The 288,358-nt window shown below is 41.0% G+C and overlaps 5 protein-coding genes, 1 long non-coding RNA gene and 1 pseudogene across 11 annotated transcripts; 2 read left to right on the forward strand and 5 right to left on the reverse strand.

The window, feature by feature from the left end:
* Positions 1 to 8,887: 8,887 nt before the first annotated feature.
* Positions 8,888 to 11,601, forward strand: Gm40595 (predicted gene, 40595). Its single transcript, XM_011243103.1, has 2 exons — positions 8,888 to 10,023; positions 11,194 to 11,601. Exons 1-2 carry the CDS (start codon positions 9,165 to 9,167, stop codon positions 11,541 to 11,543), a joined length of 1,209 nt encoding a protein of 402 aa, XP_011241405.1. The 5' UTR covers positions 8,888 to 9,164; the 3' UTR covers positions 11,544 to 11,601.
* Positions 11,602 to 20,393: 8,792 nt separating this feature from the next.
* Gm47679 (predicted gene, 47679) lies at positions 20,394 to 24,344 on the forward strand. The gene is made up of 3 exons (XM_030245424.1): positions 20,394 to 20,442; positions 23,211 to 23,264; positions 24,172 to 24,344. Exons 1-3 carry the CDS (start codon positions 20,394 to 20,396, stop codon positions 24,342 to 24,344), a joined length of 276 nt encoding a protein of 91 aa, XP_030101284.1.
* Positions 24,345 to 72,234: 47,890 nt separating this feature from the next.
* On the reverse strand, positions 72,235 to 78,914 carry Gm30617. The gene is made up of 3 exons (XR_380053.1): positions 78,717 to 78,914; positions 78,350 to 78,480; positions 72,235 to 72,277 (listed from the first exon to the last, which is right to left on the reverse strand). It is a non-coding gene; the product is annotated as a predicted gene, 30617 (long non-coding RNA).
* Positions 78,915 to 86,560: 7,646 nt separating this feature from the next.
* Fbxo5 (F-box protein 5) lies at positions 86,561 to 92,868 on the reverse strand. The gene is made up of 5 exons (NM_025995.2): positions 92,662 to 92,868; positions 89,272 to 89,935; positions 88,555 to 88,645; positions 87,659 to 87,838; positions 86,561 to 87,225 (listed from the first exon to the last, which is right to left on the reverse strand). The coding sequence occupies exons 1-5, from the start codon at positions 92,738 to 92,740 to the stop codon at positions 86,974 to 86,976; spliced, it is 1,266 nt and encodes a 421-aa protein (NP_080271.2). The 5' UTR covers positions 92,741 to 92,868; the 3' UTR covers positions 86,561 to 86,973.
* Positions 92,869 to 98,521: 5,653 nt separating this feature from the next.
* On the reverse strand, positions 98,522 to 112,418 carry Mtrf1l (mitochondrial translational release factor 1-like). 3 transcript variants are annotated; one of them, XM_030244819.1, is made up of 7 exons: positions 110,929 to 112,418; positions 107,428 to 107,507; positions 106,331 to 106,387; positions 104,852 to 105,015; positions 102,955 to 103,072; positions 101,444 to 101,580; positions 98,522 to 100,809 (listed from the first exon to the last, which is right to left on the reverse strand). In XM_030244819.1, the coding sequence occupies exons 4-7, from the start codon at positions 104,960 to 104,962 to the stop codon at positions 100,609 to 100,611; spliced, it is 567 nt and encodes a 188-aa protein (XP_030100679.1). In that variant the 5' UTR covers positions 104,963 to 105,015; positions 106,331 to 106,387; positions 107,428 to 107,507; positions 110,929 to 112,418; the 3' UTR covers positions 98,522 to 100,608. The 3 variants fall into 3 exon arrangements, 2 of the variants coding, with proteins under 2 accessions (XP_030100679.1, NP_780583.1); NM_175374.3 differs by having other exon boundaries at positions 99,290 to 100,809; positions 106,204 to 106,387; positions 110,929 to 111,346; XR_380033.4 differs by lacking the exon at positions 102,955 to 103,072 and having other exon boundaries at positions 106,204 to 106,387.
* A 647-nt stretch (positions 112,419 to 113,065) lies between these two features.
* Positions 113,066 to 209,815, reverse strand: Rgs17 (regulator of G-protein signaling 17). 4 transcript variants are annotated; one of them, NM_001161822.1, is made up of 6 exons: positions 209,631 to 209,803; positions 205,587 to 205,656; positions 149,922 to 150,065; positions 129,939 to 130,028; positions 128,675 to 128,909; positions 113,066 to 120,544 (listed from the first exon to the last, which is right to left on the reverse strand). In NM_001161822.1, exons 2-6 carry the CDS (start codon positions 205,619 to 205,621, stop codon positions 120,356 to 120,358), a joined length of 693 nt encoding a protein of 230 aa, NP_001155294.1. In that variant the 5' UTR covers positions 205,622 to 205,656; positions 209,631 to 209,803; the 3' UTR covers positions 113,066 to 120,355. The 4 variants fall into 4 exon arrangements, with proteins under 4 accessions (NP_001155294.1, NP_064342.1, XP_030101045.1 ...); XM_030245185.1 differs by lacking the exon at positions 209,631 to 209,803 and adding an exon at positions 209,238 to 209,586 and having other exon boundaries at positions 113,190 to 120,544; NM_019958.4 differs by lacking the exon at positions 205,587 to 205,656.
* Gm18902 (predicted gene, 18902) lies at positions 135,696 to 137,056 on the reverse strand (annotated as a pseudogene).
* Positions 209,816 to 288,358: the final 78,543 nt, after the last annotated feature.

Here is a 288,358-nt window from a genome sequence, read left to right on the forward strand (position 1 = left end):
TGGGAGAGAGAAGAAATCAATCACAAGTGGGGAGGGAGGGAGGGGCCTGGGATGGAAAGTGGATGGGTGTTGGTGGGAGAAGGGAACCTGATCTGGTACTGGGTGAGGGAAAAGGACTGAAGCCCTGAGGGCCAGCAGAAAGAATGGAAACAAGAAACCTTGGGAAATAGGTGGTTAGGGGGACTCTCCAGAATGTACCAGAGACCTGAGAGTGAAAGTCTCTCAGGACTCAAAGGGAGGGACCTTAGATGAAATGCTAATAGATGACAGTAGGGTGAGGGAACTTATAGAGCCTACCTCCAGCAGGAAGACAGGACATTAAGTGAGGGATGGGGTTGCCATCCCACAGTCACACCTCTGACCCATAATAGTTCCTGTCTGAAAGAATTACAGGGATGGGAAGGAAAAAGAGCTTGAAGAAAAGAAGGTCCAGCAACAGATCTGAAGTGAGATCCAGCTCAAGGGGAGTTCCCAGGGCCTGATACTATTGCTGAGGCCATGGAGTGCTCATAGAAAGGGAGCTATCATGACTGCCTTCCAAAAGACCCAACAAGCAGCTGAAAGAATCAGATGCAGATATTTGTACCCAGCCAATGGACAGAAGAAGCTGGCCCCTGTTGTTGAGTTACGAAAGGGTGAAAGAAGCTAAGGAGAAGGGTGACCCTGTAGGAGAACCAGCAGTCTCGTTTAAACTGGACCCTCCAAGATCACTCAAATACTGGACTACCAGACAACATACACCAGCTGATATGAAGCCCTCAACACACATACAGTAGAGGACTTCCAGGTCTGTGTTCATTCAGAGATGATGCTCCTGACCCTCAGGAGACTGGAGGCCCCAGGGAGTTTGGAGGTCAGGTGGGGTGAGGGATGGGGACATCCATGTAGAGACAGGGTATGTGAGGTATGGGATGTGGAAGAGTTGGAGTGTAGATCAGGATGGGGGAATAAAATATGGAGTGTAAACATAAATTAATTTTAAAAAGAAAAAGAACAGCTGGTACTTTTAATGACTCACCCACCTCTCCAGACCCTAAACTTTCAAAAACATCTATTTACTAAGTAACGTTTGCAAAGCAAATATCCAACTATCTTTTGCTATGTTACGGTTACAACAGGATTCTATGAAGTAAACACATCCTTCTTCAGGTGTTCAAGGACATAATCTGTCTCTGCAGGAACATGTACAATGTTCTCCACACATAAATTAATATTTTAAAATATGCATTAGTTGAAATATTTCTGAAAGTATGTGGTGATCAAGTGAGAAAAGTCTTTTTGAATTCTCTTGTTGCATGCTCATACATGAAATTTTCAGAGCCAACTTTTCTTTAATAACAGTATAAAATGGTGGCAAGGGAGCTAATAGGTGGCTTTTGTCCCTTTGTGATTCATGGGAAACTTCTAAAAGTGACTACCGAAAATGCTAAAGCTGTTGCATCAAGAGAAATATTGGGGCCATTTCTCAAGGAAAAGGATAATGGCAAAAACGAGGAAAAAATGAAAATACAGAGGCATATAAATTGCTTGCTATTTTAGTCTAAAGTTGTTTCAAATTCAACATGGTTTTGACTGCTGCTGGTTCTTTGAATGTGTTAGTTTATATTTTAAGGTAAAATCCAATTTACATTCTGGGGGTTCGATGGAGACTACAGGACGAGTCTGCTAAGTGTCAGACTGTCTCACACTGCATCCGAGGTTTGCTCATTAGATCAGACTGGCTGGACAGCAATCCCCAGACATCTGCCTCTACTCCACAGCACTGGGCTGGCAAATACTCTCTTTCTCAGCTTCTATGTGGGCACTGAAGAGAAAACTCATGTTCTCATACTGGCACGGACAGCACTTTCCAACTGAACCATCTCTCCAGGCCTCTACACTTTACACACACACACACACACACACACACACACACACACACACAACACACACACACACCACATACACACACATACACACACACACACACACACACACACACACACACACACACACACACAGAGTATTTAAAGATAAACAAGTAAGAATCTTCTGGAATTACGTTAACTCAACCTAGCTGCACAGGCTGTGTCGTCTTCACAGAGCTAAGATTTCAAAGTGGAACTCAGAAAGTAACACATGCATGTTTCTAACATATTCACTGAGGTCTTGGGGGCATTACTTCTTCCCAGAGAATTAAGTGACTAAGAAAGAAAGAACACAGCCAAAAAAATTCCCTGAATAACTTAGATTTTTCAAAAAGAATAGCCACACAGAAAATATTAAATAAAACATATGCAATATACTGTTTTATATAAAGTATGCTGTAGGGGTAAATGCGCACTTTTCTTGTTTTTGATGCATGTTTGTGTAACCCTAAAGATTGTCAGAATTGTTGAGGAAAGGAGATCATCTTTAGAAACTCTAAGAATCAAATGGAAACACTTGTCCTGTTGACAGTAAATGTTGTGTTTATTTCTTGAAATTTTGGACCAGAGATATCCAGAGCACTCCATGATTTTCAGAACTCATTTTTCTCCTTAAAGTACTTCCTTAATAAGGGGTGAATTATGTTCTAGTGGAACACATCTGCATTCAGTACAAAAAAAATCAATAAAACAATTTAATAATCGTTGTAAAGCACTTATCCACTTGAATGAATGAACTGGGTGTGTCATGGAAAGTGTATTAGTTCTACATTCAGCTCTCAGGGGAAAACTTTGTAAAACTGGTTCTCTTTCTGTTTTTATTCGGATCTCAAGAATCTAAGTTCAGGTCATCAGGCTTGTATTGTCTGTTATCCATAGAGCCACCTCACTGGCCTGTGAAATCTTTATAAACTAGAATTTAGCAATAACTCATGAAACAACATATCCATTCACCCTTTGTTGTATTGATCTCATTGATAGGAGTAAATATATTGTTCTGATGTTACTGAAACATAAGAGCCAAATTTTTCTTTTCTTTAGAAAAAAAAGATTTATTAATTTATTTTATGCATATGAGTACACTGTAGCTGTCTTCAGACTCACCAGAAGAAGGCATCAGATCCCATTACAGATGGTTGTGAGCCACCATGCAGTTGCTGGGAATTGGAATTGAACTCAATGCTCTTAACCACTGAGCCATCTCTCAAAACCCCATGAGCCAGGTTTTTCACTATGGCACTATACAACTAGAAACTACAGAATCCAACGTGACTAATCATAAGGAGAAGAACACAATAGACGATTTGTTTATTATACACAGTGCAATACTACACATCCTAGAACATACTTGTACTAGTGACTTTATATGGAGGGATTTTCCAAAGTCACTACTAAATGAAAATATCAAAATGGAAAAGCACATATAAATTGCAAATTTTCAGGGCTCCCAATGGAGGAGCTAGAGAAAGTACCCAAGGAGCTAAAGGGATCTGCAACCCTATAGGTGGAACAACATTATGAACTAACCAGTACCCCGGAGCTCTTGACTCTAGCTGCATATGTATCAAAAGATGGCCTAGTCGACCATCACTGGAAAGAGAGGCCCCTTGGACTTGCAAACTTTATATGCCTCAGTACAGGGGAACGCCAGGGCCAAAAAGGGGGAGTGGGTGCGTAGGGGAGTGGGGGTGGGTGGGTATGGGGGACTTTTGGGATAGCATTGGAAATGTAAATGAGCTAAATACCTAATAAAAAATGGAAAAGGAAAAAAAATAAATTGCAAATTTTGTTTTTAAAAGGGCATAGTGCTGTTTCTCTGCAGAAAACAGAACTCAGGAAAAAAAAGAAAATAGTCAAAATTAATACCATGCATTAAAGCAAGCTGAGGGACAGATGAATAAAAGATCAGATACAGAGTGAAATGTTTAGAAAGTCAATATATTTTATTTCACAGTTCAAGATTATAGCATATCATTTTCTCCTTATCTTTTCTCCTTCCAAACACTTCTATATACTCTCTCTTTTCTCTTTCAAATTCACAGCCTCTTTTTTCATTAATTGTGCAGTCTGCATTAAATTCTTAATAAAAAGTAGATGCTTCAGGCAAAAGACACTTCAATAAGACAAAAAGGTCACCAACAGATTGGGAAAGGATCTTTATCAATCTTAAATCACATAGGGGACTAATATCCAATATATATAAAGAACTCAAGAAAGTGGACTCCAGAAAATCAAATAACCCCATTAAAAAATGGGGCTCAGAGCTAAACAAAGAATTCTCACCTGAGGAATACAGAATGGCTGAGAAGCACCTGAAAAAATGTTCAGCATCCTTAATCATCAGAGAAATGCAAAACAAAACAACCCTGAGATTACACGTCACACCAGTCAGAATGGCTAAGATCAAAACTTCGGGTGACAGCAGATGCTGGCGAGGATGTGAAGAAAGAGGAACGCTCCTCCATTGTTGGTGGGATTGCAAGCTTGTACAACCACTCTGGAAATCAGTCTAGCGGTTCCTCAGAAATTTGGACATAGTACTACCGGAGGAACCCACAATACCTCTCCTGGGCATAAATCCAGAAGATGTTCCAACCGGTAAGAAGGACACATGCTCCACTATGTTCATAGCAGCCTTATTTATAATAACCAGAAGCTGGAAAGAACCCAGATGTCCCTCAACAGATGGATACAGAAAATGTGGTACATTTACACAATGGAGTACTCAGCTATTAAAAAGAATGAATTTATGAAATTCCTAGGCAAATGGATGGACCTGGAAGGTATCATCCTGACTGAGGTAACACAATCACAAAAGAACTCATGTGATAATATACTCACTGATAAGTGGATATTAGCCCAGAAACTTAGAATACCCAAGATACAAGGTACAATTTGCAAAACCCATGAAATTCAAGAAGAACAAAGACCAAAGTGTGGACACTTTGCCTCTTCTTAGAATTGGGAACAAAACACCCATGGAAGGAGTTACAGAGACAAAGTTTGGAGCTGAGACGAAAGAATGGACCATGTAGAGACTGCCATATCTGGGGATCCATCCTATAATCAGCCTCCAAACACTGACACCATTGCATACACTAGCAAGATTTTGCTGAAAGGACCCTGATATAGCTGTCTCTTGTGAGGCTATGCCAGTGCCTGGCAAACACAGAAGTGGATGCTCACAGTCAGCTATTGGATGGATCACAGTGAAAGACCCCACCATAAGGCTTAGCAAGCTAGCTGCAGTAACGCCATTTTGCAAGGCATGAAAAAGTACCAGAGCTGGGTTCTCAAAAGTTACAAGGAAGTTCAGTTATAGATTAACAGTTAAAGATCAAGGCTGAATAGCACTGGGACAGGGGCCGAACAGGATATCGGTGGTCAAGCACCTGGGCCCCGGCTCAGGGCCAAGAACAGATGGTTCTCAGATAAAGCGGAACCAGCAACAGACACAGAAGCCCCGATAGACGTCAGTGTTAGCAGAACTAGCTTCACTGATTTAGAAAAATAGAGGTGCACAGTGCTCTGGTCACTCCTTGAACCTGTGTGTCTGCCAATGTTCTGACCAGATATGTGCCCATTGCTGAACCTTCATTAGACTCTTTCCTTGTACCCCTCCCCTACCCATTTCTTAAAAATAGACATTGTTTAGATCTAAAAAGTCCCACCTCAGTTTCCCCAAATGACCGGGAAGTACCCCAAACCTTATTCGAACTAACCAACCAGCTCGCTTCTCGCTTCTGTAACCGCGCTTTTTGCTCCCCAGCCCTAGCCCTATAAAAAGGGTAAAAACTCCACACTCGGCGCGCCAGTCCTCCGATAGACTGAGTCGCCCGGGTACCCGTGTTCCCAATAAAGCCTCTTGCTGTTTACATCCGAATCGTGGACTCGCTGATCCTTGGGAGGGTCTCCTCAGATTGATTGACTGCCCACCTGGGGGGTCTTTCATTTGGAGGTCCCACCGAGATCAGGAGACCCCTGCCCAGGGACCACCGACCCCCGCCGGGAGGTAAGCTGGCCAGCGGTCGTTTCGTGTCTGTCTCTGTCTCCGTGCGTGTTTGTGCCGGCATCTAATGTTTGCGCCTGCGTCTGTACTAGTTGGCTAACTAGATCTGTATCTGGCGGTTCCGCGGAAGAACTGACGAGTTCGTATTCCCGACCGCAGCCCCTGGGAGACGTCCCAGCGGCCTCGGGGGCCCGTTTTGTGGCCCATTCTGTATCAGTTAACCTACCCGAGTCAGACTTTTTAGAGCTCCGCCACTGTACGTGGCTTTGTTGGGGGACGAGAGACAGAGACACTTCCCGCCCCCGTCTGGATTTTTGCTTTCGGTTTTACGCCGAAACCGCGCTGCGCGTCTGATTTGTTTTATTGTTCTTTTGTTCTTCGTTAGTTTTTTTTCTGTCTTTAAGTGTTTTCAAGATCATGGGACAGACCGTAACTACCCCTCTGAGTCTAACCTTGCAGCACTGGGGAGATGTCCAGCGCATTGCATCCAACCAGTCTGTGGATGTCAGGAAGAGGCGCTGGATTACCTTCTGTTCCGCCGAATGGCCAACTTTCAATGTAGGATGGCCTCAGGATGGTACTTTCAATTTAAGTATTATCTCTCAGGTTAAGTCTAGAGTGTTTTGTCCTGGTCCCCACGGACACCCGGATCAGGTCCCATATATCGTTACCTGGGAGGCACTTGCCTATGACCCCCCTCCGTGGGTCAAACCGTTTGTTTCTCCTAAACCTCCTCCCTTGCCGACAGCTCCCGTCCTCCCGCCCGGTCCTTCTGCGCAACCTCCGTCCCGATCTGCCCTTTACCCTGCCCTTACCCCCTCTATAAAGTCCAAACCTCCTAAGCCCCAGGTTCTCCCTGATAGCGGCGGACCTCTCATTGACCTTCTCACAGAGGACCCCCCGACGGAGCACAACCTTCCTCCTCTGCCAGAGAGAACAATGAAAAAGAGGCGGCCACCACCTCCGAGGTTTCCCCCCCTTCTCCCATGGCGTCTCGACTGCGGGGAAGGAGAGACCCTCCCGCAGCGGACTCCACCTCCTCCCAGGCATTCCCACTCCGTATGGGGGGAGATGGCCAGCTTCAGTACTGGCCGTTTTCCTCCTCTGACTTATATAATTGGAAAAATAATAACCCTTCCTTTTCTGAAGATCCAGGTAAATTGACGGCCTTGATTGAGTCCGTCCTCATCACCCACCAGCCCACCTGGGACGACTGTCAGCAGTTGTTGGGGACCCTGCTGACCGGAGAAAAAAAGCAGCGGGTGCTCCTAGAGGCTAGAAAGGCAGTCCGGGGCAATGATGGACGCCCCACTCAGTTGCCTAATGAAATCAATGCTGCCTTTCCCCTTGAGCGCCCTGATTGGGATTACACCACTACAGAAGGTAGGAACCACCTAGTCCTCTATCGCCAGTTGCTCTTAGCGGGTCTCCAAAACGCGGGCAGAAGTCCCACCAATTTGGCCAAGGTAAAAGGGATAACCCAGGGACCTAATGAGTCTCCCTCAGCCTTTTTAGAGAGACTCAAGGAGGCCTATCGCAGGTACACTCCTTATGACCCTGAGGACCCAGGGCAAGAAACCAATGTGTCTATGTCATTCATCTGGCAGTCTGCCCCGGATATCGGGCGAAAGTTAGAGCGGTTAAAAGATTTAAAGAGCAAGACCTTAGGAGACTTAGTGAGGGAAGCTAAAAAGATCTTTAATAAACGAGAAACCCCGGAAGAAAGAGAGGAACGTATCAGGAGAGAAACAGAGGAAAAAGAAGAACGCCGTAGGGCAGAAGATGAGCAGAAAGAGAAAGAAAGGGACCGCAGAAGACATAGAGAGATGAGCAAGCTCTTGGCCACTGTAGTTATTGGTCAGAGACAGGATAGACAGGGGGGAGAGCGGAAGAGGCCCCAACTTGATAAGGATCAATGCGCCTACTGCAAAGAAAAGGGACACTGGGCTAAAGACTGCCCAAAGAAGCCACGAGGGCCCCGAGGACCGAGGCCCCAGACCTCCCTCCTGACCTTAGGTGACTAGAGAGGTCAGGGTCAGGAGCCCCCCCCTGAACCCAGGATAACCCTCAAAGTCGGGGGGCAACCCGTCACCTTCCTGGTAGATACTGGGGCCCAACACTCCGTGCTGACCCAAAATCCTGGACCCCTAAGTGACAAGTCTGCCTGGGTCCAAGGGGCTACTGGAGGAAAGCGGTATCGCTGGACCACGGATCGCAAAGTACATCTAGCTACCGGTAAGGTCACCCACTCTTTCCTCCATGTACCAGACTGCCCCTATCCTCTGCTAAGAAGAGATTTGCTGACTAAACTAAAAGCCCAAATCCACTTTAAGGGATCAGGAGCTCAGGTTGTGGGACCAATGGGACAGCCCCTGCAAGTGCTGACCCTAAACATAGAAGATGAGTATCGGCTACATGAGACCTCAAAAGAGCCGGATGTTTCTCTAGGGTCCACATGGCTTTCTGATTTTCCCCAGGCCTGGGCAAAAACCGGGGGCATGGGACTGGCAGTTCGCCAAGCTCCTCTGATTATACCTCTGAAGGCAACCTCTACCCCCGTGTCCATAAAACAATACCCCATGTCACAAGAAGCCAGACTGGGGATCAAGCCCCACATACAGAGACTGTTGGACCAGGGAATACTGGTACCCTGCCAGTCCCCCTGGAACACGCCCCTGCTACCCGTTAAGAAACCAGGGACTAATGATTACAGGCCTGTCCAAGATCTGAGAAAAGTCAACAAGCGGGTGGAAGACATCCACCCCACCGTGCCCAACCCTTACAACCTCTTGAGCGGGCTCCCACCGTCCCACCAGTGGTACACTGTGCTTGACTTAAAGGATGCCTTTTTCTGCCTGAGACTCCACCCCACCAGTCAGCCTCTCTTCGCCTTTGAGTAGAGAGACCCAGAGATGGGAATCTCAGGACAATTAACCTGGACCAGACTCCCACAGGGTTTCAAAAACAGTCCCACCCTGTTTAATGAGGCACTGCACAGAGACCTAGCAGGCTTCCGGATCCAGCACCCAGACTTGATCCTGCTACAGTACGTGGATGACTTACTGCTGGCCGCCACTTCTGAGCTCGACTGCCAACAAGGTACTCGGGCCCTGTTACAAACCCTAGGGGACCTCGGGTATCGGGCCTCGGCCAAGAAAGCCCAAATTTGCCAGAAACAGGTCAAGTATCTGGGGTATCTTCTAAAAGAGGGTCAGAGATGGCTGACTGAGGCCAGAAAAGAGACTGTGATGGGGCAGCCTACTCCGAAGACCCCTCGACAACTAAGGGAGTTCCTAGGGACGGCAGGCTTCTGTCGCCTCTGGATCCCTGGGTTTGCAGAAATGGCAGCCCCCTTGTACCCTCTCACCAAAACGGGGACTCTGTTTAATTGGGGCCCAGACCAGCAAAAGGCCTATCAAAAAATCAAACAGGCTCTTCTAACTGCCCCAGCCCTGAGATTGCCAGATTTGACTAAGCCCTTTGAACTCTTTGTCGACGAGAAGCAGGGCTACGCCAAAGGCGTCCTAACGCAAAAACTGGGACCTTGGCGTCGGCCGGTGGCCTACCTGTCCAAAAAGCTAGACCCAGTGGCAGCTGGGTGGCCCCCTTGCCTACGGATGGTAGCAGCCATTGCCGTTCTGACAAAGGATGCAGGCAAACTAACTATGGGACAGCCGCTAGTCATTCTGGCCCCCCATGCGGTAGAAGCACTGGTCAAACAACCCCCTGACCGCTGGCTATCCAATGCTCGCATGACCCACTATCAGGCAATGCTCCTAGATACGGACCGAGTTCAGTTCGGACCGGTGGTAGCCTTAAACCCGGCCACGTTGCTCCCCTTGCCGGGAAAAGAGACCCCCCACGACTGCCTCGAGATCTTGGCTGAGACACACGGCACCAGACCGGACCTCACGGACCAGCCCCTCCCAAATGCCGACCACACCTGGTATACAGATAAAAGCAGCTTCCTGCAGGAGGGGCAACGTAAGGCTGGAGCAGCGGTGACCACCGAGACCGAGGTAATCTGGGCCAAGGCGTTGCCAGCCGGGACATCCGCCCAGCGAGCTGAACTAATAGCACTCACCCAGGCCCTAAAGATGGCAGAAGGTAAGAAGCTAAATGTTTATACTGATAGCCGCTATGCCTTTGCTACCGCCCATGTCCATAAAAAAATATATAGGAGACGTGGGTTGCTCACCTCAAAAGGCAAGAAGATCAAGAACAAGGGCAAAATCTTGGCCTTACTGAAAGCTCTCTTTCTGCCCAAAAGACTCAGTATAATTCACTGCCCAGGACATCAGAAAGACAATAGTGCTGAAGCTAAAGGCAACCGAATGGCGGACCAGGCAGCCCGGGAAGCAGCCATGGGGACTGACACAAAGGCCTCCTCACTTCTCATAGAGACCTCAACCCCGTACACTCCAGACTTCTTCCATTATACTGAAACAGATATAAAGAACCTACAAGAGTTGGGAGCCACATATGATAGAGAGAAAAAATATTGGGTCCTGCAAGGTAAACCTGTGATGCCTGACCAGTTCACCTTTAAATTATTAGACTTCCTTCACCAGCTCACCCACCTTAGCTATCAGAAGATAAGGGCACTTCTAGACAGAAAAGAAAGCCCCTATTACATGCTAAATAAAGATAAGATCCTCCACGAGGTGGCGGAATCATGCCAAGCCTGTGTCCAAGTAAATGCCAGTAAAGCTAAGGTCGGTCCCGGGGTGCGAGTAAGAGGACATCGACCAGGCACCCATTGAGAAATTGACTTTACTGAAGTAAGGCCCGGACTGTATGGGTATAAGTATCTTCTGGTGTTTGTGGACACGTTCTCTGGCTGGGTAGAAGCCTTCCCAACCAAGCATGAGACTGCCAAAGTTGTGACCAAAAAGCTTCTAGAAAAAATATTTCCAAGGTTTGGAATGCCCCAAGTATTGGGGACTGATAATGGGCCTGCCTTCGTCTCCCAGGTAAGTCAGTCGGTGGCCAAGCTACTGGGGATTAATTAAAAACTACATTGTGCTTACAGACCCCAGAGTTCAGGTCAGGTAAAAAGAATGAATAAGACAATCAAGGAGACTTTGACCAAATTAACGCTTGCAACTGGCACTAGAGACTGGGTACTCCTACTTCCCTTGGCCCTCTACCGAGCCCGCAACACTCCGGGCCCCCATGGACTCACTCCGTATAAAATCCTGTATGGGGCGCCCCCGCCCCTTGTTAATTTCCATGATCCTAAAATGTCAAAGTTTACTAATAGCCCCTCTCTCCAAGCTCACTTACAGGCCCTCCAAGCAGTACAACGAGAGGTCTGGAAGCCTCTGGCCGCTGCCTATCAGGACCAACAAGACCAGCCTGTGATACCACACCCCTTCCGTGTCGGCGACACCGTGTGGGTACGCCGGCACCAGACTAAGAACTTGAAACCTCGCTGGAAAGGACCCTACACCGTCCTGCTGACCACTCCCACCGCTCTCAAAGTAGACGGCATCGCTGCGTGGATCCACGCCGCTCACGTAAAAGCGGCGACAACCCCTCCGGCCGGAACAGCATCAGGACCGACATGGAAGGTCCAGCGTTCTCAAAACCCCTTAAAGATAAGATTAACCCGTGGGCCCCCCTGATAGTCCTGGGGATCTTAATAAGGGCAGGAGTATCAGTACCACATGACAGCCCTCATCAGGTCTTCAATGTTACTTAGAGAGTTACCAACTTAATGACAGGACAAACAGCTAATGCTACCTCCCTCCTGGGGACAATGACCGATGCCTTTCCCAAACTGTACTTTGACTTGTGCAATTTAATAGGGGACGACTGGGATGAGACTGGACTCGGGTGTCGCACTCCCGGGGAAAGAAAAAGGGCAAAAACATTTGACTTCTATGTTTGCCCCGGGCATACTGTACCAACAGGGTGTGGAGGCCCGAGAGAGGGCTACTGTGGCAAATGGGGCTGTGAGACCACTGGACAGGCATACTGGAAGCCATCATCATCATGGGACCTAATTTCCCTTAAGCGAGGAAACACCCCTCGGAATCAGGGCCCCTGTTATGATTCCTCAGCGGTCTCCAGTGACATCCAGGGTGCCACACCGGGGGGTCGATGCAATCCCCTAGTCCTAGAATTCACTGACGCGGGTAAAAAGGCCAGCTGGGATGGCCCCAAAGTATGGGGACTAAGACTGTACCGATCCACAAGAACCGACCCGGTGACCCGGTTCTCTTTGACCCGCCAGGTCCTCAATATAGGGCCCCGCATCCCCATTGGGCCTAATCCCGTGATCACTGACCAGTTACCCCCCTCCCGACCCGTGCAGATCATGCTCCCCAGGCCTCCTCAGCCTTCCCCTACAGGCGCAGCCTCTATACAACCTGGGACGGGAGACAGACTGCTGAACCTGGTAGATAGAGCCTACCAAGCACTCAACCTCACCAGTCCTGACAAAACCCAAGAGTGCTGGTTGTGTCTGGTATCGGGACCCCCCTATTACGAAGGGGTTGCCGTCCTAGGTACCTACTCCAACCATACCTCTGCCCCAGCTAACTGCTCCGTGGCCTCCCAACACAAGCTGACCCTGTCCGAAGTAACCGGACAGGGACTCTGCGTAGGAGCAGTTCCCAAAACCCATCAGGCCCTGTGTAATACCACCCAAAATACAAGCGACGGGTCCTACTATCTGGCTGCTCCCGCCGGGACCATTTGGGCTTGCAACACCGGGCTCACTCCCTGCCTATCTACTACTGTACTCAACCTCACCACCGATTACTGTGTCCTGGTTGAGCTCTGGCCAAAAGTGACCTACCACTCCCCTGGTTATGTTTATGGCCAGTTTGAGAGAAAAACCAAATATAAAAGAGAGCCGGTGTCATTAACTCTGGCCCTGCTGTTGGGAGGACTTACTATGGGCGGCATAGCTACAGGAGTAAAAACAGGGACTACAGCCCTAGTGGCCACCAAGCAATTCGAGCAGCTCCAGGCAGCCATACATACAGACCTTGGGGCCTTAGAAAAATCAGTCAGTGCCCTAAAAAAGTCTCTGACCTCGTTGTCTGAGGTGGTCCTACAGAACCGGAGAGGATTAGATCTACTGTTCCTAAAAAAAGGAAGATTATGTGCTGCCCTAAAAGAAGAATGCTGTTTCTACGCGGACCACACTGGCGTAGTGAGAGATAGCATGGCAAAGCTAAGAAAAAGGTTAAACCAGAGACAAAAATTGTTCGAATCAGGACAAGGGTGGTTTGAGGGACTGTTTAACAGGTCCCCATAGTTCACGACCTTGATATCCACCATTATGGGCCCCTTGATAATACTCTTATTAATCCTACTCTTCGGACCCTGTATTCTCAACCGCTTGGTCCAGTTTGTAAAAGACAGAATTTCGGTGGTGCAGGCCCTGGTTCTGACCCAACAGTATCACCAACTCAAATCAATAGGTCCAGAAGAAGTGAAATCACGTGAATAAAAGATTTTATTCAGTTTCCAGAAAGAGGGGGGAATGAAAGACCCCACCATAAGGCTTAGCAAGCTAGCTGCAGTAACGCCATTTTGCAAGGCATGAAAAAGTACCAGAGCTGGGTTCTCAAAAGTTACAAGAAAGTTCAGTTATAGATTAACAGTTAAAGATCAAGGCTGAATAGCACTGGGACAGGGGCCGAACAGAATATCGGTGGTCAAGCACCTGGGCCCCGGCTCAGGGCCAAGAACAGATGGTTCTCAGATAAAGCGGAACCAGCAACAGACACAGAAGCCCCGATAGACGTCAGTGTTAGCAGAACTAGCTTCACTGATTTAAAAAAATAGAGGTGCACAGTGCTCTGGTCACTCCTTGAACCTGTGTGTCTGCCAATGTTCTGACCAGATATGTGCCCATTGCTGAACCTTCATTAGACTCTTTCCTTGTACCCCTCCCCTACCCATTTCTTAAAAATAGACATTGTTTAGATCTAAAAAGTCCCACCTCAGTTTCCCCAAATGACCGGGAAGTACCCCAAACCTTATTCGAACTAACCAACCAGCTCGCTTCTCGCTTCTGTAACCGCGCTTTTTGCTCCCCAGCCCTAGCCCTATAAAAAGGGTAAAAACTCCACACTCGGCGCGCCAGTCCTCCGATAGACTGAGTCGCCCGGGTACCCGTGTTCCCAATAAAGCCTCTTGCTGTTTACATCCGAATCGTGGACTCGCTGATCCTTGAGAGGGTCTCCTCAGATTGATTGACTGCCCACCTGGGGGGTCTTTCATTAGGGCCCCCAATGGAGGAGCTAGAGAAAGTACCCAAGGAGTTGAAGGAGTCTGCAACCCTATAGGTAGAACAACAATATGAACTAACCAGTACCCCAGAGCTTGTGTCTCTAGCTGCATATGTATCAGAAGATGGCCTGGTCGGCCATCATTGGGAAGAGAGGCCCCTTGGTCATGCAAACTTTATATGCCTCAGTACAGGGGGACGACAGGGCCAAGAAGTGAGAGTGGGTGGGTAGGGGATTGGGGGGGACTTTTGGGATAGCATTTGAAATGTAAATGAAGAAAATACCTAATTAAAAATTGTAATAATAATAAAGTAGATGCTTCTTTAAGGGTTGAAGATTCCCCAGTTGTCAAGAACTGCTTTCCAGCAGCCATGGGTTCAACCCCCTGCACCTACAAGGCATCTATCTTCCGTAACTCTAGTTCCAAGGGATCTGCTCTTAATGCCCCTGCAGACACTGCATGCATGTGATACACAAATATGCATGCAGACAATACACCTATAAACATAGAATAAGAATAAATACATCTTTAAAACAATTTCTGGGTTTGTTAAGACAAGATCTTACTATGAGACTCCTGTCAGTCTTGAGTTTCATGACTCAAGAAATCCCCACAATCTCAGCCTCTTGACTACCTGACAGGATCTCAACACATTGTGGTTTTGACTAGTTATTTTCTTATTTTGTGTTTTTTAATTAGGTATTTATTTCACTTACATTTCCAATGCTATCCCAAAAGTCCCCCATACCCTCCCCCCTACTCCTCTACCCACCCACTCCCACTTCTTGGCCCTGGCGTTCCCCTGTACTGAGGCATATAAAGTTTGCAAGACCAATGGGCCTCTCTTTCCACTGATGGCCAACTAGGCCATCTTCTGATACATATGCAGCAAGAGACACGAGCTCCGGGGAGTACTGGTTAGTTCATATTGTTGACTAATCATTTAACTTTAAAGACCCTATTCAAATTTCTCCCAAACACACTGCTTTTTTACCTTTTTTTTTTCACAGTTTAGTTCCAGAACAATAAAACATTCAATTCTGCCATCCATCTTTTAGACTTCTCCAGTAGTTTTTCCACTCATTAATTTTGTTGCATCACTGGTTTGAGTATGACGTCACACATTTTGCCTTTTGGGCAAAACCACTACATAGACGGAGCTGATGTGATGGTTCAGTGAGTAAAGTGTGAGGACCTGAGTTTGCATCCCCAACATCCACGTAAAAGCCAGATATGATGGTGCATGGGTCACCTCCACACTGTAAGCGTACCTGACTTGCCTAAAGAATATCAAAGACTACTCTGGCCAAGAGGAGTAAGGACTGTTGAACCATGGGTACCAAGAAGAAGCATAGCAAAGCAAAGGTGATCCCCTATACTCTTCCCTGATCTTCCAGTCAGCTCGTTTTGCTATGAGTCTTTTGCTAGACTGGGAAGTTTTGTGTCTGGGTATGTGTTCATTTTATTCCATTGCCTTTGTTTAAGTTAGCTGTTTATGGACTTGCCTAGAAACTGAAGCCAGAAATACCATCCAGTAAGGTCCATAAAGCTAACTTCTATGTTTTCTTCTACTTTGTCACTTGCCCTCTTCCATCTCCTTAAACCTCAACTAATATTTTTTCACCTTGATTTTCTTTGCATTGGTATCTATTGAAATCTAAAAACCAGAACGGGGTTCAGTTACCATGAACTCTGAACTTAGGCTGCCTATTAGTAGGTGCAGGTTTGTGGTAGAATTGGTGCTCAATTCAGATGAGGAATGGTGGGTGGAACTTGGGACTCTGGACTCCACCCCTGGTTCATTAACTCGTTCTAAAGAATTTCTTAGCATATCTGAAGGAGGCATGGGGAAGAGTTTGGGGTGCAACTTGATGATCAGCTGTAGCAAATAGACAGGAAGAACTTTTTATAATAAATTTCTATTCTTTTTCCAATATAGGGCTGGCATCTGTATCTTTTTTACAAGCACTTAATTTTTATTAGATATTTTCTTTATATACATTTCAAATGCTATTCTGAAAGTTCCTATACCCTCCCTCTGCCCTGCTCCCCTACCCACCCACTCCTGCTTCTTGGCCCTGGCATTCCCCTGTACTGGGGCATATAAAGTTTGCAATACCAAGGGGCCTCTCTTCCCAGTGATGGCCAACTAGGTCATCTTCTGCTACAGATGCAGGTAGAGATACGAGCTCTGGGAGTACTGGTTATTTCATATTGTTGTTCCACTATAGGGTTGCAGACCCCTTCAGCTCCTTGGGTGCTTTCTCTAGTTTCTCCATTGGGGGCCCTGAGTTCCATCCTATAGATGACTGTGAGCATCCACTTCTGTATTTGCCAGGCACTGGCATAGCCTCATATGAGACAGCTATACCAGGGTCCCTTCAGCAAAATCTCGCTGGCATATGCAGTAGTGTTTGGGTTTGGTGACTGATTATTGGATGGATCCCTGGGTGGGGTAGTCTCTGGATAGTCCATCCTTTCGTCTCAGCTCCAAACTTTGTCTCTGTAACTCCTTTCATGGGTACTTTTTACAAGCACTTATTAATGACTGAAGAAGTTGCCAACACATTATGATATTCCAATAGCTTTTCTCCTAAGTCCTAAAACTTTTAGCCAAGGCTGGAACAGCAGGGAAATTAGCTCATTTCACAAGTCAATATGTGTCCTCAGCTGAAGCCACCCACCTTCATTTCATTCATGGCAACACCCATGTCAAGTACAAAACTTTCTGTTAGGAATTTAAGTTGTGACTGATAGGTAGAAGGAACCCAAAATAGTTCAAGTCATACTGAGAAGTCCAGCATTGCTGGTGTAATAGCTTGAATAGGAATGGTTCTTATAGACTTCAATATTTGAATACTTGGTCATTAGGATGTGGCACTACTTGAGAGGGATCAGTAGGTGTGGCCTTGTTGGAGGAAGTATGTCACGGGAGGTAAGCTTTGATTTTCAAAAGCCTAAGCTGGGCCCAGTGGCTTTCTTTTCTTGCTGCCTACAGATTCAGATGTAGAACTCTTAGCTCCTTCTCTAGCACCATGCCTACCTATGTGCCACACTTCTGCCATGCTTCCTGTCATTCTGATAATGGACTAAACCTCTGAAACCCTATGCAACTCCCAATTAATGCTTTCCTTTAGGAGTTGCTATGGTCATGGTGTCTCTTCAGCAGGAGAACACCTAGACAACTGGCTTGAGTCCAGAAAGCCCAAAAAGCCATCAAATTTATGTCTTGTCTTTGCTTTACCATAGCACAGCTTCCTGCTATGGATCAAACAAGGCAACTATCAGCATCTTAACATTCACAGAAATCCATCATAAACACACAAACTGCTTGTTTCCAGAACAATATTAACTCCCCCTCTCTCCACCATCCCCATGTGGGGGTTGTGGGTGGGTGTAATGGTGTGATTTGCATGGTGGGCATGCATGCAGGCATAGCATGGTGACATGGCTGTGTGTGTGTGTGTGTGTGTGTGTGTGTGTGTGTGTGTGTGTGTGTGTGTATGCATGTGTTCACAGGCATAGCTTGGTATCACAGTACTTTTGTGTTGGTCAAAGGATAACCTTGAAGGTGGTCTTTGCATTCCATCAGTTTGAGACAAGGTCTTTCTTTTACTGGTCCCTGCTGTATACCTAAGATGAGCTGGCCCTCAAGCTTCTAGGAATTCTCTCACCTCTGCTTGCCATCTTTCTTTTGGGAGCACTGAAGTTATAGATGTACTTCCCCAACCCCAAGCTTTACACGGTTTCTAGAGCTTTGAACAGAGGTCCTCACACTTGGGTGGCAAGCACTTTACCTATGATCTACCTCCTTGGCCCTCTATTATCAATATCTTAGTACTTAGGACAACCTACTTTCAACAATAATTTAGCCAGAATCTTTCTGACTCCTTAGGGCTCTTCTTAGTAATTTCTCATCCACTGATCATTTACTGTGTTCTCTGAATATAAATTTCTACCTGACCTTGTGCAGGGAGTTAAAATGGATCTGTTGCCCCTCTCTTCTCCAAAATCACATTTGAGTAGCCTGCTTGGATAATCTTTATCATTTTTGTCATGGAGTGTTCATTTTTAAATTCTTAACTCTATGTGCCCAGCAATGTGCTTTATTTTAGGAAAGGTCTCCACTAAGGATCCAGCTTCCATCAAATACCAAGAGTTCAATCTGCATACTCTGATAACAATTGAATGTTATGCAATTAACACAGAGGAGTATTTCAGTGGATTAAAGGGTGAGCTGCATAATGAGACCTTAATTATAGGGAGAAGTCCTGCCCGTAGATATTTGTAGAACATTTCTTTTGACCAAATGCAGAATATTTGTGTGGCATTTACATAAATTGAATCTCTACAATGAAATGGTGCCAGAAAAGTTTGTTTTCCTGAACCAAAAGGAAGTATTCCTAATGCTCATTATTTCCTAATTAAATTGCTGACTCTTCTGTAGTCAACCAAAAGAAATGCTGCTTTTGACACCTGTGTGCTTAAATAGCGTTATGACTGATGGGAGTTATTTCTCATCCAGGAGTCATTCCATTTGCACCATCGCTGGATCTCTCTCTCTCTCTCTCTCTCTCTCTCTCTCTCTCTCTCTCTCTCTCTCTCTCTGTCTCTCTCTCTCTGTCTGTCTCTCTCTCTCTCACACACACACAAACTTTATGACAATGAGTTTCTTGCTTGTGAGATAAAATGGAACAATATAAACTCAGTAAAACTTTCAGATTGTTTTATCTTTCCTGTGTTTGCTGATTTGATACCTGCTTCGATATGTTTGAGAGTTTCTCAAATGGCAGGAGACCATCATTTCCCATCTATCTTAGCTCCCCCTGCCAACCCCCTAGGAATCTACTATAGTCTCCAGGGCCATCTGAAGTCAACTCAGAGTAGCTCATGAGTACCACTGAGGCACAGACTGGGGTGTTTCTCTGTTACTTTCTGTAGGTGTAAGTGTCAGCTGAACAGGTTTATAAGCTCATTGTGTGGGTGATGCCATATCTCTCAGAATATGAATAAGGTTCCACAGGCAAACAGACAGTTTGACAGGTTTCAGAAGATGAAAAATCTAGATTACCCTACAATGTCTTATTTGAATGCTGTGTGAAATAAATCTAAGCTATGTATACATATACATATATGTATATATACATAATATAAATGTGTATTTCTATCGTACATTTTAATTAGAGTATAATTCATATGTGTAATTACCTTGCCCTACTATTCCATATGTATCTTAAAAACAACGACTTTTCATTAATTTATGTGATGATTCTCGGGCTTCCCAAGTTTTTGTACCAGGTCTCACCAAGAATTCTACTTCCTGGGGCTGCAGAGATGGCTCAGCGGTTAAGAGCATTGACTGATCTTCCAAAGGTCCTGAGTACAAATCCCAGCAACCACATGGTAGCTCACAACCATCCATAATGAGATCTGATGCCCTCTTCTTGTGTGTCTGAAGACAGATGACAGATATAGTGTACTTACATATAATAATAAATAAATCTTTTTAAAAAAAAATTCCTCCTCCTTAGATGTCTGAGTCCAGGCTCTGCAAAGCTCTCTGTTAACTTCTAAATTTGATAATGTCAGAATTATTTTCTCTTATACCCTAAGCCTTGGAAATAAAGCTAGTTCTTATAATTGCTACCTCTATTCTATGGTTTCAATGTACCCTCCATGACCCAAATTTCAGGCATGCAAACTTAGTGGCCAGTATGATATGTTATTATAAAATGGGGTCTCTGTTAGATAACTATCTCTTCCCTTTTAGAACAACCTTCATAGCCCTATAAAAGAAATTTTATACAGACATTGAGTTCTTTGCCCTCTTGCCTCACAAAAACATGGTTCCTCCCCTTCAGTATATAAAGCAGCAAGATGTTATCTTGGAAACAAAGAATAGGTCTCATCATATGGTCATGTCTACCAGAGCTTGGATCTAGAATTCTGGAGAAGTGATTCTGTTCTTTATATATTTTCTAACCTCAGGTATTTTGGACTGTGAAGCATTGACTATTAGTAATACAATCTATCTACATTTTTAGCTCCTTGATATCTGATTGATACCATAAGTTTTGAGTTTCTTACTCGTGGGATTGTCACTACAAAGTTTTCTTGTGTGTATGGCTAACAAGAGAAATAGACATAACCGAACAATTTAAAATATTCTCACCTCGTTTAGTCTATTCCCTTGATAAGAGAAAATGGACTCATGATACTAAGAGCACATGCCTGGCTACCACCAGTACTGCACCCTAGGTGGCAATGTGAAAATTCGTATAACAATGCAGTTTACTGAGGATGATAGTTTCAGGTGTCAACTTGACACAATCTAGATTTGCCTGGGAACAAAGTCTCACTGATAGATACTATCTAGGTCAGGTTAGCCTACTCTTATGTCTTTGGAGCACTGTCTTGACTACATCAATTGAGGTGGGAAAACTTAGGCCACCATGAGTAAACTATTCCTTGGTCTTGGACTATATGAATAAAAAGATGAACCAAGTCCTATACATATATGCATGCATGCATAATGCATTCTCCCCCTGCCTCTCTCCTCTTGGTTGAACTATGAGTACTTGACTATGAACACAACAAATTGCTTCATGTTTCTTCCTGGTTTTCCCTACAACAATGGGCTGTAACTTGAAATTGTGAGCTAAAACAAACCATTTCTCCCTAAGTTGCTCTTCATGGGATACATGTTTTAAATAATATCAATAGAAATGAGACTAAAACACCAAACATTTTGGAAGGGAAAAACACAATTAATTCTCTTTACAATGATATGGTAACACAGTGTCCAACATTGATGACTTCTAGAAACCATCTCTTCTAGCACTCTAAAAACATGTTTCTGAAGTCAGTTGATACCTAGTTTCTTTTGACAGAGAGATTTTCTGCTACAGCAAACACTGATTTGAAAAAAAAAACAGTCTTATTGTTGTCTAAATCATGTCTATTGAACAATTCTTAAATTAAGTCTATGAGGGATCCCTATAAATTCCTACAAAAACACAGTGAAATACAAAGAATCAGCTTTGACATTTTAATAGTATTTCTGTAATATTCCTTCTTTCTCTCTTGTAAACCAATTATTCTTTATGGAAAGACTTTGTTGCTTATTAAAGGGAAAAATTAAAATACTTTCAAATCACTTCTTAAAAAAAAAAAAAGAATGTATCTCTTACAAACTACATGATATCATCCTTCTTCCATTCCCAAGGCTACTCCTAACTTACAGTGGATGAACATTTTGATCAAGTACTGTGCTGTGTGTGCATATTACTATTCAAGACACTGGAAATGTAGACATCGCTGAACTAGAGTATGCCCTCCAACAAGATGGATAGATGGATAGACTTTAAAAGGGGGGAAAATGTTAAGAAAAAAATAAGTGAGCTATGAAAATTCAGAGAAGACAAGGGGCATGCAACTAGGGAAAGTCAGAAACATGAGTATCATTTGCACTTAAATTCAATGTGTTAGCTCATGTGGCTACTAGGGTGCATGCTAAATGTACCTGCATATATTAGACTTTAATGAGTTCAGACTTGAGGGCTAGGGCAGCAGAGATGGTTCAGTGGCTAAAATGCTTTCCTGTTTTGCTATTTCCAAAGTCATCAAAGCTCAATATTATTACTGCTTTGCTTTGTTGTAAAATTTATAATTCATATCAATGCAAAAACAAAAACAAAACAAAACAAAAATATAGCAATCTCATTGGCCTTTATTTGATCAGTGCTATCTACTATAACAAAATGCCATAAACTGGGTGGATTATGAATAACAAAAATTTATGTTCTCAAGGTGTGGCTACCCAAGATCATAATGTCTGCAAGTTTGGTGCCCTTTCCTTGTTCAGAGATGGTGTCTTCTTCCTTCATCCCGACAGTGTCAAAGGAGCAAGAAGCTACCTCTTCCTATTTAATAAAGTCACTAACATCACTTTTGAGAGTGCAGTCTTCACAATCTTACCCTCTAAAGGCCACCTCCCAACCTCATTACCTGACACACTATCACCTGAGAAGTTAGAGTCACAGAGCTCACCTGGAGGAAGGGTCCAGTATCTCCCATCAGTGACTATCATCTTCAGATATCACTGAACTTTCTGCCTCAGACTATTTTTTTCATAGTGGCCATTGACCACTTTTTCTGATAAATTAAACACACACAAAAAAATGAAACAGTACTCTTTCTGATAATTAAACAAAACAGTCCTGGCCCCGTGTGTGTGTGTGTGTATGTGTGTGTGTGTGTGTGTGTGTGTGTGTGTGTGTGTGTGTGTGACTTATAAGCTGGTTTTGTGATTTCACAGCATATTTTGCTATGTCTTTAATTAAAATTTGCCTTTCATCTTTAACTTGCTTCTACTGGTAGAGTGGCAGAGAGAGAGAGAGAAAAGGAAACGCTAGAAAAGCTGAGCTGCAAGCCCAGGCTGCCATTTGAAAGAGCAGTTGAGGAAGATCTGAATGAAAAACTCTGCAAATTTATGCTAATTGTGTTCAGTTCCATGAGTTTCATCCCATTGAGTGGGAGCCAGGCCACCTGATTGCTTCTCCTTTTGGTAAAGAACATCTCAGATGAACCAGCTGTCATGGACATGGTTCAGAAAATTGGCCCTAAAAAGAAACCTGGGCCATCTGTGTGTGCTGTTCTATTCATAGGATGCCCTCCAAATCACATATTTCTATTAGGAACCTCACAGCAAGGGCCTCTACCATGGGAGCAATAGAGAACATTGGTCATCATCATCTATTGCACTCCCTTGGGGTGGGAGTGCTGTGATTTCTAGCAAAGAGAACTCAGGGCTGAGGTAGATAACAAAGACAACTTGGAATGTCTAACGTGAGGAAGCATCCTTCTCTTCCTTTTGCTTTGTCAGATTCTGTAACTGACAAGAAATTGGATGTGAGATTGTGAAAGTATTTTGTGTGCATTGAACAAGAACGTTTGCAAGGTTCCAGGGTGAGCCTCGAAGCCCGGGCCTACCCTGCCTGGGTGCAGCTAGGCAAACTAATGCAGTGATGACCTGGTGACCATAGCAGTGTTTCACGAGGACTATCAATATAACAAGGACTCAGAGACATATTTCTGCCCCTTCCCCTGCCGCAGACCCTCTGGGCCCCTTTGTCTGAGTGGAACGGGTCTCTAGTCGCAGGTGGACAAAGCGTAGGATGAGTGACAAATAGACGCACACAGGAGAGGTCGTGTGGAATCTGAATGTAATTTGTCAAATCGAGCTTCGGACTTTTTATGCAGAAGACAATAAGGAAGTTGGATGACACACCAGCAAGGTACAAAGAGGTTACTGGATTCTTACATAAAACAGAGGAATGCAAACACAGAAGGTCTAACAGGAACCACCTGGGATAGAATTCATTGTTAACAACTGGGATCAAAAAGGGCTCCACCTAAGATTCACTTAATCTTAGAAGTCTTCGTGCCCTTGCCATAGTTCCTATTTTAGTCTATTGTATAGTCCACCTTCCCCTTAGGTGATTGTAATTACGTGTGTATGGGTGTAACTCAGCTATAGTCTTAGAAGCCAGGTGTGAGGTCTTTACTCTCCTAGGGCAAGGGCTTTCACACCCAAGTCATAGTTCTAACTAGGGAATTCCGTTCTAGCTAACCATCTCATGAATAATGCAATACTCTAAAACCACAGCCCGATCTACTTCCTAAACCATTGTAAATTCCTGTATATGGGAGAGACTTGGCTTTTATTGATAGTGTAATACCAGAGGCTATTCTGTCACTGTCTAGCTCAAGGACATTCTAGGACTGTTGGAACACTGGCAGAAGGCTTTAGTTATGTCAGAATTCAATCTTAAAAGGCACTTATAATAAAGAGAGCACGTGGATCCATCCACTAGACTAACGCAGGAATGGAGAATTAAGAGAACTCCAGACTCCAGGAGGAGAGCTTCCTTGAAACTCTTTTTGCCTCATGAGCAGCTTTTAGGCATCCCTGCCTGACAGGCTGACTCGACTGGAGTGCCATGGCATTCCCCTGTGGTGATTTCTCCATCACCAAGGAAGATGTGGAAAATGGAGAAGATGTGGCAATGTGTCCTAGCTGCTCATTCATTATAAAAGTGATTTATGACAAAGATCAGTTCATGTGTGGAGAAAGAGTCCCAGCACCTTTAACCAACAAAGAGTTAGTTAAATGCTGAAGAATCTCTCAGAAACCCACATTCTGAATTACAGGGGCTGAGCCCAGGTGAATGGATCTAGTGCAGAGTTACCAACATCCTCAGTGAGCAGCTGTCCTGTGGATGGTCTCATGGGTGTGATGTCCATCAGCCACTGAATGTCAGCATGAAAAAGAGCCTGTGACAAGTCATATCTGGATACTTCCAGATACTTACCTGGAACTGGAAGGATCCCTAATTGTCCATCTAAATATAAGGAAGAGCCATATAAACTGATGGGTTTTCCTTCAATTGTTTACATCATTTGAATATCTGAAATTTTGTTTTCTGAAAATAACATCATCTGACAAAAAAAGAACATTTGCAGACTTACCTTTGTGATGAGAAATGTTGTTTCTATTATGAAAACAATCAGAAGGAAGTCCAGAGCCTGATCTTTCAAGTAACTTGACCACATAGACACAGATAGTGAGCAGTTGCTTGAAAGTTTAGACATAGACCCTTTTGCATAACTGGTGAGGTATATATTGGCTTACACCTTTTCATTCCTTAACAAAAAGAGGTTTTTCTTTTTTTTACAATACTGGTGTATTGATGCCATCTTAGGAGAGTATCTAGGAATGCCAGAAGCCCTGGATCACCTGACAGCAGAGTTACAGGCATCTGTGATCTACCTGGCATGAGTACCAGGAACAGTGGTTATATCCTCTGCAAGAACAGCAAATATTCTTTTTTTTTTTTTGTTTTGCTTTGTTTTGTTTTTGTTTTTTTTTTCATTTTTGCTTTTATTCTCAGCACTTTGTTGTTAGCACTTACACCAATAAAAAGGCTTAATGAACATTTCAGTTGGTTGTGCAATAAAAGTATATGTGTGTTTTAAATTACATAGTGATAATTTGTGCAATTCCCTTTATTAATGAATAAGCATCTGAGAGTGATAAAGCATCCATATGCTCACCTAAGCGCTTCACTGCATAAAGTTCATCTCGACAGCACATCCATTATCAACCCAAAAGCCAGGTTAAAGCACTTGATTGCAGACTACCCGCTCCCACTCAAATGCTTTTCTCCTCTTAGCTAACCACTTGGCAATTGGAAGAACCCCCCTTCTAAGTGATATCAATACTGGTTTACTAGGGGTACAGTGTACCCAGTTCTAATTCTAATCATTCCTTCACCTAGGTATGAGTGGATGTGAAAGAAGTAAATAGAAGAGGCTCAGATACATAGAATTCCAGAAACATGGAATTGTGGGTGACCTGAATATGTGTTCGATTGCCATGGTCCCTGCTATATAGCTCCAAAATAAACTATCTCTTATCTAGTTTAAGGTGAGACTTGGTTTTTTGTAGCAACAACTTCTATCCATTAACCAAAAAATTTTCATGTCTCAGCCAAAATAACAATAAAGATGATACTGAACTGTCTCTCCAGCACTATTTCTGGCACTTTTTTTTTCTCTATGCTTTTGTTCTTGGGAAGCTGAGTTTAGATTCTGATTTATTTGTCTCTACTTAATATTTGGAGATTTTTTGTAACTCCAGAGAAAGGTGAAATGATGAATTCAATGAGGCTGAAATAGCAATGAGGTTTCCAAAAATTTATGTGTGGCACAGAGATAAGTGTCAGGTTCATCGAAATAATATTAGAGACTATGAAATATAGTGTAGTGTCAAACCAGGCCAAAAACTACATGCTTGACACAAGAGAGAAAATGTTGAGCACACAAAGAGAAACAACTGGAAAGACTCATTGTGATAGGTAATCTTTTTGAAACAATTTTATTAAGATATATTTTTTCCTTCAGGGCCATGTAAAGTGAGTAGATTCCAGAAGCCTTGCAAACATATTAAATACATTGATGTGAAATGTAGGCATAGCATCTACATATAAATATGCGTCTACTATGCATTTTATCCTGGATTATGGCCCTCAGACTTTAGTGACTGTAAAAGCTATAGAAGGTTATAATTAAGAAGTAAAAGAAGCAGGGATGAGGAAAAGGAAGAAATAAAGAATAACAGGAAAGTGTAAGTGATGTGGATAAGGGGGCTGGAGAGATGGCGAAGCGGTTATGAGCACTGACTGCTCTTCCAGAGGTCCTGAGTTCAAATTCCAGCAACCACATGGTGGCTTACAACCATCTCTAATAAGATCTCACCCCCTTTTTTGGTGTGTCTGAAGACAGCTAGAGTGTACTCACATATAATAATAAATAAATCTTGAGTGGGACTGGAGTGAGAGTGGCCAGAGCTCAATTCCCAGCAACCACGTGATGGCTCACAACCATTTGCACAGCAAAAGTGTACTCATATACATTAAATAAATAAATAAATAAATAAATCTTTTTTTAAAAAAGAGAGAGATGTGGATAAATTGGGGCTGGAGAGATGATTCAGAGGATCCAAGTTCAGTTCCCAGCACCCACATGGCATGACACAACTGTCCATAACTGCTTTTCTAAGGGATTTAATGCTCTCTTCTGTCCTTCATGGGCACCTGCATTGCACATGGTGTGATACATTCACAAAAGGAAAACATTCATACACATAAAATAGACCTAAATTTTATTAAAAATATAAATAAATCTTTTTAGTGATTTGTTATAATAACTACTGTTTTTATCAGGCTAGAGGAAGAAACATAAATAGCAATTTTAAAAGAGTTAGGAAATACTCAAACAAAGAGATAACTGTCATGAGACATACATATAAGAATGGAGATTAAATAATAGAAGACATGAAAGAGAAAAATATTCAGGAAGGGAAGTGCTAGCACATCTGTGCTGAGGTGAAAGATGAAGGTATCAGGTCTTTCTTGTTCAAACCATCTCCATTTAGTCCCGAAGTATATTTTAAAGATAGAAAAAGTTCAGTAATCAAAACAAAACAAGACATAGGGGTGGGGCAGAGAGCAGTGGTTGTGAGGTCCACACTTTTAATCCCAAAATTTAGGAGGCAGAGTCAGGTGGATCTCTGAGATCTGGGCCAACCTGGTCTACAGAGCAAGTCCTAGGATAAATAGAACTACACAGAGAAACCCTGTCTCAAAAAGAAAAAGAAAGAAAGAGGAAAAGAAAGAAAGAGGAAGGGAGCCCAAGGTTCCCAGAGAACTCTCCATGCTGCAGGCACCCTAGCACACCTGTGACCTTGAGATCACTGGTGAGTGGAATGCAACATCAGTCCCCAAAAACCCAAAGTATCTTGTGCTAATAGGAACAGGGACAAAGGGTACCTGCCCAACCAGGGGCGGGGGCTCATTCTGGTCGGTGCCACCCCTGCGCCATCTTCGGTGCTATCTCAGTGAAGGTAACCAAGGTCCACAGAGGACTCTCCATGCTGCAAGCAACCTAGCACACCCGGGTCCTTGAGATCACTGTTGAGTGGAACGCAACATCAGTTCCAAAAAACCAGATGGTCTTGTGCTAACAGCAACAGGGTCAAAGGACAAAGGCAGGCCCTAGCACACCCAGAATCTTGGGATCACTGAGACCAGTCTGCAGGAGAGCACGTGGGCAACAGAACCAACAGAGCTTCTTGGACAGGGTCCCTTCAGGCCTTCATCCTCTGCCAGGAGACAGAGCTGAAATCCAGACTCCTGGACACCTTCCCTGACAGAGGAGAGTCAGCCTACAAGGAGGGCCCTGACCCCAGGAATCATGAGGTAGATCTGAACTCCAGACTTCTGTGCACCTTCCTTGAAAGAGGAGAGCTTGCCTGCAGAGAGTGCTCTGACCACTGGGACACAGGAGAGAGTTGGTCTCCCAAGAGTGCTGACAGAGGCTAAAGAATCACAGGAAAAACAAGCTCCAGCCAGAGACAGCTACAACATCTAACACCAGAGATTACCAGATGGCAAAAGGCAAACATAAGAATCTTACTAACAGAAACCAAGACCACTGGGCATCATCAGAACCCAGTACGCCCACCACAGCGAGTCCAGGATACTCCAACACACCCGAAAAGCAAGATTCATATCTAAAATCATATCTCATGACACTGGTAGAGGATTTTAAGAAGGGCATTAATAACTCACTTAAAGAAATACAGGAAAACACTGCTAAACAGGTAGAATACATAAAAGAGGAAACACAAAAATGCTTAAAGAATTACAGGAAAACACAACCAAACAGGCGATGGAATTGAACAAGACCATCCAAGATTTAAAAATGGAAGTAGAAACAATGAAGAAAAGGGAGACAACTCTGAAGATAGAAACCCTAGGAAAAAAATCAGGAACCATAGATGCAAGCATCAGCAACAGAATACAAGAGATGGAAGAGAGAATCTCAGGTGCAGAAGATTCCATAGAGAACATGGACACAACATTGCCCCTTCTTAGAATTGGGAACAAAACACCCATGGAAGGAGTTACAGAGACAAAGTTTGGAGCTGTGACGAAAGGATGGGCCATCTAGTGATTGCCATATCTGGAGATCCATCCCATAATCAGCTTCCAAACACTGACACCATTGCATACACTAGCAAGATTTTGCTGAAGGACCCAGATATAGCTGTCTCTTGTGAGACTATGTAGGGGCCTAGCAAACACAGAAGTGGATGCTCACAGTCAGCTATTGGATGGATCACACGATGCCCAAGGGAGGAGCTAGAGAAAGTACCCAAGGAGCTAAAGGGATATGCAACCCTATAGGTGGAACAACATTATGAACTAACCAGCACTCTGGAGCTCTTGACTCTAGCTGCATATATATCAAAAGATCACTGGAAAGAGAGGCCCATTGGACTTGCAAACTTTATATGCCCCAGTACAGGGGAATGCCAGGGCCAAAATGGGGGAGTGGGTGGGTATGGGGAACTTTTGGGATAGCATTGGAAATGTAAATTAGGAAAATACCTAATAAAAAATTTAAAAAAAAAAAAAGAAAATGCAAAAAGATCCTAACCCAAAACATCCATGAAATGCAGGACACAATGAGAAGACCAAACCTAAGGATAATAGGTATAGATGAGAATGATGATTTTCATCCTAAAGGACCAGTAAATATCTTCAACAAAATTATAGAAGAAAACTCCCCTAACCTAAAGAAAGAGATGCCCATGAACATACAAGAAGCCTACAGAACTCCAAACAGACTGGACCAGAAAAGAAATTCCTCCAGACACATAATAATCAGAACAACAAATGAACTAAATAAAGATAGAATATTAAAAGCACTAAGGTAAAAAGGTCAAGTAACATATAAAGGCAGATCTATTAGAATTACTCCAGACTTCTCACCAGAGACTATGAAAGCCAGAAGATCCTGGACAGATGTTATGCAGACCCTAAGAGAACACAAATGCCAGCCCAGGCTACTATACCCAGCAAAATTCTCAATTACCATAGATGAAGAAACCAAAGTATTCCATGACAAAACCAAATTCATACAATATCTTATCACAAATTCAGCCCTTCAGAGGATAATGATGGGAAAACACCAACACAAGGATGGAAACTACACCCTAGAAAAAACAAGAAGGTAATTCTTCAACAAATCTAAAAGAAGACAACCTCAAGAACAGAATCCCAACTCTTAACAACAAAAATAACAGTAACAATTACTTTTCCTTAATATCTCTTAATATCAATGGACTCAATTCCCAAATAAAAAGACATAGACTAACAGATTAGCTACATAAATGGGACTCACCTTTTTGCTGCTTACAGGAAACCCACCTCAGGGGGAAAAACAGACACTACCTAAGGGTAAAAAGCTAGAAAACAATTTTCCAAGCAAATGGTCCGAATAAAAAAGTAATTCTAATATCAAATAAAATCAACTTCCAACCCAAAGTTATCAAAAAAGACAAGGAGGGGCACTTCATACTCATCAAAGGTAAAATCTTCCAACATGAACTCTCAATTTTTAATATATATGCTCCAAATGAAAGGGCATTCACACTCATTAAAGAGACTATAGTAAAGCTCAAAGCACATATTGCACTTCACAGGATAATAATGGGAGACTTCAACACACCACTCTCATCAATGGACAGATCCTGGAAACAGAAACTAAACAGAGACACATTGAAACTAACAGGAAGTTATGGAAGAAATGGATTTAACAGATATCTACAAAATATTTTATCCTAAAACAAAAGGATATACATTCTTCTCAGCAATTCATGGCACCTTCTCCAAAATTGACCATATAATTGGTCACAAAACAGGCCTCAACAGATACAAAAATATTGAAATTATCCCATGCATCCTATGAGATCACCACGGACGAAGGTTGATCTTCAATAAAATCATAAATAATAGAAAGCCAACATTCATGTGGAAGCTGAAGAACACTCTACTCAATGATATCTTGGTCAAGGAAGAAATAAAGAAATTAAAGACTTTTAGAGTTTAACGAAAATGAAGCCACAACATACCCAAACTTATGGGACACAATGAAAGCATTCTTAAGAGGAAAACTCATAGCTCTGAGTGCCTCCAAAAAGAAACTAGAGAGAGCATACACTATCAGCTTGACAGCACACCTAAAAGTTCTTGAACAAAAAGAAGCAAACTCACCCAAGAGGAGTAGACAGCAGGAAATAATCAAACTCAGGGCTAAAATCAACCAAGTGGAAACAAAAAGAACTATACAAAGAATCAACCAAACCAGGAACAGGTTCTCTTGGAAAATCAACAAGATAGATAAACCCTTATCCAGAATCATTAGAGGGCACATGGACAATATCCTAATTAATAAAATCAGAAATAAAAAGGGAGACATAACAACAGAACCTGAGGAAATCCAAAACACCATCAGATCCTACTACAAAAGGCTATACTCCACTAAACTGGAAAACCTGGATGAAATGTACAAATTTCTAGACAGATAACCGGTACCAAAGTTAAATTGGTATCAGATTAATGACCTAAACAGTCCCATATGCCCTAAAGAAATAGAAGCAGTCATTAATAGTCTCTCAACCAAAAAAAGCCCAGGACCAGATGGGTTTAGTGCAGAGTTCTATCAGACCTTCAAAGAAGACCTAATTCAAATGCTCCTCAAAATATTTCACAAAATACAAGCAGAATACCCAGAATACCCAGTTCATTCTATGAAGCCACAATTACTCTGATACCTGAACCACATGAAGACCCAACAAAGAAAGAGAACTTCAGACTAATTTCCCTTATGATTATCGATGCAAAAATACTCAATAACATTCTTGCAAACTGAATCCAAGAACACATCAAAACAGTCATTCATCATGATCAAGTAAGCGTCATCCCAGGGATGCAGGGATGGTTTAATATTCAGAAATACATCAACATAATCCACTATATAAACAAACTCAAGGACAAAAACCACCTGATCATATCGTTAGATGCTGAGAAAGCACTTGACAAAATCCAATACCCATTCATGATAAAAGTCTTGGAAAGATCAGGAATTCAAAGCCCATACCTAAACATAATGAAAGCAATCTACCGCAAACCAGTAGCCAACATCAAAGTAAATGGAGAGAAGCTGGAAGCAATCCCACTAAAATCAGGGACTAGACAAGGCTGCCCACTTTCTCCATACCTATTCAATGTAGTATTCGAAGTCCTAGCCAGGGCAATTAGACAACAAAAGGAGGTCAAGGGGATACAAATTGGAGATGAAGGAATCAAAATATCACTATTTGCAGATGATATGATACTATATATAAGTGATCCTAAAAATTCCACCAGGGAACTCCTAAACCTGATAAACAGCTTCAGTGAAGTAGCTGGATATAAAATTAACTCAAACAAATCAATGGCCTTTCTCTACACAAAGGATAAACAGGCTGAGGAAGAAATTAGAGAAACAACACCCTTCACAACAGTCACAAGTAATATAAAATACCTTGGTGTGACTCTAAGTAAGGAAGTGAAAAATCTTTATGATAAGAACTTCAAGTCTCTGAAGAAAGAAATCAAAGAAGATCTCAGAAGATAGAAAGATCTCCCACGCTCATGGATTGGCAGGATCAATATAGTAAAATGGCTATCTTGCCAAAAAGCAATCTACATATTCAATGCAATCCCCAACAAAATTTTAACTCAATTCTTCTCCGAGTTAGAAAAGGCAATTTGCAAATTTATCTGGAATAACAAAAAACCTAGGAATAGCAAAAACTCTTTTCAATGGTAAAAGAACCTCTGTTGGAATCTCCATGCCTGACCTAAAGCTGTACTACAGAGCAATTGTGATAAAAAAAACTGCCTGTTAATAGTACAGTGACAGACAGGTAGATCAATGGAATAGAATTGAAAACCCAAAAATGAAACCACAGACCTATGGTCACTTGATCTGTGACAAGGGAGATAAAACAATCCAGTAGAATAAAGACATCATTTTTAACAAATGTTGCTGCCTCAACTGGCTTTTATCATGTAAAAGAATGGGAATTGATCCATTCTTATCTCCTTTTACAAAGCTCAAGTCTAAGTGGATCAAAGATAAAACCAGAAACACTGAAACTTATAGAGGAGAAAGTGGGGAAACGCCTCAAAGATATGGGCACATGGGAAATTTTCCTGAACAGAACATCAATAGCTTGTGCTGTAAGATCAAGAATTGACAGGTAGAACCTCATAAAACTGCGAAGCTTCTGTAAGGCAAAAGACACTGTCAATAAGACAAAAAGGCCACCAACAGTTTGGGAAAGGATCTTTACCAATCCTGAATCAGATAGGAGACTAATATCCAATATTGGAGTCCATATTCATGAGTTCTTTATGTAAAGAAAATCAAATAACCCTATTAAAATATGGGGTACAGAGCTAAACAAAAAATTCTCAACCGAGGAATAAGGAACGGCCAAGAAATTTCACCTCACACCAGTCAGAATGGCTAAGATCAAAATTTTATGTGACAGCAGATGCTGGTGAAGATGTGGAGAAAGAGGAACACTCCTCCATAGTTGGTGGGAGTGCAGGCTTGTACAACCACTCTGGAAATCAGTCTGGCAGTTCCTCAGAAAATTGGACATAGTATTACCGGAAGATCCAGTAATTCCTCTTCTGGGCATATATCCAGAAGATGTTCCAACCGGTAAGAAGGACACATGCTCCACTATGTTCATAGCAGCCTTATTTATAATATCCAGAAGCTGGAAAGAACCCAGATGTCCCTCAAATGGAGGAATGGATACAGAAAATGTGGTACATTTAAACAATGGAGTACTACTCAGCAATTAAAAAACAATGGAGTCATGAAATTCTTAGGCAAATGGATGCATCTGGAGGATATCATCCTGAGTGAGGTAACCCAATCACAAAAGAACACACATGGTATGCAATCACTGATAAGTGGATAGCAGCCCAGAAATTTAGAATACCCAAGATACAATTTGCAAAACACATGAAACTCAAGAAGAAGGAAAACTAAGGTGTGGATAGTTCATTCCTTCTTAGAATGGGGAACAAAATACCCATGGAAGGAGTTACAGAGACAAAGTTCGAAGCTAAGAGGGAAGGAAAGACCATCCAGAGACTGCCCTACCCGGCGATCCATCCCATATAGGACCACCAAACCCAGGCACTATTGCATATGCCAGCAAGGTTTTGCTGACATGACCCTGGCATAGCTTTCTCTTGTGAGTCTATGCCAATGCCTGGCACATACAGAAGTGGATGCTCACAGTCATCTATTGGATGGAACACACGGCCCCTAATGAAGGAGCTAGAGAAAGTACCCAAGGAGCTAAAGGGGTCTGCAACCCTGTACTGGCTAGTTTTGTGTCAACTTGACACAGCTGGAGTTATCACAGAGAAAGGAGCTTCAGTTGAGGAAATGCCTCCATGAGATCCAACTGTAAGGCATTTTCTCAATTAGTGATCAAGGGGGAAAGGCCCCTTGTGGGTGGGACCATCTCTGGACTGGTAGTCTTGGGTTCTATAAGAGAGCAGGTTGAGCAAGCCAGGTGAGGCAAGCCAGTAAATAACATCCCACCATATGACCTCTGCATCAGCTCCTGCTTCCTGACCTGCTTGAGTTCCAGTCCTGACTTCCTTTGGTGATGAACAGCAGTATGGAAGTGTAAGCCAAATAAACCCTTTCCTCCCCAACTTGCTTCTTGGTCATGATGTTTGTGCAGGAATAGAAACCCTGACTAAGACAAACCCTATAGAAGGAACAACAATATGAACTAACCAGTACCCCCAGAGCTGTGTCTCTAGTTGCATATGTAGCAGAGGATGGCCTACTTGACCATCAGTGGGAGGAGAGGCACATGGTATTGTGAAGATCATATGCCCTAGTACAGGGGAATGCCAGGGCCAGGAATCAGGAGTGGGTGGGTTGGGGAGCAAGGCAGGGCAAGGATATAGGGGGCTTTGGGAATAGCATTTGAAATGGAAATGAAGAAAATATCTAATAAAAAATAAATAAATATTTATAAAAAAATTAAAAAGAAAGCTGAAGGGAGGGAGGGAGAGAGGGATGGAGGAAAGGAAAGAAGGAAGGAGGGAAGGAAGTAAGGAAGGGCAGAGGAAGAGGGGAGGGGAGGAAACAGGAAGGAGAAAGAAAAAAGGAGATACAAATACACTCACACACATACATACATACACACACATACATATACACATACACATATACACTCATACACACATATACACTCATACACACAAAAAACATACATAGACACTTACACACATATATATTCACACATACACACATATACACTCACATATACACACACACATATACACTCACAAACATAAATAAATATTTTTTTAAAACTTGCAAGGGAACAGCTCATTACTTTTTACCATAATCATTAAATACCACTTTTAATTACCAATACTATATGAGATTTTGTTTTTCCAATGACTGTTGTCCTTTTGCTCCTTGAAGGCATTAGTTGAGAAAATGTGTAATTTTATGTTTGAAGGGTTGAGTCCCTTTGGCAATACATCATGATGACAGAACTTTGCCTGTGGTGACTATGTGAGATGCAGCCTTCCCACATTTCCAAAAATCCAACCTTTAGTGACCTTTGGAATTTGAAAACTGCATGAATCACCACTGTAGGGAAATTGGACTAAGACATCTAGACAGTTATTTCCCAGAGGATTAACTACATATATCTTGGATCACACATGCTCGGGAAAGGTATGTATAGAGCCACATCATTTATCAAGCTAAGAAATTTTTCTATGATTTATTATCTATGATAAGCACTGATATTATCATAAACTCTACATGGAAAAAAAAACCTAAAAAAACTACAAACACAAAAACTTAAGATCAGGACTAATTTGATGATGTCAGTACTAAAAATGAGCTTCTTTTATCTACTGTGCCTTTGTTAACTCTGAATAAAGGTTCTTGTGATATATAGAACTCACCTCTGGAAGACTGCTTCAAAATGAACTTCCCAAAATTACTATTAATAATTATAGATGTGTTTTCTAAAACAAACACCTATGTGTTTACAAGAACCTACAGGGATTGCTTGAGCTTACACATGAAATAGTATTTAATTTGAATTACACATGGGTTAGTTAGAGTTTGGCTTTAGGGAAATAATTTCTTTTTCTAAAGAAAATAATTATTATATTACTGGAATACATTTTTATATTTACATCAGGATAACATTCATTAATCAGACATAGAATATTAATAAAGTTTTCCCAAATGAATGGTAAATCTAATCTACCAGTATAATATCCAGGGAACTGAAGGGGACTGAAGCCCCATAGAAGGAACATCAATATGAACTAACCAGTACCCTCAGAGCTCCTTGGAACTATACCACCAATCAAAGAAAACACATGATGGAACTTGTGGCTCTAGCTATATATGTAGACGAGGGTGGCCTAGTTGTTCATCAATGGGAAGAGAGGCCCTTGGTCCTGTGAAGGCTCTATACCCCAATGTAGGGGAATGCCAGGACTAGGAATAGGAGTGAGTGGGTTGGGTATCAGGGGTAGGGGGTAGGGGATTTTTGGAGGGGGTACTAGGAAAGGAAAATACCTAATAAAAAAGTAATAAAAATAGATTTTTGCGGGGTACATTTTATTACAAAAAGTACTAATAGTATACTGGCTACATTTTTATTAGATATTTTCTTTATTTACATTTCAAATGCTATCCCAAAAGTATTTGCCAGGCACTGGCATAGCCTCACAAAAGATAGCTATAACATGTTCCTATCAGCAAAATCTTGCTGGCATATTCAATAGTGTCTGGGTTTGGTGGCTGTTTATGGGATGGATGGATGGGTGGGGCAGTCTCTAGATGGTTCTTCTTTCCATCATAGCTACAAACTTTGTCTCTGTAACTCCCTCCATGGTTATTTTGTTCCCCATTCTAAGAAGAAACAAAGTATCTATACTTTTGTCTTCCTTCTTAAGTTTCATGTGTTTTGCAAATTGTACCTTGGGTTTCTAATTTTCTAGGCTAATATCCACTTATCAGTGAATGCATATCATGTGAGTTCTTTTGTGATTGGGTTACCTTTGGGTTACCTCACTGAGATTCCACCTCACACCAGTCAGAATGGCTAAGATTAAAAATTCAGGTGACAGCAGAAGCTGGTGAGGTTGTAGAGGAAGAGGAACACTCCTCCATTGCTGATGGGAGTGCAAGCTTGTATAATCACTCTGGAAGTCAGTCTGGCAGTTCCTCAGAAAATTGGACATAGCACTACTGGAAGATCCAGCAATACCTCTCCTGAGCATATACCCAGAAGATGTTCCAACTTATAATAAGGACACAAGCTCCACTATATTCATAGCAGCCTTATTTATAATAGCCAGAAGCTGGAAAGAACCCAGATGTCCCTCAACAGAGGAATAGATACAGAAAATGTGGTACATTTAAACAATGGAGTGCTACTCGCTATTAAGAACAATAAATTTATGAAATTCTTAGGCAAATGAAATAATTTAGATTTATATCCGTTCATATTCCATCTGTGCCTGATCTGACCTTGTGCCACAACTCTCCATATCCAAATCCCACAGGAAGAGAGCTGGTCTGCTAGGAGTGCTGACATACCTGAGAGCACAGGTGAGACCACCACTTCCACTCAAATTCCTGGCCCAAGAGGGACACAGAACCATCAGGACACAGGAACCAAAGAACAGCCTGGAAAAGGATACTTCCGGTTTCCGTCTGTACACTGGAGCTGACCCTGTGTCATAGCTCTCTACACCCAAACTCCTCCAGGAGAGAACTGGTCTCACAGGAGTATTGATACACAGGCTTTCAGGAGGGACAAGCCACAGTCAGAGACAGCAAGACCAGCTAACACCACAAATAACCAGATGGTGAGAGGCAAGCACAAGAACATAAGCAACAAAAACCACAGGTATTTGGCATCATCAGAACCCAGTTCTCCCACCACAGCAAGCCCTGGATACCCCAAAACACCTGAAAAGCAAGATTCTGATCTAAAAATCACATCTCATGATGATGATAGAGGACTTTAAGAAGAACATAAATAAGTCCCTTAAAGAAATACAGGAGAACACAGGTAAGATGGTAGAAGCCCTTAAAAGGGGAACCAAAAAAAAAAAATCCCCTAAAGAATTACAGGAAAATACAAACAAACAGGCAAAGCAACTGAACAAAAATCATCCAGGTTCTAAAAATAGAAATAGAAACAATAAAGAAATCACAAAGGGAGTCAACCTTGGAGCTAGAAAACCAAGGAAAGGTATCTGGAATCATAGATGCAAGCATCACCAACAGAATACAAGAGACAGAAGACAGAATCTCAGGTCCAGAAGATACCATAGAAAACATTGACACAACAGTGAAAGAAAACACAAGAAGCAAAAAACTCCTAACCCAAAACATCCAGGAAATCCAGAACAGAATGAAAAGACTAAACCTAAGGATAATAGATATAGAAGAGAGTGAAGATTCCCAACTTACAGGCCAGTAAATATCTTCAACAAAATTATATTTAAAAAAAAACTTCCCTAACTTAAAGAAAGAGATGCCCATAAACATACAAAAAGCCTACAGAACTCCAGATAGATTAGACGAAAAATAAAAGTTCCTCCCATCACATAATAGTCAAAACAAAAATCAAAGAAAGAATATTAAAAGCAGTAAGGCAAAAAGGTCAAGTAACATATAAAGGCAGACCTATCCGAATTACAGAGACTATGAAACCTAGAAGATCCTGGGCAGATGTCATACAGACTCTAAGAGAATACAAATGCCAGCCCAGACGACTATACACAGTAAAACTCTCAATTACCACTGATGGAGAAGCCAAGATATTCCATGGCAAAACAAGGCCTCCACAAATCCAGCCCTACAAAGGATAATAGATGTAAAACTCCAACAAAAGGAGGGAAAATATACCTTAGAAAAAGCAGAAAAAGTACTCTCCTTTCAACAAACTCAAAAGAAGATAGCCACAGAAACATAATTCCACCTATAAAAACAAAAATAACAGGAAACAACGATCATTATTCTTTATTTCTATTACTCAATTCCCCAATAAAAAGACATAGACTAACAGACTGGATACGTAAACAGGACCCAGCATTTTGTTGCATACAGGAAATGCACCTCAGTGACAAAGACAGACACTACCTAAGAGTAAAAGGCTGGAAAAAAAAATTCCAAGCAAATGAAACAAGCTAGAGTAACCATTCTATATTGGATAAAATCGACTTACAAATGAAAGTCATTTAAAAACATAAGGAAGGACAGTTCATACCCATCAAAGAAAAAAATCTACCAAGATAAACCCTCAATTCTGAACATCTATGCTCCAAATGCAAGAGCACTCATATTCATAAAAGAAACTTTACTAAAGCTCAAAGCACACATTGCACCTAGCACAATAATCGTGGGAGACTTCAACACCCCACGTGGCAATGGACAGATCATGGAAACACAAACTAAACAGAAACACAGTGAAACTAACAGAAGTTACAAGCCAAACGGATTTAACAAATATTTATAGAACATTTAATTCTAAAACAAAAAAATATATATATATACCTTCTTCTCAGTACCTCATGGTACCTTCTCCAAAACTGACCATATAATCGGTCACAAAACAGGCCTCAACAGATACAAGAAGACTGACATGATCCCATGCATCCTATCAGATCTCCACAGACTAAGGCTTTTCTTCAATAACAACAAAAACAACAGAAAGCCCAAATACACATGGAAGCTGAACAATGCTCTACTCAGTGATAACTTAGTCAAGGAAGAAATAAAGAAACATATTAAAGACTTTGTAGAATCCAGTGAAAATGAAGGCACAGCATATTTAAACTTATGGGACACAGTGAAAGCAGTGCCAAGAGGAAAACTCATACCTCTGAGTGCTCCAAAAACAAAGGAGAGAGCGTAGACTAGAAGATTAACTGCACACCAGAAAGCAACAAAAAGAACAAAAAGCAGCAAATATACCCAAGAGGAGTAGACTGCAGGAAATAATCAAACTCAGGGCTTAAATCAACCAAGTAGAAACAAAAAGAGCTATACAAAGAATAAAACAACAACAACAACAACAACAACAAAAAAGTGATTCTTTGAGAAAAATCAACAAGATAGATAAACCCTTAGCCAGATTAACCAGAGGGCGCAGAGATAGTATCCAAATTCACAAAATCAGAAATGAAAACGAAGACAAAACAGAAACATAGGAAATTCAAATAATCATCACTTCCTATGACAAAAGGCTATCCTCAACAAAACTGGAAAATCTGGATGAAATGGACAATTTTCTAGACAGAAACCAGGTACCAAAGTTAAATCTGTATCAGATAAACCAGCTAAACAGCCCCATCACCCCTAAAGAAATGGAAGCAGTCGTTAAATTCTTCCAACCAAACAAAGCCCTGGACCAAATGGGTTTAGTGCAGAATTCTATCAGAACTTCAAAAAGACCTAATACCAATATTCTTCAACTATTCCACAAAATAGAAACAGAAGGAACACTGCCAATTTGTTCTTTGAAGCCACAGTTATGCTGATACCTAAACCACACAAAGACTCAACAAAGAAAGAGAACTTCAGACCAATTTCTGTTATGAATGTCAATGCAATAATATTCAATAAAATTCTCACAAACCAAATCCAAGAACACATCAAAACAATCATTCATAACGAACAAGTAGGCTTCATCCCAGGGATGCAGGGATGGTTCAATATATGGAAATCCACAAAGGTAATCTACTACATAAACAAACTAAAAAAAAACAAAAACAAAAACAAAAACAAAAACAAACCACACATCATTTCATTAGATGCTGAAAAAGCATTTGACAAAATTCAACACCTCTTCATGTTAAAAGTCTTGGAAAGATCAGAAATTCAAAGCCTATACTTAGACATAGTAAAAGCAATATGCAGCAAACCAGTAGCCAACATCAAACTAAATGGAGAGAAACTTAAAACAAGCCCACTAAAATCAGGGACTAGACAAGGCTGTCCACTCTCTCCCTATCTATTCAATACACTTCTTGAAGTTCTAGCTAGAAAAATTAGAAAACAAAAGGAGATTAAAGGGATACAATTGGAAAGAAAGAAGACAAAATATCACTATTTGCAGATAGTATACTTAAGTGACCCCCAAAATTCCACCAGAGAACTCTTATTGCTGATGAACAACTTCACCAAAGTGGCCAAATATAAAATCAACTCAAAGAAATTACTAGCCTTCCTCTACTCAAAAGATAAACGGGCTGAGAAAGAAATTAGGGAAACAACACCTTCCATGATAGTCACAAATAATATAAAGTATCTTGGGGTGACTCTAACCAAACAAGTAAAAGATTTGTATGACAAGAACTTCAAGTCTCTGAAGAAAAAAATCAAGGAATATATCAGAAGATGGAAAGATCTCCCATGCTCATGGGTTGGCAGGATTAATTCATTCATCTTGCCAAAAGCAATCTACTGATTCAATGCAATACCCATCAAAATTCCAACCCATTTCTTCATAGAGTTAGAAACAGCAATTCTCAAATTCATTTGGAATAACAAAAACCCAGGACAGCAAAAACTATTCTCACAATAAAAGAACTTCTGGGGAAATCACCATTCCAGACCTCAAGCTGTATTACAAAGCAATAAGTGATAAAAACTGCATGGTGTTGGTACAGAGACAAACAGGTAGATCAATGGAATAGAATTGAAGACCCAACAGTGAACCCACACACCTATGGTCACTTGATCTTTGAAAAGGAAGCTAAAATAACTTTTTTTTCCAGTTGAAAAAAAGACACCATTTTCAACAAATGGTGCTGATTCAACTGGTGGTCAACATGTAGAAGGATGCAAATTGATCCATTCTTATCTCCTTGTACAAAGCTCAAGTCCAAGTGGATCAAGGACCTGCACATAAAACCAGATACACTGAAACTAATAGAAAAGAAAGTGGGGAAGGGCCTCGAACACATCGGTGGAGTGGAAAATTTTCTGAACAGAACACCAATGGCTTATGCTCTAAGATCAAGAATCAAGAAGTGAGACCTTATGAAATTGCAAAGCTTCTGTAAGGCAAAGGATACTGTCAATAGTACAAAGTAGCAACCAACAGACTGGGGAAAGATCTTTAATAATGTGACATATGATGGAGGGTTAATATCCAATATATACAAAGAGCTTAAGAAGTTAGACTCCAGAGAACAAAATAACCCTATTTAAAAATGCTCTTCAGAGCTAAACAAAGAATTCTCAACTGAGGAATAATGAATGGCCAAGAAGCACCTAAAGAAATGTTCAACATCTTTAGTCATTAGGTAAATGCAAATCAAAATGACTCTGAGATTCCACGTCACACCAGTGTGTGTGTGCTCCTTCCACCATGTTTCAAGTGTTAAATTCAGCTCATCAGACTTAGCAGCAAGCACCTTTATCCTCGCAACAATTTTCCTGGCCCTCTGTTCTTGTTTTAAGTTGGGGTCTCATGTAGCCCAGGCTCATACTGGCCTCAAATTCACTATGTAGCTGATGATGGTTTTGAGCTTCTATTATTTGTAGGAAAAACAAAAACAAAACAATTAATCCAGCAACATGGCTACTCTGATCACATCCAAAGACCTATTAGGTCTGTGTGATCTGGTTGGAATGCAGATATGCCCTTAGTATACACCTTTAATTCCTCAGGCTGGGATCCTTTAGTAGACGCCTTCAATACCAAAAAATGACATCTAATTGAGGGGCAGACAAAGTGACAAATCAGAGAAATATCTGACAGAATGAAGCATAAAAGATGCCCAACTCCTATGAGAAAAGCTATTCAAGAGCCATGCAGGGCAGTTGAGGAGAAGTGAGTCAGTTGGAATTCAGTGCAGTAGCGTTGAGTTTGTTCATGGATTCATGCAGTGCAGTGCAGTCAGCAGAGGCAGTTGAAGCCAGAGAATACGATGGAGCCAGAAGATTAGAACAGATTGCCAGAGTTAGTTTGGGGATGAGCAGAGCAATTCCTTGAGAAGCCAAGAGAAGCCAGAGGTCAGCTTGGAGAGGATTTTGAGCCAGAACAGCTGAGTTGAACCAGCTACCCAGTGTTCAGAAAGAACCTGAAAGGGTGAGCTTATTCAGCAGTGAGCCTCTGAGACAATTACATCCAGCAGATAAAAGTTCCATTTACACATATTTATGTCTCCATCTCTCTACTTCTAGGATTACAGATAAGGAGAAGTATCCTTTATTTATGAGATGCTTAGCATCAAACCAGGGCTTTGTGCATCCACAGAGCTATGTTCCCAGCCCAAGAAAGTACATTTTGAACATTACATTATTACTGATGAGTAAGTCTAGTGAAAGTCATATGCTCAAAGAAGAAGCCATGAGAAGCTTCTCATAGGTCTCAGATTTCAGAGCCCTGCCTTCCTTCCAACACGCTGTCCAGAGCTCATAGAAAGACAGGGAATACACTACTGGTGTTACTAGCATTCATAAAAATTTTGTTGCAATTGATTGACACAGACATTCCAAACTGCCTTGCTTTCATTACATAAATAAAAACTTATTCCATAGATCAATGCAGGATATAGAAAGGTTAAAAAAATTATTCCATACAGTGAAATGTAAAATATGATATTGTCCCTGTTTTTACTGTTTCTCAGCGTACCCTTGCTTGTGACACATTTTAATAGTTATGATGTTGGTATGCAAAAGATTGTCACCTGCTAACTCTCCTATGAGCTGCTTGTCTAAGTACTATACAAAGTATTCTACTGGCCTTTTATTTAAAAACTGATGTCCCAACAGTAAGCCAAGAAAAACATTGTGTTTCTGGTACTCTACATTGTGTATAGATACGAGGAAAAAATTTTATTATTGTCACAAACATTTTTATAAAAATGTCATCTTAGATACTAATCAAAATTCAATATTTGCAACTTACTCTTTCATTATGACCAGATATGAGAAAGCCAGAAAGCAATTTTCTTACCTTAGTTCAGATACTCCCACAAGACCTCTTTCTCAACATTTCCCAAATTACTCTGTTAAACCTGTCACTAACAATAATAGAGACAAAATTCGTGAGCCAATAATAGCCAGTACTGTGGTATTACAAAATTCTGTCTGTTCTCAGATATTTCTATATTAAATGAGTTGTCCTGTTTGTGGAAGATCAATAGAGACTATGCATCTGTATAGCTATAATAGCTTTCTTATACCTCTTGATGACTCAGAAGATACTCAAATTTTATAGTTCCTACAGCCAAGTTAATAATAATCCTTGAGCTCAAATTTAGACTATGTATTTAACCTGTTATCCTACTATGTGTTCCATCTCTTTCAATTTAATCTGCCCTTATGAAAACAATGAAAACAACGTTGCTATGCCTTGAATTTCCCATGTAATCAGCATTTACAGCCTAGGGTAAATATATAGCTTTAATCTTTAATTATTTTTTTCTTCGATGCCCTATTACTGACAGAATGTGTGTGTGTGTGTGTGTGTGTGTTTGTGTGTTAGCAATACATTATGAAACAGACAACTGGTTGAAAAAATTCATAAAATAAATGTCTTGTAAGTGTAAGAAGAAAAATACAGATATAGGTTGATAACATCTTTGTGCAGTTTACAGTGCTATCAATTAGGGATAAACAGCAGGGACTCACACACACACACACAATAGGCAGAGAGCAGATAGTGTGGCCAGTGGCCACAAGATACAAACATATGGAAGACAGTAAGAGAAGTATAGAATTTAAATCTGTGTTCACTTTTAGACAAATTACTCCAAGAGGAATTCTCTTTTTCACTCCTTCATGTAACATTGGTACATAAGTCTATTCAGATGGAAGGTGGAGACCTGGCTTCAGTATGTGTATTAATTATTATATCAGGAGCACAATGTAAGCTATAATCAGGACCTTGGGAACAACAAAGACTCCTTTGTAGAGGTTTCCAATTTGGTACTAGATGCAAATATAGCAAAATTATGAAAAGAAAAGGTATATACCTCATTCTGTTCCCTTCTTAGAAGAACTATATATTTCTGTATATACTCATGGTATATATCTATAAAGGAATATTGGTAAGCAAAAAGTAAAAAGAGCTATAAACAGGAAAAAAACCCACCACCTTATTGGATTATACTGTCTTTGTGTTGGCTTATGTGGTGGTTTGAATATGTTTGGCCCATGGGAAGTAACACTATTAAAAGATGTAGCCTTGTTACAATAGGTGTGACCTTGTTGAAGAAAGAGTTTCACTGTGTAAGCACTCTTTGAGGGCTCCTGGTGATCAAGCTCTGCCCAGTGTAGAAGACAGAGACTCCTCCTGACTATCTTCAGATCAAGATATAGAACTCTCAGCTCCTCCTCCAGCAGCATGTCTGCCTGCCATGCTTCCTGCCATGATAACAATGGACTGAACCTCTGAACCTGTAAGCTACTCCTAGTTAAATGCTGTTCTTGATCAGAGTTGCCTTGGTCATGGCATCTCTTCGTAGCAATGAAACCTTAACTAAGACAGGTTAAAACTGTAAAATGCATCAGTAGTTGGGAAACTAGAACCTAGAACAAATGTACTAGTTAATTTTGGAGTATCCAATGTGTTGCTTAACACATCTCAGAAGAGAGAATTATAAAATAGAATTCAATTGCATTGATCAAATCATATTTACAGCTTATATGCTCTGGAAGCCCCAAGTAGCTACATCTCCATTAAAACTATCTTTGCTTCTTCTACTGCCAAATAGAAAACCACAAGACATGCCAACACATTTAGCCCCAGGAGACTATCTCTCAAAGACATAATACTAGAGAATGAAGCGAAGTCAGCCTAAGGGCATCTGCTAAAATGAAAGAAGGCAGAACAGGCAGTGTCAGAGGACAACACAATACGTATTTTGGGACCCGTAAGTGTTGACCGAGGAAGAAGAGGATTTACATTGCTGTAATTACACCTCTCTGAAAAAAGGCTAAAGATTTCTAGGTCACCACGTACTGAGCTTTCTCAAAATGACTTTCAAATGTCACATAGCTATATCATTTATCTTTTGGCTGAAGTTAATCAAATAAAGTAGGAGGTCTTTGAGGACCAAGCTGACCCTGACCTGGCTCTATTCATTCTTCATGGCATGTTCAAAATAAGGAAACTATTTCAGTCTTCAGCATTCTTAAAAGTAACAGAAGGTACACTTTGCCAGAACCTATACATTAGTTGGGGGAGAAATAACCATTCTCAAATGCCTTTTCTTTCCTCCAATTGATTATACTCATTATGGTCTGAAGTTAGACTTTCCAGCTGGCTAACACTATAGACACAAGAAAAGGACTACACTGACTGTTCACAAACACCACCATTTACTGGGAGAGGAGACTGGTGACATCAACACAGAATCTTGCAGTAGGGATAGCCAACTCTAATCTGAGTGAACATAGGAAAGACAGTCACTGGTGACAAGAGATAGACAAACAACCCCATCTGACTACAGAAGACCTGAATTCCTGAAAAGTCATCTCTATGTGAGCAGAGGGGGATAATTTTTTAAAAAGTCTTCCCTTTTTTACTGTCATTTATGCACAATTAATGACCCATTCTCAAAGTGCTGAGTTTAAGATAAGTTTCACTTAAGGAGCTGAGCAGATGGCTTAGTTGGTAAAGAGCATCTAATAAGCAGGAGGGCCTGGTGGCACTTGCTTGTAATCTTAGTCTAGCCTGGTTCTAATGGGTGAGTTCTAGACCAGAAAGAGACTTCTCTCAAAAACAAACAAAGAAACAAAACAATGAATGGGGGTCTGAGGAATGATGACATCTGATGTACACACACACACACACACACACACACACACACATACCCACATGCACATACACATACTACACACAGACACACATATAAATCAATATAATGGTAGGCTTTGCCACCTGTGCCCAGTTTCCCTGAAATAACGATTCTGAGACTTAATTAATTATGAATAAAAGTCTAGACCTAACTCCTTTTGCATTCCCAATAGCTGGTAACTTAATACAGTTATTCTAGTCTCAGTCCTGCCAGGTGGCTAGTTACCTCTCCTCAGGTTCAAGCCACTGTCTCCATCAGCTTTTATGGTGAATCCTCTCCTGTCTATCCCAGAAATCCTCTTTCTTCCTTTTGGATGTCCCACCTTCTAATCCTGCCTCAGCTCATTGGCCATAAACTTTTTTATTGACAGGTGATGCTTCCACACATTGCATAAGAGATTTCTTCTGCAAGTAAATAAATGAATTCTATTTTTATTATATTGTTTGAAATACAAAGTTCCCACTGTATAATATATTCACACATTTGTCTTATGGTTATATTCTCAAAATATCACTCAGGCATGATTAAAAAAAGAGTGAGGAGGCTATGGCCTCAGTGCTGGGTGCCAGGTTACTCTAGGTGTGTCAGGTTAACAAGACAAACAAGCCTGGGAGAAGGGAAGAGGAGGATGGGAGCAGGGAAGGTTGGGATTTGTCAGGGGCTGGGGTTGGAACAGGACATCCATTAAAGGTGAGGAGGAGACTTTATCAGGCAAAAATATTTTCATCACACATCTGGATCATGACAAGTTACAGGGTTCCATTCTTCACCAATAAGTGCCTTCATTACATGTGAACTGCATACACACTTTAAAATGGAAATGCTTATAAATCATCCAATTACATCATAAGCACTTGTGACTGCCTTCCTTCCTTCCTTTTCTTCTTTACTCCTTTTTCTTTTTTCCCCAACTTTAGCCCTATAGCTGCTGGAGAGAAGACTATCAGGAAACATAAGAACCCTTTTAATTGTGTATGTGCACCTGAAGCTTGTAAATGGCATCTTGCCCCTCATTCTTTTCCTTTGTCACTTGGTCCAGAGATGCCAGGAGATATTAGCCATCATCATTATGTTCATACAGTTTACAGAAATGAATAAAAGCATCAATCATAAAGTTGCTAAAGCCATTGCCTCTCACAGGTGGTGAAAGAGGGATCCCAATTGTGTTTATCTTGTACATTTTTAACAGTTCATAATATGGATTGTCAACATTCTCCATAATACCAGGAAAGTTTTTAGCAACTTCAGGAGTAGTCAAATTAGACAGCAAGCTCCAGAAGACACTAAGCCCATTAAGGAAATTCATCCTTACATTTCTTTCTGTAGAGCCCACTCATAGTACCAGTATCTGTATTGATTAGGTTTCCTTAAAGGAACCTATGGGGGCCAGAGAGTAGAATATGGTGGTTTGAATATGCTTGGCCCAGGGAGTGTCAATAGTAGGAGGTGTGGTCTTGTTGGAGAAATGTGTCACTGTAGGGGTGGGCTTTATGGCTCCTCTGTTCAAGCATCTCTCTCTTTTTTTGACCAAGTTTATACTTTGTGATGTGCCTTCTTTGCCTAAAGATTTGCTAATGACATTCAGAGCAATTGAACTTATCTCCAAATAGGTTATAAAATTAAGTGAACTATTATTTAATAACATTTGAGAAGATGATTAAATTCATGTTCATTAGAGTTTTATACTTCGACCTTATCACCTTTTTAAATTTCATTTTCTTTCCCCCCAGTAATTTATTAATTCATTTTACATCCCACTCAAATAACTTCCATGCCTCCCACACCCCCATGCAGCCCCTCCCCCACTCCCCTTTCCTTCTTCTCTGAGAGGATGGAGCTTTCCCAACTATAATAATATTTTATATAGCTGCACATGTGTCATCAGAAGTAGATTTTGGTATATTGTTTAAGAAAGCCTTAAACAAAAGAACTAAAATAGTTTAAATTTATGTTTTGAAGATTTACAGAAAAACAGGAACTAGATGTTAAAGAGTAACTGATCATAAAAATTCATTAGCTTGTTCTTGGACATTTGTCACTAGCCTTTAGATGATTTTTGTATTTTGATGTACCAAATGATCATAATAATATTCGTTCTACCTGGTTGTTTTATTGAAAACACCTTTTTTGAAGTTGTAATACTTGGATGATTTTGTATTTTACTGTACCAAATGATTAGTGCCTTGTCTGTACTTTTCCACTGCTTCACTGAACACAGTTTTCCAGAGCTGTAACACCTGTTTCTCTATGTATTCTCCTTGCTTGAGAGCTGCAAAATACACTCAGATTCAAACTGCTTCTGTGTTTGTTTCTGCTTGTCACAGACAAATCCTTACCCACCTACGTTGAGAACCTACATACCAGGGACCCCCTACCTAGCTGGGGTGGCCCATGGCATGGTTATTTTGAAGGCTGTGATGGGTGTATTGTACGACTGCTTCTTCCAAGGTTTCTTTGTTTTGTTTTCTTGTAGTAGTTGTTTTAGTCATAAGGCCAACATTTTCAAAGAATGAAAACTCTGATTCTCTGAAAATTAAGACAAAATACTTCCTGGACCGAGATGCCTCTGTGGATGAAGCACTTGCCCTTCAAGCCTGAGAACCAAAGTCCCTCAAAACCAACATGGAAAGCCTGATGTGTGCATGGTGCAGTAGGTGCCTGAAATCCCATACACTGCACCCCACACCACACCACCCTGCAAGGACAGGACAGGACTTGACAGAACACAAAAAGCCGCTCCCCGTTCTGTGGAACAGAGGCAGGGCATCCTCGGCAACCTGGACTAGCTGCAATCTGCAAGAGCTGGGTTCAGATACTGACTTTCCCTTAACTGATGTAGAGGAGGGTAATCCAAGAAGACACCTAGCATCAGCCTCAGGAACACACACATGCATATATGGACTAACATGCACAAATGCACACATAAAAGAGGAAACTTTTATATGTACTTATTGTCACTGTGTTCCGTATAAACTCACATAATAAAGCTTAAAGAATATATGGGCAGTGGTGGCACACGCCATTAATCCCAGCACTTGAGATGCAGAGGCAGACAGATTTCTGAGTTTGAGGCCAGCCTGGTCTACAGAGTGAGTTCCAGGACAGCCAGGGCTACACAGAGAAACCCTGCCTCGAAAAATGAAGAAGAAGAAGAAGAAGAAGAAGAAGAAGAAGAAGAAGAAGAAGAAGAAGGAGGAGGAGGAGGAGGAGGAGGAGGAGGAGGAGGAGGAGGAGGAGGAGGAGGAGGAGGAGGAGGAGGAGGAGGAGGAGCGGAGAGAGGGGAGGGGGAGGAGAAGAAGATAGTGAATCTAAAATAATAATGATCAGTCAATTTAAAATAAACAAAGATACAACATTCTTCCCTACCTTCCCGTTTACAATACATTTAAAGGTACTATACTATCCAAAGTGTTGTACATATAATACATTGTAAGTTTTGTGAAAGGAATTTGAAAAATAAGTTTTGCAGAGAAAGCTGTGTTGTGTCCATATATTATGGAAATAGCAACTCTGCAAGAGCCAACAGTAGTTAAAACCATTCAAATGCAATTAGTGCTCAGACTTTCAGAGTAAGAGATTGCCAACTCCATTACACTAACTCAAGAGTTCATTACTAGCATAAAAGTGGTTGATGGCCACTTGCATTATGCCCGGGGGACAGCTGCAGAAGAGTATGAAAAACAGCCTGAGAGAACATTCCTATGCTGAGACCTACAAAGCTGTAGGGGCAGGGCCGCATGAAACCCTGAGGAGCTATTTCTCAGTCACAGCACATTGTTGCCAATACTTAGAGCCGAGAGAACTTGCCTAGAGTCTTTAGTGAGACTGTTGACTTAGAGTTGTCAACAATTTTGGAACAGTTAAGACTGTACTCTTAAACCAAATGGTGGTGGTACACACCTTTAATCCCAGCATTTGGGAGGCAGAGGCCAGCCTGGTCTACAGAGAGAGTTCTAGGACAGCTGGAGCTACACAAAGAAACCATGTCTTGAAAAGAACCATGCCCCTCCAAAGAAGACTGGAGTCTTAATAATGAATGGATAATGAATGAAAGATAGACATGAACGTTGTAAACCAGAAGTGGAGAGCTGTGGATTGGATGTCTTTAAGAGTCTCCACAATGTCCATTTTAATCAGAGGCTTGGCCCTCAGACTGGACCCAATAGAGATGCTTTAAGACATCAGCACTATTGAGAGATTCCTGGGTCATTAGGTCATGCCTGAGAAGGGACCATGAGACCTCATTCCCTGCTCTGAGTCCCTGGCTAAAATATGATCTTTATACCATAGGTGGTCCCCTTTTTGCCACTTTCCATGAGCTAGGTCATCATGATGTTCTTGAACCTTTAAAGCAGAGTTTGATATGTTCTTTTCTTTCTAGTAGCTGGTTTCAGACATTCCCCTATAACAATGAAAACCTGATTAACAGAACATATACACAAGACTCCCAGAAAAATACCCACAAACTGAATTTAACAATACATTAAAAGATCATGTGTAATAACCAAGTTAGATTTACCCTTGGGATGCAGTGATTTGGCAAATGAAAATCAATTGAGGAGATAGACTATATTAATAAAACTAAAAACTTATTTAATTATATATGATTATCTCAAAAGAAGCAAAAAAATTGAGCATTTAGCAAAAATTCAAAGGCCTTTTCATGATGCATTATTATGGGAACAGAGGCAGAGATGAACGAAGCAATGAGGCTGCTATAGAAAGCCACCTCTTTTGGGCTGGAGAAATGGCTCAGTGGTTAAGAGCACTAACTGCTTTTCCAGAGGTCCTGAGTTCAATTCTCAGCAACCACATGGTGGCTCACAACCATCTGTAATGGGGATCTGATGCCCTCTTCTGGTGTGTCTGAAGACAGCTACAGTGTACTCATATACATGAAATAAATAAATAAATAAATAAATAAATAAATAAATAAATAAATAAATAAGCCATCTCTTCTGTAATGAGATATGTTTCCACCCAGTGGGAGGTAGTTAGACATCAGATAATGGAAGAAATTGTAACTGTATCCTGTCACCTGGGCCTCCTGATATTTAAAGTACTTCTTCATGGCTAAAAAACTTTTATAATATGAATATAAGGACAATCAATTAGACCATAGGGAAGATTAAGGAGCTGAGAAATAAATGTAGGTATATATAGTTAAATCATCTACACAACAGGGAACAGGCTTCCTAGTATGGAGTGGAAAAACTGTGACTCTCTAGGAACTCTTCAGACCATCATCAGATAGGACTGCCGAGACATCCAGCTTTGTGGGCTGAACCCCTCAAAAGTGGAGCTTGTAGGCTTAGAGTTTTCAAAGTCTACTTTAATTACTGTTCTTTAATGCTTCAGCCTCCCTTCTAGCCCACCACCCACCAGAGATAGGGGGAAAGGGAGGTTAATAGGAAACAACAAGGGTTGTGGGCCTATCTAGAAATAGTTGGTTTTAGTAACGTTTCTTTTACAAATGAGGCGTGTAGCAGTGAGGAATGGGGAACTGGGAGTAGCCACTAGAAAGTCAAAGATGCCAGGGAAGCAAGAGGTTTCCAGGATTCAACAAGGACAACATGAGCTGACATACCCAACAAAGGGGAGAGAGAACCTGTAGAGACCATATCCAGTGGATAGGCACTGCCCCCAGGTGAGGAATGGGGCCACCCACCCATCTCAAAATCTTTAACCCAGAATTGTTTTTGTCTAAAGGAAATGCAGGGACAAAGAGGGGAACAGAGACTGAAGGAACGGCCATCCAGCAAAATATTACATGCTCTTTCACAAGTCAGCTTCCAGAAAAAACATCAAGTTCTGTTCTCAGCAAAATATTCTCTTAAAAGACAGTTTCCAGAAAAATATCACATGATACAACTGAGTCTCCATGAAACCAGAAATTCCCACTTCAGAAGCTAGTCATTGTTAGATGACTCAGCACATTTAATGTCAGCCGATCTTATAGATCCTCTTTGTAATGTGCATTCTTTTCTATGAGTTCTCAGTCAGAATAAAAGTCTGTTATGGAAGATTCTACAGTTCTTTGGTCCAGCATCATGCCTTCAGTTATCAATCCAACACAAACCATTTGGTGGAGAGAGTTGACATCATATATATTTTTACTGCAGCTAAAACATAGAGTCTGCCGGGCGTGGTGGCGCACATCTTTAATCCCAGCACTCAGGAGGCAGAGGCAGGTGGATTTCTGAATTCGAGACCAGCCTGGTCTACAAAGTGAGTTCCAGGACAGCCAGGGCTATACAGAGAAACCTGTCTCGAAAAACAAAACAAAACAACAACAACAACAAAAAACAAAACAAAACAAACAAACAAACAAAAATATAGAGCCCAAACAAAGAGACTTCAACACCCAAAGATGCCCATGTGTCATTCTCTAAGAAGCTCTATGAAGAAGCTGTTGGAAAAGTTATAGCCTTGTGGCTAGCAGATCCTAACCTTGTATCATCCTTTGGAACTCTCTGGCATAGAAGTTCTGTATGGGCTATTGAAAAACATCATCTAGACACATATGTACCTGCCTTAGTTGGGGATTCTGTTGCTCAGGGATTATATTTCCACCATGACCATAAGCAAGTTGGGAAAGAAAAGATTTATTTCATCTTACAGTTTCTAGTCCAACACTGACAGAAGCCATGCAGGAACTCAGACAGGAACCTGGAGGCAGGATCTAAGACAAAGACCATGGAGCGGTGCTGCTTACAGACTTGCTCCTCATGGCTTGCTCAGCCTCCTTTCTTATACAGCTCTGGACCTGTCCAGGGGTTGTATCACCCACACAGAGCTAGATCCTCCAATAATTAAGGAAGAACCCTATAGACTTGCCCACAAGTCTCTGGGCCATCTAAAGGAAGTATTTTCTCAATTGAGTTTCATCTTACCAGCTTTTTTCAGGTTGACAAAAAATAAAATAAAATAAAATAAAATAAAATAAAATAAAATAAAATAAAATAACAACAACCAAAAGAAAAAAGGCAAGGAAAGCAACCATGACCACTCCAGAGAGTTTCCCTTTTCTTTGAAGGGATCTTCTAGATCCACTGCACAGACTCTTGCTAAAGGGTTTTCTCAAGTGACCTTGGCCGTGGTAGCCTGTAGCATATCACTTGTCTTTGTGGTAGTTGTTTTCTAATACCCAAATACTCAGCATATAATATTGGTCTAGAGTTGTCAAATGCTTTAGCAATGACTCTAAAGGGCTGCTGTTAGGTCAGTGGAGAATTGAAGGAGGCAATAGCCATAGAAAGAACTATCAATGCTGCTCATAGAGTAGTCATGGTGCATTTACAAGAAGATAAATAAATGCTAAATAAATGCTATGTGAATCATATGGAGGATGAAGAGAAGTGGACATGGCAAGATGAATCATGGAATTCTTGTGCCAAACTACATTCAACAGTCAGAACAGATCAGGTTATGAGAGATCTCTCAGTACTGGAGACATCTCTGTACTTTCTGAAGTATGATTTAGTCCCTGAATGCACAATATATTATTGTACTAACGTCTGTTGTCAAGGTTTACACAACTTGACTTGCTTTAGCCAAGGCTTTGAGGAACAATGAGAAACAGTACGGGGAAGCTGGGTCATGTTTCTATTCCTAGATGCAGTAATGCTAATGTAGTTCATGCTTTCACATCAAAACAAGTAGGGTGAATTCAGTGTTATAAAGAACTGTGGGAGAGGTACCTGGATATCCTTTATTCAATGAGAACTTAATAACAGTAAGGGTGTACAGATTTTCTTCATGTGTTAACCTCCACCTGAAACATGACCAATCTTTCATCGAAATCTGAATACCTTAGTGTTCCTGCTAACTCTTCATTCTGTACTGCATTGCCTTTCCTTATTGAATCTGAGCATGTGACTCATTCAGATCACTACTGTGATACTGACTACATGTGCTGTGGCTAATTGTAGTCTCTTCTAGACAGAACTCATCATAGATGAAGAGAACACGGTGGGTCCATTTGAGATCCCCATCACATGGGGTCATGTGCTTTGTTAAGATATAAAATACCAGCACATACCTTCTGTTTTGCTTCATCAGCTGTGAACTGCTATACACACTGCTTTTCAGCAGATCAGGAGAACAAACACAAATACCATAAAAAGTGCTAATCCCTTTTGACCCTAAAGTAGAATAATATTTAATATCTCTCTTCTAGTAAAATATGGTTCCCTGTGCTATTTTTATGAGTATTATATAAAAATGTTGAGTATTTTCATCATAGGATTATTCTTTTGAAATATACTTAATATTGACTCTTGCTTTATGAATAAGAATTTTATTAAGAATATTCTATGTTGTCATTGAAATTCATTCTTTAAGCAAGAGAAGTTGGACATTTATTGTATATAAACTACAGCTTGGAGAACTTGAGGGAAATTGAAAGACTCCGAGAGGAGCCCCTCGCTCAGGCCTCAGGACAATAGTGGACACCCAAGAACTCACGACAGACCGAGCTTGTTGCAAACCACATGAGGCTTTATTCGGGGAAAGCCAGAGCTCTGGGGATGACTCATATCCCACGCAGGGGTAGAGGAGTCGACCTCGAGGGGAAAGAGTTCCCAGTTTTTATAGGCCCTCAGGGGGGAAAGGAGAAGGGGGAGATTAGGGGATTTCCAGATCTAAACAATATCTATTCTCAAGAAATGGGTATGGGAGGGGTAAAAGGAAAGAGTCTAATGAAGGTGCAGCAATGGGCACACACCTGATCAGAACATTGGCAGACACACAGGTTCAAGGAGTGGCCAGAGCATTGTGCACTTCTATTTTTCTAAATCAGTGAAGCTAGTTCTGCTAACACTGACGTCTATCTTGCCAATTTCAGGGCTTCTGTGTCCTTTTACATTCTGCCAGGATCTTTCAAAATAAATGGTTATCTTGATGAAGCTTCAAGAATAGCAAGGAATATAAGATGTGTCTTCTCACTATTTGATTTCTTTATCCATCTTAGTAGAGTGACAATTGAGAGGAATGGTGGCGAATGTGGTCTGGTTCCTTGCCTTTAACAATTATCTCCTTCGACACAAAAACAGACGTTGAAAGGATCTTAAAATAAGATCCAACTCATTAACTAGCCTTAGGATTGGGTAGCAACACAAATCTCTCTCCTACAGTATAAAAGATGTTCATCTGCTCAACCTTAATACTGTACTTGTTTTCTTCTCCCTTACTGTAAGGTAGGATATTCAAGAGAAGACTTCTTGCCATCCTGCCCCCAGTTGCTGCTCAGTTGACTTTGCCAGAGCTTGAGCTGCCTGGTTGTATCAGCTTCCAGAGAGTTTTCCCCTTTGGATATTTATTCAGGAATCCTGTCTTTTGGTGATTGCTTTTTTTTTTCCTACCTGTTCTGTTCTCAGAGGAGATTTTGCATATGTAATTTTCTTCCCAGACTAAGCCATCTCAGCATCTTTTGTCCTCTCCCAATTTTTGATGTACAAATGTGGTTCTTCTCTGATGCTCGAACAAACATTTGATCTTGGTCTAAGTTTTAGGGATGAGAGAAAGCAGCAGTGATGTGAATAATGGTCTGAGCATGGGACATTTTGTACCATCAAATCACAAGGGTAAGACAGTGGTCAATAGCAATCTGTTTCCTTCACCTCTGCCCAATACACGTGAAACATCTACTTCAGTATATGTACATATAGAAATGTTAAAGTTATATTCTCTAGAGCCACAACTTTATTATTTTAAAGGAACAAAAGATGGTTGATGTTCTCAAGCTTTAAACCCAGAACTAAATAATATTTTAAAAGGTGACCATAAACAAATATGCCCTCTAAATACTAATTACAATTACTTCTCTTTCATCCTTCTCTCTTTGTTGTAAGTTTCAATGAAATTATACTTAATTTTTAGACACTAGTTATCTTTTATTGAGCCACACAGATCAAGCCAATAATATCTGGCTTTATAGAGCTACAGGTGACATGTCAGACTCAAAAGACCCCAAAAGAATCAGCCCCACTTCTTGAATATGGCTAAAAATATATCTGTTCCTCAAGTGGAACATCTTACATTTTACAAGACTCGGGTCTCTGATATTAAAGAGATTGGAGAAAATTGAAGAATTTCCTGAGAATGACTGATCATGCATTCTGTTATTCTCTCATGTGAAAAGTTTTTAACTGAAGAACTACAGGAACAAAAATGCAGAAGGTAGTTAGTCTTTCTGCAAGGAGGATTAAAAAATGGTTTTGCTATATCAAAAATAAAAATCACTATAGGATCTTAATGTCCAAATATCATCTAATAAAGACTTGCTGACATCACTCATTGACCTCTTTTCCCATTTTGTTCACAAGGAAGGCTAAGGCATACACAGGATTTGAGCACAGTCAGTAACAAGAAAATTAAACACAAACTCCATCTATCACTGATTAAATCATTTTCCCACCCCACCAACAATATCAACATCATACCATCTCTGTGTGAGCAATAAAACTTTGGTGTGATTTATAGGTTCTTGTATAGGCTTACGTTATATTATCAACTTAATTTTCCATCAAACTACTACACCGTCTTGGATTGGAAATGTATCCTTCAAAAGACTTGTGGGGTGACAGCTTAGTGTGCAGGTGGTAACACTGAGAAGAGTCAATTGTCTAACTTATAAAAATTTAGGTTGCCAGGTATTGATACTGAATCACTGCTGGCTTTAATTAACTTAATTTTCAAGTTAAGATGAGCGTTAAAACCTTAGCACCTGTGAAATTATAGAAACGACAGTTTCATAATCTCAACCAGATAATTTAGGTGTTCAAATATCTTTATGTAAGTGTTAATTTGTGGGAGAGGTGTGGGCTCATCAGTGAAGTGCATGTACAGGAGAGAGTGAGAGAGGAGAGAGAGGAGAAAGAGGAAGATGGAGAGAGGGTGTGTGGAGACTAGAGGTCAATATTTGAGTCTTCCTCTGTCACTCTCTGACAAGCACCATGTCACTCTGTCTCCACCAGGGCCACACCAGGCTCTGCAGCTTTCCATCTTAGGGAACAGACTCTTGTTTCAGCTAGACTGGCCCACCAGAGTGATCCTAGGATCCACCTGTCTGATCCATACCAACACCTGGCTTTTACATGGATGCTGGCATGAATGTAGGTCTTCACGATTATATAGCAAGATCTTTACTGAGCTCTTTTCCAGCTGAGGACTTAAAATTTTGTTTAATTATTTGAAATTATGAAAAAATGACTATAAAAATAGCTTAAGTGTTCGTGGGGCTGGGGAGATAATTTCTTTTGTAAAGTATTTGCCATGCAAGCATGAGAAAGAAGGTTTAAAGCCATCAAAGCCACTTAAATCCCAAGAGAGCACGGTGACCTGACTGTAACCTTAGCACCCTGGAGGCAGAGACAAGGGCATCCAAGAGCAAGGTGGAAAATTAAACTAGCCACACTGGGGATCTCCAGACTCAAGTGAAAAACCAAACCAAACTAACCAAACAAAACAACAGCAAAAACAAAACAGCCTAGCCAGCCTCAACATGTAAGGTGGCAAGCAACTGAGAAAAGCCCCCAGGGTCAGTAGCCTGCTCCTACACAGAGGCACACATATGTACACCTACAATACATACACATGCAATAAAAGGTTATCAGGCAGCCTCTATCAATACTTTGGATTCATTATGCTATTACTCCAGACAGACCTGATAACCATAAGCATAGATAACAGATCTCAAATTAAAATGTACTCATGAAAAAAAAAAAAAAGCCAAATATCAAATAAATGTTTCCAGCTAGGCCTGAGGACAGAAGCTAGTATCCAACAGATAACAGTTTGTACTGCGGTCACTGGCAAAGCCGCCAGTCACTCCCTGTGGCATGAAAGTGGCACACAACAGACTGGCAAGGAGCAAAGAAATTCTGAGGTTTTGTGTATGGGTAGACAATGGGGGCAGCTGCATCAGGCTTGGACTCTAAACACTGAAGCACAAACCAAAACCCACAGTCAAGAAGACTCACAGTACTGAAGCCAGACCAAGAGAACCTGGCCTGGGAGCTGCTGGCACTGAGGTTCTTGTCCATGCTGGGCTTGTTCCCAGGAGAGATGGGATCAATGTCCCTGAGGCAATGTAGACTGAAATGGAGGATAAGAGGTCCCAGTGGTTTCAGCTTTGGGGGTTAGAAAAGAAAGACAAGTAGACCATTGCAAAGCACAACGTTTGCATAGCCTAGCACAAATTCATTAAAGATACACAAGTTTTAGTTGGGCCTGGTAACACAGGCCTAAAACCTCAGCTGTTTAGTAGAGAGAGGTAGAGAACTTGCATACTCATGAACTATTTGTGTTACAGAGCAAGTTCCAAGCCAGCCTCCACAACTTCCTTAGACCCTGCCTCATGATCAAAGGAGGGCTGTCAATAAAGTTTGGTCATAGAATACTTAGCCACCACATGTCAGGCCCTACATTCAATACCTGGTACTGAACAGAAGTTCACATCTAGATTCAGAGTACATGGACTAGAAGTTTATGAGAAGAAGCATCATATCTATTTTGTCCAGTTATAGCCAATGCTCAACACAGTGAAGAATATGAAGAAAAACATCACACAAACACTTGTACTTGTTAAAAGTTAAAACAACTAGTAATAGTTATTGGTTAATTCAAATATTGTTGTCTTTCTTCTCAGAATTTCTAGTTGCTTTTCTAAAGACATTTTATATGCCCTTCAGAAAGCTTAATCTAAATTTTAATTATTCAAGAAACATGGGTTATCTTTTTTCCCCCTTGGAAGATAATTTTTAGTCAATTTTCTGCTCCTTTAACTGTAAGTTAACATTAAGGGAGAAAAAAAAAACTATACCATTCCATTATACATAAATCAGTTAGTGAAGTCTACCATAAGATTAATCTAGCCATGTCCTTTTAATGCATAAAGGCCTCTAATGAACATGACCAAGACAGTCATTTTTTTACTGTCCCAACAATATGCTGGAGGTTGTCAGGAAGCACAGCTGATATTCAGTGCTCTCTGATCTATAGTCACCACTGCCCTGCCTGCAACTCCTGTCCACCAGTGTGTGTGCATATGTGTGTATATATGTGTATGTGCTCACATGTGTACATATATAAGTAAACTCAAACAGAATATTTTTAAGACTAACAAGAAATATTGCAACAGTGTAAATTGAATCTGGTATGAACTCATAATTGGGTATGGTGAAAAAAAAGTTTGTTAAAATTGATTATAATTTATTATTTCTGCTTCATTCCATTCTGGACTCTGTTTTGGAAAGGCCTGCATCTGCCTTCTTTGAGGCTGAATCTCCTCTGCTTAATCAACTTCTGTACTCATCAGGGTTCTCTAGAGACACAGAACTTATGGATGGTCTCTATATAGTAGAGGAATTTGTTGATGACTTACAGTCTGCAGTCCAATTCCCAGCAATGGTCAGCAGCAGCTGTGAATGGAAGTCCAGGGGGTCTAGCAGTTGCTCAGTCCCACAAGGCAAGCAGGCAAAGGAGAGAGTCCAGCACCGCATGTATAATAATCTCTTGAATGAATGGATGGATGAATGAATGCTCAACACCCGCTGTCACTGAAGCTGCTTGTTTCTAATCTCCATTCCGACAGCTCACTCCAGAGTTCTGCCGTAGACCCTCTTTGGTCCCTGTCTGTGTAGAACAAGTCTCTGGTTGTAGATGGACAAGGAGTCGGTGAATGACAAACAGAAGTGACACAAGAGATTGTGTAGAATCTGAATGTATTGTCACAAAGTGAACACCAATCTTATATAATACAGAAAACAAAGGGGTAGGGTGTCACAGTAGACAAAGTACATTGCAGTTATCTGACACAAAACAGAGGAATGACTTCAAGAAGACTTACAGGAACCAGGTAATATTTACAGTAAAATAAGAGAGCCCTGCCTAGGGTCAGCTAATGACAGGTGAGGATTTCACACCCTAGTCACAATTTGTGCTACTCTTTGAGCCTTGTGAAAGCTAGCACTAGGGGGTTCTGCTCTAGCAGACCTTCTCATGAATAATGCAATACCACAAACCTCCTATTTCCTAGGCCTTGATAAATTCTTGTATGAGTGTAACTTGGCTGTTCTTTTAAGTATCTGTGGAGAATCTCCATTTGTCAGAAGAATTCACCAACTTGCTTCTAATATGCAATGCAGCCTGTTATACCTGGCTGTAGAGAAGATTCTTGTTTAAGTGGGATTCCCTAACTCTTACATGGTAAACCCACCTATTAGCTAGGCCATGGTGTATTCCCTTGTTTGGGTGAGACTGGCTACTGTCCTAAGTAAACACTCTGCAGACTAGCCCTGAGCTATTCCAGCTCTGTTCTTTGTAATGCCTAATTAGTTTCACTGTCTCTACTTGAAGTAAATTTGAATGTTACTGAATAGGTAACCTCACTGGATTTCTACTGAATTCCAAGCTCATCCGGCTTCAAGGATTTTCTGGGACGTTGGAACACTGGCGAAGGCTTAGCTATGTCAGAATTCAATCTTTAACGGCGTGGATCCATACACCAGACTAACACGGGGATAGAGTATGAGTATATGGGTTATGAGAATGCCTGGTTCCAGGAGGTTGAGTTTCCTTGAAACTCCCTGCCTCGTGAGTGCTTCCAGGCCTCTCAGCTGCCAAGCAGACTTCACTGGAGTGTGTAGCAGAGCTCTCTGAATTCAGAGGGCTTTGTCTAGAGAAGGCTAGCCTGTATTCAGATAGTAATTACCCTCACTCCACCTCTCCAGTGCTCTCAAATGCCTTTAAATCAATGGCTGCTCTTGCTTTCTGAGTTTTTTAAAACTATTGTAAACATTATAAAAAATCTTTGGGGATAGAGAGATGTCTCAGTACTTGAGAGTGCTGGCTGTTTTCCAGGTGATTGGGGTTCAATTCAAAACACTCTCATGTTAGTCAACAACTATCCAATGCCTTTCTCTGGCCTCTATGAGCACTATACACACATGGTGCACAGATATACATGCAGGCAAACACCCATAAAATAAAAAAATAAATTAATTTTTATGAATTAAAAAATAAATTCTTAAAATAGAAACATATAGTGTGTTCTACTAATTAAGAAGAATTCACCAACTTGCTTGTAGCCTTCTATGCCTGGCTGTAGTGAAAATTCCTGTCTCAGTAGGATTCCCTAACTCTTACATGGTAAACCCACCTATCAATTTCCAAAGTTCAAAACAAGATAAAAATAATATTTTGACAAATAAGTTAGCTGTTCTTGCCACACATAATACCTATGGATGGCATTTGGTCAGTCTAATAATATACTTGATATTTTTTTTTTTTTTTTTTTTTGGTTTTTCGAGACAGGGTTTCTCTGTATAGCCCTGGCTGTCCTGGAACTCACTTTGTAGACCAGGCTGGCCTCGAACTCAGAGATCCACCTGCCTCTGCCTCCCGAGTGCTGGGATTAAAGGCGTGTGCCACCACGCCCGGCTTATACTTGATATTTTTTAGATTTTATTATTTTATGACTTGTGCAGACATCATGAAATAATAGAATGGCTCAATTAATGCATGTTGGTATCATAAGCAAGAAAAACATCTAACTTTGAGGACTTCCAGAATTTCATTTTTGGTAGAACATGATTTTAATATTTTCAACTGTTAATATTCAACAAAGAGATAGTCATTTTCAGATATATTTCATTGTTATGTCTCCCTTTTCATTTCTGATTTTATTAATTTGGATATGTCTCTGTGCCCTTTGGTTAATCTGGTAAGGGTTTATCTATCTTGTGGATTTTCTCAAAGAACCAGCTCATGTTTTTTTGATTCTTTGTATAGTTCTTTTGTTCCTATTTGGTTGCTTTCAACTCTGAGTTTTATTATTTCCTGCTGTCTACTCCTTTTGGGTGTATTTGCTTCTTTATGTTCTGGAGTTTTCAGGTGTGTCAATCTGCTAGTATAAGCTCTCTTCAGTTTCTTTTTGGAGGCACTTAAAGCTATGAGTTTTCCTCGTAGGAATGCTTTCATCATGTCCCATAAGTTTTGGTATGATGTGTCTTCATTTTCATTAAATTCTAAAAAACCTTTCATTTCTTTCTTTATTTCTTCCTTGACCAAATTTTCATTGAGTAGGATGTTGCTCAGCTTACATGTATATGTGTGCTTTCAGTTGTGTTTGTTGGTATTTAACACCAGCTTTTGTCTGTAGTGATCTGATAGGGTACATGGGAGTATTTCAATCTTCTTATATCTGTTGAGACCTGTTTTGTGACCAATTATAGGTCAATTTTGGAGAAGGTACTATGAGATGCTGAGAAGAAGGTATATCCTTTTGCTTTAGGATGAAATCTTCTATAAATATCTTTTAGATCCATTTGGTTCATAACTTCTGTTAGTTTCACTATGTCTCTGTTTAGTTTATGTTTCCATGATCTGTCCATTGCTGAGAGTGTGGTGTTGAAGTCTCCCACTATTACTGTGTGGGGTGCAATGTGTGCTTTGAGCTTTAGTAAAGTTTCTTTTATGAATGTGAGTGCCATTGCATTTGGAGCATAAATGTTCAGAATTGAGAGTTCATCTTGGTAGATTATTCCTTTGACCAGTATGAAGTGTTCTTCCTTATCTTTTTAAATAACTTTTGGTTGAGAGTTGATTTAATTGATAATAGAATGGCTACTCCAGCTTGTTTCTTGGGATCATTTGCTTGGAGAATTGTTTTCCAGCCTTTTACCCTGAAGTAGCATTTGCCTTTGTCACTGAGGTGCATTTCCTGTATGGAGCAAAATGTTGGGTACTGTTTAAGTATCCAGTCTGTTAGTCTATGTCTTTTTATTGAGGATTTGAGTCCATGATGTTAAGAGATATTGAGGAAAAGTGATTGTTACTTCCTGTTATTTTGTTGTTAGAGGTGGAATTATGTTTGTGTGGCTATCTTCTTTTGGGTTTGTTGAAAGACTACTTTCTTGCTTTTTCTAGGATGTAGTTTCCCACTTGTATTGGTGTTTTCCATCTATTATCCTTTGTAGGGCTGGATTTGTGGAAAGATATTGTGTAAATTTGGTTTTGTCATGGAATATCTTGGTTTCTCCATCAATGGTAATTGAGAGTTTTGTTGGGTATAGTAGCCTGTCCTGGCATTTGTGGTCTCTTAGGGTCTGTATGACATCTGCCCAGGATCTTCTGGCTTTCATAGTCTCTGGTGAGAAGTCTGGTGTAATTCTAATAGGTCTGCCTTTATATGTTACTTGACCTTTTTCCCTTACTGCTTTTAATATTCTTTGTTTAGTGCATTTGGTGTTTTGATTATTATGTGATGGGAAATTTTTCTTTTCTGTTCCAGTTTATTTGGAGTTCTGTAGGCTTCTTGTATGTTCATGGGTATCTCCTTCTTTAGGTTAGGGAAGTTTTCTTCTATAATTTTGTTGAAGATACTTACTGGCCCTTTGATTTGGGAATCTTCAGTCTCTTCAATACGTATTATCCTTAGGTTTCATCTTCTCGTTGTGTCCTGGGTTTCCTGGATGTTTTGGGTTAGGAGCTTTTTGCTTTTTACATTTTTGTTGGCTTTTGTGTCAATGTTTTCTATGGTATCTTCTGCACCTAAGATCCTCTCTTGTATCTCTTGTATTCTGTTGGTGATGCTTGCATCTATGACTCCTGGCCTCTTTCCAAGGTTTTCTAACTCCAGGGTTGTCTCACTTTGTGATTTCTTTATTGTTTCTGGTTCTATTTTTAGATCTTGAATGGTTTTGATCATTTCCTTCACCTGTTTGATTGTGTTTTCCTGTAATTCTTTAAGGGATTTTTGTGTTTCCTCTTTAAGGGCTTCTAGCTGTTTACCTGTGTTCTCCTGTATTTCTTTAAGGAAGTTACTTATGTCCTTCTTAAAGTCCTTTATCATCATCATGAGAAGTGATTTTAGATGTGAATCTTGCTTTTCCTGTATGATAGTGTATCCAGGACTTGCTATGGTGGAAGAATTGGGCCCTGATGATGCCAAGTAACCTTGATTTCTGCTGCTTATATTCTTAGGCTTGCCTCCTGCCTTCTGATTATCTCTAATGCTACCTGCCCTCACTATATATGACTGGAGTCTCTCCTTCCTGTGATCCTGGTTGTGTCAGAACTCCTCAGAGTTCAGCTGTCTCTCTGATCCTGTGATTCTGGGATCCTATGATCCTAAGATTCTTGATGTATCAGAACTCCTGGGAGTCAAGCTGTCTCTGGGACCCTGTGATCCTGGTGTGACCAACCTCCTTGGATCCTGGGATTCTGGGATCCTGGGATACTGTGGATTTGGGCATGTTAGAGCCCCTGGGAGTGGAGCTTCCTCTCGGTGTTATGGGACTGGCTGTACTGTTTGTGCCCAAGGTCTGCTCAGGGCACCATCCCAGACCGGAAGGCACCTTCCAGAATTTTGAAGAAATTGTTTTTTTCTAGCTACAGTGCCCACTAAGGATCAAATTATTCAGAGTTAAATATACAGTTCTTAGTCATGCTTACAATGTTCTGCCTGAATAAGCCTGTCACATTGGATACTATGATTAATATGTCAACATCATCAATCATTTCTAGTTAGTAGAGTTTTATTTTATAAACACTCTCAAGTCAATGATGTCACAAGACAGATTTTTCTAAATACATTCCAAATGAATTTAAAAATGAATCATAAGAACTTAAACTTGGAACAAAATAGAAATTACAGGGAATAATGATAAATATGAATTACTTCCCCTAAGTGGACATACATTTATGTGCAATATGCAGAATATTCCCAACCTGGAAACCAATTGAATAATACTAAATCAAATTTAAAATATCATTTCATCTCTGATATATTCTTCTTGTATAATCTTGTTAAGATGCTACCATTAGAAAAATACTGATAGTACATTCAAGAATGTCATTTTTGTAATAACAGTTCTGTCCACACACTCTCTACGATGAAAGGTAGATTATTCTAAATATAATGGCCATTTGGAAATAGATGCATTTTTCATCTTCTTCCTGTGACTCACTTCCCCATTATAGCAGGATTGGTGCTTTTTTTCCCCCTCTCATTTGAGATGGTTGTCAATAGCTCCAGAGGCAGAGAGCAAAGAAGCCAATATGCTCTATAAAGGTCAGTCTTAGTCATAGATGAGGGAAATGGACGTGGGGGCTTTAGAGATATAATTTAAGAGAGCTCAAGGTAGGTTTCTATTCACCAAGTATCTTCTCATTAATCCAAAATTTATTCCACAAGATGAATGATCTTATTCTGCTCAGTAATAGAGCCAAATAGATAAGTTTTTGAAAGGCAAGACACTTCACAGCAGGGCTTTATATCATGTTATTCCAGATAGATCTTGCATTGGAAAACCAGCATTAAGAGTGAACTAAATATGTATCAGAAGATGTCCTGGTCGGCCATCAGTGGAAAGAGAGGCCCATTGGTCATGCAAAATTTATATGCCTTGGTACAGGGGAACGCCAGGGCCAAGAGGTGGGAGTGGGGGGGGGGAGTGGGGGGGGCATGGGGGAAACTTTTGGGATAGCATTGAAAATGTAAATGAAATAAATACCTAATAATAAAAATAAATAAATAAATAAATAAATAAATAAATAAAAATAAATACATAAAAAAGAGTGAGCTAAATACAAAGATCTAAGTCACTGTATAGGTGGAGTTGTTGGGAAGATTTAACACATCCAAGCCTCATGCAAGTCAGATATATTTGATCCTAAGTATCTTAGTCTCTGTGGATCCTTAGATAAACATTTGTAAAATAAAAGAACCTAACTTAAAGAGGTTTAAACTTTTGGTTATGTGGTGGGGGACAGAGGCAAAAGGACTGAATTGGTTCAATGACTTTGCTCCCTATAAGAATGCTTAGCACAAAACACCCATGGAAGGAGTTACAGAGACAAAGTTTGGAGCTGAGACAAAAGGATGGACCATCTAGAGACTGCCATATCCGGAGATCCATCTGATAATCAACCTCCAAACGCTGACACCATTGCATACACTAGCAAGATTTTGCTGAAAGGACCCAGATATAGCTGTCTCTTGTGAGGCTATGCCAGGGCCTACCAAATACAGAAGTGGTTGCTCACAGTCAGCTATTGGATCAATCACAAGGCCCCCAATGGAGGAGCTAGAGAAAGTACCCAAGGAGCTAAAGGGGTCTGCAACCCTATAGGTGGAACAACATTATGAACTAACCAATACCCCCCAGAGCTTGTGTCTAGTTGCATATGTATCAAAAGATGGCCTAGTCAGCCATCATTGGAAAGAGAGGCCCATTGGTCTTGCAAACTTTATATGCCTCAGTACAGGGGAACGCCAGGGCCAAGACGTGGGAGTGGGGAGGAGGGGAGTCGGGGGGAGGGTATGGGGGACTTTTGGGATAGCATTGGAAATATAAATGAAGAAAATACCTAAAAAAAAAAAAAAAAAGAATGCTTAGCTAAGAGCTGGAAATGCAGAGGCCACTCCGATGATAGTTGTCAAGAATACCTCAACTTCTGAGAGTAAAGCAGAAAATTCTCATGACAGATACTTCATGTGCACATAGCTGTGTGTCTGTCAAATGGATGAAGGGACATTAATGAGGCTAAACTCCATTTAGGATTGCATCCTGCCTTGAAACTCTCTGGTTCTATGAAAGTTAGTCACCCAGTAACACGAGGTCTTCACAGTGCTGTCCTGTAGCTATTCTGAGGAGGAAAGGATATTATTTTGCTTTTCTGGGTAAAGATATGGAAAGTTTTACTCTCAGGGGTAATTCAATTCAATTAAAGTTACATGCCTGTCACCTAGAATGGTAGCTTATCAGGAAAGGTATTTGGGACTTGGATTGGGACTTGGATTGAGTAATGTGTTCATTAGTGAATCTATAGGAATCAAGCTTTTAATTAAATAAATCATAAGATGTGCTTAAGATATTAGAAGATCAGCCCACAATGTGTATACAGGATACTGAGAGAAGGCAAACATAATCTGCTCTTAATGCTATCTGTGCATGAATAATTGATGCGACAGAAAACCTGTCACAAGGAGACTAGGGAAAGCATGACATTAGGCAATCCATGATGTTTTGCAGGTTAAGTGAATACATAGCCTGAAGAAATTATGGGAAATTTCCAAACAGTGAGAAATAGAAAGCCGGCCAAGTCCTTGAGGAGTCACCCTCCTTCCCATTGGTGAGAAATATAAAGAAGGTGCTAGAAAATACACTTAAAATAATCATGCACGCTCTTCATAATCCTGGCTTCTCTGGAAAGCCTCCCTCCCTGAGAATAATGTACTGAGCCAGAAAAAAATAGTTCAGTAGAAAGATCTTTTTGTTTTTGTTTTTGTTTTTGTTTTTGTTTTTGTTTTTTTGAGACAGGGTTTCTCTGTATAGCTCTGGCTGTCCTGGAACTCACTCTGTAGACCAGGCTGGCCTCGAACTCAGAAATCCGCCTGCCTCTGCCTCCCAAGTGCTGGGATTAAAGGTGTGTGCCACCACTGCCTGGCGAAAGACGTTTTTTAAAAAATGAATAAAGTGAAAATATTAACACACAACTCAAGAAATTAGATATAAATTGGAGGAGCCAATCAAACCCCAGTTTGTCTTTAATTGATCCCTTCATCCCCTAACTCAATACAGACTTCTGCTCGTACACAGCACACAGAAACTTGCTGACTGCTTGACGCACAGTGCTTTCATAGGTTGCAGTACAAATACAAATGTCTTCCTCTCCAATCTTCAGCTCAAATTCCAAACCCAAGAATTATTACAGAATCACCAGCAAAAACAATAGGAAGGTGTTGAATATGAAAAATTACAGTTTATGTAGAACCTTGTAATTAACTTTCATTTCAATGAGATTATGGTATCTGTTTGATACACAACAGTTTATATTTCTCTCTCTCTCTCTCTCTCTCTCTCTCTCTCTCTCTCGTTTTGTTGGTTTGGTTTGGTTTGGTTTGGTTTGGTTTGGTTTGGTTTGGTTTGGTTTGGTTTTACGAGACAGGGTTTCTCTGTGTAGCCCTGGCTGTCCTGGAACTCACTTTGTAGACCAGGCTGGCCTCAAACTCGGAAATCCGCCTGCCTCTGCCTCCCAAGTGTTGGGATTAAAGGCATGCACCACCATGCCCGGCCCTGATACAAATGAATTTGCTCATATGATCCCAGGAAGTTATGGTAAACCCTGAAATACTGCATTTCCTTGAGTATCGGTTCATTGAGCATCCAATTCCAGATTCCAACATTTCAAGTTTCCCATTTTCCTTATCACATAGGTGCTACATATTAGAGCATCTTGGATCCCATTTCAGCTTCCCTTACCCCACTGATGTACTTACCCAAAATAAAGGGACATCATCCTTAAGAAAAGGATAGTGTACAAATTGAAACACTCCCTCCTGAAGTGAGGAGAGGGATTCTTTAAGTCTGAAAGTAAACTTAGAAGGCTCAGGAAGTAAACAAAACTTACAAGTCTCAGGGAACTCCCATAACAAGATTCCTAAGCCTCTTCTCCAAGTAAGGAGTAACAATGGCTTGGAAGAAGAGGCTCTCCAACCAGCTAACCTGGCTGCCAGTCACACAGGGAGCTCTAAGGATGCAGTTTTTGTGAGGTTTCACCAGGGCTATGGTGCTGCTGTTGAGTCATCTATACTTTCCTGTTGTACTAAAAATTAATCGGGGGTTTATATCCCACTTTTGATCATCCAGTTCCCAAATAAAAGACATAAAACCTTTAAATTTATATTAAGGCTTAATAACACTAGAGCTGGTTAGATATCAACTCTCTAAGTTATTTTGTCTACTTCCCTGTCCATTACCATGAGATATAACCTGACATGGTCCACTTAAACTGCTCATACTCCAGCTGGCTGTCCCTCATGGCCATGTTCTCAAGATACACATGGAGTCTTCCTCTCACCTCTCCTCTCTCATTCTTTTCCTCTTAGTAGTCTCTGCTTCTGACCCCAACCCTGGAAACTGAAGCTCTGCCTACCTCTCTTCTGCCCAGCTACAAGCTGTAGTCATCTTTATTTAACCAACAGTTTTAAATTTAGGAGAAAGGTTACATAGCATCATTTCATGTACTGAGGCAACCTGATCTTGGAGACCAGTATTTAGCATTACAATACATAGCAAAAGACCAAACCTCAACACTTCCATACTTTATTTGACAAAAGCTAGAGACATCTGGGAAGAGGGAATCTCAATGGAGAGGTCGCCTCTATCTGCTTGGCCTTTGGACATGTCTATGTGGCATTTTCTTGATTAATGATTGATGTAGGAAGACCCAGTCCATTGTATGTAATGCCATACCTGGGCATGTCCATTTTATAGAAGGATATCAAACTCCCCTGCTGTGATTTTTTTCCTTATAGTATTGCTAGTATTTGATTTGTTTTTGTTTTTGTTTTTGTTTTTTTTTTCAAGACAGGGTTTCTCTGTATAGCCCTGTCTGTCCTGGAACTCACTCTGTAGACCAGGTTGGCCTAGAACTCAGAAATCCACCTGCCTCTGCCTCCCAAGTACTGGGATTAAAGGCGTGCACCACCATGCCCAGCTGCTAGTATTTGATTTTATGTTGTTGACCCACCTCCATTATTGTTGTATGTTATGTTAAAAATATAATGTCAATTATGCATTGTAAACAGCTTTTGAGCAAAAATGATCCAATCTAAAGTGACTAAGGACAGTCTTCATTTTTTAAAGATTTCTTTGTTTATTTTATGTGGATGAGTGCTCTCTGCATCTACACCTGAGTGCCAGAAGAGGGCATTAGATCCCACTATAGATGTTTGTGAGCCTCGATATGCTGGAATTGAACTCAGGGCCTCTGTAAGATCAATCAGTGTTCTTAACCATTGGGCCATATCTCCAGCTCCAGAAAATTTTCATTTTGAATACATTTCCAAGCAGGTCTTGGAATCACTAAGTCCAGGGGAAACAGAATGCAGCCTCTACAGAGTCACCATCTCCGACAATCTGTGAAAAACAGACATCATTTGGGCTACTTCCACATAAACGTCTTCTCTCTGCAGGACAAAGTTCTCTCTGTACTAAAGTAAGTATGGAACACCAACTTACATAAAGCTGTCCTTGTTAGGTGAACCCACCTCAGCGATGCCACTTGGTGTTCTTACTTCTCCTTTTGCTGTAAGGAGGGGAGTTCTTGAGGTCACAGTGAGCTAGCTGGGGCTGCCGCACATTCAGCTAGAGTATGGAGAGAGCAGCAGGGATGTCAGTCTCTAGCTCTGCGTGAGTTCATAGATGTTGTAGAGTAATAAAATTCTGCCAGTTTGGTTTTAAACCACATCAGGGATAATTTAAGAGATGAATGAAAAGTCAGGCAGAGAGTCGCATGCCTCTAATCCCAGCACAAGACATAGTGGTGGGAATTCCAAAAACACAAGTTTGCCATCTAACACATAAAGCACACAAGACCAGCCAGCTTGGATTGCATAAGAACCTATCTCATAGCAGATAGTCCTGTATAACGTTAATCACAGCACTCCAGAGACAGGGGCAAGCATAGCTCCGTGATGTGGGGGCCAGCCTGGTCTATGTAGAGAGTTCTAGTCTAGTCAGGGCTACATGGTAAGGAGGGAGAGAGAGAGAGAGAGAGAGAGAGAGAGAGAGAGATGATTGCTTATATTTATATTTTAGGTGAGATATTTTCAAGTCAGTGGTGCAAATCACTATCCGTGTACAGTAATCTAATTTGTATTTTCAAATTGAGAAATTCAATTTTGCAGACAAGCAAAAATGAATGAAAGAAAATCTTTAAACCCTTGAAAGACTTCACCTTTATGCACCTATTGTTCCTAACCTGGTGTTGCTAGACATCTGGCTGAGACAGTCCAGTGCTAGCTTTATGTGTACAAGATAATGTACGGGGCCGAGATGGAGCTCGGTGCTGAAGTGCTTGTTTAACCTGTGCAAAGCCTGGGTCAAGCCCCAGTACTGCAAAAACAACCAGTTAAAAAAAAACAAAACAAAAAGCCAGGCATGGTGGTGCACGCCTTTAATCACAGCACTTGGGAGGCAGAGGCAGGCGGATTTCTGAGTTCGAGGCCAGCCTGGTCTACAAAGTGAGTTCCAGGACAGCCAGGGCTACACAGAGAAACCCTGTCTCGAAAAAACAAACAAACAAACAAACAAACAAAAACCAGAGTATTTATAAAGATCTGTATGCATTCACAGACAAGTCAGACAGACAGACACTTATAGTCACATATAGTCACACATGATCACACATATACACACAAATATTCACATGTGTATATACTCATGCATACATGCATATACACACACACTCATACACACTCTCACACGTACTCAGCCATTCACATACACACACATATGCACACTCACATATACATTTGAAGGTTAAATGTGGACACTACAAACTTTTGAAATAGCAGATATCATAAAAACTACATGCACTTAAGTTGCATGTAAAATACCATTAAATGATGCGTGTGAATAAATATACATACAGCATATATTTTATAAATAGATATTTGTATAAAATGTTTGTATAATATATATACATACACAAAATGCAGTAAGCAGCAGAGATTTCCCTGTGTATCTCCATGGGACTGAATCATATATGCAAACATCACTTCAAGTTTCTTCAACTCTTCATAGGCAGAGGAGTTTTATAACCCAAGCCAAGACATCTGTCCTGCCGAATGACAGTTCCCTCGATTTCTGCCTGGCCATTTGCCTCCAGCTTGGAATTTTAAAAACAGGTCTTGGTGATTTACACGTAGAGCAGAATGTAGCCTTGACAGATACCTATAAATAAAGAGAAGTAAGACCTTTCATGTAGGCAAGCCACACAAGAAATCTCCCTGCAAATAAACTGTAGAAACTTGGTCTACAAGAAACTTGATGTACACTCCCTGGCATGAGTGTAAGGCTCTAACAAGAAGAAATAAATGCATTTGCAGTGTTCACTTTCCAACACAACCATGCAGAGAGCACCGGTCTCCCCTGCAGCTTTCTTTTTGAAATTTAATGCTGCCTGGGATGAGTTTTCTTCTAATGCTGTGCTTTTTGAAATGTGCTAAGATGGCTATTTCTTGGTTAAAGGGGATCAGCCTTTGTACAACTCAAATCTGCAGTGGAACCCTAATTAGCTAAATGGGGCTGCTCATGGCTGCATCAAATCACCCAGGGATGGTGTTTAAATGCCCCTTTCCTATTCTTTAGGTATGAAAAGAGACTGCACTCCTAGAAAGTTCTCATAGGATGCTGTTCTTGACCAACAGACAAGACAGTGTACTAAAGAACTAAAAGTTTTTAGCCACAGTTCCCAGTTTCTATTCTCTAACTCATAGGCATTCAGCAAACACTAATGTAACATGGGCTGTGAGCCAGCCATTCTGCTCTCCCGAAATGTTAATTTTATTTTATTTTCTCACTTTCTCCTCCTCTTTCTCCTTCATGAGATGTCTCTCTAGATGTCCAGGCTAGCTTTAAATTTACTGTTTATCATAGGCTGACTTTTGAACCTTACTGCCTCAGCTTCCCGGGTGCTGAAATTATAGATGTGACTAACACACCATCGTGTCCAGCTTCTAAGCAGCTTTTTAATGTGTTTCTTTTTCCTTGCATTTCACAGATGCCATTTGGTTATGGAAGATAGTTGGGAAATGCCATTGTGGAAATCTGAGCTAGGAATATTCATTAGACCTGAGCGTTCTAATGCCTAAAGTTAATTTTTTTTCCTCTCTCCCACCTAAACACTGGTGGAAATAAACCTCAAAAAGTATTACTGCAAGCATTACCTCACCTCCTTCCTCCTAAACAGTACAAAGACTCAGCCAGGCATATCTGTTATCAGATTCAGTCAGATGTTCATTTTCATAGAGTTGCTGAATCTATCTTCAAGGTAATCAAAGAAAGTGATAGTGTTTAGGGTTAAACAGATTTGGATTAAGGCACAATAAACTCCATCTATTTGTGAGATCTGGAGAGTTGTATCTACTCCCTGTGTTCTTACATGTACATGTAGATGTATGTGCTAGGTTTCCCTCACTATGAAAAATACCCAAGAAAATAAATTTAAAAGAAAGACATGCGTATTTTGGTTCATTGCTGTAGAGGTTTCAATCCATGATCACTCAGCTCTGTAGCTCTGGGCATAGTACAGAATATCCAGAGTCCATGCCTCCTCATGGTGCTCAGAAGCAAAAAGGAAGTCCCGATACCCCCTTCAAAGACATGATTCCAATGACCTAGCCTCATCCCACTAAGCCCTTCCTACTAAATATCCCACCTTCTCCCGATGGTGTCATGGGCTGGGGACAAAGCTAACCTGTATGACTGTGGCAGGCCTTGAGATAAAAACTTCAGCAAGGAGTTAGTAACCCTCTGCTTGTTGAATGGCTAATTGTTAAGAACCTGCAATGTGCTGAGTATTTTTCGAATACTTGAGATAAATCAGTGAGCAAAGGAAATAGGATTCACCTTCTTAGACGGAAGACAAAGGGGTAGGAATAACACATAGAAATAGACACTTGTATACATACCTGACACACACACACACACACACACGCAAAAAAAAAAAAAAAAAAAAAAAGACAAAAATAGTAGCTTTATTTACTATCTTTTGACTCTTTGCTGTATTCCGGTAGGCCCTAGGTAATACAGACCTATCATTTCTGTAAACTCCGTAGGGACTCTCCCTTGAATAGAGCACACTACACACCAGTCTTATCTGTAAGAGTGTGAGGTATGTCTAAACTCCCTTAATACTCACAGCTGCCCAAAAGGCAAGGTTGCTGCTTTCCTTTTACAAGGATGAAAAAACCATTGCTCAGAGGGGGAAAACAAACAAACATGCCCCAAACAGATTCTCAAATCATGGACATGATGACTAGCAAAGCTGTACTCTAACTCCAGAGCTTGTCTCTGGGTCCTCTCAACAGCAAATCTTCAAAGCAATGATATCCCAGCCATTTGAAAGAAGCACAAAGAAGTTTCATATCAAACACTGAAGAAGACAGTTGCAAGCTGGGCCTTAGGTGGGTTGGTTCTGCCCTCTGGTGGAACCACAGAGAGAGGCAGGACTAAGAGACCATTGACGACAGAGGAAGGGAAAGAAGTCACCCCACGTTCTCGGCTCTTCCAAAGTTTGAACAGTCATGAAAAGGACAGGGAACTCTAAAAGCAACACTTAGGACTATGGGGCGAATACCCATCCTGAATTTAAGCAGGTTCATTTCATGATCATGCTTGGACTGATTATACTGAACTGAGCCTGGCAAGCGATAGCCTACTCATAGCCACTTGCCCTTGACTGTGGGAATTTATGTGGCAAGTTTCCTCAAAGTTCTGTCACATTGAGTCCCTCCTGATGCTGGCCCATAATGTCTTATTGGGAGTGAAATAATCCTTTTCTCATATTTGGCCTTTGTCCACTTATTTTATGAGAGCAAATGAAGCAAACCTAGGAAAGTATCTATAGTTGATACAGTTCACACCTTAATTAACCCAAATTACAAAAACTCTCATAGACACGCTCAGAGTTCAAAACATCCTAGACAATTCTACACTGATAACTCAAAACCAGGTGCCTGTAGACTATCAGTCTCAAATGCAACAATTCCACATATCATAAACTTTGCTCATCAGTGCAGAAAACCATTAGGATACATAAGGAACATGAGATTTGTCTCAATATTTTGTTAACATACTATTATAGTACTTATGTTAATTCAATATAAGTATACACACTTTTCAAACATATGTGTGTAATGCTATTTCAGTTTTTGGTAGGGATCAATGAAAATGTGAATGTGACATAATTTTGACTCTTAACAATAAAAATTACCATTGTAAACCATAAATCTCCCTTAGCTGAACTCCATGCTGAAGAACGTTAAATTAATGAATCATGAAAAAAAAAAGAATATAAAGTGAGTTTCCAAGTACCTCACATAACACAGATTTTCCCACAACGTTCTAGCCACACAGGCAAAGCACTGAAGGTAAAGGAGACGAGTAACATTTGGAGCAATAAACAGCAGAGGTTGAAATTTTACTAGAAATAATTCTAAGTGAAACGGATTTTGTTAGTGTTAAAGAGACGTGATCGCGACTACAACACACTCCCTCTCAGGAATGGATTGTTAGAAAGAAATGAATGTGGTGTTCTTATCCAGCTTGAGTTCTTAAGGCTTATGAGTCCCTAGGACGATGCCCCACTGGCGTAATTGACACTCCGTGCTCCTTCTGTCAGCTCCCCAGTGGGATAAGACAACTCTTTGCTCACCAAGTTGGTCTAACACCAATGGGTGTCAAATGTAAGCCCGCTGCTGCAAACCGGCAATAGCTTGGGGTTTCTCAGACAGCCCCTACACGGGTAAGTTTCTGAGCTCCAGCAGCTAGGAAGGGTGGGAAGGGCTGCACACCCCTCTTCCCTCTGTACTTCAATCACAGACATTCAATATCCCCATTTCACATAGGCCAGAGGGCTATTCCTTGGAGTGATAAGAAACCATCACCTTTTAACCACTCTCTTAGGCACTCTCCTTGTCTCTTCCCAACTGGGTCCCAACAGAATATAGGGGTGGCGTAAATATTGCTTGTGCATCTGTGTCCCGAGCATCTGTAGGTTCGTGTAAGCGCTGGTTTATTTGGGGGGTGGGAGGATCTGCTTGCCTCCATCTTGGGTCTAGCATATCAGTTCAGCAGTAGCCTGACCCAACAATGCTCTCCTCCTTTGTCATCTTACAATCTCCTGTACTACCTTAAAGGAGTTTTAATCCACCCTTTAGAACAAGGAAGTCAGTCATGGATACAACTGAAATACTTTTGCTTAGAAAGTATGAGCCAGTGTGGAAGCAAACACTTAAGCCATCTATTATTATCTGTATGAAGTTTAAAAGCTGGGTTCTCTGATGGAACTCAGACGTAGGCTCGGACGTAGGCTCTGCATTTGACTTTACCCAGCAAGCTCACATTGTATACAGAAGGAGCTCAATAGATGTTCTAACTAAGAACAAAGGAATAACTTTTAAAAACTAAGGTAACACTTTGAAGTTATTTAAAGGTTCATTGGTTCCATACTGGAACAGCTTATTTTATCTGGCAGTAAGTCTATCTTCCCTAGTTGTCCTACTGAAGACAAAAAGCTTTTTCATTATCAGTAGCACAGTAATACAGATGAGAAAAAATTTAACACAAGATTATTTTGGCTATAAAAATCACAAAGTCGTGCCAGGCGTGGTGGTGCATACCTTTAATCCCAGCACTTGGGAGGCAGAGGCAGGCAGATTTCTGAGTTTGAGGCCAACCTGGTCTACAGAGTGAGTTCCAGGACAGCCAGGGCTACACAGAGAAACTCTGTCTCAAAAACCCAAAAAAAGAAAAAATCACATAGTTATTGGAAGGGATTCCTTCATTTTGACTGTCATTATAATAATTAACATTTTGGCCATAAGAAACTGAAATGCTAGTTACGTTTAGTTATTTATGTCACAATTGTTTAGTATTTCTCTTGTGTTTTCTAGTTTAACCATTGTATCAATAGTATAGGTAGGCAGTCTTCTCTTTTCTATATGCTTTGAAAACAGCTTATCCATGTTAAAAAATGATTTTGTCCAAGGTAAAATAGTGAGAAAGAAGTTGAAGCCACCAGCATCTGATGAGGAGGAATCAGGTGCCACCACTGTGTCACAGGGGCTTTGGAAAAACAAAATCTCATGGTAGGTGGGAGAAATAGCTGAGAGTGTCCAGTACTCATGCATAATAGGACCAGAGTTCAGATCCAACACCATGTCAGATGGCTTACAGCTGCCTGTGACCAGGGAATGGTATACCCTCTTCTGGTCTCCACACATACATGTACATCGTACATGTACAAATAAATAAAGGTAAGCCAGGCGTGGTGGGCAGAGGCAGGTGGATTTCTGAGTTCGAGGCCAGCCTGGTCTACAACGTGAGTTCCAGGACAGCCAGGGCTATACAGAGAAACCCTGTCTCAAAAAACAGAAAGAAAGAAAGAAAGAAAGAAAGAAAGAAAGAAAGAAAGAAAGAAAGAAAGAAAGAAAGAAAGAAGGGAGGGAGGGAGGGAGGGAAGAAAGAAACAAACAAACAAAGAAAGAAACAAAGAAAGAAACAAACAAAGGTAAAATAAAATCTCTCAGTGTACCTTGCTTCTGACTCCATCTCTCTGTTGTGGATAAATTTACTTTTTACAAGGTAGCAGCTCAGCATTACATCAGCAAAACATAGTGGATATCTAACCTCAGTGTTGATTTAAGATCTTTTTAGATTCCTTTTCCTCATTTTTCTAGTAAATGTACTCTCACCGCCATATCTAGAATAAAATGATTTCTTCTAATAAAAGAAAAAAAAAAAAAACAATAACTTGAGCTCTGAACATTACAGTCCTCTAGCTTGACACATTAGTTATGGTGCCAGAAAAGACTTCTTTGAATCTCAGGTGAATGCCATAGTGTTTAATTACCCAGTAAATCTAATATATGATTGTCTCAATCACAAGATGAAAAGTGGCCATCTGATTTTGTTTTTGCTTTGTACGAAGAATATTGAACTGAAGAAGTGAGATTTACCCTTCACGTCTGAGACTAAAAGTTAAACTGTTTAAAATATAACTATTTTAATATAGCAATATATATGTACTTGATTTTCTAACCTGGCAACATAAATTGGATAGAAAAGCAATACTATTCTTCCATCCCTTTTTATATTAGATTCACAGGAATGAACACTGAAAAGGACGGCGTTGAACGCGCGCCATCTCGTGGTAAGGTGTTCAAACTGTTGAAGTATAATTTGAAGAAAAGGGGAAAATGCCATACAGTCAGGGCAGTAGAGAAACGATCCATCTCTCACCTATTAAGTCTTCAGAGGGCCTTCGAGTTGTGTTTAAAAGGCATGGCAAGATTCCTAGGCAGAGTCCTGGAAATGTTCGTCTTCTGGTACCCAACAGCGTTGGTGCGTTGTAAGTTGATCTCAGGGCTAACCTGTGAAGACAGCATTTGATTCTATGAAGTGGGCAACAGCGAGGTTGAAAACACCCATGCGTATGGGCACACTGGGGTTTAGCAGGATCGCTAATCCATCATTCCCGACATCTGAGAGGAGAGTTGACTGATACACAGGACTGTCAAATCTGAAGGGTCTTCACGAAGAGTAAGGTCTCAGTTAATCTGCATCTGCCGTCAAAGTGTTATCCAAGGGACACAAAATAGTCATTCACCTCACACTCCAGCAGGATGATGAAACACGGGTCGTGGGTAACGCGGGCTGCTCTCCGGCTTGATCAGAGGGGCCATGGAAGGGAGTCGCCGCCAAGCTGAATGTCCAGCTGGGATCTCACTTGGCCACTGCCAGCCTCTTCTGAATATAATGTGTGTTCTTACTCGAACACGCACCAATTAGGGAATCCTGTGGTCTAGATTTTAATCCAGAGAGCAGGGTCAACCGGGTCTTACAAGAAGTACAATTCTCCCACTCTTCTCAGAATTGCAGACTAATCATTGACTCTAAACATAAAATTATACCGTGTACAGCTGGGCTGGTAAGATGGCTCAGCTGGTAAAGGTGCTTGCTGCCAAGCCTAACGACCAGAGTTCATCCCTTGGCCCCACGGGATACCAGAAGAGAACCAACTTCCACAAGTTGACTTTTGACCTGCACATCTATGCCCTATAGCAGGCTTGTACCCACCCAAATAAATAAATGTAATGATTTTTTTTTAATGTAAAGTTTCTAAAAATGAAGGTGGAAGAAAATTGCTGTGTAAGTAGATTATTACTTACTACTTAGCTATAACATGAAAAACGTGATCTATAGAAGGGAAATCATGGGCCAGAGGTCACCTGCCACGATGGTTCGCTACTCTCTTGACCCAGAAAACCCCACAAAATCATGCAAATCACTTTAAGAACACCGGGGAAACTGCCCAGGCCATCAAGGGTATGCATATCCGGAAAGCCACCAAGTATCCGAAGGATGTCACTTTAAAGAAGCAATGTGTGCCATTCCGGCAGTATAATGGTGGAGTCTGTAGGTGCGCCCAGGCCAAACAGTGGGGCTGGACACAGGGTCGGTGGCCAAAAAAAGAGTGCTGAATTTTTGCTGCACATGCTTAAAAATGCCGAGAGTAACGCTGAACTTAAGGGTTTAGACGTAGATTCTCTAGTTATTGAACATATCCAGGTGAACAAGGTACCTAAGATCGCCGACGAACCTACAGAGCTCATGGCCGGATTAACCCACACATGAGCTCCCCCTGCCACATTGACATCATCTCTCACTGAGAAGGAACAGATCGTTCCAAAGCCAGAAGAGGAGGCTGCACAGAAGAAAAAGATATCCTAGAAGAAACTGAAGAAACAAAAACCCATGGCCCGGGGATAAATTCAGCATAAAATAAATGCAGATAAAGTTTTAAAGGGGGGGGGGGAGGTCATTTGGAACAATAGGGAAAAAATGAAAATGTTTCTTCTAAGATGCTAACAAATTGAAAGACAAGAGACAGGTGAATAAAGCATCTGATCAATAACACGGAGCCTTCACAGGACCAAGGGCCTCTCCTCCCACTGATGCTAGATGAGGCCTCCTCTGCTACATATGCGGCTGGAGCCATGAGTCCCTCCATGTGTCCCTCTTTGACTGGTGATTTAGTCCCTGGGAAATCTAGGGGCTCTGGTTGGTTGATATTGTTGTTCTTCCTATGGGGTTGCAAACTCCTTCAGCTCTTTCAGTCCTTCCCCTAACTCCTCCATTGGGGTCCCCATGCTCAGTCCGATGGTTGGCTGCAAGTATCCACATCTGTATTGGTCAGGCTCTAGTAGAGCCTCTAAGAAGACAGCTTAAGAAACAGTATCAGGTTTCTGTTAGCAAGCACTTCTTGGCATCAGCAATAGTGTCTGGGTTTGGTGTCTGCAGATGGGATGCATTCCCAGGTGAGGGAGTCCCTGGATGGCCTTTCTCTCAGTCTCTGCTCCACTTTTTGCCCTTGCATTTCCTTCAGACAGGAGCAATTCTGAGTTAAAATTTTTGAGATGGGTGAGTGGCCCTATCCTCAATCAGGGGCCATGCCTAAATTCTGGATATGGTCTCTACAGGTTCTCCCTCCCCTTTGTAGGGTATTTTAGCTAATATCATCCCCATTGGGTCCTGGGAACATCTTGCTTTCCTGTCTTCTGGGACTTTCTAGTGCCTACTCCCAGTTTCCCATCACCCATTGCTACACACCTCTGTTAAAGTTCATGACCCTCTGTACTTCTCCATCTCCTCCCATTCTTGATCCTTCTTCCTTCTTTTCCCCTCTCCATACTCTCTTCCTCCCAAGTCTCTCTCACCGTCTACCTCCCATGATTATTTTCTTTCCCCTTCTAAGTAGGACTGAAGCATCCACACTTTGGTCTTCCTTCTTCTTGAGCTTCATATTATCTGTATCTTGTATCTTGAGTATTCCAAGCTTTTTGCCTAATATCCACTTATCAGTGAGTGCATCCTGTGTGTGTTCTTCTGTGACTGGGTTACCTCACTCAGGATAATATTTTCTAGTTCCATCCATTTGCCTGCAAATTTCATGAATTCATTGTTTTTATAGCTGAGTAGTACTCCATTATGTAAATATACCACATTTTCTGTATCCATTCAACTGTTGAGGGATATCTGGGTTGTTTCCAGCTTTTGGCTATTATAAATAAGGCTGCTATGAACATAGTGGAGCATGTGTCTTTGTTATATGTTGGAGCATATTTGAGGTATATGCCCAGGAGTGGTATAGCTGGGTCCTCAGGTCCAATTTTCTGAGGAACTACCAGACTGATTTCCACAGTGGTTGTACCAGCTTGCAATCCCACCAGCAATGGAGGAGTGTTCCTCTTTCTCCACATCCTTGACAGCATCTGCTGTCACCTGAGTTTTTTTTATCTTAGCCACTCTGACTGGTGTGAGGTGAAATCTCAGGGTCATTTTGATTTGCATTTCCATGATGACTAAGGATGTTGAACATTTCTATAGGTGCTTCTCAGCCTTTTGAGTTTCCTCAGTTGAAAATTCTTTGTTTAGCTCTGTAGCCCATTTTTAAATAGGGTTATTTGGTTCTAACTTCTTCTTTGTATATGTTAAATACTAGCCCTCTATTGGATGTAGTATTGGTAACGATCTTTTCCCAGTCTGTTGGTTGCCATTTTGTCCTGATGACAGCGTCCTTTGTCTTACAGAAGCTTTTCAGTTTTATGAGGTCCCATTTGTCCATTGTTGATTTTAGAGCATAAACCATGTGTTCTATTCAGGAAAATTTCCCCTATGCCGATGTGTCCAAGGTTCTTTCCCACTTTCTTTTCTATTAGATTCAGTGTATCTGGTTTTATGTGGATGTCCTTGATCCACTTGAACTTGAGACATTGACCTATTCTAAGTTTACAGTGCATTTGCAATTTTACAAGGGAGTTATATCATGCTAGGTGTATTTTAATGTCCTGGCTATTGTTTCATTTGGACATGAGACATGATTTATGTCAAGGTAGCAAATCACTGGATTGTGATGGCTATTCCTGCTTGTGAACTTGACTACATCTGGAATGAAGTACAATCCAGAAATGGAGGGCACACTTGTAATTCAGATCTTGAGGTGGGAAGACAGGCATCTGACCCAGATCTTGACATGGAGATCTTGAGGCACAGTGGCTGTGAAAAGTTTAGGCCCAGGCAAGGTAGTATACGCCTTTAATCCCCAGAGACTGAGGCAAGCAGCTGTCTGAGTCCAAGGCCAGCCTGGGACAAAGCAAATTCCAGATCCAAGCTCAGTGGTTCACACCTTTGATCTGGGCCTCACCTTCTGCTGAAGGCCACATAAGGACTTTGGGAGAGAAGGACTACTCACTTCCTTGATTGTTTGCATTTACTTGCCAGCACATCTGTTGGAACCTACTTCTACAGAAGACCAATCCTGGGATTGAGTGACAACTAGATGTTTGGACTTCCCATTCACAGCTGCCCATTGTTGTGTTAGCTGGACTTCAGACTGTAAGCCATTACAATAAATTCCATTAATATAGAGAGACATTCCATTGATTCTGTGACTCTAGAGAACCCTGAGAAATGCACCAAGTACCATGGAAAGATGCTCATCAGCCGTCCATCATCAGGATATAAATGAAAGCTGTAAGAAAGTACCAGTACTGCCCTGGCAGCACAGTGGCAAAAACCGCAGGCTGTACTGAGTGTTGACATACATTTCTTGAGAAAAGGGCACCAATTTGGGAAATATTTTCATGCATCCTTAAAAGGTAGGTTACTTTGCAATTTGTGATAAAACACTACAACCAGAAACAATTTGGGGGAAAAAAGGGTTTGTCTCAGGTTGTGGTTTACAGTTGTGGCCCATCAAGAAGGGGAGGCAGGGCAGGAGCTCAGGGCAGGAGGTGGATGCAGCATCCGAAGTAGACCATGAAACAGCAAGTACTCCTTTGCTCTGTGGCTTGTTCAGCTTCCTTTTGACTACACCCAGGGCCCTGCACACTGGTACCACTACCAGTGGGCTGGGTTCCCCCCCCCCCACACACACACACACACAAATCAAGAAAATGCTCCCCAGGTTCATCTATTGACTAATCTTATGGAGGCATTTTCTCAATGGAGGGTTTCCCTCTTCCTAGGTGGTCCTAACTTGTTTCAAGTTAACAACAAAAACAAAAACCAAACCAAAAGGAAACAAAACAAAAACAAACAAAACTGAACTGATCTGAACTTACCAGCACAACAACGTAGAGATATTGATATTCTCTTCAGAAACTAATGTACTGAATTAGAAGCTCCCGACAAGCCACTGAGCCAAAATTCTGGTAACAAAGGGGAGAGACTATCTCATAAAAAGAAGTCGGGGCTGGAGAGATGGCTCAGCAGTTAAGAGAACTGACTGCTTTTTGAGAGGTCCTGAGTTCAAATCCCAGAAACCACATAAGGCTCACAACCATCTGTAATGGGATCTGATGCCCTCTTCTGGTGTGTCAGAAGATAGCAACAGTGTACTCACATAACATAAAATAAAAACAAACAAACAAACAAACAAAAAGTGCATCTTAAAAACAAGAAAGAGGTGACAAGGCAGCTAAGCTTAGAGAAACAGAAAAGGCAGTTAAGGGTTGGAAGCCCACATACCATTCCAAGGTATGGAGACCCAAATGCCCAGGACTGTGTGTGCACCTGGGTAAAGGCGGGTGCTGGCACTGCCCCGGAAGTCTCACTTGCAATTCACAGCTACTTGACTTCTTTTCTGGTAGTACTGCAGCTACTTAGTAAGGCACCCCACCCCCTTCACCAAACTAGAGGAGATCTCCATTACAATAAATATGCCAACCAAAAGATGCAGCCCAACAGGAGGCAGCCTTGCAGCCTAACTCCTTTGAAAGCTCAGGAAAGTTATGGAAAATGTCGAAGTATGGAACAAATAACTTCAGTCAGGCTTTAAAATTCATCAATGATCTTAAAAGGGATCAAAACAAAACCAGTGGAATGAAGAAGGCAAATCAAGATGGGGGGACGGGAACGGGGAAGATTCTGATTTAAGAAATAAACAAACTACAGCAACAAAACCCAGAAATCTTAGGCTCAACAGATCAGATAAAGGGCTTGTTTTGTCAAATTGACCCAAGTTAAAATTGTCCGAGAAGACAGGAGTAACCCGAGTCAAGAAAATTCCGGGGCTGTAGAGATAGCTTAGAGGTTAAGAGCAACGACTGCTCTTCCAAAGGTCCTGAGTTCAATTCCCAGCAACTGCATGGTAGCTCCCAACCATCTGTAATGGGATCTGGTGTGTCTAAAGACAGCTACAGTGCACTCATATACATAAAATAAATAAATCTTGTCGGGCGTGGTGGCACTTGGGGGAGGGGAGGAGGGGGAGAGGGGGGGAGGGGGGAAGAGGCAGGTGGATTTCTGAGTTCGAGGCCAACCTGGTCTACAAAGTGAGTTTCAATAGGACAGCCAGGGCTATACAGAGAAACCCTGTCTCGAAAAACCAAAAAAAAAAAAAAAAGAAAGAAAAAAAAGAAAGAAAAGAAAAAAAAAATAAATAAAATTCCTGTATAAGATGAGCTGTAGGCGAGCTTGTAGGGCACTTTCTTAGTGATTGATGGAGACAGGCCCAGCTTGATGGGGGGGGGGGGGGGGGGTAACCATCCTTGTGCTGGTAGCCATGTTCTGTAAGAAAGCAGGCTGAGAACCCTGTGGTGAAGTGCCCCATTCCTTTAATCTCTGCATCCTGGGAGACAAAGGTGAATCTCTTGAGTTTAAGGCAAGCCTGTTGGTCTAATGTGTTCCAGAATGGTCAAGGCCACAGAGAAACTGTGGCCAACCCGGAATTCGTGAGGCTAGGCAGGCGAAAGAATAGCAGGATCACCTACTTAGGAATGATTACATTTAGATAATAAGGGCTAGGGGGAAGCAATCTCGACTTCCAAAGCTTGGGATACAACTAAGAAACCAAATCTGATACCAGTGATGTTGAAGAAACTTAGGTACAGATGAAACCTATTTGATGCTGGTCACGCCTTTAATCCCAGCACTTGGGAGGCAAAGGCAGGCAGATTTCTGAGTTCCAGGACAGCCAGGGTTATACAGAGCAACCCTGTCTCTCAAAAAACCAACCAACCAACCAACCAACCAACCAACCAACTCTATTTGATGCAACTACGGAAATTCCTCAAAGCCCAGCAGTGGCGCACAACTTTATTTCCAGCAGAGGCAGGCAGATCTTTAGGTTCCAGGGCCATACAAAGAAACCCTCTTGACAAACTAATTCCTTAAATCAAATGGATCACCAACTCCAGGATGCATTCGGAAATCAAAATTGTCAAAACACAAAATCAAAATCCCTGTTCGTGCCCTTATATATATAATGCTAATAGTACAGAATACTGACAGCACCAGATTTATTTCCACATCTCACTAAGGAATCAACTTGTTCATCAGGAATCCCTAAAGCCAGGTAAGCAATGACAGATGGTATGATGGCTTGTATATGCTCAGCCAAGGGAGTGGCACTATTAGGTGTGGCTAGGTATTGGAGTAGGTGTGTCACTGTAGACTTTAAGACCCTCATCCTAGCTGCCCAAAAATCAGTCTTCCACTAGCAGCCTTCGGATAGCGATGTAGAACTCTCAGCTCCTCCAGCCCAATGCCTGCCTGGATACTGCCATGGTCCTGCCTCGATAATAGACTGAACCTATAAGCCAACTCCAATTAAATATCCTTATAAGAGTTGCCTTGGTCATGGTGTCTGTTCATAGTAGTTAAACCCTAAGATTCCAAATTCTGAAATGAGCCAAGTGATGCTGTCTTTCCCCATCGGGATTTCTGTAAACTGGAGGCCAGCCTGGTCTACAGAGCAAGTTCCATGACAGGCAAGGCTACAGAGAGACCAAAAACAATCCTGAAATGAAGCACTCACTGACCTCACTATATACAATGAAGTTATTCTTTTAAAACTGAGACCACTAAACCAGCACTGTAGGTTATCTAGTGTCTTAAAAAAAAAAAAAAAAAGTATGATAAAATCAAACAAAGGCACTTCTTGGTGAACAGAGGCAGCACTCTATGGCTCTTAGGCTCCCTGTGTAGACAGAAAGTGCCCTCATGCTGCTGCTAGTGGATGATTAACACAGGGGCCTTTGTTTTAAGGAATTGCAGCATCAACCAAGATGTTTACCTGTATGACTATAAGTTGGTGGGAGAAGGCAGGGAGGCTAAGACAAGCCCTCTGGGACATGATCCACCCAATTCCCTTCACAGCGTAACACACTTTATTTCCAGGTCTAACACATTCATAAAAACTGCACATATAGCTGGGTGTGGTGGCACATGCCTTTAATCCCAGCACTTGGGAGGCAGAGGCAGGCAGATTTCTGAGTTCAAGGCCAGGCTGGTCTACAAAGTGAGTTCCAGGACAGCCAAAGCTATACAGAGAAACCTGGTCTCAAAAAACCAAAAAAAAAAAAAAAAACAAAAAAAAAAAAAACAAAAAAAAAAAAAAACAAAAAAAAAAAAACAAAAAAAAAAAACAAAAAAAACCTGCACACATCATTACACCTCTAAATTTATTTTAACTAAACAAAATTATGTGTATTATTTTATTTGGCATTTGAAAACAGGTATTCACAGATATAAAAAAAACTCACATTGACAAACATTTAAATGGACAGACTCAAGTTGATAGAAGTATGATACAAACTTGGTAAAGCGAATCTCGAATACTGAAGCAAATGTTCTCAAGACTCCATAAAAAGACCACAACCCTCCCTTGCCAAAAGTCCACTCAATTTTATCTTAGTATCTAAGATAGATATCCAGTTTGTTTTTCATAAGTCAATCTTGGCATTTTTATGGACAATTAATTTCTCTATTCACAAAAGGCATCATAATTATTTTTACTTTCTTAAATTAAAGTTGAAGTTTTTTTTTTCTTTTTAAAGTAGCCAAGATCTACAGTTGATCTATCACAATCTTTGTAAGTTCTTTTTACTCTTTTTAGTTCCAGGCAAAGGACCCACTTTACAGCTGGCTTTTAGGATCTTGCCATTCAAACAGTCTTTGTTGTTATGGTAAGCACACAGACACTTTGTACAATATTCAAATTGACAGCTTTCCCGTTTGCAGACTGCTCGCTCTAAATAGTGGTCATATTTTGCAGGGAAATTACAGCGAACACAGGCTTTGAGGCTTTCGTTGTTCTTCAATGTCTTTGCCACCTGGAAGAAAAAGAAATCCATGTGTATTTTAGTATCTTGAATTTGTTATTAAACCAGGAAGGAGAACCATGCCTCCAATACAGACATTAAATACCCATTACCTAATGGGTTCAGAGTAATAGGTGCCCTTAAACTCCTGAAAGGTATGCCTTGTATTCAGCTGTTCTCCTTTTGACAGTGGCAACTATAAGATGTAGTATGGGACAGTCTTGGGATATTTCGAGGTCACTACTGAGAGTAGATGAAAAGGACGGAAGATGTGACCTCTACTGCCTTAATGCTTTTTACTACAAACCCAAACAACATCATCATGTGATGTAATTTAGTACCAGACACCAGATAGCATGTAGTGGCAAACTGTCCTGTGAAACCCTCTTTCTTACTTTAACTATAAGTAAGTGTTCCTCATTTCTAAGACTTTCCCGATAGTTACCTCCACGAACTCATTGTGCCGGCTGTAGGTAGAAACTCTCTGACCACGCTGACTGGAGGACTTGATTTGAACATCTTTTTTGGGAGGTGCCCAGGTCGATGACTTTTGAACACAAGTTAGTGCAGCTCTGCCCACAACATATCCTCTCGTTGTAGCATGTAGTGACAACTTACTGCTTTCCTGATTCAAAGTTTAAAGAGATTTTCAATTCTTTTTCATATTCCTTGATAAAGGGATCCCACAGGACTGTAATCGCAGCCCCTCCATTGGACAGAGTTATGCACAGAAACACTCCAAAAAGGAACTCACTCAAAGTGTGAATCAGAGACAGCTATTAGGAATTTAAGGTGCCCTTTAAACCAGCCAAGACCAACACTAAATAAAGTCCTGTCCACAGAACAAGTAGACAGGACTTTATTCTTCCCATACCAATAGAGGGCAGCAGTCAGCTAACAAACATTTATTTTAGGATTTTTGAGAACAGGTTCAAGATGTAGCTCCATGCTGTCTTTAAACTTCTCAAGCCTCCAGTATTCCAAGATTACAGACACTTGAGACCATCCTGCCTTAGGAGCATACTTCAATCATGTAATGATCAACTGTCAGAAACACCACAATTAGCAAGTACTTTAGAAAATTAAACTCTTCCTCTATACCAGGAAGTTAACTGGTTGCTTAAGACCACTTTGTGGTTGGTGTGTCTCATACAAAGTAGAATTTTTTAAACTTAGGCTTATTAACAAGTTCTATAGAGGATCCACACACTGCGAGCGCCTCACACCCTTCCTCCCCAGGAAGCTGCCATTTCTTATGAATTGAATGAATTTACAAGCACTTGTTTCTCCCCCTAAAAGAGCAATGGCAGCTTAAGAGAAAGAGCACTTTGGAAGACTTACAATGACTCGCTGCATGGTTTTGCTGTAGAGCTGGAACGCCCCCTTATTGTTTTCCAGTATCTTCTTCCAAATTCTGCTCACTTTAGACAGACTGAAAACAAAGGAGACAAAGGTCTAAGTCCAACAGAGAACTGAAGCAGATGACTACAAGCTACACTAACCCAACACGCACTGAAACTGGGTGGATTAAGATCTGGGAATGACAGAGCCCAGTTATGAGTGCTTAGCCAGACTACCAAAGAGCCAGCCAAAACTTTTTAAGTTTTTAAAAAAACTCCCACCAAGCTTGTTGTATATCCATTTTTGTCTTGAGTATCTATTAGGATAAGCAATTTCACACCAGTACAATGTATACACCTCCACCTTAGTGTGACAGGATATTAGGCTAACTTGTAACCAATTTTGAAAAATCTATTACATCAACTGAAATAGCACACCTCACAATGCTGAATACAGAAACCACCCACTAATAGAAACCACCTTATCTACCCATTTCATTGCAGCTAGCCAGATAATTCAGTATAGAATACATTCTTCTAATGGCAGACTATGAAATTCAAAGTGACAAGACTGGATGCAGATTTCCATAGATTTTCTTCCATTTCAAATGTCAACCAAACATTAAAAGGAAGTCAGCACTAAGACCACTTTACATTGGTCTGCTCAACCAGGTCCTATGTTATCTATACATGCAGTGCGCAACACCCTCAAACTCACTTTACTAAGTCCATGCCGCTGAGCTTAGTCAAAATGTTAGCCAACAGGTGCACGAATCCCCTGCGGGAGAGCTCAGCCAGGATGTCTAGGTGCTCCAGGCCCATTTTCTTGCCAATTATATTTTGCAGTCTAAAGTTCCCGCTGGCAATAACTTCCTTCAGCATTTCTCGATCCACTTTAGGGTTTCGCTTGCCATTCTTTTTTAGTGTTGAGCAAACCACTCTTTCAAAATGCAGGACAGGCAGCAAGGTTTTGTTGGGATGCTGGTCCGGGCTCTGTGATGGCAGCAGACGGGCCTGGGGACTGTTTCTGAAATTCTCCAGGATAAGGATGCCATCGTCACGGTCACTTTGTGTGAAAGATGAGTAGCCACTGTCCTCATACAGTCTACTGGCCTCTAGCTCTTCTGTTTCGTTTGAACTATCTAGTGTGTTTTGTACGCGTTGATTTTCCTTGTTATCATGTCCCACAATTGGTGAGTCGATGAAAGACAACCTCTCATGGTTTCTAACACAGTCATTACAGGAAGGTTCCAAACACACGGGACTGTAGGAAGCTTCTATCCCACTGTCCTCAGGCTTCACCACTTCAAGCTCGGAAAGATCAGGGTTGCAATTAAAACACTTCATTGTAACAGAAAGAACAGGGCTTTCTTCTTTACAACCTACAAAAAGTACACAAGAAATAGAATAAAAATCACTTTTGTGGTAACTTGTTCCCCAACGTCTTGCTGAGAACTGAACTCTGGGTCTTTATAGACATTATCATAACCCTTATATACCCAGCACCAGAAATGGATATCTTCCATTACCATGGTGTGCATGTGCCAATAAACAGAATATTAACTCAATACTATTAACTAAAACCCATACATGACACAGTTCCAGGACGCCACACCCCATCTAGCTATCATTTCCATAGGCTTCCTTAGAACTAATGAGCCAAGCCTCCTCTCCTCCACTAACTCTTCTCTGTGGGCACAGCAGGCGTCATGCTGCACAGGTGAAGCTGATGGGGCAGCACCCCCCCACCCCCGCCGTCCCTCCCTTCCCTGAGTTCCCTTAGTCAGTTCCTCTGAACTGAGACTGAGACCACACGGCCTCATTTCTTTGAGACAGAGGACTTGCAGGAGCAAGAAAGCCATAGGACAGGCAGCTCCGGCATCAGCACAGGGAGATGCTCTCCGTCTGCCTGTGCAATGTTTACCTTTGGCCCGCACTGCTCTAATTCTCATCTCACAGCTGTCCCAGCTGGCCTGGGGCTGCACTGCACATGCTGACATCATTTTGATTTTTAAGTATTTTTTCTTTTAAACTTCTCCAGACTACAGGACTCTGTTTTCTAAATTAGAGAGAAGTATCAGAAGATAAGAGTCTGGACCTTAACACACACACAGCTAAATCCATCTGAGAGCAAGAGATTTCAATTTCTAAGTGCTCCAAAACAGTAAGAAATATTTTATATTATGTTCATGTTAGGTAGACACAAAGGCAGATTAAGGAATTCCATACTCCCCCAATCAAACAAATGTGGGGTACATATCTAGTCTTGCTATTTTCATCTGATATCCACTTAATGGCAAAAACTTGGCCTCAGTTTTCCCACCCACAAAATGGGGAAGAAAACAAAACTGGATTAAATGGATGATCTAATTAAAAGCATCTGTTTATCTAGTTAAATCACAAAAAGGCAAACTTGCTGGCATTTCTTACACTGAAAATCAAGATAAATTCCACAAAAGCACAAATGAGGAGGCAAAACTTCAAATGAAAGAATCTCTGCGGAGCTTTCTGACCAGCTTATTCTATTAGGTTTTGGGGAGGGGGCTGTCCTTAAATGAACTTACAGATAAAACGAAAAATATTTCAATGTTTTAGAACTCACATTAGCACCCCTCAGCCAATCACGGGATGGGGGAAAGGTGGAGAGCTAAAGTGCACCAAGTCTGGCCTTTCATTTAACTTATAAACACAGGCTTTACACTCCAGATTAAAGACTGTAATGAAAGCTGGCCTTAAAGTCTTAGCTCTTCCATATGTTAACTAGGTTTCAGTCTCAGTCCCCAGCCATGTGGCCAAGGTCAAACACCATCCCTTCTTTGTGCAAGGGTGAGGAAAGGTGATTGAAAGTATAAGCCAAGAGAAAACCTTTAAGTCTACTTTGAAAAATATTTAAATGTTCTAATTATTTTTTAAGGTTTCTTCAAGGCTGTAAACCCAGTGGGGGAGGGGAGTTGGGGGCAGCAAGCATTTCCTGAGGAGGAAAGCTGAGCAAAAGAATCCCTTCGTAAACCATTAAATTTCTTATTTTCTAACGGAGACTCGGGTACTCTTTTACAGACACATTCTGCTAAGCTAGTACTTTCTTCTCTTCAAGACTTAATTCCTTTTCTGATGAAGAAAGATTATTGAGGATATATATATATATATAGAGAGAGAGAGAGAGAGAATGAATTACCTCTTCCTTCAGTTGGAAATTTTCTACGATAGAACCGATGCATCTTTCATTGAGATGCCAAGAAAGATAAAAAATTAATAAGAAAATAAACAATTGATTCTCTCTGCTCACCTAAACGTTGGAAAAAGTGACCATTAATTCTTCAAAACACCCGAAAATTAAACAATCCCTCCTCGATTCTTTCATCAGCTAAACACTACAGGCAAACTCACCGTTTTGGAGGAAAAAGGGCGCTTTTTAAAAGGCCCTGCTGACTCCAGGCCTTGAGACTTACTGAGAAGCAGCAAAACAGGGGAGGAAAAAAAAAACTTTTTCCATTTGGTACAGTGGGCAGGCGGGGGCTGGGGGGTCCTTTACATTTGGCGGGAGCTGAGAAGGAGCCCCTAGAAATGCTGAGGGGGTCGGTGGTGGGAGGTGCCCCGAGGGCGCGGTGCACGAGGGAAGGCGGGAGATAAGCGCGGAGCTCAATCTCCCGCGCTCTCCAGCCAGGGCTCTGAGGGCAAAAAGTTACGGAGACTGAGTATGGATGTGAGATAGATGAGTTGTGAAATGGGGGGCGTAGAGGCTAGAGATGGGGCCATCTGGCCAGCTTGGAGTCCCACAGTCCTGTCACAGCTCGAGCATGAGTTGAGGAGGGGAGAGGAGGGGGCATTTGGCGCCCAGGCAGGGGGTGGGGTGGAATGCGGCGCGCAGAAGCCACTACCTTGCACGTCCCCAGTGCAGGGTCTCGGGGTGGGATGGAATAGTAGGACCCCGTACAAGGCCGACCACATCTGTCCCACTCTGCACCAGCCACCCTTGCTCCGCGCCTTCCTCCCAGTCCCGGGCCCAAATAGGTCGCCTGAGGCCCGGAACACCGTGATCTGCAAGCACCCAGTTTCTGAGGCTGCCGCCACAGAGAAAGGATTCCCACGATGCCCGCCTCACACTCACCGTCCACGGTAGTCCGCGCGCCAAGACGGCAGGGACAGGAGGACGGCCGGCGCAGGTCACTGCAGGTGCGCCGGCTCATGCCGCAAAACTCGGGCTCCAATGCTGGGGAGGTGGCGGCGACGACAGGAAAAAGGTGGCCGGCCAGACGAGGCGCCGAGCCGCAGCTCTTAAAAGGCGCCAGCTGGTACTTTTAAAATCTTTGAATTTGGTGCCCAAATCAGAACAGACCAATGGGGCGCGGCGTTTGCACAAGCGTGCCAATAGGCAGGCGGCATGAGAGGACGCCCTCGCTCGCCCAATAGGAGGGCGCGGGGGCGGAGCCAGCCCTGGAGCCTGGGCTCCTCCCACACGCCCAGATCCTCGCCTCCCCAAAGTTGCTGATGGAGCTGGCAAGCACGCCCATGTAGGCGTGGCCTGTGAAGGCGGCTGGTCCTCTGCGCAAACCCGCCATGCTGCCCTCTCCCCGCACCCCCCCTCCGTTATCCCGCGAACCGGCTTCTCCAGAGTCCTCATGTCCTGGGGACAGCTCCGACTTCTGCCTGAAAGTCTGTGATGGACACAGGCGGGCCCCCAGTCTTCCTCCATCGTCTGTTACGAGCGAGTTTGCAGAGCTGCAAACCCGCCACTCTGAGTGCACACCTTCCGGAAAACAAGCCCTTCCCCTGGCTCCGGACCCGCCTCTCTAGGATTTAGGCGCGCTCTACTCTCCCTCCTAAATTGGCTCCACCCCCTGCCTGGAGCTCCTGCGCTTGCGTATTGCGCGGCCGCCACTACGGAGTTGGCGGGTTGGCGCTTGCGCGCGAGGAGCCTGGCGGTTCCCTCCGGGCGGGGCGGACTAGCTGGGGGGGACATGTGACCGGAGAACCGCCCTTGCCCTGGGGATGGCGCGCAGCAGGACCCCGGCGTCCCTTTGCTTGGCGCCTTCCGAAGGCTGAGGGCGCGGCCTAACTTAGATCTGGCCATTGCATTCTTTTTTTCTTTTTTTTGGGTTGGGGGCGGGGGGGCCGGTTCGAGACAGGGTTTCTCTGTATAGCCCTGCTTTGGCCATTGCATTCTTTTGGGTTTTCAACCACCACGAATTCTTAAAAGTGTTAATTTGTATTTTATTTTATGTGTTCTTAACCTTCGTTGGCTAGGCTCGACAGCCGACCTGTTCCCCTAAATAAGTCAGACTCCCGTCTCTTTGGGGTGGAGCGCCCTGGCTGCGTGGATATTTTTATATCAAAGGCGAGAGTGAAAGTATTATTAAGTCTGATGGTGAGCTATAGTGCACCACTAATGATGCTGGGCATGCACGTCTTGAATTTATTTCTAAGTGGTGACAATACACTTAACTTCTTTTCAGACTACAGAGCAGTAAAGCTACAGGATATGCCATTTCCCTCTTGCTTTTCTGCAAGAGCATATGACTTTCTGTTAGTGTTCCATGCAGCTCCTGTGTAAAGCGGGACCAAGATTGGACTGAGTCATACAAACGTTGGGTGGATCCAGTTTTTATCAAATTCTTTTTGTTTATCCCTAGTTTTCTGGCATTTTCACGTTTGGAGTGTTGCAAAAAAAATAGTGATGTAGGTGGTGTTGCTTACCAAAATCTTGACCGCTATTTCTGTTTTGTACCTGAGAACTTTGCCTCTAAGTAAAAAGGCTGAAAAGACACGAGCCCTGTCTTTAAGGAAGTTTATATCCTAATGAGAAGGAATTTGGCAATCAAAATTTTCAGTAAATGAAAGATACTAAACTACGTGTTAAAAGAACTGTTAATAGAGACATAGGTTGAGAATCTTGAATGGTCAGTTAAGTTTGACACTTTGAACTGTATTGACCTCACAAAGAACTACATTAAAAAAAGTGCCTAGAGCTCAAGCAAGGGGGACAGGGGTGTGTGTGTGTGTGTGTGTGTGTGTGTGTGTGTGTGTGTGTGTGTGTTTGCATCCGGAAAAGTCAGAAGCTAGATCATGTGGTATTTGTAGATTGTAAGAACTTTAGTTGGAGTCTTGCTGAATGGATATTAAAATGCTACGTGGTCGGGCATGGTGGCACACACACACACACACACACACACACACACAGGAGCCAGAAAACCTAGTTCCCCAGCAGAGAGAGTTACACAGAGAAACCCTGTCTCAAAAAACAAAACAAAACAAAACAAAAAAAATTGTCTCAAATAATTTTAAATGCTGTACCAGGGAGATCTTTGTGCATGCGAAATATACTTCCTAATGTGAAATAACACTAGATGCAGACCATTGGTGTGTACAATAATGGATTTGGCTTTTAGAGGCAGTGGGAACCTGTCACAGTGCTGAGGAATGACAAGAAAAAGCTTACTATTAGCTTGCCATTCTTAAATATCTTAGCAATATTTTCACTTTATACGATTGTGCTTAGAAGTCTAAGATCTTACTGTGGTTTCAGAGCTAGTCAAGGAGTGTACAAACTTTTGAATCCTCGTGAGATCGGGAAGTATTCTTGAGGGCAAAATGAACCAAGTTCCTTTCAGCAAGAGTCCAGTAGTTCCTTCTGTTATTCCAGGAAGTAATATTCTTTGCTGGAACTTGATAGTACACATTCCTGTTTCTACTCTGCTTAACCTTGGAAACTCCTTATCTTTTATTTGCATATACAGAGAGATGGAAATTTCAGGTGGGAAGGCAAGTTTAGCAAACAACTGAGCACCTGGAATGTAACCTTTGGTTCTTCACTATAGTCTGAAAGTACTTTTCAGCATTTTTTCCCTTCCTGAAGAAAATGGCTGACAGGTTGTTGGAAAATCTCAAGTTTCCACAAGGAGACAAGCATGTTTTCTTACATGCTGCAATAATTTGTCACAGCCCGTGTCAGTTTTCCAGGTTAATTAAGCGTTGACTTTATATTTGAGCTTAATTGTGTTGGAGCAGTATTAACTGATGCTCCTAGCTGGCTTGTGGGCACCTGTGAATCTCTTCCTCCAGTAGATAGAGAGGGCCATTCTGCATTTCACTAGATGCCAGTCTTTTCATGCCCACTTGTGCCAAGTTTTTTGTTTTTTTCCTCTTGGGTGAAATATGAAGTACAGAGAAAATTGCCTTCATTCCTTCACATTCTGTTTACAGACTTAGTGCAGACAAGACATTGAGGTGTATGGAAGATAGAAACCTGCCCTGTGCTTACCGTCTATGCTCTTGAGATTCTCTGAACATTCATTTATGGATAAAATAAAAATAAGTAATAAAATGAATAAAATAATTGTGAAGTTCCAGAGTGCTGAGACTCACCACTGCCCAGAATCATAAGGGATCATCCTACCATAAAGTTTTCTTTTTAAATATGCAAGTTAGGCCATTATTAATATATATTTTCACCCTATTCTGTAACGTTACCTTTTCATTTCTTTACTAAGCATACAGACTTGGGATAGAAATCAACCAGGAGCCTGGCGGTGGTGGCACATGCCTTTAATCCCAGCACTTGGGAGGCAGAGGCAGGCAGATTTCTGAGTTCAAGGCCAGCCTGGTCTACAAAGTGAGTTCCAGGACAGCCAGGGGTACACAGAGAAACCCTGTCTCGAAAAACCAAAAACAACAATAACAACAACAAGAAAACCCAAAGAAATCAGCCAGGAAATTTACTATGTTGCAGTGAATGTTGCTTCTTAAGTATTACCATGGTTTGTTTTATACTCCTTATAGCAGTGCTATAGTACTTTCTATAGTGGAAACTTCCCTGAGTCCTAGAACTTAGGGAAGTGAAGAAAAGGGCACTAGTGTGGGATGCAAGCTACTCAGTGCCTTGGAGATGGCTTCTGGATGTAGGGCCTCAGGGGACTTAAGAGGTAAGGGCAAAAAGGCCCAAACTTGGAATCATCTACTTATCCCATGTCTAAAAGCTTTGAACACCTTCCAGAAGGTGTAGGTCCACATACCTACTCACTGTATTGGGAGAAAGTTTTCAGTTCCTGAATTTGGGAGGATACATTCAGACCACAGCATATGGAGAAGTGCTGTAGGGTACAGATAAAAGGTGTCATTACTTCTATCTTGAGAGTAAAGTATCCTTTGGGATGGACTTTGACACCTATCTGCAGAAGTTTGAAGTTTCTAGGTTTAGGCAGGTAGGAAAAGTGTGGCTCATAATGAAATGGTTGTGTAAACCATTATTCCAAGGACCTCAGCATGTTATGGTTCTATTAGGCTTCTATTGCTTTTATACCGCTCTGCCTTAACTTTTTATTGACTTCCAAATCACATCTGAACAACTAGGGATGACTTAGTGAGGTCACAGGTGGAAATCTGCCAGTTACTTTGCATGGGTTGATAATGCACTCAATGGTATCTTACTTTTTTTGTTTATTTTTGTTTTAAAAGATTTATTTATTGTTATATGTAACACACTGTAGCTGTCTTCAGACACACCAGAAGAGGGCATCAGATCTCATTATGGATAGTTATGAGCCACCATGTGGTTGCTGGGATTTGAACTCAGGACCTTAGGAAGAGCAGACAGTGCTCTTAACCACTGAGCCATCTCTCCAGCCCCTTGTTTTGTTTTTCGAGACAGGGTTTCTCTGTGTATCTCTGGCTCTCCTGGAACTCACTTTGTAGACCAGGCTGGCATTGAACTCAGAAATCTGCCTGCCTCTGCCTCCCGAGTGCTGGGATTAAAGGCGTGTGCCACCATGCCTGGCTGATATCTTACTTTTAAATCTATTATTTTTGCAGTCCGGAGTATTGAGCTGAAACCTTCAATATGATCATAAGCACACACAGTGTCACTAAGCTGCACCCAAGGCCTCTGACACATTTTACGCTTATATTGTTGAAATAGCTACATAAGCTTTGGACAGTTCCTTCCTAACCAGCTATGACAAGCTATGATATCCTAATGCACAGGTAGTTTAAAACTTCATCTAAGGCTTTTTTTTTTGTCTGTAACCTACAAGTCTCATACCTTTCTCTTCCCAGGTACTCTTGGGTAACTGTTTTCCCTTGTTAATAGAATGAAATCCAATATTTTGTTTTGTTTTTGAGACTGGGTCTATGTGGCTGTCCTGGAACTCACTATGTAGACCAGGCTGGTCTCAACCTCAGAGATCTGCCTGGCTCTCCATCCAAGGAGTGTGCCACCACTGCCCAGTAAAATCTAACATTTAATATTCTTCACAATCCATCTTAACTGTCTTTCAGATCAAGGAGAGACTAGGTAAACTGTAATTACTTAATATAATTGTAATGTTAAGGCTAAAGCAGAAATAATAAAATATGGGAGGCTCTGAATACAGTTTGAATAATCAGTCTTGAGTTGTATGGGTTTTTGAAAGCTATTCACCAACATCTTAAAAATGTAAAATAAGGCTCCTTTAATCCTAGAACTGAGTAGGCAGAAGCCAGCTTGGTCTACAAAGTGAGTTCCAGGACTATTACAGAAAAACAGTCTAGGGGTTGGGGTGGGGTGGGCCAAAACCAAAAAACAAACAAACAAAAACCCAACAACTGCAAAATAAGGGGCTGGAGAGATGGCTTGGTAGTTAAGACCAATGGCTGCTTTTCAGAGAACCTCAGTTCAATTCCCAGTACTCTCTGAGCAACTCACAACTGTCTCTAACTACAATCCCAGGGAATCATACACCCTAATCTGGCTTCCAAGGGTACTCCATGGGCACAGCGGACAAACATACATGCATGAAAACCACCTATGCATATACAAAGCAGATTAATATACACATCTGAAAGGTAAAGTACCTCTCATGAGATTGGAAGGGATACTGTTCATATAACCTGCTTTATGCATTAAGCACTGTAGGCAGCTTAAAAATCCTTGCCTATCATTAATAGTTCTGTGCTACTCCTTTCAAATAGTGCGGCAATAAATACACAATATAAAGTCCACTGCAAATTACAAGCTGGGTTTTCAAGGCTAAGAATACAGCAGCATGGACCAGTCCAACCCTCCCTCTTTCAATACAAATTTTTATGACAACAGTGCCAAGTCACAAGAAAAGATGGAGGTACTTTAAACTGGGCAAGTCTCATGTGTTAATGCCCCATAATGGCTGAACAACTCATAGTATCAATATCTACTTTGATTCTCATAGATGAAAATCCAGTGCAGTGCCTTGACAAAGGGGACTAGAAGTCTATTAAGGGAAAGCCCACTAGATAGTATGTAATTGGATATTTGTTTGAAGAAGCCAACTCCACCACATCTAAGGAAAAAGGAGAGAAATCTATTAGGTATTGAGTAAATTATTTGGGATTTACCATAAATTTTGTCATGCAATGATATTTAAGTAGGATTGTGTCTAAGTGCCAGATATGTATGAGAGTAAAATGTCACGTTTGTAATGTATTTCAGACATTGAATGTATGAAAACATTACTGGGCAGTGATTCTGGGTGTGTGACAGCTTACAGACATTAGCCCCATTCAGAAGGGACTCTTAAGAAATTAGTTGTGACGCTATATACTTAATATGATCACATTAGCACCACCACCTCCGTTAGAGGCGACACATTCAAACTATTGATGTCTTTGCTGGTAGCACGTGAAGCTTGTAAGTAGTAGGTGGTGGAGAAACACTGGATGTTTCATTTCTCCTCTTCCATGGCACAGCCTCGAGGGCTACTCCTGGACACCATAATGGTTAATTTTGTAGACTTGGCTAGCCTTTATTGTGACTGTAAATGGCTAGTTGTCAACTTGACTATATATGGAATGAACTACAATCCAGAAATGAAGGTTACACCTTCTGGTTTTTGAGGCAAGACAACATGCCTTTGGTCATGAAGCTGGGAAGATACCTCTAATCTGGGGCCACACCTTCCGCTAGAAGCCTATGTAAGGGCAATAGATGAAAGGAAGTTTGGTTCTTTGCCTGCTTGTCCTTGCCTGGCTATTACATCCATTCCTTCACTGGCATTGAAATCTACTTCTTCAGATTCCCACATATCCCGAAGACTAGCTGAGGCACCAAGCCCTGTGGGACTGAGCAACTACTAGATTCTTGGACTTTCCATTCACATAGCCATTGTTGGACTGTAGACTGTTAAATCATTCCAATGAACTCTCTTTACATTTGTAGAGGCGGGGGGTGGGGTGAGATTCATAAGGTCTGTGACTCTAGAGAACCCTAATATTTGTTAACATTATTTTGGGTCTCCTCAAGGTTTGGAGGTTTCACTGGCATTTAAATGAGTGAAATATCAGTCATGCTAACATGTTTTATCCAACTGGAATAAAGGCCTGAGTAGAGAAAATCCAACCTCTAATCCAAAGAAATCTCCCTAGCAAACTCCCAAGTAGAGTGAACCATGAACTCTTCTTGTCTCCACCCAGCTGCATCACACTATAGACTTGGACACATGGTTCTCTATGTGGGACCATCCTTATAGTGAATTTGTGTAGACACATCCTATTGGTTCTGTTTTTCTGGGGAACTGATATAGAAGCCCACCAACGCGTACTATTCAGTAAAGCTCACATCTTGATAGGAGATGTTTGGCTACCAGCTCCCAAGGGCTTGAGGTTCTGTTTGCAAGGCCCAAGGGACCAGCTGCAGGGTAACCCAGGAACATTTCCATCATTGAGGGGCTACCCTTACAACATGCCTGACTCCATCACAGGGAGGGAGCACCGCGTAATGCTTCCTTTCACTAGAACTCCGTGTAGGCTGTTCACAGCACTATCAGCCCTAACGTGCTTGACTTCGTCGCTTCTTGTTCATCCCACTGTCGGCTTCTGTGTCCTTCCGTCATCTTAACATGAACATATCTGCTTTATATTTGAAATTTCTGATTAAATATTTTGCATAAAACAACTGTCTTCCTTTGTGTCTAATTTTTTTTTTATAGAGAATTGTCCAAGAAACTGTTACTTAACATTCCTCCAGTGAATCCTGGCTAAGTATTTGCACACAATGGATTTGCACTAGAACGTTCCTAGCCTACATAGAAATATATCTTTACAAAGAAGCTTAGTCTCTTCTGGAAATCATTTCTACTAGAGCCTCATAATCCGAACAGTCCTTCAGTGACTGAATCATGTCATCCAGAAGACAGTCTCCTTGCATAAAGCTCTCAAGGTCGTGCAGTGACTTGTTTATTCTGTGATCTGTGACCCTGTTCTGTGGAAAGTTGTATGTTCTTATTTTCTCTGATCTTCCTTTAGTTCCAACCTGGGGAAAAAAATGGGAGAGGTATAAGAGATGCATTTAGATCCAGAACAATTTAAACCAACAGCAATGCAAGAACCAAGTATAAACCCTGACTCCCCAAATAACATAGGGGTATGCTTCAGAGAAGACAGACTTTATAGTCAAGATAAAAGTATCTGAGTCCTGCCTCTGCCCTTTCAATGCTCCATGACTTAAGGTTAAACTCTAATTTCCAATCAGAAAAATATTGGTTACAAAATGACAGAGTCTGGCAAATGGCTGATATTTAAACAGTAGTAGCAGCATATGTATGTATGCATTATGTATATGTTACCTCTAGGAATTAAAGTCATCCTGTTGTGGCGATAAGGTGATGAGTATAATACTAAAGAAGTCACGGAAGGACTGTGTATGACATAAAATCTAAGACAAAGCAGTAGTGTAAGCCTCTAGTACTCCTGCTTCAGTACGCAAAGGGTTAAAACCTGCGCAGGGACACGGAACACTCTCACACATCTCAGAAAACCAACCGCCTGGGACTATAAAACAGGGTAAAGTCTACACAGATACTGCCCTTACAACACATACGAAGTTTTTACATAACAAAAACGACACTGCCTATAAACATGCCTGTGCTTCTTAAATTGATTTGTACCTGGATCTTCCGAGCGTTGTATCTTTTAGCAGTTTCTTCCTCCAGATGCATGCTATATAGCCTTGCACGTAACTTTTTCATAGCCAGCTCCCTGTTCTTCAGCTGAGATCTCTCTTGCTGGCATTCAGAAATAATACCTAAATAATGTTATGAAAATTAAAGAGTTTTAATACAAAAATCTTTATTACCAAGGACTATTTCTTTTCTTTCTTATCCTTTTCCTTCTTTTACAAGGCAATAAAAACAAGAATCAAACAGAAGACTTTAATTTTGTTTGTTTTTTTGTTTTCTGAGACAGAGTTTGTTTGTGTAACAGCCCTGGCTGTCCTGGAACTTGCTTTGTAGACCAGGCAGGCCTTGAGATCCACCTGCCTCTGCCTCTCAAGTGCTGGGATTAAAGGTGTGCACCACCACACCTGGCAGACTTTAAATATTTTTAATACATACTTTTTTCAGAGCTTCACTTTTTAAGAGACTTATAGATATGAACATATATAGAAGCTACAAATCCTACTATTAGATAAACAGATTAGAGTTGAAGATTTCATGTTTCAAGCTATTTTTATTTATACACCCTGCTCAACATGGCAATATTTAACAGTTTTCTATATTTAAAGGAAAAAGTCCTACCTGACCACCAGATTTCATTACTCGAGGTTAACAGGAGCTATGGCAATTTAAGATCCCTGTGTGTGGTAGTCAAAGCTTGCCTGAGCTGTATTAACTAGCTGTCCCTTGTCACTCACTCATAAGCCATTCCAGTGCTCCAGTAATCCTTCAAAGCACAGGTCTACTGAGTGGACAGTCACTTTGCCCAATTCTCTAGATTTTAAAGTCTCAATGGAAAGATGCTCCTGAAATTGTATCAAGACTGTGCGTATGTCACGCTTCTGTGTAGGAAGTCCACTGCTTTTATTGCCTTCAGGGCCCTTGTTACTGTCTTAACCCTACAACTAATAATTGGTCATTTAAAACATTTTCAGGGGGCTGGTGAGATGGCTCAGTGTGTAAGAGCACCCGACTGCTCTTCCGAAGGTCCGGAGTTCAAATCCCAGCAACCACATGGTGGCTCACAACCATCCGTAACAAAATCTGACTCCCTCTTCTGGAGTGTCTGAAGACAGCGACATTGTACCTATAATAAATAAATAAATAAATAAATAAATAAAAATTTCTGATAAGTAACTCATATAATACTGTCACTGAGGTTTTTTGGGAAATAGCAAAATCTACTAAGTATATATTCCATAGCTCAATTGGCAAGACTGTGTTCTCTTCATAATGACCAACATGGAGATTCCTGTGCCTCTCCTTCTTCCTGGCTTTGTAATTTTCCTAAACAGCATCAGCTACAGAATCCAGTCGTTAGTTAGTTACGAGCTCTTAATGGTATATTTTGGTATCTGGAGATCTGTTTCAGTGGAAAACTAGTCTGCCCCCCAGATATTGATCTTGGCTCCAAGTCTCACGTTGAAGAAGGACACACACCCTGTAAAGAAGCAAGCACACACCTGTAGGCAGATGAACTATCCGAACAGCACTGTCTGTGGTGTTTACGTGCTGACCGCCAGCCCCACTCGCTCTTTTAGTATCGATTCTCAAATCTTTAGGATTGATCACCAGTTTAATCTATACACACAAAAAAAGGTGGAACTTTAAGAAACAATTACACACACCAATTTTCGTAAGGTGAGATCCACACCATGTAAATGCACGCCACCCATAGAACTGCATAAAATCTGAAAGGTTTAAGAATAGACCACTGGTAGAATATTTTTTTTTAAAGATTTATTTATTTATTACATGTAAGTACACTGTAGCTGTCCTCAGATACTCCAGAAGAGGGCATCAGATTTCGTTTCGGATGGTTTGTGAGCCACCATGTGGCTGCTGGGATTTGAACTCGGAACCTTCCGGAGAGCAGTTGGCGCTCTTAACCACTGAGCCATCTCGCCAGCCCAGAATATTATTTTAAATGGTTTGCCTTTTCTTTTAAATGAATGGAGAACAGCAGCAACACTCCCTAATCCTCAAAAGCTGAGCTTTCTGCCTCACAACCAACAGAACTAGGGACTGTTAAAACAGGAAATTAGGGGCTGGACAGATGTCTCAGTGTGGTTAGCATGTCAAGTGACTCCCAGCCTCCTTGAACTTCAGCTCCAGGGCATCCTGGCCCTCTTCTGGCCTTTATGGGCCACATGCACAAAGATGTACACACATAAATGTGATTAAAAAAAAAAAAAAAGAAATCAAAGATTTTAGGAAACAAAAAATAATAGCAGTTTGAGTACATGAAACTGTTTTGAGGAAAAAGGGGATACTATTTTTAAAATATGATAACCAGGGCTGGTGAGATGGCTCAACAGATAAGAGCACCCGACTGTTCTTCTGAAGGTCCTGAGTTCAATTCCCAGCAACCACATGGTGGCTCACAACCATCCCTAACAAGATCTGGCGCCCTCTTCTGGAGTGTCTGAAGACAGCTACACTGTACTTACATATAATAAATAAATAAATCTTTAAAAAAAAAAAAAAAAAAAAATATGATAACCATAATTTGGAGGCAAAGACCATAAAGCCAGGTTAGGCATTCCATGAACACTGGATCCAACAGGGTGATGCACGGTCCCAGGAGAATACATGAGAAGCACTATGTTTAAAGATGTCCGTTCCATGAACAACTAGAGACTGCTCTCTATGGTGTGTCAATCACCCTGCAGTACAACAACCCCCTCTCAGAGTTGCTAAAAAAGCCAGACAGAACCTAGAGCACGCTCTATGTCTCAGGAGCTAGCAAGGCTCCTGTCATCGACTTTCCTGCACTTCCTCTTAGCTCTTCTGATCTCACTCAGGTTCCCCACAGAAATTAAACCCATCAACCCTACCTACAACTAAATAGTACTTTCTCTTAAAATTACTAAGTAGAAACCCTCACATCTCTCATATTTCACCTTTTAATTTGTCACTTTTAGCAGAGGAGAAATTAAATTAACAAAACAGGTTGTTTTCTTACACAATGAGGTCTTGCTTTGTAGGCAAATTACATACTCCAGGCCTTTCCAATACCTCTGGGTATTAGAGTATCATCTGTGCTGAAAGATCAGCCCTTTACTGATGGCAACTGGAGAACCCATCCTGCAATGCAGCGCGAGGCAGACAACCATTCAACAGTGTATATTACCTGACGCACAAGGGAGACTTACAATGTCCATTTCATGGGCAAAAAAAAAATATCCAGTGTATATCTAGACAGTCGAGAAACATTTTCATTCCTACCTTCTGTTGTAGAATTCCATTTGTTGAATTAAATTTTCAAGAGTAACTCAAAATATGGAAGGAAGACCAAATGATAAGGTTACATAGGCGCTGGGCGAGGAGCCCTGTGCCAGCCCCATTCCTAGGCTTTACCTCAGTAGGCTGGGGCAGAATTGCCACTGTCATGGTGCTCGTGTGGATGCGGCCCTGCTTCTCCGTCTTTGGCACCCTCTGGACTCTGTGCACTCCTCCTTCAAACTTCATGTGTCTATAGGCTTCTGGGCCGCCAACGCTGGCTGACGCATGTCTAAGGCCACCTTGAAAACAGAATTGAATGATTTTTATCATTTCTGTCGTGCAGAAACAATTGACCATCACATGTATGTAACATGTGATGTAACTTTTTCTCATGAAGTTAAAAAAGCTACAATGTAACTGTTAGTGCAAGCACATTAAAAAACTTTATGAAGTTTGGTATCTGCTGTTTTAATACATAATCTTTTAAAAATTTATTTATCTAATTTTAGGTCTGAGTGTTTTAACAGTGTAATGTGTGTATATATGTGCAACACATGTGCAACAGGCACATATGGAGTCAGAAGACAACACTAGATCCACTGGAAATGGATTTAATACCCTTAAGAGCGTAGTTGAGAGCCACATCTGGGTGCTGGGAGCTGATCTCCAGTGCTCTGCAAGAGCAGCAAGTGCTCGTAACTGCTGAGCCGCCGCTCCAGCCCCTACTGTATAGTTAGTTCACTTCACTTGTTAAATCACAGTGCTGATGAATTCACATGAGCAATAGCTAAAGACCACCTTTTTGATTTCTTTTTGATACAGGTTGTCCTGAAGCCCAGCCTAGTACTGAATGTAGTACAACTCTCTTGCTTTAGCCTCTTGGGTGCTGGGATTAAAATGTGAGGCCAGAGTATCCTAAAACTACTTTTTAAAGCTAGAAGTGCTTATCATGGAGCAGCTTTCCACCATACTTTACAGGGGATTTCAAAATTGTCATTATATTTAAAATCATTAGGTAAATAATGAGCATATCACTACTTAGTCCTTACAAACAAGTTCTGATCATCAGCTTGCGAGCCCTTTCCCCAAGACACACTGCATGTAAATCTATGCCTTACGAAAACGAATCTATTCATCTCCTGACTGTGCTGGTTAGAATATTCTAATATTCAACTGAAAAATGACTACACAATACTAATCTGCAGGGAAGTCTGGGAGACATTTCTTGATTGATGGATTGGCCACTGGATTGGGGTAGAGGGTGATGCTACCCCTGGGCAAATGGCCTTTGGGTACACAAGACAGCAGGCTAAGCCAGAAGGAGGAATCCAGCAAGCAGCTCTTCTGCAGGACCTATGTTTCAGTTCCTGCCCTGACTTCTCTTCAAGGTACTGCAAACTGGAAGATAAAATAAATCCTGTCCTCCCCAAGTTGCCTTTGGTCATGGTGTTTGATCACAGCAATAGAAACCTAACTAAGACACTGACCTAGTTCACTGGGGAAATATTCCAGTGTTTCAAAATGCCATCTTTTAAATGCAGCGTACTGCTGGTACATGTCAAACATCTCAGAAGTGAAAAGCATGGCTTCCTGACCACCCACACCCGCAGTCACCTCCAGGATCAAGTCACTCCCATCCATTTCTTCCGAAGGAACCAACAGTGAGATAATCTGCAAACAAAAGACAACACCTTCCTGTAATTAACCACTCCCAAGACCATTGCTCAAAGCTATGGATCAGGGAACTTAGCTATGGAACCTAAGTTTCTCTAAACAAATGATCTAATACTGCTCTTTGATATACTTTGACCATATTGCTAAGTAAAAATGTATAGTGCATAATTTCCAGTAAGGTATTAATGCTCCAGTATTATAAAATGCATTTACTTGTGATAGGTTTGTTTGTATTTCTTCTTGGAATTCTTAGTTTTGTATTTTCATGCTCCTGTCTCCACCTCCTCAGTGCTGGGGAGCACGGGTGTACAGCACTACAGTAGAGCTTATGTGGTGCTAAGGGCTGCACCCTATCACCTCCCTGATCAGGTAGCTAGGAAGGAAATGTCTGGGAGCAGGGCGTTACGCCACATGTCTTGAAGAGCAAGGCCCAATATGGAAGGAGAAGAAAGGTGCGCATCCTGCATTTGCTGGGTGAGTTCACTTGGAAGAGAAAGCTATTGATTTTGGAAGTTGAGGACTGGCACTCTCTGGGTGCTAAGATAAAATTATGTTCTCATCCCAGGAAGTTCACGTTGGCTCCAGTCTACAATTGTCTATCCACAGTGAAAAAGAAAAAAAAGAAAAACAAGAAAAAGACAAAACAGAGCTGTCTGTATGTTTCTGCCTTTGCAGTGAGAAGTGGTAGAGGAATTTATCAGTGAGACTTGCACAGCATGCAACTCTTGTAGCCTGAGAAATTCTGATGGTAAGCAGCATGCCCTTTTCTGCTTTCAAATCCTCTTTGATGCTGGTAATTCCTGCATGGAGTAAACATACAAGATGTGACTGATGCCTCCTTCTGGCCTCTAGGAGTACCAGGCATGCTTGTGGTTCAGACACACTTGCAGACAGAAACATACAAATAAAAAGCAACAGCAACAAAGTCGTTCTATGTCAGCAGCACCAGGCTCCTTCCCGGGACCCTCTGCTAAGCCTGCAGTGATGTGAGGAGGAGGACTGGCAGAATGGCTTTATTCTTCACATATGTAACATACCTGATGCTTCAGCTCAGTTATTTGTTTTTGACACAAAGCTATTTCACTCTCCGCAAGTTTCTTTAAATCTTCATTTTCATCTAGGAAAAAAGCAGGGGTTACATTTTGCTTAATTGCTGTTGAATTGCTAATAGATTTTCCGTTTGTGTTAACACAGCTGAAGTAAAAAGGAAAATGTTTTTCTTGTTCTTTTCATAGTTGCCACTAATTAAAATTATTGATATAATGGTTTTTATAAGTATATAGCTATAAAAATGTTTTTTCCTGATGATAAAAGAAAGTTAAATTTAAAATATTCAATATAAACATTAAGACTAAAGTTCTCTATATTTTTACCTCTAGAAAAAGCAGTAATAAACAGACTTTAAAAGAAAAAAAAAGTTAAGAAATGGCTCAGCAATTAAGAGCACTTGATACTCTTGCAGAGAGCCTAGGTTCAGTGGCCAGCACTCACATGTGGTTCACGATCATATAATGCGGGTCCCAGCGGTTCTGACACCCTCTTACTTTTAGGGCATCAGCACCAGGCATGTATGCTGTGCATACACGCAGGGAAAGTACTCCTAAGTATAAAATTAGATTTCAAAAATGTTTACTGGTTGTACTTGCTATGTATGGGTATTTACCTGCATGTATAAGTGTGTAGCACATGTATTTATGCCCTCAGAAGCCAGAATGGGGTGCTGGATCACCTATGACTGAGTTACAGTTGTGAGCTGCTACCTGGGTGCTGGGCAGAAAACCTGGGTCCTCTCCAAGAGTGCTCTTCACAGTTGCACTGTCTCCCCAGCCCCAGGAAACAGACAGTTTACCAAGTTAGGTTTTACATCAGCAAATGGATGCAGTTAACTAGTTATCTAGTTACAATGCCCAGGCAGGGGCACAGACGGTTTACACGGTTAAGCAAAATTGAAACCTACAGTTGAAGGTTAGTCTTAGTGAATGTTTCCTTAGGATAAAGTATCCAATCCAAAACATTCACTGGAGTCTGCCCAATGCTTACATAAATATTCCTTTCACCTCTCTCTTTTTTTTAAAGGTTTACTAATTTTATATAAATACACTGTAGCTGTCTTCAGACACACCAGAAGAGGGCATCGGATTCCATTACAGACGGTTGGGAGCCACCATGTGGTTGCTGTTCTAGTCAGTGCTCTGGTTTTATGATTATTTTATCTTTGAGTTTTCCCTTTCTCGTTTTTTCTCTATGGACATTTGCAGCCTAGGATAGAAGGTGATTGCATGCTGTTTTTGCTCTGAAACATCAAATGTACACAGAGCTTAAATGTGTGTGCTTATCTATTAAACCTCACGTCAATGGGAGGTGGGACAGTGTGCATGCACACAGGACCTCTCTTTGAGCAACATTTTACAGCTCTAAGCTCAATGGCTGCCCTGCTCCAGAGGGTTCTGTTCTCTCTGATTCTTTAGGTAATGGCTGTTGTCATCAATTCTCCACCCCAAATAAAACACTAACTTGATAACTAGAAGTTATGTTTAGATTTCCAGATTACAATAATCAGACTTCTAGTTAAAATTCTCATTGGTAAAATTGCCAAATTTAAATACGTTTTCCAGTATAAACTGAAAGAGTGAGCTTAGCCTTTCTAAGTATTGGCGCACTCTTGTTTCTTGCAACTGGTTTCTACAGGTTCATTTAGGTAATTCAGCCCTATTCCCACGGGTCTGCCAGTTCTTTCTGGAACTCATGGTTCTCTTCTCCCCTTCCCCCAGATATACTGCACTATGTACTCCTGCCTTGTTACTGTCTCTACATAGTTCCATCTGTAAGTACCTACTCTGATCTCTCTGACCATGCAGGCACAAGAGCTTTCTTCTATGTCAACAGTGAGCTTTCTCTTAACTAATGCCCTAGGTCTATAGAAACAATGCTAATCCTTCGTCTATCAGGTTGCCGTGGTTTGAATAGGAATGACTCCTATAGACGTGTGTGTGTGTGTGTGTGTGTGTGTGTGTGTGTGTGTGTGTATGCTTGGTCCATAGTAAGTGGAACTTTTGGGAGGTGTGGCCTTGGAAGAAGTAGGTCTCGGTGGGGGTGGTGGGCTTTGAGGTCTCAGATACTAAAACTATGCCCATGTGACACTCAGTCTCCTTCTGCTGCCTGTGAATCAGCTCCGTCTCCAGCACTGAGTCTGATGCATGCTGCCATGCTTCGCTTCTCCCCTTGAGGAGAATGGACTAAACCTCGGAATGTTTTCCTTGCTAACACAATGTTTCTCTTCTGTCACCATCTCCCATACCTATTCTACACTTCCACCATACAGGACTTCTCAAGCTGTACCTTCATCCATGTTGGTCACTTCTGCCTCCTAGCCCTTTCTCCGATCCCACCTAACCACCTCTTCCTTGACTTTAGCGATCCATTGTAAAGCTACTTTCTGCTTTTCAGCACTGCTTTTTATATTGAAATTAAAAGTCCTTACTCCTTATCTGTTTCCATTTTCGTGCATATGAGAGTACTCAAGCTTGCAGATGTGTGAGCACTCGTGAACGTGGAGCCAAGAGGTTGATCTCAGTAACCAACCTCAATCCCTCTTCCCACTTTCTTCGAGGCAGGGTCTCTGAATCAAGCCTTAAGTTCCCAAGTGTGTTCTACTCGGCAGACGTCTCTGGAGGCTTTAGGAACGCAGACACTTTGGAATCTCGAGGGAAACATGAATTTCCAGGTCTCGAGTTCTAACCATACAGTGCATCGCTCCTCTTGCACTGCAGTGTGCCAATGCCATACACTCACCTGCGGCTTTAGTTCCTCTGCTGGGACTAGCGAGTCTTTCCTGTGCAGCTGAGCTGCCAGTGTGAGACCCCAACTTACAGAGCATTTCTCCCTGGAAGGTAAAGAAAGCCCCTGGACGTTCCCCAAGCTTGCTTTCCCTGATCTCTAAAAATACAGCCAGAAAGAAGCTCTTTGTTCTCTATAGCCAGCAAAAAGCCTTTTTGTTTCTATACTTTACAACCAGAGATGCCTGCCTTCCTGTGCTGAGGACACGGAGATAAAAATTCAGAAAGAACTCACTACCCACTCCTGCCTTGTAAATTTCACCAAGGACACAGAAAAGAGAAGAACTCTCTTCCCAACTCCTCCCAACTCTTCCCAACTCTCCTCCCAACTCCTCCCAATTCCTCAGCTAGCTGTTAAAAGCCCCCTACTGCCACTGCTTGGGGTCGAACTCCCCTGCCCGGCACCGTCCTCAGCTAGCTGATAATAAAACCTCTTGCAGTTTGCATCAGGTGTGGTTTTCTCTCGGGTCACTGGGGTGCTGGCCAGCTCATCCCGGGACTTGAGCGGAGGCCTAGCTTCGGGGGTCTTACACCAGGAGGGGAGAGGAAGCAACCGAGAACCTTAGTGACTTCAGAGGACTAACTTGGCAGAGCACCTTGTCCAGGGACTGCTCTAGAGAGCCCAATGGAGGATTGTCAGAACCCTAGTGACAAGATCTGGAACGCAGATGGCTTCCGAACCCACTAGAGCGGGTGGCTTACCGTGCAGCAATGACTCCGTGTCCCGCAGCTCCCGCTCCTTCTCGCTCAGCAGTCGGGCGGCCGCGGCCAGCTGGGGGTACCCAGCGTCCAGACCACCGGCCTCCGAGCCCACGCGGCGCTCCAGGAAGGCCCGCAGGGGCCCGCCGCGGGCGAGGAGCTCCTCGGAAGGCGGCGGCGTGCGGCTGAAGGCGCGGCGGGCCCACAGGCGCCGGGCACCGCTCAGAAACCCGCTCCGCATCCTGGCTGGGCCGCCCACCTAGCAGAAAATATACAAACACTCTAGGAAGGTCTCCGATCCAGAAATGTTCTGCCGGAAATGTTACGAGAACTTCCGGCAAAGCGTAGTACAGCCTGGAGGTCCTCTAAAGTCAAAAGGCAAGCGGGCAGGGAGGTCTGGACGCGTTTGCCCCGCCTCCAACCCGAGCGCCGAAGTCTCCGCCCTACCCCAGGGGAGGGGCTCCGGATTCTCAGCTCCTCCTCCAAATGGGACAGGTCTGGGGCCTCAGCCCGCCCCCCTCAGGGCGGAGCTCCACCGTCTCAGCCCCGCCTCCACGGGGGCGTGGAAACCACCCACGCCTGACTCCCACTTCTAGTGGGCGAGCTCTGCTGCCTAGGCGTGACCTTGAGATAGCGAGTGCCTCCAATGCCTCAGCCCCGCCTTGAGACAGAACTTCACCTCCTCAGACCGGCCTCTAGGGAAGAGCTCCAATGCCTCAGCTCCGCTTCCTCGGCCCCGCCCTCCAAAGGAAACTCCAAAAGCGCGGCTCCGCCTCCTCAGCCCTGTTCTCTAGGGAAGGAGCTTTAACGCCTCAGTCCCGCCTTCTCGGGTCGGCTCCTGGAGGAAGCGCTTCCTCCGCCTCGTCTCTCAGGGTGGAGCTCCACCTAGTTCCGCCTACAGGCTGAACTCAGAAGCCTCACCTCCAGACCAACTCTGAAGCCTCGACTCCGCCCTCAGGCCGAGTTTGGCTGCTCCCCAAGACCTGTTCCCCAGCGAGCCAGGCTGGAGTGAACAGCAGGTGTCTGCAGTCTGAAGGTGAAGGTTTGCTTCTCAAGGCTGTGAGACTTAAGGATAGTCAAGCGACCAGCAGGCACAGAGTCCACAGCCACAGAAGTCATCTATCTCCAGTCTCTAAGGCTTAATTATAGGGTGGTCATCTGACATAGGTTCCTTTCAAGGACAGGCATATCCTACTAAACCTCCCAGGGACGCTACAAAATCTGTTTTCCTATCGTCACCCACCACACCAAGCACTAGGTTTCTCCGTTTCCTGCCTCACATTCTGATTCACTCAATCCGACTCTCCATTGCTCTCTCACTTTCTTGCTGTTGCTCCCTCCTCCTCCATATCCAAGTTAAAACTAACAAACTACAACACAATGAAGCATTTTAAAACTTTCCTCATTCTGCTCTGAAGTTGTAACTCTCGGGGAGTACTTGCTTACCTTGCTCAAGGCTGTCTGCAGCCCTGCAATTAAAAAAAGAAAGAGAGAAAAATCAAAGGCCTCCCTCTAGTGGACATCCACCCTCCTGACTACTAACTTATGTATTTGCAATTCAAAAGACTTAACCACTGCCTACCAGAGAAGTGGGTAACAGGATGTGAATAAACCAGACAAGCCACTCCTGAGGATGCAGAATTTGAAGCTTAGTCTACTTGCGAATTCTACTGGATTACTAGCTGTTTTTTGGACCATGGTGGTTCACTGCTGATCAAACTGTTCTCTGTTTAGAATCAAATGGGTACTCTTACCATTAACACTAATCAAAATTACTAATTTCAAGATTATATAAAATGAATTTTGCATCCTATCTAATCAATCCTTAGCATCACATACAAGGGCACTGGCATGAAGAAATGAAGCGGCTCTTCAAGTGATAGCAAGGAGCTCCAGCGCCTCAAATGTCCCTTCCCTTTTGGCACCCAGGTGACACGATATGCAAATGTTTAGCTATAAGATAGAGGTTGAGACCCGTTTTGTTTTGATTCTGACCCGAGTATAGAAAAGAATTGTGGTGTGTTTTCTATCTCTACCAGGAAAAGTTATTTCTAACCCTAAACTCATTTTGAAATAAATGGTGAGGTACTTTGATTTTAGTGTGAGAAATCCCTCCACTGCACTTTTAAGACACCAGCAATTTCAAGAACATATTTTATTTCTTATAAAAAGGTACTCTAATGTTACATAACAATGTGAAGACTCCACCCAGAAGTTGTTATACTCAGATAAGCATTACACCAATAAGCAAACAATAACTTGTCTAAGGATACATGGGAGAATTCTTTATTAGTTCAAAACATGTTAAGAAAATCAGGTAATGCATATGCATTTTACAGTAATACCCATAAATGCCACAATATAGTCAAATGAAAACACCTATTATTTGATTTCCTTTGAAAACTCAGACATATTTAGAGACTTCTGTATTTTCTTACAGTATTGTCATGCTCAAGTCTATTACATGGTAAAAACTGTAGCACTTTCAGGAAGTCTACTATTGTACATAGGGAAATGATGAAATCTGTTCAATGGAAGAAAAACCCAGACAAACTTGAGCTGCAAGGAAAAGAATCTGGAGTATCTATTCAACTATGAGTACCCACAGGTATTTTGGTATTATAAAATAGCCAAGCAGGGCTACTCTTATATTCATGTACTCGGAACCTTTTTGTGGTCCACTAATAAATATATTGATAGAATACAAAATATGGAAATAGATCACTAAATAGAATGAGCATGAAAGTAAGAAATTATACATGTTCAAAATGATGTATTTCACAGAATCAAATTCATTAAAATACTTTTTTTTAGTATTTTGCAAACTCTTTAAAAACACACACAAGAAACACTATGACAAACGGGTTAAAGCTTGAGGAACAACATCAAATTTTCTATACTTCAGCATTGTATACATTGCTCAGGGGATGGTATATAGGAAGGCATTAAACACGAGTAATAAATAACCTCTTGCTAAAATCTTCAAATCCAGCATGTGTGCAGGAACTAGATAAGTATGCAGGGTGCTTCAGGGAAGAGAGAACAGTTGCACTTTTATTAGGTAGATAGCCAAGCTAACACTGCTTCGGACTTATTTCACTTCTTAATCCATTGCATTTTCTTTATAGTATTTATTAGTAATCCTTTAATGGAGCCTAGTATTCATGCTAAGAAATTGGCCAGAGTTGTTTTTATGGGGGGTGGGGTTGGTTGTTTTTCTTGCTCAATGTAAATGCAGGGTCTAGTTCCCTCTAAGACACCTTTGCATGTGGATCACTTGGCAGCAGAGGCTGTACCCAACAGGCAATGCTTAAATCAGGTGACAGGGCGAACAGCAACAGCAATAGGAAGGAGGAGCCCAAAGCAAGAGTACTTACCCTAGTGGCAAGTAGATATCATGTAATAAGGTTGGCTATTCGGGGCTGGACAGGTGGCTCAACAGTTAAGAGAACCGAAGACCCTGATTCAGTACCCAGAACCCATATGGAGGCTTAAGACCATCTGTTGCTCCAATTCCAGAGGACTCTTCTGGCCTCAAGTGCTGCACACATGTGGTCACATACATACATGCAGACAAAGCACTCAATCACATAAAATAAAAACAAATATTTATGATAGAAAGAACAGAATAACATTATTCCTTTCAGAAACTAAAAACAAACAAACAAAAACAAAAAAAAAATCCCCACTCATATAAACAGGAGAAGTCTTGACAAACCCCACCCTGCAGAGCGATGCTCTGTAAAATAGACATCACTTCCACTCACAACTGTCAAGGTTTTGAAAAAACAAGACCATTTAGAGAGAGTCACAGCTGAAAGAAACACAAAGAGAGGAAACAACAGGAGGTCGTGTGGTTACAGGATGGGAAGGGCAGAGAAGGCAAGAGGTGAAGGATGATGATGGAGTGGAACACAGACTCGATGGGTCAATTTTAGTTATTATTTGGGAAAATTGCTTCCCAGACACATAGAACACATGAGGGCATTTACTGCCTCATCATTTTGCTATAAAGCTGAAAATATTCAAAAGTTTGGTGAAACTGTTAATGAACACTTAGCCACTTGTATTCATCTTTCTATTCATAGTTTCATGATAGAATCGACAAAGTCACACTAATATTGAAGGGATTATTTTCGAATCATGATTTATGACATTGCTTTCAGCTCTGTTGCCCACTGGCATACTTGGCATACTGGTAACTAACTTGATTCTATAGTATTCCCACCCACAGGGATGGTCATTTTATTGCCTATGTCTCCATCTTTGAGTGTGTATTTCTGTATGTGTGTGTGTGGTGTGTGTGGATGTTTCGATGTGTCTGTGTGTATGTGTGCTTGTGCATGTGTCTGTGGGCGGCATAACTGTATGTCTGTGTCTGTGTGTATATGTGTCTCTGTATGCATGTGTGTGTGTGTGTGTGTGTGTGTATGGTGTTTGTCCATACCTATGCACATTTTAAAGTTTCAAGTATGTTTAAAAAAAAATAAGCAAAGAAAGTAGAAGGCCCTGGGAAAGGCAGTGAGGAACAAATGAGAAGAAGATATCATGAGACACTGGTATGAAAATGTCATGATGAACCCTCTTTGTGTGCTAACCTAAACTTTCCAAGGAAACACGAGGAGAGAATACAGTGAAATGACACCAACTACAGACCTTCCAAAAAATGTTATTGTTACTAGGCTGAAGAACTCCGGTCAATTATTATATGCAACATTACTGTTCCCATGGACACCCCATAGTCAATATTTTAAGACAAAGAAACAGATTCAGATTCAGAAAGGTTACGTGACTTTCCCTACCACCTCTGGATAGAAATACAACTCGAAATCAGCTGTCATTTCAAAAGGAAATGTGCCCAAATCTTAGACAGTTTGTTTAATCATCGGTTTAAAGCTCACATATTTCTAACTGTTTAAAAAGCTGAAAATGCTGTGATAAAGGCACGAATCAATGGAAAACTTTGCAACAGAAGACATACGATATAAGACATGAGGAGGGGACTGAATTTCAGATTTCATGCACGACATTAAAATAGTACATGTGGCTATCATCACGAATACTTTAGGTCATGGCTTTTTCTCAACTTAGAGCTTTATGTCATGAGAATCAGAGTCCACAACCCCATTTGCCCAACGAAGGCTACACTCCATCTCCCTGTTTTCTACAGAATGATGGTCTGGTATAGTCTCTTCAATCAGTGGGAAAGAAAACATGTCCCTTATGGCTGCTTAGGACTTTATTTGTAAAAGAAATATTTTTTAACACCCACAGAAATCAAAGCCAGTGCTCCTCCATGCACTGTGTGCACTGCAAAGATGTTAAGACGATATTATAATCTTGCAGACATGTTCTGAAGGAAGGTTTGGTAGGTTTTAGTGGTAAATATTTGCAATTGTGGCAAGTGGAGAATTGCTAAGATTATTACACATGGTATGCTCCTTTCTAGGGACAGCATTTTATGATCATCAGAAATTTAAGAACAGAAAAGAGTACTCAAACAGACTTAAAAATAGATACTTTGGAGATTGGTCATTAACTGCCAATCTAAATAGATAGGTAACCCAATCTGTTGACCGTATTTCCTGTTTCAAAATAATATGTCAATATATAAAAGCTGAAAGTATTCAAAAATTCATGTTATGTCGGGTTCTAGGTGTATCTTCTACCTGTTTAAAAACAAATTGATGGTTCTTCAAAAAGTTCATTTTTCTATGCTTTATTTTCATTCCTTCCACTTAAAAACCTTCACCAAAGCACCTGAAGTTTTTTATTTGTTGCAAGTGTAGTTTCCACAATTACAATATGACATTTTTCTGAGACTATTAAAAAAATTCTAGAATAAAAGAATGAACTTAAATTAAGATTCAAGTATTTTAAATTAGCATAATGGGAAGAGATGTACATTTGTTTTCAACAGATAAGCCTTTATCTATTTCTATAGTCCTTTAACACTTAACTATCAAATAAATATAGCACATTCTGTATACTAGGAGACATTGAAGGGCACTAATAAATGTTCTAGGCAGTGACACACTGTTAGAACTGGTCATATATAAATATTGTAAGACTGTTTTAAAGGCCATATTGTAATTTTTACTTTTACATTTATAACTTCAGTATCAAAATCCTGTTTTGTTAACATTCATATGCCCTTTTCATGCCATCAGAGCATCGGTGCTAACTTTGGATGATGTCATAATAAGTCAGAAAGAGAAGAGTCACCCCTTCAGCATTAGCATGTCTATGTGTAAGATCCACCTATGAAGACATCTGCCTTTGAGTCACCGCTGTATACATCACCTACACAATCTCCTTTGCTTTCCACAATAGATATGCCTATAGACAGGTACTATAGAAAGTGCGTTATCCTCTTGTGTGTGCATTAACAGATTCTGACAATATGCAAAGTTATCTTGGCAATCGTAAATATAAGGTGCTTCATTTAAAGTGCTAGGGTCTCCCCAGGGAGCGATTCACCCACTAGGAATTAAATCAAACTTGACTATATCAAGTGTTGTGCTCTTGAAATGGTGGCAGACACCAGTTGTGGGCTTTTGTTTGTTTATTATAGCTCTGTGACTTAAACAGAAGAAACCACACCATATTTTAAAGACTGGCATAGTCACAAGTCCACAGACACACTCTTCAAAACTTGAAACATTCTCAAGTGAACTAAGAAGCCATCCCCCTGAAATATGAATTTAGCATAGAACTGCTCACATAGCAATGGCTAATGGCAGGGACTGTGCAAATCAGCTTTGGAACCTCCTTGTACACAGGTTCCAAAGACACAGCAACTTTGAAATCAAACACTGCAAATGCCTAGGTTAGAGATGAGGACTCTCTCAAGGAGCCTTATCTCTTCCATTTGGTAAAATATTAAATGCATTGTCACACAGACAGCTCGCCCAATAGTCCAGAGCGTATTGTAAAGATCGCCTGTGACAGTCAGTCACTGGCATCCATGGAACAGGGATATAATAAAGTCTACATCGAAAACAATCATGCATGCAGGGTGTGGTAATATATTACATTTTTCCTGGTCATGTGCACCAACTCATTGTGCCCCAAACACAGAACGAGGATGATGGTACACTATACATGTGTATACATCCTATTAGCATAATCAACACTAATCAAGGAAAGAATCAAATCATTCAGAACGGTGGGACTTCACAATAGAAGCCATGATGCTTTTACGTTTTCTTGACTCTTTAGGAAAAAATAGGATTATATTTTTGTAAACATCTTCATAACTATCTTTTTTTCTCAACAGATTACCAAAACTATTCAAATAGTAAACATCTAGGTGACATAAGCAAAGCGTATCTTAAACACACTAACACTTTCAGGAAAAAAAAAAATCCACAGGCATTTTTTAAAAGATGAATATTATAAATATCTTGCATTTAAACTACATTGTCATAAATAATGTATTTAAAAGTGCTGAGCATGGTAGGATAGTCAGCGGCGCCAGTGTAAACACAACGTTTTGTTTTTCCACTCTGCAAATTGTTTTTTTAAAATCCCATTTTGTCAAACACTGCAACAGTTAAAATATTTGCATAGGGAATATGTAATAGCCCTTTGAATCATAGCTCCTGAATTCTATATAAATTAGAAAATCATATTCACTTAAAAAACAATTCTTGAAATGTTTTAAATTTATGGAAAAAGAAACATGATGCCAACCTTTCAAGTAAAATAAAGTTAAAAAGAAAACTCCAAACTTGTGCTTTAAAAAAATATGTTTAATAAATTAAAAATATGAGAGGTAGTTAAAAATGACAAATAAAACCTATAATTTTAATATCATCCTTAATATAAGGCCTGTATTCTCAGTGGATATAAATCTTTTTAAATCTTTCATTTTTAAAGGTTACTCAACATATACTCATTGAGTTTAAGATTAAAAAAATAGGCTCCAGGGGATTTTGATATTGAAAGGTAAGACCTTGATATAAATATGACATTGATTGTAATTTTGGTTTTGTGCACAAGACGATACTGTTCAGAAGGTCATAAATACATGCTGTGGTCAGGGGAGTATTTCATGTAAAGAGTTAATGTAATTATAAAAAAATAATATTGGCAGCTAGAAGGTTTGAGCACTGTACTGCCTTTTAATTATGGATGAGGGTTAAGAGTTTGTTTTTAACAATGTTAAAATAAGTCTTTCTTGAGAGACTATGTGAAAACAGTTAAGGTCTGACATTGAAGGTTTTCTTCTTTGTAATTCTTTATAAAGTGTTACTTAGGAAAAACTTAAGCTTTTCACTGGATTATATGTTCAAGGTGAATACGCCACAAGTCAGATGCAATTCCTCACTATGCTTTTGACAGTGCTACATGTAGGCATTCCTTTACTAGTTCTTTTCCCTTTATATTCCCAAACTGGATTATCGAACTTATTATTGTTTACCTGCTGACATTCAGAGGTTTGCATCACTCTTTTAGAACTGAGGAGCCATTCTTTAATAACTCAATTATAGTACTGGACATTTCATATATACATAGACTCTTTTCTTCTTTCAGACCTAAAAACAGTATCACTCTTGGAATTTTCAATGAGACAGGATATCTGCAGATTGTTTTGTGCTTATTAAAATTTTTCTTATCATAAAGTTTTGTCTTCTCTCTCTTTCTTTTTCTTCTTTCCTTCTTTCTTTCTTTTCCTTTCTTTCCTTTTTTTCTCTTCTTTTCTTTCTTTCTTTCTTTCTTTCTTTCTTTCTTTCTTTCTTTCTTTCTTATATAGTAAACTCTTCTGTAACAAAAATGCCAGAATTTGGGCAGTGAACAACCAGAGGGCTCACACAGTAAGATCCTTTAACAGCTTCTATTTTTTTTAAACATGTACAGAAAAATTGGCTTCAGAGACGGTATACTAAACACAGTATGTAGCATGGTTAAATATCACTGTTACATGTTTAAAATAGCCTTTGTGTGTATTGGATTATGCTTTTAAAAAATGCAAACCACGGCCAATTTGTTGGCAATTGTTTCTAAGAGACCATATTGCACAAAAGTCCTTAAATACAGATACAAGGTATGCTACTGATTTAATAGCACAAGTAAAGGGCAGACGAAGCAGTTTTACTTTGCACATGCGGCCTCTAGAGATGCACTAGGGGATTGTTCAGAGGACTAGGAACACAATTTGCTTGCAAGTAGAGCAAGTGTTGAATCAAACAAACTTAATTTGGCAATTCATTGTCTCATATAGGCTTTTTTTGTTGTTGTTGCCCCAAACAGAATCATGGATAACCTTGATAAAAATGGAGACAAGAGACCTTCCTCATTGTATTTCCCCAGCAGTCAACCTGTAGTTTTTCAGGAACTCAATTTCTGGTGTTATTTAATTACTTTTATTTCCCATCCCAGCCCTCTGAAATGGATTTTTTTTTTTTTTTGGCCTGTCAACTGAAAATTAGGATTCAGAAGTACAGCTGGTGGTACTTTCCACAAAAGCTTTATAGATCTGTGAGTTCAAGAATCTTGGGAAAGAATCTCTGTGCATTAGGGTGTAGATCTGAAGCTGGGCGTCTTCATACATGTGTGGGCTGGGGTCCAGCAGACTCCTGTTGATCACCTCTCTAACTCGAGAATCCAGGCTGACCTAAAAGGAACAGAAGCAGATGTGCCCATGTGGTTTTGTCAAATAAAAGGTATTGGTTAAGTAATCATGACATCTCAGAGAGATTTCATAGGTTCAATCTCACACTCACGACACTCACACCCATAACACTGGAGATGGTCCTTCCAAAGGCTAAATCATGCTTACTGATTCCCCCTTCCCCGTCTAATGCTGAATTAAACAATGGGGAGAAAAAAGAAAAAGAAAGAAACTAGAAATTTGGTTCACAGATATCTTCGCTCCTTTATGTTGATCTTCTCAACATATTATAGAGTGCCAGAGAAGAATCAGGGGCTGGAGAGATGGCTCAGCAGTTAAGAGCACCAATTGCTCTTCCAGAGGTCCTGAGTTCAATTTCCAGCAACCATATAGTGAGAAGGGCTAGATTTATCCAGAGATGAAGGTCAGCAATTTATTTCCTCAGTATGACCCAACCAACTTAAGCTAAGAAAAACTTATCCATCTTTTAACTGAACTATATATTCTTCTTTGTTGGGAATTCTCCTTTTAAAAAGATGTTTTGGCTTCTGGTTTTCATCTGCACCCAGGAGCGGGCCCTTTTCTACAGTCCTCTGCACTCCAATCCCACCAAGAGAAAGCTTGCCCTCCAAGAGTGCTGACACACCAAAGCTAAGAGGTAAGACCACTACTACTGCCCTAATACCTGGCCCAAGTGTGACCTGCCTGGGGCCCAGTGGATCAAGAAGCCACAGTGCAGCTGGGGACACCATCATTCCAGTATCCTTCTCTGCCTGGAAATTGACCCGGTGTTACAGCCCTCAGCACCCTAATCCCACACAGAGAAAGCTTGACCCTCAGGACTGCTGACACAACCAGGCTCACAGGATCACAAGAGGGACAAGCTTCAGTCAGAGACAGCAAGTTCAGCTGATACCAGAGATAACCAGATGGGGAGAAGCAAGCACAAGAACATAAGCAACAGAAACCAATGCTACTTGGCATCATTAGATCTCAGTTCTCCCATCACAACAAGCTCTGAATACCCTAACACAGATGAAAAGCAAAATTCTGATCTAAAATCACATGATGATTATAGAGGACTTTTAGGAAGGACATAAATAACTTCCATAAAGAAATACAGGAGAACACAGGTAAATAGGTAGAAACGATTAAAGAGGAAACATATAAATCCCTTAAAGAAATATAGGAAAACACAACCAAACAGGTGAAGGAATTGAACAAAACCATCCAGGATCTAAAAATGGAAATAGAAACAATAAAGAAATCACAAAGGGAGACAACCCTGGAGATAGAAAACCTAGGAAAGAGATCAGGAGTCATAAATGCAAGTCTCACCACACAGAATACAAGAGATAGAAGAGAGAATCTCAGGTGTGGAAGATATCATAGAAAACATAGATACAATAGTCAAAATAGAAAGAAAAAGAACACTACCTAATTGGTTCTATGAAGCCACAGTTATGCTGATACCTAAACCACACAAAGACTCAACAAAGAAAGAGAACTTCAGACCAATTTCCCTTATGAATATCAATGCAAAAATACTCAATAAAATTCTTGCAAACTGAATCCAAGAACACTTCAAAACAATCATTCACCATGATCAAATAGGCTTCATCCCAATGGTGCAGGGATGGTTCAATATAGTGAAATCCATCACCATAATCCACTATATAAACAACATCAAAGAAGAAAACCACATGATCATCTCATTAGATGCTGAAAAAGCATTTGACAAAATACAGCACCCATTCATGTTAAGTCTTAAAAGTTCAAAGATCAGGAATTTGGGGCTGGAGAGATGGCTCAGCAGTTAAGAGCACTGACCGTTCTTCCAAAAAGTCCTGAGTTTAATTCCCAGCAACCACATGGTGATTCACAATTATATGTAATGGGATCTAATGCCCTCTTCTGGTGTGTCTGAAGACAGCAATGGTGTACTCATATACATAAAATAATAAATCTTAAAAAAAAAAACCAAAGAAATAAATATCAGGAATTCAAGGCCTATACCTAAACATAATAAAACCAATATACAGCAAACCAACGTCAAACTAAATGGTGAGAAATTTGAAGCAATACAAGTAAAATTAGGGACTGGACAAGGCTGCCCACTCTCTCCCTATCTATTCAATCTAATACACCGAAGTTCTAGCCAGAGCAATTAGACAACAAGAAGAGGATACAAATTGGAAAGGAAGAAGTAAAGATATCACTATTTGAAGATGATATGACAGTATACTTAAGTGGCCCCAAAAATTCCACCAGAGAGCTCCTCCAGCTAATAAACAACTTCAGCAAAGGGGCTACAGATAAAATGAACTCAAATCAGTAGCCTTCCTCTACTCAAAGGATAAATGGGCTGAGAAAGAAACTAAGGAAATGATACCCTTCACTATAGTCACAAATAACATAAAATACCTCAGTGTGACTCTAACCAAGCAAGTGCAAGATCTGTATGACAAGAACTTAAAGTCTCTAAAGAAAGAAATCGAAGAAGACCTCAGATGACAGAAAGATCTCCCATGCTCATGGATTGGCAGGATTAACATAGTAAAAATGGCCATCTTACCCAAAGCAATCTACCATCTACCCATCAAAATTCCAACTCAATTCTTCACAGAGATAGAAAGAACAACTCTCAAATTTGTCTGGAATAACAAAAAACCCAGGATAGCAAAAACTATTCTCAACAATAAGAGGACTTCTGGGGGAATGACCATCCCTGATCTCAAGCTGTACTACAGGGCAATAGTGATAAAAACTGTATGGTAATGGTACAGAGATAGACATGTAGATTGTGGAATAGAATAGAAGATCCAGAATTAAACCCACACACATATGGTCATCTGACATTTGACAAAGAAGCCAAAATCATTCAGTGGAAAAAAGACAGCATATTCAACAAATGATGCTGGCTCAAGTAGTGGTTGGCATGTAGAAGAATGCAAATTGATCCATTCTTATCTCCTTGTACAACACTCAAGTACAAGTGGGTCAGGACCTCCACATAAAACTAGATACACTGAACCTAATAGAAGAGAAAATGGGGAAGAGCTTTGAACACATCAGCACAGGAAAAATTTTCTGAGCAGAACATCAATGGCTCAGGCTCTAAGATCAACTATAGACAAATGAAATCTCATAAAATTGCAAAGCTTCTGAAAGGCAAAGGACACTGTCAATAGCACAAAACAACAACCTACAGATTGGGAAAAGATCTTTACCAATCCTACATATGATAGAGGGCTAATATCTAATATATATGAAGAACTCAACAAGTTAGTCTCCAGAGAGTCAGGTAATCCTATTAAAAATGGGGTACAGACAAGGAGCTGAAGGGGTCTGAAGCCCCATAGGAGGAACATCAATATGAACTAACCAGTACCTCCAGAGCTCCTTGGAACTAAACCACCAATCAAAGAAAACACATGGTGGGACATGTGGCTCTAGCTGTATATGTAGTTGAGGATGACCTAGTCATCAATGGGAGGAGAGGCCCTTGGTCCTGTGAAGGTTCTGTGTCCCAGTATAGGGGAAGGCCAGGACTGAAAATGGAAGTGGGTGGGTTGGGGAGCAGGGGAAGGTGGGAGGGGATAGGGGTTTTTCAGAGGGGAAACTAGGAAACTATGTAAACAAAGAAAATAATAAAAATGGGGTACAGAGCTAAACAAAGAATTTTCAATTGAGGAATAAGGAATGGCCAAGAAGCATCTACAGAAATGTTCAACATCTTTAGTCATTAGGGAAATGCAAATCAAAATGACTCTGAGATTCCATCTCACACCAGTCAGAAAGGCTAAGATCAAAAACTGAGGTGACAGCAGATACTGTCAAGGATGTGGAGAAAGAGGAACACTCTTGCATTGCTGGTGGAGTTGCAAGCTGGTACAACCACTGTGGAAATCAGCAAGGTGGTTCCTCAGAAAATTGGACATAGTACTACCTGAGAACCCAGCTATATCACTCCTGGGCATATACCCAGAAGATGCTCCAACTTATAACAAGGACACATTCTCCACTACATTCATAACAGCTGTATGTATAATAGCCAGAAGGTGGAAATAACCTAGATGTCCCTCAATGGAGAAATGCATACAGGAAATACGGTACATTTACACAGTGTAGTGCTACTCAGCTATTAAAGACAATGACTTATGAAATTCGCAGGCAAGTGGATAGAACTAGAAAATATCATCCTGAGTGAGGTAACCGAGTCACAAAAGAACAAACATGGTATGCACCCACTGATAAGTGGATATTAAGCAAAAAGCTTGGAATACCCAAGATACAACTTACAGACCCTATGAAGCTCAAGAAGAAGGAAGACCAAAGTGTAGATGCCTACTTAGAAGGGGGAACAAAACAATCATGGGAGGTAGCGGGAGGGAGGGACCTGGAAGTAAGAGAGGAACAGGAGTAAAGGGGGACTGGATCAGGTGTGGGAGGAGACGGGGAAGAAGTACAGAGGCTCCAGCTGCATATGTAGCAGAGGATCACATTATCTGGCATCAACAGGAGAGGAGTCCCTTCATCCTATGGATGTTCAATGCCCCAGCTTAGGGGAATGCTATGGTGGTGAGGCAGGAGTAAGTGGGTGGGAGGGGGAGCACCCTAATAGAAGCAAGGGGGAGGGCGATGACATAGGGTATTTGCAGAGGGGAAACCTGGAAGGGGGATAATATTTGAAATGTAAATAAATAAATAACCAATGAAAATGTTTTGTGGGGCTGGAGAGATGGCTCAGAGGTTAAGAGCACAGGTTACTCTTTCAGAGTTCAAGTCCCAGGAACTACATGGCAGCTCATAACCATCTATAATGAGATCCGGTGCCTTCTTCTTGTCTGCAGACAAATGTGCAAGCAGAATTCTGTATATGTAATAAATAAAATAAACCTAAAAAAAAAAAAAACTGTTGCATGGTTTCTTTAAAGAAACTTGCTTCCTCAGTGAACTGTTTACATTTTTTCATGCCATATGATGTCATCATCAACTACAAAATAATCAAGCATTGCAGCTTTTCCCTAAGCTTTTTATATTCTTCAGATACATCTTTGTCTATTTCTACTCAAGCACATGGTGGCTCAGAGCCATCTGTAATGGGATTTGATGGCCTCTTCTGGTGTCTGAAGGCAGCTGTAGTGTGCTCCTATACATGAAATAAATCTTTCATAATGATTAGCACTGGAGTCTCAATGGATTCATCTTATTCTGAAATGTCACTATCATGTGACATCCTGCCACACAACACACCTTCACAGTTTTGCTACAGTTCTCTTGCTTTTACACTTGAGAGAACTTTTTGTTTCTGTGGAGAAAGAAACTTAGGATTCGTGGCCAAGAGAGGTTTAGTTTCTTCCTAGTGGCATAGTGAAATCTAGTCTAACGGTTGCTTGTGGGTTAGTTATTTATGAAATTGGTGTCATATTACTTACCTTAGGACTAATAAAATCACTTTGATAATTACATGGATCGAAACCTAACAATATATATATTTTTAAATTAACACTAACAAGGTAGTGTTAACAAAGTAAACACAAGACAGTCCAACATTTGGTACCCTGCAACAATAATGTCTTTTTATTGGTCTTTTGGGAAATGAAATATTTACCCTTTCCTCTCACTGGTTGCTTTTGCTCAGTTTTTATGGACAGCAACAGAAAAACAACTTGGACAGAAGGTTTATCAATTAGCAGAGAGAATGCTGCTGGAGGCTTCTGGAATACTGGTAGCATTTCAATACAAAAATGGAAGTAATTTAAGAGGGATTCATTAGAAGTGAGACAGTTGGTCACAGTTACAATTTAGGGAGTGGGAAAAAAATCTACATTTTACATGTCTTGAAGAAGTGTGGGTAGAGAGGATGGCATCCCATGGAGGAGAGCTTGTCAAAGCACTGATGCCCACAGTCCTGTTCTAGGGAACTTTCGGCCAGGTAATGCTCAAGAGACTAAACTCTGGGAGGAGAAAATACCAGGCCCAAATTAAACCGTGCAGGTGAGCATCACAGACAGAAAAGGCAAGACAGGGCAGTGAGGAGAAGGGAAAGCCTCTTAAAGGCACCGTGTTTCTGGGGAGTCTGATACCCAGGATCCAGGGGACTGGGCTAGCACATTATTCGAATCCCTTGATGGGAATATTTCTCAAGAGCAAATTGACATTTACAGATTTAATATCATTGCTAGAAGTTCCTATGGATAACAAGGAAAACAGGCTAGCACATCTTAGAAAGTGTACAGGAAGTAAGATAATTTCTATTGTCCATCTCTGTCCAAGAGTTAGTGGTAAGGAAAGGTAGGAAGGAGGGAGACTTTCTATATTGGGGGAAAAATACCAGCCTAAGAGTCAACACTGATACCACAGGGTTTTATTTTTGTGTGTGTTTCTTTTGAGTCGCTACCCAGAGAAATGTTTTCAAATGAGCATTTAGGCCAACAGCTAGATAAAAACACAGAATCCTGGGCTCAGTTTCCAAAGGTCCAGATTAAGCAGTACTTGGCGGGGGTGCAGTGTGGGGGAGGCTTAGCAGTTAAAGCCATTGCCTTGCAAGCATGAAGACTTGAGTTTGGATTCCATTCCCAGAAACTGATAGATAGAAAGAAAAGGAGAAGAAAGCAATTACAGGGGTGGGGGGGGCACAGAGGGAGGGAGGGTGGGACCTAGGTGGGAGAGGGGACAGGGACGGGAAGGAGAAAATATGATCAGGTATTGTGGAGGGGGCAGGACTGAAGACTTGAGGGCCAGCAGAAAGAATTGAAATAGGAAAACTAGTAAGGTAGGAGGTGGGGGAACACTCTAGAATATACCTAGAGGTGAGAGACTCTCAGTACTCAAAGGGACGGGACCTTGGATAAAATGCTTTACAGTGGGAAGGGGGAACTTGTAGAGTCTACCTCCAGTCAAAGGGACAGGACATCAAATGGAGGGATAGGGTTGCTATCCCACAATTAAAATCTCTGACCCAGAATTGTTCCTGGCTGAAGGAAATGCAGTGACAAAAATGGAGAAGAGAATGAGAGAAAGGAGGTCCAGTGACTGGTCCAAATTGGGATGCAGCTCAACGGGAGGTCCCAGGGCCTGATACTGTTATTGATGCTGTGGTGTGCTTGCAGACAGGAGCCTAGCATGGCTGTCCTCTGAGAGGCCCAGCAAACAGTTGAAAGAGTCAGATGCAGATACTAGCACCCAACAAATGGATGGAAGCCAGGGACCCCTGTGGTTGAACTGGGGAAAAGCTGGAAGAGGCTGAGGAGGAGGGTGGCCTCATGGGAAGATCAGCAGTCTCAACTGACCTGGACCCCTGAGATCTCTCAGACACTGAGCCACGAACCAGGCACCAGCTGCCAAAGGCCCCCACACATACACAGCAGAGAACTGCCTAATCTGGCCTCAATGAGCGAAGATGCACCTAACTCTCCAGGGACTTGAGGCCCCAGGGAGTGGGGAGGTCTGGTGAGGTGGGGTAGGGGGCTGGCGACATCCTCTTGGACATAAGGAGGGGAGAGAGGCAGGGAGGAAGAGTTGTGAAATGGAGATCGTTCAGGGGGCAAACCAGGACGGGGATGAAGACTGGACTGTAAAAAAGGATTAAATAACAATAATAATAAAAATAAAATAGAAATGCCTGCTGGGTGTGATAGCCCCAGAAGCAGGAGACAGAAAATCCTCAGAGCAAGCAGTCTGGGGAGCTCTAGGTTTGATTGCAGGACCCTGCCTCCATGAACAAAGTGGAAGGGGAATTAAGCATGATTTTGAATGCACATGCACCAATAGGCATGTGTACACACACACACACACACACACACACACACACACACACACACACACACAAATAGGAAAGAAACAAAGAATTCCTGAGTAGGCTTCAAAGATTTGCTTTTTTAGACAAATGACTCATTCAGGTGATTCTCGGGCACATGGCCTGTGCATCTTGTTTTGAAAAGCATCGCCCACTTTAAAACATAGTAAGTTACTTACTTCTGCATGGAATTAGTTATGGAGAAGAAGTACCTGTCACATACCATTTAGCCAGAGATAAATAACCGAAGCACTGTGGGTGCTAGGTGTTAAAGCATCTAGCCTTTAACATGGCTGGGAAACTCTGAAGGGAAGTGCCCTTTGGCTTCTTACCTCTTTCGGTGACAGTATAGAAATGTAATCCTCGTATATCATCCTGGCCTTTTCTTCAACAGCCTTTTTGTTCTGCTCCTTCTTTAAGTCTTCACAGGCCAGCCAGAAGAGTAGGTTCTCTTCACTGTACTCCGTTCGGAGGAACTCTCGGAAAAGGTTTCTTCCTGCAGGAGTCTTCATCATCTTGTCAAAATTCTGAGACCAGGACAAGACTTCATCTGCAGTGGGGTTTTGGCTGCAGAGAAAATGAAGTCATTAGGAGCAACATCTATGTGTACATGCTGGCAGAAATGTATAGTCCTGTGCTGCCCTCTACTGGTCCAGGTTTTGCCTAAGTGGTGATCTAAGATTGCTTTTCACCTTTTCATTTTAGAAAGATTTAGGCCAAACAGTGGTGGCGCATGCAGAGGCAGAGGCAGAGGCAGAGGCAGAGGCAGAGGCAGAGGCAGAGGCAGAGGCAGAGGCAGAGGCAGAGGCAGAGGCAGAGGCAGAGGCAGAGGCAGAGGCAGAGGCAGAGGCAGAGGCAGAGGCAGAGGCAGGTAGATTTCTGAGTTCAAGGCCAGCCAGGGCTACAGAGTGAGTTCCAGGACAGCCGGGACTACACAGAGAAACCCTGTCTCAAAATACCAAAAAAAAAAAAAAAAAAAAAAAAAAGACTTAGATGAAGTCTGTTCTGATGGTTACAAAACCAGAAGCTGGCTAACTGGGTGTATTTATGTATATACCTGTGCATGTGTGTGTATGTATACTTGCCCATGTGCGTGTATGTGCATGTGCACATGTGTGTGTGTTTATGTGGTGTTCAAAGTCTTCTCTTATAAAATGAAGACACATTTTAAAATATTTCCAGTGGGGCTGGAGGAATAGCTCAGCAGTTAAGAATACACACATAGGCTGCTCTTCCAGAGGCCCCAGGTTCAATGCTCAGGACCTGAACAGCATGAACATGGTACACAGACCTGTATACAGGCAAAAAAGATCAATGCATGAGAAGTATTTTCAGCCAACAAAGGTAAAATCAAGGCTTTTCTGTGATAGTTCATGCAATAATCTTATTTTTTAACAGAGAAAGATCAACTTAGGCAATGTACCAGCTTGGAAACCTAGTAAAAAGTCATTGCAGCCACAGAAGAGGCCTTCCAGGCCCAGTTGCTTTCATGTCACAGAACCGTTTGCGAGAGGCCCATAGAGATGATGCTTGGGCTCTGGGAGGACACACATGGTGTTTAAACACAGGAATGACTCTCCTTGCCCCGACACTCACCATTCCTCTAGGACCTGGATGCTCTCCATTTTGGTGGTATGTGGGGATCTCCCCGAAGAGTCTCCTCTTTCCTCATTCCTGACAGTGAGGCTGTAATATAACACACTTTGTCAAGGGAATTGCAAAGAGCCAAAGAAAAGCATCACTTTCGAAGGAGAAACATGTCTCGGGAGATTTCATTGTTGACCACGTGGGATTATTCAAAAGACACAGAGAAAGGAATAACAGTTTTAGATAGTGGCAGAGAGTGAGAGTTAGTAAGTCTATACCAACTTCTAAAAATCATAAAATAAATCAGAATATTCACATGGATATCGCTGTCTACTCTGACTCCATGACTTAAGTTACTTAAATTCTTCTTCTTCTTCTTCTTCTTTTTTTTTTTCTTTCTGAGACAGGGTTTCTCTGTGTAGCCCTGGCTGTCCTGGAACTCACTCTGTAGACTAGGCTGGCCTCGAACTCAGAAATCTGCCTGCCTCTGCCTCCCAAGTGCTGGGATTAAAGGCTTGCGCCACCATGCCCGGCACCTAAATTCTTTTATGTAGTCGTACCTTTATAGTTTCAAGATTGGACATGCTTTGATATTTGACATATTATTGTGTTACTTTTAAAAGTAGAGAGTCATTTTGAATTTTGCTCAGTTGTATTCATCTATTTTCATTTACGTTTCCCCTATTAATAGTTAAGGAGCTAGAATATATCAGAAGTCAATACAGACCTTAAGCCATATTTTTGTCATTAATATTATCATTCCTCCAATCTCTAGAGATTGAGCAACTGGGTTCTATGTCAGTCAATCCGCAGTGTCTCCTTGGCAGAGACAAGGAAGCAACTCCTCCCACTCTGGGGTGCAGTGGCAAGATGGCTGGTACAGAGTCCCTGGGAAGCATAAACCTCTGAGGAAAGGGGCATGGCTCAAAGGCTCTAGAAAGCAGACCAAACAGTGAGCTGGTTCCAAGAGGTACCAATACTGCAATACTCCAAGGAGAGCCCCCGGGAGAGACTACCACGCCAGGGCCAGAGAAACCAAGACTTTAATGTAATGTAGAGCCAGAGGAGAGAGACCCAGAGAGCAGCCAGGTTTGATTCAGTCTAAGCATGGAGGTACTGTGACTGTACTTGAACTCTGAGGTAGCCTACGAAACCACAGCCATCTATACCTGCAACATTTAGGCATGGCATGTGTCATCGATGGGATTCATCGGTTTCTCTCTGTGGCTCTGAGTAAAGGTATTTCACTGGAATTTGAATGGGTGAGATACACCACTGACATTATGCGGTCAAACTTCCCCACGTACATCAAATGCACTTTTTTCTTTTTTTTTTATTAGATATTTTCTTTATTTACATTTCAAAAGCTATCCTGAAAGTTCCTTGTACCCTCCCTGCGCCCTGCTCCCCTATCCACCCTCTCCCACTTCTTGGCCCTGGGGTTGGTCAAGGATGAAATAAAGAAAGAAATGAAAGACTTTTTAGAGTTTAATGAAAATGAAGCCACAGCATGCCCAAATTTATGGGACACAATGAAGGCGGTCCTAAGAGGAAAACTCATAGCTCTGAGTGCCTCCAAAAACAAACAAACAAACAAACAAACAAACAAACAAACAAAAAAACAAACTAGAGAAAGCATACACTAGCAGCCTGACAGCACACCTAGAAGCTCTGGAACTAAAGGAAGCAAATTCACCCAAGAGGAGTAGACAGCAGGAAATAAGCAAACTCAGGGCTGAAATCAACCAAGTGGAAACGAAAAAACTATTCAAAGAATCAATCCAATCAAATGCACCCTTTGTAACTTTTACAAAAGCTCTTACTGCAATAGGAAGTCACTCATTTCCACTCAGTGTCCTAGAGAATGTACCACAAGCAACCGATGTTACCTCTCATCTCAGGCAACCTGAACTCCCTTCCCTCTGTGCCTCTGCTGTAGAGCAATAAATCTGGAGTCCGCGGGCATGATTCACACAATTCTGAGCATAAAATCTGGCTCCCGTGTCTGTTCCTGTGATGTTTACAAACATCACAAATGCTACCATATTAGAGCCATCAGTATAAAATATTGGATTGTGTTTACATCTCTCGTTTCTACAGATGGTAAAATATGGGCACACATTTGGACTAAAACTAGTTATGACAGCCATTCAGTAAATGCTTAACTGTTCACCACGGGTGCCGTTCTTAATTTACTATTGAGCACAGTCACCCTCCAATAAAAAAATTGAAATTAAGCAGTGGTGGCCTCAGAAAATAGGACAAGGATCCCCAGAGGCAGCTGGCTAGCAAAACTAGCCAAATGGGTGAGCTCTGGGATTGATTGAGAGGGTCTGTCTCAAAGAGTAAGTTGGAAACTTAGACATCTGACATCAATCTTGGGCTTTTAGTGTTCATACATGCAAGTCCTCTGTCATGCAAACAAGGATGCACACATATGTGCACCCCTGACAGAGAGAAGGGGGAAAGGAGAGAAGAGAAAAAGATGAGGAGGGAGCAATCATACCTAGAAACTGAGGTGGAGAAAATGAGCAAGGTCTGCCTGCCTGATGGGATCCGGACCCAACCGCAACCACTTTTTCTTGGCGCTTTTCCAAGGATCCCCAGGCTTAGAGCTGGTTTTGATGGTAATAAGTTACAACTCCTATTGACTCTCAACATCTCAAGCACTCTATGTGTTTGAAAGGTTGAAAGTGAAGGCGCCAAACATAAGAGTTGTGAGTTCTCAAATGATATATGTCATCATGTTGTCAATTGTCATAATGTTAATTTGACAGAATTTAGAACCACTGGGGAGATGGGACCCTAGGCTTGCCTGTGGGGGGTGGGTTATATTGGTTATATTAGTTGGGATAGGGAGACCTGTCTTGATTGTAGGTGGGACTACTTTTGGGCAGGGGATTGTAGATTATATAAAATGGGGAAAGTGAGTTGAACACTAAGACACATTCATTGCTTCTTCTTGACTGTGGATGTGATATGATCATCTGCTCCACACTCCTGATGTCTTAATTTCCCTTCCATGATGGACTGCATCTTGGGAGCCAGAATCAACTGATCCCTCCTTAAGCACGTTGTTGTTGTCTTTCTACTTTCAACCTAGGTAACTATATAACTTTCTTTCTTTTCTTTTCTCTTTTCTTTTCTGAGAGAGAATTTCTCAGAAATCCTCTGCAGGATTTCTCAGGAATTCTCTCTGTAGACCAGGCTAGTCTTGAACTCACAGAGATCAGCCTGCTTCTGCCTCCAGTGTTGGGAGTAAAGGTAGGTAGGTAACATTTTAAGTGAACATTCCTATCTTCCAATCTAAGACACAAAGACAATGACACACATCCAGTGTTCACTCTGGGAATCTTGATCAAAGTCTAAACACTCTAGGGAGGGGAAACATCAACAACTCAGGCTAGAGTTAGCAAAGCAAGTGTGGAGATTAGAGCCTGGTAAGATGAAGAGGGAGGAAATGTGTTTAGTCCATTTCAGAGAATAAGGACAGTGGGCGCTGTCTGTGGATGGTGGACTGTTTGTAGAGAACACTGTGGATTGTCTCGGAAGAGAAACGTCTGAAGCCAACGATGGGTTTCCTCACTCATTATCAGAGCCAGTACACAGTCCACTTGGAAGATGGTCGATCGTTGTAAGAAAACAATTAGTCCTTAGAAATGTCACTAGAAGAGAGTGGTAAACAGCTCAAAACCTTTGCAGTAGCCGTGGTGATGTGGGAGTAGCAGATGATATACTTATGTAACATACATGCGAGGAATCATTAAAATGCACAAACTTAATCCATTTCAATGGCAAAACTCCAGAAAGGTACCACCCTCCTTGGGTAATAGGGACTAAATTACTAACCAGCACCACTTCATTTACAAAACAGAAACTCAGGTTGACTTGTGCAGTGCCCACAACTGCAGCAGGCTGGGCCTGATCTCCTCTAACTTCTGGCCTCATGCAAGCTTTGCTTTGTAGCATGACCACCACCTCTTGTTATAAAAGCTGTCTGGGATGTTTTTGTCTTTTTCATCAGTCACAAAAGTGGGCTGATCTTAAAGCTATGGGAGGAATAACTTTGATTTCGGACACAGAAAATGTCAGTTTCAAACCTAGAATGCAGATATCACCGTTTCCAGATTTTGGTAATATGACCTGGTTTTGAATGGCATCTATGCACCAAATAGTTTGTGAAATTTTTGTCTGGAAATTTCAGGCAACACAAATGTATATTTTTAGTGTGTTTAATGAAATGCTAAAGAAAAAACAGCATTCTGTTGGGATTGAGGGTGTAGTGCAGTTGAGGAATATGCACTTAACATGCATGAATCCTTTAGTTCAATTCAATGAACCTGCTCGAAACCACGTGTGGTGGAGCAAGTTTGTAGTCTCAGCACTGGGGAGATGGAGGCTAGAGAATAAGAGGTTGAAAGTCAATGTTATTAGCAAGTTTGTTCAAGGTCATTCTGGGCTATGTAGACCAGGTCTCAAGAAAATCAACCAATTATACCACACAACATCACAAAGATTCGGGTTTTACAATCATATGTCAGGTAACGAAATAAGAATGCATTCAACCAGTGTTAAATCCCTACAGTAAGAGAATCTGCTATTAAAATTCTCTCCACTAGATGGCTGTGTTACCTTAGAAATACAAAGCTAAGTCAGTAGAAAGGCTAAAAAAATCTGAGTATAATTATCCTTATTTGGAAAAATAAACATTTTCTTACTTGTAACCCATTTTGGTAATTCTGCCTTTCCAAGGCCTTTGACAATAGTTGTCCAGTTTTTCTGTGGATTTACTAATCAAGATGGAATGGGAGAGTGGATTTTCACCTTGAGCTATGTGCAAACCTGCGGTTATTTCCCTCTTTGGGTTTTGAGAATGAATACTCTCTGGCCCCCAGTCACTTGACTTGGGAAAACAAAATCTTAAAAACCACTGACATTGCTGGGTGTACTTGTGCACACCTTTAGTTCCAGCACTCAATTTGGGAGGCAGAGAAACGTGCATCTCTGAGTTCGAGGCCAGCCTGATCTCAGAGTGAATTCCAGGACAGCCAAGAATACATAGAGAAACCTTTTCTCAAGAGCAAACAACGCCAAGAAGAATAAAACAAAACAAAACAAAACAAAAAATGATGCTAGCAAGATCTTATTAACATTATCAGTATGAGAATAATCTATCTATCTATCTATCTATCTATCTATCTATCTATCTATCTATCTACCCCTGTTTTGAAAGAGCCATTGTGATAGTAGATTCTCTACATTACTACTACATTACTACATTTTCAGCTTAGCTTGGGCAGAAAGATTTACTTCGTGCCAGGCATAGCAGCATATGCCTTCAATTCCAGCACTTGGGAGGCAGAGGCCAGCCTCATCTACAAAGTGAGTTCCATCACAGCCAAAGCTACATGGTGAGACCCTGTCTCGAAGAAACAAAAACAAAAGAAACAAAAAACCATTTACTTCCTTTTAATACATGGAAAACAAAAATACATTTTTTCCATCTTGATTCAATCTCTCTTTGTTCTTGACTTCCATGCATGCATACATACATACATATGCTTTTAAAAATAGGTTCCAAAAATATCCTTTTTTTCTATGTATTAAATTTTATTCCCAACCCTAAAACAGGTATTTTAGTTTCATTGACAAGCTTACTAGCTTTCAAATTTCTAACCTTATTCAACAAGAAAGTTCATGGTTAAAACCTAGACCTATTTAAGCTGATGTTCAGCCAGAAGATCAACATTTCTTTTTTCTTTTCTTTTTATTTTTTAACTTTTTATTAATAAGGAACCTATGTCAGCACTGCTATGTAAACAATGACAAAGATCAAAGGAAACACATCAGGGTTCATATAGACAGTAATATCCATTGTCCTTTATATAATCAATGTATAATAGTTAAAGAGAGTTTAATCCTTATTAAGCAAACATGTTTTGCATACTCAGCCTTCTCTTTATCTTTCTGTGCCTTTATCATTTGTTTGACTTTAAGCAATTCTGCCTGGATAGCTTTATCTCCTGGGGCTATCTCCTGTGCATTCTTAAGATCAGCCAATGCTTGATCATATTCCTTCAATCCTAGCCATCCTTGCGCTTTTCGGTATAGTGCTTTAGTATTTGAAGGGTCTATTTCAAGAGCCTCCAAGCAACTGTCAATTGCCTCCTGCCAATCTGACATCTTCAGCTTACAAACACCTACATTCAGCACACAACTTAAGGCTATAGGTTGCAGTCTGGATGTATCTGCTTTCTCAATAGCAGCCTTTGAACTAGCCATGTACCTTAAAACCTTCGCATATTTTTAATAGCCATCTCCCAGTTTTGAGACTTGAAAAAAGTATTTCCAATGTTTTTTTACGTCTTCAGATATTAATAAAATTTTATTTACATCCTTTTAATCTATATCTGCAGCCTCGGGGAAGTCTGGATGACTATCACCAGAGCCATCTTTGGGGAATATTCCTCAGTCGTCCCCTTCTTTCAATTCTCCACATTCTCCAATAACACAGAGTTTGGCAGGTTTTTCACCATTCACGTCTACATTTTCAAGCGTCCTTGCCACACCTAGTCCTTTTATGACCTGACCAAATACCACATGTTTCCCATCCAAATGAGGAGTCGGAACTGTTGTGATAAAGATCTGAGAACCACTCATATTGGGACCTGCATTTGCCATGCTCAGCAAACCCTCCCCATTCATGCTTATAATGAAAATTTTCATCTTCAAATTTTTCACCATAAATACTTTCTCCGCCTGTCCCATTCTGATTTGAGAAGTCTCCACCGTGAATCATAAATTTCTTAAAAATTCAGTGAAAAGGGCATCATTTAAAATGGTGAGGCTTCCCGGTCACGGATCCAGTTCCTTTTTCTCCTGTACACAATGCATGAAAATTGTCTGCAGCTTTGGGAACAATATCTGTAAACAATTCTAAAACAATTCATCCAACTTGCTCCCCGCCGATGTCCATGTCAAAGAAGCCTCATGGGTTCTTGGAGTTGGAGGGCTTGGCTGCTGGGGATGGGTGGGACATCTTCACTGCAGGCACTGAGAAGTGGGACACGAGTACCCCGTGTGTGAGACCAGATCAAACTCTACTGCACCTCTATGTTATAAGCTGGTGATGCCAAGGTCAACATTTCTTACTTTTCAGGAAGAGGACGTCTTTGTTTTTCCTCAAAATGAAGAGAATTACTGGGACAAAACTACAGACAATATCATAAGATAAAAGCCAACCATTGGACTCTTCTATTCTCAGAGTGGTTGGAAAGCTGTTTTGAGCTTCTCCTTCAACTTCGCTGTCATTTTCTTTGCAATTTATAAGGAAGTTAGTGAATGCTTTTGTAGAAAAACAAGTACCTTGGGTTGAGCAGGGAAAATCAATGCTGGCTTAGTGAACAGACGCTGTCATGGAAATGGAGTGAGCATAATCATCCTACTCTTTAAATGTACCCATTAGACTGCAGCTCAGGCTTGTGATTTACACAGTGTTCCTGCCATGATCAGCACGGTGGAAACCTTACCTGCTAGCAGCTGACAAGCAGAAATGTGCTTGAGACTTGGCAGGGGCATTGAGTCATCATTCATGCCTAGACTGGGGCTTTCCAGTTAGCACGAATGTGGTTTTCTGTGGAATGGAAGTGGGGGACACGTTTGGGACATGCCTGATTAACAATAATAGTGTTAGGCTGTAGAGTGTAGAATATGGAATTCGCAACGCTCTGTGGGTTTTCTGGCTGTGCGGCACACCCTTCGAGAAGATTCTACTTAGTCAGAAAACCAAAGGGGAAAAAAAATGCAGTGACGGAGAATGAAGGAACCGTGTGGGTTACATCAACCAAAAGCGTACTAAGGAGAACACTGGCACACATACAAATGGGCAAATCTTACAATGTCCAGGAAATCCCTTGTGCACTGAGACTTGTGGGGAGGTCAGAACAACCACAGTTACGGATTTTCCCTGTGAAGACCATGGGTTAAAAGGTTTATATCTGCACTGGGAACTACGCTCTTACTGTACAACCTTGTGGACCTGCGATCAAGTACCAGCACCCACATAAAAAATGTGGGACACAGGTGTAATTCCACTGAGAGGGAGGCGGGGGCATCCCCCGGGCTCCCCAGTCTTCCAGCTTAGCCTCATTATTGAGCACCAGGGTTAGGCTCTATTTCAACAAACATGGTAGACAGCTCTTGAGGAAAGACAATTGAGGTTAACCTCTGGCTTTTGTATATGCACATGAACATACATGCGCACATGCAGATTACTTTAGGCTCTCATTCACATCTCACTAAGGGAGTAGCCAGAGGGCTTAAGTGGGTTGTCATCAGCTTCATGTTCATACTTGACATACTGGGACAAACCAGATTTGTCTAGTCCCAGGTTGGCTAGTCTTCCCCTATCTCAGGTTGCCTTCCAAAAGTCAATTTTATTAAGGAAAAAAATATGAGGTTTTTTGTTGCTGTTGTTGTTTTTTCTTTGTGTGTGTGTGTGGGTGGGTGTGTTATCCTTGAAGTATGACAGGTTAGCTTCTATTCACAGTGAAACCCATGGGGCTACCATTGTACTTCCACCTATAGAATGAATAATTGGAAAGTCTCCATATTTTGTGTAATATATATGGTTTTATTAAAAAAAGACAACCCAATAATGGTAGGTGTTTGGTTTCTACTTAGCAACAGATACTGCCATCTGTCCATGACATGGATGGCCATATATCCCATAGAGATATAAATAGAAATATGTATATGCTAATTAATATTGATTATGAATTTGACACCATCTAAGAATCACCTAGGAGACAATGCTCTGTGAATGTCTGTTAGGGAGCATACAGTTTAGGTCAAACTCGGGTCATGCTTGTGAGAGCGCCTCTTAATTAGGTTGAGTCACATGGGAAGATCCATCCTAAAGGCAGGCAGTACCAGTCCCTGAGATTAGATCCTCAGTGGATAAAAGGAGAAATCCAGCAGAATGCCGGCATGATTCTCTCTATTCTCTCTTTGTCTCCCGACTGCACATGCAGTCATCTCTCTCCCTCCCATCTGATAGATTGTTATTGCATATTTACACATCTGCTGTATGTTTCTATATAGTTGGTCTCAGGCTTGGTGGCAGGTGCCTTTACCCACTAAGCCATCTCACCAGCCTATTGGACCAGGACTCTGGGCATCTGTACTCGTAGGTGACATTTCAGACTTTCCTCCTTTCCATGTCATATCTCTTCTTTCCCCCCTGTCCTCAATAACCCTCCTCATGTTACTCTCCCTGGTACCCTGCACTGCCTCTCTAAGGAGCCTTACACAGGCTGCTTCTCCTACACATGCCACAGGGCAAGGCAGTGGAGGGAGACAGCATCTTTCTTCCAAAGCCAATGATGAGGTGCCCTCTGACGCCCCCCTGGGTCCTTTCCTAGTCATGGCACTGCCCACTGTACAGCCTTTCTCTCTTCTTGTCTACAACTCCTCTCACACCACATAAATCACTGTTTCAGTCATTCAAGTACCAGAGCATTTTGTTTGTTCTGCACTGAACTAGCTAATATATGTAGGGAGGTGCCTTAGCTCCCAAGATGGCTTCCCCGTTAGCCCAGCTGATACAAATTAATCATTCTGTTCTTTTGCATTATTGCTTCTCCCTTTATTCTATTAAATATGCCATGCGCAATACTTTTATCTGCTATTTTATTTTGTCCCTTTCCTACTTTCCATTGGAAATCTAAATTGTGCAATGTGAAACTTAGAAAAAATATTCATTCATAAGAGTCATGTTGAGAGCCGTGCCGCTAGCAATTGCCATTATAAGATGGCGCTGGCTTCCACTGCACCTAACTAGTAAACAAGCCTTACGCGCAAGTGCAGGAGTGAACTCACGCCTAGTCACTGCCCATCTCATGGCGTAGTAATGGGGTGATGGGCGAGCAACGAATCAGGAGCTGTCACGCCACATCAGGTGCTGAAACGTCACACTGCGGGCTATATAAGCAGCGCCATTTTCCTGGTTCGGGGTCTTCCCTCCTGATAAGTAAGCAATAAAAGCTTTGCCGCAGAAGATTCCGGTTGTCCTGAGTGTGTTCTTGCCGGCGGGGACAAAAGCTCGGGATAGAGTCACTTATTTTTTTATCATGTGTGTATAGGATTGTTTTGTCTACACATTTGTAACTACACAAATTTATGTGCCTGGTGCTCACAGAAATCAGAAGAGGGTACCGGATCCCTGGGACTGGAGTTATGGATGGTGGTAAGCTGCCAAGAGAGTTCTGGGTACTGAAAATGATTCCTTTGCTAGAGCAGTAAGCACTCTCAACATCTGAGCCATCTCTTCAGCCACAGAAGAAATATCTACTTTTTTTTTTTGTAAATTAAATTTCAAGAATGGCAGATGAAATATACTTGTGATAGACATAGGTCAATTTAATTTTTATTCTGACAGTGTCATAGTAGACCAGGAGCCTGTCAGTCTGTTTTACATGTGATGAGAAGCAGCCATAGTACTGAAGTCTTTAAAGGGCTAAGCCTGGTAATTAAAACAAATACCAATGTTTGGATGGTCTAATGACTTTTCTTCTCTGCCACCGTGGTGGAGCAGGGACAACTGGGTGAACAAGTGCTGAGAAGACAAAGCATGCCAAAAGATAAAAGCCATAATAAATGAATGCTGCAAAGGAGTTCTGGAGTCCTAATGCCCAGTCTTTGGTGCCTGTATATGGACTAGGAGACCATCAATTGGTAACCAGCCTCTTGACTACGTAAAGTTCACAAAGCTGCTAAGAGCTACTCAGAAAATTCCCCCACATCCTTGTGGGATGGAGTTCCAAGCCTCGACCTCTATGTAAGCTATGTTCATGGTGATCCTGTTGTGGGCGCTTTAGAAATTCTGTGCAGAGCAAATCAGTGTTTACGAGTGGCTCACTCCATGCAAGATGAGTCAGCTCTCTGTGGGCCGTTGGGTACACAGGAGACACTTGGCTTATTTAGTTGCCTCTGATGAGGTGATTCAGCTTGCACATTGTGAGTATGCATATTCCAGGGAGTGGTCTCTTCACCATGGCACAGACTTGGATATTTTGTTTTCTTTTTCAAAAAATATCCTTTGGCTTTGAAAGCATGCATCTTAGTGTTTGCATTGGCAGGGAGCTCAAGCGTGGCAGCATTGGAGGATAAAATAGGACATTCTTTTTGCACTGCTTTGAATTACAGAGGCTACAGTGCTTGTTAAAAAATGAGGAGGGACAACCAAAAGCATGCTTATGAAGGTCCCAACATTTACTTAGCGAGATCTATCCCACGGTCTGGGAATTCTGGGAACTGACGTGTCTAGATGGAAGACAATTTTGGTTTCAAAGGACCAGTTAATTTACTAAATTTATTCTGTGACCAATTGTCCCTACAAAGAATCTAGTGTCACTGGCCAAATCCAGTGAGCAATACCCCAAGTAGCATTCAAGATTGTGAGTTAGTCTAGGAAAGCTGTATTTATCAGTAGCTCACATATGGAACCGGAATGCCACATTTGTGAGTGCCATGTTATGGGGATTAGTCAGTGCACTGGATATTAAGAGGCCTGCCATCTAAACCCACCTTTATAGCAAGTATGTTTTCAGAACTATGAGATTAAAATATATATCCATCATCATCATCATCACTACCACCATCATTTTATTTTTTAGTGGAGGTAGCTTTGTTTCAAACAAAACGTTTTTTTTTTTTTTTTTCTTTGCTTTTGTTATGTTTTGCTATTTGGATTTTTAAAGACAGGGTTTCTCTGGGTAGCCCTGGCTGTCCTAAAATTTACTCTGTAGACCAGGCTGGCCTCGAACTCAAATATCTACCTGCTTCTGCCAGAGTGCTGGCATTAAAGACATGTGCTACCACCCCTGGTTCAAATGAAAGTTTCTAAGTATGTTAGTTACTGTTCCTGTTGCTACGCCAAATACACGACGGAAGGAATGTAAAGAGGAGAGGTTTACTTTGACCCTCAGTCTCAGAGGACTTTTATTCATCATAGCAGGGAAGGCATGCAAGCCAAAACAGCCTCTGTACAGACGGGGACCGTCTGGCCGGTGTTCCCTCTAGTACAAGCAGGAAGCAGAGAGATAGGTAGACTAGAATCAGCTGCGAAATAGCTTTCAAAGGTCTACACCAGCCAGCCCTAATGTCTGCCAGCTAAGCCTTACTTTTTAAGGGTAATGCAGCATCCGAAATAGGGCCATTAGCCAGTGATGAAATATATGAGTCTTTAGGGAATATTTTATCTGCAAATCACACTAAGTCTAACACTATAATACCCAGAGGAAGGGCAACTCAGTGGAAAATGAAAACTGAAAATGGGAGGTCAGGAGGGCTTTGGTCAGGAGTCCCTCATTCGTGTATTCCTTAGAGCCCTGACCTGACTGTTTCTTATGTCAATTTGATACAAGCTAGAGTCATCTTGAAAGAGGGAACCTTGATTGAGAAAAATCTCCTCATCAGATTGGCCTGTCAGCAAGCCTGTAGTACATTTTTTTTCTTTTTGATTGGTGATCAACATGGGAAGGTCCAGCTCACTGTGGGAGGTGTCACTGCTGGGCTGGCAGTCCTGGGTTCTATAAGAAAGCAGGCTGAGTAAGCCATGAGGAGCAAGTCAGTAAGCAGCACCCCTCTGTGCTCTGTGACTTCAGCTCCTGCCTCCGTGTTCCTCCCTTACTTGAGTTCCTGCCCTGACTTCTCTCAGTGATGAACTGTTGCCCAGAACTATAAGACTAAGTACAGTTTCCTCTCCAAGTTGCTTTTGAACACAGTGCTTTATCGTAGCAATAGAAATCTTTGGTAAGACACTGATCATCACTCGTTGATGAATAGGGAGCATGTGAACGTCAGGTAGATCGTGGCTCTTGAGTTCTAATTTTGTTTTTTTTTTAGATATTTTCTTTATTTACATTTCAAATGTTATCCCCTTTCCTAGTTTCCCCTCTGAAAATCCCCTATCCTCTCCACCCTCCACCCGCTTCCCAACCCACCCAATCCCATTCCTGGTCCTGGCATTCCCCTATAATGGAGCATAGAGACTTCACAGGACCAAGGGCCTTTCCTCCCATTGATGACTGACTAGGCCATCCTCTGCTACATATCTAGGTAGAGCCACAAGTTCCACCATGTGTTTTCTTTGATTGGTGGTATAGTTCCAAGGAGCTCTGGGGATACTGGTTAGTTCATATTGATGTATAGGGGGCTTCAGCACCCTTCAGCTCCCTGGGTACTTTCTCTGTTTCCTTCATTGGGAACCGTGTGCTCCCTCCAGTGGATGATTGTGAGCACCCACTTCTGTATTTGCTATGAACTGGCAGAGCCTCACAGGAGACAGATATATTAGGTTCCTGTAAGCAGGCTCTTGTTGGCATCTGCCTAGTATCTGGGTTTGGTGGTGGTCTATGGGATGGATCCCTGGGTGGGGCAGTCTCTGGATGGTCATTCTTTCCATCTCAGCTCCAAGCTTTGTCTCTATAACGCCTTCCATGGGTATTTTGTTCCACATTCTAATGAAGTATCCACACTTTGGTCTTCCTTCTTCTTGAGTTTAATGTGTTTTGCAAATTGTATCTTGGGTATTCTAAGTTTCTGGGCTAATATTCGTTTAACAGTGAGTGAATATCATGTGTGTTTTTTTGTGATTAGGTTATCTCACTCAGGAAGATATCCTCCAGATCTATCCATTTGCCTAAGAATTTCATAAATTCATTGTTTTTTAATAGCTGAGTAGTAGTACTCCATTGTGTAAATGTACCACATTTTCTGTATCCATTCCTCTGTTGAGGGACATCTGGGTTCTTTCCAGCTTCTGGCTATTATAAATAAGGCTGCTATGAACATAGTGGGGCATGTGTCCTTATTACAAGTTGGAACATCTTCTGGTTATATGCCCAGGAGAGGTATTGCTGGATATTCTAGTAGTACTATGTCCAATTTTCTGAGGAACCACCAGACTGATTTCCAGAGTGGTTGTACCAGCTTGCAATCCCACCTTGAGTTCTTCTTTTTTTTTTTTTTGTAGTGCAAATTCTTTTATTTATTTATTTATTTATTTATTTATTTATTTATTATTAGATATTTTCTTTATATACATTTCCAATGCTATCCTGAAAGTTCCCTATACCCTCCCTCTGCCCTGTTTCCCTACCCACCCACTCCCACTTTTTGGCCTTGGCATTCCCCTGTACTGGGGCATATAAAGTTTGCAATACCAAGGGGCCTCTCTTCCCAGTGATGGCCAACTAGGCCATCTTCTGCTACACATGCAGCTAGAGACATGAGCTCTGGGGGCACTGGTTAGTTCATATTGTTGTTCTACCTATAGGGTTGCAGACCCCTTCAGCTCTTTGGGTGCTTTCTCTAGCTTCTCCATTGGGGGCCCTGTGTTCCATCTTATAGATGACCGTGAGCATCCACTTCTGTACGCACTGGCATAGCCTCATATGAGACAGCTATAACAGGGTCCCTTCAGCAAAATCTTTCTGGCATATGCAATAGTGTCTGCATTTGGTGGCTGATTATTGGATGGATCCCCAGGTTGGGTAGTCTCTGGATAGTCCATCCTTTCGTCTTAACTCCAAACTTTGTCTCTGTAACTCATTTCATGGGTATTTTGTTTCCTATTCTAAGGAGGAATGAAGTATCCACCCATTGGTCTTCCCTCTTCTTGATTTTCTTGTGTTTTGCAAATTGTATCTTGGGTGTTCTATGTTTCTGGGCTAATATTTATTTAACAGTGAGTGAATATCATGTGTGTTCTTTTTCTTACAAGCTTGCAATCCCACCAGCAGAGTTCTAATTTTTAATCTCTCCTGCTTGGTGGACACCATTAAAAACAGCCAGGCATTCAAGAGATGATTAGCACCCAGTGACTTTGTGGTGAAACTAGCCTGAATTATTACTCTTATTATTTTCATTCATTCATTCATTCATTCATTTATTCATTTTCCGTCCAGAAGGTGGAGACCCCCGTGAGTATTCCCCTACCCTGGCATATCAAGTGTCTGAAGGGTTAGCCATATCCTCTCCCACTGAGTCCTAACAAGGCAGCCCACATAGGGGAATGGATTCCACGGACAGGTAATAGTGTTAGGGACCACCCTAACTCCAGCTGTTGAGGAACCCACATGAAGACTGAGATGCACATCTGCTACACATGTGTTGGGGTCCTCTGCCAAGCTCCTCGTGTAAGCTCTTTGGTTGGTAAGCCTGAATTATTTTAATGAAACCTCTGCTATTGTGAGAGGAGTTCCACAGAGCATTTGGGTTTTAGCTTTAAGGTCAGAAAACTGTTTGAAAGCTTTACTCTATGACCTTCTTTGTGCCCCTTATGTGAGCAAACACAGAAGTTTCGAGGCTCCGGTGCACTTGTACAGATGCTATCTCAGGTGCAAGTTTCTCAGCAACTTCGATATTTCACACTGTGCTGACAGCTGGTGGGGAGGAGACTGCAGGTCCTCAGTTCAAAAAAAATATTCTACCTGAAAGAGTAAGTTAGGGCTAACCTCGAACCCCTTCAGACGAGTGGTTCTGTCAAGGTTCCTGCCCCATCTTTTTTGTCTTGCAGAAAAGGCTCCGTTCAGGTGCAGATTCTGTTCACTGTACTTAGGGCATTTGTGACCCATTTATAAGACAGTTGAAGGACACAAACTTCCTTCTTGAGATGGAGGTCACAAAGGCACAAAAGAAAAAGACTTCATTAAGGAAGGAAGTGGATCTTTCAGAAGGAGACAGACAGTTCATTGTGATCGTGACGGAGTATGCCACGCTCTGGACTTGGGGGAAGCGGGAGTGATAGCTAGCAGGTGTGCACACTGCTGCATCAATCTCTACGTGTAGTGCTGGTGATTTCACAAGGAGGGAGAAGTTAAAAACTGAGGGTCGGGCTGTCAGTGAAGTAGGATGACACATGCAGACTTGAAAGAAACGCAGTGTGAAGCTGCAGTAAACTGTTTACATTTATTCCTACACATACACATTTATTTTTCAGTCCTTTATTTCCTTAAAAGGAAGCGAAACTAGCTACACGACGACAGTCCCCGTCCATGGTGACAGTTGTTTCAGATTTTGATTCCTAACGCCTTTCAGGCTCTAAATCACTCCCCACCCCCCATAGTGCTTTTTGTTCTGCTCTTTTGACCTAGCCTGGGAATTTTAAAGAACATTTTTTTCCCTTCCTTCCTTCCTTCCTTCCTTCCTTCCTTCCTTTCTCCCTTTCTCCCTTTCTCCCTTTCAAGTTTCTCACTCAAAAAAAGAGCCCTTATAATGTTCTTTCCTAAATTCAAAGTGCAAAGATAATAAAATTCTAAAATAAAATTAATGGGTAAAGAAACAATGTTTTTATCTGTAATTATGTAAACAATTTTATAATTAAACTCTGTAGTGCAAGGCAATTGGATTTTTGCACTTCCTGAAAACAACAAGCTGCTTATATCTGGAGGGATAAATATGACAAGGGGTGGGGAGAGCTGAGAAAGAGAAGGTGAGGGGTGAATATAGTCAAGGTATATGGTGCACTTGTACAAAAAGGTCTTTAAGAAATCCAGCACTATGTACAATGAATACAAATGATAAAAATTTCATGTAAGAACAGAAACTCCCTGTCACGTGTCTTACACGGTTTGTAAATGTATAGAGTATAAATTTAGATCCTAGGCTTAGGCAATTATGATCCGCTGCTGACAACTACAGTTTTTACAATCAGACTCTAGTCTGAAACTAGAGTTTCAGACTAGCCAACAGAACACCCAGGCAAGGCATCATGTCTTTGGGGTGGGGGTGTCTGAAATATGGTCCCTCAAATGGTGTTGACGGCTGACGCAGCGTCTCAATGCTGCTACCTTGCTCTTAATCCTTTGTCTGTGTTTTGTGGCAATTTAATGCTTTTGAATGAGTTGAAGTGTTTGATTATTCGATACATATAGTCACATAGATGTCTATATGGCAATGGAATCAAATCTTGTGGTGAATAGTTACATACTAAATGATTCAGTCAGGGAAAGACCTCAGGTAACAGTGGTCCATGATTATAATGGAGCTTAAAGATCCCCCTCTTAGTGACATCATACCTACTGTTGTGCTGTGGTGGAACACATCATCCACTTATCTGTGATGATCCTGACGAAAACAACCACCTGTCCTGTAGGTCACATGGGCACACAGCCCATGGAACTACAGGCAGAACACACTGCCTAATGAATAACTATGCCGTTATCAATTTTTTTCATATTTACTAAATTGTACTTTTTATTAGTAGAGTAGACTAATACATATAATGTCATGGGGCTGGAGAGAGAGGTGGTTCAGCAGTCAGGAGCACTGGATGTTCTTTGAAGTCATCCATGTTCACTTTCACGCACCCATACAGTGGCTCACAACCATCTAGAACCCTAGTTCAAAGGGAATCTGGCGCCCTCTTCTGGCTCCTGCAGGTACTGTATGCATGTGGTACATAGCCACACAGACAAAACACTCACATAATTAGATAAAATAAAAATAATATCATTCATCAAAAACAATACCAGGAGCCATCACGGCAGCATCCATCTCTTGCCTCCCAAGTCCTAAAGAGTTACATGGAGTGATTGACCTACACCATCTAGGTTTGTTTAGGTGCCAAATATACAGCTACTTCAAGGGAGAAACGGCCCTAGTTATGGTTTTCAGAATACATCCCTGTTGTTAAAATGACAAATGTCTGTACTAATTAGACATCTAACAGAGTGAAATCCAACTTCAAGATTATTGTACAGTGTTTGAATTCTGAAAATAATGAGGAACTGGGGAGCTGGGGAGATAATATAGTGATTAAGAGCACTGGCTGCTCTTCCAGGTGAGCTGAGTTTCTCAGCACCCACACCCACATCCATTCCTCAGCTCACACCATCTGTAACTCCAGTCCCTGGGGATTTGACACCATCTTTTGGTTTTTCTGAGTACTATTGAGTCACATGATGCATAGACATACATGCAGGCAAAATATCCACACACATAAAAAAAGTAAAAAAAAAAAAAGCAAAACAAAACTAAGCTTTACTAGGTAAATAGAATAATAATCTCAGGGGCAAAGTGAACATGAGAAATAGAAACACAACTTTCCGCTGCGCAACTGTATTCCCAATGTTTACACAGAATTGTGTGTGTATATGATGTGCATGTGTGCATGCATACATGTATGAAGACATGAGTGCACATGTGTGCATACGCAGGCATGCCTGAGCTGGGGCAGGAGTGTCTGCTCTCTATGGCTGCTTTGCTCCTCTCCCCATGTTGACTCCAGGAATCAAGCTCAGGTCATGAGGCTCACATGGCAAGTCCTTTTGTCTGCAGAGCTATCTTGCTGGCCCCACATGCTGGTTTTGAAATTTTGCACTACACTCTCTGAACATATTTTATTATTCCCACTTGCAACTTTCCATTGCCTGGGGAGCAAAATCACATTAACTGCCTACTCCGTGTCATTTGCTCCCCTTAGCGCACCACATGCACATCTCATTTAATTTTATAGCTTTATGAGGTATGGGCTCACATTAGTTATTTGACAGATAAGGATTGTGAGAACCAGAAAGATGAACTAACTTGCTATTGGTCACACAGTTGGGAACAGTTAAGATACGGTATGATCTCTGGCAGTCTGACTTAAGAACTCCCATCCTGCCTCACTAAGTCCTCCATGGGGTTAAGACTTGTGATTAACAGTCTCTGTAGTGTGCACAAAAAACAAACTTTACCCAACTATGACAGAGACTTGCAACCTCACCTAGAGTTTTCCTTTCTCCATCTGAAATCGAAATTTGAAATTAATCATGGATGACGTTCCCTAGCAGAGACTCGTCATCTAGAAAACCAATTTTATACTTACAAAACCAACCATTCTGAGCCTTCCTGGTATCTGGAGGTTTTCTGAACTGCGGCAGCTTTTACATCAAGGGAAACCATCAACATGCTGTGGTGACATTCTCTATTCTCTACCCTGGCAACAGCAAGGCTGGACCATATCAAAAGACCAACTCAAGAGACATGGGGAAAATAGTGGAAGCCATGTAGAAGATGACTTAGCCACTAGGGATTTTGTCAGATTTTGAAACAGGCCAGGGAGACTCAGTAGCCACTGCTATGTTAGAACTTCTACTTATAAAATTGGGTCTTGAAAAAGGGCTGGAGGGAAAGTTCCAGTAAGTCTAGTCTCATCTCGAAATATCTCATTCATGTAACTCCTATGATTGCGAATTGACTGACTGTTTCATGAAGCACACTTTGGCAATCTGGGCCTGGAAAGAGACCTGTATCATGGAGACTTAGCATAAGGTGGGGCCTTGGTGACCAGCCTGTCTTTCTCACTATGGACTGAGGAACCAAGAGAATAAACAGACACCTTGCAGCTTGTCAGTGTTCGCTTATAGCAAAAATCGGACCCACTGGCTCCAATATCAGAGATTTTAGTTGACCGGCTTGATCTCCCTTCCAAGCACAGCGTCTGACCTTTCAGATTGGTGGTCTGAGTTCCTCCCTCTTCATTCGATGCCTTTGTTGGCAAGAGTGCTATGGCTGAAGCTACCATCCCAACTCACAGCGCCCTGGCTATGCAACCAAGTGACCAACCCCTATGCATGTGATGAAAACATTAAAAATAAAGACAAAAATCCCCACCACACTTAACACTATGTGCAGTAGTATTGGGTATTTCCTTAATATCCCAAGTTCTTGAACCACCAGTTATAATTTTATTTTTTACCCATAGCCATAAGATGCATGCACAGAAGAAAACATGGCATGAAACAAATTTCCATCCTTTACCTGACTATCATTTTAAAGGTAGGTTCTGAGGGAGTTAATTTTGCTTTTGGAGATGGGTGTCTTACATCAGTGATGGTCTACAGTAATTTCTATGGACACCATGGGCAAATAGGACAGGTTGAGAACTCTCTATGGGATGGAGGTTTGGCACACGGGCTCATATTGGATCTAGGATCGACCTACCAGGAGCAGCTGCAGCAACAGCACCAGCAGAAGCAGCAGGTATTGTTGGGCCTTTGGTTTCCAGGCGCTTGAGACACAGCCTGTGTTCCTTCATTTTGTGACTGCTGCCGTTTTCTCATGTCAGCTGCTTCAGAACCCAACTGCCTAAAGGGAGACAGAAAATATTAAGTCATGAAGAGCCTGGGTAAAGGCAAGTGAAGAGAAACACGGTTAGACACAACGCAACAGGAATGGAAAACCCAAAGCAAGCTCAGTAGTCAGAACCACTGGCTGCTCTTGCAGAGGACCCAGATCAATTCCCAGTACCCACAGGGCACTCACAAGCAGCCTGGAACTCTAGTTCCAGGAGATATCAGATGCCCTCTTCTGGCCACTGTGGGCACTACACACAGATGGCACACATACAAGCAGTCAAAACACTCATCGCATAAAATAAAATAAACAAATCTAAGATAATATCTTTAAAAATCTACAAGAAATAAGTCATAGTGCCAAAGAATATATAGAGCATGCAGTAAAGATAAAAGCAAAAGATTAAAGCATAAGAAAATGGGCCCAAGTAGAGGGGAAACAAAGAGGCCCCTGCATACAACTCAAAAATATTTTTAGCCTCAAGATAGAAGTAACGGACTGTCAGCGAAGTGATATTTTAAGGAGAGTTGGCTAGCAACTTCTCAGAAGAAAGCAAACCAGAGACTCAAAGTGAAAGAACACTGTACATGCTGAGCAGGATGAATGAAATAAAACTAAGCTCACGCTTATACATATTATAGTAAAACACTAATTTACAAAGCTGAAGGGGAATATGGAATTAATAGCACTGAGTTTGATTGACAGTAAGCTGTTAACAGGCGTGGTACCAGGGAAGAAAATAATGCTTTCCATATGCTGAGAGTATGGCACGCCATAATTTTATATTCACCTAAACACAGCTTCGGGAGTGGGGATTATTTCTGACAGATTCACTCAGTGTGTTACTCTTTGTTGTAATACGCTGTATTGCTGGACTCGAGTCAGAAGCAAACAAAGTCAGAGGGAGGGAGCCACGGCATGCTAACAATTAAGCATTGAACTGGAAAACTGGACAGCAGACTTAACGACTAGCTATGGGAAGCCCCCAAGTTTCTCTGTTTAGAAAGAATGAGAAGTAAATTTAAGACTACATCAATCAGGAGGAGGGGACACTGTCCTTCCCTGGAAACTGGTTTTGTAGACATGCCAATGTCCCCAAGATTTGTCTTGTTTTAATCCAGAAGTCATTTTCCCCTGTTTACTGAATTGTAGTGGGTTGCATGTCAGATTATCCCAGGAAAATGCATGCTGAAGTTTAACTCTTCCACATGGTCAGTAGCAGTAGTGGAAACCCCTATGAGCCATTGGCTCGTGGTCGGTCCACTCTGGTGAAAGCGTTAATGTATTTCCAGTGAGACTGAACGAGCTAAGAGAAAGCCACAAGAGTGGATTATTTTAAGTCGGCTTTCCCCTGAGTCCACTCCTTCATATATGACCGCTTGCTATCTGCTCTCTGCCCTGTACTGAACTAGCATGTGGCCTGCATCAAAAAAGTAAGCACATGTTGGGCCCTAACTTCTAATTCTCCAGACTCTAGAATGGCAAGGCCCAAAGCATGCTTCTTGTTATATGCTGCTGGGCTCCTGGTATTCTGGGGTAATGCGATGGAATAAGTTAAGACACAACAGGCCTATCGGTCGCATCCAGCATTAGAGTGAACCGAGCTTATCATCCTCAAGTCCATAAATGGAACTCCTTGTCTCTACTGTGATGGTACTAAAAGGTAAGGCTTTTGGACGTAACTGAGTGAAGGCAGATGGAATCCGTGGGAGTGAATTTCCTGTCTTCACATAGTGGACCCCAGGTCACTTTGCTGCCTTCTCCCATATGAGACTACTGGTAGAAATCATTAGTTCATCAGAACCTGGCCATGTTGGACCCATCACTCAGATTCCCAGCTAATGAAACCACCATAAACACACCTCCCTGGTTTACAACCCCGCCCCCCATGGACATTTGTTATAGCAGCCCACGGTGAAGAAGACAAACACCGACCTACGACTCTTGGATGTACTGATTATCCTTGCTTACTCTCCCGGGCACAGACTCATATGATCTTTCTATCTCATGTGTCCCTTCCAGGACACCATTGGTGTTCCTGAACCAGCTTAACAAATATTTATGCCTGCCTCCTATATGCTGCACATTGGTAAAACAAGGAAAGGGCCATGAGGTGTTTTACACCCAACATTATTATACCCAATATCGATTTCCTAGGCTCCGCTGCAAGTGTCTAGGAAGCGGTGAGAATGACGAAAAGGGAAGCCTATGCCTGCCGATTCATGTGGTGCTTCTTACAGGAAAATTCCAAAAGATTGAGGCGATGCTTCATCAAAGACAGCGCAAGAGCCAGTCGTGTCGAACTTGTTTATTTCCAAGATACTAGGGCTAATCACCAATTTGCAAGGCATAATGAAGATAGCAAACTTTAAAAAGTACTATAGCTAAAAATATATATAAGTGCTTGATGGGAAACTATAGTTGTCTACAAAAACACAGGGCCTGCACATGGAACTCGTTATTTTCTCAGATAATGGCATCAAAAGTTTTTTAAATGTTCATTGTTATAAAATTATTTTATAAGCCGGGTGTGGTGGCGCACGCCTTTAATCCCAGCACTCGGGAGGCAGAGGCAGGCGGATTTCTGAGTTCGAGGCCAGCCTGGTCTACAAAGTGAGTTCCAGAACAGCCAGGGCTACACAGAGAAACCCTGTCTCGAAAAACCAAAAAAAAAAAATAAAATAAATAAAATAAAATAAAATAATTTTATAAGCTCAGTGTGTGCATGATAAAAATATTAGTTATGCCACTCTCAGAATTTAATAAAGGATTCAAAAGGCATTAAAAATAAACAAATCTCTGCTACATTTGTGCTGGGGTCTAGGTCCAGCCTGTGTATGTTCTTTGGTTGGTGGTTTAGTCTTCAGGTTCAGGTTAGTTGCCTCTGTCTGTCTTCTTGTACATTGCCTATTCCTTCTGGGTCCCTCAACCCTTTCCCCAACTCTTCCACAAGACTCCCTGAGCTCTGTATAATGTTTGACTGTGGGTCTTTGTATCTGATTCAGTCACTTTTTTTGTGGAGCCTCTTAAAAGACAATAGATATGTAGGTTGGTCATCATGCAGGTCTCTCAACAACTGGAGATGGGCCGTTCCTGACCCTATTGCTGTATGTGGATCCTGTTCCCCTAACTGGGCTGCCATGTCTGGCCTCAGTGGAAGAGGGTGTGTTTAGTCCTGCAATGACTTGATGTGCCAGGGTGTATTGGTTTCCTGGGGTAACCTCCCCTTCTCAGAGGAGAGGGGGAAGGAGGTGTGTATATGGGGGGACTGGGAGAAGAAGGGCAGCTTTGATTAGGATGTTAAGTGAATAAATAAGTTAATCAGTGGGAAAAACAACGAACAAAACAAAAACAAACAAAAAACCCAAAGACAATTCATAAGTCAGGCACTTCTGGAAGAACAGAGGGGTGCTTATCTTACTTATTAACATAAGACTATGATATTATAAAATGTATTTATTTTATGTATATGGATGTTTGCCTGTACCACAATGCATTCCTGATGCCTGCAGAGGGCAGAAGAGAGCATTAAAGCCCCCAGAGCTGGAGCTGCAGATGGTAGTGAGCCACCAGGTGGGTCCTCTTAACTATTGAGCAATCTCTCCAGCGCCTGTAATTAGGATAATTTTGGTAGTGCAGCAACAGAATAGATAAGTGGATTGAGAAACTGAGTCAAGCCCTCTTGAAATCATGGCTAACAGCAGGATGTTCCCGTGTCCTTCAGGGCACACACCTGAAAATTCAACACCAGTGTTGAAGGGAAAGGGGTGGGGTTTATCAGCACATACAGAAGGAAAATCGGCACGATGCAGACCTTTATCTTCTCGTCCTCATTAATCTCAGTTTTTAATCAAAACAAATTTTAATGTCATAAATAAAACATAGAAGAATTACGTTAATGAAGCATAATTCTCAGATACTTTTGAACATGTGGAAGCTGATTCTTTTCATCCTTCTATCCTTGAGTCTTGGGGTGGGGTAAGAAAATAGAGGAAGCTGCTCTAGAAGAATCATGTAGCTGCTTCAAGCTCGGAATTCACATCAAGCTCTCTTAGAACCTCCCAGGAGCTGGAGCAGAGCACAGCAGAGCTAGCAAAGTGTCCAGTTTGCAGCCTTAAATGTTTCCCTCCCATCAGTCACATTCAGAAGTGCATCATTTATAATAAGATGCTGGGAAGGCTGCAATGCAATTGATACCGATGGTCCCAGCTTCACAATTCCATCTTCCAAGATTACACAAATGCGTTAATAACGAAAACCCAGAAATTACATACAATGACCAGAGAGGGTTGATCCTGTTATATAATATGTGTGACTTTCAAGGGAGGCTAATGGAAGTCTGATCTCATTTCCAGCTGTGAATAATTTTACCCTTTCATTTCTCCTCCTTTTCAGGTTCCCTTTGGATCAGGTGCAGTGATCAAAACCATTTTATAGACTGAAGACAGAGCCATATAAGACAAGATAAAATTTTAAAAGGATAAATTTAAAAGATGATGATTTTAGGTCTCAAAGTAGCTGTTTAAAGCTAGGATGGGAAACACAGCTTCACGGCAGCACGTGAAAACAAGTAGGTATTTGCAGGACTATATTAACCCTGTGTGTTGTTCTGAATAAAATAGTTAACAGGACTGACACTACGTTACCACTGTTCCCCCAAACCTTCCCAATAAAGGATGAGTGTGAACTTCAGTATGGGTCTTAGAGAACTGGGTGTGTCTCTCTGAATGTGACTGTGTATGTGAGTGTGAGAGGCACACACAAGGGAAACACTTGGATTATATCTAAAAACTTATATAAAACTGGATATTTTGATTTATATAACATATAACTATGAGAACAATGAGTTTTGCGTTTCCTTATTTTGGGAGAAAGAGAAAGCACTTACACCTTTAATAGTTATGAGGTTGTAATAAGGAGGTGATCCATTTTGGAAATTTAGGAAGACTTGGAGAAGAACTGATTCTGTACATCAAAGTTAGTTCTTGGGCAAGGAAGATGGTCCAGCAGGTTAGAGGACTTGCTACAGAAGCATAAACACTTGAATTCATATCCTCAGAACTCATGGTAAAAACTGGGTCTGGGCAAGAATTGCCCATGAACCCAGAGCTGTCAGGGAGGCAACGCTAGAAGCACAAGGCCCTCTGGGTATGGCGGGATGCAAGACTAGATCTAGCCAGGTTCAATGGCACGCTGAAGTGTGGTGTGTGAACAAGCTCTCTGTTCATATTGCTTCTGTCTAAGTCTTGTGTCTATCGTTTACAGGAAGACCTTTGGGTAGTTACTTAGCGCTCGTTTGTGGCAGTTTCCTCACTGGCAGATAGAAATTAACAATAGAGTACATCAACATACCAGCATCACTCTGGGGGTTAAAAGAGTTGGACCAAATCCTGCACTCACAGTAAGTACTTGGCAAGTATCAGCTCTGTCAAGGGAATACAGAAGCGAGCTGTTCTCCTCATGTGCCAGCAAGCTGGATGCCGGTGCTTCCAGACTACAAATGGCAAAGATTTTCATTACTATCTTTTTTTTCTGAAGATCATTTCAGTTCCTCTGTGATGGGCTTTTATGTGCACTGGTTAGGATTTTCCTGTCTCAAGGGATCTACACAAAAGCTTACTCAGTGAAGAAATAAGACTAAAGAGTTGGCTCTTTTCCTTGCACTTCCACGCTGTAATTTTTATTGCATGTAAATGAACCGAGTCCCGAGTGACTCATCATCATACCCACAAGCAGCTCGTTATCCAACAATGCACATCATGATCATTGTGGTCATCTTGTCATGTATAGGGGAGGCGTTCTGCTCAATTCCTTACTGACTCAGTGTCCGGCCTCCAAAAGGTACTTGCTAAACAAGCCAAAGCTGCGAGCGAGCCTCTCTGGCTACACAGCGGACAAGGGAAGCAATTCACCACATGACGGTATTTACTTTTAGTTGTGATAGACCCCTCCTCCTTGGAGAAAAGCAAATCCTCAATGCAAATTTTCTCCTCAGTCCTCTGCTTCAGCTAGGTCAGCATGTCTTTCTAACTGAGCAAGGAAGATGCTAGATACAACTTCCTATTTCATGACATATATACACATAATATATTATATATGTTATATATATCTTTATATAATCATCTATAGTATAACCATATATAATCATATATTATATATAACATATACATATATGTATACAATATATTTTGTGTGTATAATTTATAATATAACTATATAATATAATATGCAGTATAATATCATATATTATATATATATATATATAAAATATATAATAGTTGTACCCAAATGAGAGGGTACATATTTTAGTGTTGTTTTTAATATATATGTATATATACATATATATATACACATATTTTTAATTCTATTCATTTATTGTGTGTATCTGTGTACACTCATGCCACAGTGCACATGTAGAGAGAGGTCAGACAACAGCTTGAGGTTGGTTCTCTCCTTCCAGCATGTGTCTCTAGGAATTGAATTCAAGTTGTCAGGTTTGGCAGCAAGTGCCTTTACCTGTTGAGCTAAATTGCTGTCTCCCAACATCAATATTTTCCTGAATGTATTAAAAACATCAGCACTAGGGAAATAGATTGGTTAGCAAAGGGCTTCCTCACAGGACCTGAGTTTAATCTCAGCACTCCTGGAAGGAGCTACGTCAGCATTCTGAGGGCAGAATCTGGGTCTGTCACCTCAGTGCTCTTGTTGCCCACAAGAGAAGAACCGAGAACCCCACTCAGCCCCGCTGAGCACCGAGTCTTTGCCACCTCAGTGCTCTTGTTGCCCACAAGAGAAGAACCGAGAACCCCACTCAGCCCCGCTGAGCACCGAGTCTTTGCCACCTCAGTGCTCTTGTTGCCCACAAGAGAAGAACCGAGAACCCCACTCAGCCCCGCTGAGCACCGAGTCTTCGTCAGCTGCAGCTTGCTCTTCTCAGAGGCAAAACAATTGACTGAGAAAACAAAAATCTCAAAGTGATCCCACAAGTTTTATGATTTTAAGTGACTACTAATATCTGTATATTGTAAGGTAGTATAATTTGGTATTTAATTTTCACATATAAGTTTTTCAAAACTTAAAATATAATTACATAATTTCCCTCCATCCCCTCCCTCCAGGTCCTCCATTTCCCATACCCTTCAGATTCATGCCTTCTCTTCTTATTGTTACTGTTACATATATCTACATCTGCATGAATATATAAATATAATCATATGTAATATATCATGTAAAATACACACACATATATACATACATACACATACATACATACATACATACATACATACAACCTGATGAGTCTGTTCAGGCATGTATATTTTAACACCAGCTATTTTAACGTTCTTGCTTGCTCTATGACCTCATTTAACTGGTGAGCTTGGTTGTTGTACTGTTTGTTAAAGGAATGAAGCAAGAGTTTCTTTCTAGCCAGGCCAGCATCCTCAGAGAGGCCAGGTTTACACAGATAAGGCAAAGGTGATCCCAGTGTGGAGACGTTTATGAGCAGCTGGAAGATCAGTTAGACAAAATAGCATTTCTGGGTTGCTTGGCTTGCCTTGGTTTTAGAGATAAGTTTTTACTGTCTAACCCTGGCTGGCCTGGAACTCAATATGTAGACCACTCACAAAGATCCCACCTGCCTCCGGAGTACTGGGATTAAAGGTGTTTGCTACCACACTCCACTACAACAGTGTTTTTAAAAGTATGATTTTTATAGCTAGGAAAATTGCTCAGTTGGTAAAATGCTTGTTGTTTAAGTATGGAGACCTGTATAAAATATTCAAGGACCCACATAGAACCCCAGGCATAGTTTCTCACTCACGCCTGTGATCCAGTTTTGGGGCTGTGGAGATAGGCTGCTGACTGGGGTTTACTGGCTAGCAAGCTCAGTCCATTCAATAAGTTCCAGAGGGGTGAAACACATTGCCTTCATAAACAAAGTAGAACGTTCCTTACTTTTGTTCAAGGTTGTCTTCTGACCTCTACATACGTACTTGTACACCCACCAGCACATATATATGTGTAGACAGCAGACAGGCAGGCAGGCAGACAGACAGACAGACAGGCAGACAGACAGACAGACAGGCAGGCAGGCAGGCAGGCAGGCAGGCAGGCAGGCAGAGAGGCAGGCAGGCAGGCATGTGTGTGTAAGCATACAGTAGCATACATTCTGATTTTTACCTGTCTTGTTCAGAATTTGTTTTTATTTTGGAACACCAGCATTACATGGGGGAAATATACACTGAGAACTACTTTAGTTCTAGACACTGGATGGTAACAAGAATCTATTAGCATGGCCCCATTGTAAAACAGAAAAAGCCATGTTCAATATAGAACCATGATGCACTTAGGAGAGTACCAAAGGGGACACTCACCTGTACGACACGGGCATTTCAGTAAACAGAAGTCAAAGCAGGTGTGTGTTTCCCCCTCATAAAGACTATGAGCTAAGGTTACAGTAAGCTGAGGAAAGCCAACTTCAGATATGAAAATAATTAAAGAGAAAAACAACCCCCCTGAGAATGAAAACATGTGGCAGAACCATTTTCTCTAACAGTAACGTTTCATGTGGTTCTTAATGGTCCTTGTTCAAACAGAGAAGTTGCTATGGAGACGATGCATACCAATGCCTAACGTGTGGAGGTCAGAACGTTACCACTATGGGAAACTATCCATGGAGAATGGAGCACATTGGCTGGGTCCCTTGGTGCCCATGTTTGATGTGATATTCCTGAATGTGAGCATTCAATGCAGTATCCTTTGATGCTCTCTCTCAGTCTACAGCACCAGCTCTGCTTTGGCATGCTCTCAGAAACATTCAACATAGGAAGGGCCATGTGACCAAGTCTTACCAAAACTAAATAGTGTCTATCTAAACTGATAAGATGTGATCAGACAATGAGTAGCTTTCAGAAGTCCGTGTTCCACTCTATGTACAATCAGCTCTAAAGGATTTATGCATCGTTCCCTGCATCTCACACCCTACAGTACATTTAATCAAAATACTGTGCTTTTAGCAATAACGTCTTTTCAGCATCCTGGTCCTGATGAGTTATAAAGTTCATACCAGTTCAACCACGTTTTATAAAATAAGCACACTGAGTTCAAGGAAGTACCTAAGTGATTGAACTCATTTAACCAGGTTTTTCACACACATTGCCAAACATTTTTATTCATCCTAGGAGCAGAGGGCAGTGGCTGTCAGACGCTGTGCTTGCCATGGAAAGAGGAAAGATTCCACGTGAAGGCCAGACAGCATTTCCCAGACTCCCAGGAAAATACTCTCTAGATACAGACATGAAGATAAGACGTAAAATGGCACATCCCCACTCTTTTCTTGGATGGTGAGGAACTATGAGTATTTTCCAGTGTGGAGGAGCTCTGGTACATGTACATGCAAGGGAGCCTTGGTCATGGTGGGTCTACCTCTCAGCAAAGCATGATGTGGGGCAAGCTGGGAGAAGTGGGTCTTAGCAGTAACATTTGAAACTTGTAGAGCAAGTACCGAAAACAGCCTAGATGCTCCAGAGCTTTTGCAAACGTACCACACAATTCCTATACAACTATTAGGTAGACAATGCTCCAGTATCACTAACTCCTCAAGTTACTAACATGAACACCTCATCTAGACACCTTGACACTTCTCAGTGTCTGGGTTAGAGAGTCACATTCACACTATTGCCTAAGAAGGGTCAGGGTTATGGGAAGTTGTTTTATTCTGCAACCAGCCATAAAACAAGACTTGGGAACAAAACACCCATGGAAGGAGTTACAGAGACAAAGTTTGGAGCTGAGACAAAAGGATGGACCATCTAGAGACTGCCATATCCAGGGATCCACCCCAAAATCGGCTTCCAAACGCTGACACCATTGCATACACTAGCAAGATTTTATTGAAAGGGCCCAGATGTAGCTGTCTCTTGTGAGACTATGCCGGGGCCTGGCAAACACAGAAGTGGATGCTCACAGTCAGCTACTGGATGGATCACAGGGCTCCCAATGGAGGAGCTAGAGAAAGTACCCAAGGAGCTAAAGGGATCTGCAACCCTATAGGTGGAACAACATTATGAACTAACCAGTACCCCGGAGCTCTTGACTCTAACGGCATATGTATCAAAAGATGGCCTAGTCGGCCATCACTGGAAAGAGAGGCCCATTGGACATGCAAACTGTATATGCCCCAGTACAGGGGAACTCCAGGGCCAAAAAAATGGGAAGGGGTGGGTAGGGAAGTGGGGAGGAGGGTATGGGGGACTTTTGGCATAGCATTGGAAATGTAATTGAGGAAAATATGTAATAAAAAATATTAAAAAAACAAGACTTCCATCAACTACCCTAACAATTAATAATACAATGCACAAAATCATGAAAATGCAATCCCTGATTAGTTTCCAAATGATATTTAATAGATATAAGTTTCCTCTACCAAATGTCTGTGAAGTTCTACTGTATTCCCGTACTACTGTAGTGTATTTTTGTTGTTGTTGTTGTTGCTGTTGCTAGGCAGTGATCTCCAAACTTCCTAATGCTGTGACCCTTTAATATAGTTCCTCATGTTGTGGTGACTCCCCCAACCATAAAATTATTTTTGTTCCCACTTCATAACTGTAATTTTGCTACTGTCATGATTTGTAGTGTAAATATCTGATACACAGGATATCTGATGTGTGAACCCTGTGAAAGGGTGGTTTGAACCCCCTCCAAAAGGGCCGTGACTCACCAGTTGAGAACCACTGTTGTAGATCTATAACAAACTTTTGCCAATGAGAACAGATAACAGAAAGTAGCTGTGTCTCAGCATTTGACTATGAACCAGAACTACCACGTTTATGGAGCGCTGCTATACTCCCTTATGGTCCGCTTGATGTTTTGGAAGCCATGTTGAGTCCTAGGTCAAGCAATTATAAAAATCAAAATAATGGCATTAGCTAATTCATGTGATTCTTATAAGGATAAGATGAGACACTATGCAGTAATTAGCACAGCACTGGGCCCATGGTGACCTTTTGATTTATGCAAAACCTCTGTATCTTTAAGCTTTTGTGCTTTCTCTCCATGTGATTGGATGATTGGAAACTTTTTAAATTATTATTTATATCCATAGCATCTAAGGCAGTGCCTAACTGCCAGTGGAAGATCTATTAATGCTGGTGATTTCTCATGGAGAGACAGATGTCTGATGCACAGGGAATGTATAAGCCATTCACACACAGCTGGGAAAGTCCAGGGAAAGGCTTCTTCCATGGAATTCAAATGCTGGACTCATTTCATGGAACTCATAGCCATTAAAACATTAAGCTCACATGCAGACCCAGTGAAATCAGCACCGGTCTCAGCAAAAGTCAGCCGTGGAAACTGTACTGGCGGTGTCACAGGTTGTTAGAAGCAAGCTGAGTAACTAAACAAAGTTGGGGTACAGAGACCACTCTCACTACTGAGGACTTTTGTCATATATTCTCATGTACTCTCCAGAGTTACCTCACGAAGCACACATTGCTGTTTTAACAACAGGAAGCCAGACAGATCACCCAGACACTGGTTATTCTGCTAGTACCAAGGTTAAAATTAAAATGCCCGTCTTCAGAATCTATGATCCTTCTTTCTGAGTGAACAGAGTTCTGGAACAAACCTCACCGAGCATTAAAAAGTGATTATAGCAAAAACATAACAAAAAATGGGAACCCTCTTGCAAATGTCTTTCTAGGTAATGGACATATTTCAGATGTCTTGAAAGGCTTGTTGGCTGTGAGCATCCATGCTTGCAGTTTCAAGTGGGCTAGGCTTCAGTGCCTTGCCACTCACTGTGGTTTGGAACCAACCGAGTTAGTTATTTGGGAAGTTAAAAGCCTGTGTCACAAGGAAGCAGGAGTGGGTGGGTTAGTGAGCAGGGAGAGGGGAGCTGGGATAGGGGGTTTTCAGAGAGGAAATGAGGAAAGGGGATAAAATTTGAAATGTAAATAAAGAAAATATCTAATAAAAAAGCCTATCTCACAAATAAATATAGTGCTGGGTTTCTATTTCATATGAGTTATGAAGCATTTGATCTAAATAAATAGCTTTGCAAACATCAGAAACCAGAGAAGACCCATGGATGCTTCCATGGGACCTGAAGATGGCATCTTGTTTTCCATGTTAATAACTGTCTACATGGGTTCACAATGAAGGAGCACCGTTTCTCTACAAATGTTTCTCTACAGGGATTCTGCAGTATTGCCGAGAACAATGCAAATGTATTCATTGGATTTACCATAAAGGAAAGTTTCTTTCTCTATTTTTTTAAAAAAATATTTATTTTGCTTTTATTTTAGGGTACAGGTACACATGCCATACTGCACAGGTGGCCAGAAGATAGCTCTTTCTCCTTCCATGATGTTCCAGGCATTGAACATTAAATTGTCAGACTTGGTGGTACACGCTCACCTACTGAGCCATCTCCCTACACCAGGGGAAAATGACATCTATTCCTGTACTGCTGGCTTGTTCTGCCAAACCCTCTTTCTCAGTCCCTCATCAACCCAGCCAGAAGATGCAGGTAAGAGGACTTGCTTCACTTGAGGCAGTGCTCTGAACACCCACTGCTCTTCTCCCATCGGCTTCAGGTGGCATTGCTGTGCCTTTGCAACCACCAAGATACTCTGAGAGGTTCACAGGGTCTGGTGGTCACGATTGCCCAGTGTAATTGATGATACAGTTAAATTTAAAAAATAGTTTTTTTTTTTTAAAATAGGTATGGCAAATCCAGGGAACCCCCAAGGTATGGCGTGCCACAGAGGAACTAGGTAATAGATGAGAAATCAACTGACTAGAGTCATAAGCACGGAGAGCCGAGGAGTGACAGGAGCTAGGGTCAGAGTGGCCTGCATAGAGAGGCCTCCACTCCAAAGAGCCTTAGATTGGGAGCAGTAGCCTGCCTCAGGGATCGAATGTTACAGACAATGAGCCCCAGCTCCTCGCAGTGACCTGCCTTTGGTCCACTGACTGTGCTCGCTGCTGACTTCACCTACTGAGGCGACCTCTTCCAGACCAGGCTACCCAGACAAAGGGGAGCAGAAAAAGAATATCCTGGAGGATCAAGTATTGGATATTGAGCCACGAGGATGGCTCTGTTCCAGGACTTGTGAAAGAAGGCTCCTGACCATCACTGTTATGGTGAGTGTTAACTGTCAGCTTGACCCAATCTGCAATCCCCTTGGTGGGAGACTCAGTGATGAACTTTGTACATCAGGTTGGCCAGTGAGGATATCTGGGGGGTGGGGGGAGCTGTCTTGGTCATGTTAATAAATGTGGGACGTCTCAGCACACTGTGGGTGGTGGGTTCATGTCCTGGACTGTGTAAAAGTAGAGATGGTGAGCTGAGCCATGGGCACATTCTGCTCATGACTGTGGATGTGACCAGCTGCTTTAAACTTGCCATACTCAGTATTTTTATCACAGCAACAGAAACAAAAGCAGGACACTAAACAAGAGTAATACATGGGCCTAAAATAAGAGGGAAATAAACCCCAGATCTTCCCTAAGGTGTGTGTGAGGACAGGGCTTAATTAGGTTCAATAGGTCGTGTTACATGTCACTCATGAAATGTACCAGGAGATTTTTTTTCCCTAGCATTAGAGAAAAATCTTTTTTAAGATAAGGCTCGATCTTGCTTTATATGTAGCCTGGCTTGGTCTCAAACTCATTTTGTATCTAAGGATGATCTTGAACTCCTGAGTCTCTTGCCTCTACTTCCTCAAGTGTTGGGTTTACAGGCAACCATGCTTGATTTATGTGGTCATGTGATAAAACCCAGGGCCTTGGGAATGTTACTCACTCTATCAATCAAGCTGTATCTTCAGGTCAAGGAGAAGCAGCTCAAGAGTCTCACAGGAGTTTAATTTACTACACTTCCCAAACCATCTTATTTACTAACACTTTACTCCTGGCTGGTTATTTACCCATAATCAGCTGGGCCAAAAGTCAGGCTCAGGGAAATGGATCCCAGGGCAGCTTTTGAGTTTTGATGGTGGGCAAAAATCAATTCGACACCAGTCTATTTCCCTTAATAATAGATGGTCTGCATACTTTTGGCTCTGCCTCCCTTGTTTTTAATGAGACACATAAAATACATTATTAAGAACACTATCTGTCTTCAACAGCTTTCTCACTAGAAATCCTGTTAAAACAGGATGGATGCCAGACACAGGGAACCCTGAAGCAGATGAAAGACACTTTTCCTTAATTCGCTACAAAGCCTCACGGCCCGAGTTGTTTCCCTGGGTCCTACCCAGTGAAAAGAAGAGAAGCAACCCCTGGAAGTTGTCTTCTAACCACCCATACATGCCTCAGCATGTACACCCGTCCTGCATTAAAATAAAATGCAATTTAGAAAAAGAAAAGAACTCTAACCTTGTATACAAAATCAGTGCTCACAAGAATTCACTAAAGCACCATATTTTTAACACCAGATGCAAGAATCAAGATTCTGACAACACACCCTTTAAAAAAAAAACTGGAATAAAGAGTGTATTTCACAACTGTAGGAGAGATGGCAAAACCAACCCCTGCAGTGGGAATAACGTAGTGGGTGTGGATCCTTTGATACAGCCAATCCCACCTCCAGGAATCTACTGTGAGCACTCATCACTTGCTGTAAGTGTGAATCAGCTCAGTCCAGTCACACAATGCAATGTTCACTGAGACGAAGGATTGGAAGGAACCCAGATGCCCATCAGTATGAGGCTTGGTTGAATAAACTCTGGTATATGTTCTGTGGGTAGTGTTAGCCAAACCATTTTGCCTTCTCTGTGGGGATTTATTTAACTGTCAGTCTGTACTCCTGGCAATTCCACAACGTTAGAATGCTCAGTCTAACCAAGTAACACTGCCTGTGATGTAAACGACCCCAACTTATAAAATGCATCTTGACTGGGAAGGTAGTAATAAATTATATATGCTTCCATGTAAGATGCCCAACCTTTAACCTGGGCATATGACTACTATGGACAGTTAAAATTATGTTTGTCATAGACAGATATAATAATAGTGAACATCTTCAATCCAAACACTCAGTAGGTGGCAGCAGGAAGGATCTCTATGAGTTCAAGGCCAGCCTGGATTACATTAGGAGTTCCAGTACAGTTAGGGCTAGAGAGAGCCTGTCTCAAACAAAATAAATGTGTGTGTGTGTGTCTGTATGTGTGCATGTCTTTGTGCTTATACATTTGTGTGTATGTATGTGTCTGTTTATAATCTATGTATGTGCATGTATTATATATATCTGTATCTGTGTGTGTCTGTTTATGTATGACTGTATGACTTTAGTGCATGTATGTTTGTATGTGTGTGTTTGTATGTATGTCTGTTTATGTATGTATGTATGACTGTGTGTGCTTGTATGTATGTGTGTATGTTTATATGTGTGTTTGTATGTATATGTGTCTGTTTATGTATGTATGACTATGTATATTTGTGCATGTGTGTGTGTGTGTACATGTGTGATTTATTACTAGAAGAAATGGCTTCTTTGGGAGCTAGGAGCATCCCCGCCTTCCCCATCTCTCCCTTGCCTCTGTCTGACTTGGATCTCATCTGCTAGCTCCCGAGTCATGACACTTGAGGGACAGAGCTCCTGAGATGCCTTCTGGGCTGTGGACAGCAATCTGACTCCTGCATGAACTGCTGCTGAGAGTCACAGCTGATGTTGCCCTCGGGTTCCTGTTGATTTGTTCATCAGTAGCTGGATGGACTTTTGAATGAATGGTTAGCAAAGCCTACGAACATTCCCAGAGGGCAGTGCTCACTCACAAAGTAGGGAACTGAGCACCGTGAAAGAAGAGGAAAATGAGGACGCTCCCTCTGAGCTGCTGTAGAATAATTCATAGCATAGGTGGTAATGCACAAAAGGCAAGGCACATGTCTTTCAGTGTGTATACATGTCCTTGAGAGCATGTATACCACGAGAAAATGGAAAGGAAAAACATGTGCCACAGACATGTAAATACACATGCATGAATGTTTGCTGACTTTTATCCAAAAAATGACACAGAGAAGAGAAAGCAGATGACACAACGGTTACTTGTAGTAGAACTGAAGCAATGGGACAAGAACCCTAGCTCTCAGAATATAACTGTTCATATTCATTTTATTTTTGAGCCCTGTTTCTCATGTTCAAAAAACAAAACAAAACAAAACAAAACAAAACAAAAACCAAATAAAACCTACAAAATTAAATAAAACCCAGTGCTGCTGGGCATAGTGACTCATGCTTTCAATTCCAGCACTTGGGAGGCAGAGGCAGGCCTCTCTGAGACACTTTTCAAAAACTTTCTATTGTCTGTCTTTTCACCCATGCACATCGTCAATTCTCAAGTTTATGTCTCTGATATTAATACACTTCTTCAGATTGCTTACAGTTATTTGTTCCACAGTGAACCTTCCTTAATACATTCATTTTTTTAATCTGTGTTGTTGAAATGCTGATTTTGCTGCCCTAATATCTTGTTTCAATCTGAACATTGTACGGAATGCCTAGGTCTAGAATCTTCTGTCTCAAGTTTGTGTAAACAATTCTCACCTTTTACTCTTCGCCTTGTCAAAAAAATGGTTGGACAAAAGAGAGAATGGGGCAGAAACTTCTACCAACCAGGGGAGAGAGAGAGAGAGAGAGAGAGAGAGAGAGAGAGAGAGAGAGAGAGAGAGTGTGTGTGTGTGTGTGTGTGTGTGTGTGTTTCAGATCAGCCATGAGGAGGAGAGGCTCCAAGAAGACGCCATGAGAAAAAGCATCTGAAGCCCAAAGAGCCAGGTCACTAATAACATGCAAGTATCATGGGATGTGGCTGGGAGGTAGCCATATTAGCATAGAGGATTAATATTTAACTACCCAGCCTTTGAGGTTCAGCTGGAAATAAATCTTGTTTTCTCTGTGTGGTTACTGGGGACTAGCAAGAGTAAAGAAATACAGCCACCAGAATAATTTATCATTGACATGTATATTGAAAATAATTAATTTTACCAGCTGATATTTTTTCTAGGACACAAATCATAACTTTACTGTGTGTGTGTGTTTTTACACATCTAATAATTTTACATCCATACTAATGGTTGGAGCCTAATTTTGGTGGGGGTTGGGTTCTGCCGTGGTGGGTCACTAAGCTACTTACAGAGAGATCAGCATGAAACTATTAAGACCCACTTGTTAGATTTAGTGTGGGCTCAGAGAAGCTGTCATCCAAGGCCACTCAGTCCCAGTCACTGCTACAGGGAATGAACCTGGCTTCTCCAATTGTTGTAGCTACCTAGAGTCTGAGTTGTTTCCCACCCACTGTAAATCCTTGCCAATATTTGGTTTATAATTCTCTCTCTCTCTCTCTGTCTGTCTGTCTGTCTGTCTTCATGAATCATGAGTTTCAATTTTTTTGTTCATAGTCTGGTACACAAGGAAGACTCAAAGGGACTTCAATCAGATTCCGGTGTTCTTTTTCTTAAAATGATACCTTCATTCTGTAATATTCTCCCCAGATTCTACTGTCACCACCAGCATAAATGTGTATCTCAAAGTCAATGTGCATCCACAGCTTGTAATAAGGTTGAGAAAGCGTTCTTTATTAATTTTTAGGATGCAGATTTATGGATATAATTTTAGCTGCATCATATATTCAAAAGTTTTCTTTTGTGAAAAATGCTAAAACAAACCAATATCTATGACCTCTGAAATAAATATTTTCTAGTTTTGATTCATTTTCAAATTGATGGTTCATTTCCTATAGAAAAGCAGACAAACAGAAAAACTGGCAGAATGGTGAGTTGTTTTATGAAAATGAGGTCATTAGTAGTAATTTAATGAACACAATCCATTAACTTTTGACCCATATTGACGAAGTAGGAGAGAAAGAGACAAACCAGAAAGGAATCGGCAATTGCTAGTCTATGCTTTTGACATGACTGTCATAACATGCATTAAATTTCAACAGCAAAAACCCATTCTAATAAGGTAAAGTAGAAAATGACAAAATAGACTCGCTTGACTAATTGAGGCTATGGACTAAAGCTGTATCCTCATCTTGGCAAGATGATGTTAGTGCTGGCATTACAGAAGTATGCCACTGTGCTGGCTCTTTATTTGGTAGTGGGAATTAAACTCAGGGCATCATACTTAAAAACACTTTTCTAAGCATCTCTAGCCTGTTATTCAGGAGTGGAAGAGAGAGAAAAACACAGATAGATAGCTAGCTAGCTAGCTAGCTAGCTAGATACCTGAGATACCGAGATATACACAGAGGCAGTCAAAGATGAGATGGAGAGAGAGAAACTGTGTGTGTGTTCATGCAGATATGGATACACATATCATTGCATGCACATGGAGGTCACAGAACAACCTTAGGTGCTGGTCCTTGTGCTCTATCTTGTGTGATCCAGCATGCCTACCCACTGCTGCATACAGCAGACTGGCTGGCCCATAAGCTTCCAGGCAGTCTCCTGTCTCAATCTCTGATCATGCCTAAGGAGCATGGAGATGACAAATACGTTTACTATTGTTCCTGGCTTCCTATGGGTTCTGGTGAACTGAACTCAGGTCTTCACACTTGGTGTGCAAGGATGCTATGCACTGACCGTACAGCTGGTTTTTGTGTCAAATTGACACAGGCTAGAATCATCAGAGAGGAGGGAACTCCAATGGAGAAAATGATTCCATAAGGCCGTAGGAAAGCTGGGTAGTGGTGGCACACGCCTTTAATCCCAGCACTTGGGAGGCAGAGGAAGGTGGATTTCTGAGTTCAAGGCCAGCCTGGTCTACAGAGTGAGTTCCAGGACAGCCAGGGCTACACCTAGAAACCCTGTCTCAGGGGGAAAAAACAAAAACAAACAAACAAACAAACAAACAAACAAACAGGGCTGTTGGCAAACCTGTTTTCTTAATTGGTGATTGATGTAGGAAGGCCTGGTCTATTGTGACTGGTGCCATCCCTGGGCTGGTGATCCTTGGTTCTATAAGAAAGTAGGCTAAGCAAGCAACGGGGAGCAAGCCAGTCAGCAGCACCCCTCTGTGGCCTCTGCATCAGGTCTTGCCTCCAGGTTCCTGCTCTGTTTGAGTTTCTGTCCTGACTTCCTTTAGTGGTGAACTAAGGATGTGGGAGGATAAATCAAATAAACCCCTTTCTCCTCAATTTGCCTTCGGTCCTGGTGTTTTATCATAGCAATGGGAGCCCAAAATAGGACACTGACTGATTTCCCAACCTCTAGTCTGTATTTTATTAGCCAATTTAAACCCAAGAAGTTGTTTGAAAACACAGTATCAGTATTCTATTAACAAATATGAGATTGCTTGTACTAATTGTGATGGTTTAAGTGAGTTTACTTAGGGGGCTCTTCTGGGAAAATGGAGGTTCAAGAGGCTTTTGCCTTTCACCTTAGTCTCTTCCACTCATGTAAAATTCAGCGGAGATCGTGGGATCCACGTGCATCCCTGTGAGTCTGGCAGAAAATGACCCTTGTAGGATAATTATGACCCCACTAAGTCATAGGCTTCAATTATTCCTCTGACTACCACTAAAATAATTGTTTCAAGAATGATTTTATGGGTTTAATCATCAAATGAACCATTAGAATTCTGCTCTGTTTTTCTTAATTAGGAGAAAAATGACAATACAAAAATACAGGATGTCAGGGTGGTGTGATTCATTGTACTCATGGTGAATTTGTTTTGAAAACTAATGACAAATTTGAGTACCATGCTTTAAATATGTATTCCACAGTTCACAGTCTCTCCGAAGGTCAATACTACATGTGAAGAGAAATTGCTTTTATGTCCTAGGGTCATATCAAGCATTGGTGTTCATTGATCAAATGTCTCATTAACAAACCAGTCTACAGATTAGTCATGCTGAAGAGAAAATGCATAGTCTGCTTTGTAAGATCTGTAGGAGATGTGACAGCTTCATCACCATGGTACTTACTATGCTTGTGACCCGTGAAGGAAGCCACAGTTACTACCATTCGTGTTAGGTATCATAATTTAGTTCTGAAATCAATCTCTCAATCAATCTCTCTCTCTCTTCCTCCCCCCCCACTCTCTGTGTCTGTGTCTCTGTCTCTCTCTCACCTTCCTCTCCCCTTCTTACCTACTATCTATTTCATTTTCTTGTGTATGGTATGCATGTGTGTACATGCATGTTTGCCTGTATATGGGAACACTAATGTATGTATGGGTATATCATGTGTGCACACAAGCATGTGGAGATCCAAGATTGATGTTAAAAATTATCTCCACTCCTCCTTCTTCAGTTTATTCATCAGAGTGGGTTTCCTCAGTGAAACACCAAGATTTCCAATATAGATAGATTTGCTAGCCAGCTGAATCTGGGGATCCCATTTCTACTTTTTGAGGCTAGAATTGTGGGTGTGCTGCTATGTTCGTCTGACATTTATGTGAGATCTGGGGATCTGAAATCTGGAACTCATGCTTGAGCAACAAGTATTTTAACCACTGAGCAATCTCTCCAGCACCATGAAAAAAATTATAAAATATTACATATAGTTTATATGCACTTATATATGAACTTATATATAATAAAGTATATCTACATATACAAACTGAAATTTGAACTATGAAATTGTACCCTCTGAAGAAAACTGTGATAATAGAAAATATATTTTTTAACACAGAAAAGGTAGATTTGAAAAGAATACTCGTCATACAATGGGTACATTCTTCACACTTCTGCGAAGGAACATATACTAATAATGTCACCTGTTAGTCTGACTTGATGGTCACCCAGGTACTCTTATTATGGCTTGTTCTAATATTCAAACTTGTAAAGATGCTAGAGGCAACATTCTCTAACATTCATTAGTAATCAGATTGTGGCGTCCACATTATGCTGTTTTGTAATCTGGTAGAATAACATAGTTCATTACATTAGAAACTTGAATAAAGTCCATTGAATAAAGTCACTAAAAAACATTTTAAAGTGTGCATGTTATAAAAGCTAAATGTATTTGCTAGAAAAACTTTTAAAAACACAAATATTCACAATGATGAAAAACATTCTGTCATGCAAGAACAAGTCTTATTGTCTGTCTCTCCACGCATATATCCATCCATCCATCCATCATTCATCTATCTATCCTTTCTCAGCTATCATCAGAGAAACTTCTACCTGCAGTAGATGTGAACAAATACACTCACAGCCAATTTGCAGGGAGTGAGATAGTTTGCAACACTCATGATGTTTAGATGTCTACATCAAATTTCTCCCACTGGGACTCAGGGAACCCCCTGTAAGAGGAGTTGGAAAAAGTGTAGAGCCAGAGGGAATGGAGGATGCCAAGGAGACACAACCTTCTAAATCACCATTGACAAAATACATGAACTCACAGGAGCTGAGACAGAATGCACAGGGCTTGTGCAGGTCTGCACTAGATGGGGCTCTGGGGCTGAAAGAGAACATGAACACATGCCCACATCCCTAAACCAGAAGCAAGCTTCAACTGATAACCACTTGAGAATAAAAACTTAGTGTCCTCCAAGAGAGTGTTACTGAGGAAACAAACTACATTTAAAGGTAGATTCCATGCCTAAAAGTAGATGGCCAACAGAACAAAAAAAGAAAAAAAGAAAAAAAAAAAACTTCAAGGGCATTGCTGGAAGTTCCTTGTCTTACAATGTCAAGTTAGGTCTTTTGTTTTAAATTTTATATTATTATTTTAATTTTTTATGTTTTTTTCTTCTCTCTGTTCCTTCTGTAGGTTCTTTTGGAACATATTATTGCTTCTAGTTTTAAGAATTCCTGAGTTTGTGAATAAGTGGGTCTCTGTTTCTTGTGCCTTCTGTTGGGTTCTTTTCCTTCTGTTTGTGTGGCTGGTTTCAATGTGTTAGTTTTTTTTATCATATTGTATTATTTTACATTACATACATTATTATCCTTTAGAAAAGATAGTATTTCGTAACTAAAGACAGAAAGGAGGTGGATCTAGATGGGAGGAGAGAGAGAGAGAAAGGAGAAACTGGGAAGAGTAGAGGGAGTGGAAGCCATAATCAGAATATATTGTGTGAAAACTATTTTCCATAAATTAAACACAAATAAAAACAAAAATTTTCAATATTAATTATATATTTTTCCTACTTAAAATATGAAGATTATGTCTCCTTCTAAAGTCTAGGTAAACAGTGAAAGTTTTACTAGGTATGTGTCTGTTTGCTGTTAATACTCATTTTTATACACATTGTAGTGTGTGTATGTGTGTGTGTGTGTTTGTGTGTGTGAATATGTAGAGGTCAGAGTGCTACTTGCAAGAGTTGGTTCTCTCTATCATGTGAGTCTATTGTAGCTGCGAAGACTAAGGGAGCATTTCCTTAGGACAATTAAAACTGTGCTGACTTTAAACTACCAAGTTGAGTGAGACTTAGAAATGCAAGAGTCAAGACACTGCTCACAAATTTCACATTTGATATAGCTTATGAATGTCTGGGAGTTATGCAAATTATGTCTGTTGACCCATATAATTCATACTCAAATATCTTGTGCATTCCTCGGGAGTCCCTCAAGAGACAAGTGTCCCAGGTATCCCAGTCAGTCATGCTTCCAGTCTCCATTCAGGATTTGTCTTCATTTGAAAACCCATAAAAGAGGACACAGGATAGACTTAGCAGCTCCTGGACTCTGGTCCCCAGAGTAGTGAATTTCTACTCTCCCTGTGTCATGTGAGACACTGACAAAGTCAACCAATAACTTGAAGAATCCAAACAACATTAAGAACATAAAAGAAATGTCAATATTAGTTAATCTTAGATCCTATTATTAAATCCTGGAAGACTTTTTAAATAAAAAATATTGCACACCTCATGTCTTCTTTGGTTCCAGGTCTGAATGTTAAATATCTGTTGATATTTTAATTATATGTTCACCCTATTTGCAGGCAACCGAACTGCTATAGGCTACTGGGGTTATCTGCTTCTTTCTATACCTCTGAACTCCAGTGTTCTCCAGGTACAACTCTGTGGTTTCAGGGATGGTAAGATTTTTCCTAAGCTAATGCAGCATATACCAGTTTTATTCAAAATACTATATTTGCTAGTAAAGGTCACTTTATAGTCTATGAGTTCCTTGACTCCCAGGCAAGAGGCCCACTCTTAGATACATTCATTCTTTATCTTTAGCCAAAGATGAGGAAGAGACAACCGGATGTGTGGTGAGGATCCTGGAACCCATGTGAGAAAGGTAATTAAAGGTTAAATACAAAATTCACATAGGCAACAAAAGGAAATGAGCTCCCAGAATGGCACCTGCTCAACATGCTTTTGATTTGAATGTTAAGGGGGATAAAAACATGGTAGATTCTAGGTTAGGGCTTTCTCGAGACTCAAACAGATCTAATCGAAAGATCCTTAGTGTAAAGAACCAGCAATCCAAGACCACAGCTTTACCTGGACAGAACAGAAACCACATGGACAATTGTGCACACCAACTAAATTTACCAAGTCTTCATTTCTTTATCTATGACATGAGGATGAAACCAATACCATAATGAATTATTCTGAGCTCCAAAGCCATAATGTGAAATGAAGGAAAGTACACTCTGTAGGGACAATTATGTAATGCAGGCATCGTCAAGGAGCAAGGCTTTGAAGGCAGTCTTCCAACAGGTGTCAGCTATATCTGTGATTTACTACTGTGAGCTTGTTAAATTATGTAAGAGATTTAGAATACTCATTAGATCATACTGATCCTGGGTACAGACAGCTAATTTTAAGAACTGCGTTTTGTATCTTCTCCAAATAGCACACCAATTATTATTAATGAAAGCTCTGCTTCTGTTAAGAAATTTTTTTGTTTTGTTTTGAGACACAGTTTCTCTGTGTAGTCCTGGCTGTCCTGAAACTCACTCTGTAGACCAGGCTGGCCTTGAACTCAGAAATCCACCTGCCTCTGCCTCCCAAGTGCTGGGATTAAAGGCATGTGCCACCACTGCCCAGCCTGTTAAGAAATTTTAAATCATTTTTCTAGCACAATTTGGGGATTAACAAATGCTTCATGGATAATCTAATATTTATCTCTAGAGATTAAAATATTAACAAGGTGAAATTTCAGATACATCCATAAGAATTTAACTTAAGAATCTGATGTGCAGAAATTCCTGAGTTAGTCATATTTTTAAAAAACAATATGGAGAAAATGGAAATTTAAATGGCTTATACCTTATGAGTATAAATGCCATTTGTAAAGTTTAAATGACTTCTACTTTGTGGATGCCATTTTTAAAATTCAGTTCTTATCAATTGTTAACACATGATTTAGATACTCAGAAAGACAGGGAGAAGCCATAATGAGATTCTCTGATGTTAAAGATAGCTATTAAGAGGGGGTACCCCAGGTAGATTTTGGCTACCCCATTCTGTATATTTATAAAAAGTAAACACAGACACAGAAAATGAATGCACACTGGCTAACAGGCAACAACGACATTACAAAAATAAGGTTGTGTTTGTTTACAACGTTAAATATTTCTACTCTGCATTCTGGGAAATGGTGCAATTAGAAGAATTATTTTGAAATTTAATGCCAGGTATATTGACTCTAGGGAGATAAACTCATGTACTGATTCAATCTGTAGTATAGCTGAATATTGCACACACTGGATTCCACAGATATAGAATTAAATTTCTATTTTTATTAAGTAATTTATTTATCTTATATCCTGATTGCAGCTTCCTCTCTCTCCTCTCATCCTAACTCCTCCCTCTAATCTCACTTCCCCATCTTTCTCTGAGCCTCCTTTTCTCAGAAGAGGTTCAGAAAAAGGGAGGTTTCCCATAAAGTTAAATTTCTGAAACTATAGAGAATTCTCTGAAACATAATATTTAAGAGAAAGGATCTTAATCTGGATCAGAATACCATTTCCCAAATTTTACTGTTGGATCAGGAAAAACCTCCTAATTAAATACATACATACTGTTCGCATTTGCTGAGCCACTTAAAAGATGCATATGTAAGTCATCATAGGGGAAAACACTTGATCACTTGGAATCTAAAAGAAATATTCATATCTTTATTTACAAACACCAAGCGCTGCAAACAAACAAACAAAAAAACAACAACAAAAATAACTTAGAACCCAAACTGCTTTAATTCTTAATATTTGAATATAACAGCTGTAGGTCTCTAGAACACTGGTTCCTCATAAGGATCTGTCACAACCACCCAGCTAATGTCATAGTCACACAGCTAATACTTGCTAGATGTATTCTTTGTCTTAGAATGGTTTGTGTGCAAGAAATACAAGGGCAAACACAAGACAATAGTCTTCATAGAGCCAACAGCCTTGTGTGAAGAAATGGACAAGGTGTTAGTGGGTCACTGAGTCCATTAGGATGCCCCTAGCCCTCACACTCAAATTCCACAAGTCAGTCATTTCCCCCTTTTCACTTTAAGAAACAGGAGATAGCATTTGAAATGTAAATGAAGAAAATATCTAATAAAAAAAGAAAAAATGCTGCAAAAAGAAAGAAGGAAAGAAAGAAAGAAAGAAAGAAACAGGAGATGAATAAAATAGAAGTTTCTAGTTTCTGCTATGTCACAGATACATGAATGCCATTGCTAAAGCAACAGAAGTAGGCACCAATTTCTAAAATTTAGAAACTTTTTTTTTTTTTTTTTTTAACAAGAAATGCCTTAGTGATCAGGGGCACCAGTCCTTTCTGGTCCCTGCTAGCACCGAGGTACCTTAGGCACAGAGTCTGCTGACACCCGCAAGCTACCCACAGGACCTACCACGGGATCTTAAGACCTCTGGTGAGTGGAACACAGCTGCTGCTCCAATTCAATCGCACAGGACCTGAGACTGCATTAATTAGAGAAGCAGAAAACCCGGCCTGATCAGGGGCACAAGTCCCTTCCGGTCCCCACCAGCACCGGGGTAGCTTGGGCACGGAGTCTACGGAAACCCGCAAGGTATACACAGGAACCTCCACAGGATTTTAAGACCTCTGTGAGTGGATCACAACTTCTGCCAGGAGGGAGGTTTGAACACCAGATATCTGGGCACCTTCCCTCCAAGAGGAGAGCTTGCCTGCAGAGAGTACTCTGAACACTGAAACTCAGGAGAGAGCTAGTCTCCCAGGTCTGCTAATACAGGCTAACATGAACACCTGAGGAACAAGATCTAACCAGAAACAACTACAACAACTAACTCCAGAGATTATCAGATGGCGAAAGGCAAACATAAGAATCTTACTAACAGAAACCAAGACCACTCACCATCATCAGAACACAGCACTCCCACCCAACCCAGTCCTGGGCACCCCAACACACCAGAAGAGATAGTCCCTGATTTAAAAGCATATCTCATGATGATGGTAGAGGACATCAAGAAGGACTTTAATAACTCACTTAAAGAAATACAGGAGAACACTGCTAAACAGGTAGAAGACCTTAAAGAGGAAGCAAAAAAATCCCTTAAAGAATTGCAGGAAAACACAACCAAACAGGTGATGGAATTGAATAAAACCATCCAAGACCTAAACAGGGAAGTCGACATAATAAAGAAAACCCAAAGTGAGGCAACACTGGAGATAGAAAACCCAGGAAAGAAATCTGGAACCATAGATGCAAGCATCAGCAACAGAATACAAGAGATGGAAGAGAGAATCTCAGGTGCAGAAGATTCCATAGAGAACATCGGCACAACAATCAAAGAAAATACAAAATGCAAAAAGATCCTAACTCAAAACATCCAGGAAATCCATGACACAATGAGAAGACCAAACCTACGGATAATAGGAGTAGATGAGAATGAAGGTTTTCAACTTAAAGGGCCAGCAAATATCTTCAACAAAATTATAGAAGAAAACTTCCCAAACCTAAAGAAAGAGATGCCCATGAACATACAAGAAGCCTACAGAACTCCAAATAGACTGGAACAGAAAAGAAATTCCTCCTGACACATAATAATCAGAACAACGAAAGCACTAAATAAAGATAGACTATTAAAAGCAGTAAAGGAAAAAGGTCAAGTAACATATAAAGGCAGGCCTATCAGAATTACACCAGATTTTTCACCAGAGACTATGAAAGCCAGAAGATCCTGGACAAATGTTATACAAACCCTAAGAGAACACAAATGCCAGCCCAGGCTACTATACCCAGCAAAACTCTCAATTACCATAGATGGAGAAACCAAAGTATTCCACGACAAAACCAAATTCACACATTATCTTCTCACAAATCTGGCCCTTCAAAGGATAATAACAGGAAAAAACCAATACAAGGATGGAAACCACGCCCTAGTAAAAGCAAGAAAGTAATCCCTCAACAAACCAAAAGGAAGACAGCCACAAGAACAGAATGCAAACTCTAAAAACAAAAATAATAGGAAGTAACAATTACTTTTCCTTAATATCTCTTAATATCAATGGTCTCAATTCCCCAATAAAAAGACATAGACTAACAGACTGGCTACACAAACAGGACCCAACATTCTGCTGCTTACAGGAAACCCATCTCAGGGAAAAAGACAGACACTACCTCAGTGTGAAAGGCTGGAAAACAATTTTCCAAGTAAATGGTCTGAAAAACAAGCTGGAGTAGCCATTCTAATATCGGATAAAATCGACTTCCAACCCAAAGTTATCAAAAAAGACAAGGAGGGACACTTCATACTCATCAAAGGCAAAATCTTCCAAGAGGAACTCTCAATTCTGAATATATTTGCTCCAAATGCAAGGGCAGCCACATTCATTAAAGAAACTGTAGTAAAGCTCAAAGCACACATTGCACCTCACACAATAATAATGGAGACTTCAACACACCACTTTCATCAATGGACAGATCGTGGAAACAGAAACTAAACAGGGACACAGTGAAACTAACAGAAGTGAAGAAACAATTGGACTTAACAGATATCTACAGAACATTTTATCCTAAAACAAAAGCATATACCTTCTTCTCAGCACCTCATGGTACCTTCTCCAAAATTGACCATATAATTGGTCACAAATCAGGCCTCAACAGATAAAAAAAAATTGAAATCGTCCCATGCATCCTATCAGACCACCATGGACTAAGGCTAATCTTCAATTACAACATAAATAATGGAAAGCCAACATTCACATGGAAAATGAACAACACTCTTCTCAATGATACCTTGGTCAAGGAAGGAGTAAAGAAAGAAATTAAAGACTTTTTAGAGTTTAATGAAAATGAAGCCACAACATACCCAAACTTATGGGACACTATGAAAGCATTTCTACGAGGGAAACTCATAGCTCTGAGTGCTTCCAAAAAGAAACTAGAGAGAGCACACACTAGCAGCTTGACAACACACCTGAAAGCTCTAGAAAAAAAGGAAGCAAATTCACCCAAGAGGAGTAGACGGCAGGAAATAATCAAACTCAGGGGCAAAATCAACCAAATGGAAACAAGAAAAACTATTCAAAGAATCAACCAAATGAGGAGCTGGTTCTTTGAGAAAATCAACAAGATAGATAAACCCTTAGCCAGACTCACTAGAGGGCACAGGGACAAAATCCTAATTAACAAAATCAGAAATTAAAAGGGAGACATAATAACAGATCCTGAAGAAATAAAAAAAAAAACCCATCAGATCCTTTTACAAAAGACTATACTAAACAAAACTGGAAAACCTTGACGAAATGGACAAATACCTAGACAGATACCAGGTACCAAAGTTAAACCAGGATCAAGTTAACGATCTAAACAGTCCCATATCCCCTAAAGAAATAGAAGCAGTCATTAATAGTCTCCCAACCAAAAAAAGCCCAGGACCAGATGGGTTTAGTGTAGAGTTCTATCAGACCTTCAAAGAAGATCTAATTCCAGTTCTGCATAAACTATTCCACAAATTAGAAGTAGAAGGTACTCTACCCAACTCATTCTATGAAGCCACAATTACTCTGATACCTAAACCACAGAAAGATCCAACAAAGATAGAGAACTTCAGGCCAATTTCCCTTATGAGTATCAATGCAAAAATATTCAATAAAGTTCTCGCTATCCAAATCCTAGAACACATTAAAACAATCATCCATCCTGACCAAGTAAGTTTTATTCCAGGGATGGAGGGATGGTTTAATATACTGAAATTCATCAATGTAACCCATTATATAAACAAACTCAAAGCCAAAAACCATATGATCATCTCATTAGATGCTGAGAAAGCATTTGACAAAATCCAACAGCCATTCATGATAAAAGTCTTGAAAGATCAGGAAGTCAAGGCCCATACCTAAACATGATAAAAGAAATCTACAGCAAACCACTAGCCAACATCAAAGTAAATGGTGAGAAGCTGGAAGCAATCCCACTAAAATCAGGGACTAGACAAGGCTGCCCACTTTCTCCCTACCTATTCAACATTGTACTTGATGTCCTAGCCAGAGCAATTCAACAACAAAAGGAGATCAAGGGGATAAAAATTGGAAAGGAAGAAGTCAAATTATCACTTTTTGCAGATGATATGATAGTATATATAAGTGGCCCTAAAAATTGCACCAGAGAACTCCTAAACCTGAAAAACAGCTTCAGTGAAGCAGCTGGATATAAAATTAACTCAAACAAGTCAATGGCCTTTCTCTACACAAAGAATAAACAGGCTGAGAAAGAAATTAGGGAAATAACACCCTTCTCAATAGTCACAAATATTATAAAATACCTTGGCGTGACTCTAACTAAGGAAGTGAAAGATGTGTATGATAATAACTTCAAGTCTCTGAAGAAAGAAATTAAAGAAGATCTCAGAAGATGGGAAGATCTCCCATGCTCATGGATTGGCAGAATCAACGTTGTAAAAATGGCTATCTTGCCAAAGGCAATCTACAGATTCAATGCAATTCCCATCAAAATTCGAACTCAATTCTTCAATGAATTAGAAAGAGTAATCTGCAAATTCATCTGGAATAGCAAAAAATCTAGGATAGCAAAAAGTCTTCTCAAGGATAAAAGAACCTCTGGTGGAATCACCATGCCGGACCTAAAACTGTACTACAGAGCAATTGTGATCAAAACGGCATGGTACTGGTATAGGGACAGAAAAGTAGACCAATGGAATAGGATTGAAGACCCAGAAATGAACCCACACACCTATGGTCACTAGATCTTCAACAAGGGAGCTAAAACCATCCAGTGGAAAAAAGACAGCATTTTCAACAAATAGTGCTGGCATAACTCGTGGTTATCATGTAGAAGAATGTGAATTGATGCATTCCTATCTCCTTGTACTAAGGTCTAGTCTAAGTGGATCAAGGAACTCCACATAAAACCAGAGACATTGAACCTCATAGAGGAGAAAGTGGGGAAAAGCCTCGAAGATATTGACACAGGGGAAAAATTCCTGAATAGAACCGCAATGGCTTGTGCTGTAAGTTGAAAAATTGACAAATGGTACCTCATGAAACTGCAAAGCTTCTGTAAGGCAAAAGATACCATCAATAAGACAAAAAGGCCACCAACAGACTGGGAAAGGATCTTTACCTATCCTAAATCAGATAGAGGACTAATATCCAATATATACAAAGAACTTAAGAAAATCAAATAACCCCATTAAAAATTGGGGCTCAGAGCTAAACAAAGAATTCTCACCTGAGGAATACCGAATGGCTGAGAAGCACCTGAGAAAATGTTCAACATCCTTAATCATCAGGGAAATGCAAATCAAAACAACCCTGAGATTTCATCTCACACCAGTCAGAATGGCTAAGATCAAAAATTCAGGTGACAGCAGATGCTGTCGAGGATGTGGAGAAAGAGGAACACTCCTCCATTGTTAGTGGGATTGCAAGCTTGTACAACCACTCTGGAAATCAGTCTGGCAGTTCCTCAGAAAATTGGACATGGTACTACCGGAGGATCCAGCAATACCTCTCCTGGGCATATATCCAGAAGATGTTCCAACTAGTAAGAAAGAAATCTGCTCCACTATGTTCATAGCAGCCTTATTTATAATAGCTAGAAGCTGGAAAGAATTCAGATGCCCCTCAACAGAGGAATGGATACAGAAAATGTGGTACATTTACACAATGGAGTACTACTCAGCTATTAAAAAAATGAATTTATGAAATTCCTAGGCAAATGGATGAACCTGGAGGGCATTATCCTGAGTGAGATAACCCAATCAGAAAAGAACTCACATGATATGTATGCACTGATAAGTGGATATTAGCCCAGAAACTTAGAATACCCAAGATATAAGTTACAATTTGCAAAACACATGAAACTCAAGAAGAATGAAGACCAAAGTGTGGACACTTTGCCCCTTCTTAGAATTGGGAACAAAACACCCATGGAAGAAGTTACAGAGACAAAATTTGGAGCTGAGACAAAAGTATGGGCCATCTAGAAATTGCCATATCCAGGGATCCATCCCATAATCAGCCTCTAAACGCTGACACCATTGCATATACTAGCAAGATTTTGCTGAAAGGTCCCAGATATAGCTGTCTCTTGTGAGACTATGCCGGGGCCTAGCAAACACAGAAGTGGATGCTCACAGTCAGCTATTGGATGGATCACAGGGCCTCCAATGGAGGAGCTAGAGAAAGTACCCAAGGAGCTAAAGGGATCTGCAACCCTATAGGTGGAACAACATTATGAACTAACCAGTGCCTGGAGCTCTTGTCTCTAGCTGCATATGTATCAAAAGATGGCCTAGTTGGCTATCAGTGGAAAGAAAGGCCCATTGGACTTGCAAACTTTATATGCCAGTACAGGGGAACGCCAGGGCCAAAAAGCGGGAGTGGGTGGGTAGGGGCTGGGGGTGGGGAGGGTATGGGGTACTTTTGGGAGAGCATTGGAAATGTAATGAGGAAAATACCTAATTAAAAAAAAGTAAAAGAAAAGAAAAAAGAAATGCCTTAATTACAAAATTTTAATATTTCAAGTTTGATAACTTAAAAAAAGGTCACAGAACTCGCTTTCATTTCTTCCGATTCGATGATTCATGGGGCACTGAACTTTCTTTTTTTGTATTTATTTCAGATAAATGAACTTTTTTTTCAATTGATCTCAGAAATGTCATGGAGAGCATAACTGAAAAACTTGGCTAAAATGGAGTACACCCCTTCTGTCTTTATACCATGACCTCCTCTAAATACCACACTAGTGAGTGACAAAGGACAATCTACAGCCTGGCTGCTATGTCTGTTTTAAGTCAGTGTTGTATTTGGTTGCATCTTAAGGTATTGTGAAATGTAATGTAACAGGCACCCAGATTAATTTGTTCTTTAAACAGCCCATAAAAAGCAGGGGACTTGCCAGTTACTATTTTTGACTTTTCTTCACTATTTGGAGAAACATCCACACTTTGTTTTTAAGTTTTATTTTACTTGCTTGGGTGTTTTGCTGGCTTGAATGTCTGTGCACCATGCATGTGCCCAGTGCACATTGAGAGTTGATAAGGGCATCCAAATCCCTGGAACTGAGTTAGAGTCTGTGGTGGGCCTCTATGTGGCTGCTAGGAATCTAAACTGGGTCCTCTGCAAGAGCAGAGAGAGAGAGAGAGAGAGAGAGAGAGAGAGAGAGAGAGAGAGAGAGAGAGAGAGAGAGAGAGGGAGAGGGAGAGAGGGAGAGGGAGAGAGGGAGAGAGGGAGACAGAGAGAGCGAGAGCTCTATTTGTGCCTTTAGTACACATATGTATCATAGATTTTTTTTTTAAAAAAGAAAATAAGAAAGCAAGTATTTATGAAGATATACCCAATAGGAGTCATTCAGATATTTTGACTTGTTTAATTCCATGATGGTTGGTTACCATGGATCTGTAACATCTATGCATTTCACTAAATTCTTTTCAACATTATATCTCCCTATTTTAGCATATCCTATTCTTAACATCAAATACCTATCAAACACATTTATTGCTCCAGGATGTTATAGCATTATAGCATGCTAGGCACTTTGCTTCTATAGAAGATGGGGATCTTCTATACATTGATGTTTTGGTCTTCTATCCCCACATGATGCTCAGTTTCCATGACCCTAGTCAAGTTCTGGTAGTGTTTGGTGCCCCCAGTGATTTATGAACGTAAGAGGTTTCAGAAACCCCAAGTATTCAAAGTAGACAAGGTCTAGTCAAACTAATACCCAGGTGACAACTCAGCTTCAAGGAAGAGCAAATAAAGACAAGTCCCAGTGTTAGATGGCCTGCCAAACTCTCCATCCCACTACAGATGTTACTCTATGACCTCCAAGGATGGAACTTCAACTTGGAATCATTATGATCAATCTGCATATTTATCTAGGACCACATACTTGAAAAATAAGTCTGAGGAGATGCGATCAAAAGAAAATTAGAAACAAACACAGCAGGATGTAAGCAGGGTTCATAGGAACCTGCACAGAGTGGAATTACCGTATCCACACAGTTGAAGACCTCATGTAAAGGTTTCTGGTATTGCCTTCTACTTCCTAAAATGAACCTGAGTTGACAGACTGGGGCTGTGACCATGCTAGTGATACAGGATTGTGCATACATACACACGACAATTAGAAGTACAGTTTGGTCACCCGTTACCAGGAACACACTTTAAACAGAAGCAGGGCTTTGCTCATTTGTCTTTTTCTTTTAGCAAAAATAGAGTTTAGGGAAAGGTATTGCTTTCTCTTATTTTTGTTAAGTTAATTAATTACTTGGGCTCCTTTTTTTTCTGTTTTGAGGCAGGGTGTCGTGTCTCAGGCTGGCCTTGTTCTTTGATGGAGTCCAAGGAAATCTTGAATTCCAGATGCTCCTGTCTCTACCTCCCAAGTAGAGGTTATCCCTACCATCACTGATATTTCTTTATTTCAATATCTACTTTTTAATTTACAACCACATGCCTTGGATATCTTTAATTCTTTTTTTATTAGATATTTTCTTTATTTACATTTCAATAAAATCCCCTTGATATCTTTAATTCTTGTTCAAAGGTTTAACAGGAGAGATTTAGACTCAGTTTCAAATACGCCAGGGTCAAGATGAAGTTCAAGTAAGTATAACTGTAGTTTAATTTGAATTAGTTTTCTACTTTATCACATCTAAATAAGAAGAACAGAAACAAGCTATTGTCTAGCATTTATTCAGGGAGAAGAAGGGAAGAAAAATGTTGCATGTATTTTACAGGAAGCCAGCACTCTGCCCGTACCAAGTTCCCCTCCTGCTGGTATCTAAATGGCTTTGCATATGATAAATGGCTTTACATATAATAAGAATTGTGTACATGTAAAGGTATGCCAGTGCTTGGCAAATACAGAAGTGGATGCTCACAGTCATCTATAGGATGGAACACAGGGCCCCCAATAGAGGGGCTAGAGAAAGTACCCAAGGAGCTGAAGGGATCTGCAACCCTGCAGGTGTAACAACAATATGAACTAACCAGTACCCCCAGAGTTCATGTCTCTAGCTGCATATGTAGCAGAAGACGCCCTAGTCGGCCATCATTGGGAAGAGAGGCCCCTTGGTCTTGCAAACTTTATATGCCCTAGTACAGAGGAATGCCAGAGCCAAAAAGTGGGAGTGGGTGGGTAGGGGAGCAGGGCAGGGGGAGGGTATAGAGAACTTTCAGGATAGCATTTGAAATGTAAATAAAGAAAATATCTAATACAAAAGTGAAAAAAAAAGAATTGTGCACACGCATGCGTTCATGCATTCCTGTGTGCACATGCACATTTGTATGCGTATTTTTGTGTGCATGTGTGTGTTATATGTGTGTGCGTATGCATGTGTGTGTGCATGCACACATGCTATGGTATATGTGGAAGTCAGATTCATGCAGATTCCAGATACTGAAGTTAGATTGCTAGTCTTGGCAGCAAAAGCCTTTACCAGCTGACTCATCTCACTGGCTATAATTTACGTAATAAAACAAAAAACAAAAAACAAAAAACAAAAAACAAAAAACAAAATTTTTGGATTTATGTGAAAATACTGCCATGTTTTTCTTACTTATATTACAGTGCTCCCAACAGTGTGTGTGTGTGTGTGTGTATGTGTGTGTGTGTGTGTGTGTGTGTCTAAAGGGCAATAACAATATACTATACTTTATCTTTCTTTTAAAAACTTTTTATCACATATATTAATAATACTCTAACATAATTATTTCAGAATTGGACTAATCTTCAGTGTTAGAACTGAAATTGAGATTCACACAGCCAAAGGAAAAAGATACTAACAGACACTGGATGAGAAGGAATCACAGTAGGATACAAACAGACACTGGAAGAGAAGGAATCACAGTAGGATACAAGCAGACACTGGGTGAGAAGGAATCACAGTAGGATACAAGCAGACACTGGGTGAGAAGGAATCACAGTAGGATACTAACAGACACTGGATGAGAAGGAATCACAGTAGGATACAAGCAGACACTGGAAGAGAAGGAATCACAGAAGGATACTAACAGACACTGGGTGAGAAGGAATCACAGTAGGATACAAGCAGACACTGGGTGAGAAGGAATCACAGTGGGATACAAACAGACACCGGATGATTTTGCAAGTTCTACCTTGACTCAATCCTTATGACTCTATCAGGTGAATATTCTTTCTACTTTAGAAATGAAATCCAGGTTTCAGAAACTTTAAGCAAATTTCCTATGCTCTAAGCAACACAGTTAAATTTGTCTTGCTTTTCATTAATAGAAGGTTTCCCTGGATAGTACAGGGTGGCTTTGAATTTGCTATGTACCCAATACTGGCTTTGAGCCAGTGATCTCCTCCTAAGTACTAAGATTATAGCCATAAGCCACCATGTCCAGCTCAGAAGCTCATTTTAAACTTCCTGCATTGCAAAGTATGAGTCCATTCTACTACATATTCTGTTAGTAACCATTCCTACCAAGTTCAGCGAAACTTGCTTCCATGCTCAACTGTATACCATAAGCCCTTATCCTCAATTCTGATCTATAAACTAAATATGCTGAGTTTCTGGGTTACTCTTGTGTAGCTGGTACTCCTCATCAGAGTGGGCATAGCCTACGTGGTTCCGACTTTTATTCATATCTTTCTGTCCTTTATTCATTCCCTCCTGATCCCAGTAAAGCCAATCGGTGAGGCTATGCAGAGTGTGGCAAAAAGTAATGGCAGATGCTCTTGTATTGTCAAGAATACTTCTTTTTAAGCCACTTCCTGCATTTACTACTAGTGGTAGCTTCCTGTGAATTTGCAGTGGGCCTTGGTCATAAGATTGCAAATTCATTATCCAGCACTCATGCTGTACAACAGGGTGTCTTTCTTTAGATCTGAAGGCATTTTGCTCTTTTTTCTGTAATAGGAAGTGATAAGCCTGATCACTTAGCTGCTTCTTCTTCTTCTTCTTCTTCTTCTTCTTCTTCTTCTTCTTCTTCTTCTTCTTCTTCTTCTTCTTCTTCTTCTTCTTCTTCTTCTTCTTCTTCTTCTTCTTCTTCTTCTCCTTCTTCTCCTTCTCCTCCTTCTCCTCCTTCTCCTCCTTCTCCTCCTTCTCCTCCTTCTCCTCCTCCTTCTCCTCCTCCTCCTCCTCCTCCTCCTCCTCCTCCTCCTCCTCCTCCTCCTCCTCCTCCTCCTCCTCCTCCTTCTTCTTTGTTTTTTTGAGACAGTGTTTCTCTGTGTAGTCCTAGCTATTCTGGAACTCACTCTGTAGACCAGGCTGGCCTCAAACTCAGAAATCTGCTTGCCTCTGCCTCCCAAGTGCTGGGATTAAAGGCATGTGCCACCACTGTCTGGCATCACCTAGCTTCTTTTTTTTTTTAATTTTTTTATTAGGTATTTTCCTCATTTACATTTCCAATGCTATCCCAAAAGTCGCCCATACCCTCCCCCCCACTCCCCTACCCACCTACTCCCACTTTTTGGCCCTGGCGTTATCCTGTACTGAAGGCATCACTTAGCTTCTTAATAAGGTCTAAGAGCCCAGCCCCAGGCCACACTGGGAGAGGGGCTAATTAGACACAGTTCAAGGTCACGGAATAAGTCACACTTTGTTCTGTTCAGTTAACTGCAACCCCTCTACATCACCATAGGATTCAAGTGGACAAAATTAACATTTCATGAATGTCAAAACAACAGCACATGCACACAATCAAGAAGACACACATAGACCTGCCTATGAAAGTGTCACCACATTCCAAGATGAGACCAGGCTGCAAAGGAGCAGACTAAAATCAGACTCTTTAGGACTTTTTGTTGTAGCCACATCTTTCTATAACCTACTTCCATTTTTGCTTGCATGGAAGTGCAGTCATATGAAAGGTAACATCCTCACTTATGAATGTTCAAAGGAAAAGGCACTGAAAATAGACAGCTTACCTAAGTGAGTTAGAAGAGCCTCCCAGATGCTAATCTGGTTAATCAGCTTTTCAGAGAAAAGAAAACCTACAGGAGCCAAATATTAGAGATTCTTTGACTTGTAACTCCATGACCCTCAAGCATTTGGGATGCAAGAGAGACACACACTTGGGTCACATACATGACCAGAACATGTTTAGTGTACAATACAAACAGTTAAGAAAGAAACCCCGTGCTTTAGTAGAAGCTTCTCAACATATTTCATGGACGCTCTTGGAGCCCATATCAAACCCCAGATATCACTGATGGAGACAGTCTCTTTGTATTGCACATGTGCATGACAGCTGGCCTAAGTGAATAGTCGCTAAAACGTTTTTCCAGAATATTATTTTCTTTCAAATGCTAATATTTACAAACTCCAGAGTGTTGTGTGCCCTCTTGATATAGGGTAAAACCACAATGTAAACACGAAACAGCCTGTTTTCATTGTAACTGTGTCTTGTTTGGTGTTTCCCTAAAAATACTTATTTTTAGACCCTTCCCTGATACACTGGGGTTGACATTTCATAGCCTGTCAGCCACAACTGCTGAATGAACAATGAACAATGAACAATGAGATTTTATTATTAGAAATCATTATGGAAATGTGATACAACCATCTCAGAATGTCTATTTTTCATGGAGAATGTGTTTAGACTTCCCTCCAAAAACCCATCTGGCACTCTGGTTTTTCTTTGCCAGCTTTATTAAGTGCAAGCCAGCCCCAAGACACAGAAAGACAAATTCTGAGTAAGGACCTCTTGTTAGAGGGCCAGTTGCTTCTGTTTAATAGATGATTGTTTAAGAAATTATGAATCTGAAATATCACATTATCATTATGATCTCTAGTAACTGGTCATTTTGATTCCTCTGTCTCGGCAGTTTGTTTAAAAGAGGCCACACAATATTGACACCGATTGACTGAGGGCATGATAAGATAGCTGGATTTCCAGGAGCTTTGGCAGAAGGCAGGGCAGGTGGAGACGGCTGCTCTGAGCTCATGCCTTCTGCCACAACCCGCTGCCCTCCTCCAGGACAGCAGAACCACACATCCGCCCATGTGCTGTGCTATCCTTTTCCCCTGGCAACCATATTATGCTGAAGTGCAACTGCTGGGGTTGCCAGGATATTCTTCTATTCTTGTCCTCCATAGCCAAACCAGAGAGTTCAAAGCAGACGAGAGGGGAAAACACAGGTAGTGGGGTCAGCATGGCAAAGTGCTTTTTAATTAAAAGGAAATGAATTCATCAAATAATTTTGTTGCTGATGCTTTCAAACTTTACCCTTTCTTTAAAACCAGACAGACCAGATTTGGGGTGGGGGTGGGGGTGCGGAGAGCTACAGAGATCGCAGCTATTAAATGCTGTAAGACAGAATTCACCACTTTATCCATTAGAAGCCACTTTTTCCCAATAGAGAAATATAGACAAATGTCTTGCCATTGTCAGTCTGACAAAAGATTCTGAATTGTAATTACTGCCCTGCTCCACAACTAAATCTCTAAAGTAGATACCACATACTATAGAGCCAAAGAGAGCACTGATGATCAAATGGCAAAGTGTATTTAAAAATATGTAGACTGAAAAGGCCAGCACTCAGCAGGAAGAGGCAGGTAGATCTCTGTAAGTTGAGGCCAGCCAGGTCTGCAGAAGGAGTTTTAAGACAGCCAGGGCTGACAGAGAAAAAATCCTGTCTAAAAACAAAACAAAACAAAACAAAAAATTGAATCATGGTTTCTTATCTCATTTGATACCATAATGGATTCTGTGTTTAAATGTCCCCCTGGTTTATAGAAAAGGAGCCCTACAAAGCTTCTTAGACTCTTACAGCCAAAAAGAAGTTAAGACAGATCTCAGAGCCTTTATCTGTTTTACACTGACATCCAACTCCATTACGTCATGCTGCCTAGTTCCTTACACGGTTGATTGATAAAAACAGCCAAGTGACATGCTTACAGTCTCTGAGCTGTTGATGTGTTTGTCCAGCTCTGAGCCATTCAGTAGGTGTCTTTGTCCTGCTTTACTGATGGGGAGTGTTGCTACCAGAATGACTATATGACTCACCAAGGTCATGCAACTAGAAAGTTGCAGAGCTAGGAATGAAGCCCAAGACAAATGACGCTTAATGCAGAACATGTTTGCCTAAGGTCAGACATTAACCATTAGATCTGATATTGGATCATGGAATAATGATAACTGAAAGGGCATGAACTTCCTTGGATACGTAAGAAGGCCCAGTACACAAGTCTAAGGGATTCATTGATTCCTTCAATAAATATTTATTGAGTGACTGTTTTGGTACCTGGGATAAAGTAGTGAGCAAGAGAAAAACAAAAGTGCATAGAAGTTCTAAGCTGAGTACACATAAAACACATGTGTGTGTGGGGAGTGGGGAGTGCGGAGTGTGGAGTAGAGATTTTAAATAATGGAACACAGCCCTCCAAATGTGCTGTTTAAGCAAGACAAAGGGAGATAAAGTGAGCCACATGGGTATCTATGGAAGAGGATGAGCTGTGGATGTCCTGGCCCTATTGGAGAAAAGAGAAGAGATGGTGCGGAGGGCAGATTAGAGGACCATTGGAGATGTGGTCACTTACAGTCAAGAATGAGGGGGACTGAAGATTGACCAAGGTTAGGATGAGAATTTACTCAGGGCTGATTTGTAATTCTAAACCAAGCATCCTTATAAAATTTAGCCACCATAGTATCAATGAATCTGTCCTAGGATCCTACCTAGGTCTATGTCACCAGTCCAGTTTGACCTTTGGTACCTGGAGGATAGATGTCATTTCTTCTGTTTTGTTATTGTGTTATGAAATAAGATCTGCTTTAGCAAGTGACTGGAATTTTCTCAGCAAGATGGCTAGCTACTAAAAATGTTGAGCTTATAACTTAGTTATGAGATCATAAAGTTCTACATGTCCATTTGTGGAGGAGTATACACGGGGTTATGGTTATACCAAGTTGCATCCAGAGATCATGTTATTGAGCATGGTATTTGAGGGGAACTTTAATGATAATATGTATTGTGAGGTTGTCCAAGTAGGTAAATATAGGTAAAATATTCTGTACATGGGGCTGGAGAGATGACTCAACAATTAAAAACCTCACTCTTATTAGACCTCTTAGAGAGGACCTAAGTTTGGTTCTCAGCACATGGTGGACCACAAGCATCCAGAATTCCAGTTCCAGATATGTGACATGCTTTTCTGACCTCTGAGTGCTGTAGGCATGTACACACGCACATCGCTCCCCTCCCTGGATACTGAGTGAAAGCTGTCAGATCTCCCCACTCACCACAAATGATTCTAATGGACATATTATGGCATGGATTGCTAAGTTTTCCACCTGGCACTGTAGCTACTGTTAGAATTCTGCTCTCTAGATCTCAGGATAAAATGTGGTAGGAGGTTAGTCCTCGTCCACCGATGCCATGCTTTCTCCAGCTGACTGCTGGTGTGGTACATAAATACCCGAAGGCAAGTTTAACAACTTTTATCTGATTTGCACATTTCATCCATCTTTAATTTTTCAGTATAGGCTAAGCTCAATAAGATCTATAAAGAGTGTTTTATACTTTAAAAAATAATTCTGTGTGCAGCATAATAAGTTTACATGTTCGCAGAACTAATGGGACTCAATGGGTTTAAAAGAGGGATGTGGGTATTAGGAAGGTATAGAATGAGGGTAAATCTAGAAGGAGATGGGACGGGTATAAATCTGAACAAAATACAGTATATGAAAATGTTAATAAAACATTTTAAAAGTCTATATCATTATTATTATTTTTTGGCGATCATCAAGTTTAAATTCTATCCAAATTATATGTGACATTTTGAAAAATATCCACCTTTAAAAAGTCTTGACTATGAGAAAATTGTCATGTACTATGCTTAGCCTTAAACAATTGCCAGGCAGTGATAGAGTGCTTGTGGTATCTTCTCTACACCAATCATTTCCAAACAAACAGAAGACCAACCAGGGCATTAGCTATCACATTTTCCTTGAATATGTTCAGATTCATTCCCTCTATTTTCCTTGGCCACAATCAAACTCCTAGCTGGTTCTAAAAACCCATCTCGTCTTGCTTCAGTGTTACTTTTGAAGATAAAGCAATTCTGTTTTTTCTGTATATGCCCTTATGAACCAGAAGGGGAGAAAAATCAAGTAAAAGTGAGTTCAGATTGCTCTGAATTTATTATTGTTATTATTATTAATTACTATCAGTATCGTTACTATATTTTGCTTTCATAGTGGCTGAAAATTTGAGTGCATGTCACTTAAAAAGGATTCTGAAAACTACATGCAGCCATTCTCCAAAGGAGAAAACACCGTGTTCCTGATGCGTTAAACTGCCTCTTCTCTCAATTCGTCCCACCATGCCTCTGTGCACTGCACAGCCTGTGAGCTTTTGGCAATACAAAATCGAATCCCTCTCCTCTCTCCTCAATATGCGTTACAAGAACATATTCCTGCTGTGTTTTTTTCCCTTTCTTCTGTTGAATATGATTTTCATTTTCTGATGCCTTACTTATGGACTTTCTGCTTTAGTTAATTACGGTGTGAATTTTCTGGAAAGCTCTTCCAAGCCTAGAGCACTTGGAGCCAGGCTTGGCAGGCAAATGCAAGAACAGTTAGGTGATGGAGATAAAACATGAAGCTTGTTCCTGGGAAATTCCTGGAGGGAAGTCAGATTTCTAGTCTGAGAATAAATAAGCTCACTTCTCCCCCTTGTGCCCAGAATGTTGGATGCTACCAGCCATGCATTTTATGGAGAGAGGGAAAGGTTGAGAAGGAGGAGGGGGAGGGGGAGGGGGGAGGGGGAGGGGAGGGGAGAGGGAGGGGAGAGAGACAAACTGACATGGCGGAAGGTGAACTTAGTTTCTGCTTCCTGTTGGAAAGATAAGTTGCTGTGTTCCAATTTGGTTTTGTCTTTTAATTTGAATTTCCTTCTTTCTTTGTTTCTTTCTTTGTTTCCTTCCTTCCTTCCTTCCTTCCTTCCTTCCTTCCTTCCTTCCTTCCTTCCTTCCTTCTTCCTCCGAGCTTCTGTGATTTCCTGTCTTTCCACCTTCTTCTGGATAACAGCTTCTCCTTGTGCAGGAGAATGAGCACGTAGGGAATGTTAGTTACCTTATCTCAAAAGAAGAGCATTTTCCCAGGGAGCTTTTGAGGTCCTTTTTTCCTGCTGACATCATTTCCATTTTGCAGAGTACATTGTTTCCCTGCGGAAATAGGAGCTTACTTTTGCCTGGTGCATGAAGATGATCTTCTTGAGGAACAATTTCACAGATTCTAATGAGGAAAGTCTTGGCTTTTTATAAAAAGAAGCAAACTTGGTTTTAGTGACTTACTAATGCAGTTAACATTAGGATCAAACCTTGATCTGCACATAAGCAATAGTATATTCATAATGTTCTGTCTTTTTCTAAGCTGAAAACTGCAAGGAGTGAGACTCATATACCTCAAATAAAGCTACTGGAGACACATCAGTTCCTAGTATCTGTCTCACCGCATCTTTCTTTGGGCTACCAGTTGAATTTTTAGAGATAAGAAGGTGAATCAAAAACTCCATTATTTCTGCTGACTTAGATGTCAAGGTGGCTTTCGAACTTATCATGCTCTGTGATTCTAAACTCCCTTGCCTGTCCTCACCTTTTGGGAAATTCCATTATTTCTACTTTGCAAACTTGCACCATGGAGCTTAGAGCCAAAGTCCCATAGGATGCCAAGATTATCAGAAGTGCTTCTTAGTACTAGGTCTAAGCCAATGCCACCAACAATCCCCATAAGTACTGTGTACTATCTCCTAGCGTATATTTTTATCTTGATATAAAATATTGTAAGTTTCTCAAGAATAGCTGCAATCCCAGCTCCAGGATATCCCTTGACATTTTTCCTGATGTTTCACCATTGAAAATTTTGCTTCTCACAGCCAACAAGCTTGGGGCTCCTCTCTGATAAATATTAAAAGGGTTTTTGTGCTCTGTGTTACACCTCCATTTGCTGCTTCTCCACTAGTTGGTCATTCTCTTCTAATTCTTGCAAGCACAGTATTGTCTGCCTCACCTCCAGGTCTCTCTCTGCATTGTCAGCTCCTGATTCTTCTTCATCTTTAATTCTAAGGCATTTCATCCCCCACTCAATTTCTGCTTCTGTTTGCCAGCAATTTAACTTACCTTTTAGGCAAGATTTGAAAGATAGTTTTCATAATTTTAATGGGGGTCTGGGAGAGACAGCTTAGTCAGTAAAATGCTTGTTTGGTAACCATGAGGGTTTAAGTATGGTCCATAGATATGAATATAGATATAGATTAGATATAGACAGATATGGTATTGCCTATTGTAGTCCCAGTGTTGTAAATATATAGATAGATGGATTACATGTGCCTGCTGGTCAGCCAGCCTAAACTACTTAGTGAACACCCAAGTCAAGTGAGAGTTGTTATCTCAAGAAAATAAGGTGCTGGCCCCCCAGAGACAACACTAGAAGTTGCTCTCTGGCCTCCACACAAATCCATGCACATACATAAATGGGTAAAATGATATACTTTCATGTAATAAAAAATTGGCATCGATACAAACGAGAGCTCTTCCCTTCTTCCCACTTAGGTCCTATCCCATATTACCACTGTCAGTTAATATTCATGATTTTCCCACTGCAATTAAAAAAAAAAAAACCAGCCCTCTGAGTGTATAACAATGTGTGGACACAGTAGTGTGTCTTTCCCCTGGGTTCTTATGAAAGAACTGCAGTACCACTACAGTCATTATCTTCCTCTCAATGACACATCAGGGACACTCTGTTCCAGTCTCACCTCTACCTCCTCACATCAACACAGAGCCGAGTTCTCTCCTACAGTGCAAGCCTCCATTCCCCCAGCACACTAAATACATACTATGTGTCTGGTACTAGCTTACATTCTACTGTGTAGGAGGAGGGAGATGGAGTACAGAAAGCAATCAACAGAATAGCAAATACCTGAAATACGGAAACCCTGATGTTAGGGGAGAAGAGCAAAGAGCAAGGTGAAAGATCGCCTTAGGCAGAGTCTGACAAACGTCTCCTTGGAGCTGAACTGAAGGACAGTTCAGAGAGAGAGGTGGCAGGGTTCTGATTTCCCTTGCTTTTTCCCAGAGGAAGCCCTGGAATTACCCCAATGCTCATTTATCTCCCTTTATCACCAAGGAGTGTCTGGAAGCCTAACTAGTCCTTGCCCAAGGGAATCGCCACTGCAATACTGGAATCTAAAAAGGGCTTCATCCTCCTCCACACACTGACCTTAAAAGGCTTCAAGGAGAAGCAGCGATTCTAACCAAGGCTTTATCTCCCAGGTCACTGTCTGTTTCTAAGAATCCATGCCATACACTCTTACAGAACTGAATGCCAGGAAAGAAAGCTTTCATTTGAAAACCAACTTCTTTCCTTAACTAGTCAGTTAGAGACACTTTGACTAGTTACCCAGAAGCCTTAACTAATATGCCCAGGTCCTATTACAATCAGTCTTAGATAAGTTTTGTGGTCCCTTCCCCACTTGCCCGGATAATTCCCCTTCCTTATCTTGGCTCTGCTTCATTTCCATTACCCTGAATGAAAGGGCTTCAATTTGAGCTGCTTTCAAAAAAGATAGTGTACGAATAAATCCTTCAGTATACTGGATTTTGACACCCTAGCAAATAGTACCCTCATAGCAAAATCTGACAATTTACCTTGTTTTTTATGTTATTCAAACTTTTGCTACATGATGTGAGTTACCAGCTCTTCCTGGCAAAACTCTCTTGGTTTTAAACTCTTTTCACAAGATTTATACATATATATTATTTATTTGTATCTCTCTATGTAGACACATGTATACATATTTGACTAAAAATCCTCTCTTCTTACTTAGCTTGAGCACAATGTCTTTAACATTTCTTGTTTCTTCTTTCTGATGATCTCATGCATAAGGGTACATATGTAGAATATAGGTGTTTATATGTGCATACACTCATGGCCCCCCTTTTCTCTACACCTTCATTCAATTCAAATAAGTCTCAGGTTCCCATTGTAAGTCTGTCTGTCTTTCTCCCTCTCCCTCTCCCTCACCCTCTCCCTCTTCCTCTCTCTCTGCATATGTAAGAGATTTAAATTTTTTTTTTATCTCTAGCCCCAGTCTTTCTGTTGGAAAGACCCATCCAATTCTTAATTGCTGGGAATCCTTTGAAACTCCGAATTAGAAGTCACTTGTGGCTCCTGTTAGTTTTCTTCTTTCTTTCTTTCTTTCTTTCTTCCTTCCTTCCTTCCTTCCTTCCTTCCTTCCTTCCTTTCTTTCTTTCTTTCTTTCTTTCTTTCTTTCTTTCTTTCTTTCTTTCCTTCTTTCCTTCTTTCTTCCCTCCCTCCCTCCCTCCCTCTCTCCCTCCCTCCCTCCCTCCCTCTCTCTCTCTCTCTCTTTCTTTCTTTCTTTCTTTCTTTCTTTCTTTCTTTCTTTCTTTCTTTCCTTCTTTCCTTCTTTCTTCCCTCCCTCCCTCCCTCCCTCCCTCCCTCCCTCCCTCCCTTCCTTCCTTCCTTCCTTCCTTCCTTCCTTCCTTTTTTTATGGAGAAAAGCTGTTTTTAAAGAGCAATGACTCCATATTCAGTAAAGTATCAATATATTATGTAAGATGATTTTTAAACCTTTTTTTCTCCTTTTTTATTAGATATTTTTTTCATTTACATTTCAAATGCTATCCTGAAAGTCCCCTATACCCTCCCCCTGCCCTGCTCCCCTCCCCACCCACTCCCACTTCTTGGCCCTGGTGTTCCCCTGTATTGGGGGCATATAAAGTTTGCAAGACCAAGGGGCCTCTCTTCCCAATGATGGCTGACTAGGCCATCTTCTGATACATATGCAGCTAGAGACACGAGCTCCGGGGTACTGGTTAGTTCATAATGTTGTTGCACCTACAGGGTTGCAGATCTCTTTAGCTCCTAGGGTACTTTCTCTAGCTCCTCCACTGGGGGCCCTGTGATCCATCCAGTAGCTGACTGTGAGCATCCACTTCTGTGTTTGCCAGGCACTGGCATAGCCTCACAAGAGACAGCTATATCAGAGTCCAGGACAAATGGCCTAGGTGCCTATTTAACTATCAAAGTGGACCTGGTTGCCAGGTTCTTCTTGCATCCCTCAGTGCCTACCTCTTATAGGGTCTTCCTGGGTGGCACACCCCACTTCCTACCATGAACTCTCTAGCCTCATGAGGCTGGGCTGCTCTTTCATACATAAAACCACCATTTTGGTTACACACTCTTTTTGTACCTTTGTATCTCCTGGCTATTGCACATGGTTCCCCTCTCTCTTCCCCTCCTTCTCCACTTGGACTGGCTCAGTCTGACTATGTCCACTCTGGGCTTTCCCAGAGGTCCATCTCTGCCTCTAGCTCTGCTCTCCTATGTACCTACAATAAATCTCCTCCACCACACCTAGTGGCAGTCCTGTTGACTTTCCTTTCCTTTTTCTTTCTTTTTTTTTTTTCTTTCATTCTGTTCCCACTCCATAAATCTCCTTCATCATATCTCCGCCATTGTCTGTCTCTAGCTCTCAGGCACAGCTAACTCTACTCAGCACATTACATTTCCAGGCAGCTCACCTCACTAGCAGACTGGAATCCTTACAAAGGTACTTCCAATAGGACAGCCAAATCTCTCACCATGCTGTGTGTCCTCTGGTCCCACTGCTACTCCCAAGAGTCACAATACAAAGATGGACCAGTAGCAACTATATGCCAGGCCATTGCATATACATTATCTCTGATCCAGTCCATAATGAGGTTTTATTGCTTCCATTATGCACTGTGGTTATTTTGATAGAGTCTAATGATTTCCCCTTGCTTTTCTCCAGGGAGCGAAACACACCCATCTGCCAGGGGAACCACTCTACCCCAGTCTCAAAAAATCACAAGTTCCTCCAATCCTGTCTCATACGAACTACTTCATTCTGACTTTGTGCATCACTCCTGACACAGTCCAAGATCATGCTTGGTGTTCCTGTGGACTTTTAGTTATAGTGTATTAATCACCTGGGAGAATTCTGATAGACATGTCAAACCATTTCCCAAATTTTGCATCATTCTTAATGCTTCCTCCACTTGTCCTTGCATGAAGGGATGGTATCTTATTTCCCAGATGCTCACGCTTGGATCCTACCCGTTAGCTTTAAGGCTCTGATTAAATCTTCTAGGCCCCTATTGATGAGAACTCCAAGCTCCCAATGTCTTTTCACCACGCCCACTCTGCAGCCCACTCTGCGGAGGTCAGGCTTTGTTGACACTCACCTGGAGGAAGTTATGTCTCTTCTGCCCAGTACACAGACCTCCCTGCTGGCATGCCCTTCCCAAATCCTCCCTGAAACCCAAGATCCCTCCTTCAACAAACAGTACTTGTTTACCCAGGAAACAAAACTTTCCACCCTGGAAGGGCCACAGGCAGTATAGATCTACTTCCTCCCCATCCTACAATTTCCTATATGTCTTAGGTCTCTCTCTAGCTCTGTCTGTCTCTGTCTGTCTTTCTGTCTCTGTCTGTCTCTGTCTCTGTCTCTGTCTCTGTCTCTGTCTCTCTCCTTTCATAATACTCCCTAAGCGGGAAAAAACCCTCATATTAAAAAGTTTATAATATCATTTGACCTAAATTTAAAAGTTTCATCTGAAAGCTGAATAACAAAAACTTTCACTCAGGGCTGAACTCTCACCTGCCTTGAACATGTTTCTAAGCAACCAGTATTTTAAGCTTGTGTGTTTTAAGCCTCAGTTTTAGAATTACCGCATAGGACTCTATGAGAGCATGACAGTGTCAGTTTTGATGTAATTTTGATTTTATTCTCTGAAAATTGAAAACAATATTGTGACATGAAACCATAGGATTATTTTCACTGATTAAAAACAAGAACTGAATTTAATTTTTAGCTATCTATTTCTGAAGAGTTCAATGTCATGGAGTTGGAAAATTATTATTGAAGCAAATTTTTTAATATGTCAATCATCTGAATATATATATGCCTTAGTACCCTTATAATTGATGTTATATCTTAGAAGATAGACTATACCATTAAAATAATACCTTCAAGTAAACATGTTAGCACTATGCATTGAAGGGTAAGCATTCTATTTGCCTGGAAAGGGTAATGGGTCAATCATTATATGCAACTGAGTTTTATTTCTCTTCTAAACATTCTTTTACTAAATTTTTTAACTTATCTACATCTCCAGGCACAAGGGTTCCTAACAGTTTTTAAGTTCCAAAAGGTATTCTGTATTTCTTCTATTTAGACCACAAATATTAAAATATTATTCAGCAATGTCTTCCTGAGGTACAGGATCAAAAACAATTAAGACTCATCGCAAGCACAATACATAGTGTCATACAGAATGGTATTATTATGAGGTTTTTGGGATTAAAAAATAGTAAGTGCTATCTATGGTTCTGTGGCCACCTTCCTTTCTGGTATCAAAATATGTGTTGGGACCTTTCTTGTTGGCACTTGATAAGCAACATTTTGTCTGCAACATGGACTTTCAGCCAGTTAAAATACTCCTGATTTTGCCAAGTATGTTACTGTCTCAACAGTTATATCCAATTAGGAATTTGTCCATCACCAGTCCCCGACATCTTCCCCAGACTTCTCTGCTTTAGAAGTGGTGGACACTGTGTTGTGGCCCCAGTCCATTGCCCATGGGACAATGTGGTCTCTAGGACATAAGTACTCAGAATCTTTGTATTACTACTTTCTTTTAAAGATTTATTTAGTTTATGTATGTGAGTACACAAGTCTTCAGACATACCAGGAGAGGGCATCAGATCTCGTTACAGAAGGTTGGGAGCTAGCATGTGGTTGCTGGGAATTGAACTCTGGACCTCTGGAAGAGCAGTCAGTGCTCTTAACCACTGAGCCATCTCTCCAGCCCTGATTGTATTACTCTTGAGTTAGATAAGCCTTTATAGCTAGCTGCACTCTCTGTGGACCCCCACCCCCCGCCTTTTTGGTTTAATTCTCTCGAATGATCTCAGTTCTTGAATTTACATGGAATCTCATTTCTCTCCTAGACTATTTTAAAACAAGAAAAGTATCTTCTCTCTTCAACTCATCCTCAGGCTCCTTGAGACTCAGCCATGTCTTATTTAATTTTCATATTCCCAGATGGAGATCAGAGCTTCTATTACACAGCACATTAATTAAGAATAAGGAGGAAGGACACAGCAGAGGTGAAACTGGTAAGGAGATGAGCCTGAAGGAACCATGGAGGTGGGATGAAAACACTGGGAAACTCAGACCAGACTCCTCTCTCTTTCCATCGCCGCATCTGCTTTTAAGATTGTATTCCATGAGTTCAACTCACAGGCAGGTGGTCTCTCTTTTTTCTCCTGAAATCTAACCAGACTAATTCTTTGGGGCTAAGTGGTCAGAGGCTAGCACACCAAATCACAAAGGTGATTTTAGTTCTAAGCAGCAGCTTCACTGAGTGTCCACTTTCGGCAATCCTACTAAGCCACAAGTACTCATTCTTTGCAAAATAATCTTAGGGGCAATAAAAGTGCAAGGGCTTCTCCCACACACATTTGTCACTGCCTCAGAATCTTAATAAATACTGCAGACATTCAGTCACTGAATGGTCTTGTTATTCAATAAAGAAAAAGCTTAGCTTGCACATTAATTTATCACTACTATTTAAATATACAGATGGGCGTGTTTACATCATAAAACCAGAACTGATCTTACCCATGTCAGACACACAAACAGTTGCATGGAAAAAGAAACACTTGGCATAGCTATTTTAATAATTGTGACTAAACTTTAGCATCACTTATAAAATTTCGTCAACTATTTCCAGTAACCTGATGTGTACATCAGGGCAAGAAGTGCTTCCTGATTTTTTCCCTCTTCCTGGAACTGACATTTATTTAATGGGATTCTACCTCATGACAACCTCTTTGCTTCACTCAGATGTGTAGTCAACGAAAATTACTGAATTAATGGAGGAAAATTACCTTCTGAAGACTGGGTTGCATGAATTCTCAAAACTGGCAGTGGTTACATAACACACCAGTTATATAATAGCGTAGTGAACAGCATTTTAAAATACAGTGAATTTTAGCTGGGAGTCCTGTTTGCTGAGTGTAGCCTTGCTTCTTTCTACTTGAGTTTCCGTTACCTCCTCTGTGCCATCTTTATATTTCCCAGGGACACACCTTTTTGCTCCCCAAATGCTAAGCTATGATCATACAAGTGTCATATTGGTTGTTTGTCTTTCCATTCATGAATAAAGACACACGCACATCCATGTACTGACACATGAATCATCTACTCCAGCTATTACACTTTGGACATAATTACAATCTATAAAGGACTTCCCATCTCTTGGTTTTCAGTATTACATGGTTATATAAGTTACAATATTACATATTTTTCAATGAGGTCACTCAATTTTTTTATGAATATTGGTAAACCATAGGGCACTGGCCTTACTGAGGATAATTTCATCTAAACAATTTCTTCGTCAGTAAAAATTGGGACCACTTGATTTCTATAGCTTGAATAAAATAGCCAATATTAGTTACTTATAACTTCACAGAGATGGGACAAATGGGCAGTTTATAGTCAGACCCCGAATAGGTAACAAAATGGTGTTTTGTGCTTGATTTTAATTTTTGCTGTTGTTTTAATTTATCCTCATAGACTGAAACATTTGCGTTTAGATAGGCTGAAGCATTGATACGTTTAAATTTTCTGATTAAAAACTTATCTTACCATCCCCCAAATAACATGAGATAGCAGGTTGCCACATAAACACTTACCTCATAAACCTGGTAGCCTGGGTTCAAGCTCTGAAATCCATGACAAAGGAGAGAATCCACTTGAGAAAGTTGTCCTCCCACTTCCACACACACAATATCAATAATAACTAATATATATATGCATACACACACACACACATATATATATATATATATACATACACACACACACACACACACACACATATATATATAAAACAGTAAATGTCAATGTTTTCCTGATAGGCTAGAAAAATTTAAAAAGAATTTCTATTCCTTCTTCTGCAATTTGTATATATAGAAATAGCCTACACACGACGCTGGGGAGATGGCTCACTAGGTACAGTGCTTTCTATACATATTTGAGGATCTGAGTTCTAATCCCCAGTACCATATAAAAAGTACAAATCGTGGCTCAGCCATGCACATCTGTAACCCCAGTGCTGGGAAGGCAGACACCAACAGGTCCTAGGGGCTCCCTAGCCACCCAGTCTCCTCAGAGCTATGAGGTCCAGCCTGGGGGAAAGGTATCCTGGAGAATCTGGTGAGGACATTGACTGAGGAAGAAATCCACTTTACCTGCACATGCCAATGGTGAGCATACTGTCTATACACAATCGAGTCACACTTAGTCAACTCATAGAACACACACACAACTTGCACATACTGAACTCATACATCACGTGCACACACAACTCACAAACACACACAAACAACTCACACACACTCAAACCATACAACACTTGCACACAGATATACTCTGGTTCTATGACCAACAATACTGACAAGGGGTGAGGGAGTCAAATGTTAAAGTCCACTAAATAGTGGGTAGGAATGTGTGAATGTTGTATCTCTTGATAGAGTCTTCAATACTGTAACTTACGGTCTTGAACACTGATTCACAGAGCATCCCAGCAGTAAATTGTGCCAGTTTATAAATGGCACAAGTTACTTTGTATTGATTCGTGCCGTAGGGCCTTTATCAGAACTACTAGGTTTTCTTTTGCATTTACCTTAACAATCTTGGCCATATAAAACTCAGATGTTACAGGTAAAATATGTGGTACAGTCAGGCTGAGCAGTGATTTCAGAACGAAGTAGCTTCAGACTTCAAATTAGTAGACAATGTTATTTGCTAAGAGCCCAGGAGAAGTTTCAGGGTTTCTCTGTGTAGCCCTGGCTGTCCTGGAACTCACTTTGTAGACCAGCCTGGCTTCGAACTCAGAAATCCGCCTGCCTCTGCCTCCCAAGTGCTGGGACTAAAGGCGTGCGCCACCACGCCCGGCTCCAGGAGAAGGTTTAAGGACAAGCACATTAAGTCTGGTGGCTGACAGAGGTTCCGCTCATCTCCAAGCTCACTCATTCCTACTTTGGCCATCCTTTATTACCACAAGTAAGCAACCAACGGTGTGTGTCTAATACTGCCAAAGAGGGTTCCATCTTTACGTTCTACAAGTAACATAAAATCTTTGTAGATCAGAATAAATCTGGGTAGTAGGTTTACAAATCACTCTAGTGATTACAACAAATCAATTTTTAAAGTTTTCTTTTCTATGTCTCCCAAATCAAAAATTTCTTTCTCAAAGGAGTATTCTGGTTGAACAGCATAGAAAATACCTGTAATTCTAGCCTGCAGGTGCATGGGAGCAGAAGCATCAGTTGGTAAGTTATCCTCTGCTACCTGGTGTATTCAGGGCCAGCCTGTGCTAAATGAGACCTTGCCATACACAGAAAGCTGATTAATTAATCCTGGCTTGGGGACTTCGGTTCCATTTTTTCAAAGACAGTTTATTATCAAAGATGGAACTGGAATAGCATCAAGGGATGAGTGTAGAACATTCCACTGCATAAGGGACACTGCTCCTAGTATCCGAGGATGCCAGCACTTCAGGGTATCACCCAGGGACCGTCATCCCAAAGGCACTTTTAAGTAGAGGGTGGCCAACACAAAATGAGCTCAATGGTAATTCTGTACACTTTTTTTGGCCATATATACATACATACGTATGTACATACATATATATATATATATATATATATATATATATATATATACACACACACACACACACACACACAGACACACACACATATATATATCTTACTGTTCTTTTTCATATATATTATAGTTTCTGGTTTCATCTTTTAATGATGTCGTGTGTGTATTTCTCATGCCCTTTCTTTTTATTCTCTTTATTTGCATGTTGCTTTTCTAAAGAGATAGAGAGATAAGGATATATTGTATAAAAAATACTTTCAATTAAAAAAAAGAAAAAAGTGACTTGGAAATAGAGATAAGGAGTAGATTTCTTGGATTAAATTGACTTAATAATTTAATAGACAGGGTCTCAACAGGTACCCCTGGTAGCTTAGTACTCACTATGTAAACCAGGCTAGCTTCAAACTCACTGAGATTCCTTTCTCTCTGTTTTCTCAGTGCTGGGATTAAAGGCATGCACCATCATGCCTAGCAAGACTTTTTATAATATACCAAAAAAACTAGCCCATTCTTTCATCAAGACAGAATGAACTGATAAAGTGTGGGCCTGGTGAAGTTTCCACTGTGTAAGAAAACCAGAGCCAACCGAAGAAACAGAATAAACACTTGCTCTGCCCTGTCACTGATGCCAAAATGTCCCCTTGGGCCGTTTTTATTATGATGCCACAGATCTTGAATTACAACCTACGTAATTCAAGGGCCAATCAGAAGCATTATAAAAAAAGCCTTTGGTCCAATATAAGGAAGTAAATATTTGTTTTGTTAACCACACTCATTGCCTATAATAAAATTATATTTATTGATAAAGGGATTTAAAAGAAAATATCACATGCAAAGTTTAAAGAAAGTCAAGGAGATTTTGGATGCCAATACCTCTTGTTAGAATTCCTAATTCAAGATACTTGTATGATTTTTATGAAAACTTTGCACATCTGCATAAGTAACAGCTCAAATCTAGCTCTATTGCAAAGAGGATTTTATATTCCATTTTGCTCAGAAGGGCCTCCCACCCATCATTAGAAAGTCTAGGCTCACTCTCGAATCGTTTGACTACATTGGGTAAACAGAAATACGTTATGATTATAAAATTCTACACTCAGTGGTTTATTTAGTTTTTAGAGAATGCCATAGATTGTCCAAGGTCTGCAATCAAACTTTGAGAACTAGAATGATCAAAAGTCATAAAACTTTAATAGTCAACACTATAAACTCAGATGGCCATTGCTTTGTTCAGGTGAGGTGTCTCATCTATTCAACTTGAAGACCATGCAAGGGTGGATGGCAAAAATTGACTTCAAAGTTAACCTTTGTCCTCTATACACATGGTGTGGCATGTTCTCTAAATATCTCCTCTGTCTCATACACATATTAATACAGGCATTCATAAAATTAATTAAAAAAATAAAAACAAACCTCCCACTCATTCCTGAGGCACACTATAGTGGTTTGAATGAGACCTATTCCTTGCAGGCTAGAGTGTATTTGAACACTCTAGCAGGCTGCACTGCTGCTTGGGAGTTTGTCAGACCTCTAGGAGGTGGAGTCTTGCTGGAGGAAGTACTTCACTGGTGAGAGCCTTGAGACTTTGTAACTCACTCCACTTCTGGTGCCGGCTCCCTCATTCTGCCATGCAGTTGTGACAATGTTGCAGTGGCTTGCCCCTGCAGATACTCCTCCCTGACATTCCACACATCTTCCGAGCTGGAACTATAAGCTAAATGGACACTCTTATTTAGGTTGCTTTTGGTCATGGTGTTAACTTACATTAACAAAAAAACATACCTAATAGACACTCGCTGGAGATATATATCACTAAGGTAATAAATAGGTCAGACATTTGCCTCTTAAAATATTTAAATTTTATATGCAGCTGAAATTTAGGGATAGGAAATGACACTAAGCTGACTTGGTCTTATAACTGTTCAATGATTTTATTTTGATGAAAATTTGACTTAATCCCCTCATAGGATCACTATTGTACCTCTTTTCTTTTTAATTCCATTAAAACTGGAAACTTCTCTCTATGATATCAGCAACTGGTAGAACAATCTACAAAAGCCAGGGAACCCTTTTTATGGAACCATTCAGAATGAAGTGTATGCTTGAAAACCAGTTAGTAATTGGGGCTTCGAAAGGGAACTGTGCAGGCTGAAGGCAAAGCCAGACACCAGGACTTGAGCTCTGAGTGCCTACCTTCCATGACTCCCCAGTTGACTAGGCTAGGCTCACTTGGCTTTAATCATGGGAATCTCTAATCTTTACCACCCCATAGTCTTTACCATTGAGCTTTTCCTTTCCTTCTTTAGGTTCCCTTTTTTAAAAAAGAGCAATATTATCATTCAAGGTACAAAAATGCATTTGAATAGTATTAGATACACCTAGGGGTAAGTGATACAAACAAATCACAGTTGAAAAGGACGTTACAAGCATGCCACAAAGTGATTTAAATCTTCCTTAGTAAAATGTGTACATTTTAAAAAATATTAAGTTCACCTACCATCTTAGCAATAATTTTTTGGAGAAGAACCCCATATCTTGATGAGAATTACGTAGTGTATATAATAAACCTAAAGGAAAAAGGTATACATAAAAATAAGAGAATAAAGACATACATCTGTTAAAAATAGGCAGACAGTAGAAAGAACAGAAGGGTTCACAAATAAAGAATGGCTAATAAATTAAGTCATGCATCCGATGAGTTACTTTGCAGTCACGATCTCACACTAAAATACAGAACCGGTAACACAGCAACAGGAACTTTGTAAAGAGCAAGAACTGTACTGTTCAATACATTAATTATTCAAACGATGGTATACCTATGCAAATGATGAATTGGTGGTAAAGTATATCTTCTGTACAGTGTATCCTATCTGTGCTTAAAGGTATCCCAGGATCTTCGAAGTGAGGGAAACTGAGGCTGGGCAGATAAACAAGTCACTAAATGGTGGGATCAATAATCAACCAAATCTGTCTTGACAAAAATATTTGTGTTTATTACAGTCTACATGTGTCCTCATTTCATATAAGTTCCTGCTCTTGAAGGTGTAAAATAAATATGAATTCATCATCAGCAAGCCAGCACCAAGTGTTAGATCAGGAGAGTACATTCACAGTTCTAAACTTGCTTCCTCCGAGATGCAGGACCATGGTCATAATTTCAATGAGGGTGCTTGGTAAAGAGCATTGTGTGTGTGTGTGTGTGTGTGTGTGTGTGTGTGTGTGTACACGTGCTCATGTGCATAAGAACATTTTCTGCTTTTACCTTAACTTTTTAGAGAGATGTCAGCCCCACCAGGTTGACTGGCAGCAAGTTCCGGGGACCTTCCTATTTGTCTCCCTGAAAGCCAGTGTTGAGGTTACAAGCGTTCAGATGTGGGTGCGTGGGATCTGAACTCATGCCCCCTTGCTTTCAAAAGCTGTCTTACCGTGTCAGCCACATCTCCTCATCCCTCCACTTTGGGTTTTGAAACAGGTCCTGGTGCCCACATTTTTGCTGAGCAGGTCAGAAGACTTTTCTGTGCCATGTTAGTTTTGCAAAGTTAATTCATTTAGAAATTCCCTTTCTTAGTGACTGTGTCAGGTGTTGGCACAGGGGTAAGAATAATAATTGAAGTGGATTTTTAAAAAGTTACAAAAGTGTCTTTAGAGGATAATTTTGAGGTGAGGGGATGTAGGAAATATGGAGAGTGTATCCATCAATCTCACAGGAAATGTCCCATTAGAGGAAATGACATATTTGTTTTAAACTCTCCATAAAACCCCACAGTATGCTCTGTAGTAATCAGGAGACAAATTCATTGGTCCTCTCATTCCTTCTCCTGAAGAATGAAGTATCTTCATTGATCTATAGACAGAACTAGGGTATCGGAAGAATCTCCTGCAGAAATGGATTCCTATCCCTCTTAGCTCCGCCCTTCTCTGCTGGTGACCACTTTTCCAGGGAGGACCATGCAGTTCAGCAAATGGACTTGGAATGTGGGACCCACTACCTTCCCAGCAGAGCATTCACACCTCGGTTCTTCCTGACTCTCTTCCCTGGGTGTGGCAGCGGAATGCTCACCAACTAGGATGGAGATCATCCATTTTTATTCAGCTGTATAATAAGGCTAAATAAATAAGAGCCGATTTTTGCTTTGTTTTGTTTTGTTTTGTTTTCAAAGTGTCTAGCTCTGGGGTACGAAATTCTAATGAGATTTATTATGAAAAAGTATAAGAAGTCCTTGGGAATGAAGGTGGATTTAGAACATTAACATTATGAGCTTAAATGAACTAAATCCTGATAGGATGGTCCTCCAAATACAAGAAGGGAAGGCCATTTATTTGCTGTAGAAATGAGCACAGACCCCAAAGTAGGGACTAGCCCAAGGAGAAGTTGAGGCACCACAACAAGAAAATAGTAGAAATGGGCAAAATGAACACTTTGCACTGCTGGTTTTAAAGTGAGTGCATTTCTTTATCTTCCAGAGACAATTTCGCAGAGTTAAGAAGGCTGCTGGGATCTGGGCTCAGTTATCACTAAGGAGAGGCATCTCGCTTAACAAAGTGACTCCCGATCTTTTCCTGTAATAATGAACACTTGTTTTCTTAGCTCCAAAACCCCCAATGAACCTGATCTGCGGGCCTTAAATACAGACCTTAAAATTAAATAAATTTATGTCGTCAGGGATGGGCTAATTCCTGGTTTAGTTCATGCTAACAGAAGAAATGGCTTCATAATAGTAACTTAAGAGAAGATCAAACCTCCCAGTTGTGTGTCTTGGTGAGTCTGAATTACCCTTTGGTTAGTTATCCCGGTTAGAGTGCACGCGTTGTATACACCTGCTGTTACTACGACAGACTTCAGACATGCATACGAGGAACTGAAGAGCTTTGCAGTTTGCAAATTCTTTAATACATACAGCATCTAGCAGCTCTGAACCTATGAGAGAAACATCGTCTTCACTGTAGGAGTAAAATTTATTTCTCATTTTGTCAATTAAATGGTTTGCAGAAAGGTTCAACACCCTGAAAACCAGTGTGTCTGAGTGCCGGAAATGCAGATAGAATCCAGTCTCAGAAGTGTTTATCAACTGAGGTTTCTTTTTATCTGTGATAGCCAACCCATGATGGACAGAATCCAGCTGTAACACCCTCCTCCCCCCTAAAAGACAGAAAGAGACAGCTAAAAGCTTGCAAAGTTCTTCAGACAAGACTTAGAAAGATGAATTTACTGAAGGGTCTGTAGGGAGTGGGGCGTGTTGGAAACTCTATGCCCAGAGCCAGGGGCAGGGTTCCTGGGTGACCAGGATCTCCCAAGTGAGCGAGCATTCTCATCTCTCAGTGGAGGAAGAGAACACAGGGTGGTCTTGCGCTAGCATCCTTTAGACCAGGTGACCCCTGCTCAGTCTGTTTTCTGAGTGAGCTGCAAGGACTGCCTGAGACGCACAGCAAGCAGTCTCCTGCTGGCCGGGAGCAGGTCCCCACCCACTGCTCACTGCTCTGTCCTTCCGCCATCCTCAGGTCCTCCGACATTTTCCATTAAGACACAGAGGTAGGATGAAGAGGAAACAACAGGAAAGTGTGTCTGCACCCAGCCTCTGCGGCAGCCAGAGAAAAGAGAGAAGGAGGCAGGCTAGCGAGGAGACAGCTAGAAGCTGTGATCCGTCCATAATCAGGAGAGCCAGATCTCACAGCAAGGGAGTCTGTAATGCACCCAAGCGGGGCAGCGCCTGGGGGCTGGTAGGCGTTCCTGGTCCTCACCCCCTTGGTTGCTGTAAAACAGACCAGGTGCAGAGTACACAAGAACTCGCTTTCTCTGGACTAAAGGGGGTGGGGGAGAAACAAAAGAGACTCTCACCTCTGCACCACACACACACACACACACACACACACACACACACACACACACACACACACACGTACGCGCGCGCGCGCACACACACAGCAGCTGCTCAAGGTATTTGTAAAGACATCACCTGCACCTGAATCTTTATTTTCCCTAAAGGCACCAAAAAATAAAGGGAGAAATGAGACCATCGAGGCAGTCCGCGGCTGAGACCATCTCGATTTATTTTCACCATCGATTCTCTACTAACCAAACAGCTATGAAAAGCCTGGGGACCCCGAACCCCTGAGCGCTCCCCCACCCGCCACCGCAGCACCCTCTCACCTCCTCCAGGTCCCCGAAGGTGCTGAGATTTCTCCCCGCAGAAGCAGGGACACCCGAAGCCGTGACCCGCAGGAGAGCGGTTCAGTCCCTCCACAGAGCCCGGGGACGCGAGTGGACCGGGCCCTGAAGCGGACCACGCGGGATTCAACTTCACGGAGCCGCGGGGCGGTGCTGCCCGCCGAGACCCGCGCGCCCCACTGCTTTATCAGCCAGGGCACAGGCAGCGGGCGCCCCCTCCGCCCTCTCTATCCTACCTCCCCCTCGCCGTGGGGGTGGGGGAGCAAAAGAAGAGAAAAAAAAAATCAAGCCCACCCATCAGTGCAAAGCAGACATTTTCATGTTATTATTTTTATTTTTTTTTATCCTCTCCGGGATTCAGAGGTCGCGTCTTACCGGGTAGACTTAGATGTGGGCGAGAGCTCCGGGGTCCGGGTCCGAGGGTGCTCGAGAGTGGGCTGCTCCGTCCTCTAGCGGAGCAGGCTCCGTGCCATCCGCCCAACTTCAGCACCCGGCGACGGAGAGAGGGAGAGAGGCCAGGATAGAGCAGAGAGGGAGGAGGCTGGGGTGGGCGGGGAGGGAGCGGAGCAGCTTGCAGCGCATGCGTCCGGGAGACAGGCGCAGCCCCTCGCCCCGCGCAGCCGGAGGTGAGGCGTCCTCCCCTCCCGCGGGCGCTCGGATGCGTGAGTCACTGTCGCGTCCCTTCCCGGCGTGCCCGCCCGGCGACAGAGCTCACAGTGTCAGTGTCTCTGTGCCCAGGCGGCTCTGGCGACAGCAGTGGGGGAGGTTCTGCGTTGAGGGTCGGGGTCAGGGGTGCTTCTTGGAGAGAACACACTTTGTGGGAAGGAACCTCCTCCCCCACCCCCCAGTTCACTTTTACCCAAAGCCCATGTATGTTCACCTAGTCCCTGGGACCATGCTTGCAAGCCTCTCAGGCACTCAGGCTCCCTTAGCCTCGGGCTTGCTTCAACCCTCTTGCCTGGGGGATTCAAGAGAAGGTAAAGTTAAGTAAGTTCTAGACTCTGCGTTATTGATGGCTTACCCAGAAATACCCAGGAATCCCTCCAGGCGCTCTCTGGTCTTAGATATGTGTACCCTCTGGGCCACTGGAGCTGGGGTTTTCAGCGAGAGAAACCTAAGGCAGAGCAGGGGTCAAGAACTCTTAGCCTGCCCTTGGTCTTGCAAACTTTATATGCCCCAGTACTACAGGGGAACGCCAGGGCCAAGAAGTGGGAGTGAGTGGGTAGGGGAGCAGGGCGGGGGTCGGGGGGGAGGGTATAGGGACCTTTCGGGATAGCATTTGAAATGTTAATAAAGGAAATATCTAATTAAAAAAAAAAGAAGAACTCTTAGCCCGGTTTGGAAACCTGGGGCCTAAAGCGTCCTTATTGGACCACTTGGCAGTCACAGGAATTGTCAATCTTTCTGCTCACCAGCAGAGCGCAGCTTGGTGGTGAAGGAGCCTAGATGCTTATTGCATGCCAAGTACTAGATTGTGCCTCCTGTGGTTAGGCTGAAGTGTTTCTGAGGGGGAGCGAGGAAAGCAGATATCTTTCTCTTTAGATTTCACATCTGTGGAGATGAGAGAGTTCCCGCGGGAACGACTAGGCTCTTCCCTGACAGCTAATTAGAACTGATTGTTTGTAGATGTCATGACACTCCCCTGCCAGGGGTCCTCCAGTGTGCAAATACTGTTGGCATTCCAGCCCACCTGAGAAAGCCCCACAACTTTCAATTAATATAACTCAGGGTCTTTTTTATTCAGCTACATCTACTGCTTTGGATACTAATACCCTGAAAGTGCACTTTCTTGGAGCCTGTCTACAAACTATTGGTCTGTAATGAGAAATAAATACAGAAGCAGAGTGTGAAATTTGGAAAAATTTCTAGCGATTTACCAGCACCATGGCACCTGGGTGCTTTGCTCAGTTATCCTTGGCAGCTATATTTAAGGGTAATTCATTTTTGTTGTTGGAGATTATGAAAGTTTATCTTAGTCCATTATGGCTGCTCTAACAAATACCACAGAGTGGGTGACTTACAGGCAACAGAAACTAACTTGTCACAATACTGGAGAGTGGAAGGTCTAAGGTCAGATTAAGTCAGATTGGATATTTTATGAGGGGTGGAGTTTATTTTATGACGTATGGACATGCTTTCTCCTCACATGCTGGAACACAAGACAGCCTCTGGGGTGACACTTATGAAGACCACTACACCCACGTATGAGGCTTCATCCACTTGATCTAACCACTTTTAAAGCCAGCACCTCTCACTACAATTACTTTGGGAGTTACACAGGGATTGAAAAAGACAGATGTTCTATAATGTTAGTCTCTGCAACTATCGCCCACGAATATCGGCATCTTTATTCTTAATCTCTAATGAGCTTTTGCTGACCCAAGTTAAGTGAAGAATTATAGCTATTAATGATTCTTGAGTAGCCATCTTCACTTCAACAGCTATCCTTGTCCATTTTTATTGAGCAATTACTTCCTGCTTGACACTGGCCTAAATTCTTCTCATGTGTTTCCTATTTTCTCCTCACGACAACCTCACAAGGTAGCTACTATTATTACCTCCTCATTTACCAGGCGTCTCAGAAGCTCAGCAGCGGAAATCCACCCCCTCCAAACCTGTTCTTCTTTGGACTGTTCAACCCAGTTATCCAATCCAAAAATGGAGAAGTCATCCTTACTTTGCCTTCTTGTTTCATCCTCATCCAGTTAATTAGCAAGTCATATTTCCTCTACCTTAAAAATATATGTCCAATTGGAACACTGTGCTCCCTCTCAGCGCATGTAGCCTCCGTCCTGCCCATGATCATCTCTCACCTGGACAACTCAAAGCCTCCTGTTTGGATATCTTGTTTTTTTCCCCCCAGTCACTCCAAATAGCAGCTTAACGATCTTCTAGAAGCATACACATCATGCCTGCCTAAAATCCTCCCGTAGTTTTCCTTGCATTTGAAATACAGCCCAGGATTCATCCCCTAGCTTAGAAGGTTCTGATCAATATCCTTCAGGGTGTATTTGTTGTTATCTTGCTTGCATGGACCATAGCTCTGAGTGTTCTCGCTGTGCAGAGCTGTCAGTATATGGTGCCAATCGCTCTTCCTTCCTAGGAATCTCGTGCATGTGGTTCCTTACATATCAGGTTATTTAGCATCTGCTCCTACTACAGGCCTGATACAACCATCTTATACACTGTCCTAATGAGGCAAGCAGTTCTTTTCTATTTAGAAGAATCCCCTTGTCTTGTTTTACTTTATTAAGGAAATACTTTTTTCAGTATTGAAATAAGTTGTTCCCATCCTATACTAGGATGAAATCTTCCAAAACTTTACTTTCACTGTCTCATCTATAGGGTCCAAAAGAAGATTAACGTGGTGAATATCTATTGATGAATAAATGAATGATTGAATAGATCACAAATATAGAAAAAATGTTTTTTGTGTTTACTAACAGTTCTTCTCAGATTTTAATTGCTTCTCACCAGAGTCTGTTGTTTCTTGATGTAGATAAGTAGAGTACACTGTTTCCTCTGCCCAGCCTGTGAAAGATGGTTTTACATTTCACATGATGCCAAGACAGTTGCAGATATTTGCTAATACTAAGATATATTCAGAGACTGAAAGAATCACAGGCTGAAACACTCAGATCAGCACACAGGTTTCATGGAGGTAGCCACTAAGGCTTGCAGAATGGCACACACAGGCAGGCTGGCGAAGGCGTGGGCTCAGGTTGTAATACCTCTGGCCCCAAGATTTATGTAGAATGTACCTAAAAGTGGTACTCCAAAAATAGTTATAGAGCAGATTATATCACTGGTTACTTGGAGTTAGCTGGATATTTAGTTTCAGCCATTTTGTGCTGACTTTACAACTCCTTTCTTGTCTGACGTCAGCCTTGTTTTAGCTGACTTATTGCAGATATCCATATTAACACGATGTGGTCTAATCATAAATTGCTCTTAAGACCTTTTGTTCCCAACAGAGACATCTGGAGTAGCTTCAGAAAAATACTCAGCTGATAGACTCTTCAACTTTACATTCTATTTGGTTCTGTTTGGTTCACTACACTGTCCCTTGAGCCAGATCTTTGCTCCCCCACAGTGACAAAGCATCTTTTCTGTGTGTTTACCTCATTAAGAAATTTTGGAAACTTTCTATTAGTATGGTCAGATTCTTGAAAGACTACCAAATCACAGAAGCTAATAGTGAAGGGTATGTTATCTGGAGACTCGAAAATATTCCTACATGAGTTGCTAGTGTGTGGAGCAACCTTCTCCCTTATCAGATCTCCCTTCGGGCCGGAAGGAAGTCAAGATAGGGGAAAACTATGCTTTGATTTTCTTGCAGGGTTTTTGGTATCTATTAGGCTTTTTCATGGTAGAGGAAGTTTGTAAAGCGGGTCTTTGAGTGCCCATGTGTGAGAAAATTAGCACATTAAAGATATACAACACAGAGAATGGTCCATGTGGCTGGATTTTGAAATACATTTAAGATGCAAACAAGGAATGTAAACTCACATTACTACAAGACAAGCCTTGTTAAAGACTTCCTGGTTTCCTGATTTTCCTGTGGACTAGTCTCACAGTGTGAAATATGTTGGAGTGGTATATGAAAATACAGAGTCTTGCCTAAATCTTTATGTGTGAATAGTGGTAGAATTTACCGGATTTGGAGTGATTGCCTATTCAAGTTCCATCCACTCATTCATTCTCTCTCCCACTCATTTGAGTGCTCTTAGGCAGCGTCTACATGGCATTGTGGGGAATGAAAAATTATAGGAAAATAATCTTGAAGCCAGGTAAAGTAGGCATTGCGTATGTGCTGTGGCAAAATAAAATCAGTGTGAATCAGATGCTGCATGCATTTACAGGTAGTCCGTCAGACTGCGAGATGAAAGAATTCAAGGAACCAAGAAGACTGCCTTGGATTTAATGTTGTGACTGAGACTTTCCTTTGATAACAATGAGTCTTCTTTCTGTGCTAGAACTCGCTGAATCTCATAGTTGAGGGCAATAAATTACCACAAACACCATTTACCAACTCCCTCCGGGTCCCTTGGTGTAAAGAGCTGAAAGAGTTGTAGATAGCATAAATGAATACAGAGAGGTGGGCCATGACTCTCTTGTCGCCTTGACATGAGTCAACCTAGCAAATTAGACCGTGCTTGCCTTCCATCCTGGCTCCAGATCCCATCTGTCTTGGGCTTTGTGCTTCTGGATGTCTGCTTGTATCGTCCAAGGCAGGAACGCCATTCTATCCCCCAAAGTCCTTCAATACAACGAGTCCTGCTGTGTGTCCTTTGCCTGTACCTGCCATCTTGTTTCATAGTCTTTGATGTCAACTATCTACGTGTCTGCTGCCAGCTGCTTTATGTGTTGATAAGTCTGTTGAGACAGATCTTGCCAGCCCATCAAAAGTTCTGTCTGTTGCCCGTGGTGTGACTTCTGTGAGGATGATATCTTGCCATCCTGGTCCAAATCTTCTGTATCACCCTCTGCCACCATCCCCTCAAGCTTTATGATTGTTGCCACCTGTTTAACACTGAGCAGCCAAATTACTGAGCAGCGAAATTAACTCATTTGAGGTCCCATTCATTCCCATCTGGATTGATGGACCACTAACTTTTGCTGAATGGTGCAGGTCATCTACCTGTTCAGGACTAAAGATAAGGGTCCTAGATAATCTCCTAGAGTATGGATAGACAGTCGTCCTTAGTGAACTGTACTCAATGCAACTAATGCCTATCAAACTCCTAGAAAGCAAACACTATTTACAGGGATATGAAGGTTGTAGTGTGTTTTACAGCCTGAGGTGGGAGTAGAGGTTGGTCCCTAGCCCCCACAAGCAATATTTCTTTCTCTTGACAGTGTGTGTGTGTGTGTGTGTGTGTGTGTGTGTGTGTGTGAAGGGTGGACGTATATGGGCATGTATATTGGCTAGTTTTGTGTCAACTTGACACAGCTGGAGTTATCACAGAGAAAGGAGCTTCAATTGAGGAAATACCTCCATGAGATACAACTGTCAGGCATTTTCTCAATTAGTGATCAAGGGGAAAGGCCCCTTGTGGGTGGGACCATCTCTGGGCTGGTAGTCTTGGTTCTATAAGAGAGCAGGCTGAGCAAGCCAGGGGAGGCAAGCCAGTGAAGAACATCCCTCCATGGCCTCTGCAACAGCTCCTGCTTACTGACCTGCTTGAGTTCCAGTCCTGACTTCCTTTGGTGATGAACAGCAGCAGTATGGAAGTGTAAGCCAAATAAACCCTTTCCTCCCCAACTTGCTTCTTGGTCATGATGTTTGTGCAGGAATAGAAACCTTGACTAAGACAGCATGTGTGTGGAGGACAGAGAACAACCTCAGGTGCCATTCTGAGACAGGATCTCTCTAAATGTCGTGGAGCTCTGTGGCTCACTATGTAGGCTAGGCTAGCTGGCTGACAGGTCCCTGGGATTTATCCATCTCCTACAAGCATCTGACATTACACTCAGCTTTTATGTGAATGCTGGGATCACATTCTCCCCCCCCCCCCACACACCCCAATAATCACTTTATTGACCCAGCCATCTCTCCAGCATCTCCCTTTGAGCTTCAGGAGCCCGAGTCATTAAAGTTCACAGGACAGGCAGGATGGCTATGTGTTTGTTATTTGTCTTGCTCCTCTCTTGAATCAACCCTGTGACAAGGTCCTGCTTTATTATCATTTTTAAAAGCTTAAACAAACTGACTGCACTTTAAAAGGGATTTTTCATTTTGTAGATGAGCAAACCTGAGCTCAAGTGGTTGATATGGAGAGCTATGCTTTCCATGGTCTTTGAACATGAACATTCCCTTCCTTGCTTAGATAGGATCATATGGCCATATATGCCCCACAAATAAGTATGTACTATTTTATGAATCTAAATTGTCTCCATTTTCTCTTTTTCAATTACAGTTCTAAAGCATCCTGTGTCAAGCCACCCTCCCCCCTCTTTCCTTGATGATAACTTTGTGATATTACAAAAATTATCTTGTCACTTTCTGTTATTAAATGCTAGTGTGGTTTGTAATTCTAATTTATCATTTTCTTGAAACATTTACTCTTCCTAAGTGCAGGGCAAGTTTCTGGTTCAAGGAACTTGGAATAAAGACTGGACACAGATCTGTTGTTCCCTGCCCCCTCCTCTCCTGACTGTGATTCAGCTCCTACTGGGTTAGAGGTAAGCAGCAGGAGAGATATAGAGAAAAGGACACACATCTCTACTAAACTGGTCTTGGTCACAGCTCTTCTCTGGCTGTTTGTGCTTAGAGACAGACACCCGAGGCTGGCATTTGCATGGGTGTAGCAGGGAAGCAGATACTGGTGAACCATGAACAATCATGGGGTGTTCAGATGACAGGGAGTGGTCTCTTACCATATAGGTCCGTAATCCTTGAGAACCTGCTTCTGCCACAGAACTTCTAGAAGCTTCTCTTACAACAGTTCCTGCCACTGCGGCTCTCCTCAACTCTTGGAACTAGGATCTCCTTGCTAAGTGGGCAGTCACTCTAGTTGGGACTCCAGCAAATTGGCTTACATATAGATAAGTTCCATGCTAGACATGCAATGTATGTTGGACTCATCACACAGTCAGTCTTGATGTTGTAAAGGATAAAGAGTTATAGGAAGCCATTCTGCTTTTCTCTGTCTACCCTGCTTACAGTACTTAGTAGTCCATGGATGAACATTACTTATGTGTCTATTCCACTGTCAATAAAATTTTTTTTTGATTTAAGATTTATAAGAGCATTGAAGGGACAAATCATCTTGTAAATACCCCCTGATTCATATGAATGCATTTACACATTTAAAAAGTGTTATTTGAAGTGTGTGTGTGTGTGTGTGTGTGTGTGTGTGTGTGTGGTTACCTCAGGAGGCCAGAAGAGGGCATCAGACACCCTAGAGCTGGAAATATTGGTGTTTGAAAGTCACCCCACTTGGCTGCTGCAAACTGAGCTCAGGTCCTCTGCAAGAGCAATATGCTATCCTCACTGCTGTGCCCAAATGGGAATATATATATTACCATTGTATTTAGCCATGAAATTGAAGGTATTTCTTGTGTTTCAGGATCAAGTTTTGCTCTTGAGTAGCTGTTAGGCTACTTTGTGTTTTCCTTTCCTCTTGTCCACTCTTGTTCTTTTGTGACCATCTCTTGGTCTTTATTCTTCAGTCCTCTCATTACAGTCCCGGGGTGGATTTCTTTGCATTTTCATGATTCCGAGAATAGCTTAAGACAAATCCAGGACCCACCTTTGGTCACCAGAGACATACTGCAAGTCTCACTGTGGATGCCTGAGACCACAAGAAATCCTGAAACTGATCTGTACTCTGCTCTTTTATTATAGAGTCATAACTTACAAAAAAGCGTAATCTGAAACTTATAGAGGAGAAAGTGGGGAAAAGCCTTGAAGATATGGGCACAGGGGAAAAATTCCTGAACAGAACAGCAATGGCTTGTACTGTAAGATCGAGAATTGACAAATGGGACCTAATGAAACTCCAAAGTTTCTGCAAGGCAAAAGACACCGTCAATAAGACAAAAAGACCACCAACAGATTGGGAAAGGATCTTTACCTATCCTAAATCAGATAGGGGACTAATATCCAACATATATAAAGAACTCAAGAAGGTGGACTTCAGAAAATCAAATAACCCCATTAAAAAATGGGGCTCAGAACTGAACAAAGAATTCTCACCCGAGGAATGCCGAATGGCAGAGAAGCACCTGAAAAAATGTTCAACATCCTTAATCATCAGGGAAATGCAAATCAAAACAACCCTGAGATTCCACCTCACACCAGTCAGAATGGCTAAGATCAAAAATTCAGGTGACAGCAGATGCTGGCGTGGATGTGGAGAAAGAGGAACACTCCTCCATTGTTGGTGGGATTGTAGGCTTGTACAACCACTCTGGAAATCAGTCTGGCGGTTCCTCAGGAAATTGGACATAGTACTACCGGAGGATCCAGCAATACCTCTCCTGGGCATATATCCAGAAGATGCCCCAACTGGTAAGAAGGACACATGCTCCACTATGTTCATAGCAGCCTTATTTATAATAGCCAGAAGCTGGAAAGAACCCAGATGCCCCTCAACAGAGGAATGGATACAGAAAATGTGGTACATCTACACAATGGAGTACTACTCAGCTATTAAAGAGAATGAATTTATGAAATTCCTAGGCAAATGGATGGACCTGGAGGGCATCATCCTGAGTGAGGTAACACATTCACAAAGGAACTCACACAATATGTACTCACTGATAAGTGGATATTAGCCCAAAACCTAGGATACCCAAGATATAAGATACAATTTCCTAAACACATGAAACTCAAGAAAAATGAAGACTGAAGTGTGGACACTATGCCCCTCCTTAGAAGTGGGAACAACACACCCTTGGAAGGAGTTACAGAGACAAAGTTTGGAGCTGAGATGAAAGGATGGTCCATGTAGAGACTTCCATATCCAGGGATCCACCCCATAATCAGCATCCAAACGCTGACACCATTGCATACACTAGCAAGATTTTATCGAAAGGACCCAGATGTACCTGTCTCTTGTGAGACTATGCCGGGGCCTAGCAAACACAGAAGTGGATGCTCACAGTCAGCTATTGGATGGATCACAGGGCTCCCAATGGAGGAGCTAGAGAAAGTAGCCAAGGAGCTAAAGGGATCTGCAACCCTATAGGTGGAACAACAATAGGAACTAACCAGTACCCCGGAGCTCTTGACTCTAGCTGCATATGTACCAAAAGATGGCCTAGTCGGCCATCACTGGAAAGAGAGGCCCATTGGACACGCAAACTTTATATGCCCCAGTACAGGGGAACGCCAGGGCCAAAAAGGGGGAGTGGGTGGGTAGGGGATTGGGGGTGGGTGGGTATGGGGGACTTTTGGTATAGCATTGGAAATGTAAATGAGCTAAATACCTAATAAAAAATGGAAAAAAAAGCGTAATCTTTAAATCAGGCAAGACAATTTTATGATAGCTAACAATAAGTAATCGTAACAACCTGCTACAATTAAAGTTATATAAACATAGTCTCTTTTTCTTCCTCAGAATCTCAGTCTCTGATGGGTTGGTGTCTTACTTCAGATTTTACTGCTGTGAGCAGACACCATGACCAAGGCAACCCTTACAAGCACAACATTTAATTGGGACTGGCTTGCCAAACCCAGACACTATTGCACATGCCAGAAAGATTTTGCTGAAGGGACCCTGTTATAGCTGTCTCATATGAGGCTATGCCAGTGCCTGGCAAATACAGAAGTGGATGCTCACAGTCATCTATAAGATGGAACACAGGCCCCCCAATGGAGAAGGTAGAGAAAGCATCCAACTAGCTGAAGGGGTTTGCAACCCTATAGGTGGAACAACAATATGAACTAACCAGTACCCCCAGAGCTCATGTCTCTAGCTGCATATGTAGCAGAAGATGGCCTAGTTGGCCATCACTGGGAAGAGAGGCCCCTTGGTATTGCAAACTTCATATGCCCCAGTACAGGGGAACGCCAGGGCCAAGAAGTGGAAGTGGGTGGGTAGGGGAGCAGGGTGGAGGGAGGGTATAGGGAACTTTTGGGATAGCATTTGAAATGTATATAAAGAAAATATTTAATCTAAAAAAAGGTGACAGAAAAAATTGGGGCTGGCTTACAGGTTCAGAGATTCAGTTCATTATCATCAAGGCAGGGGCTTGACAGCATCTAGGCAGGCATGGTGCAGGAGGAGCTGAGAGTTCTACATTTTCATCTGAAGGCTGCTAGTGGAAGACTGGTTTCCAGGCAACTAGGATGAGGCTTTTAAAGCCCACACCCACAGTGACACACCTACTCCAATGGGGCCAGAACTTCTCCCTGGGCCAAGCAAATATAATCCATGACATTCCACTCCCTGGCCCCCATAGGCTTGTTCAAACATATGAATCTATGGGGACCATATCTACACATAGCATAATGCAAAATATATTTAGTTCAACTTCCAAAGTCCCCATAGTCTATAGAAGTCTTAACAATGTTAAAAGTCCAAAGTTCAAAGTCTCTTCTGATATTCATCCAATCACTTAATTGTAATCTCCAAAGCAAGACAGGAAACCAGCTGGGCAAACTCCAAACTCTGCCTCTCCATAGCTGATGTCAAAGCAGTCTTCAGATCTCCAAATCCTTTTTCATCTTTGTTGACTGCAACAAACTTCTTTCCCCTGGGCTGGTTCCACTCCCTGTTAGCAGCTTTCCTCAGGAGATAGCCCACAGCTCTGGCATCTGGAACATCTTGGAGTCTCCAAGGCAACTTCAATGCTACAGCTTCATGTTTCAATATCTGTGATCCATATATGATCTTCTGGGCTCCTCCAAAGGGCTGGTGTCACTTCTCCAGCTCTGCCTCTGTTGCACTCTAAGTTCAGGTTGGTCCATCCCCACTGAGACTGCTGTTCTTGGTGATCTTCCCATGGTACTTGCATCTCCAATACACTGGGGTCTTCCACTGTAACTAGGCTTCACTTATAGCATTTCATAGGCTCTCTTCATGGTGCTAAGCCTCAAATCCTTTGCATGACCCCTTCAGAACTGGGCCATCAACTGCAGCTGAGGTTGCACCTTCACCAATGGCCTTCCACTGCCTCTCACAGTGCTGAACCTCAGCTGTTCTTCATGGCCCCTTCATGCCTTCAAAACCAGTACCACCTGGATGACTCTTACACATTACCAAGTCCAGCTGCAGCATGAGGTACAACCTTGGAGATCTCTGAAACACAGCTTCTTTATGTTCTCAGAAAATATTTCCCAGAAGATTTCACCTCAGTGATGCTGGTCTCTTCTTAATCACCACTAATGTCTTAGCTCCAGCTAACCAGCATCAATTGTCCTAGTAATTCCTTCTAGTCTGGACTAAAGCCAGAGCCATGTGGCCAAAGCTGCCATGTTTTGCTGCTTGCTGGAGCTAGAACTCCCCCACCCCGACCCCTTATTCTATTACCAGCTTTCTGTTTTCCAACTACCTCACTGCCTAAGCTTGGCTATCCTGGAACTTGCTCTGTAGATTGACCTTGAACTCAGAGATCTGCATGTCTCTGTCTCACATGTATGCCACCATGCCTGGATTTAAGCTTTTCTTTACTGAGAACTTGCTCTGTCCCAAGCTGGACTTGAATTCAGAGGTCTGCTTGGTTTTGTCTCTTGGGATTAAAGGTGTGTAGCACCATGCTTGGTTCTAAATTGAGCTGGATGGGATCTTACCACAAGGTCACCACTCCCTTAATTCAATTTATTATCTTGGAACACAGGACTCAGCTCCATTACACTTCCTGGTGCCCATTTAATACTCAAACTATATATTTTATATTTTTCCTTTCTAAGCTTGCTATGTTTATTCAAAATGTTCTTCATGAGACTTAACCAGAGAATAAAGTCTATGATGGGTGTTTCTGAGACTTCCTTTGTCAATGCAATTAATCTGAGTCTCTTCACCTTAGCCTCAGGTAGACTCCAGACGAGGGCAAAAAGCAACCTTGTTCTTCAGCAAAATACTACAGAAACAGTCTCTAGGCCACATACTGAAGTTCTTCTCGATTGAAACCTCTTGGGCCAGGTCTGCACAGCAACAAAATCTTCCACATTTCTACTAGGATATCTCATTAAGCCCTACTTAAGATATTCCATGACTTTCCAAATCCAAAGTCCCCAAATCCACATTCTTCCAAACAAAAACATGGTCTGGCCTATCATAGCAATACCCCAGTCCTTGGTACCAACTTTTGACTTAGGGTTTTACTGCTAACTAAGGCTTTGCTTAGGGTGAATATATACCATGACCAAGGCAACTCTTATAAGCACAACATTTAATTGGGGCTGCCTTACAGGTTCAGAGGTTGAGCCCATTATCATCAAGGCAGGAGCTTGGCAGCATCCAGGCAGGCATAGTACAGGAGGAGCTGAGAGTTCTACATTTTTATCTGAAGGCTGCTAGTGAAAGAATGGTTTCCAAGCAACTCGGATGAGGGTCTTAAAGCCCACACCCACAGTGACACACACTACTTCTAATAGTGCCACTACCTTGTCCAAGCATATTACAAACCATGACAGTGGGAGATAATACAATGGCTGTACAATGAGGTTCAGTTCGGTTTGGTGAGCAATGATATTGTAACATGAAGTTAGGCTTCCATGCAGGTAATTCTTGAACACATGCACCACAATACCTGGAGCTCACTCTGTAGACCAGGCTGCCTTCTCACTCACAGAAATCTGCCTGCTTCTGCCACCCCCTCCCCCAAGTGCTGGATTAAAGTGTAGCTAACTCAGCTAGCATCTGGATTCTTTTAATGATTTTATGTGGCAGAAGACAGGGAATGTTATGTGTTTACCTGGCAGATAAACAGTGAGTGGGTTCTCTCCTGAAAACCTCCTTCATAGCAGCATCCATCATCCACAAGGACAAAGCTTTCAAAACCTAAAGGCTCCTCTTAGAGCCTGATTTCCAACTCAGTTGAAATGGAGACTATATTACCCATGATTGAGGGTGGGGGAGGGATTCCACATTTTAACAGCTGAGTAGTACCATGGAATCAGAGGCAAGTTAAAATACCAGCAAGCTCACAGCTTTGCCCTTTCAGACCTTGAGTTTTGAAAACAAATTCTGACTCTAATAATTTTTGCTATTTTTGTTGCATTTTTAAAAAACTGGCACATATTTATCCTTTAATACTCTGGGTTTTTTCTTTATTGGTTTTTAGTTTGTACATATCTTAATTTTTCCCCAGAGCATTTCCAAGGAATGGCAATGCATAGTCTTAATTGATTTTGGCTTATCACAAGTGAATCTTACCTATGACCTCATCTATACTTGAAGAAGTTTGGCATAGATTTCTGTTGGCCTACACCCCACTTTCAGCTATTTTTATCAAATGTGTCATAAACCTCATGATTCAGACTTTTCTCTTAGATTTAAATAACCAGATGTCCTTTAAATAAGTCAGAAAATTAAAAGACATCGGCTTTCCTATTAATTGGCATATCTACTGCTGTTCTAGACATTCAATCTTTCAATACCATTTTTTTCTTTTCCGTTCTGAGAAATGGAAGAGACACGGGATCTTAAGAGCAAGTCCTAGTTCTTGCAGGGGAGCATTCCAACTCCTAATCAGATCAGCTTTTATGTACGTGAAGGGGTCTCATCTCATCCTCATATTTTTCAGATGATCAAACAATTTGATTTAAAAAAAAAAAAGTTCCACTCCTAACAGTGTATCTCAGACTTAGCTCAAGCCAGGAAGTCAAGGGTGATCTGAATGAAGTGGGGTTAAACTTTTCTTGTTTCCCGTGCTGCTTTCTATATTCTCTTTGGGTTTTGCTATTATCTGATGAATCGCCATGTGGTCATGTAGGTGTTTCTTTGGATTTATGTTATTGAATTGTGTTAAATGTGTTAGATGTCTGAATTGCAGTTTAGCAAAACAAACACACCACAGTGGGACTTTTGGTACTGTTCATTAAAAAAAGAATTCTTCCCCGTTCTGTTCAAACTGTACAGGGAATCTAATTTTATATATGTGAAAGGCGTGTGCCACCATGCCCGGCAAAACCAAAATTCTTAAATTTTCTATTGGGTATTTTCGATTTCTTCTATTTTTCTGTTGAGTCACTTATGTCCTACTCCAAAGTTCACAGCTACATTTTTTTTTTCTTGTGACATTTTCCAGATACTATGATTTTTTTCAGTGAAGTTGTCTGATTCTAGTCACGGCAGCTGTGCCTTTCACCTCTGCTCCCTATACTCAAGGCTCCAGACACTGGAAGTGTCCTCAGCCTCAGCTGCAAGCCTTCTTTCTGCTTTGCTGGCTTCTTCACTTTCCTCTAGAAACTCGGTAGTTCATATACAGAAGAATCCTTAGCTTGAAAGAGTAGTTATAAAATAAAAATAAGATAGAAATCAGGGAAATAAGATGATTTATTTAAAAAAAAACCTGAAAGAATAAAGCATGCCAACTTTAAAAAGAAAACTAAAGGACTAATAAAGCTCAGAGAAAAGTGTAGGAGACACAAAATAGTACAAAAACCCATGAAAGCAAAACCACATTTAAGAGTGATTAATACTGTTAACATTCTGTCAAATCTTTAATTAAAAGAAAACAAAAAGAAACATAATTATCAGAATTTACAAACATTTAAGAAAAGACCCAATTCTAAACTTGTTAGCTCATTTTACAAAGTTTTAATGAAATTACTTATAGGTCCTGAAAAGTATTGTTAGAAGAAGAAGAAGAAGAAGAAGAAGAAGAAGAAGAAGAAGAAGAAGAAAGAAAGAAAGAAAGAAAGAAAGAAAGAAAGAAAGAAAGAAAGAAAGAAAGAAGAGAAAAGAAAAGAAGAGAAAAGAAAAGAAAAGAAATGAGGGGCTAATACTGCTAATTTAAGTTCAGGCAAAAATTACTTGGAAAGGAAGAAATTTCACCAGTCAATAAACATTCCAAAGGCATGCTTCATAAAAACAAGTTTGTCCTAGGATACACGGTGATCATTGAGAAGAGTATTCTCATGCATCCTCATTACTGGTCTACAATAGATTAGGAAATGTATTCAACAAAAATTTATCATTATAAAAACTCTATGAAAGAGACTCCATAGGTGAGAGTTTGGACTACAAAAGCTAACAGCTTCTGGGTCAGGCATGAGCCACGCAGCTTCTGGGGAAGGCCCCATTTCTGGCACCTTCCCTGCCAGAGGAGAGGGGTCCACCCTGCCTGGGAGGGCTTTGTCAGAGCACCTGGGGGAGCCATCTTGGTTTCTGGATCCCTCAGAGAGTAGTCTGCGCAGGTGAGAGTGTGGACTACAGAAGCTACACAGCTTCTGGAATAGGCCCTGTTTCGGGCCTTCATCTTCTGCCGGGAACACCCATTTCAGGCTCAAGACATCCAGGCACCTTCCCTGCCAGAGGAGAAGTGTCCACTCCACCTGGGAGGGCTTTGCTGGAGCACCCTGGGGAGCCATCTCTGGTCTGGAATCTCTCAGAGACTAGACTGTGTAGGTGAGAGTGTTGACTACAGAAGCTACACAGCTTCAGGGAGAGGCCCTGTTTCGGGCCTTCATCTTCTGCCGGGAATACCAGATACCTGTGCACCTTCCTTGCAAGAGGAGAGCTTGCCTGCAGAGAGTACTCTGACTACTGAAACTCAGGAGAGAGCTAGTCTCCCAGGTCTGCTGATAGAGGCTAACAAAATCACAGGAGGAACAAGCTCTAACCAGAGACAACTATAACAATTGACTCCAGAGATTACCAGATGGCTAAAGGCAAATGTAAGAATCTTACTAACAGAAACCAAGACCACTCACCATCATCAGAACCCAAACTCCCACCTCAACCAGTCCTGGATAGCCCAACACACCTGAAAACTTAGACCTGGATTTAAAAGCATATCTCATGATGATGGTAGAGGACATCAAGAAGGACTTTAATAACTCACTTAAAGAAATAAAAGGAGCACACTGCTAAAGAGGTAGAAGTCCTTAAAGAAAAACAGGAAAACACAAGAAAACAGGTGATGGAATTGAACAAAACCATAAAAGACCTAAAATGGGAAGTAAATAAGATAAAGAAAAACCAAAGTGAGGCAACACTGGAGATAGAAAACCTAGGAAAGAAATCTGGAGCCATATATATGAGCATCAGCAACTGAATACAAGAGATGGAAGAGAGAATCTCAGGTGCAGAAGATTCCATAGAGAACATGAGCACAACAATCAAAGAAAATGCAAAATGCAAAATGATCCTAACTCAAAACATCCAGGAAATCCAGGACACAATGAGAAGACCAAACCTACGGATTATAGGAGTAGATGAGAATGAAGATTTTTCAATTTAAAGGGCCAGCAAATATTTTCAACAAAATTATAGAAGAAAACTTCCCTAACCTAAAGAAAGAGAGGCCCATGAATATACAAGAAGCCTACAGAACTCCAAATAGACAGGACCAGAAAAGAAAACCCTCCCGACACATAAAATCAGAACAACAAATGCACTAAATAAAGATAGAATATTAAAAGCAGTAAGGGAAAAGGGTCAAGTAACATATAAAGGCAGGCCTATTAGAGTTACACCAGATTTTTCACCAGAGACTATGAAAGCCAGAAGATCCCAGACAGATGTTATACAGATACTAAGAGAACACAAATGCCAGCCCAGGCTACTATACCCAGCCAAACTTTCAATTACCATATATGGAGAAACCAAAGTATTCCATGACAAAACCAAATTCACAGAATATCTTTCCACGAATCCAGCCCTTCAAAGGATAATAAAAGAAAAAACTAATACAAGGACAGAAACTACACCCTAGAAAAAGCAAGAAAGTAATCCTTCAACAAACCTAAAAGAAGACAGTCAGAAGAACAGAATGACAACTCTGACAACAAAAATAATAGGAAGGAACAATTACTTTTCCTTAATATCTCTTAATATCAATGAACTCAATTCCCCAATAAAAAGACATAGACTAACAGACTGGCTACACAAACAGGACCCAACATTTTGCTGCTTACAGGAAACCCATCTCAGGGAAAAAGACAGGCACTAACTCAGAGTCAAAGGCTGGACAACAATTTTCCAAGCAAACGATCTGAAGAAACAAGCTGGAGTAGCCATTCTAATATTGAATAAAATCGACTTCCAACCCAAAGTTATCAAAAAAGACAAGGAAGAACACTTCATACTTATCAAAGGTAAAATCCTCCAAGAGGAACTCTCAATTCTGAATATCTTTGCTCCAAATGCAAGGGCAGCCACATTCATTAAAGGAACTTTAGTAAAGCTCATAGCACACATTACACCTCACACAATAATAGTGGGAGACTTCAACACACCACTTTTATCAATGGACAGGTCATGTAAACAGAAACCAAACAGGGACAGAAACTAACAGAAGTTATGAAATAAATGGATTTAACAGATAGCTACAGAACATTTTATCCTAAAACAAAAGGAGGCTGATTATGGGATGGGTCGCCGGATATGGAAGTCTCTAGATAGTTCATCCTTTTGTCTCAGGTCTAAACTGTGTCTCTGTAACTCCTTCCATGAGTGTTTTGTTCCCAATTCTAAGGAGGGGCAAAGTGTCCACACTTTGGGTTCGTTCTTCTTGAGTTTCATGCGTTTAGCAAATTGTATCTTGTATCTTGGGTATTCTAAGTTTCTGGGCTAATATCCACTTATCAATGAGTACATATTGTGTGAGTTCTTTTGTGATTGGGTTACCTCACTCAGGATGATGCCTTCCAGGTCCATCCATTTGCCTAGGAATTTCATAAATTCATTCTTTTTAATAGCTAAGTAGTACTCCATTGTGTAGATGTACCACATTTTCTGTATCCATTCCTCTGTTGAGGGGTATCTGGGTTCTTTCCAGCTTCTGGATATTATAAATAAGTTTGCTATGAACATAGTGGAGCATGTGTCCTTCTTACCAGTTGGAACATCTTCTGGGTATATGCCCAGGAGAGGTATTGCGGGATCCTCCGGTAGTACTATGTCCAATTTTCTGAGGAACCACCAGACTGATTTTCAGAGTGGTTGTACAAGCTTGTAATCCCACCAACAATGGAGGAGTGTTCCTCTTTCTCCACATTCTTGCCAGCATCTGCTGTAGGTAACAAAATTTTAAATAGAAAAATTGGAGGACTCACTCTCTACCAAATACTACAGTCAATTAGTATATTTAGTAAGATGCGAGGACATGATTTGTAAATTGTGTCAGTTACTTATCTTATAAGGAGAGAGATTTATTTCGACCCAGGTCTTATAGGATGCAGTTCATCATGGTGGGAAGGCACAGAGGCAGAACAGCTGCATCCTTAGTGGTGGGTCCTCACACCTTGGCAGAGAAGCAAGAAAGAAGGCACCAGGAGTGAAAGAAAATCATTCTATCTCTATGGACATACATACTCCTGCCAAGTCCCACTTCCTAAAGGGCCTACAAGTCCTTCCCAACTTCCCAAAGTCCATATACTTAGGGATGGCAAGGAAAATTGAATCAAAACCAAAAACACTACAGGCCAAGTACTAGCACCTGCAGCACTATATTCAGCACCTGGTGCTCTTGATGGAATCACCTGGGCTCCAACAGCTCAGGAAGCTCTGTCCCTCTAGAACTGACAAGTACAGTCCACATGGCCTTTTTGTCACCCTGGTTCTCTCTGTTCCTGCTTGCCTTTTATTGGCAGAAATGACATGATCTTGGCATTTTCAGAATTCTGATGTCTCCATTGCAAAATTAGGCATTACTTTTCTATAGCAATATATTGGCCCTTTGGGTTGTCCTTGTAGGTTGAATGTAGCATTTTGCCTATTTTCCTCCCATTAAAATCTTTTAAAACAGTGTTCCATTTTGTGTCTAATGTGTATGACTTGAGTTTTATTATTGTGATAAAAGACTTAGACAACTTTTAGGGTGGCTTTTCCATTAAAAAATGTGTATGTGTATATGTGTACAATTGTCTGTGTACCATATACATGCAGAGGGCAGAAGAAGGCATTGGATCTTCTGGAGCAAGAATTACAGATGGTTGTGAGCAAATGGGTTCTCTAGAAGAGCAGCCAGTGCTCTTAGACACTGAGCCATCTTTCTTTCTTTCTTTCTTTCTTTCTTTCTTTCTTTCTTTCTTTCTTTCTTTCTTTCTTTCTTTCTTTCTCTCTCTCTCTCTCTCTCTCTCTCTCTCTCTCTCTCTCTCTCTCTCTCTCTCCCCCTCCCTCCCTCCCTCCTTTCCTTCCTTCCTTCCTCTCTCTCTCTCTTCTTTCCTTTTCCTTTTCCTCTTTCTTTCTTTCTTTCTTTCTTTCTTTCTTTCTTTCTTTTTTTTTTAAAATTTATTTTATTTTTATTATATGTAAGTACATTGTAGCTGTCTTCAGACACTCCAGAAGAGGGAGTCAGATCTCATTAAGGATGGTTGTGAGCCACCATGTGGTTGCTGGGATTTGAACTCAGGACCTTCGGAAGAGCAGTTGGGTGCTCTTACCCACTGAGCCATCTCTCCAGCCCCCTTTCTTTCTTTCTTTCTTTCTTTCTTTCTTTCTTTCTTTCTTTCTTTCTTTCTTTCTTTCTTTCTTTCTTTCTTTCTTTCTTTCTTTCTTTCTGGTTTTTCGAGACAGGGTTTCTCTGGCTGTCCTGGAACTCACTCTGTAGAGCAGGCAGGCCTCAATCTCAGAAATCCACCTGCCTATGCCTCCCAAGTGCTGGGATTAAAGGTGTGTGCCACCATGCCTGGCCTGAGCCATCTTTCTTACAAACAACTTAAAGGAAGAAGTATTGGGTTTGCATCATGGTTTCAGATGGTTTAGCCTGTGGTCCTCTTGCCCCATGTGCTTGGACAGAATATTGGACAGGTGAAAGCAATGTATAGAGGCTGTTCTTTCCTTCCTGGCAGGTAGGAAGTAGGGGGGCAGGAATACAGGGAATGGCTAGGATATGATAGAGGCCTCTATTAACCTACTTCCTTCAGCTGGGCCTGCCTCCAGCATCTTGAGACTGATTCAATTCCATGGCTCATGGCTTTGCTCAACAGCTTTGACCTCTGCATCTATTGTACCCCTGTAGAGTACCCCTCATGGACTCACATCCAGAAAGTCCCTGTACAAGGCAACATTTTCATGTGTCTTAGGGATTAGGTTGGTGACATCTTTGGAAGTCATTATTCTGCCCATTGCAGAGAATTCTCAATTCCTACTTTTCCTTAAGGTTTCTTCTGTTGATTTTCTTCTTTCCTATTTGTTTCCTTCCTGTGACTTTTACAGTCTCTCCTGAATCTTTTACTTTTCTAATTTATCCTTTTAAAAATGAAAAATTGTTTTCTACATTTTGCTATTTTTTTTTTTTACAAATCTCCATTGATTTGTTTGGAATGTTTTCATTTCTTGTTAAGTTCTTTTAATGGAAACTAAAATTAATCTCTAATACTTAAGCATTGCTTTGTAGTTTCATCTGATCCATGACTTTATTTTTCTCATGAATTCTCATTGTTTGTCTTAATGTCATTAAGGTTTTATTCAGAATTTCCATGTAATAATTTCCTAAGGTGTTATACAACATTTCTCTGTTCCCTTTGTTAGATGAGGAACACAATAAAATGAGATTTGTTGAGTTATTTTGGGACTGGCAAGGCATGATGGCTTTCTCTGTAGCATAACAGAGTTTAATACTTTCTGCTTTCTGTGTCTACCAGGAAGGGTTCCAGACCTGGCCTGTCTCTCCTAGCACACATGCTTCCTTCAACTTTATCTGGTTTGGAAGAGCTTTCAGTCACCATTCAATGACCAATTTTTGGTCAGGCTAACAGTATCACTTGACAATAATGATGGCTTTTCTGTTTTATCTTATATTTATACCTTATCACATTCTTTTCTTGTTTTATTATATTATCAAGAGTGCAGGGATACACCTATTTTTGCTTCTGTGACTATTAAATTCTGTCATCAGGTAAAGGAAGTTAAGTTCCATTTATTTCTGGCCAAGAGTTTTGAATCAATTATGATAACAAATTGGTTTTTACAAGATGAACATTTGTGCTTTTACTAAAGTGAAATTTTCACCAGATTAAAAATGTTAATCTGTATTTCTGTTTTTGTTTTTTTTATATATAAATCAACCATGGATATAAACTAGTTTTTATGTAGGATGGTAGTGTTTTCCTGGGTTGGAGTCAGAAGGAAATTCTATTTTCACTCAGTTAATGTGCTTTAGGAGGTTACTCAAGTAGGGGTGGGCTATGATTCATATTGAATGCGTTGGTACACAGGGTTAATGGTTCTATACCCTTCTCTTGTCAATAATCTTCTCTGATTTATCTTCCTATAACTGAAGTTCCAGGTAGTGTCACAGAACCTCAGGGTGTTAGTGTTACATGTAACACATTCACTGTGGTACAAATGAAAAAAAAAGGGTCATTATAGCTCTCATCTGTATAGCAACTCATAAAGTCATATTTGAAAAATAATCATTTTTGGCTCACCTGCTGATTAAGTGCATCTTTTGCTTTTAGACAATACAATTTCTTACAGGTGACTGGCATAATATTGTTTTGGTAATAAGTTTGCAGCTTTGATTACCCTCCCTAACTAGATTGCTGAATTATTATTTTCACTTGGACATGGTGTCCTAGGAAAGACCAGGGACAATGGCCAAAATGATAGACATACTCTCCCTATCTGTACTCATGTATCAGCAACCTTATGCAGCTTAACAGAGCCCAGTTTAGGATCCTGACTCGAACCTATTGAGTGCAAAGCTGTCAACTGTAGTTTGATGGTGTACGGTGGAATTTGGAAAGCTTTTATGCTGACCAGAGGTGTAAGAACCTGGAAAATGTTATCATAGACAGCTGGTAAGTAAAGGCTTTTGAAACTTGGAGTTATGATTAATCTCTGTGTGTGAAAGCTGATCACACAGATAAAAGCAAGGTATTCTCTATGAGTCTAGTAAGGAATAGATTCTTGGTAAGAATCTCAGGTTTCCTGTTGTGTGTGAAGTGCCTTCCATGTTTTTATTTCTATAGTAAAACAGGTATTATTTGCTTTTTTCCTGAAAGCAGAGAGGAGAGATGAAAGTCAATCTTTCAGTGTTAATTCTAGCAGTATATTTGAAACATAACATGAAGTACATGAATACAATGAAAGATATATAGTCATTACTATACATGTTACAAGATGGGCTTACTGTAGTCATTGCTATACCTGTTTCAAACTCGAAAGCAATCAAATCACATGAATATAGTTCTGTTAGCAGCATCCATGTAATTTAGCAAGATGGGAGATGGCAGACTGTGTGTCCAGCAGATGCTTCGAACCTTTGAGTTTTGATTTGATTGTTTTTTTTTTCCAATAAGAAATGTGCACAGTGTATTATGGCTAAATATTCTATTCTTTGCTCTTTGACAGAAGTCCGTGCAGGTATTCCACAGTGGGCTGTGTCTTTATCACACTGTTTTCCAATAGACTTTTAGCGTGTATCTGTGAGTGAGTCTATACTATCTCAGATTCCTTTGGAAAGCCCACACTTACCTAAGAGCAGAACCCCTTGGGTCACTGAAATGCAACTAAATACCCATGAAAGGAGTTACAGAGACAAAGTTTGGAGCTAAGACAAAAGGATGGACCATCCAGAGACTACCCCACCTGGGGATCCATCCCATAATCAGCCACCAAACCCAGACATTATTGCATATGCCAGCAAGATTTTGCTGAAGGGACCCTGATATAGCTGTCTCATATGAGGCTATGCCAATGCCTGGCAAATACAGAAGTGGATGCTCACAGTCATCTATAGGATGGAAAACAGGGCCCCCAAAGTAGGAGCTAGAGAAAGTACCCAAGGAGCTGAAGGGGTCTGCAACCCTATAGGTGGAACTACAATATGAACTAACCAGTAACCCCAGAGCTTGTTTCTCTAGCTGCATATGTATCAGAAGATGGCCTAGTCGGCCATCACTGGGAAGAGTCCCCTTGGTATTGCAAACTTTATATGCCTCAGTACAGGGGAATGCCAGGGCCAAGAAGTAGGAGTGGGTGGGTAGGAGGGTATAGAGTACTTTTGGGATAGCATTTGAAATGTAAATAAAGAAAATATCAAAAAAAAAAAAAGGCAAGAAAATAGTGAAGGGCTGGGGTGTGTATCACCTGACTTTGTTTCCCAGGCTTGAACTGCAGATGAGTTTATTTCTGAAACAGAAAAGTGGCAAATGGATTTCCCTGAGTGAGTCAACCTTCTCGGTGGTTCAGAGGGTTCTTTGGTTGTTACCTGCCTCTCTCTATAATGATATATTCTAGAAGCATCATGGAAAGGCAAGTGTGTGTGGTTATTCATCCCACTTTGTAGGTTAAGTTCTTTACAATTCTATGTGACTGTCTTACAGGAGCTGATGCCAGAGGCCACTCTAAGTGTGACTTTTGTTTTCTGTGTTTATTAGTTTTGTTGTTGCTTGAATAAGAGTGTACATGCTGTCATGACATCCTGATGTTTACAACACTTTCAAGATCTACTATGAATAGTTTAGGCTAGAGTCTTTGGCCAGTTATTTATGACTATGATCTATCTTTTTGGTGAAGTTCTGTCAATTTTTATTCTATAAAAGTGGAAGTAAGTGTTGGTATTCATTCTTGTAAAATACTGAAGGACATTCTTACATGTTCCTACACTATATGTCTTTAACTTATCAAGGAACATCCATGTTTTCCAAAGTTAGAACTGTTACAGAATCGTCTTCTCCTGACCCAGCTCAACACTTCACAAACTGTTTGGGAGAAATGCATGGAAAAACAGACTCTGTGTCTACATTTTTCAGGATTCTTATCTGTTTAAAGCTAGGAATGGGGTAGCTGTCTCTGCCTCCCATCCCTGATAAGGATCTCATCAAGTTCCCAGCAACCCCTTCGTCTGTGCTTCTGAGAGTATGGGTGTGGATTCTGGAAACAGGTAAGGGAAAACTCCCAGGGATAAGATGGCTCTTCTCAGCCTTAATGGCCCTTACTTTAGAACCAGGGACATGCCATTGGGCCTTATTTATAGAAGTTTTAATGGAACATTGCCACAAAATGAGAAGCCAATGCTGTAAGGCCACAAGTAATTTAATCACGCTCTCTGCTATCTATTTTACTCTCTCTGCTCAGATGAAATAGCACATTATTAAATGCCAAGTGAATGTGTACGTTAATGGAAAGTAATTTATAAAAACCAAAATTCTTTCGGTTAATTTCACATTACTACTATATTAAAAACAGATCACCTACATGTCTCCACTCTGAGTACAGAGTTTAATTATTATGTGCATAAATTATAGGTTAATCAACTGGTGATCTACATATTATATTTTTAGAATCATAGTACCTATGTTTAACGGATGATCATGAATTCTTTTGTTGCTATGCATGATAACATCTAATTTTTATACTTTGAGCATAAGAAAAATAACAATAAAAATCTACATGGAGAAGCTTGAAGATAGAAAATTATTTTTAAAATAAATTTTCAGTTATTATTTCAAGTGTGTGAGTGTTTGCCTACATGTATGTCTATGTTCCTGGTGCCTTCAGAGTCTGGAAAATCATCAGATTTCCAAGAACTGGAGTTAGAGATGCTGGTAAGCAGTCATGTAGGATCCAAGTCTGCTGAAAGAGCAGAAGGTGTTCCTAACAGCTGAGCCATGGCTCCAGCTGCTAGAAAAATATTTTTATTTGTGCTTTACAAATTTATGGGCAGATAACATCTATATTAGTTAGCTTTCTCATTGCTGTGACAAAGTCTTCTACAAAAGTGACTTAAGGGAGGGAAGGGAAGTCATGTTGCAGGAGCCTGAGGCAGTGGGTCACACTGCATCCAGCCAGGAAGCAGAGACATGAACACCTCTGCTCAGGCTACGACTCCCTTATTATGCAGCCCAGAACTCCAGTCTTAACAAAGCTCCCTTCTTTATTATATGTCTTCCAAATTCAAATAATTTAATCAAGATAATCTCTCTGATGTTTGTCTGTGGGTCTCTGCATCTGTTTCCATCAGCTGCTGGATGAAGCCTCTCAGGAGAGTTATGCTAGGTTCCTGTCTGCAAGCATAGCAGAGTATCATTAATGGGCTCTCTCCCATAGGATGGGTCTCAAATTGGGACAGTCATAGATTGACTGTTCCCTCAAACTCTGCTTCATCTTTATCCCTGTGCATCTTGTAGGCAGGACAAATTTTGGGTGAAGGGGTCATGTGGAAGAGTCAGAGATAGGATTGAGAGAGATGGAGGGGTCAAGGATACCACAAGACCTACAGAGACAAATAACCTTGATCCATGGGGGCCAACAGAGACTGAATCACTGACCAAAGAGCATGCAGAGGCTGGACCTATGTCTCCTTCACACATTTAGCAGATATACAGCTTGGTCTTCATGAGGAACCCCTAACAATTGGAGTAGGGGCTGTCTCTGACTCTGTTGCCTGTCATTAGATCCCTTTGGGCACCAGTGAGAGAGGATGCACTTAGTCTTGCTATGGCTTGATGTCCCACGGTGGAGTGGTACTGAGTGGGACTAGGAGGAGAGGATGGGGTGGGGGCTGTGACTGGGACATTAAGTGAATAAATTAATTAATGGAATAAAGAGGTAATCTCTAACAGGTATGCCAAGTGACTTGTCTCCTAGGTGACTGCAGAGTTGTCAAATCAACAATAAGTACTGACCATAGAATACCCTTATGCTGCTTTTTTTTATTGGATATTTTATGTATTTACATTTCCAGTGTTATCCCCTGGAACCCTCCTATCTCATCCTTCTTACCCCGATTCTATGAGGGTGCTTACCCACCCGCCCACCAACTTCCATCTCACCGCCCTGGCATTCCCCTACAGTAGAGAATCGAGCCTTCACAGGACCAAGGGCCTCTCCTCCCATTGATATCAGATAAGGCTATCCTCTGCTACGTGTGCGGCTAGAGCTATGGGTCCCTCTGTGTATACTCTTTGGTTGTTAGTTTAGTCCCTGGGAGCTCTAGGGGGTCTAGTTGATTGATATTGTTGTTCTTCCTATGGGGTTGCAAACTTCTTCAGCTCCTTCAATCCTTTCTCTAACTCCTCCATTGGGGTTCCCATGCTCAGTCCAATGCTTAGCTGTGAGCATCCACATCTGTATCAGTAAGGCTCTGATAGAGCCTCTCAGAAGACAGCTACACCAGGCTTCTGTCAGCAAGCATGTCTTGGCATCCACAGTAGTGGCTGGGTTTGGTAACTGTATATGGAATGGATCCCCATGTGGGACAGTCTTTGAAGAGTCCCACGTGGACTCTTTCCTTCAGTCTCTGCTCCACACTTTGTCCCTATATTTCCTTTAGACAGGAGCCATTCTGGGTTAAAAATTTGGAGATGAGTATGTGGCCCTATCCCTCAACCTTGCCTAAACTCTGGATATGGTCTCTACAGGCTCTCCCTCACCTTTGTTGGGCATTTCAGCTAATTGCATCCCTCTTGGGTCCTGGGAGCCTCTTGCTTTCCTGGTATCTGGGACTTGCTGGTGGCTATCCCAGCTCCCAATCCCTCATAGTTACACACCTCTGTTTAAAATCTTGACCATGTGTATATCATCCCCATCTCCTCCCATACCTGATTCTGCCCACCTTCCCTCCTCTTCCTCCCAAGCCCCTATCACCGTCTACCTCCTGTGAATATTTTGTTCACCCTTCTAAGAAGGACTGAAGCATCCACATTTTGGTCTTCCTCCTTCTTGAGCTTCATATGGTCTGTGAATTGTATCTTGGGTATTCTGAGCTTTTGGGCTTTAAAATAAAAAAAAAAACCCTACATTTTAAAGATGAGGTGATATATCTTTTACTAAAAGCATGAATGTTAGAGAAAAGCCTTAAGAGAATTGTCTAAAATATCTCTCAGAGAAGTAGAAACACGTTATGTATTTCCAAAACAGGTGAATAAGAAAGTTTCTGAGGAACTTTGACATGGTCTTGGCATTATATGTTCTCTGCTACTACCAATTTTTATGTGCCCAGTACACATCTGCAGTCTATTACAAGTCACAACTGCATGTTTATGTCAAGATGTGACTGCCTCCAGCTTTAGAATATACTGAGAATAGAAACCAAATGTCAACAAGGCTGTTCTTGCCTATGAAGCACACTTAAACTATTGATGCAAGAATATAAAGTATTCCATTTTACTTAAAATGCCAGAAATGAACATTGAGAAACATGTTTAACTGGACAGAGACTTTAAAAATAGATGGAATGAATAAAACACATTTGAAATATTGATGCAAGAATATAGAGGAGTCTACTTTACTTGATAGACTATCAAAAACTGAATGCTGAGAAACATGCCTTACTGATCACGAACTTTACAAATATCGTGATTAGGGAGGTGAAAATCAACTCATGATGCTCCTTCCTGTGTAAATGTTTGGAAAGCTACAACAAAGAAACAGATAAAGGAAAACCACATGCACCAAGGATGTGGAAAAGCTGGGACTCCCGTGAAGGATGTGAAAGGGTCCTCCTGTGAAAAAGGTAGAGATGCCTCAAATAGGTCATCACAAAGTTACAAAAGAACCAGTAATTGCACTTGTAGTCATTATACTCAAGAGAGGAAGATGGACTCGAGTTGGTGTTTGTTTGACATTGTTTACCGCAACAGTACTTATGTAGCTAAACCACAGAAACAAGGGGATGAGTGAATGAGCAAAGAGGGATTTCAAGTAAAGGATATTTGTCTATGAAAAGGAATAGAATTTTGATATACACTCCAATATGCCTGGGCCCTAGAAAGGTTGCACTAAGTACAGCAAGGCAGATACATAGATAACGATCTTGTGATTCCACTTAAGAAATCCTGTCATAGTGACACAAACTACAGGATGTGAGAGACAGGGGGAGGGAGGAGGGAGCATGAGCATGAACTACAGCACACTTGGGAGCTAGTTCTTTAAAACTGGTGTGGAGATGTACCTCACGTAAACAGGTTCTTCAAGAACACCAGCCACCACAGGGGGGACCTAATTCCAGATCCTACCAAAGAGGTTTCCTAAGCTCAAGAAGGAAGAGTCTGAGAACAAAGGGAATTCTTCAAAGTTAGAAGTTTCTCAAAGGCATGGGTGCTCTAAGATACTAAACGACCTCACCATGAGGGATGCATGGTGTGGAAGCACCAGATGAGAAAGAGACTGATTCGGCATGGGAATCAAGCCAGGCTGGCTTATAGACACACAGATAGGGAAGTATTTATTAGCTCATTCTACACTACCTGCAGAAGGATAGGGACCAAGGCTCCAGAAAGTGTGGTTAGATCTCTGGCTCCCATGATGCCCTGTAACACAATTGTATCTAAAAGGAGTTCTAAAAGGAGTGAAGCAGGTTCTTGGTCTAACAGTGAGGACTTAAACATTAAGTCATGTTCAAGGATGTAAGCTGGGGACAAAAGACTTCTGGGAAGAGATGGTAATGACTACTATGAAACATGATATAACCAATACAACACAGAACTGTGAGTAATGGGTTAAGGATTCAGCTCAACGGTTGAGTTGCTTGCCTTAAGCACAAGGCCAGAAGTTTGGTACTGAGTTTGGTCCTTGGCTCTGAAAAAGACAAAACCAAAAAAACTTAGGGAGGGGAAAGTATGGCAAAGTATAAATTTATGGTAAGCGAAGGAGTGCACACAAACTCAGAAGGCTTTAATGTGAAACAGACAAAATATTCATATATTTTTATATGAATTATAACAGAGAAACCCCAAAATAACTACACTAAAGGGTCAAGGTATAGCTACAATCTTAAGAAATAGAGGGTCATATAAATTCAAATGTGAAGAGAATGTAAGGACAAGTTTCCTTTTTATTGTTATTGTTGTTTATATTTTTATGTTTTTTTTTTCCAACTGCTAGGTTTGGCAGCAGAGGATCTGAGCTCTACCTTATTATGGTCTGAGCAAATGTTGTCTCCAGCCCCACACCAAAGATTTTTTTGTCGTTGTTTTGTTTTGTTTTTATTTTGAGATTGCATTTTAATTGCAATGTTTCTTCCTTTCCTTTCCTCATCCCAAGCTCTTATTTTTGCCTACCAGTTGAACATTTTAAAATGATTAAAATGGGAGATATGATATATATTATTACACTAAAAAAACAAAAAGGCCTGCCCGGGAGGGCTTTGCCAGAGCACCTAAGGGAGCCATCTTGGATCCCGGATCTCTGAGACACAAGTCTGCGCAGGTGAGAGTGTGCACTACAGAAGGTACACAGCTTCTGGGACAGGCAAAAGCGACACAGCTTCTGGGGCAGGCCCTGTTTTGGGCCTTCATCTTCAGTCAGGAGGCAGATATGAATGCCAGATATCTGTGCACCTTCCCTGCAAGAGGAGAGCTCACCTGCAGAGAGTACTCTGACCACTCAGGAGAGAATTAATCTCCCAGGTATGCTGACAGAGGCTAACAGAATCATGGGAGGAACAAGCTCAAAACAGAGAAAACTATAACAACTAACTCCAGAGATTACCAGATGGCTAAAGGCAAGCGTAAGAATCTTACTAACAGAAACCAAGACCACTCACCATCATCAGAACCGAGCACTCCCACCTCAGCCAGTCCTGGATACCCCAACACACCCAAAAAGATAGACTTGGATTTAACAGCATATCTCATGATGATGGTAGAGGACATCAAGAAGGACTTTAATAACTCACTTAAAGGAATACAGGAGAACACTGCTAAATAGGTAGAAGTCCTTAAAGAAAAATAGGAAAATACAACCAAACAGGTGATGGAATTGAACAAAACCATACGAGACCTAAAAAGGGAAGTAGAAACAATGAAGAAAACCCAAAGTGAGACAACACTGGAGATAGAAACCCTAGGAAAGAAATCTGGAACCACAGATGTGAGCATCAGCAATAGAATACAAGAGATGGAAGAGAGAATCTCAGGTGCAGAAGATTCCATAGAGAACATGAGCACAACAATCAAAGAAAATGCAAAACGCAAAAGGATCCTATCTCAAAACATCCAGGAAATCCAGGACACAATGACAAGACCAAACCTATGGTTTTATAACCTATGGGTTATAGGGGTAGATGAGAATGAAGATTTTTCAACTTAAAGGGCCAGCAAATATCTTCAACAAAATTATAGAAGAAAACCCCCCTAACCTAAAGAAAGAGATGCTCATGAACATACAAGAAGCCAACAGAACTCCAAATAGACAGGGCCAGAAAAGAAATTCCTCCCGACACATAATAATCAGAACAACGAATGCACTAAATAAAGATAGAATATTAAAAGCAGTAAGGGAAAAAGGTCAAGTAACATATAAAGGCAGGCCTGTTAGAGTTACACCAGACTTCTCACCAGAGACTGTGAAAGCCAGAAGATCCTGGACAGATGTTATACAGACACTAAGAGAACATAAATGCCAGTGCAGGCTACTATACCCAGCCAAACTTTCAATTACCATAGATGGAGAAACCAAAGTATTCCATGACAAAACCAAATCCACACAATATCTTTCCACAAACAAAGCCCTTCAAAGGATAATAACAGAAAAAAAAACAATACAAGGACAGAAGCTACACCCTAGAAAAAGCAAGAAAGTAATCCTTCAACAAACCTAAAAGAAGACAGTCACAAGAACAGAATGCCAACACTAACAACAAAAATAATAGGAAGGAACAATTACTTTTCCTTAATATCTCTTAATATCAATGGACTCAATTCCCCAATAAAAAGACATAGACTAATGGACTGGCTACAGAAACAGGACCCAACATTTTGCTGCTTACAGGAAGCCCATCTCAGATAAAACACAGACAGTACCTCAGAGTCAAAGGCAGGAAAAAATTTTTCTAAGTAAATGGTCTGAAGAGACAAGCTGGAGTAGCCATTCTAATATCGAATAAAATCGACTTCCAACCCAAAGTTATCAAAAAAGACAAGGAGTAACACTTCATACTCATCAAAGTTAAAATCTTCCAAGAGGAACTCTCAATTCTGAATATCTTTGCTCCAAATGCAAGGGCAGTCACATTCATTAAAGAAACTTTAGTAAAGCTCAAAGCACAGATTGCACCTCACACAATAATAGTGGGAGACTTTAACACCCCACTTTCATCAATGGACTGATTGTGGAAACAGAAATTAAACAGAGCCACTTTGAAGCTAACAAGAAGTTATGGAAGAAATGGATTTAACAGATGCAGCAGACCCTCAGGGTCTTTTTGTCTGCGTGGAACGGGTCTCTGTGGCAGGTGGGCAAAGAGTCAGCGGGTGACAGACAGACCAACACGCAAGATTGTGTAGAATCTGAATGTAATGTCACAAAGTGAACATCAGCCTTATATAGTACAGAAAATACAAGGGGTCAGAAGTCACAGCAGGCAAAGTACATTGAAGTTACCTGATATAAAATAAAGGAATGACTTCAAAAGTATTTACAGGAACCAGGTAGATGTTTACAGTAAAGATAAAGCAGTCCTGCCTAGGGTCAGCTTAGTGACAGGTAAGGATTTCACACTCTAGTGCTATAGCTTTGAACCATGTGAAGGCTAGCACCATGGGGTTCTGTTCTTGGCAGGCCTCATGAATAATGCAATAACTAACCCCCCCTCCCCCATTTCCTAGGCCTTGCTAAATTCTTACATGAGTGTAAGCATTTGTCAGAAGAATTTACCAACTTGCTTCTAATATGCAATGTAGCCTGTACTGAAGATTTCTTTCTCAGTGGGATTCCCTGGCTCTATTTTGGTAGTCCCTTGTTTGGGTGAGATTTGCTACTATCCTTAGTAGACCAGCTCTGAGCTACTGGCTCTGTCTTTTGTAATGCTTAATTAGTTACTGAATAGGTTAACTTCCTTACTGCATTCTTACAGGATTGTAAGCTTGCAAGCTTGGTGGCTTCTGGGACCTTGGAACACTGGGAAGACTTAACTATAACAGAATTTTTCCATACACCAGACTAACACGGGAATAAGATATGAGTATATGGGTAAATGATAACGCCAAAACTCGAGGAGGTGAGTTTCTGTGAAACTCTTTGCCTCATGAGTGGCTTTTAGGCTTCTCAGCCTGTCAAGCAGAATTCACTAGAGTGTGTGTGTGGCAAACAGATATCTACAAAACATTTTACCCTGAAACAAAAGGATATACATTCTTCTCAGCAAATCATGAAACCTCAAAAATTGAACATATAATTGGTCACAAAACAGGCCTCACCAGATAAAAAATATTGAAATTGTCCCATGCATCCTATCAGATCACCATGGACTAAGGCTGATCTTCAATAATAATATAAATAATAGAAAGCCAACATTCACGTGGAAACTGAACAACACTCTCCTCAATGATACCTTGGTCAAGGAAGGAATAAAGAAAGAAATGAAAGAGTTCAATGAAAATGAAGCCACAACATACCAAACTTATGGGACAGAATGAAAGCATTTCTAAGAGGAAAACTCATAGCCCTGAGTGTGACCAAAAAGAAACTAGAGAGAGCACACACTAGCAGCTTGACAACACACCTAAAAGCTCTAGAACAAAAGGAAGCAAATTCACCGAAGAGGAGAAGATGGCAGGAAATAATCAAACTCAGGGGCAAAATCAATCAAGTGGAAAGAAGAACTATTCTAAGAATCAAACAAACAAGGAGCTGGTTCTTTGAGAAAATCAACAAGATAGATAAACCCTTAGCCAGACTCACTAGAGGGCACAGGGACAGCATCCTAATTGACAAAATCAGATATGAAATGGGAGACATAACAACAGATCCTGAAGAAATCAATAACACCATCAGATCCTTCTACAAAAGGCTATACTCAACAAAACTGGAAAACCTAAATGAAATGGAGAAGTTTCTAGACAGATACCAGGTGCCAAAGTTGAATCAAGATCAGCCCGATATCCCCCAAAGAAATAGAAGCAGTCATTAATAGTCTCCCAACCAAAAAAAGCCCAGGACCAGATGGGTTTAGTGCAGATTTCTATCAGACCTTCAAAGAAGATCTAATCCCAGTTCTTCACAAACTATTCCACAAAATAGAAACAGAAGGTACTCTACCCAACTCATTCTATGAAGCCACAATTACTCTGATACCTAAACCACAGAAAGACCCAACAAAGATAAAGAACTTCAGACCAATTTCCATTATCAATGCAAAAGTACTAAATAAAATTCTTGCTAACAGAACACAAAAACACATAAAAAAGATCATCCATCCTGACCAAGTAGGTTTTATTCCAGGGATGCAGGGATGGTTTAATATACAGAAATCCATCAATGTAATCCACTATATAAACAAACTCAGAGACAAAAATCACATGATCATCTCTTTAGATGCTGAGAAAGCATTTGACAAAATCCAACACCCATTCATGATGAAAGTCTTGGAATTCAAGGCCCATACCTAAACATGATAAAAGCAATCTACAGGAAACAAATACCCAACATCAAACAAAGTAAATGGTGAGAAGCTTGAAGCAATCCCACTAAAATCAGGGACTAGACAAAGCTGCCCACTTTCTCCCTACCTATTCAACATAGTACTAGAAGTCCTAGCCAGAGCAATTTGACAACAAAAGGACATCAAGGGGATACAAATTGGAAAGGAAGGAGTAAAAATACCACTATTTCCAGATGATATGATAGTATATATAAGTGATCCTAAAAATTCCACCAGAGAACTCCTAAACCTGATAAACAGCTGCAGTGCAGTAGCTGGATATAAAATTAACTCAAGTCAATGGCCTTTCTCTACACAAAGGATAAACAGGCAGAGAAAGAAATTAGGGAAACAGCACCCTTCACAATAGTCACAAATAATATAAAATACCTTGGGGTGACGCTAAGGAAGTGAAAGATCTGTATGATAAGGACTTTAAGTCTCTGAAGAAACTAATCAAAGAAGATCTCAGAAGATGGAAAGATCTCCCAGGCTCATGGATTGGCAGGATCAATATAGTAAAAATGGCTATCTTTCCAAAAGCAATCTACAGATTCAATGCAATCCCCATCAAAATTCCAACTCAATTCTTCAACAAGTTAGAAAGGGCAACTTGCAAATTCATCTGGAATAACAAAAAACCTTGGATAGCAAAAACTCTTCTCAATGATAAAAGAACCTCTGGTGGAATCACCATGCCTGACCTAAAGCTGTACTACAGAGCAATTGTGATAAAAACTGCATGGTCAAATGAGCTAAATACCTAATAAAAAATGAAAAAAAAAAAACTGCATGGTCCTCGTATAGCGACAGACAAGCAGACCAAAAGAATAGAATTGAAGACCCAGAAATGAACCCACACACTTATGGTCATTTGATCTTTGACAAGGGAGCTAAAACCATCCAGTGGAAAAAAGACAGCATTTTCAACAAATGGTGGTGGCACAACTGGTGGTTATCATGTAGAAGAATGCGAATTGATCCATTCCTATCTCCTTGTACTAAGGTCTAATCTAAGTGGATCAAGGAACTCCACATAAAACCAGAGACACTGAAACTTATTGAGGAGAAAGTGGGGAAAAGCCTTGAAGATATGGGCACAGGGGAAAAATTCCTGAATAGAACACCAATGGCTTGTGCTGAAAGATCAAGAATTGACAAATGGAACCTCATAAAACTGCAAAGCTTCTGTAAGGCAAAAGACACCGTCAATAAGACATAAAGGCCACCAACAGATTGGGAAAGTATCTTTACCTATCCTAAATCAGATAGGGCGCTAATATCCAATATATATAAAGAACTCAAGAAGGTAGACTCCAGAAAATCAAATAACCCCATTAAAAAATGGGGCTCAGAGCTAAACAAGGATTCTCACCTGAGGAATACCGAATGCTGAGAAGCACCTGAAAAAATGTTCATCATCCTTAATCATCAGGGAAATGCAAATCAAAACAACCCTGAGATTCCATCTCACACCAGTCAAATGGCTAAGATCAAAAATTCAGGTGAGAGCAGATGCTGGCGAGGATGTGGAGAAAGAGGAACACTTCTCCATTGTTGGTGGGATTGCAAGCTTCATTTTTTTTTTCCATTTTAATAGGTATTTAGCTCATTTACATTTCCAATGCTATACCAAAAGTCCCCATACCCCCCCCCACAACTCCCCTACCCACCCACTCCCCCTTTTTGGCCCTGGTATTCCCCTGTACTGGGGCATATGAAGTTGGCAAGTCCAATGGGCCTCTCTTTCCAGTGATGGCCGACTAGGCCATCTTTTGATACATATGCAGCTAGAGACAAGAGCTCCGGGGTACTGCTTAGTTCATATTGTTGTTCCACCTATAGGGTTGCAGTTCCCTTTAGTTCCTTGGGTGCTTTCTCTAGTTCCTCCATTGGGGGCACTGTGGTCCATTCAATAGCTGACTGTGAGCATCCACTTCTGTGTTTGCTAGGCCCTGGCATAGTCTCACAAGAGACAGCTATATCTGGGTCCTTTCAGCAAAATCTTGCTAGTGTATGCAATGGTGTCAGCGTTTGGAAGCTGATCATGGGATGGATCTCTGGATATGGCAATCACTAGATGGTCCATTCTTTCGTCACACTTCCAAATTTTGTCTCTGTAACTCCTTCCATGGGTGTTTTGTTTCCTATTCTAAGAGGGGGCAAAGTGTCCACACTTCGGTCTTCGTTCTCTTGGGTTTAATGTTTTTAGCAAATTATATCTTATATCTTAGGTATCCTAAGTTTCTGGGCTAATATCCACTTATCAGTGAGTATATATTGTGAGAGTTCCTTTGTGATTGGGTTACCTCACTCAGGATGATGCCCTCCAGGTCCATCCATTTGGCTAGGAATTTCATAAATTCATTCTTTTTAATAGCTGAGTAGTACTCCATTGTGTAGATGTACCACATTTTTTGTATCCATTCCTCTGTTGAGGGACATCTGTGTTCTTTCCAGCTTCTGGCTATTATAAATAAGGCTGCTATGAACATAGTGGAGCATGTGTCCTTCTTATCGGTTGGGGCATCTTCTGGATATATGCCCAGAAGAGGTATTGCTGGATCTTCCGGTAGTACTATGTCCAAATTTCTGAGGAACCGCCAGACTGATTTCCAGAGTGGTTGTACAAGTTTGCAATTCCACCAACAATGGAGGAGTGTTCCTCTTTCTCCACATCGACACCAGCATCTGCTGTCACCTGAATTTTTGATCTTAGCCATTCTGACTGGTGTGAGATGGAATCTCAGGGTTGTTTTGATTTGCATTTCCCTGATGATTAAAGATGTTGAACATTTTTTCAGGTGCTTCTCTGCCATTCGGTATTCCTCGGGTGAGAAATCTTTGTTCAGTTCTGAGCCCCATTTTTTAATGAGGTTATTTGATTTTATGGAGTCTACCTTCTTGACTTCTTTATATATATTGGATATTAGTCCCCTGTCCGATTTGGGATAGGTAAAGATCCTTTCCCAATCTGTTGGTGGTCTTTTTGTCTTATTGATGGTGTCTTTTGCCTTGCAGAAGCTTTGCAATTTTATGAGGTCCCATTTATCGATTCTCGATCTTACAGCACAAGCCATTGTTGTTGTATTCAGGAATTTTTCCCCTGTACCCATATCTTCGAGGCTTTTCCCTACTTTCTCTTCTATAAGTTTCAGTGTCTCTGGTTTTATGTGGAGATCCTTAATCCACTTAGATTTGACCTTAGTACAAGGAGATAGTACTGGATCAATTCGAAATCTTCTACATGATAACAGCCAGTTGTGCCACCACCATTTGTTGAAAATGCTGTCTTTTTTCCACTGGATGGTTTTAGCTCCCTTGTCAAAGATCAAGTGACCATAGGTGTGTGGGTTCATCTCTGGGTCTTCAGTTCTGTTCCATTGGTCTACTTGTCTGTCACTATACCAGTACCATGCAGTTTTTATCACAATTGCTCTGTAGTACATCTTTAGGTCGGGCATGGTGATTCCACCAGAGGTTCTTCTATCCTTGAGAAGAGTTTTTGCTATCCTAGGTTTTTTGTTATTCCAGATGAATCTGGCCGATTGCCCTTTCTAATTCGTTGAAGAACTGAGTTGGAATTTTGATGGGGATTGCATTGAATCTGTAGATTGCTTTTGGCAAGATAGCCATTTTTACTATATTGATCCTGCCAATCCATGAGCATGGGAGATCTTTCCATCTTCTGAGATCTTCTTTAATTTCCTTCTTCAGAGACTTGAAGTTCTTGTCATAGAGATCTTTCACTTCCTTAGTTAGAGTCACGCCTAGGTGTTTTATATTATTTGTGGCTATTGAGAAGGGTGTTGTTTCCCTAATTTCTTTCTCAGCCTGTTTGTCCTTTGTGTAGAGAAAGGCCATTGACTTGTTTGAGTTTATTTTATATCCAGCTACTTCACTGAAGCTGTTTATCAGGCTTAGGAGTTCTCTGGTGGAATTTTTAGGGTCACTTATATATACTATCGTATCATCTGCAAAAAGTGATATTTTGACTTCTTCCTTTCCAATTTTTATCCCCTTGATCTCCTTTTGTTGTCAAATTGCTCTGGCTAGGACTTCAAGTACAATGTTGAATAGGTAGGGAGAGAGTGGACAGCCTTGTCTAGTCCCTGATTTTAGTGGGATTGCTTCAAGCTTCTCACCATTTACTTTGATGCTGGCTACTGGTTTGCTGTAGATTGCTTTTATCATGTTTAGGTATGGGCCTTGAATTCCTGATCTTTCCAAGACTTTTATCATGAATGGGTGTTGGATTTTGTCAAATGCTTTCTCGGCATCTAACGAGATGATCATGTGGTTTTTGTCTTTGAGTTTGTTTATATACTGGATTACGTTGATGGATTTCCGTATATTGAACCATCCCTGCATCCCTGGGATGAAACCTACTTGGTCAGGATGGATGATTGTTTTGATGTGTTCTTGGATTCGGTTAGCAAGAACTTTATTGAGGATTTTTGCATCAATATTCATAAGGGATATTGGTCTAAAGTTCTCTATCTTTTTGGGGTCTTTTTGTGGTTTAGGTATCAGAGTAATTGTGGCTTCATAGAATGAGTTGGGTAGAGTACCTTCTGTTTCTATTTTGTGGAATAGTTTGTGAAGAACTGGGATTAGATCTTCTTTGAAGGTCTGATAGAAATCTGCACTAAACCCATCTGGTCCTGGGCTTTTTTTGGTTGGGAGACTATTAATGACTGCTTCTATTTCTTTGGGGGATATCGGGCTGATCTTGATTCAACTTTGGCACCTGGTATCTGTCTAGAAACTTCTCCATTTCATCCAGGTTCTCCAGTTTTGTTGAGTATAGACTTTTGTAGAAGGATCTGATGGTTTTTTGGATTTCTTCGGGATCTGTTGTTATGTCTCCCTTTTCATTCCTGATTTTGTTAATTAGAATGCTTTCCCTGTGCCCTCTAGTGAGTCTGGCTAATGGTTTGTCTATCTTGTTGATTTTCTCAAAGAACAAGCTCCTCGATTGGTTGATTCTCTGAATAGTTCTTCTTGTTTCCACTTGGTTGATTTCGCCCCTGAGTTTGATTATTTCCTGCCGTCTACTCCTTTTGGGTGCATTTGCTTCCTTTTGTTCTAGAGCTTTTAGGTGTGTTGTCAAGCTGCTAATGTATGCTCTCTCTAGTTTCTTTTTGGAGGCACTCAGAGCTATGAGTTTTCCTCTTAGAAATGCTTTCATTGTGTCCCATAAGTTTGGGTATGTTGTGGCTTCATTTTCATTGAACTCTAAGAAGTCCTTAATTTGTTTCTTTATTCCTTCCTTGACCAAGGTATCATTGAGAAGAGTGTTGTTCAGTTTCCACGTGAATGTTGGCTTTCTATTATTTATGTTGTTATTGAAGATCAGCCTTAGTGCATGGTGATCTGATAGGATACATGGGACAATTTCCATATATTTGAATCTGTTGAGGCCTGTTTTGTGACCTATTATGTGGTCAATTTTGGAGAAGGTCCCATGAGGTGCTGAGAAGAAGGTATATCCTTTTGTTTTAGGATAAAATGTTCTGTAGATATCTGTCATATTCATTTGTTTCATCACTTTTGTTAGTTTCACTGTGTCCCTATTTAGTTTCTGTTTCCATGATCTGTCCATTGGTGAAAGTGGTGTGTTGAAGTCTCCCACTATTATTGTGTGAGGTGCAATGTGTGCTTTGAGTTTTACTAAAGTTTCTTTAATGAATGTGGCTGCCCTTGTATTTGGAGCATAGATATTCAGAATTGAGAGTTCCTCTTGGAGGATTTTACCTTTGATGAGAATGAAGTGCCCCTCCTTGTCTTTTTTGATGACTTTGGGTTGGAAGTCAATCTTATCAGATATTAGGATGGCTACACCAGCTTGTTTCTTCATACCATTTGCTTGGAAAATTGTTTTCCAGCCTTTCATTCTGAGGTAGTGTCTATCTTTTTCTCTGAGATGAGTTTCCTGTAAGCAGCAACATGTTGGGTCTTGTTTGTGTAGCCAGTTTGTTAGTCTATGTCTTTTTATTGGGGTGTTGAGACCATTGATATTAAGAGATATTAAGGAAAAGTAATTGTTGCTTCCTTTTATTTTTGTTGTTAAAGTTGGCATTCTGTTCTTGTGGCTGTCATCTTTTAGGTTTGTTGAGGGATTACCTTCTTGTTTTTTCTAGGGCGTTGTTCCCGTTCTTGTATTGGTTTTTTTCTGTTATCCTTTGAAGGGCTGGATTCGTGGAGAGATAATGTGTGAATTTGGTTTTGTCGTGGAATACTTTGGTTTCTCCATCTATGGTAATTGAGAGTTTGGCTGGGTATAGTAGCCTGGGCTGGAATTTGTGTTCTCTTAGTGTCTGTATAACATCTGTCCAGGATCTTCTGGCTTTCATAGTCTCTGGTGAAAAATCTGGTGTAATTCTGATAGGCTTGCCTTTATATGTTACTTGACCTTTTTCCCTTACTGCTTTTAGTATTCTATCTTTATTTAGTGCATTTGATGTTCTGATTATTATGTGTCGGGAGGAATTTCTTTTCTGGTCCAGTCTATTTGGAGTTCTGTAGGCTTCTTGTATGATCATGGGCATCTCTTTCTTTATGTTTGGGAAGTTTTCTTCTATTATTTTGTTGAAGATATTAGCTGGCCCTTTAAGTTGAAAATCTTCATTCTCATCAATTCCTATTATCCGTAGGTTTGGTTTTCTCATTGTGTCCTGGATTTCCTGGATATTTTGAGTTAGGATCTTTTTGCATTTTCCATTTTCTTTGATTGTTGTGCCGATGTTCTCTATGGAATCTTCTGCACCTGAGATTCTCTCTTCCATCTCTTGTATTCTGTTGCTGATGCTCAAATCTATGGTTCTAGATTTCTTTCCTAGGGTTTCTAACTCCAGTGTTGCCTCACTTTGAGTTTTCTTTATTGTGTCTACTTCCCTTTTTAGGTCTAGTATGGTTTTGTTCATTTCCATCACCTGTTTTTATGTTTTTTCCTCTTTTTCTGTAAGGACTTCTACCTGTTTGATTTTGTTTTACTGTTTTTCTTTAAGGACTTGTAACTCTTTAGCAGTGTTCTCCTGTATTTCTTTAAGTGAGTTATTAATGTCCTTCTTGATGTCCTCTACCATCCTCATGAGATATGCTTTTAAATCTGGGTCTAGGTTTTCGGGTGTGTTGGGGTGCCCTGGACTGGGCGAAGTGGGAGTGCTGGGTTCTGATGATGGCGAGTGGTCTTGGTTCCTGTTAGTAAGATTCCTACGTTTACCTTTCGCCATCTGGTAATCTCTGGAGTTAGTAGTTATAGTTGACTCTGTTTAGAGATTGTTCTTCTGGTGATTCTGTTACCGTCTATCAGCAGACCTGGGAGACAGATTCTCTCCTCTGAGTTTCAGTGCTCAGAGCACTCTCTGCTGGCAAGCTCTCTTACAGGGAAGGTGCGCAGATATCTTGTGCTTGGACCTCCTCCTGGCCGAAGAAGAAGGCCCAAAACAGGACCTTTCTCAGAAGCTGTGTTGCTTTGGCAGGTACCAGAAGCTGTCAGCTTCTGTGGTGCAGACTCTCACCTGTGCAGACTAATTTCCTAAGTTCTGCGGAGTCCCGGAACCAAGATGGCGCCCGCTGCTCCTTAGGCTGAGGCTGCCTTTCGAACCAGGCGGACACCTGTCCTCTGGTCCGGACGGTGGCCGGCTGTCTGCGGCCCGCAAAGGGTCCTGCCTCAGCGGCTCTGTGCCTCCGCCTGTCCCAGAAGCTGTCCGGTTCTGTGGCGCACCCTCTCACCTGTTCAGTCTAATTTCCTAAGTTCTGTGGAGTCCCGGAACCAAGATGGCGCCCCGGATTGCAAGCTTCTACAACCACTCTGGAAATCAGTTTGGTGCTTCCTCAGAAAATTTTACATTGTACTACTGGAGGGTCCCACAATACCTCTCCTGGGCATATATCCAGAAGATATTCCAAGTGGTAATAGGACATATGCTCCACTATGTTCATAGCAGCCTTATTTATAATAGCCAGAACCTGGAAAGAACTCAGACAGTTGCCCCTCAACAGAGGAATGGATACAGAAAATGTGGTACATTTACACAATGGAGTACTACTCAGCTATTAAAAAGAATGAATTTACGAAATTCCTAGGCAAATGGATGGACCTGGATGGTATCATCCTGAGTGAGGTAACCCAATCACAAAAGAATTCACATGATATGTTCTCACTGATAAGTGGATATTAGCCGAGAAACTTAGAATACCCACGATACAAGATACAATTTGCAAAACACATGAAACTCAAGAAGAATGAAGACCAAAGTGTGGACACTTTGCCCCTTCTTAGAATTGGGAACAAAACACCCATGGAAGGAGTTACAGAGACAAAGTTTGGAGCTGAGACAAAAAGGATGGACCATCTAGAGTCTGCCACTCCCGGGTATCCATCTCATAATCAGCCTCCAAAGCTGACACCTTTGCATATGCCAGCAAGATTTTGCTGAAAGGACCCTGATATAGCTGTCTCTTGTGATGCTATGCCAGGGCATGGCAAACACAGAAGTGGATGCTCACAGTCAGGTACTGGATGGAACTCAGGGCCCCCAATGGAGAAGCTAGAGAAAGTACCCAAGGAGCTGAAGGGGTCTGCAGCCCTATAGGTGGAACAACAATATGAAATAACCAGTACTCCCAGAGCTCGTATCTCTACCTGCATCTGTAGCAGAAGATGACCTAGTTGGCCATCATTGGGAAGAGAGGCCCCTTGGTCTTGCAAACTTCATATGCCTCAGTACAGGGGAACTCCAGGGCCAAGAAGCAGGAGTGGGTCTGTAGGTGAGTGGGGCGGAGGGTATGGGGGACTTGGGGTGAGGGTATGGGGGACTTTTGGGATAGCATTTGAAATGTAAATGAAGAAAATACCTAATTAAAAAAAAAAAAAGAAGGAACAGAAGGGTAGAGGTTAAAATCAGGGCTGTTCCAGTTAGAGTTAATGTCCGCAAATCCAAATTCCCTTTTTATGTGACAACACCACCCTATGCCAGACCCCTGAGAATTGTATATGTGGTGTCTATGTGAATTTCCATGTGAGTTAGAAGTGGTTTCTGTTTGAAACTTGAATACATCTTTCAATCCACGTCCAAAGCATTTTCAGTTTCCATTCCCTTCAAAGGATTCTGATGGATGAAATTGTTGTAAGGTCTGATATCCACTGAGACTTGTCCTAGTAACTTTAAAGCTGAAGGTTAGAATCGTGACATCATAAATGTGCAAAACACCAGGAAGTTCTTAACCATTAATAAAAGATGAAACTAAAGAAGCTATGAATTCCAAGGAGGGCTATATGGTATGGCTTGGGTGGCGGAAAAGGAGAAGGAAAAAATGATGGAACCCTAGTATAATCTCTAAAAATTAAAAAACACAATTTTTTAAAAGAAGAAAGGGTTTAGGCAATTTCAAATTATCTGTACAGAGAATTAAATAGATAATTCTGTTAGATAATAATATAGAAAACTGTTATGGTAATTTTAGGTATAATTTGAAAATTTCATGTGACTATGGATAGGTTGGTTGGCCTTATTCAAACTTTTATGTCAAATTGAACTTTGTAAAGCAGTTCAATGCCTCCCCCAACAGCAGCCTGTCCCCATTCCTACTGACAAGAGTGTCCTCACAGTGAATGCCACAATACTTCCTCAAACTTGCAGAGGTCATTCTATTTCAGGTACATCCACTCTCCCAGCCCACTGCATGTCTTCTTTTGTGCCACCACTTTTTAAAAAATAGTCTTGTAATAAGTGAGTACACTGTTGCAGTCTTCAGACACACCAGAAGAGGGGATGGGATCCCATTGCAGATGGTTGTGAGCCATCATGTGGTTTCTGGGAATTGAACTCAGGACCTCTGGAAGAGCAGTCAATGCTCTTAACTACTGAGCCAACTCTCCAGCTCTTCAAGTTAGCTTCTTATTTCTTTGAGTCTGAATCACCAACAATTTATGTCAGGATAAGCTCTCTGCATCTACAAAAAAACAAACAAAAATAAAAACCAAAACCAAAAACAAAACAAAAAAAAATAAACAACCCCCCCCAAAACAAAAGCTAACCAAACAAATAAAGAAAGAAAGAAACAAACAAAAAACCCCAAACACATGTTGTGCATTCCAGCACTCTGACCTATAACTCTTATCATTCTCTCCAGAATGTTCTTTGGGGCCTATCTTCTAGGACCCATCATGCTACTTTCTTTACTCATGAGTATTGACCATAGCCAGTCACTTTGGGTGACTTACTCAGTTTCACAGATGTCGTGTTCTGCTTTCCCTGAAGTTTTTACTAAGAGTAGTGGGAGACTGATGGGTAGTCGTGGCTTAGGGAAGAGACGAAAGGGGCACATCTTCCATGCTTTGCTGTTTACTTGCTTCAGTCTAGTGAAGTAGTGGTTTAACTGATCCTGTGCTCTATGGCTTTGCATCATACTCTTATGACCTTCAAAACCGCTTTTCAGAATGTCTTCGCTCTAGAATGCTATTATGAATCAATAAAAAGCCATGTTTTCTTCATGTTTATGTATTCTACTTAGTATCGTGAGTAATAGCAATTATCTACTTATGATGTACTTGGCATTTTGGACAGAGCTGCATTATCTTAGAAATTAGGTTTCTTAGTTCTAAGGTATTATGTTCAATAACCAGGTAGACATGAAGCCTCAAATCCATTACTGTTAGAGCATAAGATATGCTAAACAACCCAAGGACTTATATTTTATATAATCTCTATCAATCATGTATAAGCAATGTAGTAACAGAAAGAGGAAAATCCTGCACTTTATGAAGATTCCTTGTTATAATTCTCAAGACCAGATGTTAATAAACATCAAATAAACATAAACACATTCCAAATTGCCTTCTGGAAAAGCAACATGGAAGCTCACAGTTATTTTCTTTTAACATACTAGGTTTACATAATGTTCCTCTTGGGTTTCCATGCCTGTGATTTTCCTTCTGGAGTTTCTATGAATCTTGTCATTTAATTACAAACTTTGTAGAGAGACTTGCTAAATTTCACCACTATTAGTATTTTGCAAACAAGCATCCCTGTTTGGACTATAATAATCCCCAAGAATTAAATGGCCGATCCTTGCCTAATAATTCAGATTCCAGTAATCATCCAGTGCTGGATATTCTGTCTTAAGCTTCAGTCTTCCAAAGTGATTGCATTTGTTTTAGTTTATACTCTTTGCACACCGCATGAAGGGCATGGAGGTAATCTTTGTTCTCAGGCAACATGTTAATGATAAGGTTTGTATATGCAAAGATATTAATGACTTACTGTGAGGACTGCTTTTGTGTGGCTATGACCAAAATACTGGAAGGACCAACTCAAAGAAAGAATGTTTATTTTGCCTCATATTTAAGGATTTTTTAGTTCATGCCTCAGAAGCGTCTACCACTTCAAGGACACAGCATCCCCTGCCAGAAAGCAGCATTCAATATAAAAGCTTGAGGAACACACAATGTTAATGAAGCCAGGAATGATAATTTCCAAGTTGATTTCAGAACAATGTATTATCTTCTAGCTCTACTGAGACTTGTAAGAACTATATTTACCACCATCATCTAGTCTCTGAACAAGCTGCCTTGGAAAAATACCATGTAGCCAAGAGTGACCAGAATGCTCTACTCTGACAACCCATAGCATTCCTAAGCCTGTAGCCATATGGAAACATTCTTCTATTCCCTGTCTTATAGAATGAAGAGAAGGAAATCTTTATGACTGGAAACGAGTTGGAAATAGCAGTAAAATGACCCATGTGACTGTTATAATAGAACTGTCTTTTTAAGCTTCTGGTGACTGGCAGTCCCTGTTTTGTCTGCTAAAGGTCCTGTAGAGGAAGCCTTTAGTCATTGGTGCTGAAAAACAAGTATAGGCTTAGTCATTTTGTAGAGGGAATCTATACATGTTTATAGGGTATGGTTAGGCTAATCATCATTTGATCATTTATACTCATATAAACATGTATAAGTTAATCTAAATATATCAGGCTACATGTTTGTTTTGCTGGAATGCTCTTGATGAAAATTAAGTGCTGAGTCATAGAAACATCTGGGCAAAACTGTGCATGACTCAGTACAAAGTCATTACCACTATTGAAACTGAAAGACCATGGCTTCCTGACAATGAGTCACAAGTACCATCTTCTGAGGCAAAGGGTCGTGGTCTCCTTAAACGTTCTCCCTTGCATTGTAGTCTCTCCATGGGCTTTCTATAGAATTTCAGGTTTGGCTTGTAAAATATCATCAATAAAAAATTAGCACTGTATCTTATCATAAGGTTTTTTTTTGTGAGATTAGCTTAATAACTTTATATAGTAACAATCACAAAACCTGATTCTTCTGTGTAAATGATACTGATAAAGTAATGAATTATAAGAATCATGAATAATAAATATGTCATTCACTGTTTGGATAGGTGCTTATGCTAGAATCCAAGAGAAATAACAACTTGGAAGGTAATTAACCATTTTTATTTTATCTGAAACTAAATCCTTATTAATATCAATTAAAATTAATGAAACTGTTGTCACTATCAAATCAAAGTCATTTTCCTTGGTAGTGGTTAGTGTTTAAATAAGAATATAAAATATGTAAACACACTCTTTGGGATTGAGTAAGATAGAAAATTGCATAAATCTGTTTTCAGTAACTCTGGCATAAACTTCAGTGCCCTGTTACTCTGGTGCCACAGAGTTTAGAACACAGCTTTAAATCAAGCAATTTCTACTCAGGGGATAGAATGCTTGTATGGCAAAGAGCACTAACTTTTTAATGTTTTTTTTCCCTTTTTTCCCCCAAAGCTTGTTGTCATTATTGTAGGATATGTCTCTGATGAGCAGATAATATTTGGATTATAATTTAATGTTTTTAGTGGATGATCTATGATAGAGATTAAGGATGACATTCTGGGTTTTTGAAAAGGTTGAATTTCTTTGTAGAAAAAGAGAGACAGAGAGGGGGAAAGAAAGAAAGAAGGAAAAGAAGGAAGGAAGGAAGGAAGGAGGGAAGGAAGGAAGGAAGGAGGGAGGGAAGGAAGGAAGGAAGGAAGGAAGGAAGGAAGGAAGGAAGGAAGGAAGGAAGGAAGGAAGTCAATTTTCATCCTGGATCAGACTTCTGAAAGTTACTTAATCACAGTAATAAAATAATATTTGGGATTTTTCTAAATAGTATTCAGAGTTGAGCAGCCGGTTTCACTGGAAGAATGGCTTCATCTAGCAAGGTCCTTGTTTCAGGATCAGAAGCATAGAACATAGCTGAGCCATGACAGCATCCACCTATTAACCAAGAATTTGGGGGAAATTAGAGTAGTTTTCCCATGTATGTTGTTTAGTTGTTTAGGGAGGTTGGCTGTTGTATGCTTGTAAAATTTAGCTCTGTCCATATTGAAATACAAAATAAATTAAACCAATTTGCTATGATCTCTAAATTCTAATGGCCAAACATACCACTCATTCTTTAAAATGTGGGCCTCTTTTCAAGTAGGAAGGTCTACATGAAGATTGGGATCCATGGCTAGAGAAGAAACTTGGCATGCACAATGACACTGGGATCTTAGGTTCGATTAAGACAGTTGCTGGCCTTCTGAGCTCAAGTTCAAATATTTGGTCTTAGTGTTTAAAATATTGAAGCTTAAGATGGAAGAATATTAAAATTTGAGGTGAAGATAGGAAATATATATTGGTAGAACTGTAGTAATCTAACATGGTGGCCTAGTTGAAAGAAGATAGTATATAGAGCTAGTTTATCCAATGGCTGACGTTTATTAAGCATAGATTTGAAAGAAAACATTTTCATCTTCTTTATTTTACTTTCTCCTTTTACTTCTTTCTAAGAAACCTTATTAGGCCATGTTCCCTTTCCTTTAGTGATACCTAGATGGATCTGCACAATACCGTCAGTCAGCTGGGGCTAGCTGGGGCTAGCTGGGGCTATCTACACTGACAGTTTCATGCTTATATTCAGTTCTTGTCTTCTCTCATCTGTGAAGACAGAGTGCCGCATCCTTTCCCCACCATCTCTCTTCTGCCAACTCCTCCTCCCCTGGTAAGCTCTGCATGCCCAGAAGAGAACAAAGGAGCTGGGACTCATATGTCCATTCTTCAGTCGGTGTTGACGTCTTCTTTTACTGCACTGTTGCTCTGGTGAACTCCCGTGCCTGAGACATCTCTGAGGGGAGGGCCTCTGAGGGAAGAACCTTCGAGTGCTCTTTTCACAGACCATATGTGGGTCTGTTCCATCATTCTTCAAGGGTCCCCTCCTGTCTAGTTGCCCCTCTTTTCTTCCCACGTCCCATCTCTCACCTACATTTTTATGTTTTTCTGATAAGCTTGTTTGTGTAGATTGGCAACTCTTTGTGGAAAATAAAAAAGAACTAGAAAAACATGTGTATTTGTAGCTACATCCTGCAAACAACCAGAATCCCCATATTTGCTTGGGCATAGATGTATAAAGTCTACATGGACCCAGTAGACACCAGGCAGTTCCTTTGGTGTGAGTCACTTAACTATTATTTATGCACCAAAGAACTTCATAGCATATTCTGAATCCATGAACTACTTGTGTGAAACTGTCTTAAGTGTTGGTGGGGAAAGACAATACCCACCTCAGAACAGAGGATCGTAGGAGGAGTTGACCTCAAGGTAAAGATGAAGATATCTAGGCACATAGGGCCCTGCAGAATAAAGAAGACCCATAGCAAATGGGATGGAGAGAGGCAAACGGACTGTGACTGCAACAGTTGACCTTCTGATCAATATTGGTGATCCTGAGTTAAACCGGAAATGGAAGTCAGAGATTTTGATGAGATGCCAAGACTAGAATGGTTCTGATATTATTAATAAACATTTTACTCCTTAGATACTTCTTTAAAAAAAAAAAACAGGATAGTATCCCTGAAGTTCACTATTAAAGATAAAATAAATGGATAATAGCAAAGAATAATAATGAGAGCATGCATGCCACTAGTGAGTCATTCAGGATAGCAGCAGTGAGACTCTGCGCATGATCTCTTGAGCTGGCAGTGTGATGCTCTGGAGGATGCAAAGATATGTGACAATGTCAACCAATGCTGCAGAGCGTGGTATGAGAACTTATCTTTGCTAATGTGTGCTGCCCAGAGGGTGTCTCCTGATACATTATTAATAATTCTTTCTCACTTTGGGGAAGCTATATCTCACTGTAATTTAATCAGAATTTGAGATTCTAATAAAGCAGCACTTTTGCATAGGCCATGTGTGGATTTTGATTTGAATGTTTAAGTGGTTTAAGGCTCACAGGACAGAGCTAACTTTATTACAGATCTCCCTTCTCTCCCTCTCTTCATGTTAAAAACCATTCAGGATTAGAAAATAGTTATTTCCATCAGTTTTTTTTTTACATGAAGAGAAACTTTTGAAAGAGATCAATTAAGGATTTTACCTAAGATATTCAAACTAATGGAAGAAAGTTATTTCTAGACCATCAAGTCTCTGTTTTGTCTTTACACATCAGCAGAATAATTTAATTTTGGTATACAATAATGTCACTAAAAGCAGTTTATTCTCTTGAGATTAATTTTATCTTGTGGCTTGATTTTCCTGGCTTCCATTTTATTCAGTCACAGCACAGGCTTTCTGCTACACAAATTCCCTAAACATTTACCAGAATGATCTGTGGAGACCTGTATCCAAACCCCAGTGATTTTTAGGGCCATTCATTCTCAGCTCCTGGAGCACAGGAAGCCAAGCAAAGATGCAGATTGTTGAAGGTCTGCTGTCATCGCCCTTGTAACTCAAATGCTGAGTTCTTGGATGTAAACAAGGTTCTCTGACTATATGGTAAAATCAGTGATAAAGACAGTTTAGAGCAGTTGGCCCAGTGAGGCTCAGAGGTAAGAGAGGCAGAGAGAAGCCCAGTTTAAGTAAATCAACATTTCCTTACTCCCCTCTAGGAATGTACAGATGCCTCCTGGGAGGAGGATAGCAAACACTATCCATGTGTAACATTGTCCTAATATATCAGTCTTTAGCAAGCTTTCTTTGCATACACTCCCTGCTGGTAGTTGAGGCCTGCTGTATAACAGGATTTGGAATTGTTACTTCTAACAATCTGAAAACGCACACATGTGAAATGAGAGCTTGAAGAGTTTCCTCAATCTTTGGGTGGTTTTGTTAAAGAGGAGAGTGAATACTTGAAACAAAGCATCTCACACATTAGTTATCGATGCTTGAGAGCATTTGCTAAGGGAGACACTCAGCATGGAGAGCTTAGATGGTGCTTAGCATTTGCACTGACTTGCTACAAATGGTTTACATAGTTGTCCCGAGGTCCCGATTCCCTAGAAAATGACAATTCCTGGCAGGCATCTCTATTCTGCTGTAAGTCTATTGTTTCTCTCTGAATGCCATGATATGAAAATGGGAAGAATTCTCTAAGGCTTTCTTTTATTTTCCCGTTGTTTCCAAATGACCTCTTTAGATGAATCTTTACATGCCAGCAAGTCTTCTTGTTCAAAAGAGACATTCTGGCCATTCACAATGAAGCAATACCTTTCTGAAATATAAATAACTTAGGAATATCTGATAGTCAGTTCCACTTGCTCCCCGAAGATGTGAGGAGTAGCTTACATTCTTATATCACTCGGCTGATGGGTGTGGTTGGTGTGTTAATTGCTACAGAAGTCACACAACTTAGAAAACAGTGGGTTTGCCCCTAACCTGACACTCAGCAGTGTTACCAGAACATGAGTTGATATCACTGTTCTTGGGTTTCCTACCCTGTGCATGTATGAGTGTGTGTGTGTGTGTGTGTGTGTGTGTGTGTGTATGCATACACACATATATCTATATGTATGTGTACATAACATACATGTATATACATGCATACTATGCATATATACATGAAATCTAAGCCAATTATAGTTTTATCTCATTAGCTTGATCAAGGAGAATTAACTCATTAGTTGATAAAAATGAATGTCCTTGTGTGGAGTGGTGAAATTGTTATCTCTGAGGAATTTTTTAAAAAGCAGCAATTTGAGCTATGTATTATAAAAATGTTGGCTACCATATTTATTTCAGAAAGCCCCAAGGCAAGCAGAGAGCAGGGCCAGTTATATATCTCCAGGTCAATAGCACTGGTGAGACCTGAAATTACTCCCTGCTTCTGTGATGCCTATAGTTCTGGGCCAGGGTCACTGTTTTGAACAGAAAACTGATGTGTGGTCTCTTACCAGTCCAGATTTCTGAGCCTACTCACTAGGCCTCATGTATCCACAGCTTTCTAGTAAATTCCTTTTCTGTTTCCATTAGCCTATGATGATCTGTTATTTCTAAATATGCAATCTGAGTAGCAATTTCCATTTGGATGTTTCAGTAAAAAGACACTCAGGAAGGTTATCATCTTATTCAGGGTCTTTATGAAAACCCATCCATGAATTGTTCAGAAGGAATTCAGTATGGACTCACTCAGCCTTTTTGAAAATGGCTTATTTATTTTGTGTGTTCATGCCTGAATATATGTGTGTGTACAGGGTGCATGCTGGTACTCTGGAAGACCAGATAATTGTATTGGATCCCTCTGGAACTGGACTTACTTGTGCTTGTGGACTCCCTGATGTGGGTTCTGGGAGTCAAACTTAAATCCATTGGAAGAGCAGCTGGTGCTCTTAACCATGCAGTCATCTCTTCTGCCACAATGCAGGATATTCTTACACTACCATCTAGGCACTATAAGTTCATGGAAAAACCCCTTTAAAATTTCTGTATGTTTAATTAAGCATAGTAATTACAGGGCTATATGGGATCTTTTTTAAAGATTTATTTTTTTCTATTTTATGTATATGAGTACACTGTAGCTGTACCGATGGTTTTGAGCCTTTATGTGGTGGTTGGGAATTGAATCTTTAGGACTTCTGCTCATTCCAGTCAACCCCACTCACTCAATCCCTGCTCATTTTGGCCCAAAGATTTCTTATTATACATAAGTACACTGTAGCTGTCTTCAGACTCACCAGGAGAGGGCGTCAGATCTCATTATGGGTGGTTGTGAGCTACCAGGTGTTTGCTGGGATTTGAACTCAGGACCTTTGGAAGAGTAGTCAGTGCTCCTACCTGCTATCTATCTCACATGCCCCATCTGGGATCTTTTTTTTTTTTTTTTTTTTGGTTTTTCAAGACAGGGTTTCTCTGTATAGCCCTGACTGTCCTGGAACTCACTTTGTAGACCAGGCTGGCCTCGAACTCAGAAATCCACCTGCCTCTGCCTCCCGAGTGCTGGGATTAAAGGCGTGCGCCACCACTGCCCGGCTGGGATCATTTTTAATTCAAAAAGAAGATCCACATTTGTTTTATTATGAGAATCATAAAGCGGGGTTGTAGAATATTGAGATCCTAATGAGCCCTTATTCTGAAGCACTCTCCTTGTCAAATGCTCTGCCTGAGATTATTACCATCTTCATGTCTTGATCTCTTGTTCATCTGGAGTATTTTCTATTGTACAACATTCAGTACAGAAGGAATTTTGAACCTTGGACATGTGGACAATATGTGGACAGATGTAGACAATAACAACGAAGCAATGAGGTATAGATCTCACTCTTACCGTGCTCATTTAATTGATAAAAATCAACTATGATATAGATAATTTACTAACATATAGCCAGTACTAGAGAATAGTACTTGTAGAATGAGTTCTGAATGGAGGCCAGCCATTGAAGCATTTCAGAAGGTCATGAAAGCTGTGAATTTGAGTTGTTCAGGACCACAGCTCTGGGGCATCTCTCAATCTTTACTTAAAGATCAACAAGAATGAGGTGGATTTGCCTGGGATCTGCAGCTGGTAGAGCAGGGCCTTTCTCTGTATGTCTGAAACAATTTAGTCAGTCTTATTGGATCAATTCATCAGGTGTTGATACAGAACAACCTAGGTTGCCATGGGAATGGGACATAAATGCAATCTGTTATGTAAGGCATGAATTCTGAACAATATTTTGAATCATACCTCATTTTCTAATTTCTCTGCCTTTTGGACTGCTCTGCATCTGTAATCTTTTTGAAATCTTTCTGGACAGACACACTCTCTCCTTTGCTGTCATCCACCTTCTGTTCTATGCTGTTTACATTCTGCAGACAGACTTTTCTTTGTATCTATCTGCTAAAAAAGAAAAACAAAAAAACAAAACTCTATCTTTTGTTTGACCATATTCGGATCCAGTGTGTGTGTGTGTGTGTGTGTGTTTGGGGAATATTGGAACAGATGTAGAAAAACACAACTTTAAGTCTTCATTCTTTTTTTTTTTTTTGTATAAAAGGGACTTTATTTGGGGAAAGGGGACTTGGAAAAGGGGTAGGAGCAGAGAATATGATACACAGAAGGACAGAAATAGAGAGGAGAAAAGAAGAGAGAGAGAGAGGGAAAGAGGGAAAGAGTCCAGCCAGGGGCACATAGAGGTGATAGAACCTAGTGGGGAACCCCCCACTCAATTCCCGATTCTGCGTGCACCCAAAGAATCATGAATAGACCGCCCTGATGTAATTACATGAGGTAATTTAATGACAGAGCTCCGGACCGACATGCATCCCACACAGGAGATAACGGATGTCCGCCACGAGGCTTGAAAGCTAGGGGTTTTTATGGGGTAAGGGGCTTAGGGGTGTGGAATTCAGCATAGTGACACACTATTGGCTTATTCAAACATCAGCAGAAAAATTACATGTACGTGCAGGGTGTCAGAGTTCTGTGAGTTGTTGATTCAGTTTAGATAGCCCTGTTATGTCCTCACATTCCTCTTTATCTTTAAGGTTAAGCTGTTCCCAGGAATGTTTTAATTACGGGGCATACCCGGGTTTCTTTTTCTTTTTTCTCAGCCCCAGGCAGCCTCTAGGCCCACAAACAACCAGCAATTTCTAAGTACTTTATATGACTTACAAGTCTTGAAATTTCATCTTTCTTTCAGAGGGAAGAGAGAGAGAGAGGGTGGGGGAGGGCATAGATATCTTTAATTTTGATGATACTTGCTCAGGCTTTGTGGGGCATTGGGCTATGCACAGGCAGGCAGGTCTCCAGTTGATCTGAGGTCTGATAATTTACCTACATGACACGGTAGGCATTCCTTCATGATCCTAGAACTCTGGCTCCTGCCTAAGTTACTGCCCCCGCCCCTAGCCCCCACAAGAGAAACATGGCTAGAAGTCCTGTAGGCAATGTCCCAAGCTTCTGACCTTCAGGCTAAACTCCTCCCCAGTTACCTAGCAACAGTAAGATAAGACAGCATATTTTAAAAGGGGCTGTTTGGCCTCTCCTCACTCTTTCCCTTCTCTCATTCCTTTGTTCTCTTACCTCTCACTTCTCTCATCCCTCTCTCTTTGTCTCCTTTCCTCCCCTCCCCTCCCCTCCCCTCCCCTCCCCTCCCCTCTCCTCTCCTCCCCTCCCCTCCTGTCCTTTTCTGTCCCCTCCTCTCCCCTCCCCTTCTGTCCCCTCCTCACCTCTCTCCCTCTTACTCTCTCTAGTCTTCTCTCTCTCTCTTCTCTCTTTCCCCCTGCCTTTCTATTATAATAAAACTCTAAAACCATAGACTGTCGCTGCTCATCAATATCTGCTGTGCTTGGAGGACTGGATGGGCTTTCTCTTAATGAGCCGTTTCTAATGTCCTGATGGAAGGCCTTCCTGTGCTCCAGTCAAGATCTGCTTCACTCACTCTTGCTGGTGTGGGAACCTCTCTTCCCTCATCCCCCTCTCTCATAACCCCGGGGCTTTAGAGAGTAGCCCCAAGGCTCCAAGCTTGGGCTTCCCCTTGTCCACACCCCAAAGAGTGGGTCAGAGGCTTGGTTGCCCACCTGGTGCTGAGTGGAAAGAGTCTGGCAGCCCTCCCAAGTCCTCCTGACCATAACATAGGTGGAACTCTGGCGGGGCATGGGTCTCTTTCCTCCCTCTCTTCCCCCAGCCCCCCTTATTAGTTCCTACAAGGCTTGGTCAGACTCTCTCCAAAAATTAGCAATGGCTTTTTGATATCTCTTTGGAAAGATCCTGTAAACTCTCTTAAAAGGGGAAAAAAGAAAGAAATTAAGCTGCTAAATTTATGATGCTGTGAAAAATGCATGAAGAGACTTACATCTTTAATGTCATTCACCAATGACATAGAGCTACATCCTAATCTTATATAATAGAGGCACCAGTTTCTCTGTCAGATATGCCCCTGGGCACTTCCTAGAAGACAGAGTACGATCTGTATAGACCCTAGAGTGAATTCTGGCATTTCCCATGATGCAGAGCCAAAATCATTTTTGTTTGCATTATGGATTTTTATCTCCAATGTAAGAAATAAATAACTGAGAAAAATCTGTAAGAAATTCTCCATTGGAAAGAGTTAAGACCTACTTTGACTCATTTCCTGACTGTCTGATTATTTTGAAGTTCCAGCGTGTCTCAAGGGAGTCATACACTCAAGAACTGAGAACAGATTTAAGGATACCATTTCAGTTTACAAGGCAAGGATGAAAGAGATAGGACTTAGCAATAAAAGGATTCAAATAAACACAAGACCAAAGACTTCTGACAAATCAAATTTAAGAAAGGACTTGAGTGCAAACAAAAATAGTTTTTCATAAATATAGAATTATTAGATGCTGGACAGGCAGATCAGGGATTGAGTGCATTTTGTTCTTGCTGAGGACTTAAAGTCATTTCCCAGCACCTACTTGTAACTTCTGGTCTATGAGAGGCAATGCCATCTTCTGACCTCTTTGGTTACCTGCATTCACAAATGCAAAGACACAGACAGCCCCATAGGTACAATTAAAAACAAGAATGTAAGAAAAAGAAGAAATATAGAATTATTGAACACACTGGCTATGCATTTCATGTCTTCACACTCAAGGCATATTTGAATTAAGGGCTCCAAATCATTCTCTGAGAGTCAACTTTTTCATTACCTTATTTAACCATTATTTATTGATTCCACAAATACTTGTTCAGCATATCTTGTTCGTTATGAGAAATCTGAGGATTTGTTGGGGGGAAATACGGAATTTCTTTTTCTTCCTACTCATGGAGAGATTAAGATATAATGTTTATCTCAACAATTAAATAGACACTAGTCTTTTCTAAGATATAGGTGGAGGAAGAGGACATCAGGCTAAGTCTACAGATATGCAGGACAGAAATATTTTTGATTGCCTATTATAGTTTAGCAATTCAATACTAGATCAACAAAAATATAAATATTGATGTTAATGAGGTAAATGTACTAATCAGACTGTGGGAAATCTTGACTAGCATTTGAAAGCCATGACTGAAAGATACTATCATCCTCAATACTTATGAACAGATTGTGTGGGCTTCTAAAAGTTTGTAAAGAGAGGTTAACACCAGCTTCCTGAAGAACTTGATGGCTCTAAAGGGTTTGATATACTTTGGGTTATTTCCATATGGGAAAGTACATATAAAATCTGGTTAATTCTTGTTAGACTTCATAAGGGATGCTTTCAATTTTTGATCAGCACTTGCTGTTCCCTCTCTGCCCCAGTCCTTACCTGAATGTCTATTTGCAATTAGGTCATTTGACATGGTAAACGGAAGAGAGAGAGGAGTGTCTAAAATACTGCCTACTTTAGGAACCAAGTGGAGAAAAAGGTTGATGAGAAGAATTGACACCCATGTGCATTTAACAAGCTAGAATTATAGCAAAGGGACAGAGAGGGACTGCTTGATAATAAAAATGTTGCTTTGATTGAATCTGGGCAAGGAGCCAAAGGTATCAGTAACTCTAAAACATATTAAATTGTTTCTTGATCAAACACACCATAGATCTATGGAAAGTTGTGCATTTATTTCTAGTAAGTGGTGAGGCTGCATCAGATTAGAATTCCAACAGAAGCTCTTGAGTCAAGACCTGTTACTAATTAAACAATGGATTCACCAGAGGTCAACAAGTTACAGGCTTTGGCGGGGGTGGGTAGTGATGATGGCTCAGTGGCTGAGAACACACACTCCAGTTCTCCAGTTTCCAGCATCCATGGTGGGCAGCTCTCAACAACCCATCTGAGTCTGATGCCCTTCTCTGGCTTCCACTGGCACCAGCACACAAGTGTACATGTTCACACACACACACACACACACACACACACACACACACACACACACACACACAGAGTCATACATGTTGATCAAACAAATCTTTAAAATGTGGGAAAGTTACTGTCATTTATTAACATATTTGTTTGACATAGAAATCATGAATGACTATTCTAGTATATAACAGTATCTGTACTTGGTCAAGCTTGGCAACTCTATTTGGAGATAATAAAATTAATAACCTGTTTATTATGTCTTGGGCTATTGTATTCAGTCCTTTGCTACTGTTCGAGGTTAGTTCCTCAACAAATTTTGATCATACTGTAAATCTCTGAACAGGACTCCTGATTCAGGATGGATGTCTTACAGAGGAACAACTAAATTTTACCAAATGGATTTGTCATAGGTTGATGCACTAATTTGCATGATTTATATCACTCATGTATATAACCTTGGGTTGTTTCCCTGTGGAAGTGAATTTATAAGGTTTAGACATGCTCACACATGGAGAATTCAGTGATAATAATGCAAGTGAAATAAACCAAAGTTCAGTGAAGATCCACGTGGCACACCTCTTGTGTCCTAGAAATGTGATTGTTTATGGGACAAAACAAACCAATACCTTCTTTAGAGGTGGTCTTAACTAGGGTTCCTATTGATGCTATAAAACACAATGTTCAAAGCACCTTGGGAAGGAACGGTTTTACTTCAGTTTACACTTCCAGGTAATAATCTATCATTGAGGGAAGTCAGAACTGGAACAAGAAGCAGGGCAAGAATCTGGAGGCAGGAGCTGATACAGAGGCCATGGAGAGATGCTGCTCATTGTTGTTTCCTATACAGTACTTAGCCTGCTTTTTTATAGAACCCAAGATCAGGAAATGGCCCACCCACAATGAGCTGGGTCTTCCCTCATCAATCACTAATTAAGAAAATGCCCCACAGGCTTGCCTATAGCTAGATCTTGTGGAGACATTTTCTTTCTTTCTTCCTTCCTTTCTTCCTTTCTTTCTTTCTTTCTTTCTTTCTTTCTTTCTTTCTTTCTTTCTTTCTTTCTTTCTTTCTTTCTTTCTTTCTTCCTTCCTTCCTTCCTTCCTTCCTTTCTTTCTCTCTCTTTCTTTTTTCTTTCTTCCTTTCTTCCTTTCTTCCTTCCTTCCTTCCTTCCTTCCTTCCTTCCTTCCTTCCTTTCTTTCTTTCTTTCTTTCTTTCTTTCTTTCTTTCTTTCTTTCTTTCTTTCTTATTAGATATTTTCTTTATTTACATGCTATCCTGAAAGTTTCCTATACCCTACCCACGCCCTGCTCCCCTACCCACCCCCTCCCACTTCTTGGCCCTGTCATTCCCCTGTACTGGGGCATATAAAGTTTGTAAGACCAAGGGGCCTCTATTCCCAATGATGGCTGACTAGGTTCTTAATTGACCTTACCATCCCTCAGATGACTTTAGTTTGTGTCCAGTTGGCATAAAACCATCCAGCACAGTGTTCTGACAAACGAAGCAGCCAAACGTCTCATGGAGAAGATGAGAATTGTGTTACCCGTAGTCACAAAGCAATTTAGGAGCTCCAAAGAGTGGGTAGAAAGCCAGGCACAGCTCAGGGTAGGGTTAGGTAAAAATTGTTTTACTTTATAGTTAAACTGAAATTTAGAAAATACTAATTATTTTTACTTTTGAGAGCATCACACTTGCCCACAATGTTCAGGGATCTCGTTCACCCTGCGAACTCCCTCTGTTTTCCTCCCATCTGAGCTCACCCACTTCTGCATTATCACGCAGGTGCTCATTCACTGTTGCTCTGTGTTCTAGATTACAACAGCCATGCCTTCTCCAGAAAAACCACTACATGGCCCCACCATTTGGTTCCCACAGCTTTTCCACCTGCTTCTTTTGCAACACTGTCTGTACTATATAGGTCCTTAAGGTTGGTTTTATCTCCAGAACTATTTGTTTTCCCAAGACACAGATGATGACACTCAAGAAAGTATTCAAAGTAAAAGTCTAGGTCAGCTAATGACTGTGTTGGAGAGTTAGGAGAGGGAAAACTTGCTTTTGCTGAGATTCCAAAGAAGAAAGAAAATCTGTCCTTAGCATCAGATACCTGAACCTATTGGCAGTGGCAATACCAGGAAATCACTTGCTGAACACTTCATTATTTACTTTGTGACATATGAGTGCAATCTGTAGATATGGAAGCTATAGGTAAGACAACTCAAGTTCATCTGGAAGGTGCAGATGAGGACTCAGATTCTGACCATTTGTTTCTAAATCCTATGACCACAATCTCTGTGTAACATTGTTTCATACTAAAGAAGGAAGGTCCAGGAAACAGTGCAGCCGGTGGAGTGGTTCGCCACCAGGTCCAGAATCTGAGACTGATTCCTGAACTCCACTCGGTGGAAGGCAAGAACTGATTGCCATAGACCTCCACACACACACACTGTGGCACATATGTACCCTCCATAGACCTCCACATACACACTGTGGCACACATGTAGCCTCTTGCCTCCTGAAAATAAATACATGTAAAAAGAAGGAGTGGGAAAAAGAGGTCAGGGGAGGGGAGAATGGAAGGGAAATAAATAAGAAAAAGAATTATATACGTGTGGTATAAAATGCGACAGCAAACCTCTATACTTAGCATTCTAACTTAATTAAAACTATGGCTCCAAATACCAACTACATTTGAACTTCAACACATGACTATTTTTGGGGGGGGGGGTTACAATCTAACCAACACCAATAGACTAGAAAAAGTTTAATATGATAAGCAGCCAGAAGAGTTAGGAGTTAATTATTATACACCAAGAACTTGATTAGGTGTGAGAGTTTGGGAATTAAATGTAAGTTTTAACTACCCATTATCCAGCAGCTCTGAGCAGAACACTTCAATTTCTCAACACCCAAGATAATATAAAAATATGAAAACTTATATAGCAGCATAAGAATGAACAAAATATACAGTAAGATGCACAGTAAAAAGGAGATTCAGTAGGGGAAGAGCTCTGGCAGCCATGGGTTTTAGGGATGGAGTTCTTCACCTCAGGGACACTGAACAACAGCTAGAAAGATACCTGGAATAATATTGAACCACATAAGTTTATCATTTATCTCAGTTTCTTTTCCTGTTGCTCTGCTATAATATCTTGATAAAAGCAACTTAAGGTAGAAAGGGCTTAGTCATGCTCACCATTCAAAGGTTTACTCCAGTATGGGCAGGAAGCTAATATGGCAGAAGCTTGAGGCAACTGGTCAAATTGTATTTGTCTTATCAGGACCAGAAAGGATTCACATCCTTTTCCACTTCATACTCATCAGCATCCTCTGGCTCAGGAATGGTCCCACCCATACCTAAGATATGTCTTCTCCATCAATTAATGTGATCATGATAATCCTACACAGGAATGCCCACATGTTCCTTCTTCAGGTGATTTTAGATTTCTGTCAATAGGAGAATACTACCCATCATGTCACTGGGACTATACACTACCCTGAGAAAACTACCCATCATGTCACTGGGGCTATGCACTACCCTGAGAATACTACCTATCATGTCACTGGGATTATACACTACCCTGAGAATACTAGCCATCATGTCACAGGGACTATACACTACCCTGAGAATACTACCCATCATGTCACTGAAACTATACACTACCCTGAGAATACTACCCATCATGTCACTGGAACTATACACTATCCTGAGATTACTACCCATCATGTCACTGGGACTATAACTACCCTGAGAATACTACCCATCATGTCACGGGGACTATACACTACCCTGAGAATAATACCCATCATGTCACTGGGGCTATGCACTACCCTGAGAATATTACCCGTCATGTCACTGGAACTATACACTATCCTGAGAATACTACCCATCATGTCACTGGGACTATACACTACCCTGAGAATACTACCCATTATGTCACTGGGGCTATGTACTACCCTGAGAATACTACCCATCATGTCACTGGGACTATACACTACCCATCATATCACTGGGACTATACACTACCCTGAGAATACTACCCATCATGTCACTGGGACTATACACTACCCTGAGAATACTTCCCATCATGTCACTGGGACTATACACTACCCATCATGTCACTGGAACTATACACTATCCTGAGAATACTACCCATCATGTCACTGGGACTATACCCTACCCTGAGAATACTAGCCATCATGTCCCTGGGACTATAACTACCCTGAGAATACTACCCATCAAGTCACTGGGACTATACACTACCCTGAGAATACTACCCATCATGTCACTGGGGCTGTGTACTACCCTGAGAATACTACCCATCATGTCACTGGGGCTATATACTACCCTGAGAATACTACCCATCGTGGCACTGGGGCTATACACTACCCTGAGAATACTACCCATCATGTCACAGGGACTATATACTACCCTGAGAATACTACCCATCATGTCACTGGGACTATGCACTACCCTGGGAATACTACCCATCATGTCACTGGGGCTATGCACTACCCTGAGAATACTACCCATCATGTCACTGGGGCTATGCACTACCCTGAGAATACTACCCATCATGTCACTGGGACTATACACTACCCATCATGTCACTGGGGCTATGCACTACCCTGAGAATACTACCCATCATGTCACTGGGACTATGCACTACCCTGGGGTTTCTTCATAATGATTCCCTCCTCAGTTATCCATGTGAGAATCACTCACAAGATCAACAGCATTATGGGAAAGCCACTGAATGCATTCTCAGGGGAGTGTTTCGTCCCTTATATCCTGCTTTATTCAAGGACAAGAAGAGAAATGAAACCCATGCAGAAAACTTCTGGTCCAGGAAAAGGGGGGCATCATTCTAAAGAAAGAGGAGAAAAAAAAAACATTATCATGAGGCTGTTGCAAAAACTTTATAGAATGTAAGAAAAAAAATTGATGGCAATGAGAATCAGAAAGCCCTAAAGTAATACTAGGTAAATGTTATTAAACCGAAAGATGTGTTAAAGAAAGTCAATGTGTCCTTTGGTTAGGAAGGGATATAAAAGCATACTTATTGACAAAAATAGTACCTTAGATGCTACCCAGGATCTGTTAAGTCTTTCAGTGACATAAATTAACAAAACCAAAGGGAAATCATAAATACAGCATCAGGCTGAGGTGACAAAACAATGTGGATAAAATGTGCTATCATGACTGAGCAATTCATGATAGGGGCCATAAAAATGGAATACAGCCAAAGTAATTGATGCAGAACATGAAGATGAAAACGTTTAAATACATAAAATTGAAATCCCATGACAGCATTTCTATATAAAACCTCAGCTTACATTTAACAAAAGCATCAAGTAGATGAGAAAAATAAAACAAAAACAAAAAGAAAAACCTTAAAGTTTAGCCCTAGTAGAACAAGGACTCGCGCTTTCCAAAATATTGCATATTATAGAAAAACAATGAAGCTTTTGAAGTTCATGTATTAAAAAAAACAAAAGAAGCAATATTAAGGTAGGAATTGTGGAATAGACCAAACACAACCTAAAACTGTGCTGAAAAAAATATCTGCTTGTCCCATTTTAGAAGTAAGTCATTATATGGAACAATATTACAAGATATCTTGGGCCTGGGGAAATGGCTGAGCTTCAGAGTGTGTGCTGCTATGGCAGAGGACCACAGTTTGGGTCTTAGCATCTACATTGGTGGCTCACAGCTACCTATAGCTTCAGCTCCAGGAGAGCTGATATCATTTACTGGCTTCTGTGGACACTATAGTAACATGGCACACACACACACACACATGCACACACACACACACACACACACACACACACACACGAATAATACTATGAAATAAACCAAGACAAGGTGTACCAAGCAGTAAGATAAAATCTTAATAAATCATTACATAATGCTGCAGCCACTAGGCTTCTTTGAGCTTACAGAAATAAAACCTGGGAAGGAAAGCAAGAATGAATGGTCCTCCATTTTTGTGAATGAAATGAATAATAGAAATAGTGAATGATAAATCTTACAGATATTTGTGAAGTTGTGACAGTCAAATATATAGAGTTTAATGATTTAGCAAATTATTGATAAATGCTGAATATAATTGGTATAGAAATAATGAAAGATAAGGCAAATACAGAAAAGAGAAAGAGTAGGTTGAGCATGAAGCTTACCACAGTTATGGGCCATAGCAATGCAGAACAAAATATATTTAACTACTAAATTGAAAAGAATAGGCATCTTTCAGTTAAACCGAGTTGCATATTGTACTTTGTATTTAATTCTCTGAAATATTCATTTCCTTTGATTCAGTAATTTTAGCCCTGGAAATTTATTTTAGGGCAAGAATGAATTTATTAATGTAGTAATGTATTACAGAGGTTGCAAAGCTTGAAGAAATATTTTTCTAAACCTGATAACTAGTCAGTTAGACTATAGATCTTGAAGACTAGATGCAAAGGAGAGCTAGGGATAAAAGTGAACAAAGTGAGAGTGTGTGTGAACAGGCCACACAACTTTAGATATGATGTCTGTCTGTCTGTCTGTCTGTCTGTCTGTCTGTCCACCCATCCAACTTTCTGTCTGTCTACTACACCTATCTATCATATCTATCATCTATCTGTCTATCTGTTATCATCTATTATCTCTATCATCTATCTAAAACATATAAACATGAGAATATATGTATATTCACCTTCTTAACTGTTATAGCATAGGAAATGCCTAATAAAATAATGCAAAAACATGTCACAGACTTTACGTTTTTCTGTAATGGAGAAATCTAATTTTAAGGTTTGTATCAATAATGATCCTTTTTGAAAATGGACACTTTAATCTTCCTATTAATAAATAATTAAATGATCTGCACAGGAATAATGGAATGTTTCAAAAGAACAAACCTACACCCAGATGTGCTGAAAGTGTGGCTAACGGTAGCATTGCAGGGATGAGGTAAAGTGGGGGAGTCTGGATTTCCAGACTTTGGTAAATGTTGTCTGTATTGGAATCCTGTCATGTCTAGCCTTCCATCCCTTGGCCATATGAAGCTGCATATAGTTGAGGATAGCTATAAATTTGTCCAACACAAAATTTGAAACATAAACTATTATGAAATTATATATAATTTCTGCTATGTGTTGCAAAGTTTTGTTTTAATGAGTGGTAAAAATTTTACTTTGTGTATTTCGGGGTAGTTAGATTAGATGAGTGCTTCTCAGGCATGAATTTTGTAGATACAGCATCATGTTGCAATGTCCAAAGATTGAACAGCCTGGTGGCATGAGTAGAAAAATGAATAGATTGATAGAAACTTGCTTTTTAAAAAAAGTCCCTCCATCTTGGGCACAAACTTGGCAGAGTGTCCCAAGGTCCCCAGAGGACTCTCTATGCTGCAGGATCTTGAGATCACAGGTGAGTGGAACACAACATCTGTTACAAAAAATCCAGAGGGTCTTGTGCTATTAGGAACAGGGACAAAGGACAACGGCAGGTCCTAGCATACCCAGAATCTTGGGATCGCTGAGACCAGTCTATGCAGGAGAGCACGTGGGCAGCAGAAGCAACAGAGCTTCTTGAACAGGGTCCCTTTGAGCCTTCATCCTCAGCCAGGAGGCAGAGCTGAGACCCAGACCCCTGGGCACAGTTCTCTGCCAGAAGAGAGTCTGCCTAAAGGGAGGGCTCTGACCCCAGGACTCAGGAGAGGGAATCTGAGCTCCAGACTTCTGTGAACCTTCCCTGCAAGAGGAGAGCATGCCTGCAGAGAGCACTCTGACCACTGGGACTCAGGAGAGAGTTGGGCTCCCAGGTGTGCTGACAGAGGCTAAAGAATCACAGGAGGAATAAGCTCCAGACAGAGACAGCTAGAACATCTAACAACAGAGATTACCAGATGGCAAAAGGCAAACATAAGAATCTTACTAACAGAAACCAAGACCACTGGGCATCATCAAAACCCAGTACACCCACCACAGCGAGTCCTGAATACCCCAACACACCCCCAAAAGCAAGATTCGGATGTAAAATCATATCTCATGATGCTGGTAGAGTACATCAAGAAGGGCATTAATAACTCACTTAAGGAACCACAGGAGAACACTGCTAAACAGATAGAAGTCCTTAAAGATGAAACACAAAAATCCCTTAAAGAATTACAGGAAAACACAGTGACAACAGGTGATGGAATTGAACAAAACCATCCAAGATCTAAAAAGGGAAGTAGAAACAATGAAGAAAACCCAAAGGGAGACAACTCTGGAGATAGAAATCCTAGGAAAGAAATCAGGAACCATAGATGCGAGCATCAGCAACAGAATACAAGAGATGGAAGAGAGAATCTCAGGTGCAGAAGATTCTATAGAGAACATGGACACAACAATCAAAGAAAATGCAAAATGCAGAAAGATCCTAACTCAAAACATCCAAGAAATCTAGAGCACAATGAGAAGACCAAACCTAAGGATAATAGGAATTGATGAGAATGAAGGTTTTCAACTTAAAGGGCCAGCAAATATCTTCAAGACAATTATAGAAGAAAAAAACTTCCCTAACCCAAAGAAGGAGATGCCCATGAACATACAAGAAGCCTACGGAACTCCAAATAGACTAAACCAGAAAAGAAATTCCTCTAGACACATAATAATCAGAACAAAAAATGCACTAAATAAAGACAGAATGTTAAAAGCAGTAAGGGAAAAAGGTCAAGTAACATATAAAGGCAGACCTGTCACAATTATACCAGACTTCTCACCAGAGACTATGAAAGCCAGAAGATCCTGGACAGATGATATACAGACCCAAAGAGAACACAATTGCCAGCCCAGGCTACTATACCCAGCAAAACTATCAATTACCATAGATGGAGAAACCAAAGTATTCCATGACAAAACCAAATTCACATAATATCTTTCCACAATCCAGCCCTTCAAAGTATAATAAAGGGAAAACACCAACACAAGGATGAAATCACGCCCTAAAAAAGCAAGAAAGTAATTTTTCAACCAACCTAAAAGAAGAGAGCCGCAAGAAGAGAATCCCAACTCTAACCACAAAAAGAACAGGAAGCAACAATTACTTTTTCTTAACATCTCTTAATATCAATTCCCAAATAAAAAGACATAGACTAACAGACTGGCTACATAAACAGGACCCAAATTTTTGCTGCTTACAGGAAACCAACCTCAGGGAAAAAGACAGACACTACCTCAGAATGAAAGGCTAGAAAACAATTTTCCAAGCAAACGGTCTGAAGAAACAAACTGGAGTAGCCATTCTAATATCGAATAAAATCGACTCAACCCAAAGTTATCAAAAAAGACAAGGAGGACCACTTCATACTCATCAAAGGTAAAAATCTTCCAAGATGAGCTCTCAATTCTGAATACCTTATGCTCCAAATCAAGCGCAGCCACATTCGTTAAAGAAACTTTAGTAAAGCTTAAAGCACAAATTGCACCTCACACAATAATAGTGGGAGACTTCAACACCCCACTCTCATCAATGGACAGATCCTGGAAACAGAAATTAAACAGAGACACATGGAAACTAATGGATGTTAAGAAAGAAATGGACTTAACATATATCTACAGAACATTTTATTCTAAACCAAAAGGATATACCTTCTTCTCAGCACCTCATGGCACCATCTCAAAAATGGACCATATAATTGGGGAAAAAACAGGCCTCAACAGATACAAAAATATTGAAATTATCCCATGCATCCTATTAGATCCCCACGGACTAAGTCTGATCATTTATATATATATATATATATATATATATATACATATATATATATATATATATAAAACTTTTTGTTTTTTATTAGATATTTTCTTTATATACATTTTAAATGCTATCCCGAAAGTTCCCTATACACGTCCTCCACCCTGCTCCCACACCCACCCACTCCCGCTTCTTGGCCATGGCATTCCCCTGTACTGGGGCATATAAAGTTTGCAATACCAAGGGGCCTCTCTTCCCAGTGATGGCTGACTAGGCCATCTTCTGCTACATATGCAGCTAGAGATACAAGCTCTGGTGGTACTGGTTAGTTCATATTGTTGTTCCACCTATAGGGTTGCAGACCCCTTCAGCTCCTTGGGTGCTCTGTCTAACTTCTCCATTCGGGGTCCCGTGTTCCATCTTATAGATGACTGTGAGCATCCATTTCCGTATTTGCCAGGCACTGGCATAAAGGCTGATCTTCAAGGATAACATAAGTAATAGAAAGTCAACATTCACGTGGAAGCTTAAGAACACTCTACTCAATGATACCTTGGTCAAGGAAAAAATAAATAAAGAAATTAAAGACTTTTAAGAGTTTAATGAAAATGAAGCTATAACATACCCAAACTTATGGGACACAATGAAAACATTCCTAAGAGGAAAACTCATAGCTCTCGGTGCCTCCAAAAAGAAACTAGGGAGAGCATACACTAGCAGCTTGAGAGCACACCCAAAAGCTCTAGAAAAAAAGGAAGCAAATTCACCGAAGAGGATTAGAGGGCAGGAAATAATCAAACTCTGGGACGAAATCAACCAAGTAGAAACAAAAAAGATCTATTCAACGAATCAATGAAACCAGGAGCTGGTTCTTTGAGAAAATCAACAAGATAGATAAACCCTTATCCAGACTCACTAGAGGGCACAGGGAGAGTATCCTAATTAACAAAATCAAAGATGTAAAGGGAAACATAATAACAGAACCTGAGGAAATCTAAAACATCCTCAGATCCTATTACAAAAGGCTATACTCAACAAAACTGGAAAACCTGGATGAAATGGACAAATTTCTAGACAGGTACCAGGTACCAAAGTTAAATCAGGATCAGATTAATGACGTAAACACTCCTATATCCCCTAAAGAAATAGAAGCAGTCATTAGTAGTCTCCCAACCAACAAAAGCCCAGGACCAGATGGATTTAGTTCAGAGTTCTATCAGACCTTCAAAGAAGACCTAATTCCAATTCTCCTCAAACTATTACACAAAATAGAAACAGAAGGTACTCTACCCAATTCATTCTACGAAGCCACAATTACTCTGATATCTAAACCACATAAAGACCTAACACAGATAGAGAACTTCAGACCATTTTCCAGTATGACTATCAATGCCAAAATATTCAATAAAATTCTCGAAAACTGAATCCAAGAACACATTAAAACGATAATCCATCATGATCAAGTAGGCTTCATTCCAGGGATGCAGGGATGGTTTAATATATGGAAATCCATCAATGTAATCCACTATATAAACAAACTCAAAGACAAAAACTACATGATCATCTCATTAGATGCTGAGAAAGCATTTGACAAAATCTAACATCCATTCATGATGAAAGTCTTGGAAAGATCAGGAATTCAAGGCCCATATCTAAACATAATAAAAGCAATCTACAGCAAATCAGTAGCCAACATCAAAGTAAATGGAGAGAAGCTGGAAGCAATCCCACTAAAATTAGGGACTAGACAAGGCTGCCCACTTTGTCCCTACCTATTCAATATAGTCCTCGAAGTCCTAGCGAGAGCAATTAGACAACAAAAGGAGATCAAGACGAAAAAAATTGGAAATGAAGAACTCAAAATATCACTATTTGCAGATGATATGATAGTATATATGAGTGATCCTAAAAATTCCACCAGAGAACTCCTAAACCTGATAAATAGCTTCAGTGAAGTAGCTGGATATAAAATTAACTCAAACAAATCAGTGGCCTTTCTCTACACAATGGGTAAACCTGCTGAGAAAGAAATTAGGGAAACAATGCCCTTCACAATAGTCACAAATAATATAAAATACCTTGGTGTGACTCTAAGTAAAGAAGTAAAAGATCTGTATGAGAAGAACTTCTTTGAAAGATTTCTCCGAAGAAAGAAGTCAAAGAAGATCTCAGAAAATGGAAGGATCTCCCATGCTCATGGATTGGCAGGATCAATATAATAAAAATGGCTATCTTGCTGAAAGCAATCTACAGATTCAATACAATCCCCATCAAAATTCCAACTCAGTTCTTCAACAAATTAAAAAGGGCTATTTGCAAATTCATCTGGAATAACAAAAAAAACCTAGGATAGCAAAAGGTATTCTCAATGATAAAAGAACCTCTGGTGGAATCACCATACCTGACCTCAAGCTGGACTACAGAGCTGTTGTAATAAAAACTGCATGGTACTGGCACAACAACAGACAGGTAGGCCAATTGGATAGAATTGGAGACCCAAAAATGAACCCACACACCTATGGTCACTTGACGTTTGACAAGGGAGCTAAAACCATGCAGTGGAAAAAAGATAGCATTTTCAACAAACGATGCTGTCACAACTGGCAGTTATCATATAGAAGAATGCGAATTGATCCATTCTTATCTCCTTGTACTAAGGTTAAATATAAGTGGATCAAGGAACTCCACATAAAACCAGAGACACTGAAACTTATTGAGGAGAAAGTGGGGAAAAGCCTTGAAGATATGGGCACAGGGGAAATATTCCTGAATAGAACAGCAATGGTTGTAAGATTGAGAATCAACAAATGGGACCTCATAAAATTGCAAAGCTTCTGTAAGAAAAAAGACACTATCAATAAGACAAAAAGGCCACCAACAGATTGGGAAAGGATCTTTACCAATCCTAAATCAGATAGGGGACTAATATCCAATATATATATAAAGAACTCAAGAAGATGGACTCCAGAAAATCAAATGACCCTAATAAAAAATGGGGCACTGAGCTAAATAAAGAGTTCTCAACTGAGGAATATCGAATGGCTGAGAAGCACCTGAAAAAATGTTCAACATCTTTAATCTTCAGGGAAATGAAAATCAAAACAACTCTGGGATTCCACCTCACACCAGTCAGAATGGCTAAGATCAAAACTTCAGGTGACAGCAGATGCTGGTGAGGATATGGAGAAAGAGGGACACTCCTCCATTGTTGGTGGGATTGCAAGCTGGTACAACCACTTTGGAAATTAGTTTGGTGGTTCTTCAGAAAATTGGACATAGTACTATAGGAAGATCCAGCAATACCTCTCCTGGGCATATACCCAGAAGATGTTCCAACTTGTAATAAGGACACATGCTCCACTATGTTTATAGCAGTCTTATTTTATAATAGCCAGAAGCTGGAAAGAACCAAGATGTCCCCCAACAGAGGAATGGATACAGATAATATGTTGCATTTACACAATGGAGTACTACTCAGCAATTAAAAACAATGATTTTATGAAACTCTTAGGCAAATGGATGCATCTGGAAGATATCATCATGAATGAGGTAACCCAATTACAAAAGAACACACCTGATATGCACTCACTAATAAGCTGATATTAGCCCAGAAACTTAGAATACCCAAGATACAATTTGCAAAACACATGAAACTCAAAAAGAACGAAGACACAAATGTGGATAGTTTGTTCCTTCTTTGTATGGGGAACAAAATACCCATGGAAGGAGTTACAGAGACAAAGTTTGGAACTGAGACTGAAGGATGGTCCAGGCAGAGACTGCCCCACCCACGGATCCATCCCATAACCACCAGCAAATGCAGTCACTCTTGCATATGCCAGCAAGATCTTGCTGAAAGGACCCTGATAGAGCTATCTCTTGTGACGCTATGCCAGTGCCTGGTAAATATAGAAGTGGATGCTCACAATCATCTATTCGATGGAACACAGGGCCCCCAATGTAGGAGCTAGAGAGAGTACCCAAGGAGCTAAAGGGGTCTGCAACCCTATTGGAGGAACAACAATATGAACTAACCAGTACCCCCCCCCACCCCCAGAACTGTGTCTCTAGTTGCATATGTATCAGAAAATGATCTAGTCGGTCATCAATGGGAGGACAGGCCCTTGGTCTTGTGATCATCATATGCTACAGTACAGTGGAATGCCAGGGCCAGGAAGCAAGAGTGGGTGGGTTTGCTTCCTCTGCCTTTACAACCAGCCAAACAGTTGCTGCATCTTTTGGTTTCAAAATGGGAGATGAGAAATAACCAGTTGGTTCATGCTTGTGTTCAGAAAACTTCTGGGTCCTGTTCATAGTAAAGTTAACATTGAGCCAGATACTCCACCAAACGCTTTTATCAATTCTCCCTTTATCAAGGCAGATACTTGTATGTGTCCCTTTTGCCAAGGACTCCGACCAAGGCCCAAAGAGGTTTGGTGGGTTTAGAAGACCACTTACCTTACCCCTGCATAGACCTAAGCCCTAAGTGACAAGGCTGTACCCACCTCTGTCCAGAACACAGTCCTATTAGTCACTGCCCACTCTATAAATTCACTCTGATGTGCCTCTGCCAGCAGAAGTGCCAGACAGCCTTTGAGAAAGAGAAGATAATTAGATATTATGTAGTTAGATATTTTAAAAGCCTATATGAGTTTGTTTTCACTTGTCCAGTGAATCCGAGATTCTCTTTCTGAAAGGCATTGTCAGAAGCGGTAGTCCATTTTGGACTTAAATTTTTTTGTGAGTTGTGTTGAAATTGTTTGTTTGCATTTGGTTGAGAAAATCGTGTTTCCCAGTGGATGAATGGAAATTTTAACCTATTTAGTAAAGGAGATTCAGTGAGGTAGTGGCCTAGAAAAAAAAAAAAAGAGTGGGTGGGTTTGGGAGCAGGGCGGGGGGGGGGAGGTATAGTGGGTTTTGGGAATAGCATTTGAAATATAAATGAAGAAAATATCTAATCAAATCAAATAAAAAAAAATCCCTCCATGCTGAATTTCAATGACCTAGGAAGATGGCTAGCAGGGATAGAGGCTATCTGTGGATTCACCACCTTGGGCTTCCTTTACAAAGACGTGATTTTGCTACTGCTCAGTTCACATCATCCAACTCCCTTACAGGAACCAAAAGAAGCACTTATTCCTGGGGGCCCCCTAAGGAGACATGGTGGCAGACTGGTTCATCAAGCTGTTTTATTCCAGTGACAATCATCTTCATTGAGTGAGACCTTTGTTCCAGTGCAAACTTGCCTTCCAGACTTGTGACACTTCTACCAGTACAACTGTTAGTGGTCAGAGAACCCACAGCCTTGCAGTTTAATTAACTGGCCAGTGGAGCATGCAGAATCTGTGCCATAGCAGGGAGGTTTCACACTTGCTCAGCCATGCTGGCTTTTACATAGGTACAGAGTATTTGGATGTGGATTCTCACACTTGCACATCGAGCACTGAGAATCTTCCTCAGTGCCAAAAATATTTTGATAAATATATATTTAATAAATATTCCTAGATAGCATATGTCCCTACTCTTTAGTGTCATCTAATACAGGCATAATCTCTCTTCATTTTCATAGGTCATTAGCAATTCAAAATTTTCATCATTTATACCCTGCTCCATTTTTTAAGCTGAATCTTTATCCATTTGTCCATTGGTTCCCCATATTAATCAATAACAATTAAAGCATTGTTTTTCTTCTTGAAAAGTGAGGCTTCATCAAACGGGTATAAATAGTTTAAACAGAGCTATGTCAAGCACCATGACTGAAGAGTCTCCCAACAAAGAAAAAAACACAGAACTGGACAAATTCACTACTGAATACTACTATACTGGTTAGTTTTAAATGTCAACATGCCATGACTTAGAATCATCTGGGGCAAGAGTCTCAGTTGGGTAATTGTCTTTATCAGATTTTTCTGTGAGGGATTGTCTTTATTGTTAACTGATGAGAATCCAGCCTACTGTGGGTAACGCCATCCCCTAGACAGGTAGTTCTGGACTATATAGGATTGGAGAAAGCTAGAAACAAGCATGCAGACATCATGCATGCATATGCTTCTCTCTGCTCTTGACTGTGGCTATGATATGACTCAGCCTCAAGTTCTTATCTCTGACTTTTGTGCAGTGGTAGAATGTAGCCTGGAACTGTGAGCTAAAATATACCACTTTTCCCTAAGTTGAGTTTGGTAAGAGTATTTTATTACAACAACTATCAAGCCTCTAAAACGTAGTGCATATTCCATAAACAAGAAAGTGAAAAATTCTTCCAAATTCATCTTATGGAGCCAGTAAGGACACGAAACCAAAAGTGCTAAGAACACGACATTGAAATAGATCCTTGAATCCAATTTTTCATGATGAGCATTGACAAGCTCATCATGAAAAATTACTTGCAAATAGAATTCGACAACCTGGTGAAAGAATGCATTACAAAATTAAGTTGGTTTCATTTCAGGCTCCCAAGGGCTACAGTATATACAGATCAATAATTCTAATGCAGCACATGAATAGAATCAGTGACAGAAGTCATATGATCATCCATTATCTGTAGAAAAAGTCCTTTGTAAACGTCAACATACCTTCATGATAAAAGCCCTGTAGACACTAGAAATACAGGGAAAGTTCCCCAGTGTATAAAAGCTACATAGGGCAAATCTATAGCCAATATTGTATCAAGTGGGAGAAAAGTGGAGTGTATTTCCTCTAGAGTCAAGAATAAAAATATGGTTTAACTCTCTCCACTTTTATGCTGTGTAGCACTTGGAGTTTTAACTAGAGAAGCAAGACATGAGAAAACACAATAACTCAAAGATGAAAGGGAGAAATAAATTTGCCACCATCTGCAGATAATATGAGTTTGTACTTAAGAGTCTCAAAAGCTTTCTTTAGATCTCATAAATACTTTCTGCAATGTATCTGGATTCAAAATCAATACATTAAGATGAGTAGCTTTACTATATATCCATAACAAATTTGTTGAGACTGAAATTAAAACAAAATAAAACAAAATTCCACTCACAATAGCCTTTAGAAAGTGTAAAATTCTTACAAATAAATTTAACCAATGAGGTGGAAGCTTTCTAAAACAATAAAGAAATTGAAGAAGGACTACAGGAAATGGAAAGATCTTCAATGCTCACAAATGAGCAGAATTAATATTGTGGACATGACTAGAGTAGGAAAAGCAGTCTATGGATCCAACACAATTCACCTCAAAACCGCAGTGACTTTCTTCCATAGGATGTGAATATCAACCCTAAAGTTCATAAGGAAGCAAAAAATATCTTAAGCAGGACAAAACAGGCCTCAGCAGAAAGAACAAGGGTGTTGGAATCACAATGTACAATTTAAAAATATTCTGCAGAGTCATCATTACAATGGAGCACAATGGAGCAGAAAAGAGGAGCCAAGAATAAACTCACACAATTACAGCTACCTGAGTTTTGACAAAGGCACAAAAAGGATCATGAAAAAAAGATAACCTTTTTAATAAATGCTGTTAGGAAAACTGGGTACCCACATGTGGAAGAATGAAACAAGACTTCTACCTACTAGCTGGACATTGTAGTGCAAACCTTTAATAACAGCACTTGGGAGGCAGAGGCATGTTGGATCTCTGTGTTTGTAGCCAGCCTCGTCTACAGAGTGAGTTCTAGGACAGCCAGGAATACACAGAGAAACCCTGTCTCAGAAAAACAAACAAACAAACAAAAAACAAACAACAATAAAAATCTCAAACCAAAACAATAAAGGCCTCTTTGTACTGATAGGATGATTTTCTAACTCAAAATATAGTCCTTAATTGTGGTAGCATCAGTCCAGTCTCTACTTTGTCTCCACATTGTGCCTCTGTGTCAGATGACCAATTTCTTATATGAGGAGCAGGTTTGTGAGCTTCTAGGCTCATCTTCCTTTAGTGGGAGTTCATTACAACCAGTTATATCTATGACAACCTAATTTATGGGCAAGACCACATCATAAAGTATTCAAGCTTAGAACATTAATATACCCTTGTGTATATTAATTTAATCCACTATATGTATATGTTCTAATAGTAGCCATTATCATGTTATAGAATGTAAGCATATTCCTGATGCACCCCAATACAAGATATGAAGTTACAAAATGAGCATAATCTTACTTTATAAAAAGAAAAAAATATTTTTTGTATGCTTCCTTTCTTAGGTCTTTGTTTTTCAAGATAGTGTTTCTCTATGTGTAGCCTGGCTAACCTGGAGCTTGCTCTACTGATCAGGCTGGCTTTGAACTCACAGAGATGCAGCTGCCTCTGCCTCTAGAATGCATGCACCATCGCCACCTGGAGAAAACATGCATTTGGGGGCAGAAGGAGGGAAGGACTTAGGTGGAAAAGGGGATAGTGAGGGGAAAAGGGGAGCATGACCAGGTATTGGGGGGGAGGAGAACAAGACTGAAGCCCTGAGGGCCAGCAGACAGAATAGAAACAGGCAACTTGGGAAGCAGGAGGTGGGAGGACCCTTTAGAATGTATCAGAGACCTGGGAGGTGAGAGATTCTGAGCACTCAAAGGGAAGGACCTTAGAAGAAATGCCCAACAGTAGGGAAGCAAGGAGAGGGAACTTGTAGAGCCCACCTCCAGCAGAAAGACAGGGCATCAAGTAAGGGATGAGGTTGTGATTCCACAGTCAAAAAACTCTAACCCAGAATTGTTCCTGACTGAAAGAACTGAAAGAACTGCAGGGACAAAAATGGAGAAGAGTTCAAAAGAAAGGAAGTCCAATGACAGATCCAAAGTGGGATCCAGCTCAAGGGGAGTCCTGGAGCCCTGACACTGTTACTGATGCTATGGTGTGCTTACAAAGAGGAGCCTAGCATGGCTGCCCTCTGAAAGGCCCAACAAGCAGCTGAAAGAGTCAGATTCAGATAGTTCAGATCACCCAACCAATGGACAAAAGTCAGGGACCCCTGTGGTTGAATTAGGGAAAAGCTGGTAAAAGCTAAGGAGGAGGGCAACCCTGTAGGAGGACCAACAGTCTCAACTAACCTGGACCCCTGAGACCTCTCAGATACTGGATCACCAACCAGGCATCATATACCAGCTAATATGAGGCCCCCAACTCATATACAGCAGAGGACTGCCTGGTCTGGCCTCAGTGAGAGAAGATGCACCTAACCCTCAAGAGACCTGAGACCCCAGGGGTTGGGGAGGTCTGGTAGGGTGGGAGTGGGAGGATGGGGACATCCTGAGGGCACTCAGCAGTTGGGGGGAGGAGATATGGAATAAATAACAGTCAGAGGGCGGATGGGGGTATAAAGACAGGACTATAAAAAAGATTAAAGAATAAAAAATAAATATAAATATATAACTTAAATTCTGATAGCAGTTGTTTTCCCTAGGCAAAAGAGAGGACTATAATTTAAATTGTTTTACAATGGCTCTGAGTTGATTTTGTGACAAAGTGCTTTTGAATTAAAATAACAAAGCTACTTTCTTTTCTTTTCTCTTCTTTTCTTTTCCTTTTGACAAAGCTACTTTAATAAGTGATACATTTGTATAACAGCCAGTTTTCTAATTTTTAAAGCACTGTACTTATAATCCAGTATTTTAGAGAATTCACTGTTATCAATGAGAAGGGTAGAAAGGGAAATTAGGATTTGAATATGAATTTGGGTACAGAAATTTCTATGTTTGTAATAACTGATTGAACCCTGGAGATTCATAATTGCCTAGGTTTTAGTGGATTTGGGGTATCAAGGCATGATTGCTTTTATGTAACTAAAACCAAATATTTATACACATGTACACACGTGAATATTTGTGTCTCAATGATATTTGTACTAAAATTGCTCCTGCGTGGCCAAATTTAGTCAAATCAGAAAGGAGTTGCTGTAGTTCCGGATTTGACTAAGTAGGTGTTAAGTCATATTAAATGTCTGGGCATCTATGTGTCTGTTTTGAAATATTTCAAGAAAAAATTACTTGTGGAATTTCCCCAAAGTGACATGCAAGGCATAGCCAATGCAGATGTTCCCTTCTCATTTGTCAGATCGTGTAGCTCTACATGACTTTGAGCATGAATTTTGATTCGACATGATGTTCCCTGATTAAGGGAAGAGTTGTATGGTTTGGAAGTAAGATAGAGTACTGCAAGCATTAATGTGAAATTCAACCAGTGCAGCAGTAATGTCTGTCTGTATCCGGGGTATTTGGCAAGAGAGCTCTGAGAGCTTACCTAGCCCTCCTCAATGCTCAAATCTTCAGTGTTTCAGCAGCAGAAGAAAAATCAGAGGAAGTTGTTGAGGTCACTCTTGCCATAATTTGGTCTCTGAAGAAGTGAGCTTAAGATGTCAGAAAGTAATATGCATGTTGAATGAGGAGGGCTAGCCCACTTAGAAAGTAATAACTGTGACTAAAATTGCTTCCCAGCGGGAGACATAAACAGTGTTAACCCCTCCCCTAAGGTTCCAACCACAAACCGAGGCAGGATTCTGCCAAAATTTACTCAAGTTTCAAAGTTTGGAAACCGATGGGTTTATTGGGCTTTCTGATAAGTGAGAGGTTACTTCTAGGGTGTGGGTGCTTTTCACTCCAGCAGACCAGACCTATGAAGCCTTTACCCTAGGGATGAGGGTCTCTCCCTAGCACTGTGGTCTATGCTTTAGTCTTCCCTAGCCAGATATATGATACATACTTTAGAGCCCCTCCCCCAGGCCATTGCAATTAAGGCAGAGCTGTGCACAGCAGACCTGCAGGTGAGGATCTAAGTCTCTGTCCCTATATGTGAGGCTGTAAAACAAACAGGCTCAGCTAATAGGATTGTTTACAAGGGAGTGCATTTGAATGCCCCAAGATAGCTTGACTCAGGATGGTAGCTCAGGGCACATTTTTATTTTGCTTCTATGAGGACTGGCCTCTCTTACCCAGAAGATCCCAGTTTGTCTCTTAGTAGCTGGTTTGATGATCCATCACTCTGCCCTCTGGGCTATGGATAATTAAGTTAAGGGTAAATACTTGAGTTCTGATGAGCACAGTGTGTTTGGCAGTAATTTGTGTTCTTTAGTAAAAGGTATTATTCATCCCTGGTCTATAGCTATTAAATCCCAAGATTATTTCAGTTAGCAAAACCAGATAATAATAAAATGTAGGTTTATTTTTGCCACATACCAGAGTTAAAAAGGATCAGAACTTTATTCAGGCAATCCAAGGATAATTAATGGACTTCAGATAAAAATTAAGCACACAGAGTATTACCAAGAATGGTAGATCTCTTCTCAGGGCCCTTTTCTTTGGATATACTAAGCCAAGAGTCATATAAGAATATCTGTGCTATTTATACATGACATTGAAATTCTTACACCCTCTGTGCTAGCAGCCACCAGTGTTTCTATCTTTCCTGTGGAATGAGATGGGAAAGATTCCTCCCTCAGCATCCAAATCTTCACCACTCATGAGCATCCCAAAGCACGTGTGTTCCAAGAGTGTGGAGTTGTGATCCTGACACTGACAAGACCTAGACTCACTTGCCTTGTTGAACACATAGCTTAGATAACAAGAACATCACTCAAATATCCACTTAATTTAATGAAAATTTGTATACATTTATAATGGGCTCCGTGATATTTTGAAATCTATGCATGGTTAAATTAAGGAAATCCACATACATTATTTGCATATTTTATTTCCTTTTTGCCTGGTTAGAGGACTTTGAAATCATTTTGGAGCATTAATAAGTATGTTATTTTGTGTCATATTTTTCTAGTTGATGTGACAAAACACCTGGAAAAAGTCAGACAAGGAAGGGAGGGTTTATTCTAGCTCCTGGTTGCAGAACACTACAATCCATCATGGTGGGTAGATGAGTCAGGAGTGTGAGGTATTTACTCATGGTTTATCTGAAGCCAACAAGCAGACAGATGCTGTCACTCACCTTGATTTCTCCCCCTTTTTCCCTCTAGGACCCCGGTTATTGGTTGAGGCTGCTCACAGTTGGGGTAGGTCTTTTCTACTAAGTTAGACCTTTCTGCAAAGCTTCTTCTCTGCACTCCAAGAAGTGTGTTTCCATAGTAACTCTAGATCCAGTTCAGCTGACATTGAAAATTAGCCACTGCAGATATTTATTACACATGTAACAGTGTTCCAAGTGTCCATGGCAAAACAATGAGAGATAACCAAAGATAAACTTTAAGTTATAAGTGCCCATAGGAAAATGCCTAAAAGTAACAAAAGGAACAGCTGCTAAATCCAAACCCTTATTGACAATAGAGCTGGATGCAGTTGGAGCTTCTCCAAGCTTCACTGCGTAAACAAGACAAGAGTATGTGTATAAGAGGCCATTGGAAATGAACTCAAAGGACCCAACCAAATTTAGATGGTTCTAGAGTTGGCTGCCCCTAGGTCCCCACATACACAGAAGGTCAGCCAGCTGAGTTAAAG

This window comes from Mus musculus, chromosome 10, assembly GCF_000001635.26.
Source record: "Mus musculus strain C57BL/6J chromosome 10, GRCm38.p6 C57BL/6J".
Classification (NCBI taxonomy): Eukaryota; Metazoa; Chordata; class Mammalia; order Rodentia; family Muridae; genus Mus; species Mus musculus.

Bases quoted from the DNA above. Each gene is read 5' to 3' on its own strand.
- Gm40595 (XM_011243103.1), top strand. From the start codon at position 9,165: ATGGGGCAGCCTACTCCGAAGACCCCTCGACAACTAAGGGAGTTCCTA. The intron at 10,024-11,193 runs GTAAGAAGCTAA...CCTCTCTCCAAG, and splicing joins GGCCCTAAAGATGGCAGAAG to CTCACTTACAGGCCCTCCAA.
- Mtrf1l (NM_175374.3), bottom strand. From the start codon at position 111,166: ATGCGGAGCGGGTTTCTGAGCGGTGCCCGGCGCCTGTGGGCCCGCCGC. The intron at 107,508-110,928 runs GTAAGCCACCCG...CTTTTTTCCTAG, and splicing joins CACGGAGTCATTGCTGCACG to ATGAAAATGAAGATTTAAAG. The intron at 103,073-104,851 runs GTAAAGCCTAGG...TTGTGTGTATAG, and splicing joins TTCTGCCCCAGCCTACTGAG to ATTAAACTGGTGATCAATCC.
- Fbxo5 (NM_025995.2), bottom strand. From the start codon at position 92,740: ATGAGCCGGCGCACCTGCAGTGACCTGCGCCGGCCGTCCTCCTGTCCC. The intron at 87,839-88,554 runs GTAAGTCTTCCA...ACTTTGAATCAG, and splicing joins AAACCATGCAGCGAGTCATT to GAAAGCAGTAAGTTGTCACT. The intron at 87,226-87,658 runs GTAACTATCGGG...TTTTTCTTCCAG, and splicing joins GGCACAATGAGTTCGTGGAG to GTGGCAAAGACATTGAAGAA.
- Rgs17 (NM_001161822.1), bottom strand. From the start codon at position 205,621: ATGGGGTTCTTCTCCAAAAAATTATTGCTAAGATG. The intron at 150,066-205,586 runs GTAGGTGAACTT...GTCTCCCTTTAG, and splicing joins AAAAAATTATTGCTAAGATG to GCAGTTGGGTTCTGAAGCAG. The intron at 130,029-149,921 runs GTAGGTCGATCC...GTTATATTACAG, and splicing joins TGTTGCTGCAGCTGCTCCTG to CCTCACTGTCAGGAATGAGG.
- Gm47679 (XM_030245424.1), top strand. From the start codon at position 20,394: ATGCCTGGCTACCACCAGTACTGCACCCTAGGTGGCAATGTGAAAATT. The intron at 20,443-23,210 runs GTATAACAATGC...TGGTGACCATAG, and splicing joins AGGTGGCAATGTGAAAATTC to CAGTGTTTCACGAGGACTAT. The intron at 23,265-24,171 runs CCTTCCCCTGCC...GGAGTGCCATGG, and splicing joins CTCAGAGACATATTTCTGCC to CATTCCCCTGTGGTGATTTC.